Genomic DNA, 288,358 nt, shown 5'->3' with positions numbered 1-288,358 from the left:
GGAGAAGTGGCTAGAGCCACACTGGGGAAGGAAGGGGGGTCACTAGAGAGTGCCGTCTTTGTGGGGTGCTGCGAGTCAGGAGTCCGTAACTCAATGGTCACCGGAGGGCGGAGTTTAAAGAACAAATCACAAACTCTCCCCATTAGTCCCCATCTGTGTTGTAAACCCCTGCGGTTCTCTGGTTCCTGGGGTGATGATGGGTCGCGGCTGGGTCAAGAACAGCCTGCCACAGCCAGGTCCTTGGGGTGAGGGCGGTGGGCGCGGGACACTGCTCTTTTCGGGCCCAAGCGGAGCGGTGCCAGCGGGTGCACCGAGCAGCAAGTGCAGTTGGGCCGGGAGGGCGTGCCCGGCGCTGCGAGGGCGGCCCCCCTCCCTGCGGACCCCGGCCGGTCCCGCGCCGCGGCCCGGAGGCGGGGCTTCGTTGCAGCTGCGCGCCCCCGCGCCCCCCCGCGCCCCCGCGCCCGCCGCGCCCGCCTCCGCTCTGCGAAAAGCAAACGCGGCTCTTCCTCCGGCTGGGCTTTCTTCGCAGAAAGTGATTACCACGTGTCAGAAATAAACCGCTGCTTTCTGAATAATCACAGACCACTCCGGAGAGCGGGGACTCTGGATCGAAAAGGAAAACTATTTCAAAACAAAATGCTACATGCTAGTTTTCTCTCTCGGTCTCTCTCTCTCAATTCGGGGGTGGTTTTAAAAAACAAACACCAAAAGTAAGTCGGTATCTTCTCACAACTGCAGCTGATTTCCTGTGTAAACGAAAACCATGTGATATTCCATAAATGCTTCCAGCTCTAAATGACAGGAAATGAAAACCATCATGGAAAAGGAACGCTTCAGAATGAATTCCCAGCGCAGATATCATTAGGGCGACATTGCAGGGGGACGCTGGCGGGGCGGCCCGCACAGACCTGCAGGTCATTAGAGTGACTGCTAATGGGGGCCGGGCGCCGGGGAGAGCGGCCCCGCCAAGTGTTTCTTCTGCGGGAGAAGCGGGGCGGCGGCGATCACACCCACGGCGCAGCGCCTGACAACTCGGCTTTCAATTAGGGACCGAGCCGAGAAAAGTAGTCTTTTCTTTATGCACGCCTCGCCGGGGTCAGGTTATGACCTCTCAACCGTATTCAATCGGCGGTGGCATCCATATTCATGAAGGCTAATTAACTCTGAAAGGCCCGGCTGGCTGGGCCCTCCCCGCAGCGCGGGGGTGAGGCGGGGTGGGGTGGGGGGCGCAGAGCCCCCCCCCCCCCCCCCCGCCACCTTCCCCGGCGGCCCGGCCTCTGCAGCTGCTCCCGCGCCTGCCCGAGTGCGCTCCTGTGCGCCGGGAGCGCGGCGTCACCGCGGCGCGGGGACCAGCGGGGCGAGGGGAATTAGACGCGTCATTTGTCGCCAGCCTAGCAACACGTGCTTACTTACCGGGCTAGCTCCCGCCCGGGGACGCATGTGGGAAAGGGCTGCTCTTTCTAAAGGGGGTTTCAGGTTTGGGGTTTCACTTGACCTCACAGCTTGGAGGCCCTGGGCCAAGATTCTAGTCCCAACTCCAGCTGCTTGTGGGTGAGTCACCCCACTTCTCTGGGCTCTCTGCATTTGCTCTGCTCTGATGTGAGGCTGCCGAACTGGAGAAACAGTCACATCCTTTTCACTTCGGAATAAACCCCAAGGGACCTATCTGGCCACATTTTTCCTAGCTCTGAGTATTTTTAGGTTTCCCAGTTCATGACAAGCCAGGAGGTGCCTTGGTTTCCCCGAGGTGCAATCTGTGGGGTGACATTTTCTACTTCTTCCTGTAACAACTGAGACCTCTGATTCTAGAATTTACAAAGTAACTGGACCTAGCTTAAGCCAACTGGAGAAATTTTATTTTGTGGGTAGACGATTTGCTCATGGACCCACAACACGGAATGCAGCCAGCTTCAGAAAGTTCCTACTTTCTCCTTCACTCACTTTTTCTTCTCTATTTCTGCTCTTTTGGTTTTGTTGGCCGATTGGCTTCCCCTAGGCCTGTTTCTCAGTCCACAGACATAGAAGACGGTCCCACCAGAGTGCCTTTCCAGATTTCAGGGACACAGCCTCTGATTGGTCCAGCTTGGATCACATGCCGAACCTTAGTCCAATCAAATGTGAGCGGCAACTCAGTCACATGCTAGTAACATGGCTGCCATAGGATTCCACCTGGCGAAGGAAGGGGGGTTAGGGGTTAAGCAGGCCTGACATGCCAAAGGCAATCTACTGCACTAACTCAAAGCCTGCTTTCTACTAGGCACAAGTTAATTTCTTTAGTGATGGCTCTTTGGGCTCCTGACCCAGAGCTGGCTTCACGTTATAACAGAGAGGAAGGATAGGATTCCATAAACTGAGTTCAGGGGCACCAGGAAGAACACGCCTGACTTCTCCCAGCATCTAGTAGGGTAGGAGGAGTGAAGACACAGCCCTGCCATGACCAGATAAGAGGAGAAGCCTACTCTCCGTGAGAAACTTCTGTGGCCTGGGCCTGAGGAAGCATGGGATTTCTGGGCTGGGGCACTGGCTGGTGCCCTCCATCCCACTTGAGGGGGAGACGTCTAAGTGGAGCCCAATGCCTCCAGCTCTGAGGGAACAGAGCCTACTGTAGATATGACTATCATATCAACCTTGGCTAGTTCAGGGGAAAAAAATGAATTTATTAAATGTATTAGGAAGGGCTAACCCTATAACAACCCCTGAATCAAAGTGGCTTAAACAATAAGAGGCTTATTTTTCATTCACATCACAGTCTAGTTGGGGAATTCAAGGGCCCAGACTCCTCTCTTCCAGTGGCTCCACCGTCTTTCTAGGGATCTTGTCATCCATTCGATCCTCTGCACGGTGCTGGGAGGTAAGAGATGGAAGATTGTGCCATAGGTTTTAGGGACCAGGCACTGAAGTCTATCACTTCTGCCCACTTTCCATTACTCAGAATTCAGCCGTGTGGCCACATGCAAGAGCAAAGCAGAGTGGGAAAGGGGGTCCAACTCTGGGTGCGCCCAAGGACAAAGAAAACAGCGGGTATCTAGCCATTCTCTTAGGTGACGTTAGGAAGCATGGAGAGTCGTGGGCAGGTGGGAGTCGGAGGTGAGGCTGACCTTGCAGGAGCGCTCCTGAAACCCAGCCAGACTCAGTAGGTGGAACTTCCTTCCCATTTTTCCCTTCAGGTTATTGACTTCCAAATTCGAGTCTTGAATGGGAGCTTTTGAAGGGCCAAGACTTCATCCTTCCTTCAAGCGATGCTGGGAATTTGAGTTCTGGCTCTTTTTCGGAAGGCTGGACTCATTGTGAGCTTTTCCAGTAACAAGGAGATAGCCATGACGGACACAGATTTCCACCACCGGAGGAGTGCGGGGAGGGAGGCCTCCTAGGGATTGCAGCTCTGGCTGGACCTCGATAAAATAGTGTTCAGAATGAATTGTAAATTATTTTCAAATAGTTCCAAAAGCAAAAAGGCCAAGTGGCAGAAACATAGGTTCTTGGAGTTGGGAGCGATGCAAGAGCTTATCCGTCTAGTCTTCGACTTCACTCAAAAATCCCCTCTATCCAAACTGCCCCACGATCACTCAGCCCCACTGAAATAGTCACAGTGACGGGTGACTCACTACTGCCTTACAAGGCAGGGTTTGGGGTCACCTTTTATTCTTAGAAGCTTCTTTTTTAAAGTGAAGCAGAAATCTGGCTTTCTAGACCTTTTGCTGCTGCTCCCGTTCTACCCTGGGAAGCCGCGTGGAACAGTTCTGTCCTTCACGCGTGCGACAATTTTTATGTCCCACCATTCTGTAACTTTCCTACTCTTCAGGCTGCATATCCCTATGTCTTTCCGCTCCGTTCTTCATGCGGTGATTCGCTTAACAGAGACCTGTGGGCAGAAGCTCAGGAGGACACATCCCCAGTGGCAGTGCTGTAAATGTCACTGCTCCTTCACACTGTCCCAGAGCGGTGCATCCACATTCCAGTTTAACCTGTGGGAAAACTAAGGTCCTGAGAAATCAGGCAATAGAAGAAATCCAGGGTCCAGAGCAGCACTTGAAACCACTGCCCTGAGTTCCACAGGCACAGTTGCCGCTAGGTCACAACCTCCCTGGGTCCATCCAAGGGCTACTTAGCTGTGCGCTCGCTTGTATTCCCAGGCCGGAGGAGGTCTAGCCTAGCGGCCCTCTGATGTCCCCATGTGGTGACTGTCACATTGGTACCGTTCGGCAGTTCCTACGATCAGTAAAAGACACAGCCGTGGGGACATAGAAACAAGTTCTCTATGAGAGCCTCTACGAGGTTACTGTGAATGTGTGAGTATGGTGACTCAGAAAAAAAGACTTTCTGTTAGGAAGAAGAAAGAAATTTATGTCATCTTACTGAAACCACTACCTGTCATCTCTGCTGGACGTGGCCTAATGTGTCTCCACGAAAAAGGAAGGAGCCCGTTATTAGAGGAATCACTGGTGACCGGGCAGAGCTGCTCTGGAGATGACAGCTGCAATAGACATTTGTTGTGGGCAAGTTCCAATGTGGGTATCTCCCAGGATGCCTCAACCACTCAGATCCTGCCCATATATAATGGTTCATTCCAAAAGTTCCGAATCCTTTGCGGTATCCATCTTATCCGTTGTTTTCACAACTGTAAAGGAAATGGATGTTTATTGTAAAATATCTGGAAAATACATGCAACTATAAAGAAAACATTAAAATGACTAAGAATAACCACAGCTAACAATTTAGTGCCTGGGTTTCTACACAGATATTTATGTATAATAACGTTAAGGTCATGTGATATATACAGTTTTGTAGACTTTTTTCTCACTGAATATTGTGTCATATGGATACATACCATTGTCATATGGATCCGTTGAGAATATGGCTTTAAGACTGAATTACATTCTTGGGTGGTTCAGTTGGTTAATTGTCTGACTCTTGATTTCTGCTCAGGTCATGATCTCAGGGTCGTGCGATTGAGCCCCACGTCGGGCTCCACACTGGGTGTGGAGCCTGCTTAAGATTCTCTTTTCTCTTTCTCCTTCTCCCTGTGCCCCTTGTGCGCGCTCTCTCTCTCTCTAAAAAAAAAAAGAAGAAGAAGAAGACTGAATCACATTTCACATTCCTTCTTCACTTGCTTATTCCTTGGTCAGAAAGCATCCTGTGTACCAGGCACTGTTGTAGGCTTTGGGGATACAGTAGGAAGCAAGACAGCCACATGGGGCCCTCAAGAGACTCATCTCTGTCAGGAGAGGCGGGAGTGGGGAGCTGGTCATTACAGAGGTGAGGAGTGCCCTGGAAAAGGACAGAGCATCAGGTCTGTGTGTGAGACAGGGACCCGAGGGGGTGTGGGGGCGGTCCGTGGTGGGCAGGGCAGTGGCGGGGCTTCTCTGAGGGGTGTAACCTTGAAGTGGACAGATGCCTAAGGGAGGAGGTGGCGACAACCCTGGATGGGAGGGAGGAACAAAGGATGGCTTCAAGGCTTCTTGCTTGAGTGGCCAGGCAGATGGCCCCATGACCAACCTCCTGGTGCAGGAACTTCAAGTTGTCTCCATTTTCCCCTTTTTGGCTACGAATAATGCTGCAACGAACACCCTTCCCCATAAGACTGTGCGAGCCTCTCTGTTTATGTCTTCAGCGTAAAGGAAGTACTGGAACAGTTTGTAAGGATTTTGGCCAAACCAGCTTCCAGAGAGGCGCTCCCGCCAGGAGCAGCGACGGGGCTCCTTCTGTAGTGCCCTCGGCCGGGGCAGCGGCGGTGGTGACGACAACAGTAACAGTGGAACGTGCGTGGTTCTCCTGGTGGGGCAGGCGCTGTTCTAAGCACTTCCCATATTTGTACTTCTTAAATTCTCACACCACCACTCTGAAGCAGGTGTTGTTATCCCCAGAGCACAGCGGAGCTGGAGGAGACATAGAGGGTAAGTCACTCGCCCGCTGTCGCCTAGCCAGTGAGCAGCACAGGGGACACTGCCACGCAGGCGGGCTGTGCTCTCAGCACATGGAGCGGTGTTTGGTCTCGCGTGGCCGAGTTCAGATTATTCTAAAATCCGTATTTCTTTGAATACTCGTAAGTCTGAATATTTTAATCTTCTTTTCTTTCTTTTCTGTCGCTTTTTTGGATCTGCCTATCTGTGTGTGTGGAGGAGTGCGTGGAGCGTGTGGTGTGCGGTGTCACGTGGGTTGGGTATGGGTGTGTGTGCGTGTAAGTGTGTAAGAGTCGTGTGTGTGTGTGTATGTGTGCGCCTGTAGGGAGTATATGTGTGGGGGGGAGTGTGGAGCGAAGTGTGTGTATAGTTTGGGGTGTGTAGGTAAGTGGGGAGGTGTGATTGTGTATCTGTGTCCATTGCCCATTCACACCCACAAAATCATAGGGGTCTGGAGTCATGAGGATCTTTGGAAACTTGAGCAAATGATGTTTCTGAGCTGGTTTCTCCCTCCATAAACTGGGGCTAATGGAATCTACCTTTCTCATGTTGGCGGGGGACGAGGGCAGACGAGAAAGCCCATGCCCAGAGCATTGCTCACCGTGACGCTTGCTGCGCGCAGGGTGAATATTGGTCACGGGGTTGTGCTCCATCGTGGTGTCCCCAAGAATCTTCTCGGGCACATGTCTGGTGTCCATTGGCTCTGAGATCTCCTGTTGCATGGTGAGATTCGAGGGACAGCCTGAGGTCTGGCTGGAGGAGGGCTTGGCTTTGTCCCGCCTTCCTCAGGGTCAAGAGGAGAAGGTGTGCTCCCTCGCAGTTAGAGGGACTGATTTTAAGCCCCTCATTAGATGACAAGGACCTGTGTTCTACTTCTCTCTTCCTTCCCCTGCCTCACTGAGCAGCTTTCACGGCGGGCCACGAAGTGGCCCCCTGTTCTGTCACCTGTCTTCCTCCTTCTCTGCACACAGGCTTTGTGGACCGCGTGCAGGCACGAGGCTACCCGCATCCTGATGAGTTTGCATCTTGCTCGAGCACAAGCCAACACAGCTGAGGATAGAAAATAGTAAGGAAAACCCACCCAGGACCAAGGACCCACGTTCTTAGGAGGTACGGTTGTCCTGTGGACCACCTCTCAGGACTGAGTGCCATCTGGGGGCTGGTAAAGCTGGGGAGTGCCTCAGGGTGGCCTCCTGGAGGGTCCCTTCCCAGACGGTGACTCCCTGAGGGCGCTCTGCCCGGCCCGGGGAAGGGCTGCCTCCAATAGCCCTGGGGACATCGGTGGCACTGTCCGGCCCAGAGGAGGTTCCCTGCAGGAGGAGCACCCCTACTGCCGCCTTGGCTGGGGAGGGGGTGGGGAGGGAAACCCAGGCCTGAACAGGAAGTCTAGCTGTACACAGAGTGGATCTTTTTATTTTACCAGAACCAGATGTATCAAAGTACCAGGAAAAAGGGAAGCCAAAGGTTAAAAAAATAGACTACCGCCATCAGGAACAATGAAATTGTATTGCCATGCTTGTCCGTGGCGCAGTTTACGAGGGGACGCTCTGTACTAGACCCACCGTACGAGACAGTGGAAGACGGAGGCGCCTCCTGCCCGGGAGGACAGGTCCCCGTGCGCCAGTCCCACGCCGAGTGCTGCCAGGGCTCCCCTCCCCTCAGCCTGGACCATCTCTACACTTTGGAAGTTGATCTCTGCCATCAGCCCCGTCTCATCAGTGACCAAAGTCCCGCCATCGTCTAAGCGCCCAGGTAGTGATCTTCAGTATTGCGTTCTCTGCAGCTCTGGTTAGCGGCCGCATCGGCTGGATGGCATTCCTGAGAGTATCAGACTGAACCGTGTTGAGGCCTGGGTGTGTTCACATCGATGTGTGAGTTTGTACACAATTCCGATATCATCAGGGCATCACTTCCCCCTCTGCTCAAAACCCTGCAATGACTTCCCTCCTTCCTCTCTCCAAGCAAAAGCAGGAGGCAGCCCGCCAGCCCTCTGGCTCACTCCCCCACTCCACGCCAGCCCACAGGCCACCCTGGCCCCTCTCCAGCGGGCAGACACGCTCCCACCGTGCCTCTGCGTTTGCTACCCCTCCTCCCTGGAATGCTGTGTCTGCATCGCTGGTCTAGTGCCTAGAACAGTGCCCCACCCCCTTTTTTAGAACAAATGAGTTACATGTGGATTTTCTGTGCAGGGCATTTCAAATAACAGGTTGGGTTTCCCTCCCCGCTCCCATCCCTGGCTATCTAGGTGTGCTTAGGGAATGCAATGTCAACATTAACCTGAGCTAAACAGAATTTAAAAGGTAGACAACATAGAATTACTGAAGATATTCTCAGATCACATTATGTTGTCTGTGATGATCTGTTCCTCCAGCAGCACAGGCAGCTGTGTGGGACACCTGCAAGCATCACTTCAGGCCCTCTCGGCCCCCACCTCGTGAACCAACTGCTGCAGACACCAGTTCCTTGGAGACTGACTGACTGTGACAGGTGCAACCTGACCATCCCTAGCCTCAGGCCTCTAGCCTCCCCGCCTCTCCATTCCTAATCCTGGGTCTCTCCTCTGCCTGCAGGAAAGGGCTTGGCTCTTACAAGCTTAATGCCCACGGGTCCTTCCTCGACCAGTGGGGGACAGGAATTGATGGGTAAAGCCCTCTGCCCTTTGTCTCCCCAGCAGGTAGTTCTGAGACACCACTCATAAATGCCTCAGTCTCCCAGGAAGGGAGTGGCGTTCACATCTGATACGCGATCCCAGCTTACTCAGATCGTTACCTGTGACTGGATGAAGTGCGTAGAGGGGAGGTACTGGGATACGAGCAGCTGTGGCATCTGATCAGTGTGGAGACAGCTGTAATTTTAAGGACCACAGATCTGGCCAGATGTTACCTGATCGGCTCGGGACAGCCAGTTAGCAACTCAAGGCACACGGGGAAGGGCAAAGCGGCCTCCACGGCAGCATTTAAGAAGAGGGTTCTCACCTGGAGTGGGTGGACTAAGTAGCTTGTAAAGGAGAGGATTTATTGATGTGGGGGTATCACTCATGACTGGGGATTCAGTGCCTGGCAGGACACTCGGAACCCGTCCTCACAGTGCCAAGTAGGCTTCTTGAAGTTTTTATGTAAATGGTAGACTTCCGTAAATGAGGTGAAGATTCTGGATTATGCCCTTGCATATTACTGATGAAGCGATCGGAAGGCTCCGGGGTGTTGAGCCAGTAGCTGTGATAATGGAGGACATAGTGCAAGGGGAGGAGGGTGCACCACACCCAAAGACACTAAAATACCCTTGCTTATAGGGAGCTCTCGTGTTCTTAGATCCTGAGGACAGGAACACAGTAAAACCCACATGGGCCCTGGGGGTACAAGGTGAGCTCCCTGCATCCCTTATAAATGGGGTACCTCAAACCTGGGCCCTTCCAGTGAGAGCTGGTGCTTCCAGCAGGATGCACCACGCTCTGTACGTACTGTCACATCGTTTCAGCAAAAGCAAAGGAAAGCACGTGACTGGCCGGGGAAACCACAAATTCACTGCAGCACACAGTAATGCTAGAAGGTGGAAAGAGCTACGTGAATCAACGCCGTGCGATCAGAGCTCCAACTCAGGCCACTCAGAGAGGCAGAAGATGTGGAGCCAGGTGGGTAATCAACCCAGAGAGAGGCACCCATGTCCTCACCGCCCCAGCCCTCTGTTCAGCAGGTGGGCTCTGTATATCTTACAGATCCCATAATTAGCTACAGAGGGACTGACGTCAGACTTAAGCAGAACGATTATACCAGGTTTTCTTGTTTAAGCATTTGCAAACTGTATTCGACTCCTTGCCCACCTCGTTCCTCCCCCACCACGTTAGATGCCCAGCCCGACTCTAGTGTGTGGACGTCTCTCGAAGCCGGGCCAGGTCCTGTAAGAGTTCTCCCTCGGGCAGACCTGCTGGACAGAGGGGACTGGACAGTCGCATCTACTGTGTGCAATGCACTGTAGGGGCCCCGTGGGGCCTTGTGCGAGCAGCACCCTGGGGAGATGCAGGCTGGAGGGAGGCAGAGCGGCCCCTGGATGCCCCTGGCACTGGCTCCCGGAGCTCCTGGCGACAATGTCCTGAAGAGAGCAGTAAGCCAGGGAGCAACTCCGTGAGCACCCACGTGCAGAGCCTGCTGTCCACGTCCCTGCTTCCCCCAGCCCGACCCGCCGAGACAAACGCAAGGAGCCATCCGCAACCTGAGACGGGGGTGGAGGTGAATGCTGTTAATTTAATGTATTGCTGGAGACGGAGGCCGAATGTGCTGACTGGACATATTCTAATAACTCGGAGGGAAAAATCCATATTGCAAATCACCTTACTTAGTTTGGCTTTACAAGAACTGTTTATTCCAAAGGAACCGCAGTGCGTTTATCAATTTCATTCTCCTCAAAGCGGCATGAAACGGTGCACAGACGAATTAGGAGGGAATTTTCCCTCTCCTAGCTTTAAAAGGAGGGTAGGAAAGAAGGTGTATACACTAGATTCTATCCAAATAATTGATTCAGGCTGGTGGCTTTGGTCGTTACGCACCGATACTCTTCATGTTTGGTAACATTCAGCAGTGGTCCGCCTCCCTGGGACAGAGGAAGAGCGAGTCATCTGTCATCCAGTCCGCACGAGGGCCCTGTATATCCTCGGGGTGCTCAGGCCTCCGCCGGGAGCTGGGGCAGGTGGGTAGTCAGGACAGGAGGGGTTTCTGCCCGCGGGGACAATCGTCAGTAATGCAAGGGGGTATAAACTAAATGGCCCCTAGAAACTCAGATGACAGGGTAATTACCCGTCTCGGAGAAATACAGGGAAGATGGGACACCCAGCGAGCGGACCTATTTTGTGCCTGGCCCTGCACCCACTGTCAGGTGTAACCACGATCTAATCAGGCCCCTTGTTATCCCGGTTTGCTGCGGAAGGTGCCAAAGCCCAGAGGTTCTGTTGGCTCAGGAGCTCGTGGCTGGAAAATGGCAGATCCAAATCCAAGCCCCCTGACCTCAGATCTACCTCCCTGTCCCCGTCCGCTACACTCTGGGTGGGGAGGGGGCAGAAGAAAAGTAGGATGAAGACACGACCTAAAGGAAGGAGGGGGAGACGATGGCCCCTGGCAGAGAAAGGACGGTTGAGAAGGGCGGGAGGGGAGGGGTGACGGTGGGGGGCGGGGGGCTTCCTGGTGACAAGGGATCCCAACCCTGTAAAAAAGTCAGCTCCCTAGGGTGGCCTTGAGTGTCGGTCACATCTTACTGTGACCGTATTTCTCAGCCCCTTTGGGAGGGGGAGAGGGAGGCAGAGGCATGAAGAGCCACTTCGGGCAAGTGTCAATGATGTTGGGAGTAAGGGTAACTAAGGAAAACTCTGAAGTCCATAAAAGCACATTTTTCTGGATCTATGCATATTCTGGAGTGTTCATCAGAGGCCGGGACAGAAGTGCCCTTGTTTAAAATTCATAATTCACAACTTAGTCATTTCAATTACATCATATCCAGAAAAAAAGAAGATTTTCTTTAGAGCCTAAACATTGAAAGTCTTCATTAAAATTTTGATTAAGCCTAAAACCAGTATTCTCTGAGTATTATGGACTGTGTCATTAATAATAGAACAACTACTTTTAACTCCATGGTATTTTGACCCAATTCATCAGGGAGCCAGGGAAAACCGTTTTTGCCTATTCTTTTAATATTGATCTCTTACATCAGATGGCATTGATTTTAATTTGGATGATTCTCTTTTCCTTGAACGTGGAAAGAACTTGAAAAAATGAATAGGGTTACTTGCCACACAGCCCACTTTTGTTTTCCCCATATAGACATTTCAACTTGCCTCTTCAAAAGACAAAGGTAGAGAGACAACGCTGTCCTCCTAGAGCCCCTGAAAAAGGATCCTCCGTTACTCTCCAGCCACCAAGCTAAGTGGGCAAGAGGAGTAAGACACACTCTCTCATGGGACTGAGGCTTTAGCAGGGGCTTAGAAGGAGCCCACGAATAACTGTGGCGTAAGTTTGGAGGTGCTAAGCATCCTGGGAGAGGGACCGAGCCATGGGGACCACATAATGGAGAATCACGTTTGGCTTCATGAAGGGAAAAAAAAATACAACCTCAAAAGGAGATGGTGTTTTGAATGTTTACAGCAGCATTATTCATACTAGCCCCAAGGTGCGAACAGCCCACACGTCCGTCAACTGATGAATGGGGAAACAAAATGCGGCATAGCCACACAGCAGAATATCACTCAGCCATAAAGAGGAACGAAGTATTGGCACTTGCTACAATAGGGATGAGCCTTGAAGACAGTATGCTAAGTGCATGAACCCAGTCACAAAAGACCACATGTTGTGTGATCCGTTTATACAAAAAGTCTACAATTGGCAAATCCTTTGAGACAGAAACGAGAATGGTGGTTGCCTGGGACCAGGAGAGATGGGGAGACTGGAGAGGGCTGATGGCTAAGGGCTAAGGGCTAAGAACATGAAAGTGTTCTAAAATTGATTGTGGTGACAGTTGCACAACTCTGAATTGTGTGACTGAATTACATACTTGAGCCAGGAGAATTGTATGGTGATTTCAATCTCAATGAAACCACTAACATAATATAATAAAAAATATTATTATAATAAAAAAAAAAGAAAAGAAAGGAGACGATGTTTGAGATGAGCTTTGGAGATCGGACTGCAAATCCACCGAGGTCTTGTTAGCTCCTTGCACAGGGAATCCATCTTGGGGTTCGAGCTGAGGAGCCATAAGGCTAGACCCACCGCGTTCTCCCGTCCAGAAGCGCAGGGCTTGTGAAGTCGGTACTCACATAGGGAACTGGGGCAAGCTCTGCAAGTCACAAAGCTTCTTTAGGATTTTTCAGCTCTCTTGAGGTATAATTGACAGATAAAAATATAGTTTATCTAAGTACACAACGTGGTGATTTGATATACGTGTGTATACGTTATGAGAGGACTCCCCTACCCAGTTAATGAACACATCCACACCTCACGGATGTTTTGGTTTTGGTAGAAACACTTCCGTTCTACTTTCTTAGCAAATTTCAATTAGATCATACAGCATTATCAGCTGTCGTCACCATGTTACACATTAGAGCCTCAGACCGTACTGCTCTTGTAACTGAAAATTTATACCCTTTAAGCAACGTCTCCCTATTCCCCCTCCCTGGCAATCACCAGGCTATTCTCTGTTTCTATGAGTTTAATGGGTTTTTTTTAAGATTCCACATCTAGGTGATACCACATAGTATTTCTTTCTGTCTTTCTCTACCTGGCCTATTTCACTTAACACGATGCCCTCCAGGTTCTTCTGTGTTATCACAAATGGCAGGATTTCTTTCTTTCTCAAGGCACAATGACATTCTATTATATATATAATATTTTCTTTCTCTATTCATCCACCAACGAACACTTAGGTTGTTTCCATACACTGGCTATTGTGAATATAATACTTCAATGAACATGAAAGTGACGATAGCTCTTTAAGATGATTTCTTTCCTCTGGATATACATACCCAAAATGTAGATCGCTGAATCATATGGTAGTTCTATTTTTAATATCTTCAGGAACCTCCCTACTGTTTTCCGTAGAGGCTGTACCACCGAGAGTGTACCCGGCTCCCTTTGCTCCATATCCTTAGTAGCATTTGTCATCTTCTTTTTGATAACAGCCATCCTAGCAGCTGTGAGGTGATATCTCATTATAGTTTCAATTTGCATTTTCCTGATGATGAATGATGTTGAGCACCTTTTCATGCACCTGGTGGCCATTTGTATGTCTTCTCTGGAAAAATGTCTATTCAGCTCCTCTGCCTATTTTTACATTGGATTATTTTGGGGGGGTTGCTATTGAGCTGCATGAGTTCATTGTATATTTTGGATATTTAACCTTTATCAAATATATGGCTTTCAAATATTTCCCCCCATTCTGTAGGTCGCCTTTTCCTATTATTGATGATCTCCTTAGCTATGCAGAAGGATTTTAGTTTAATATAGTCACACTTGTTTATTTTTGCTCTTGTTACCTTTGCTTTTGGTGTCAAATTCAAAAAATCGTTGCCAAGACCAATGTTAAGGAACTTAAACCCTGTTTTCTTCTAGGAGTTTTATAGTTTCAAGTCTTACATTCAAATCATTGATCCATTTTGAGTTGATTTTTGTATATGGTTAAGATAGGTGTCCAGTTTCATGCTTATGCTTATGGATATCCAGTTTTCCTAACACCATTATGGAAGAGACACTCTTTTTCTCGTTGTATATTCTTGGCTCTGTTGTTGAAAATTAATTGATCATATATGCATGGGTGTATTTCTTTTTTTTTTTTTTAAAGATTTTATTTATTTATTCGACAGAGATAGAGACAGCCAGCGAGAGAGGGAACACAAGCAGGGGGAGTGGGAGAGGAAGAAGCTCCTAGCGGAGGAGCCTGATGTGGGGCTCGATCCCATAACGCCGGGATCACGCCCTGAGCCGAAGGCAGACGCTTAACCGCTGTGCCACCCAGGCGCCCCTGCATGGCTGTATTTCTGGGCTTTCTATTCTGTTCTACTGATGTATTGTCTATTTTTACGCTGATACCATACTGTTTTGATCACTGTAAATTTGTAATATAGTTTGAAATCAGGAAGCATGATGCCTCCCACATTGTTCTTCCTTTTCAAGATTTCTTTGGCTATTTGAGGTCTTTTGTAGTTTCACAGGAATTTTAGGATTGTTTCTCCTATTTCTATGAAAAATGCCACTGGAATTTTGATAGGGTAGTATAGAATTTGTAGATTATATTGTGTAGTGTGACTATTTTAACAATATTAATTCTTCCAATTAGTGAACACAGATTATCTTTTTATTTATTTGTGTCTTCTTCAATTTCTTTGATCAATGTTCTGTGATTTTCGTTGGACAGATATTTCACCTCTTTGGTTAAATTTATTCCTAAGGATTTTATTCTTTTGATGCAATTATAAATGGGATTGTTTTCTTAATTTCCATCTGATAGTATGTATCAGATAGATATAGAAATGCAACTGATTTTACTATATTGATTTTTTATTCTGTAACTTTACTGAATTTGTTTATTAGTTCTAATAGGGGTTTTTTTGGTGGAGTCTTTAGGGTTTTCTATATGTTATATCATGTCCTCTGCAAATGGAGACAATTTTATTTATTCTTTTATAATTTAGATGACTTTTATTTCTTTTTCTTGCCTTATTGCTCTGGCTAGGACTTTCATACTATGCTGAATAAAAGTGGCAAGAATTCAGCATCCTTGTCTTGTTCCTGACCTTAGAAGAAAAGCTTTCAGCTTTTCACCCATGAGTATGATGTTAGTGTGGGCTTGTAATGTTGAGGTATGTTGCTTCTATACTCAATTTACTGAGAGCTTTTATTATGAAAGGGTGTTGAGTTCTGTCCAAAGCTTTTTCTGCACCTATTGGTGTAATCATATGATTTTTATCCTTTTCTTTATTAATGTGGTGCATCAAATTCATGATCTGTGGATGCTGAATCATCCTTGCATCCCTAAAATAAATCCCACTTGATCATGATGTTTTATCCTTTTAATGTACTATTGAATTTGCTTTGCTAATATTTTTTTGAGGATTTTTACGTCTATGTTCATCAGAAGTATTGGCCTATAGTTTTCTTCTCTTGTATTGTCCTTGTTTGGTTTGGGCATCAGGGTAATGCTGGCCTCGTTAAATTTTAGTTTGGAAGTGTTTCCTCCTCTTCAATTTTTTGGAAGCATTTGAAAAGGATTGCTAATAATTCTTTTTTACAAGTTTGGTAGAATTCACTAGTGAAGTCATCTGGTCCTGGACATTGTCGGCAGGTTTTGATTACTTATTCAGTCTCCTCAGCAATTTGGTCTATTCAGATATTATATTCAGTCTTCATGATTCAGTCTTGGTAAGTTGTTTCTAAGAATTTATCTATTTCTTCTAAGTTATCTAATTTGTTGGCATGTGATTCCTTGTAATTTCTTTCGTACTTAGTATTTCTGTGTTATCATTTGTAATGTCTTCTCTTTCATTTCTGATTTGATTTGAGTCTTCTCTCTTTTTTTCTTAGTCTAGCTAAAGGCTTGTGAATGTTGTTTATCTTTTCAAAACATCAGCTCTTAGTTTCATTGATATCTTCTATTGTCTTTCTAATCTCTATTTCATTTATCTCCAATCTGATATTTGTTATTTCCTTCCTCCTACTAATTTGGTCTTAGTTTGTTCTTGTTTTTCTAGTCCTTTGTTATGTAAAGTTAGGTTGTTTATTTAAGATATCTCTTTTTTCTTAATATGTTTATTATTATAAACTTCCCTCTTAGGCTTGTTTTTGCTGCATACCTTAAGTTTTGATATCTTGTATTTCCATTTTTATTTGCCTCAAGATTTTTTTTAATTTTATTTTTGATTTCTTCTTTCCTACAGTGGTTATTTGGGAACATGTTGTTTAATCTCCACATTTTTGTGAATTTTCCAGTTTTCTCTTTTAATTGGTCTCTGGTATCATACCGTTGTGCTCAGAAAGGATATTGATGGGATTTCAATCTTCTTAAATTTAATAAGACTTGTTTTGTGGCCTAACATCTGATCTATCTTGGAGAATGTTCCATGTGCACTTGAAAAGAATGTGTATTGTGCTGCTGTTGGATGGAATGTCCGATAGGTCTGTTAGGTACTTCTGGCATAACATGTAGTTTAAGTCCGATGTTTCTTTATTGATTTTTTGTCTGGATCATCTATCCATTGTTGAAAGCAGGGTATTAGTCCTCTACTATTAGTGTATTGCTGTCTGTTTCTCCCTTCAGCTCTGTTAATATTTGCTTTCTATATGTGGGTGCTCTGATGTTGGGTGCGTAAATTGTGCAATTGCTATAACCACCAAATGAATTGACCCCTTTATCATTATTTAATGATTTTCTTTGCCTCTTTTTTAAAAAATTTTTAATTCATTTGAGAGAGAAAGAGAGAGCACAAGCAGGGGAGAGGCAGAGGGAGAGGGAGAAGCAGACTCCCCACCAAGCCAGGAGCCTGACATGGCGCTTGATCCCAGGACCTGGAGATCATGACCCAAGTCAAAGGCAGATACCCAACCATCTGAGCCACCCAGGCGCCCCTTCTTTGCCTCCTGTTACAGTTTTTAGTTTATGGTCTATTTTGTCTGATATAAATATATAGCTACCCCTGCTTTCTTTTGTTTCTTTTGCATGGAATATTTTTTTCCCATCTATTATTTTGAGCCTATATTTTCTTTAAAGCTGAAGTGAATCTCTTATAGGCAGCATATAATTGGGTCTTGTTTTTCTTTTATCTATTCAGATACTATATGTTTTTTGTTTGGAAAATTTAGTTCATTTACACTTAAAGTAATTATTGATAAGTATGGACTAGCAATTGCTATTGCTATTGGTTTTTGGCTGTTTTGTAATTCTCTTGTTCCTTTCTTCTCTTTCTCTCTTCCTTTGTAATTTGTTGATTTTCTCTAGTGTATGCTTTGATTCTCATCTCTTTATCTTTTCTATAGTTTTTTGCTTTGTTCTTACCATGAGACTTACAAGTAACATCTTATGTTTATAACAGTCTATTTTAAGTTGATAACAAGTTAACTTCAAATACATATAAAGCTCTACATTTTTACATACTTGCCACCCAAGTTTTGCATTTTTGGTGTCCCAATTTACATCTTTATATTGTATATTGTAGCTAGAGTTACTTTTAATTCTTTTGTCTTTTAACCTTTATACTAGAGTTATAAGTGATTTACCCATCTCCATTACAGTATTAGAGTATTCTGAATTTAACTATATATTTACCTTTACCAGTTTTATACTTTCATATATTTTTATGTTACCAATAAGTGTTTTTAATTCATACTGAAGAACTCCCTTTAGCATTCTTATTAGGCCAATCTAGTGGTGACGAACTCCTTCAGCTTTTGTTTGGGAAGTTCTTTATCTCTCCTTCAGCTCTCAAGAACAACTTTGCTAGGTAAAGGACTCTTGGCTGGCAGTTTTTGTTTTTTTTTTTTTTTAAACTTTGACTATATCATCCCACTCCCTCTGGCCTGAAGATTTCTGCTGAAAACTCCACTGATATTCTTTAGGGGGTTTCCCTTGTATGTAACAAATTGCTTTTCTTTTGCTGCTTTTAAGATTCTTTAACTTGTGACAATTTAATTATAATGTGTTTTGGTATGGCTGTCTTTGAATTCCTCTTATGTGGAACTCTCTAGGCTTCCTGGATTTGGATGTTTGTTTCTTCCCCCAAACTACGGAAGTTTTCAACCCTTCTTTCTTTTTTTTTTTTTTAAGATTTTATTTATTCATTTTGAGAGAGAGAGAGAGAGAAAGAGAGAGAGAGTAGGGGGAGGGGCAGAGAAAGAGGGAAATAGAGAATCTCAAGCAGACACTATGCCGAGCTTGGAGCCCAACACAGGGCTCCATCTCACAACCATGAGATCAGGACCAGAGCTGAAATCAAACAACTGAGCCGGCCAGGTGCCTCAGCCATTACTTCTTTAAATAAGCTGTCTGCTCCTTTCTATCTCTTTTTTCCTCCCTCTATAATGCATGTATTTGTCTGTTTCACAATGCTACATAAGTCCTTAAGGTATCTTTATTCTTTTCATTCTTGCTTCTTTTGCTCCTCTGATTGGATGAGTTCACTGCCTTATCTTTGAGGTTAATCATTTATCTTCATTTCATTAAGATCAGTTTCTGAACATTTATCATGTCATTTTTTTGAAACATATTCCCCCATTTCTTCTTTTCCCTTGACTCTCTGTGTTTGTTTCAGTGCAGTAGATAAAACAGTCATCTATCCCAGTCTTGACAGACGGGTCTCACATAGGAGAAGAATCTCATCAGTCCACTTGGCTTGAGCTCCTGATTGCCTATCAAATCTTTGTGATTGTTCAGGCTGCTTACTTTGTTCCTAGTTGCTTCTAGTAGTTGAGAGTGTACCAAGACTTGTCAGTGACCCCAAAGGGGAGGATCACAGTCATCCAACCTAGAGGGAAGATGATTAGAGACTGGACTCTCAGCTAATAGTTGAAAAAGTATGAATTCAAACCCATTTCAGGGAGAAACTGCAAGATGGACATTTTTTGCCTGCACCCTCTGTGCTGAGCCTGGGTGTATAGCCAGAGGAGGTATTCCTGTGTCCATTTAAAAACTGCTTCTTTGGGGATACCTCGGTGGCTCAGTCAGTTAAGCATCTGCCTTCAGCTCAGGTCATGATCCCAGCATGTTGGGATCAAGTCTCTCATCAGGCTCCTTGTTCAGCAGGGAGCCTGCTTCTCCCTCTGCCTGCTGGTCCCCCTGCTTGTGTTCTCTCTCCGACAAATAAATAAATAAAATCCTTTAAAAAAAACTGCTTCTTTGTTTTCTATAACCCTGTGGGACTCGTGAATGTAAGTCTCATTGACTACCAAACTGGGTGATTTGGAGACCCATCCTTTAGATAGTAGCCATAAAAGTTGGGGTGCTATATGTATGAACAAGATCTTTCCAGGGAGATACTGGTGACTTGGTTTTATTGTTGAAGTGTGGTAGAAAAATAAGGCCTGGGAAGTGCTTACTGGTCTATCAGGCTCCAGGGATGATCACAGTAATCACCCAGATGCAGGCTACTTGGGGCCCTCAGGCAGCAGCTTATAAAGTATGCAGTCAGACCCCATCCAAGGAAAACCTTGCTTTCTTCTCATTTTAATGTGGATATTTTCTCAATTTCCCAGTATGTAGGAGACACTCAACTAGTTTCTGGATCTCTCTCAGAGGGAATTGCTCTGTGTGTAGCTGTAAATTTGAGGCATCCATGGGAGGAGGGGAATTCAGGAGTCTACTATGTTACCATCTTGGCTAGAGTACCACAAAACTTCTTTTAAAACAAGTTAGCAGGGGCACCTGGGTGGTTCAGTGGGTTAAGCGTCTGTCTTCAGTTCAAGTCATGGTCTCAGGGTCCTGGGTTTGAGCCCCGTGTGGGGAGCCTGCTTCTCCCTCTCCCTCTGGCCCTTTCCCCTCTCATGCTCACTCTCTCTCAGATAAATAAGTAAAATCTTAAAAATAAATAAATAAAGGAAGTTAGCAGTCTCTCTCTTCTCCCATCTCTCACTCACACAGTTACTGGCACCATCTTCCCTAAAACACAAGTCAAAGTGACAAATTTTCCATTTGGCCCTATTGTCCATCCTATTTCCAATCCTGATAGCCTCCAGGGCCCTCTTAGCATTGGGCAGCAGTAAACGCCTCTCTTTCTCCAACATGCCAGCCATTTTGATGCCATGTACTGTATATATGCTGATCCTTCAGCCTAGAATGTCTTCTCTGGCTACGAAATCACACTCAAGATCTAAATAAAATTGGGCCTCCCAGTTCTCCTGATTGGAATCGATCACACGTTCCTCTTTGATCCCCCAGTAGTTATCTGGTACCTCCATTATAGCATTCACTTCATTTTGGGTTTTGTATTTGTTTATATTCCTTTGCCTATAATAGATGCTTCATAATGGCAGATATCATTCCTTTATGTCCTTTCAATATTGATCGGGTGATGCCGTGCACAAGTCACAGAACTCAATATTATGAGAGACTCACATTTAATAAGGCAGAGACCTTGACATTAAGAAGTTTCAAGTCCATACTCTCAATACGTGTGGTAGAAAGAGATCTAATATCTTAAGTATAACAAGAGCTCTTACAGATCAATAAGAAAAGAATGAGCATCCCTATAGAAAAGGAAGGTAATGTCAGATGCTGTTGCTGAGAGTATCCAGTCACCACTGTTCCGGAGGGCGGTTTAACAGAACACATTAAAATATGTATCATGGGGCGCCTGGGTGGCACAGCGGTTAAGCGTCTGCCTTCGGCTCAGGGCGTGATCCCAGCATTCTGGGATCGAGCCCCACATCAGGTTCTTCCGCTATGAGCCTGCTTCTTCCTCTCCCACTCCCCCTGCTTGTGTTCCCTCTCTTGCTGGCTGTCTCTACCTCTGTCGAATAAATAAATAAATAAATAAAATCTTTAAAAAAAATGTATCAGCTTTGGTTCAGTAATTCCACACTAAGGAATTCCACACTAGGGAGTTTCACCTAAGGAAGCAATTAGGACATGCACAAAGATTACATATTATTATAACTTACCATCATTATGTTAGAGACAGGGTGATTTATAACATTAAAAAATGGAAACAGCACATCCATAGAATGGAATATTTTGCAAAAATAAAAATCATGTTTTCAAAAAGTATTTAATGTACAGGATTTATCTAGGATAAAATAGGAAAAAAGGAGAATACACACAAAAAACTGCTTCAATACTAGAGCGTATCACTAAGAGTTACTTTAGACTTTAAAAATTTTATTCCTTAAGATTTTCAATAATGATTACAAGCTTATTTTAAATTCAGAAAAAATAATTGGAAGAAGAATATTTTTTTTAAAGATTTTATTTATTTATTTGACAGAGAGAGAGAGACAGCCAGCAAGACAGGGAACACAAGCAGGGGGAGTGGGAGAGGAAGAAGCAGGCTCCCAGCGGAGGAGCCTGATATGGGGCTCGATCCCATAACACCGGGATCACGCCCTGAGACGAAGGCAGACGCTTAACCACTGTGCCACCCAGGCGCCCCTGGAAGAAGAATATTAAATCTAATAGGAAGCAAAGGCACTTACAGAAAGGCCCAGGGATAGGATTCAGCCAGTACCCACCAGTACCCACCAGTACACTCCAGTATGTGTAGATATTATGCCTTGTGGCCATTTGATTGGTTAGGACCCTGACATATGGATCATTAAAAATATTTAATATCATTTAAAATAAAATATTTAATATCATGCAGGTAACTATGGCCAAAGGCAGAAAGTAACACATTTCTTAAAGCCTACATAAAGTGCTTACAAAATGACATTCAATGAAAAGAATTACTTGAAAACTGTTAACAAAGGAAATGAAATAGGCCATCACACTTGATAGATGCTTAGAATCACTGAGCTTAAATCTGAAAAGAATCTTATAGATTAGTAATGTCACAGATGGAGAAAATAAGGTTCAGAAGTATTCACCCACTCACCTAAAGTCCAAAAGGTAGGGTGATGTCATGGTTGAATTGTGTCCCCTCAACCCCCCCAAATTCATATATTGAATTCCTAACCCTTGGTTCCACAGAACATGGCTTTATTTGAAAATGAGGTCATTGTAGATATAATTGGTTAAGTGAAGATGAGGTTTTTAAATTGGGCCCTAATTCAGTATGGCTGGTGTTCTTATTAAAAGGGGAAATGTGGGGGCACCTGGCTGGCTCAGTCAGTGGAGAGTGTGACTCTTGATCTCTGGGTTGTGAGTTTGAGCCCCACATTGGATATAGAGATTACTTAAAAATAAAATCTTAAAAGAAAGGGGAGGGGGATTTGAACACAGACACGCACACAGAGAGAACACCACGTAAGTGTGAAAGGCAGAGATTGGGATGATGCTTCCAGAAGCCGAGGATTCTAGCCGAGTATTGGCCCAAGATTGCCAGCAAACCACCCAAAGCTGGGGGAGAGGCCTGAGACAGACTCTGTCTCACAGCCCGTGGAAGGAACCAATCCTGCCCACACCGCCATATTGGACCATAGCATCCAGATCTGTGAGACAACCCATTGCTGTTACTTTAGCTGCTTGACTTGCTTAGAACAGCCCTAGCGAACAGGTGGGAGGCAGGCCTAGAACTCAGGTGTGCTGACTCCCAGCCCAGTGCTGAGCCTTTGAACATATTGCATTTTGTCTAGTAGAAGTTTCCCAACTCAGTGAACTCTTGGACTCTCTCTGCATGGAGGGTTTTCTGATCTTCCTGCTCAGGGCGGAAGTTGGTTTGAATTCCAAGCCAAGTGGAGGTTGGAAGTTGACCTGAACTTGAAGGGTCATGAGGACCTTATACCTCTGGGGTCCACATGTGGTTGGAAATGGGTGCTGAAGATCCCCTTACCCAAGTGTGAGGACTGGCAGATGACAGAACCTGGACCACATAATGTGGGCTTGAAAGGATTTGTGTTGCCCCTGAGAATACGATTTCCTAATTAAGACTAAAATGGCAAGTTTGTGACAAGCACCTTATTGAGGGCACTTGGCTGCTCTTCTTACATTCCTCCTCCAGGCAAAGATGTCTGAGGCCAGCACACTGAGTCCGGGACTTTTAATTCAATCCAGATTATGTACTGTTAGGGCCCACATAGCTCCACAAAGAGAGGAGCTCTACAGCATGGCATCTGGCTTCGTAGGGCTCACCCTCTGTGCATAGAGCACGCCGTACTCCCGGGAGGATGGCTAACAGTGGTCCCGCCACCCACACAACACAGAGAACGAGAAGTCGAGAAGCATGAGGTGTGGTCACCAACAACAGACGACGGAGACCTCCTGCCTTGTCTAGCCTCGCAGTACTCTGGTGAGCGCTCAGACCTCCTGGAGACGCAGAAGGGGCGGGTAGCTGATGAGGTTTGTGTCTGAAGGCCACAGTGAAATGCCAGCTCTTTGGGATGAAATAAGGTGCTTGATAGGCCCCTAGGACGCAGATTCTTTAACCGGAAGTTAGGGAGGCAGGTGAGGGATGAGTGGGGATCAGGGGTTCTATAGGTTTCCAGCCTCTGGGCTGACACTGACAGCCCTGTCCCCACCCAGGCCAGAGTCTGGCGTCCCCCAGTCCAGCCTCAGGCCCTGCCCGGATCACCCAGGGAACCAGCGGCCAGGGCCCAGGCAGGACCAACACTAATTGTTTTATGATCCACAGAACCTTGGAAAATGGAGTATTTCTACAAAGCAGCTTTAAACACAAACAAGAGACTCTTCTGGAAACCACTGCCTAAAGCTGTATGAAGCAGAAAAAGAAAAAAAGAAAAAGAACAACCCACAAATTAAAGTCCGTAATACATTTCGAACATAGTTTGTGGTTTTATAGTCACTTTAATCTTTTTTCCCTTAAACTCCTCCAAAGATTCGAGCATTAGCTGAGCCAACACACAGTTGCACTTCTGAGCACCGAACTAGTAAAACTAGACTCTGGAACCGGTCCACAGCAGCTTTGTACCATCTCCAAGAGCAGAGGTGACATGATAGATTGAAACAGGTCCAAGTAACCGTTACTGTGTTTTGTGTCAAAGGGCTGCTTCTTCCAAGTTCCACGGCGTGTTTTCCCTCCCTTCGTTGTGTGCCCGAGAGTCCCGGAGGCGGCGCTGGGTCCCCCCGGGGTCTCCCCAGGCTAATCCGAGGCCGCACTGGCAGAGGTGGAGGTGAGCGCAGGGAGGGGAAGGGTGGCCACAAAGGTCGGGCCTGCGGGGGCCCTGTAGGTTGCTGCTAGATTTCCCGACACTGGCATTCCCAGGAGCCATCTGACCCCCACACGGGCTCTGGGCGTGTGGTTAGCCCACGCTGACGGGACGAGGCATTGTTTTTTGTTTGTTTGTGTTTTTCCAAGTCTCGATTTCAAAGAGAAGAGTCATGTCTCCAGGCCTGGCCTTTGTTCTTCTCTTTTCCGAGGGAAGCCTGAGATCCACGGGCCAAGGAGAACCTCGCCAAAGAAACTGTTGGACAAGGAAAAATAGAGTTAAACTAATCCTTAGCATCGTAAGCTAATCTCAGAGTGCTGACATTTCGACAGGTGTGAAAACGGGAACTTTGTGTTGAGTTCATCTGCCCGCACCACCGGGAGAGAGCCAAGCCTTTGGAGTCACGTGGCCTGGGTCTGAGCCCTGAGCTGTGGCCCACTGTCATCCCACCAGGCAGGGTGAGGCTCCCTCGTGCGGCAGCTGCGAGGGCGGTCAGGGCACAGCGCTGTGGGACCGTTTGTCTGAGGTCTGACAACCACTCCAGTGTCCCTGCACAGGGGACCTTGGGGAGTTTTACTTCTGCGGATCTCCCACCCTGAAAGGCGCAAGATGTGGGTTCGGGCTTTCCTACTTGTGTGAGCAGAAGTGCCACCAACTCACACCAGGGAGCAGATCCCAACAAAGTGATACAACTTCTATTGTCTCTGATCCAGCCTGTCTACCTGGAGCACAGTCCTAGAGGCGACATCCGAGGACAGAGGTCAGGGAGTCTCTCGGTCCTTGCGACTAGGGGTGTCTAATTGGCTCTGAACCCTTTGCTGCACCAGCAAACAGACAAAGGGGAGAGGGAGGAATTCCAAGTGTGTGTGAATGGGAAGAACAGTCTGGAAGGCAGGCAAGCAATGCCAGAACCAAGAAAAGGGGCTTCTATGGGAAAGAGGGGTTGAATGCTGTGAGGAGATACAGCGTGATGAGGACCGTGATGAGGCCACAGAACTGGATGACAAGGAGGTCCTGATGGTGGGAAGGGACTGAGGCCACACTTTCGTGATCTGAGGAGGACAGGAAGGGCCAGGATAATGACCCACGGAGAGTGGCCCAGCACTAAGAGTCGAGAGAGACCAGCCGCCCGCCAGTAGCGCTGAGTGTCTGGTAAGAAAGAGTTCCTTTGTTCTTCCGTGCCCTTCCACTTGGTGATGTCAGGGAGCACCTCTGTCTCACACCCGTGGGTCCCCAGTGCCCCTCCATGCTGGCTGATCTTTCCGTTGAAATGGAGAGCAGGCCCCAGGTTTATAGACGTCCACAGACAACAGCTTACTTTGCATGATCCTGTTTTGTTTTCATTGCATTTAGTATGGCTTTCTTCTTCTTCCTCCTCTTCTTTTTTTTGAGAGAGAGAGGGAACTTGTGACTGGGGAGGGAGAGGGCCAGAGGGAGGGAGACTTTGAAGCAGGCGTCACGCCCAGCACGGGGCCCCACATGGGGTTCAATCTCACAGCCCCGAGATCATGACCTGAGCCCAAATCAAGAGTCGGACACTTAACCCGCAGAGCCACCCAGGCGCCCCTAGTACGGTATCTTCTGTGTCTCATGAATGGTACTATTTTTCCCATTCAGTATTATACTAAGAAATTTCCTTATAAACGAATTAACTGAAGTGAAACTGAGTCCATTTAAGGGAAACAAGACGGAGCAAATAGCAGACTACAGGTGGTTTGTGGATACGGCAAAAATTATTAAGATAGTACATCGTGGTGCAGGGACGTGGCACAAAGAATGACCCACGCAGGAGCAAAGTGGGCAAAGGCTCTGGTGGAGGGGGAGCCCTGGAGTCCGAGTCGAGGGGCTGGCATGGCTCCCTCCAGAGAGGCCAGGACAGAGGGCCCGATTGTCCGGCCTCTCAGCTTGCCGCGGGAGCCGAACAGGAGCACTGCCTTTGCCCAACCAGAACACACTATCAGTCCCTGTCATTTGGGATCTGAGCTTACATCACTTGGGGTTTTCAGTAGCTGCTCATTTCTAACCTGATGATACTGACAACCCGAGGCGAAGTAACACAAACACCAATATCGTGGCCGCTTGTCCTGGTCCCTGGGTCCCAGGGAGGCCGGACGGGACGGCATCGGCCCCTGAGCCTGTTCCTGGACATCCTGGGTTGGTGACCTGCCTTCCAGGCCTCAAGCTGCTAGGGGACGATCAACAGAAGAGAGCCACAGACAGTCACTGTGACGTCACACGGGCGAGCGTGAAGCACCAGGTACGTGCCCCTCGCTGGTGAGGAGCGAAGAGGGGAGATCGTGACTGAATCAAAGCACAACTCGGCAGTAACACTGTGCAGACACAAACAGAATGAGGGATAGGTCTGTCTTCCTTTTTCCTTCTTGACCCCATAAAGAAAATAAAACACACATGTGGGGAATGTAAACTAGCGTGTGCTGTTACCAAGTAGCCTGCGTTCAAATTAAGGATGAAAATCTAATGCTTTTTGGGACTGGTATTGAAAAATTTATGATGTTCTGAAGACAAGATGTTTATCATTTATTTTCTCCCTCATTTCCCCCAGGAGAATCCAATCACTGGCTATTACTCCACAGTCCCTCTGCAGGGTCCCCGTGTCTCCACCAGAGAAGAAAAACGGTTAAAACAACAGGCGGCCTGTGGGGTTTGCCTTTAATTAAATAGTCTAAGAGGCAGGAATTAACTTACAATTTGACCAAAACTAAAGCCTGAGTTTAATTGAATCCACATTATGTCCGCTTGCTTTCTTTCTTGTTGGCCTTCTCTTGGTTTCTGCTTTCTTCTCTTCTTGACCCCTGACTTTTGGCTTCCAGTTTGAGAGTGGTTTCTCTCAGAAACCTTAGAAAATGAGTATAGGGCAAATATATGGTTGCTTCTGGAGCATTCCCCAAGTCTGGTCCCAAAGAGTCGTGGCCAGGCCCTGGCCCTTCGTGATCCCCCCCCACCCCAGGACCTCAGGCCCCATGAGGGGCAGACTCCATGAGGACAGGCTCCATGAGGGGCAGACTCCATGAGGACAGGCTCCATGAGGGGTAGGCTCCATGAGGGACAGGCTCCATGAGGGGCAGACACCATGAGGAAAGACTCCATGAGGACAGGCTCCATGAGGGACAGGCTCCATGAGGACAGGCTCCATGAGGGGTAGGCTCCATGAGGAAAGGCTCCATGAGGGGCAGGCTCCATGAGGACAGGCTCCATGAGGACAGGCTCCATGAGGAAAGGCTCCATGAGGACAGGCTCCATGAGGGGTAGGCTCCATGAGGACAGGCTCCATGAGGGGCAGGCTCCATGAGGACAGGCTCCATGAGGACAGGCTCCATGAGGAAAGGCTCCATGAGGACAGGCTCCATGAGGGGTAGGCTCCATGAGGACAGGCTCCATGAGGGGCAGACTCCATGAGGACAGGCTCCATGAGGGGCAGACTCCATGAGGACAGGCTCCATGAGGGGTAGGCTCCATGAGGAAAGGCTCCATGAGGGACAGGCTCCATGAGAGGCAGACTCCATGAAGGACAGGCTCCATGAGGGGCAGACGCCATGAGGAAAGGCTCCATGAGGAAAGGCTCCATGAGAGGCAGACTCCATGAAGGACAGGCTCCATGAGGGGCAGACGCCATGAGGAAAGCCTCCATGAGGAAAGGTACCATGAGGGACAGACTCCATGAGGGACAGTCTCCATGGGGACAGGCTCCATGAGGGACAGACTCCATGAGGGGCAGACTCTATGAGGAAAGGCTCCATGAGGACAGGCTCCGTGAGGACAGGCGCCAGGCTGGCACCAAGCCCGCCACCTGGACAGGGCAAGAGAGGGGCCTTGGGTGCTATAAAGGTCAGGACTTACCAAACTGAACACTTTAAATGTGTGCAGTTTATCGTGTGTTAATTATATAATTGTACTTCCACAAAGTGGTGAAGAAGAAAGTGGGGGAGAGAAAGGGGAGGGGGCCAGAGGCCGATGAGGACAGGGAGAGAGAGGAGAAGGAAAAAGCCACTGCTCCACCGCAGCTCTGAGCAGCCTCCGGGCCATACCTGCCCACACCTCAGCCCTGAGCTGACGTGGACCTGAGACCACTCATTAGGCCGGCAGGCTGCACAGGCCAGAGGGGCGGGGAGGGGCTTGGGCTTTGGAGTCCCATTGGATTTGAGTCCCGCTCATTCACTTGTTTGTGGGTGAACCTTTCTGTCTGTCTGTCTCTCATTCTCTCTCTCTGTCCTCCTCCTGCCCAGCACCTTCCCCCTCCCATCAATCCGGCGTCACAGAGCCCACGCAGCCGTGAGCATGGGGACCAGCTGGCGGCTTTGTTCTTCCTTGCTCATTGGCTCTGGGAGAGGAATGGCTGATCCATTTCCAGTTCAGATTCTAGAATGTCCAGACTTTCCAGGAATTTGGGGTCTGTAAATGCGGATGAAGAATCAGCAATGGAAGGTGGACCATTACAGAAAAACGCGTCTTCATCACTGGTGACGTAATAATGAATACTCCGGTAATGAACCTGACGGTGACAGAATCTCCTGATTATTTAGCACGTAGAGCCAGGCTCTGTGGCGGGCACTTTGCCTACAGTCTCCCCGGTCCTCCCACCTGCCCACCGTATGTGACTATCCTCATTCTATAGATGAGGAGGTTGAGGCTTAGAGAAGTTGGTGATGTCGTTCAGGCAGGCAGGTGGTAAGGATGGAGAGTAGATTGGGGGCAGACAGGGCAGGGGGAGGGGCTCTACCTGCAGGAAACTTGAAAGTGGCCTTTGCGTTAATCACTAGTTCTGCTCTTTGAGAACTTGGCCCCATAAGCCCCACAGACAAGGGGACAGGGATGTTTCCCTGAGAGAAAAGGACGGAGGGAGCTTCCCAATGTCCTTGCACGGAAATGGGGATGAGAGTCTCTTCCTGCTAAGTCCCTTTGGAAGAAGTAGATTTCAGAGGGGACTTCAGGAATGGCTGAAGTCACTGGGACAAAGAGTTGTTCCAGGCCTGGAATAGAGAGGAGCTAGCTGGGTGCCAGGGACTGGATGAGACTTCCTGTCTGCTATCTGAGCTCTCGGGTCCCACCTGAAGCCTAACCAAGCTGGGAGCATGATTCTGGAAGGAAGAAGGACTTTTGCATATCAAGCTCAGAGCCGCCCTGGTTCAGGGCTGGACAAGGAAGGACCACAAGGGCTGGACAAGAGCCCCTTGCCATTGCCAGGTGGTGGGCACTGGAGGGAGGGAGGGGGCGGACACGGGGCGTGTAGCTCTTCAGAGGAGAGGGCTGCATCAAGGTCAAGGGTGTGGGCCACTCTTTCTACGGCGCGTGGGCATGTCCCATTATGCAGTCACTAAGAAAGCACAGAGACACAAACCCTTCCCCACGGGGAAGGACGCAGTCAGGCACCCCCGTGTTCAGAGCTCAGCACCATCACCTCACAGCCGGGCGACCCCAGGCGGGTTCACTAGCTTCTGCTTTCCTCCTCTGTAGCACGGGGCTAACGACCACTGCCTTGCTTTCGGGCTTGCTGTAAACGCGGACGGAGACGACGTCCCTGCCGTCACAGGCACGGTGCCCCACCCCGAGCCGGTGCCCCAGCAGCGGCAGCCTTTGCAGAATAAGATCGTGCGGCAGGGTCCTTTACGGATTCTGAAGCCTCCTCTTCTTTTGTCTTCATCACGACATTCAGAGACGGAGATCATGACAGCCGTTTTATACACGAGGTTACACAGAGGTTAAATAACTTGCTCCAAAGCCCATCTCAAGACCACTGCTCATTCCACTACACCAAGATGCTGTTTTCTTTTGTTCCCTTTTCGCTTAAACCCTATGAGCCCCCTTCCCTGGCAAGCCCCGGCGGCCAGACGACAGGCAGCTTGCTTCTCACTCCGGATCCATAGCAGCGTCCCGGGGCTTGCAGTCCCCCGCTCCCAGGAGACAGGCCGTCTGCTGCCCTCGGCTCGTCTCCCCACCGTTCGAGTCGCAGGCGTGGGCCTTGCGTCAGCCCTCCTGTCCAGCTCTCACTAACTCAGTTAAAATGGGTTCTGCTGCGCCAGCGTGAACGTGTGTCCCCGTGGTTGGTGATTGTCTACAGAGAGATGGGTTTAGAGTGAAAATTGTCTGCTAAGTGGCTTGTTGCAGAATGGAAGACCAGCTTTCATCGTTAGGGGTGTGTCTGCAGGTGGCACACAGCGCCTGCCCCACCGCCACTAAACACCACATCGCCATGGAAATCAAGGAAGGAGAAGGGTGACGATGAAGGTCATTCACAAAGAGGGGGGCGGGCAGCTCGAAGCTAAGTTGTAGGAAGAGTTCAGCCTGCGTTAGTTTCTATGTCAGGATCTCAAACCCCCAGATCGAAAGGAACGTCAAGTGCACTCACCGCTCCAGAAGGCCCCACAGCATGCCCCACACATCAGAAAAAGTGGTCAGCAGGTCTCCCGGAGCCAGGGGTCACCTTGACCTCCTTCCCGCCTGCCATTCCTTCTTGACTCTTTTTCTCTACCTACACATCCCAGACCTTGCTGCGGTCAGAGGTCACTGTATTAAAATTGTGCAAAACAAGAGCTTTGCTGATGTCTTAGAATTTCTAGTGTGACCTAATTCCCTGTGTCTGTTTTTCACGACTCTTCTATTTTTTCCCCCTCTCTTGTTTATAAGAGCAAATCGCTGGACTGAGATCAAGCGGTTCATGGTGCAAGAATACCAGAGAGGCTGCGGACGCTCCGAGGGCGATGCCGGAAGGCCTCCCGGCGCCAGCATCACCCCACTGATCGGCTGCCCTGCACCCAGCTCCACGGGACCCCTGGGGTGAGTCCCGCACCCGGGTTCAGCAGGGCTCACGGAGCAGGTGCACGACAACCATTACCCTGGGGCCTCAGCAAACTGCCCTCAGCTCTAGCGGGGGGCCTCGCTTTTATCTTCAGGTGAGGGGCCAGGGCCAGGGTGCAGGTGACTTGTGCTGGTGTTCTATAGAAGAAAGAGAAAGTGTTCGTGGGTGGGGCGCTAGCCAGAATAACACTTCCGCCCGTTCTTCCCTCTTTTGAATGCTTTCCTATTTTGCGCTCTGTTTCTTGCCCCAGTCCCACCCCGGAAGGGAAGAAGGCCCGCTGTGTGTTTTTATGTGGCAGTTAGTAGAGGCCAGGAATGGGGGCAGATGGCCCTTGCATTTGCCTCTGCTGGGAGCTCCCAAAACTTACAGCCTGGTGTGTCAGTTCTCACCCCCAGCCTCCAGGATTCCCATGAGCCTGATGGGGTGGGATTACTTCCCTCACCCAGGGTGCAGAAAATGAGAATAATGCTATGGGATCTTGCCCAAAATCACTGAGCTATAAATGGAGAGGCCCCGATAGAAACATAGATTTTCCTGAATCTACGTCTAAAAAGAAGTTACCCATATATCAAAAAGTTTAAATTGCGGTATTCGGTCTTTGAATAATACTTAAGTGGTGGAATTATTGGAAAGAACTTGATGGTGACTCTTGTGTGACCCATATTTAATCTGCTTGATCGACCCAGGTGCTCCTTTGTGCATTCCTTAACGTGAAGCCCCTTGCATGGGGCGAGCTGCTACGAACACAGGAATGAAAACCCCAACCAAGCACCTAGACATTCTAGGGGCTTCCAGCCCATCAGCTCATTTAATGGATACTTGCCCCTGTCTGACGCTGGGGACAAAGGGGCACAGAACCTTAATTCACCAGCCAGAGCCCCCCCCTGCCCACCCCCCCCCGCCGAGGCAAGGTAGTGTTGGTTCAAACCCAGGGACTCTGGTCCACAGTCTCTGCATTTCACTGCTTTGCTTTCTTCTCCTGTCTCTTTCTAAGCAGCCCTCACTTCTCTCGATGTTTCCATGGTGGGGAGGGGCACAGATTCAATTGTGCGGATGACCCAACGATGCTGGCTCACCCCGCTGGGAGCTGTAGCTGGCCTCAGCTCATTGCAGACTCATCGTCGAGAAGGCTCATCCGGGTATTTAGGCTGGCCAAGAGAGAAGCAATATTTGGGAGTAAATCCCTTTAGATCTGCCCCCCAGATTTCAACGTGCACACGAATCCCCTGGAGGTGGTGTGAAAATGGAGATTCGGAGTTGCAGGTCTGAAGGGGGCTGGATGCCGCACTTCTCACAAGTGGCCGGGTGATGCCGAAGTTTCTAGTCTGAACACCATGCTTTGAGCAGCGTGGCTCGAGACCACAGTTTTCCAGACTAGATTCCAGGGGTTTCCTAAAGATGCCTCAGGGGCTGGCCTGGGATTGTGTAAAGGGCTTTGAGTGAGATTTCCTTTGAAAAAGGGTTTTTCGTGCTTTGAAAAAAAAGTTTGAAAACCACAACCCTAAATTTAATATCCCATACATTTGGAGATACTTACTAGAATGTGTGGTAAGAAATTTCTGTCCCAAAGATCATTTTTTTATAGACTTTGCTGACTCAGGGGAATCAGCAGCCATATTTGGACAGCTGGCCTCGCAGTGACCTCCCTGCTACCTAATGGAAAATGTTGAAGGTACTCTACTTAGAAATAATTATATTTACATAGCCTCTGTGGTCTCTCTCTCTCTCTTTCTCTCTTTCATAGATGCTTGTAGGAGAAAAGAATATTCAATTCTGGAATTCATCAGCTCCAGCTCTTTATCCATTTGAGGCCAGAAACTTATTTTTTTCCCCTGTGGTTAAGTTTCTTACGGGAGAGGGGGGAAGGAAGGCCTCCAACATGCAATTATCAGAAATTGTTACCCTTCGCTGAAAAATCACTCAATCTGTCCCAAATTTTGACTGAGAGCTCACCACCGGAGGAGAAGAGATATGGGGGCTGTTGAGCTGGAAGGACCTTAATAGAACCCAGCGTCTTCTACCGTCTCCAGCTGCATTCTTCAAGGCAAGGATTCTGTGATCAGAGAAGTCGGGGAAATGCTGGGCTAAATGAATTTGTCTACTGCGGGATTTCTTAGAGCCTTATGTAGGCTAATAAGGCCGTAATGCTCCAAAAGGCAGAGACAGTCTGCAGCGTTGGGGCGCCCGGGTGGCTCAGTTGGTTAAGTGTCTGACTCTTGGTTTTGGCTCAGGTCATGATCTCATGGGTTGTGAGAACCAGGTCTGCTTCGGGCTCAGCGCTCAGCGCCAATCTGCTTGGATAGTCTCCCCCTCTGTCTGCCCCTATCCCCGCTTGTGCATGCGCTCACGCGATCTCTCTCTCTCTCTTTCTAAAATAGATAGACAGATAGATAGATGATAGATGATAGATAGATAGATAGATAGGTGGTAGATAAAATAGTCTGCAGTGTTGCTCAAATTTCCTTGAGCACGGACCTGCTTTTCATCAAACATCTCAAAGAACACTCAGAATTCCATGGATCCCAATTTCTGGTACCAGCTGACAGAGCCCCAGCTTTAGAGACTCTAATGAAATCCCTAAAGCTAGAGGACATCTGCCCTTGCAGTCTGGTTCTCAGCGTGAGCAGACACCAAGCCCTTTCGCATCCACAATTACAATTCTGGGAGTTCCTGCCTAAGACTCTGGGCCGGCCCTGGGAAGGTGACACCAGAGGGCCACCCCAGTGGCCGAGGACTGCTCTTGCAAGGATGGGGCTGGGTTGCATTGCCTTTTGCATCTCCAGGATGGCCCTCGGAGAGTCTTCTGTAAATGTGGGTGGGGCCGGATGTGAGGGGATCACAGGAAGATGGTATGGAGGCATGAAGGAGGAGATACCCAAGTCAGCAGATGGTGCACAGCTCCCAGGAGGCTTGGGGAGAGAGGGAGAGAGGCCTCTGGGATATGAGAGTTGGGATCCTGGAGAATGCATGGAAGGTTTCAGGTGGGCCAGGCCCGACGCAGTGGGAAATCAGCAGGTCGCTAAGATTCCACTCTGGCCAAGATTGGGCAGGGCCCTGTTTTGCATACAGTCCCGTTCCGCCGCCCTGGGCCTCAGCTTAGTCATTTCTCAAACAGGGGGGTTTGATGGTTCTAAACACCCTCCCGGTCTGGCACATCCCAAAATATGATGGTACGTTTGAAGCAAGCTGGGTGAGCCTAGGGGTACACACACAATTTTCCATTTTAATAGTTATGTTTTTGTTTTAACGTTTATTAGAAAAAAAATGTGAACTAGAACCTCAAGCCCGTGGTCTGCCCAGCGCTCCCGCATCTGTGGAGGCTGGAGCAGGGAGCCCCAGGGCCTCCTGCATTTTGCTCAGCCCCTGAATTTTATACATACGGGAACCGGCATGACAGAAACGAGAGCAAGCAATGGGAATTGTAGTTATGGCTGCCCAGAAGAGTTTCAAATTCCCTCCAGGGAAGAAGGCCTCCTGACTACGGGAGGAAGCTGGTCCCTGGGGCTGGGGAGGTGTGAGTGTGAGGTCGCAGGCTCAGCATGCACCCTGTCCCCCCAAACCCCCTCCAGCCAGCAATCAGGGGAGACCTGAGCAGTACCTACGCTCAGCTGCTTCTTAAAACAGCAGCAACTAACACGTGTTCCCTTAACAGAGGACTTCGCTCATCGGCTCTCCTGAGTCTTCGGAACCCAGATTCCAAGTCACAGACTGCGTGCGTCCCAGCTCTGCCAGACGTCCCCAGAAGTGACAGGTGCCTGAGGATGTCTAGCAAAGTCTGCAGATGAAAACCAAATGCCAGAACGTGTGCCGTTTCCTGTCCGTCCAGCTGCCTTAGAATCTTCAGATTCCAAGACCCGGATTCAACGCACAGGCTGGGATTATCTTCCTTCGCACTGCTCCCAAGTACCCCTCTGTGAAGCTGTATTTAAGCTACAGTGTAAGAGAATGCTCCTTCAGTTAGCTCAAAATAGGTCTCCAGTTGACCCCTACAGATTAAGGTGACACAGGGCTCTCTGCGAAGCAAATGGCCAGGCTTCAATAATGTACAACTTTCTATTTTCTGACTCTGGCTCCAACCTGGCTTCGGCAGGAGGGCTCTGCCCCTACGTCACTCTCCTGCAGGGGTAATAATAGCCTCTGGGATTTAGTGATGGCCTGTTAGGTGTGAGGCACTGTTCTAGAAACTCGACACTTATTAACTCATTGAACCCCGTGAGCCAAGGATGGTTATTATTCCCATTTTAAAGATGAGGAAAGTCAAACACAGTGAGGTTAGCGGGTGGGGCTGCAGGGCCAGTACATCACAGGGCTGGGTTTTCGAACCCTTAACAGGAACACTGCCTCCCCAGAGAAAAGCTTCGAGACCTACATCCTTTCCAGTCGCAGGCTCCGACAAAACAAAACTAAACAAAACAACAACCAAACACCAGATACGTGGAGTCCAGTCGGTAATTTTCACTATGGGTTGAGAAGACCGCAAGCTTCCACTAGAACAACGTGAGAACCTAAGAATCTAGAGGAGTCTCCAGGTAACTGGGTTTCAAAGTGCGACTGCAGGCTAGAAAAAGCCTGAGCCTGGTACGAGCTCTGCAGTCCAAGCTGCGCAGTGGGGAGGGGCCGGCAGAGAAGGAAGGGGGAGACAGGGAGTTGAGAACGCCTTCTGGACCCTCCGTCCCAGGGTTTGGTGCAGGGGAGAACGCCCTTTCTGTTCTTCCATGGGGCGCACCCTGGGAACCCCCTGAATGGGTACAAGGGGCTGGGTGGGAAGCTGATCCGACGCGCTGCTTATCAGGGGGGAACAGGGACCAATACAAGAATGGCAGATGCTGTACTGTTAGCCACCTGGCCTTGGACCTGGAATGCAGGTGCGCCCTGGGGGCCACACTGAGCATGCTGGTGTCTGCCGGGTCCCTGTGGGTGGATGTGCAGTTTCCTGCCCACCCTGGTCCCGAGTAGTACCTGGTTGCTAGGCCATCAGTGATAGTCCTGGCCAGGAAACAGGTCTACAGACAAGACAAAGTAGGCTGATCGCCTGTCCCCTCAGGCCGTGGGAGCTGGTAAAAGGCCAAGCGGACCAGCCAATGCAGCCAAGAGCAAGGGACGTCACCAGACCTTGAAGGGTAAAGTGGGGGTCTAAGCCCCTGGGTTCTAAGGGCTCAGCCTCAGGCCTCTTCTAGCCACGCCCCCTCATTCTAGCCACGCCCCCCTCATTCCAGCCACGCCCACCCACAGGCTCATTCTAGCTACGCCCACACCCCTGAGAGCAGGGTTCTACCAACTGCCTGTTGGTGACACCAGCCTTCCATCTCCAGCCAGCACCTCCCTTCTAAACTCGTGGTACATACGACTGCCCCCCTGACATCTTTACTTGGGTATTCAATGGGTATCCTAAATTTCACTGTCATCGCCTCTACACCAGACCTACTCTTCACCTCGGCTACTGCCAGCTCCATCCTCCCAGGTGCTCAGGCCAACGACGCGTGAAGTTATCCTTGATTTCTTTTTGTTTTTCACCCCTCACACCTGCATGTTCTGTAGGTTGTCCGCTCAAAACATACACTCCTCACTCCCGGCCTGTGTCTACATCAAGACCCCTGCTTCCCGCCTGGATTGCTGCCCTGCCCTCTGCACAGTAACCCCGCCTCTCCCCTTGCTTCCCACATCGCAGGGCGTCCCCGTGGCAGCCGAGCGAGCCCTCGCTATGTGAGTCGGGCCATGGCCCTCCTCTGCTCAGAGCCCTCCAAGGTCCCACCTTGCTCAGACCACAGGGACCCTGCCCTGGCCCTGCTGTTCCTCTGTCCTCCTGCGCTGTTGCCCCCCTCCCCCGCTCCAGCCACTCCTGGCCCCTTTCTCGTCCCAGGGGGCCCTTGTCCTTCCCCAAGCTTGCTTCCCAGATATCTGAATGGCTTGCTTCCTTGCCTCCAAATTCTTCTGATTGCCGCCCTCCCCATGAGGCTTTCTTGGGTCACTCTATTTATAACAACCGCCCCCTCCCAGCCCCATGACATTTCCTCCCTGGCTTTCCTGATTCCTTTCCTCCATAACAGTTCCCCCTTCTAATAAACCGCAGTCTGCTTATTTGCATTCGCTGTCTGCTCTCTTCCCTGGGAGAAGGGGCCGCGGGAGCAGGATTTTGCCCAGCTGGTTGCTGCTATATCCGGGCACCCAACGCCAGCCACCGAGTAGCTGCTGATGCGGTTCGTTACCCGCAAGCCCTGCCGATCCGCGGCATAAAGACGGAAAGCGCTCTTCAGACACAGGAGATGCTCACTGTTACGATTTACAGTCCTTAAACTGAAGACCTTCAGCTGTCTGTCGTCCCTGTCGCCCGCATCTCCGGGGAGCTCACTCAGTCACGGCTTTCTGGATCTCAAAAGTAATGGGGGGGGGGGGGGAAAGGAAGGCGGTCCCTGGGGACATCTGAGCTGCCATATAGAGGCTTTGTCCTCTTCTCTCTGGGACCCTAGGGAAGCCTGGAGACTAGGAGCTGCCCCAAGAGGCAGTCAGGTAACAGGTAACCACAGGCTGGCAGGTTACGGGCTGGGACACTAAGTTCAGGCAGGCAGACAAGAAGCTCGTGGCCTCACCTAGACACAGAGAAGGCGGGACCCTCTGGGGCTGTGTGTGTGTCTTCACCAAACTGCAAGCTTTTGGAAGGCAGGGCCTGGCCTCGGCCCATCTTCTCTGCCCAGTGGCTGTTTCAGAACTCGGTACGCAGTAGGTATTCATTAAATGCTTGTGAGGTGAGCTAAGCATTCACCAAATGACCTCTGGGTATATTGCCTCTGTTTGGTCATTCCTAGCATGGGCAGAACCTCTGTAGGGGGGCATGTGTGGAAGCTGCGGTCCCCCCAGTTTTGCCTCCTGGTTGGTTTCTTGGGATTGACCAGGTAAGGTGGCTGTGTCTGCTCCAGGACATTTCAGCGTGGCCTCACCTCTCCACCCACCCTGGGTTCCCCGCAGGGCACACCCTGAAAACCAGAAAAACACTGGAGCCCTGCCTAGCCCCAAGAGAAAGAATGAATTGCTACAAGCCATTTGGAAAAGAGAAAGGAGCTTGGAAGCTCAGACCACACAGAATCATCTCATACATTTCCCTCCTTCTGCTTATCTAAGAGGACACGAGGAAAAGGGCTAGATTCGCCAGATTTCCCTACGGCCATCCCCTGATGATGGGATCTTGGTTGCATCTTTTCTCCCTCCCATGGGGACACTGTCTCCTTTACAGCTCCCTTGCAGCTTTGAGGGGGGCAGGAATCAAATCTGAGGCTGGGAGCCTGGGAGATTTTCCACCAGCGTGCTCACGCCTTTGCAGGGGACCAAAACCGTGTCCTACCTGTTCCGTATAAACCAGGACAAGCCCCCGGTCCCTCCCAGCCTTTCACATCTCCTATCCTTGAGTTCTCCGGACAGCTGAGGGAGGCCAACACACTAAGAGACCTGTCCCCAGTTTGGAATCCCGGAAACCCCCAAAGCGGTGATGAACGGCTCCGTTCTGCGTGACAGCTAGTTCGCTTACGGATCAGTGGAAAACTCAGCGACATTGTGAGTAAGGAAGTTGGAAAGAATGTGGGTCTTCGCTGGGATTTAATATGACAGATTTCTGGGGGCGCCTGTGTGGCTCAGTCGTTAAGCGTCTGCCTTCGGCTCAGGGCGTGATCCCGGCATTATGGGATCGAGCCCCACATCAGGCTCCTCCGCTGGGAGCCTGCTTCTTCCTCTCCCACTCCCCCTGCTTGTGTTCCCTCTCTCGCTGGCTGTCTCTCTGCCAAATAAATAAATAAAATCTTAAAAAAAAATATGACAGATTTCTGGCTCTGAACTTGGACAAGATTAACTCTTTGTTCTGAAGGAAAGAGAGAAGAACACACAAAACCCCACCCCTCTGAAATCGTAGTTTAGTGGAACAATGTGAGGCTTTGAAAGTGTTACAGGCAGTCGGACTTGCACATTCCCTTTTTCCGGGGCTGCATATTTTCTGCGTCTGATAATACGTTTGTGACACCTCTGTGCCAGGGACACATACAGTAAATTGTCAGCTCGAACCATGTAATCTCTTAACCAGAAGGCTCCAACATCTGTGGGCCAGTTGTCCCATGGTTGGATCATCAACATGGCTTCTAATTTTACTCTTTGAATTTAACATAAAAAGTTTTAATGAGCGTATGTAATTCATACTTTCCAACTTCAGAGAGTCCTGAAAGAGAAACCTATGCTTTTATAATCCAAGTCTCTGACGTCGACGGTTTTATTTTTAAATCCCATTCCCCCCACCCTCCACCCCCGTACACAAATGCTTTATAAAAGAGACCACTTGGACATTATCTCCCTTTCCAAGGCAGGCATTCAAATATTTGTCTAGGTTTTGGTGAAGAGCCCCTTTCAAGTTTGGGCTCAGATGATATGACAGATGTGCTCATCTTGCATTTCAGCCCGAGACTTGTGTTGTGAGCCCCCATTCATCCATCTATAAAAACAAATTGAAAATTGGCATGAGAAAGACGACCCCTGAGTCATGTTGAGAGAATCCAGTTTTAAAACTTGCCCTCACTCTCATGCCTGCTTTTACTGAGCTGAAATGAGCTGGGGTTCGTAATGGTTTGTTCCTGCCAGCTTAGTTCATTTTTCCCATTTCCCCCTCTCTGGGTATGCCCTCAGTCTCCAGCCTAGAAAGTGACTGCATTGGATTAAATGCAATTTGGATTGACCTTTTTATTCAGAGACTTGCCTCCATTAATATATTTTGGGCTATTTTTTAGGAACAGACTCCAAGAGGCGAGAGCAGAAATGTTCAACGCGATAGCAAACGCCACTGTGTCATTAACCAGTTCCTGGTCAGTTTCAAAGGGAATCCCTGTATGCGTATTTGCCTCCTGCTTGGGGTCTTCTGTACTGAAAGCTTAATGAAGCCTTAAAGCAAAAGTCCCAGAACTAAGTTTGCTAGTGTGGCTTATGAACTCCTGCTGGAAGTTCTGCAGATGTTCTGCAGACGCATATCCTTTTCTGCCAAGTGCATGTTATCGGCCCCCACCCGGGAGAATGGGACAGCAATGCCAACGATGGATGGTCAGAGTTAACAAAGCCAAGTCCCCTTGTTTGTGACAGGCGATTCAAGGGATAGCTTCCCTTTAATTCTCTCGAGTTTATGCAAGTTCAGAAATAGGATCACAACACGGCATTTGGTACAGAGAACCACATCTTAAATATGCAACATCATCTCAAATGCGTGAGGCTGATGAACTTGACCCAAGTCAAGACACGGTTCTTACCACTCCTCAGTAGATAAGTGTTAAGCTCTGTTTTATTCTGGGCACTTTCTAGGCCCCAGGGACATAGTCGTGAAGCAGAACAAAAGTGCTTACTTTCTAGCACGGGGAGAAAAAAGATCAGTCCATGAACGATTTGCATATGGCAGTGAAATTTTTCTATTGAAGAGCTGAAGAAAAATTCCTAGATTCCTTGGGGATTAGGGACTTCCTATTTTTCTAGAATTCTTGGGAAATTTTGCCTGTAAAACATATTTCTACAGCTAGCGGCCAGCGCTGGGGCTGGTAAAGGGGTGGTGGCACCAGCAGGGGGGCTGGAAGGCAGTGGGGAGCAATCTAGAGAGAATCTAGTCCAAGGACTCCATTGTGAAGGGACAGAGGCTTGCGGTGACGGTGTGCCTGGGACGTGCCACCACCAACCTGCGTCGTCTCACATTCTCTAAATAAGACAGAGGAAGGAAGATGGGGACAGTGACATGGTAAAAGAAGAATGGGAATTGGAGGAAAGGGGAAGGAGTAGGGTGGGGAGCAGCTTGAGCAGGACCTCGGGCATGGAACCAGATCCTACCGGTTAACTGGAAAGGACAGAGCTGGCTTCCACCCTCTTCAATCAGTGGGACAGGCCTGGCTTCTTTGTGGTGAGTTTCAAGGTTGACGTGGGTTATTTCAGTACTTTCTCTTCCTAAGCTCTTCCCTTTGTCCCTGCCCTGTTATGGCACGGGCTTTGGCAGGGAGAGTCCTGTGTCTGAAGCATAAATAACGCAGGGGTTGGGGGTACTGGGTGGTTCCTTCGGTTAAGCATCTGCCTTCCACCAAAGTCATGATCTCAGGGTCCTGGGATCGAGCACTGCATCAGGCTCCCTGCTCAGTGGGGAGTCTCCCTCTCCCCCTGCCCCCACCCCCTGCTTGTGCTTGCTCGCTCTCTCAAATTAATGAATTAATTAATCTTTAAAAAAAATAACACAGCAATTGTCATGGTGTGTGTTTCAGAGGAATACTAAAGTAAATATGCAGCCATGCAAACCTCAGCTGCACAGCAGTGACCCCAGTGACCTACCTGCTGAAACGTAGTAAGCTGCGTCCTTGGGACGTTTTACATTTGTAGTCCAGCACGTATCTGATGTGCTGACTTAACCCCCTGCTGCCCAGCATGGCTTCCCAGGAGCAGAGATGGGCAGGCCGTGGGGAGAAGACAGTGGGCACACAGTAGGAACGTACTGGGACTCCGCCAAGCCAGAGAGAGGGGTCCTCCTGGCTCTGAACACCCACCACACTTTCTGAATTCCTCCAGGAAGGCATCGACTGCGGTGCGAGGGATGGGCATGGGCAGGCAAGAGAAAGCCAAGGGAAAGGATGCCCTTGCCACATGGGTGACCCACAGTCCCCTCCCTCCGCCTCACCCTGTCAGCTCCTCCTCAGCCCTCAGCCTCTAGGACGGCTTAGCTTTGTTCATGGTGTCACCATCCACCCGGCTCCCCCAGGGCAGTCTGTCACCCAGCCCTACCAGATCCACCATCACCTCCCAGCCTGTGCTCTCCAATATGGTGGCCACAGGTCACGTGTGGCTATTTCAATTACTAAAAGTGTGATAAAATAGAAGACTCAGTTCCTCAGTCACGTTCACATCCTCTCAAGTGCTCAAGAGCCACATGAGGCCGGTGGTACCACGTGGGGCGGTGCAGACGGAGCGCCCTCTCCCTTGCAGCGAGCTCTACTGGACAGGAATGTCCCAGGTCGAAGCCCGACTGTCTCGTCCGTGGCTCTCCCCCTGAACCCAGGCGTCGCTGCTGGAGGAAGTGACTGCCTCCCTCAGCCCAGGCCTGGACCAACGTCACAGCCTCCCAGACACTGCGTCTTGAACCCCGGCTTGGCCTGCTCCCCAGCACGAGTGTCTCCGCAGCACGCTCCGGGGGCTCCAGGTTCTGAGCATCCTGACTTTCAGCCGCTCTATTCCCTCCAAGCTCTGTCCTCCGGGCCCCACTCAGCGTCACCCCCTCCGGCCAGGCTGCACAGTCTCCTGGGCGGTCCCCCGCCTTTCCTCTGCTCTCCCACAGCCTTGCTACTCGGTGCCCCAGGAGCCACATTCGGGGCCTCCCTCCCTTCCGGCTGTGAGCCCTGCCCGACGCGTGTGGAACGGTTCAGGGGCTGTGGGTGGAGGGCTGACCACAAGGGACGGACAGGATGCAGGGACAGATGGGGAACACCTAGTCCCCCTTGGCTGGGGCTCTCAGCTTGCTAGGCCAGTCAGCGGCGCCTGAGGCCGTGGTCGTCAGCCTGGCTGCTCTTCCAGGTCACCTGCAGGCCAGGTGAATGTGAGTCTCCGGGTGGGACCGGCCTGGGTCATTTGAAAGTTCCCTCCGAGATTTCGGGCGCCACCAGAGCTAGGAGCCTCCCGCTCAGGCAGGAAGCAAGGCCTGCTTGCTTTCCACGCCCCCGACTTTCTGTTGAATTCGGGGGATGCCGCAGCTGCCTTGTGACCAGAGATCTATGAGGAATACACACGGTGACTTTAGGTCCTTGTGCATGAGAGGGTGTGGGACAGAGGGAGGGAGTGCCACAAAAGGAACCTGAGACTACCCCGGGCCGTGTAACTGAGGACAAATCACGTCCCCAAGCTGTGCACGTTACCCCTACGTCCCCTTCTCGCTCTAAAGAAACAAAAGCTTGGAGCATCACTGTACCGCTGGACCTCGTTACAGAGTGGGGGACGCTGATGGGACATGGGGGGCACTGGGGCCATGCAGACTTGGATGACCCTGGTGACTCCCAGTGTGACACAGGAAAGGCACGTGTGTACATGCATATGTGAGTGTATGTTGTGTGTACGCACGTGTGAACGTGTGGGTGAATGTGCACACGTATGAGTGTGTACAGGTTTGTGTGTGAGTGCACGTGTGGTTGTGTGTGTGCACATGCACACGTGAGTGCAAATGTGTGTACTGTGGGAGTATATATACAAACACGTGCATGTGTGAGTGTGCATTTGCAGGTGTGCACTTTGCAAACACGTCTGTGTGTGTGTGCATGGATGTGCACGTGTGTGAGTGCAGACACACATATGAGTGTATATGCCCGTGCGTGCATGTGAGTGTGCGTACACGTGTGCCAAGAACTAGAGAGAAGGGTGGTTGAGTGTGGCAGCAGACACTCACCCACGGACACTGGGATCCTGCCCCATCTTCCTCTTCCTCTGCGGCTGGAGGGTCATGACCCCACACCAACGTGAGGTCCAACCTTAAGACCTAGCTAGGATTCCAGGGGGAGGCCGGGGCCGTGGGGACTTTCCCGAACCGAATGAGTGAATTCAGAGAACCGTGTGATTGCAGCGGGCAGCTCGAGAAGTGTAGTGAGAAGGAAGCAAGCAGGAAGCCCTGGGGCTGCCTCTCCCCCTACCAACTGCATGGTTTTAGGTAAGGTCCTTGACTTCCGTGAGCCCCTCGAGCGTGGGCAGGGTGACCATGGCACGTGTCTCTGCAGGCGGTGTGGGGTTCAGGCGAGGGGACGTGTGCGAGGTCTGGGCTGGTTCAGGGCCTGGCACATGGTGCACGCTGGCCCGCTGGGCTTTCTATGCCTCTGCTTGCTCGGGGAGGAGGGCATCTCCAGGCCGGATGAGCGTGCTGGTGGAAGCCCCACAGCAGCCCCGCCCCAAGCAGGGCTCCACGAGTGAGGTTTCAGCTCAGAAGGTGCTGGGCACGACTTCCCAAGTCTGAGCGGCCTTTGACAAAGCCTGATAAACACTTCAGAGAGGAGTCGGATCTTGCTCATACACTTCGGCCAGCCGGGAGCTGGGCCTTTAGAGTGGAGCCACCTCAGTCCCGTCCCCTGCTGCCAGATTCCCCCAAGTCCAGCCTTTTCTCTCCATGGAGCCTGTCATTCCAGCCACCTGTCACGGGGAGCATCAGAGTCACCAGAGCGGGGCCACTCATACGGGAAGATTCCTGTACTCAGCGCCTCCTCTCACTGCCCACTAGGCGCATGGGGAGACCCCAGGCAGGGCCTTCCAATGGGAGTCTCTGGATTCCCTCGGGTTGGGCATTATGAAATCTTGTAGAACATTGTTCGAGATGGAAGCTTAGGGGACTGTATTATTGGAATGGACATCCGATTTTGTCCGTCCAGCACGGCCACCTTGACAGAGCCGTCTCTCCAGAGCGCATGCACTCGTGTTTGCTTTGGAGGAGATCTTTCTTTCTTCCCCCTTTTTTTTTTTTTAAAGATTTAATTACCTACTCTAGAGAGAAAGAGAGAGAGAGCATGACTGGGGAGAGGGGCAGAGGGAAAAGGAGAGGGAGAGAATCCTCAAGCCAACTCCCCACTGAGCGTGGAGCCCGATGTGGGACTTGATCTCACAACCCGGAGATCATGACCCAAGCGGAAACCAAGAGTTGGACGCCCAACCGACTGAGTGGGTGGGGCTCTCTCTAGGCATACCCCCCCACCCAGGCCCACAGTGGGCACGTGACCCAAACCCATGACCAGGGTTCCCCAAGACTTCTGCTGGCAGACCGGGGAAAGCTGTTTCCCCCCTTGTAGTTGGAAGATATAAGACTTGGTAGGTTTGGGGCTGCCAGTGTCCATCTTATCTCCGCATACAGGGTTTGTTTGGCGAACAGACTCAACAAAACCAAGAATAGACCAAACCATCGAGCCTTGATAACATCCTCTGGGCATCTGGAGATAGTTGTCTAAACTTTCCAGCACCTGGCCAACCCCACCTTGTTTTTGGTTCAAGGCAGATTGAGCTGAGTTTCTGTCCCTGGCGACCTATGCTGACTAATACGCGGGTCACTAGGAAGCGCACTGCAGAGACTTTATTCCTAGCCCTTGGCAAATAATGCCACACCCTTAAAAGAGGAAAATGGATAACTGGGAAGGGCTGAGATAAATGAGTGTACAGAACGTTGGCCAGTGCCGTCTTCTAGGGTAGGGTCAGTGCCCGGATGGCAAAGCTGGAAGGGAGGAATGGTGTGGCATTGAAGTGGGAATGAAGGTGGGGGCAAGAAAAGGGGGGCCCTGAAAGAGCGGGGGTAGAGAGATACCAGCTCTGCTGGACTTTTCAATTTGTCCCTCACCAGAAGTTCTGGGGTTGCCGGCTTCGGGCCGGGATGATTATAGGGGAGAACGTGCCTCTTCAAAATGGCTGCCGGTGATCCCTGCTCTCCCCTCTCCCACGCTGCCCCTTCAATCTGAGACCTCCCATAAATCCAATCACCTGGCCAGTGGACACTTTTGGGGCACCTGCCATGTGCTAAGTTCATTACTGGGCCCCAGAGATGTAAAAGATACATCCACAAGGGGCTACGGCCTTGTAGCAAGAGGCAGACTTACAATTAGCAACTACAACAAATATAATAGCAGACGTGACCAATGACCCTGGCGAACACAGTTTAATGTTTAAGTAAATACACAAAAAACACAGAACATTTACTTCAAAGTGCCATCACCATAAATGCAAATATAGAATATTACTCAGAAAAGCCCAGGGAGTTTATTTTCCAGAACAAGCAGGAAAAGAACGTGACAAAGCTCCATGATACACATGAGAAACCGTTCCTATCGTCCCTATCCTCTCAAGATTGGAAGAGAAATCCCGTAGGCTGGTCTGCAAACCACCTCTTTTCCCTTCCCTCTTTCCCTCCTGGCAGGGTGCACGGCCCTGAACGGGGGTGTTCCTCAGGCCGGTGGGATCACAGATGCCCAACTCCCAAGGGCCGAGGTGAAGGCCAGTCTAGAACCCCGTGTCTGCCATGTAAGCTTACGTCAGGTCAGATGACAGTGCTTGAGGGCACAGAGTGACAGAAGCCTCTCAGATCCCTCCCCCCGATCCCCTCTCTGTCTGCTCAGACACCAAGACTCTAAAAACACCTGCAGACCAGTGGCACGTGTGACTTTGGGAGAAAGGGTGTTCCTGAGGACGCTGGAGTATAAGGGGCATGTTTGTACACTAGGCTCTTGGGTTCGAATCCAGTAACAACTACTCGACAGCAAATTACTTAAGCCTCAGTGACTCTGTCCCCTCATCTGTAAAATGGGCATAATATAAATACCTACCTCAGAGGGACATAGTGAGGTTTAAAGGAGCTAACGTGTGTAAAGAGCTCAGCCCAGCGCTCGGCACGTGTTAGCTGCTATACTTACCCCCAAGGCTCCAGCAGACCCAGCAGACCCAGTTAAGACCATCCTCTAACCTGAAGGGTACGATGCAGCCGTCCCTCACAAGCAAGAGGGACTCTGCACCCGGGTGTGACGGCCACGACGGCCACTGCCAAAGTGAGCGATCCCCTCAGTGTTTATAAAAAAGCCCTGAAATGCCAGGACCGAATGGCTAAACAAACCCAGATTGTTGCTGGGGATTTTGATGGGGAAAGGATTAACTCACTTTCAAGTGCCCTGGCTCCATCCCAACATTATTTACTTAGCTGAGAATTGCCTTTCAACACCAGCCTGGTGAGAATGACCAGGAAGTCTGAGCCCTGGGGGAGGTGTGACGGGCGGAGAGGGGATGACGTGGACACGTTACAAAGACGTTGGCACCATTCTCTGCTGGGTTTCTTACTCGGCCAGACATCTAATTGCGGCACAGAGACACTGGAGGGTTTTACTTTTTGTGTCTCAGAAAAGACTGCATAATCAGGCTCCTAATCAGCGACCAAAGTCTCGTGTGGGGAGGGGCAGCTTTCACCTGCTTACTTTTTCCAAGTCATTAATAGTGATGACGGTGGTCCGCCTGCTTTGTACGTGGGGGATACGTTCCAAGACCTCAGTGGATGCCTGAAACCACGGAGAGTATGGAACCCTACATATCCGATATTTTCTCTTACACATACACACCTCTGATAGTTTGATTTATAAATTAAGCACAGTGAGAGTAACAACAACAAAATAGAACAATTATAAACAGATACCGTAATAAAAGTGACGTGAACGTGGTCTCTCTTCCAACATATGATCGGACTGTAGTCACCCTTTCCATGATGATGTGAGATAATAGAATGCCTGAGTGATGAGACGAAGACGTCAATGACGTAAGCATCTTGACATTGGCGTCAGGCTACTATTGACCTTCGGACAATAAGCCAGAAAGAGGATCACCTGCTCCCGGACCCCTATTGCCCGGGGGTCACTGAGGCCCTGGGAAGTGGAACTGCGCACAGGGGCACCGCTGTATTGTGATTTAAGTCCCTCTCCTCCAGCATGGCCAAAAATTCAGGTGCAAGGTGTTAAGAGATGTCCTCATGCCACGTCCCTGGGGTTCTGCTTAACGTGCCTCTTTGCATGTGAAGCCCGAACCTCTGGCCCTGGACGGTTCTAACCAAGCTTTCGATGATCCGCCTGCTCTGGGCGGCCTTGCTTATGGTGTGCGTCTGCGGCGAGCCGGGCCCAGGGTCTTTGGGGGGCGGGGGGCGCTGCTTTCACAGGGACGTGTCCGCCCCGCCGGTGTCTGTTGTGTGCCCGCAGGGAGCGTGGAGAGCACATTGTCGATGTTGCCACAGCGAGAGGGGCGCAGCCCCCTCGTGCATTCCGTTTATTCGCCGAACGGTTAGGGGCAGGAGTTTATGCCAGGTGTTTTCGTATTTTCTCTCAGCATTGAAGAAGAGACGGTAAAATGTGAGGCCTGGATTTTTCGGGACGATACAGGAGGCACATGAGAAGCTAGGGCGCTGAGAATCATGACGAGCGCCGAACTGTGGGCTCGAAAGGTACAAAGAGCTGAAGACCCAAGACGAACTAGGCCCAGTCCCTTGCTTTTAAGGAACTCGTAGTCTGTGGGACCAATAAATAACCCGGCCAGAACGAGGGGATGAAAACCAACGTCTCCCAAGGGGCTGGGCTCCTGTCATGAAGCAGGATCACCCACGTCCTACGGCTGAGGACACAGAGGCGCAGAAAGTGCGTCGATCCCTGTGTCCCACTGAGGGTAAGTGGTAGAGTCAGAATTCAAACCCAGGTCCATCTGGGCTCTGGGGCGTGTCATTTTCCCATGGCCCATTCAGCCTCGCCAAGGCTACTGGGGGTCCAGAGCAAGGGGAGGTGGGCTCTATCTAGAGAAGCTCTATAGAGAGAGGGTGACGTTGGAACGGCAGAATGAGCCGAGACTCCTTTCCCTTCACCACCCACCTCGGAGAGCCGTGATGGTCGTCCTCCGAGAAGGCCGGGGTGCAGGGAGGGCTCTGCTCCCCACCGACGCTGGAGCATAGGCTAGTAGGCCAGGTGCAAAGGGGCTTCTCAAGGAGTCCTTCTCTTCAGCCCAGAAAGACAGGAAGGCCCTGAAGGCCCGGGGGGCCCATGCCCGGGAGACGGGGGATGGAGGCTGGGCTGCCAGACAGGGCTCATAATGTGCCTGGGTCACTGGCCAGAGGCGAGCACAGGGGATTCTTAAAATGACCCACAAAGGGGCGAGGGCTTCTTTGCAGTGTTGACAAAGGACCCTTGAGGGATGAGGGTCTTACCATAATAAATCCCGCGCACCCCGCTGAGACTCAAGTCTTGGAACTGCCATCATCCTGGTCGATAACAGCTTTAGTGTGGGTGCTAACCTGTGCCCGGCACTTTCGATGGGCTCCTGACTATTTTTCAGACGTCGGCCGGGGAAGAACGCTCAGCTACGTGCTTGCCTGGGCCCCTCATTTCCGCCGAGGAGCTGTGAGCCCCTGGGAGCAAGCGGGACACCCTGTTAGACCGCACACTGGTTGTGAGTGGCACCCTCTCGCCGGCACACCGGGGCTGCTCCCTTGGTAGAGAGGTGCCCTCCAGGGTGGGGAGTGGGAAGAGGATGTAGGAATGGCCCCGAGAGGGTTCTCTGTCCTGGGTTTGGGCTCAGTCTCTCCCCCATGTCGACCAGAAATAAGAAACAAACAAGGGAAGTCCGCTGGCATGTACAGCGCTACCCACGCCTCACCTTCTGGTGCAATTAAGAAAACTCGCTTCTGCCCAGGGGCCCGTTTAAATACTCCAGTGACGTCTGTGACATCAACAGAACGTCTGGCCCGATGGTCCATATTGACAGCCCCAAAGGAAGAGCGAAAGTTCATGTTAGAAAAAGCGTTTGGGATCTGGGCTTACAATCTCACAAGGGAGACCCCCCCATGCCCCCCGAATGGTCTTCTTTGGTAAATATTTCTGAAACGACCCACTGGTGTCTTTCCAGCCGCGCTCACCTTCAGTATCGATACCAGTACCATTCCTACCTGAACTGTCTTTTATAATTGTGTAATTACACACCTCATTTATCCAATTGTTAAGCCAAGAGACTGATTAAATATTAACAACTGCTTGGTTCTCGCGGTGTCATTACTTGGAACACAACCCTGTAATCTCAGGTAACACCCGATGGTAATTATCCTGCACATTCACACTTAGCTGAAAACCAGAGCAGTCAATCCAGATAAGGTTGCCAGGTAGAAAATGCATTGCCTTTAAATCCTGTTTTATCTCCCCTGTCTGGAGCGAGGCGCATTTCAGGGGGCTCGGGGTTTTTGAGCATAAACTGGCCCCTTGCTGGGTAATGGCTGAGGGGGAGGAGGGCGGGGCAGGCATAACAAACAGCTCCATTCCCACAGAGCCAGGCCTCTCCAGCCATAAATCCGACTGGGCTTCAGAAGTTATAATGGGATTTTTACCCGAAGCACCGAGATGGAGAACCTGGTTTAGTGTAAGCATCCCTCATTTTAGGAAACAGTGCTGAGTCCAGCAGAGTTGGCTTTTGCTGCTCCCCGCGGGCCAAGGAGCGGCGGGAGGCCGTGTTCCAGGCCCAGTGGCTCTCGCTGTCTCTGGTGCTGGGCCCTGTCTGGCCCGGTCCCCTGGGCTGAGCCCGCAGCGGGGCTTGGGAAGGGCCCTGCCCTGGGCCAGCTTCCTTCCAAACTGGCCTTTTCCACCAGGCCATCCCGACCCTTCCAGAGACCCACAGCTTGTCCACCCGCCCTTCCTTCTCTTCCACATTCTCTGGCCCCTTCCATTTCGCCCCCACAGGGCTCTGCACACTTTAATTCCTGCCAGGGGGCCCCCAAGCCCCAGAGCCTTGGCCCGCTGCTACCTGCGGGGGGCCAGTTTGGAGCTGACTTAAGGAGAGCCTCGGGTCTTGGGTTGGTCTGGCTCTCCAGGCTGGGGGACACCTGGGGTGCCTCCCTGTCGGCAGATGTGGCAGCCTGGGGACACATTCAGCAAGACCAAGCGCTCTCTGCATGCCTGGGGCAGCCTGGCCAGTACTGGGGGTCTCCCCTGCCTTCCCTTCCAGGATCCCCCACACGTGTGTGCCTGGTGGATGGGTCCTGGTCTGCCTTCCTCCGGCCCCAGGCTATTAGGTGGTATTGCAGGCTTTGCTCAGACTCCAGGAGCACAAGGGGACCGCATTGCTGGCACTGCCACTCTGGAACGTTCCTTCACCACAGCTCAGATATTGGGGTGGATGGCACGGCCTGCCCAGCCCCTCGGGCTGGCCAGGGTAGGCTGTCTCCACTTAGCACTGGAGGCCATCCACGACCTCCCTTCTGCCCCTGGGGTGGTGCGGGGACACATCTGGAAGGCGGCAGCCTTGAGAAAAATCATGAAATCACACGTCACATCTCTTTTAAATACAAAGGATGCGCTGGTGTGTTCTGCGAGGCTACAAACGAGTCGGCATTCGTGAGAAAGCATGAGCTCATTATGGCTCACGTCTACATTTTTAAAGAACCGCCACTTTCTGCTGAACTTTGGGGAAACGTCTAGAATTTGGGTTCGTGTTCAAGACTGATTAATGCATGGAGATACACTGACGTGAGCAGCCGAAGGAGGAAGGAGAAGGAGCAGGCTGAGCGGAGTTGATCCTGGGCAGGAAGCCTCGAGCCGGGCGAGGAGTCCAGGATGTCGGGAGCCCAGGGAGGGGCCGGGCTTCATGACAACAGCGTCGCCCTCTGTGGTGTCTCCACGCCGAAACTGATGTCTGCTCGCTTTGTAAATTAATTGTGATAAAAGATGTTGGCCTCTACATGACACGTCAAAGACCCATTTTAGGCCAGGGAGGAACAGGCCCAAAACAATCTCTTCTGCAAAGCAAACATTCTGGGTCGCAAAGGTGGGGTCTGCCTCTCTTGCTCGGCAGGGCAGAGCTGTTTAAATGCTCTGAAGCAAACAGGCTGGCAACGATCCCCGGAGAAGAGGAGGCCGTTCTCCTTTGACAACTCATTTGCTCCATCTTAATTATACCGGAGGTTTCGGTTGTGTTGTTTGTTTGTTTAATACCAAAGTCAAGGGGAGAGTCAGATGGAGCAAAATTACACAACGTTCAACTCTCTAGAGGAGAGACTCAGGACATTAAAGTTGTTTCTATAAACCGCCCGGGGAATCATTAGAACTAACTTTAAAAATAAGGAGACTTGATCAGTGACCCGTTTGCTAATTTCTTATTTGACAGCTTATCTGAGGATTTGCTCGCGCGTTCAATTCTGTTGGAAGCCTTTCTCCCCTTCCGACGTTTAATACGGAGGTTTCATTTTCCGCTCCCCCACTTAACCATCCTGCCCTTTGTAAACATCAAAGCCTCAAACTCTCATGCCAGGCGGCAGGCAGACAGGGCGCCCTTAGCAGGTCCGGGCTGCCCCGATGCTAGGTAAACATGCAGATGGGCCCGCTGTGGCCCCTGCCTCCATGGGTTTCTCATTTCTCTTCCCTATTTTGCAACTGTTCCTAGGGAATGCTTTCTCATAGCTGGCAGTAGGCACACAGCGCCCAGAGGCACTGAGCCCCCGAGACCTGAGCAGCCTGCTTGAGCCGTGCCTGAAAAATGCGGCTCATCTTACGGCTGTAGTGGGAAAAATGCAAGACTTTAATTGGTTCTGACTTCAGAATTCAGATCATGGTTTTCTCTGGAGGTGTGCATTGCAGGAAACAATATTACCACAGCCAGGTTCTTTCTACACGGCTGAAGGTAATCAAGTTCCATGATCATTTGTAATGGGAAAACGAAATAGAGCATTTGAACATTTAATTACAATATTTTGTGATTGTTGAGTGACCGGTGACATTACGAAATGCTCTTGGTGACCAGCTGCGTGATGTATCTATCTCTGTGTGAGAGAGCAGAAATGCTCAGCAAAAATGAAGTAATTGTAGGCACCTTTTCTCCTCTTTAATCTTTCCCAAAAGGGACCAATTCAAATAGATAATTTGACTTGATTGTTTTTAATTACATTGTAAACATCTCAAAAAAAAAATCTAGGATAAAGGTGAACACAAGTCAGTTGGTAATAAAATTCAGGCTCCGATTCTTCTTGGATGACAGATGAAATGAGTTTAATATATTCTTGCTCTGTGGAAAACACGGAGCATTTAAAACTGCAAACAACTGAATTCAATTAGCAGACCTTGTTCAAAATGGCCTGGAGAACTGGAGGGCCAGGAACTCAAATTATCCACCCATTGTAGAACGGGGAAAGCATCCGTTCACGGCTGATATGAATTGGTGAAGAAACAATGTAAAATTGGTCCCTGTGTTTTTCCATCCAGCCATATCTGGCAAGCGGAGCCACTAAGAGATTCAGCTGTTAATGCTTTCAAGCCCTCACCTTACATAAGCCCTTAATTCATCAGAAAGATATAAAAGCAGAGAAAATACATTCAGTGTTGAAAGATGAACTACTAACTGTATTGCTTTCAAATGCAAGTGAATCCCAGCGGTAAAGTTCAATTCCAAATCTCCCTCCACTAATAAATCACAGTCAGCAGGTGTTGGGGGGCCCGTGCCCTGCTCCCCACCTTGGGGCTCGTTCGTCGCTGGGAGAACCCTGGCCTGGGCCAACCTGGTGAGTTGGTGACGTTTCCGCGCCTCTGGAGAAGGGAACATCCGTTTGTTTTGCAGAAGAGTAAGCCTCCGCCTCGGTGTTCGGGGGAGGTGTTTTCAGTAGCTTGGGAGGGCCGTGACTGTTGCAGCCCTGGACATGCAGACAGGTCGCTGCTTTCACTGGTTGGTCACCAGTGCGGCCGATCGGCCCGGTCCCTCCCTTGTTTAACTAGTCGTGGATCAAGCTCAGGGGAAGCAACAGCACAAGGCCCTCGAGGTTGAGGAGCACGCTTACTTAGGAAACCAAGCTCCTTAGCGGGTTTCCTCAATGTCCACAGCGGGATGATTGGGACAAGGCGCCCAGAGGAGTGGCATCGCACCTGCATCGAAATTCCGAGAGCCCGACGTACTCCAAGAGGGAGGGGCTGGTCTGCCCAGGGAGCGACGTCCCAGTGTACCCACTCCATCCTGTTCCCGGAGGCCCCCACTTTCCCCCCAGGACGGTGCAGGTTGAGCATCGCCTTTTAAGTTTCCTGCCTCAGCCCGTCTTAGTGCCAAGTGCAGCCGGCTTGCCTTTGGGCAGGTGCTGCGAGCCAGAGGCCCTGCCCTGTATTCGCGGAGCCCCGGGCCATGCGCTTCGGGGGGCCAGAGGGAGGTTGGACGGATTGTGACTTTTGCCTTCCTTGGGGGGTTAGAACTCAACCCCTTGGACGATGGGCCTCCGCTGGGTGCTCATTTGTGTGAATCCCGAGGCGAGAATCAGAGCAGTGCTTCCAGGGGGAAGGGAGCGGCTCCTATCTGGCGTGGGGGGGCAGGTGTTGGTGGAGGGGGCGTGTGTGTGTGTGTGTGTGTGTGTGTGTGAGTTGAGCGGAGGCAGTGCAGGAGGCACTCCGGAGAGCGAGGGCCTGCCCTGGGGGGACCCGCCACCCGCTGGGGTGCCAACCCCCGCACGTGGCTCGATGCAGGGAGCTCGCTCGCAGGCCACACGAGGGGAGGAAGGAGTTGGGCACGGCACCCGACGGCTCAGGTGCGTCCCCGCTGACCTCCCGCAGGCCTGCTCAAGTGTGGGCAGAAAGAGAGGGTAAACACGGGAGCAAAGGTCACTGTGAGAACTTGGGGCCCAATAAAACACGGTGTGGCTGTGTGGGGTGGAGGGCACGGCCTCGTGCGGGCGGTGTGGACGCGCAGCTGGGGCTCCCTCGTTCGTGACCACGGGCCAGGGGTCAAGTGAGGCAGGGGGCCGACCCGGGGCGAGGCCAGCCCCCGCGGCCAGAGCAGAATGCAGGGAGGGCTGGCTGGAGTGGGGACGCGGGTCAGCTCCAAGGCAGGGTTGGCCGAGCGGGGGATGAGTCGGTTGTGTCCATACTCCCTGGATGGTAGGTGCGGGTCCAGGCCTGTAAAACCACGGTGACAGCGTTCGTCGTGGCTTGAAAGGGGAGAAAAAAGGCAGTCCACGGAGGCCGGGAGGGGCGACGACCCTGCGTGCTGCCGTCAAGACTTCTTAGGGGTCGTTGATCTTTTCCGTGTCTTACTTTAATGGTCTCCTGAAAGAATTGCCCACCGAGGAGGTTTTCGCAGAGATGTTGATGATGACCCTGACAGAAAGCACTGGGATGACTTCAGGGCTTGCTGCTGGCCGTGCTGGCACCAGGTTGGTGGCAGGACTCAGCGGGAAATTGGCAGGTACTGGCTAACAATTGGATGCCGTCCGGTCAGTGTGAAGGGTTCAATTCAAACCTCACAGTCTGTTCACGTTACCTGAGACTCCTGTGGTCCCTGCGAACAGCACCTCCCAGCCACAACGCGTCAAAAGAGAGCAGTTAGCTTCTTTTCCTGAAATATGGTCAAACGCTCTTACTTCAGGAGAATAAGCTCTTTCTTCTGCCCCCTCCAACGTCTCCGCCACCAACTGAAATTCAGTGGCTTCTTCCCTAAGTTAAAAGACTGTTAATGCCAGGGTGTGCTGAGGTCTTACTGAACCTATTTCAAGTTCCCTGCTGTACTGGAAGGTCTTTGCTATCTCTGAATGGCTCGCCTGCGACCTTGCCCTCCCTTATCCCTGGAAGAGAGCAAACCTTGGGTCAAAACAGCATGATTTCCTTCCTACCTCCTATCTCAACTTTTTAGCACATTACTCAGTATTGGGGCCCAACTCTTTCTTTTCGGGGACTGTCAACAATGAGGCCAATTAGTGTCCATTATAGCAATGGATTTTGTGATGTGGAAATTTTCCCGATTGTAAATGGACTGAAATCCCCAATTAATCCCACAGGACCCAGAGGAGTAGGAGTGCTTTGTGAAACTGGTGTAAGCTTCCCCTCTTCAACAATAAAGGCCCTTACGGTTACACCAATTATTGCTCTAATTCTTATTTTCCATGTAAGATGGCGGACATGTTTGAAGTAGTATTTCAGTGCACCGAGGAAAACCAAAGCAAAGCGAAAACATCTAATCACTGGCTAATCCCTGCCAATTTTCTTCTCTCCTCATGCCTCGGATTATCAATGAGAGGGCCAGATTCTCTTCTCCCATCTTCTTGTGACAAGTGGAAAAATGCAGCCCAGGAGCGGCACCTTGTAGGTAAACCCATCTGGCCGGAAGTCCAGAAGCCAGGGGTGCCCCGTGCCAGGCCGGCTCTGCAGGCCAGTGACCCCCGGGGCGGCCATGCTGGGGGTGTGTCCCTGCACTCGAGCACGGGCACTCAGGAGCTGTGTGCTGATTTGGAATATCCCTGGAGGACCTGTGAGTAGTTCCATAAACACTTTTCTGGCAACTCGGGGACAGATTTAAGCTGCTATAAAAAGGGGAACCAGACCTGTTTTCTCCAAGCCAACACACTGAAACTGAAAAAGAGGGACCCCTGAGGAATACAGGAGAATGAATTAACTAGGTGTTACCTCTGAATGGTCTGGACCAAGGGACAGCTAAGAGAAAGTGCTGGGTCTCTGCCATGGGGTGGGGGAGGGTGGTAGCGTTCATTTGCCTCAGTGAGAGATTTGGCCTGATTTCAGAATCTCTCCTTGGGAGGATGGGAGGATGAAGATCACTTTGAAGCCCCAGAGGCCCTTCCTTTGACCGCGTTCTACCCTCGTGACCCAGTGGTACTGCAAATGCCTGGCTAATGGCACAAGGTTCTCCAGGAAGTGAGGCCGGGAGGAGGAGAGGGAGGGGGCCTCTCCCTATATCCAGAAGACTGGCCGGTGTGGGCTTCTACGCACAGCACAGGAGCAGGGGAGCAGCGGGAGGGTCGAAGGTGGTTGTTGGTTCAAATGCTATCAGACCTTGCCTCTTGTTCAGTCCATGAGATTTCTGCCCCACCGTTTTATGAGACTTTGCGTGAGAAATCAGACAATTGCAAAATCAACCCAAGCCCAAAGAGTCAGCAACTCTAGTCAAGTGAAACTTTGAGAAAGGGTTTCAAACCCCAGTGGCTTACTGGGGTGAGCCCCAGCGAGGCAGCAACGTTTCTCCTTGCCCATTTCTGAAGGGGCACTCGAGATCCACGAGGGCATTGCTGGAGAGGCACCAAAGGCCTTCCTAGCGGCCACAGGGTGTCTGAAACCCCCAGCTGTAGTCATCCATTTGGCCTGAGAGAGAGGCCAAATCTCTGCGCAGAGAGAGGAGAGTCCCTCATCAAGCCTCTGGCAGCAGGGACCTGAGGAACTGGGGAACAGTCCAGAAAGGCCATGATGGGATAGGGAGGGGGTCACAAAGTCTGAAGTCTACAGCGGTGTATTTCAGATGGCATTTTCTTCTTAGGGGATCGTGAAGTCAATTTAGTGTGAAGTAGCCAGCCTTTAAAAAATAAGTTCGAAGAGAACATATCAAAATTCAACGTGCATTATTACGTACGCTCTGTTTTACCTTCACGAGTCAGACTTCCTTCTGGATTGTTGGTATCTGTGTCTGTGTGTGTATCCATGTGCGTACCGGGTTGAAAAGCTGTCTCCGTCACTGTGGACCGTTGTGTGTGTGCGGTACTGTGAGGGAGCCGGGGCACAGCTGGGGAAATGTGCGTGGGCCCCAAAGCTGAGAGGTAACACGAATTTTCCTTCCTTCATGATTTGGCTGAGGCCTTTCCAAAAGAGAACACGAAAGCTACTGCTTAATCTGGTAAAGCCATTTTTGTTTCCAACTGAAAAAAAAAATAAATAAAATGCAGCAAAACATTTCAACAAGGCAGAAGCGTGTCCCTCCTTCCCATCTCCCAGTACTCCTTTCCTGAAAGGACCTTCCAGAAGTGTTCTCTGCGTACACAGGCATCTGTCATACACCTATCCCTTCCCCTTCTCCCTTTCTTCGTCCGTTTAAAAAGCAAACGAGAGCACACCATGCGGTGTTCTGTACCTTGCTGCCTTCACACATGACCTAGTCCCGCTCGCAAAGACCTACTTCAGTCTTCTACACTCCAGCGTGGTGTTCCGTTATACGGGGTGCTGTGATGTTTTCTAACCAGATGGGATGGACACGTAAGTTGCGTGAGTTTTCCACAGATTATCAACAATGCCGCCGTGAACACCCTCACACACCCATCTGTGCACTTGCGCGTTGATAGCTGGAGGACACAGTCCCAGAAGTGCAGTTCCTGGATCAAGAAGTCTGTGCATTTTAGATTCTGCTGTGTGTCCAATTTCATTCGCTCCCCTGTGATTAACCAAACTATTACTGGCACTTTGCTGTGTGGACACTGGGTCCAGGAGCCCCAGGACCGGCAGTGCGAAGAAGCACTGAATCATCAAACCTGGGCGCGTTCCATTACCTTCTCTGGCTCCACAGTCCCGCCTCCCAGCTTTTCATCATCAAAAAGCTCCTTGCGCTGCAGGCGGACACAGGACTGCTGCCCTCTTGCTCCCCCCGCCCCACCCTTTAGCCCAAGAAAGAATAAACACCATTCAAAAGACTTCGTCTTCTTGGATATTTTAACTTTCTTGGGTGTAACCATTGTTCAAAGGCTTGGCTCCACGAATGTCTTATGAAAAACTGAGCTGCGCTTTAATTTGGATTACACTAGGAAAAGGCAGTGTTTCAGTGTCCTAAGAACATATTCTTAAGTATGACTTCCAGATATAGCCGGAGCTTTGGGATGGTTACACGGCTCCTATGTTTGAGCCACCTGGATCTCGTCCATGGCCAGGTTGTTGTACTCGGATCTGTGTTGCAACTCAGGCAGCAGTCAGATCAAGTGCGTTGCTCTTTCTGTAAAAGCCTCTGGAAGATCTGGTGGTCTCTTTACAAGTCCGAGTTGGAGAGTAAATTCATACGTAATGATAGGAGGTGAAACCTTTTTTTTTTTTTCTTTTTGAGTAGTGCTGAGTGGCTGTTTGACTTATCAGAAATGATCCATCATGTTAATTGCTTGCGATTTTCTTTTTGGAACCTCCCGAAAGGGGCGGTATAGCCGTCCTGTTAGAGGCAAAGTCATTCTGCTGCTATGCTAACCAAAGGGTGGGGAGCAGTTTTGAAGATGGGAGCAAGTTTCATGCAAACAAAATCCTGATTAGCTCCACATCAAAATTAGAAAAGATCATCTTTACTTCTCTTTAGTTGACCCACTTGGTTTCCTTCCATAGATAGCGATTTTTTTCTAGGCTTAAGGCAACACGTTGAGACATTTTCGCACTTCGGAGCATGGAAAATGTGATGTACCACTAAGCTAACGTCTGCATCCTGCACCCAACTTTAAAACACGCTCGCAAAACTGTGGCTGTAGTTTGATGATGGGGATAACCATGACCATGACAAACTAGGAGACACAATAAACATCTCACCTCAAGAGGCGCATTCCCGAAGCGGTGGATACAGTTAAAATATATACTGGATTGCACCACAAGCCTAGACAAGCTGCCGATTGTCTGATGTCAGGCAAGTCAGGATACACGTGAAGCTAAAAGCCTGTTCCGTTAAAGCCCGGTTCATCTTTACCAGGCACTGTTTCTCAGGAGCGCCGTGAAAGGAGGAGACTCCATAAAATATGTACTTGACAAAGCATGTCAGCAGCTTGAATGGAGCAAACCAGTCCAGATCTGAGAATTCTAATAAATAAATGGGTGGAGCATTTATTGCCAACAATCACGTCACTGGGGCCACAGAAAGCTGCAGCCGTGCAGCTGGGAGGCGGGAGTAGGTAATGGAACGCGCCCAGGTTGATTATTTATGGCGTGCTGATGAAGAGACAACTTTCCATATGAGGAACAGCTTAATGGAGGAACCGTCAAGCTACACCAGGAAGAGGTCCAGAGAAGGAGAGCGAAACAAAAGAGGACATGAATAAAAATGACAGCTAATAAAACAATACAAATCTAAAATGCTGTAACTTTCAGAAATAATTTAGGGCCAAAAGAAAAGAAAAAAGTCTCGTTTTGCTGGCTCTGGGACAATTTTCCAAGAAGCGAAAGACATTAAGGAAAAATGAGTGTGCTGAATTTCAGACCAAATTTACCTCGATGCCCCCCTAGCTCTAAGTTTGGTTGCTCTTAAAGCTGGCTTTATTCGTGAAAAGGCAAGTGGCAGTTCCATTTGTATTTAGCTAACGTATCCATTTTTTTCCAACAAATATTGATTGTACATTATTCCAGGGTCAGGTGCTGGACCCTTTGGGGCTACGTGCTGAACAGACACGATCCCTGCCTTCAAGAGGCTTATGGTCTGGCGCGGGAAGTGGACAAGTCCACTGTCCAGTTCAAGACACTGGCGGTGCCAGCTAGATCAGGGCCAGGGAGGGCAGCCGGGGAGAGACACACGAGGCCCAAAGCGGAGCCTGGAATGAAAATAATTTCGTGACTTCTGCTTTCTGTATCGATTAAGTAAACCCTCGGCGAGCCTCCATGCAATCCAGATCCTGATTTGATTACTGCAAAATTAAAATACACATTTTATGCAAAGAGGCACATGTCTGTGGTTCTATGTTTTCATTTTTGAATTCTGGACCTGAGGCCTACCTGAGCTGTTTGAAATGGTCTTTCCATGGTGCAACGCACCTCTTCTCCAGGGCTGGCCAGAAGCATAATGAGTATTAGCCCCTACGAGTATCAGTTCCTACGAGGCCCAAGTGTGCCAGACATTTCCCTGGTGTCTCCTCGGCCCTTCACCACGCTGTCTTGAGGCAGGAGCGTTCCATTCTACAGGTGAGGGAATGGAGCCTTGCACAGGTCACCCTCTCATGGTCACATGCAGGGAGCAGCACATTTCTACACCTCCCTGCCTTTGGGTCAAGGATGTAGGTTGGGACTGTGCCAATAACACGTCTGTGGCCAAGGAAGGCTTCTCAATGAGGCCCCACTGGCTCATCAATCTGAGCTGTTCCCAGAGTCACTTTGGCTGGAGGACTCGCTTTTCTTCCTGCCGCCCCCCCGCCCCCTTGCCGGCACAGGAGTCCCTCTCTGTGCCATTCTTGAAGAAGGGCTACTCTTAAGGGCCAGAAACCCCTTATCTTAGGCGGCATTGGGGCCATTCCCACAGTAATGCAGGGGAGTGTTTCTAGAAGCTGAGAACTAGAACATTCTATTCCAAATGAACCCACACACATAGGCATCCAGTGAGGCCCCTCTGCACTGCACATCTCCTCTCCTAACAAGAGTTTTCTTAAAGATGAGGGCTGACGCCCCTAAACCTAGGGTTCAGGGCCCTGATGAGATGGGCATCTAGCTAGGCACTTCAGCGTGAGCTGGTCACGCCTTCCTACCTGGGCTGGTGCCCCATTTCTAAGTCTCTCCTTCTTTTTAGAGGCCATCTATACCCTCAGCGTTATGCCCTGGCTGTGAGGATCTGTGGTTAAACACTGGCCTTAGGCGGGGATTTACTTTCCTTTCTGTGCTGGGCGGGTGCCTCCTGCCCCCACACCCCTGCCTCCCCCCCACCCCAGACCCGCTCCTCTGCCTTAGCCAACTGGCCCGTATTTCAGAAATGCTCCTTAGTACGTGAGGACTGAGGAGTCTTTGAATTATTGTTGGAATCCGAGTCTCATGGATTCTTGGTTGATCTCCTTTTTTAGGCGTCTTCATCAGACCAGTCTTCCCCAAACAAACTGGGTGCTGTGCTGAATAGTAGAACGGTTTCATTACTAGCCCAGTTCCACAAATACCTAACAATGAAGGTCTGATAGAATCCCTTTCAAACTGGGTAGAGCACGATCGGTCGGTAAACCACGGCAAAATCTTTCAGAGATTGCCATCCTTACCCTCCTATTCCCAAATTTATAAAATGATTTGCCAAAAGGCAAATTGAGTTTGCTTTTTCTGGACGATTCGAGCCAAATCATGCTTTTGAACACATTAAAACGAGATGTTAAAAATAGATGAGTTAAGACCCACAAGCTTATCAATCCCAATTCAGATCCTTCTGCACAGGCAACTTCCTGCAGCACGGGAAAATGGGCCGCGCTCTGGGCAAACGGGGCCGGCCCCACGCACAGCCCCTTCGCGCAAAGGCTGAAATTTCAGTTGGATGGCCGCACACACTCCCCCGTTCTAAGAAAATGATTTTACAGCCAGGATGGCCCGGAGCTCCAAATGGCAACTTTTCTGATTCGAGGTCACTTCCCAGGAATTTAAGAGGCAATCATTTACTCTCGACTTTCAAGGCGAACCCTGGGCTTGAAAGGCACAGTGGCGTCCAAGGCGCTCAGCTAGCAACAAGGCTGTGAAGTTCCTCGGGAGGGAGGGCGAGCGGTTCAGACACCTCGCCATCTGGACTGCGCTATCTCACGCACTTTCCAGGTTGTAAATTTCCTGGCCCGAAAGACTATTTGAAAAGAACTTTTAACCAAAAAAGTGGTTTTTTATTAGCTGAAGTACTAAAAAAGCTTTGATTACTTTGATATGGAACACTACAGCTGTAAGGCTTCACCAACATCTGATCTTCGAGGTAATGTACATTTAAGAAAACAGCAAAATTAAAAAAAAAAATCTAAGGTCTGGAAACATGGATTTTCAATTACGGTAGACGCGAACCTTATTAAATGTACTGCCCGATAGCCTGTCCTACTACACCAGCAAATCTGATAAATATCAACACTACACTAGGCTTGAGACTGAACTGGGTTTGCCACCTGGAAACCTATCACATGTGTCAGTCTGCTTAAACAGAAACCAGCTGAACAAAATGATACACACACACTCAGACACGCCGAAAACTGGATGTGAAGAACAGCCTCTCTCGTCTTTTACATTTCAATCTCCAAATTTTGATCTTTTTATTTATTCTCAAATAAAGTCTAGGACATTAACAGTTAGTACACAGGATTTTGAAATAAAACTTCACATGGCTAGAAAAATATACATCGAGGGCATATATATATATATATATATATATATATTTCATAAGAAAATAAAACTATGTACAAAATCACTTGTGCTCATTAATGCTGATCTTGTTTGACTTTTGCAATTAAGCACCACCCTAGGAACACAGAACTTTGAAAGAGAAAGCAAGCAAGCAACACTGTCTCTAACCCCCTCCCACCCCAGTATTTCATTGCTCAGTTTTGCCAGCCAGTCCGACCACTCCCTGGTGGGAGAGCGCGTTGAAAATCGTCCACAGCCTGGGAGGGTCCTCACAGTTGTGCTGCTGCTCCCAGTGCGGGAGGAGCTCTTCCTTCCTTGGCAGCGTCTGTGAGCACAGCACGCAGTTAAAGCCTGAATGGGACCCAAGGAGGGGGGCGTGGGGCCTGGGACCTGCAGGGCCCCAGGGGGCCGCTCCTGCCTCACTGGGGCCTGCCTGGGCTCCTTCAGCCTTCCGGAGGATTTCCACATCCTTCTGGGGAGGAAGGCAGAGCTGCCGTTTCAGTTTGGGGACCTCCTCATCAGGGGGACCCTGCTTGTTCAGCAGCTTTCTTCTCTCAGGATGCTGCTTCCAGAAAGGAGCAATGTGTTTCACCAGGTCCTCCTGAGTGCCTCTGCTTGCTGGGAGGCTCTCCTCTTGCAGCCGGCCCTGAATTTCCTCTCCGTGGACGTAAAGTAAATGAAACTTGATTTCAGCGAAAGACTGGGCAGTAATCTGACAGCGGCCACATTTGATTTGTAACTTGACTTCATCTGCCTGGGTGAGGAGGAGGTCTTCTTCCAGGCTTGACTTGTTTTCCCTGAAAAGGGGGAAAAGAGCCAATAGAAGATTTCACAAAAACCACAACTGGAGCTTTTCCTCTCAGATGCTCATCTTCAGGGATCCCAAACACCCCTGCGGAGGAGAAATTCAGGGAATGGGGAAACAGCACCCGGGGAAGCAGAGGCCATGGGGAACACCAGCCGTCACTCCTGCTCGGGGCCACCAGGGTCTCGAGCTCCCAGCGTCCACTGAGGGAAGGAGTGTTTCCTGTCCTGTCTCTCCCCCAGGGCGGCTAACTACTCTTTAGTGACCAACTAGCTGTCATCAACTCGAGAGCCAGGTAGCAGCAAGGGAAGCCTGGCAGGGACCCACGCTGGTTCGGCCCCACTGTTGCCCTTCCTCTCTAAGCTTGAGCACTCAAAGCAGTTTGGCCATTTTACCTAAAAATCAAGACGTACCACAGAAGACAATGAAGAAGGGGGGTTTCTTGGGGGAGGACGCTATATGTATTAATGAAAGGCACAGATGTCTGCAGTGGACAGAAATGCCCGAATAAAAGCAGACAAACTATAGAAAAGCCGGGAAGAAACAGGACAGGCGGCCCTGACTTTAACAAATGTGACGGAGGAAGACCAACTGGATAGGAAGTATGTGGAACAATTAGGACAATGACGAATGATGAGGGTCAGAGCATCTCAAGTTAGAAAATGTTTAATTTTCCTGGTGTGGGTGAGGATGGATTTCAGTGAGACTCCCCGACATGGGGTGGAAAGCGGGCAGACTGAGCGGGCCTCCCCGGCGTACCCGCTGCTCGCAGTCCTGTCTGCCAGGCTGTGGCACCACATAGCCTGCTGGTCCCTAACGCCCGAAGCCAGGACCCACACAGGGGACCAGTGACATGGGAAACGTTAATCTGGCAAAAACTGGGCAAATGTAAGCATTGGGTCTGGACACCTCAGGGTGTGGTCAATGTGGGGCACACGGGTCAGACTGTATGCCGGGGCAAAGGATGATGTTTAGATATAAATTCTGTGGCCACCCGTTTGGGGAAAATTGCTTCGTAGAGAGCACCAGGAACTACATGCAGCACTTTCCTGGTTTGCACTTCGGGTGCCCAAACCCTCCGTCCCTCTCTTGTCCCCGCACACCTGGGCCTGGCATTCGCGCCCGGCCTTACCGGGGTCAGAGCAAGGAAACACCGCCACTGCTCGGAAACCCAAGAGACATGAGATCGCTCCGTGCAGCACGAGGAGGAAGAGGTAGCTACCTTCCGACACCCTCATCGGCGAGAGGTTTTCACAAAGTCACCCTTCCGAACGCGAAATCTCGCCCTGTTCTCCAGATCCAAACCCACCCTCCTGCCAGGCCTGCGGCCCGGGCGCACTGACCTCTCCGCGGATCCGTCGGGCCTTCGCCCACTCAGGCCTCTGCTCTTGGGCGCGTCCCCCGGCTGCCTGTCTCCGGGGCAGGGCTCGGTGCTGATGACGACCCGGTGCACCTCTTTTAGGTGGCCGACGTAGACCCTGACGTGGCCGAACACCTTGGCGCAGAACTCGCAGCACACGAGCTTCCTGGGCCGGCTCTCGCCGTGCTGCAGGTTCATGTGCGCGCTCAGGCTGCCCGACCGCACGTACGCCTTGCGGCAGATCCGACAACTGTACGGCCGCCGGTCCGTGTGCGTGTTCATGTGGTCGCGAAGGTGCTGCTTGAACTGGAAGTGGTGGTTGCACACGTGACACCTGTACCACGGCTTCCTGAGGCCGGCCCTCGGGGACGCGGCGCCCTCCTGCTTCCAGCCCGCGCACTTCGGAGGCAGCGAACTGCCGAACAGAAGGTCGTGCGCCAGGCCGCCGGGGGCGGGGGACGGCAGCGCCCCTGCCGGAGCCGCGGCGGGCACCACGATCACGGGCTTCGGCATAATGCTGCGGTATTTCTTCAGAGCCCCGGGGTTTTGCTCTCTGGATTCCTGGGGCTCGGTTTTCACTCTTTCTTTGCTGTCTTTACACTTACTAATGATACATTTCCTCCTTTTCCCCTGAAATGCCAACATGTCCTCTGGGCCCTTTCGTTTCCGGACTCTTCTCTTTGCGGCCCCGCTGCTCAGCTTTGCTTTGTGGCTGAGATCCAGTCTGGCGGCGGGACGAAAAGCACCCTCGCAGGGGCCCTGCTTGGACGACGGCGGAGCAGGTGTCTTGCCAACCGTTTTGGTGGCTGCATGACAGCCTTCTGTGATGGAGGCTGCCTGGTCACAGACGGCCCTGAGCCCAGGCAGAGAACCATCGGCGATGTTCCCATCCGACGGACCCCTGCACACCTCGGCTGTTTTCATCCTGGCGTAGGGGAGGATGGGCAGTTTACCTCTGGGGACTGGAGAGATCAGCTGAACTGTGTTGCCAAAAAGAGCCGGAGATAAAATGGTCATGGCTTTTGCAAGATCGACTTGTTCTTTAAGTTTTCCACCGGCAACGGAGGAAGGTTTACTGCAGGTTTTCTTGCTCGCCAAGTTTGCTTTCCCTGGAGTCTTGGCGAGGTCCTGCTTGGCAGAGGGCTCCTCTGGCGTGGACAGTGTCAGGGCCGCAGGAGGGCTCGGATCTCCACGGTCACTGGTCACCGGAGGTGGAGATTCTCCGGGGCCACCTTGGCTAGTTGGTGCCGCCTTGCCGACGCCAGCTGGGGCTTGGACCAGGGAAGGCGCTTGCTCTGAGGGACCGGCATTGCGAGGGGGTTCAGGATGGTCAGGTGGGGAGGGGGACGTTTGGGTTTGGGCAGGAGGTATGCCACTGCCACTCTCCGAGGAGCTCCGAACGGGTTTCTTTCTTGATCCTTTGTTATTTCTCGGGGGTTGGTATCGAGGAATAGGCAGTTTAAGGTTTTCAGGCAGCGGTAGTCTGGGCTTCTGGACTGGCTGAGCTGAGGCAACGTGTGGCAGAGCGACGAGTGAAAACGTCCCCTCCTGTCCAGCAACCTGCATCAGAGCATAATTCTGGGTGGGCACCCCCAGTGGCTTAGCATTGATGGAGGGTCCCGGGTTCACCTGATCCGAGAGCGACGGAGAACGGCACGATAACACTCTGGATGTTAGGACTTTGGGCACGATTTTTGGTGCAATGGTCCTAAACTGACTCTTATTCTGCAAACCTTTCCCACTCTGAATTGTTCCAGAAGAGATGTGTGATTCGCCTGCAAAGACAATACAATATAAAAAGTCACTGTAGTGTAGCTGTCCTACTGTGGAGAGTTCACTAACCTGCAGTGCACTCCCAGACCCACCCCGGCCCTCCTGGGCAGACTCCTGTGTTCCTAAAGACCCAGCCTTAAAGTCAACTCCTGCCCACCTGCCCAGAGACTGATTGTTCTCCGCTATGGTTCCAATGCCTCCAGGATAACACTGACTGCTTTCCACAATAATTTGTCTGTGTGTCCCTACTACTCAACACAGAGCTTCTCGAGAGCTGGCCTCTGTCTTTCCCAATCTGTATTCCACAAGTTCACCTTCTCCAAGTACCTAATTCCGGTTCCTGATCTCCCTTTCCGACCCCCCGAGCTGCAAAGACTCTCCTCTGGTACGTTCTGCTGTGTATCTCCTTTATTTTAGGGACACGTCTTGTTTTCCCGATTAAGCTGTGAGAGGGGAAAGGCTGTATTTAATTCATATCCATATTTCCCACTGTATCTTCAGTGTGAAACAAACGTTTCTTGTATCAAGCTCATTTTTCTCTCACTTTCCGGACACACCATTTGACCCGCTGGCTGTTTTGCGCAGCAGAGGAATTCCAGACTGAATGCTAGCTTTGTTGCTGTTCCCCATGTGACTTGTGAATTTCTTCTCACACCTTTCAAACTGTTTATGTGTGCTTTTGCAATTAAATCACCAGCATTAAAAAGGCTGATGTGACACCTTAAAAAATGTTGAAGAAAAACAAAATGATACAAAATGATAAGATACGGAAACAGCATAAAAAATACATGAATCACATAAAAAGCACCTGCTGGGACACTAATAGGAATAATTTTAACTGATAACAATAACACTTCCTACTACTGGGACTTATTAGATTAACAGAAGACCAATTACAAGTACCTAAGAGAATAACTAAGACAGCATTTCGATGCACCGCTTCGAAGAACTGAATCATCTTTTTTATTCCCCCCGGAGACCTCAAGGTCATCAGGCCTGGCTGCGGAAAAGCTCCCCTTTTCTAAGTCCTCATTTTAGCCGAACGTCACTCCCACTCACGCTCACAAGGTACCCACACCACTCTAGGGATTGGCTACGACAGGCCCACATCCCCTTTCTAAAACGTTCTGGGCTGGATGTATTTTGTGATTTACACTTTAAATTTTAGAAAAGTAATAAGACACATAAACCAAATGTTATGGAAACACCCAGAGGGGTCTGCAGGGCACCCAAATTAAACCTCTTACCACTTCCGTAGTAAAATAGATGAGTATTTGCAAAACAGTGGGACAAATGAACATTTTTAAAATAGTCTCACTCGGTTCACGTTTTGTTTCTGAATGAGTTTTGGTACCCAACTTTTTCTGTTTTCTGAGCTTTTGAGATTTCGGAGTTGTGGATGAAGGACCGAGGGCTGTTTGGGGGGTACCAAGGACACAAAGATGAACGACACAATTTCTGCCTTGTGGAGCCGGTGATCTGTTTCAGTCTACCGAAACAGACCATTAAAACATTTTTAAAATCAGCCTAGATTTTAACGTCTACAGTTACCAAAACTAACAATTTTAGCAGAAAGCTGTTTCTTTTGGCAGAAATGACATTCCTCACGTACGTAAGTAGCACACACAGGCATAAGGGTGAAATGTATACTGACCAGCTTGTTTTAGAAAGTAATCACTCTTCGGTGATGAAGAAGTATGTTAAAAACACATTCCACGTGGCAGCTTGCACTAGAGTAAGAAGCGAAAAGATGAGCACGATGGTCTAGGCAACTCAGGTCGGGAGAATTGTGTGATCTGTTGGGATCTTTTTTAGCTGTTTCCACAAACTTTATGGGTAAATAAACAGGCCAGTCACCACACAACAGTCTCCCAAATGGGTCTGCCACATGGGCTTCTTCTTCTTACATACTTTCATTTCTTTTCTGGTTCTGTATTTACAGCTTTTAAATTTAAATGTCTTTCATTTTAAGCCTTATCTTCTCATCTTTGTAGAAGAAAGTTGTAAAGAAATATGTTACATCAGGATTGAGTTTACCAAAAGCTTAACATTATTGAGAGCTCTTGGTTGCTGAAAGACAAGGCTCATTAAATAATCACGTTAGTGATAATGGCCTTGGCATCTACACAGCAAACCAATGAGGGAGGAAGAGGAGAGAAAACATGGCATCCTTCAGCTCTACTTCATACTCCTAACTGACTAAGCACAGCCGAACTGGAAGAAAGGCTCTTGAAAAACATGTGACAATACTACATCACACAAGACACATTACCTCACTCGTTTGCTCAAAACTGTCCAATGGCTCTTCATCTCAGAGCCGGAGCCAAAGTCCTTGCCATGGCGTGAAGGGCCTCATGCTATGGGCTCCTGGGAACCTCTCTGACCGACTTCCTCTGTTCGCTACCCTTCAGCCACAGTGGCCTCTTTGGTCTTCCTTCCAGGTGCCACATACCTGCTTCCTTAGCCTTCACGCTTGCTGTGCTCACTGCCAGGACGCACCTCCTCCCTCCAGATAAATCCCCGGTATTTGCTGCAGCGTTTCTTTCAAGTCTGGTCAAGTGGCTTCTTCCCGGGGAGCTCTTCTCTGACCACCTTCATTGAAACTACCCCCTTCCTGAACTCCCCACCCCATTTCCTGCTGTAATTTTCTCTAGCACGTCGGCTCCATCTCCCGGATTACATTATGGGCCACTGCTTTCCCTCACTGCAGTGGAGCTCTTGCGGGCAGAGTCTGTCTACGTCTCCAGGGTCTAGAACAGTGTTGGGCGTGTGGCAGAAATGTCAGGATTATAATTACTTGTTGAAGTTGTAAGTGGCAATGAAGTGATTCATGGCTGAAACAAAGAATTTACACATTGAGCTTGGAAAATCATCTAAAAAAAAATAAGAAAGGGGGCCACCGTTTAAAAGCAAACTTTCACTTTTCCAGATTTTCAAAATTAAAAAAGGAGAGGATCTATGTCCAGAAAATTTTTTTTCAATTTAATTTCACTGCCAGAATAAGAAACTGGGTTAGCATCATGATAAAACCCTTTAATATAAAGGGGATCGGTGAGGCCCACTGACTAACCATCTGAGGGAGGAAGAGAAAACAGAAATTGTGCTGCTTGGGTACAAGATAACAGACAGCAACAAGCAAGCTCTGAGAAGGAACCGCTTTAAAAAAAAAAAAAAAAGACATCCACAGAGGGAAAAAGTGGGGATTAAAGAGAGAAGAAACTGGAAATGGAAAAACTGAACCTCAGAGGCAGAGAATGGTGATGTCAACATGAAGAAGAGCAGAAATAACAAAGACCAGAAGGTGCAGCTGAAGCAACAACCCGTGGTCAAGGTCACTTTAAAGTCTCTAAAGATTTAAGTTGGGAAGGGGCTTCCTATTTTTTATGACCAAGTGTAAGAAAGCAACCTTCTGACAGTGAAGGTTTCCAGAAATGAAACTAGATATACTTTAGAGAGCCATCCAAAAGGGAGCAAGCTAATTATGATGCATTTAAAGTTAATGTGCTTTGATTGATCTTCAAAAGTTTCTACGTTACAGAGGAAATAAAATCACACAGGAAGAACACCACCACTCAAAGGAAAAGGAGGCTGGCTGTGACCCGGGAGCAGAGAGAAGCCTTCAGGGTACGTGGCTGCCTCGGCGTGGAGAACGCTGAGCAGTGAGCAGCCCGGGCAGCCTGCAATGACAGTCCGAGGTTCCACGGATGATGCCTGTTGGACGGAGTCAACTCTCAAGTGTGCTGCCATTCGAAGAAGTGGATCCGGGGGTAGAACCGTTGATCAGTTGTCTTCATGATCAACAATTACAAAGTAATCACAAGAAATCGTGGGGTGAAAGATAGGGCCTTACTGGATAAATGTAACCTAGTCATGCTGGCCTGGATCTATCAGGAGGTACATACAGGGGTGAGGGTGTCCATGAAGGTGGTGTTGCGTCCCTGTGCCCAGAATCATTAATGATGCAGTGACGCGGAATGCGGTGATGCATGAAAAGAAATGTAAGGCAGGAGAAAGAGGACAAGGTCCCCAAATAGAAGAAAAAGAACCCCTAGGAATTACTTAAATATGTCCAGCAACAGGGACATCATAAAATAACCATCCAACCGTCCAATGTAATGCTATGCAACAGTAAGAAAGAAGGATGAGCTAGACCGATCTGGAATATTCTCCAAGATGTGAGCGGTATAGTGTGCTATCACTTGGATTAAAGCAAATAGTGAGATAGACACAAAAATGTATTCCTACTATGCACAGAATATCTCTGAAGGGAAGCAAAAGAAACCGGCATCGATGGTGGCTTTTGGGTTGGGGGGCACGGGAAATGAAGTGGTCAGGACAGGACACGTGCTTCTTTTCCACTGAACACTCCCTGTGCCTGGCACACAGGAGGTGCCCGCAAATATCTGCTGAATGAATGCAAGGAAAATGAAGTTTCCCTTTTGAATCTGTTTTTAAAACGGGTACCTTTTGGGGACAGTCACGGTGGATAAGTGTGTGTCTGCATAAATGAGTGTGTCTAGATTACACACGGAGTGTCTTCTGTTTTGTTTTCCTTGCCTGTTTAAGGACAAGAACTGCTAACGATGAGGGAAGTAATCTAATAATCTGACAGGCCGGGCATAACTACCACCCAAAGTTGAACACTGAGAAGTACTAGAGCTCATTACTTCCCAAGGACAATGGGAGTCCTGAGAATTGTTCTGGCAAACACTGGGCTCTTTAGGATAAAATGAAGCAATTTGCAATAAAGGTCAGTTATGCTAGAATAACTACAGGTTTTTCTTTTCTTTTCTTTTTAAAGTAGTTTGAACAATAGGAGTCCTTAGAGAAGCTGAAAATGCTGTTAACTTTTTAAAACTCTAAAACACGAGGACGGCGTGACTGTAGGAAGTCTTTCTTGGCAATGCAGCTATAACAGTGGTTTGCTCCACATGCATTTACAAGGCCTCCCCAGAAAGTGTGATCTAAAAACCCTCCCCTGTCACCTCCTGAATTATAGATCTCAAAGAACTGTGCACTAAATAATGAGAAGTAGAAATTTCCAGTGACATTCATAATTTCTGGAAATCCTGCAAAATTTCCCATAACACAGTTAAAGAGACTCACAGGACTCTCAGGCACTAAACATGGACTTTTATTAACTGAAAACATAAAAGGCTCACTCAGTAAAATTAATTTTGTACAATTATACAACGTGAAACTTAATATTAGGATTTTAAATATGGGCTGTTTTTACTACGTTAAGTGTATTAAAAATAACTATTTTGCAAAGTGACATTTACAGTTGGTGAAAAATTGATGGAACTATGGATTAAAGGAAAACACGGAGGTATGGAGTCCTTATTATGGGCTGGGATCTGTGCTAGGCCTTTTCACTGAACCCTCACACAAACGTTCCAAGTAATTATTATTGTCCCCTTTTCACAGATTAAGAAAAAATGAGACTTGAGGAAGCTAAGTAATTGCCAAAGTCCACACCATCCAGATCTGTCCCATTCTGACTTGAAGCAATGACCCTCCCCTCCTTCATCCTCCCCTCAAAGGGGCTACATAATAAACAAAGTTGTCCTAATTAACTACAAGATATAATGTTATCTCTGAATTTTAAGGAGAGGGGAAAAAAGGAAACTTGGAATAGAAATGGCTTGTCGTATCCCAAAACTTCAGTTACCATAACATGAGGACTTTCTGAAAGCCCACTCATTAGAGAGACTTCATGAAAAATTAATAGTCATTTGAAGGTTAAAGTAGATTCTTTAAAGTTGAATTTGCCCTTACTATTTACAGGACTCTCACAAGTCCAATAAGGTTGCCAGATCCTACTTGTTTGGAGAAGGTATAATGTGTGTCCTCCTCCTCCTCCAGTACCACCAAAGGACCGGTGTGTAGGCAGAGACAGCAGAGGGAAGAATGAGGGCTTGATGGTACTAAGAGACAGCATGGAAGCCAGCTTGATCACAGGCTCACAGCAAGTCCTAGACAATACTAAGTAAGACACAAGCACAAGGGCGGGTGATTCTGTAAGACAACTGCAATCATCAACTCCCTCATTTCCACTGGCAGAACCAAGGCCTGTTCTCTGGCTTCTGAGTGAAGTTCGTCCCGCTCGTCCCTTCGTTCGTTTGGGCACAGTTCCATTACCCCATGTGTTTGGGACCCCCCAGGCCTTCTGCTGAGCATGGAGTAGCAAGCGGGCAAAGAGATGAGAGTCCCTGCTCTTGAAACAGGCTCCCTGGACCTCAGCTCGGAACACAAGTGCTGTCGAAGTCTAAGCCACAAAAGAGCCAAACTTTCAGATGTTGTTTAGGTTTTAATTGTATTAAACTGAAAAACCCTATCTTTAGCTTTATTTGCTGTCATCCCTATTCTCCCCCTCACTTGGCTTTCAAATGATAAATTCCAGTTGGGGTTCAAATTGTTTCCCAAGATGGTCTCTGGTTAAAACAAATAAGGTAAAACCCTGGAGAAGTATGAGATAAAAGAAACAGCTCAGAACACAAGGGAGCTCAACTTAATTTTGTTGAAAAACCTATAAACACGTTGAGCCACTGCCTACCCTCTCCCCAAGGCACCGCCCGGCCTCTGGGGCAACACAGTCGACAGGAGTTTCTTTAGCACTGACTACAGGGCACACTGTAAAACGCGCTGGCAATAGGCACAGAGTGGTTTTGTGTCTAAGGACTTAGGATGCCAAATACCATTTCTAGTCCACTTATCTGGAGCACTATGACCTCCTAGAGTCAGTATGGCTAGGACCCAGATTTCAGGCAATCTGATACGATACAAAGGAAACAGGCACTTCCCCAATCGGGTATCTCGTGTTCGGAGTCCAGTGTTGTCTGCTCTGCTTGCACACTTCCCCGCTCTGCAAACCAAGCTCTCAGCTAACGCCTCTGCTTCCCTCCTGTAACACCCCCCGTGACAGCCAGACCCCCTCCTTGCAGCACAGGCCAGTGAGAGCTGTCCTGCCAGACAGTGAATTCACTGCCTCACTTAGGAAGAAAGGGAATGCTTGCTTTCTGAGCACCGGAGTTTCCTTACTTCCTAGCACTTATCAAATACTTCACATGCACTAGGTCATTTCATCACCACAAAAACCCGAGTTAGAAATTTCTGTTAAGGGGCGCAGTCGGTTAAGTGTCCGACTCTTGATTTCAGCTCAGGTCCTGATCTCCTGGGTCAAGAGATGGAGCTCCACATCGGGCTCTGTGCTCAGCAGGAGTCTGCTTGGATATTCTCTCCCTCTGCCCTTTCCCCGCTTGTTTGCCTGTGCGCATGCTCACTATCTCTTTCTCTTACATAAATAAAAAAATCTTTAAAAAAATTACTGCTAAGTACTTTTTCTAGATCAAGATTTCGAAGCTGGTTCAGTAATGGTGCTGGAACTCACACCTTGGCCCGGCTGACATGCTGACTGAGCTATTATGCAGGGTGATGGCCTCTATCGTGGGCGCCAGTGAAAACACGGGGTTTGGGGTTCAGACAGATGTGGTTTCAGCTCCTGGCTCTGTCTCGGGAAAGTCACTCTCTGAGCCTAACTGTCCTCATTTGAAATGGGCATAAGAACATCTTGCTGCAAAGATCACGGTCAGGATTAAATGAAAAAAGTGCCCACGAAGGTGCCAAGGTCGTGTCTACCACAGTTAGATGCTCAGCAGACATCCGGTTTTCACTTTCTCTTGACAAGAAGTATGAGGTCCTTGACAGTTATTTTTGGTGGGAAGAAAAAAATGCACAAATCTTGAATGCTAATCATATGGAAATGGTACTGAATCCTAAAACTGAGGTTTCTTTCTTGAGAGGTAAAGAAAGGAAAGGGGAAGAAATGGCTATTACTTGTGAATAATGGTCCCAATAAAACTGTAAAGCATTTTTTCTTTCACGCCACTCTCCAACCACCTCTTATGGCAGCTTGACCTTCCCCACATCTCATCTATCCTACCACCCCCTCTTCCTCCTGGCCCCCAAGTTTTCCATCCCAGTTGACAAAGTGCTAATCAGATGAACAATTACAGTGAATAGGAGTTAACATATGTGCATTTTAAAGAGCTGTTTTATGGGGACACTCTTCCCTGCTTTTGTTTATATTGAGTATAGATGCTAATTGGTGTTCTCAACCCTGGCCAGGAAGAAAGCCACTCCCCTAGTAGACTCTTCAGGGGCAGGGGTGAGCCCAGGTCTCGGTGGCCCTGGGAGGGAAGGGGCCTAGAGCAGAACTGGGGATGCTGGTCACAGCTCTGCAGGACCCTGAGAGCAACAGCCATGTGATTTTGCTATTCAGGAGGGAAAATATGTGAACTCTCAAAGAGGATAGGGACAGGTCAACCGCAATTCTGAAAGCACTTTCTTGTAGATTTCAGTGTTTTGGTGAGTAAATCATTAAGAAAAAAGTTTAAAATACCTTAAGAAAAGACAGAAAGAAAAGGTGAGCACCAAAAGAGGAGCCCATAAAATTGAATAAATTAGACATGTAAATATATCAGGAAGCAAGAGGAAACAAGCATTCTTTGTGGAAGAATTTAAAAGCCAATTACCTAAAATGTTAATGGCAATAAAAGGAAAACTAATACAATGGGGTTTGTTAAGTTCAAGTAACTAATTATTCTTTTTGGACCACATAATTCATGTCCCAAATGAAAAGAAAATGTGAAAAGCTTTATCATTTAAAATACATTTTAATAATCCTCCATTTCAATGAATTTCTCCTTCATTTTAATTATCAGTCCTTTTATCAGTCCTTATTTCTGGGAGGAATTTTTTATTTCAAGCGCTCTGGATGAAAAGTAGTTGAGAACTATATGAAATCTTTTAATTTTTAATACATTTAGAAAGATAAAGTTATTAATCTTTTTGGCCAAAAAAATTATAACATGCACAAGATTTTATTCATTATTACAAAACAGTCTCTTTTGTGTCTTAACCCAAATCTAAGAATGACTGAGCAGCATGAAAATGTAACTAAAAGTTTATGATCTATGGGGGACACAAAGCAAGACAAATAGAAACTTTCGAAATGCTTTCTTAATCCCATTCTCCCATTTTTTTCTTATTGTTAATATTAACTAGAATTCTTAAGATTCAGTGGGCTCACATAGTTGAAATTCAGAAGACCTTCATAACTGAACTCCATCCAGGTAAAGACAGCACATCGCTTCATTTGATGTCCTACCCCTCCTAGCAAACACCCGTGCACACCGTCTTTCCAAGGAGATTCCAACATTTTCTGAGTCAGTGGTTTTTCAACACAATGGGTGGGCAAGGAAACATCTCCCACAAAAGAGCTTTTATAAGCTGCATGGATGTCTCATGGCGAGAACTCTTCCACCAACAAATTAAAAACGGGCCCCTTCTTTTTAATCTTATATTTTAATATCAGTTGGAACGGCTAAGTATCTGGAATGACTAACAAGATGACAGTTGGTGAAGAAAACCTTTTCCTTAGTGGGATAAACAGAAAGATAAGGTTTCAACATGAGAATGTGCAGTCAGTTGGAACAATTAAACCCGGACACATGCAGACGGCTCTTGCCTATGGTCAAAATACCATGATTATGAAACCAAAGTGGCAAAGATCACAGTATGGTTAAAAGCAAGGGACTGGAATCACAAAGATATTTTGATACTGTGATTTCAAGAGTAGATTTACTTTATAGAATGGGCATTTTTTAAGGACCATGCAAACTGCATTTTAAAAAATGAAGTAATTGTTCCACTGCTTTCTGGTACAGTTTTACGGATGTTTTGTTTTCACTTCTGATTTATCTTCAACTCACAGTGATTTATAACCCTTTTTGCTGCAAGTTTTTCTCTACCTCAGCTTTTATGTCAAATAGTTCATGATTTGTAAGTGCAAATGCATAGGACTGTGTAATCCTTTGTCATGTGGATTATTATTCTCTAAAACTCCTGTTTGGTAAGTCCTGACTGTTAATTAATTCTTAGTCAAGACACACCCTGATTAATATAGAGAAACCACCTAGACTACTGACACACTGAAAAAAATAAATAAAGACAATGAAGCAGCAGGCACCCACTGGTACTGAGGTAACTGCATGGGCGGTGGCTACCTTTGGGAAACTGACCAGACTGCTTGTGTAGGAGTTAACCGGCAAATACAGATTCTGAGACGCAGCTGACATAATCAGATGCCGACCTGAGCTACTAGAGAGAGGAAAGCATCAGAGCCGGAAAACTGTGGGACCACTTTGGAATCCTTTCTTTGTGAATTCTGCTCGGCTTCTCCTCCATCAACACCTTTACTGTTATTTGGATGGCAATGACAAAGTCTGGTTGAAGGAACATGTACTCTCATCTACATGTTAGAAACATGTCAGAGTTAACTCTCCATCTTCACTGAAGAGATGCAGTGATTATGCAGTCCACCTGTGTTCCCTTTTTCTTAAGGCTCTGCACGTTTGCATGTGTGTGCACGTAGGTAGATGACCCCTGGTTCTGGAACTGGCCTACTGGTTGACCATCCATGGACACTGCCAGCATATGCTAGGTTCACCCCACTGCTATCTTTGTACAGTACCTATCCCATCTGGTCCCACACTGTGCTCTCCACTCCCACTGCTTGCTGCCTAGTGTTGAGAAATCCAACCACTGTGAGCACTAGACAACATTACGAATTTAAAGTTCCCAGAGTCGAAATGCAGACCTATTCCACAATCTGTCTTTTATCCCTAAGAGACTCCCTTCTGTTCCTCACTGAGACTAGCTCAGGTTTCTGAACTTTCTGAGGCACTCTCCCTCTCCCCCAACCCTACCTTATCCCTGTGTCTCTCTTTCTCTCTTGCCAATGATTTTTGGCATTGACCTTGCAATGGACGTAATGTTTGTATTCCCCCCAAATTCGTATGTTGAAATCCTAATGCCCCAGCATAATGGTATTAAAAGGTGGGGCCACTGGGAAATAATTAGGTCATGAGGGTGGAGCCCTTAAGAATAGCATTAATGTCTTCATAAAAGGGACCCCACAGAACTCTTTGCCTTCTTTCTGCCACATAAGAATACAATAAAAAGATAGCAGGTTGTAACCCAGAAGAGGGCTCTGAAGGGGAGCAGAATACATGACACCAAATATGTTACTTTGACATGTGGATTATTTTGAGCTGAAGGCAATCCAGACCCAGAAGACTCAAGATAAACTTTTACCTCTTCCTAACTACCTAAAAGAATTTTGCTAGGGAGCCTGGCTCGGAGAGAGGGCTATTACCAGAGATAACTTTTAACCGAATGCCCTATCTGTATGACAGGGCAAACATCTAATTACTAAACATCTGTTCTTCTTATCATCCTATGAATTACCCTCCTCCTCTTTGGAGCCCCAGGCCCCTATCTCATTCCTTAGCTCAGGATGGCCTATAAACCTCAATTGCCCAACTTGTCTTTGGGTCACACTGTCTTTGTGGGGCCTCCATTTAGACATAATTAAATTTGTTTTTCTCCTGTCCTATGTTAATTTTATTATTAGGTCAGCCAAAGAACCAAAAAGGGTAGAGGGAAAATTTTTCCTCCCCAACAGCTGTCACCAGAATCTGACCATGTTGGCACCCCGACCTTATACTTTCAGTCTCCTGAATTGTGAGAAATAAATTTCTGTTGTTTTTAGCCACTTATTCTATGGTACTTTGTTACAGTGGCCTGGAGTGACTAAGACCTTGTGGACAAAAGAGAAGTTATTAAGTAGAAAATCATTTACTATTCCTTCTTTCTATTCCTAAAATCTAGTATGTAATTAAATTACATAAATAAATTTACCTATTCTGGGGTGACGGGAAAGGAGGGAGAAGCACTGTTACTCTAAATATACAATTCATCTACCTCAAGTCCTGAGACACTAAAATGTGAAAAAATGTGCATTTTAGAGTAAGGAAATGGGAGTATTTCCAACCCTGTTCTGCACCCCATGTTTCTCTCCAGGCTCCTCATGCTGCCTCAGAGATCCTCTACTACCAGTGAGCTCCCAGCCTTCCCTGACCATCCTATCTAAAAGTACCTGTTCAGCCCCATGCGATCACCTGCTGTTTCTTTCTCTGCTTTAACTGTCCTTCATTATAATATTATATTAGCTGTCTCCTCCTGCTAGAATATAAGCTCCAAGCAAGAGAAGCTTATTTTGTTCGCTGCCAAGACCTCAGTACCCAGATCAGTATTTGATACACAGCCATCGCACAGTATGTTATTCACTAAATGAGTGAACTATTGATGTTCAACTATATTGTCTTGCTTTCTCCTTTGCTTTTGCTGAACACAAAAATATAAAATCCAAAACACCAGTAAAGAGTATTTGGGCTCTATCTCCTCTTCAAGCTACTGCCCTATCTCTTTTCTTCATGAGAAAATTTAATAGTAGTTAGTGTATACGGTCTCTGTCTACTCATCAACTTGTATTCATCCCTCAATCCCTTATACCCTTAAAATCCATTGTGCAGTACTAAAATGTCCTCCTGTCGGAGTCAGATTGGGCGCTTAAACTATATCTCACTTAATCCTCCACCAACTCTCAATATTAACATCTTCAGTCTACAGACACGGAAACTGAGTATTTCTTGTAAGGGCACAAGGCTGGTGAGAGTTAGATAGGAACCCAGGTCTGTCTGGCACCAAAGCTGTTCCCCTTACATTCCAACACACTGAACTTATTACTAAATGTTTTGCAATTTATCTGTTCAGATGTCAGTCTCCTCCAGTGGCTGGTGAGTGCCACATAATAGGAATCCATAGTATCATTGCTGGAGAGGCAGTTAATACACAGAGTGATTCCCTTCAGTGTCCTGGCCACTCTTGCCTGGGTGGCCTTCTTTTACAGAGCTTCTGGTGAGCAAATCAGGCTCACACCAAAATGTGACTTCTTTAAAGCAACAATTACACAATTAATTTAATGACACATCCAAGTACTGATTTAAAGTAGTTTTTTATCATGAGCAAAAATGAAGAAAAAAGGTCATTACCAAGGTCTTTTATAATTTTAGAAATAACATAGATTTTCTAAACCTATACCACTTGCTTTTGAACCTGAAGTCATTGAAGAACACTGGAACTGAATGAAAAAGTCCAAAAATGTTGAAAGAATTTCTGAATTCCTCATGTGGCAAGTCCTGCCCCTTTAATAAACTTGATCAAACATCAGTGCTGTGGCCTAGGGTTTGGATCTGGGGGATTTTCGTTTTTTGGTTGGGGGCGGGGAGAGGGAGTTTCTCAGGGAAAAGCAAACAAATTACATCACATATAAGAAGGAGGGCAGAGGTCTGGCTTTGGTTCTTCCTTTTGCTACGGGAATGGGTCTGAGCAAGATAATAATCCTTATTGGCCTTCAGTTGCTTCCTTTAACAAGAAAGGATTACAGTGGATCATCACTTCTCAAAGTGTGGTCTGCCAACCCTGGGAAGGGTCCCAACACTGTCTTCTCATACTAATAACAAGATGCCATTAGCCTTTTCCAATGTGTTGGCCTTTGCGTCTGTTGCACTGATGGGACAAAAGGGAGAACTGGTAAAACTGCTCCTTAGCACCTTAGACTGAATTCAGGCAATGACCGCAAACTGTCCACACAGCCATATTCTTTACCAACACATCCTCTCAGTACAACAACACAGAAGCAGTACGAAATTTTAGTTTTATAAAAACCATGATCCTTACATGCCTTTTTAAAATTCTGTGTGATGAGATGGTTCATACTCATAGAACCTCTGCTGCATACCGAAGGACGACTTGAGGAAAAGCACTTGTGCCACGGAGTTGCGATGGTAAACTAGCAGCTTTTGTCCTGGAACACCACTTCTACTTGAAACTACATCTGACAGACACATGTTGAAAGAGCATGGTCAAACTTAGGTATTTGGCAGACATTTCCTCAAAAGTGAACGAACAGAGCTTGTCACTACAAGAAAAAACATCTGATGGTAACTGTTGCCAGTGATAAAAATCATTCTTAAAAGCAGCAGAAGTTTGGAAAACATGAATTCATCACTGGGAGCTTGAAGCTTCCCAATACTCGATGATTTTTGAGATGAGACTAGTGGTTACATTAACAAAGAGGATCTTTCAAATACTGAATAAAATGATGTATAGAAGATCTGCAAACTCAATGAGTTACCAATACCTGAGGCTATACGGATGGGTAAAAGACTCACTCAAGTGTAAGACAAACCAAAAAGTAGCAGAATACAAGAAGCACCTTGACATGGTTTCAAATTTCTCATCACAACTGAACTTTAAGAAGTGACCTGACTCATTTTAAAGTCAGTTACAGTTTTCAGACACATTTTGGTGTTATATTGAAAAAAAAAATAGACACAATTATCTGAAAAGGCTACTATACTCCCTCTGTTTCCAGTTACTGTAAAGCTGGATTTTGTACAAACACCCCAACATAAATGACATATCTCAACATACTGAATGTAAGGCCAGATATGAGACTCCGACATTTTTCATGAACCCAGACTTTTAACATATTTGCAAAAAACAAAAGTCAATGCCAGTCTTCTCACTAATTGTTTCTAATTACACAAATAGGTTATTTATATTAAGCTGTAATGAGCTTGTTATTTTAAAATGAATTCACAAATATATGTATATTTTCAGTTTATAATCTCAAATATGATAAATACCAATGCATATAACAGACATAAACAAATGTTCTTAGAGTCCTCAGATTTTTAGGCGTATAAAGGGGTCCTCAAACTAAAAAGTTCGAGAACTGCTGAACTAGATAAAATCTAATGTCCCAGCTCTTTTGAGATTCTATGATCTTTTTTTGTTGAGTATGTGAATGAGAACAGAAGATAAAATCTAGAAATGTCTTGCTATTGGTTGATAAGTTTTTGTTTCCTTCACTGTTGTTTCCTGTAAGAATATAATATGGCAGATCCATAGGACAGAGTTTTGAAAATAAAGCCTTTAAAGGTAATTTATCCTAATAAAAATATCAATTAAATGTCAGTAGTTGGAAATGTTAGAATGAAGATTCAATAGTAAAATGCTTGATAAAAATATAAAGGTGTAATGCTTCAGAAATTTATTTTACTTAGTTTGAATTTATATTCATGGTATATCTCATAAATTATATTTAAACTAATGTATTTTCCCCCAGTTTTAAGAAATGTCATCACAAGATTCTCTTGGTAGTATATAATCTTTTAAAACACCGTTTTTAAAGAACTTGTAACAAAACCACTCAAAATCTTTTAAAATTTTATCAAAACCAAACTAACACATTTTTGTTTCTAGTATAAGTTAGATGTTGGAATTTCTGTAAATATCTTTACAATTTTGGTGCCAATTAATTTACAGATGGACAGTATGTTTACTCCATTAAAGCATTACAAGACTTATGCATTTCTGTTATTAGTATTAGACTTTTACAAACATGAAATGCCTAGCCTACATTTCTGGCTTGCATAGCATCCTAAATACCTCTGTCAAACTTCTTTGCTTTTATCCCAGCTCAACTCATCATACCAACCATCTGCATAAATAAAGATGTAAGCATCTGTTATATGGCAAATGGTCTCAGGGGCAGATGTTTCCATCCTTGTGTTCATGTCACTGGGGCTGGATACATTATTTGAACAGATGTACACAATCTGAAAGTGTTGTGTCCCTCAGTGAAATGTCTCCAACTGCTTTCTATCAAAGAACATAAATGCTATTTGCACCTGCATTTATGTTAATAATATAAAGGCAGCGGGGGTTCTGACAAAGTGGAATGTGATGCTATGAAATATATTTGCATGGTTAATTGGAGCTTCTGAGAGACTCTGCTGCCAAATGGCCACACTGACATTGATACATGCCCAAGCGGACTCTCTGATTAGTGGCCTGCTTTTTAAGCAGTGGAAATATGGCTATTTCAAACAACAAAGATACTCATAATCTAAATTTACTAATAAGAATATTCTAAACCCTAGCACTTTATCTCAAAAATAGGAAAAATAACTTCCAGTATAAGGTCGACCTGATAAGCCTGAGGCCACCCAGGTCATTTCCATTTTGTTCTACGAGGAAATTTCTAGAGGTATGTGTGTTTTCCATTTGTACTTCTGTCAACAGCATAACATGCTAATAATCCATAGTAGTATTCTGCAGAGGTTATTACACTGGAAAGTTCCAATTTCCAACATTAAGTAAGTTAACCAAAACCAGCTTGAAAATGTCAATTTGTACTTGGTCTACAACATAAAATGGTACCAAAAGTCCAAGAACAGCATTTACACCACTAGTTAAGATCAAAATGTTTCCATACGAATGCCACATATTTGGAAACATAATATTTTGGTAATACTTAGGGAATGCCTCCCCCCCCACGCCCGCCAATAATGAGGTCACAAAGTCATGTTAACCACTAAACGCAAAGCATCAGATTATAGTGGTTCTCCTTGCTACTGTGCATTAAATGTGAGGGCTGAAGAGCTAAGAATTAGCATTAGTAGTTGTACTCACAGCTTTACGGAGCTAAGAACTTGTGGTCTCTTTCAAATAATATATTTATTACTTTATTTTTCTTTTTTTAAGATTTTATTTATTTGAGAGAGAGAGAGCACGAGTGTAGGGAAGGGACAGAGGGAGAGGGAGAAGCAGACTCTCCACTGAACAGGGAGCCAGATGCAAGGCTCCATTCCCAGGACCCTGAGATCATGACCTGAGCTGAACGCAGACACTTAACCGACTGAGTCATCCAGGCGCCCTACATTTATTACTTTATTAACTTGACACCGATAATATCAACTTTGCACAAAATTATTATACCTGAGTTAAATGTTACCCAAAGTAACTTATTCTGTAAATTATTCTGAGATTTACATTGTGCTTTAAAAGAATTTACAAGGTACATTTGTATACAGTTGATCCTCATTGTTTCCAGATTCCCTAGGTACAAATTCGCCTGCTTGCTAAAATTTCTTTGCAGTCCCCAAATCCATACCGGTGACACTTGCATGGTCCTCTGTGGACACGCACAAACGAAACACGTGAGTCACTCCATGTGCACACCCTCAGCAGTGGCTGATGTTCTGCCTTCCTTCAGCTCTTCTATTACAAACAAGTGTCATTTTCGTGCTCTATTTAGTGTCACATTTGTCTTCTTTTTTTCCTTTTTGGTTGGTGATCTCACTGTTTAAAATAGCCCTCAAGCACAGGGCTGCTATGCTGTCCAGTGTTCCTAAGTGTGAGAAGACACTGATGTGCCTTGTAGAAAAAATACATGTGTTAGATCAGCTTTGTTTAGGCATGAGTGATCATGTTTTGTCTGTGGGTTCAGGGTTAAGGACTCCTCACAAAACTAGGTTCTGTACTGATAGCTGATGAAAATGTTGTGTTGTGACCAGAGGCTCACAGGAACCTATATATGAGAAGTCACTACATGCCAAAGTGCTTGAAAGCCGGCCAGAGACAAAAAAAAAAAAAAAAAAAAAAAAAAAAAAAAAAAAAATTCAAGAAGTTTATAAAGAACCTGAAATAAGAATATTTTGGTAAACTTAGAAAAAAAAAAAAAGAATATTCACTACTTTCCCCAAGTGTTCCGTGAGTTCTAACATGCTATACTCACGAATACTAAAATGTTTATGTCTGGATGTATACTATGTAAAAAATATATACTATATTTTTAAGTCTTAATATTTTTAGGCTGTACCATAATTATTGTAAAAGCATTTTATTAAATCAGCAAATCCAGGTGTGTTTTTTTTCCCCCAGATCCAAATCTGAATTCACATGATACGCAGTAACGGCCACGACTGCACAGTTAACCACTGTACAGGTTTTGGAAATGAGTCGGGGTTGACAGCGCATATTTAGCTAACTGCAGTGGTTCCAAAGGGGGTCATTAAGACCCTCTTGCCTCAAAGCATCTGCTGTGTTCTCACCCCCATTTATTACTACTCTCATTGACTAAAAATAGCCCTTACAATTTGAAAACTATCTTTGAGCAATACAAATGTTATGACAGAGCTGAGAAGAACATTAGAAGACCCGGGTAAGGAGACCTTTCTACTTGCGGCACCCTTGCCTCGTCAATGGCAAAACTGAATTGTGAAGCCAGCAGAGGACAAAGAATTTGGAAAGACTCCAGTGAAACAGACTCTCCCTGGGCTTAAATGAAAACTCTTTCCTGTCCAATGAACAGCAGGATTTGTTTTAACCAACTACGTGGAGACTGACAATTCATCCTGCCTTCTCCAGGGTACAAACGTTGATCCTTCATCGGCATCACCACAGTGAACTTTCTAGCACACGGAAAACATAAGCTGTCCCCGTCAGAGAACCATGTGGCAGAGCTGCTCATTTGTATGTTTCCTTATCTGGCAAGTAAGTAAATTCATGTGCATTTTCAATCACTGTGGTGATTTTGTCTGTCCTTCAACAAATTTAAAGTAGAAGTTACAACAGCTGTAGTTGGCCTAATCCTGTTGTTGTCATGCTTTTTTTTTTTTTTTCCCAAAAGCGTGGTTTATTACTTGCTACGATTTGCTATTTTCCAACACAAAATGCCTACCCGTTATATTTCTATTATCTTGTCATTTGAAAATATCAAACAAAAAACCAGAAAGTTATGGGAAAACCATAAATCCTATCCCCAAATCCTAAATGCATGAGAAGGCAGAAAATTGTAATGAAGTAAGTCTAATGAACTTCTGGGGATTCGATAAGTAATTCTTTCACACAGAGAGGAATAATGATGACACTAAATTATAATGGAAAGCTTTTAATATACTACAAATTACCATTAGAGTGATACTATGATATTAAATCTCTTTATCCAAAATTAGAAAACATTTATATAGAAGGCACCAGAATTTCTAATTAGCTTCCTCCAGTTCTTTCCCAGCGTTAAATCCATATCCCTTGACCCCTAAATTCCACTTGGCTGTCTTCTATACATGTGTTAATGTCCTGAACAAATATCATCTCCTCTGGTGTGTTTCCCCCCCAAAACATCAGCCTGTGGCCTAACCAACTGTCCCTTCATCAGGTTCGCAAAGGACGTCATACTCACTTCTAATACAGCATTTGTCATGCGTTCTTCTAGTTAATTCATACATGTCTGCTCTTCTAATAGGATTTTATGTTTTGTAAAAGCACAGGCTGTGTCTGATTTATCTTTGGATCCCTCAGATCTTTAGATCTGACTGGTTAACTATTATATTGGTGATCATTAAATCTGCTCCCACCATGGAAATTTTGTTAGGAGATACTATGTGATACACTGGATTTTCTTAAGCCCCACAACTCTGTTGGTAATATCCTACCTGGATTTCATACATTAATATCTAGAATATATGTGCATGTGTGTTTACAAGTCTGAAATTTTTAAGTGTCATAATTTATAGATAGCCAGCAATGATGTGGTAAATAAATTACTCAGCATTTAATTAACAAATGACATGTGCCCAGCACACTTCTCATGTCATATAACTGATTACATTTAATGACAGAAATATAAATTAGTATGTTTGCTCAGAGAAAAACAGGGGAATGATCTAAAAATAGAACTAGAAATATTCTTTATAGATTTACAGTGTGACACGGGGGACAAATAGTGAGTTTTGGATTTTGATAGATCTGGGTTCATATCTTGGCTCAGTCACTTCCCTGACTGGTGATCTTGGTAAAAGTAACCAATCTCCCTGGACCTTTCAAATAAAGACTGTATCTCACTTATGGTGAGGACTAAAGAAAACAAAGACTGTAAAGTTGTGGGCAGAGTGACTACCACAGTGGAGGCACCTGATTAATTGAGTTCTTTTACTTATTGTATCTTTTCTCTGTTAAACTGTGGGCTTGGGGCTCAAGAATTCCTGGTCCCAAAAAGGCAGACAAAGTTTTTCCTAGAGCTACTGAACTCCTACCTAGGCTTGCAGGCGTTATTTTCTGGCCAAGCCCAGGGGGGTAACTAAGCTTATGCAACAGCGCCAGAGGTAGACATGAAAACGAAACAGAGTAAGCTTTCATGAGAAACAAAGGAGGCAGGAGGTGTGAGAGGTGACAGGAATGACTCCCCATATCAGCCGGAAACCAACCAGCTCAGTGCTTCGTTACACAAAGATGTATAACCTTTTAGAGATGGAGAAGAATATCTAGTAATCCGGGCTTTACTAATGGGGAAACCGAGGCTTACGAGCAAAATAAACAGCCGGCTGGCAGTAGATGTGGGGAAGGAGGCCAGCTTTCCTGACATTCAGTCCCGTGCTCTTCCTTCTAAGCAGTCACACGTCTAGCTCAGATGAACAAGGTGATACCAGCTAGGACACTAAGTTTCCAAACTCTTGATCAGCTACCTACTACGGCAAAAATCTGCCAAAGGATACACACCAGAAAACACTGAGAGAAAACGCACACTTTTTACTTCTAGTTAGGGTTGCTCTCGTCCTTTCTTGCCCTTGTGCTCAGCGCTGGATCTTGTGTGAATCTCAAGGACTCTTACTCTCTCTTGGCCAAATGTGTGGACCAGAAGTAAGCCAGAGGTCCTCTCTGTGTTTACTTCCCTTGCAATCCCATGGATCATGTTTGGTCTTTTAAGGCCAGTAGGCACCTGAAGCAGGAGGCAGCCACACTCATCTCATTATATCAGCCTCCTCAGATGTTGGGAGCCCAGATATTAATAACAACCATTAAGAGTATAGCCACTATCATCTTATAGTACCTAGTATACAAGTAGGAATATGCTGGGTGATTTCACGTGTATTATCTCCTTTCATCCCCACATGACGGTAGTACTTACTATGTTCATTTTATAGATTTATAGATGAGAAAGCTGAGTCAAGTGATGTGCCTAAGATATGCACTTCAGTGGTAGAACTGAGTGTAAGACCTAGACTCCATGCTCTTAACAGTTATGACGCTGCCTTTCCTTTTGGTAGAGAGATCAAAGAGTGTTTGCTTTGGTTAGGGTTCTTTGTGGCAAATTCCTTCCATTCACTAAAAGTTATGTCTTCCATGAAGGAAGCCCAATTTTGCATCATTAAAGATGTTATTTTTTTCACATACGTATCAAAACTTCTTTTGTGTAGAAGAGAATATGTAGGGGCAGGTGAAAGACTTGAATTCTTCCTAAAGGTCAGAGTTTGCTTTTGACAGTGAAGGAAATTTACTTACTCTTTATTCAGAAAAGACTCTATCTCCACCTATAAACTGCTTTTCTGAAACCTCTAGGAGTTCCTGTTAAAAAACCTTGACTTTCTTTATAAATCATGTGGAGTTGGGGAATGGTTTTTCCTGTTTCTTTTTAAATGACTGTGGGAAGAAACAAGTCAAAGAAATGTATTACTGAATATCCCCTCTCTCTACATGTGTATTGTGTGTGTGCGTGTGTATAAGAATATGTATATGTATATATATATAATTACATATTATGTATATTACATATATATGTATATAGTCTGCTCACGTAAACCGTCATCCTGCTTCACCAAAACCAATATATATATATATATAAAATATATATACATATATATAAAATATATATACATATATATAAAATATATATATACATATATATAAAAAATATATATACATATACATATTACATATATATGTATATAATCTGCTCACTTAAACACGTCATCCAGCTTCACCAAAACCAATACTCGATAATTGCATCTGACATCTATTGGTGCCAACTAACTGCCAGCTAATGGGCTGGGTTCCATGAGCTTTGTGTGGGATGAGATGGCCCTGCTCTCGTGGAGTTCTCAGTCATGGATACATGTCCTTCCATACACTTCAGTAATTTACCAAAGGAAATCAACTTTCCGATATAATTAGCATTTTGTTCTTAGTTCCAGGAAATAAATTACCTCTGGTCAGGGGATAGTGGGCTGACTGTGTCAATTTCCACTATTTATAACAAACGCGTTACCATTTTCCTCAGCACAGTTTATCTTACCTTGATCTTTTGGTGGTACTGATAAAGAATTCTGCATTATGATGTATTGGACTTGAATAGCAACTTCCCTAAAAATAACCAAGCACAAATAATAATTAGAAAAGAATTCAGATGCCTTGTTAATACATATGAAAAATGTACATTATAAGCTCTTTAAAAATTCTTCCTGTTTATAATGATCTGAGTAATAAGAAATGGATACTGCACTATTAAGAAACTAATGTTTTTATTTCCTCCTCATTTGTATACAGACTGGGTTGTACGGAGTGTACTGGTATGGGCTTGGAGGCGGAAGCAATGACACAGTGAGAGAGGAACTGTATCTGCATCTCTGCCCACGGTGGCAAAAAAAAAGAAAAGGTTGGCAAAATTAAGATTCCCTAAAAATGCCCTGCCAGATAATTATGTTTCATAAACTCTATTTAAGAAGAAATAACTCAAATGTTTAGCAATATGGATAAAGGTAGCATAATTGCAGTGTACTCATTTGATGAAATATAATTCAGTCATTAAGGTACAATTATGAAGATTATGTAGCAAGATGGAAAATGCACTGAATGAACATGGTAAATGTCATACACCCTAGGATACAACTATATAAAAAACAAAGGTATAGTAGAATGCATGACAGGAAATACGTTAAGATGTGTACTGGCAATGTGTTTGTTGAGGCACTTCAAGTGTTTTCGCCTCCAATTTAGCTATTTTCCAAATTGTCTATAATACAATGTATATTCAAAACATTTGAATATAAAAATAAGGCAGTGAAAGACCTTGAAAAAAATATAGGTAAATGTTTTATAAGCCCTCAAACACAGAAGTGTTTCAAACATGACGCCGAAGACAGAAGCCATTAAGGTAAAGATGGATGAATTTTTCTATTTAAAATTTTAAATGTTTTTAAATAGAAAATTAGCCAAAATTAAAAGGTATGATTTCTGCTACAGCCAAGACTGAGTAACAGAGACCAGATTTGTCCTCCTGCCTGAAACAAACCAAAATATAGACAAAATATGTGATATGATACTTCAAAACACTGGACAACAGATTACAAAAGGCTGTTCCCTCGGGAGACAGGAAATAAATGAGAAGAGCTGTATGACAATGTTGTAGGGAGGGAGAACCCTGGTGGAGATTCCCAGAGTAATGGAGAAAAGAGAGCTGCTTAGAAAGAGAAAGAAAGAGCAAAGAAGAGGGTCTGCATCAGGTACTGATCAGCACATGCAAGTAAAGAAACTACCTGAGGTCAGGGGAAGAGCCAAGGGGCTCAACACTCACAGAAGGGCAGGGATATCACCTCGTCCTACCAGCCAGACTGAAGAAACTCCTAATTCACAGGACATCAAATAGAGGACAAAGAAGGGTCTTGCCTTAGTCGGGGAAATAATCAAGCCCTACACCAAACATTTTTCTGGTTTCATATAATAAATTGTAAAGCAAGATTGAAAAGGAAAAAACCATTTCCAAGTGTCTTAACTGTACATTTAGAACAGACCTATAAAAATATCCATCACCCAACAAAGTCTAAAATTCATAATATCTGACATGTAATTAAAAATTATCAAGCATACAAAGAAACAGGAAAACATGAGCCATAATGCAGACAATGATCAAAACTGACCCTGATCTGACACACATGTTAGAATTAGCAGTCAAGAACATTAAGTTCTAACTGTAATTAAGGACTGCATTTCATATGTTCAAAAAGTTAAAAATAGACAGGAAGACAGGAAAGATATAAAAAAGACCCACATAAAATTTCCAGAGATGAAAACTATAATATATAAATGAAAATACACTGGATGGGATTAACAGCATATTACCTATGTCAAAAGAAAATGTTAGCAAACTTGAAGACATAGTAATTAGAGATTTTCCAAAATGAAACTCGGGAAGAAGGGAGTAAAAAAAAAAAAAAAAGTAAAGAAAAAGAAAAGAAAGGAATAAATGATTAGTGAGCTATAGGACAACTTCAAGCAGCCTAATATATCAGTAATTGGAGAGGAGAAAAATGGAAAGACAAAAAAAAATCATTTTAGAAATAACGGCAGAAATTTTTCCAAATTTGAGTAAAGCCATAAACACACAGACCCAAAAAGCTCAAAATTACCTGAAGCATAAAAAACAGTGAAAACTACACCAAAGCATATCATGACCAAATTGCTCAAAACTAGTGAAAAATATTTTTAAAGGCATTCCAAAGATTCATTACATATAGAGGATTTCTTGTTGGAAACAATGCAAGTGAGAAAACAGTGGAGCAACATCTTTAAAGTACTGAAAGAAAAAAACCTGTAACCTAGAATTCTATGTTCAGAGACAGTATGTTTAAAAAATAAAGGAGAAATGAAGGTATTTTATAAATACAAAAGCTGAAAAAATACAAGTTCACTTACACGATAAAAATGCTGAATGATGTTTTTTAGGCAGAAGGAATGCTAGATTAGAATATGATCTATACATAGGAAGCAAAAATAATAGAAATGGGAACTGTATGGTACAAGCCTTTTTTTCTTAATATTTAAATCTCCTAAAAATATAACTATTTGAATAAAAATAATTAAGAATGCAATGTGGGGTTTATAACATATGCAAGATGATATAACAATAGGACAAAAGTTGAGGGGGACTAATATAAGTATACAAATGTAAAGTTCTTTTATTATCAGTGAAGTGGTACAATATGACTGCAAGGTAGATTATGATAAGTTAAACATGTATATTATACATCTCAAAGGAACAATGAAAATCACAAAACAAAGAATTTTAGCTTTTACTAACAATTAAAAAATGGAATCATAAAAATACTCAGTTTTTCAAGGGAAAACAGAAGAAGAGAATAAAACAGATGGGACAAATAGAAATAACACAGCAAGATGATAGATCAAAACCTAATCATATCAATAATCATATTAAATATAAATGATCTAAATATCCCAATAAAAGATAAAGTTTGGCTAAAAAAGCAAGACCCAACTATATGCTGCCTATAAGAAAGGCAATTTAAATATGGAGATACAAATTTATTGCCAACATTTTGGCAATAAATTTGATAATTATAAGTAAAAGAATGGAAAAAGATATATCATGTTTGTACCAGATAAAAGAAAAGTAGAGTGGCTATATTAGTATCAGAAAAAGTAGATTATAAAGCAATGAATATTACCAGGCAAAAAGAAGGTCATTTCATAATTATAAAAGGTCAACTCATCAAAAAGATATAATAATCCCAAATGTTTATGGTCCAAATAATTGAGCTTCATAATACATAAAACAAGAACTAATAGAACTGCAAGGAAAAACAGACAATAATTCATAATCAATACTCAATAAGAGACAGAAAATCACTAAAGATATTAGAGGTCAACTTGACCTAATTGATATTTATAAAACATTCCACCCAATACCACAAAATATACATTGTTTTCAAGTGCACATGAAATATTTATCAAGACAGACTATATTCTGGGCCATAAAAGAAGTCTCAATACACTTAAGAGGATTCAAGTCATATAATGCATGTTCTCTGACCACAGTGAAATTAAAGTAGAAAACAAAAAACACAAATATTACCTGGAAAATCTTCAAATATTTGTTAATTAAGTTACACACTTATAAATAACCTATGGATTCAAAGAAGAAATCAAAATGAAAATTATAACATTTTTTGAACTGAATGAAAAGCAAATACAACATACCAAAAAGCAGTTCACAGAGAGAAATTTAGAATACTAAGCATCTCTTTTAGTAAAGAAAGTAGGCCTCAAGTCAACAACCTCAGTTTCTACCTTAAAAACCAGAAAAAGCAAATTTAACCCAAAGTAAGTGGAAGAAAAGAATAAGAGATTGGACAGTAAATAAGTGAAATGAACAACAGAAAAACAGATAAAAATAAATCAAAGGCAGACTCTTTAAGAATATCAATAACTTTGATAAACCTTTAGCTTAATTAATCAGAAGAAAGAAGACACAAATGACCAGTTATCAGGAATAAGAGAGGTAACCTCACTATAGATATATTAAAAAGATAATAGGGATAATTACAAACAACATTTTGGCAATAAATTTGATAATTTAAACTAAATGAACAATTTTCCTGAAAAACACAAATTACCAAAGCTCACTCAAGAAGTGACATTACATTTTCAAAGAAATTGAATTTCTGGTTAAAAATCCTTCCTTGAGGAAAACTCCAGTCCGCAACGGTTGGTTTGTGGAAATCTAATGAATATTTAAAGAAGAAACAATACCAATTATGCACAAATTCTTCTAGAAAACTGAAAAGGAGGGGGAATTATAACAATCTAATTCTATGAGGCCAATATTATACAGATATTATACAATATTAAAACCAGACAACTAGAAGGAAAGAAACCTCCAGACCAACATTCCTCTTAACACGAATGCAACAATTACAAACTAAATTTTAGACCAGACAAAGACAATACAAAAAGAGAAAACTACAAGCCAATATCCCTGATGAACACAGATGCAATAATCCTCAACAAAACACTAGCAAACTGAATTCAACAATACATTAAAAAAATTATTCACCATGATCATGTAAGATGTATTCCAGAGATGCAAGGGTGGTTCAATATTTGAAAATCAATCAATATGATACCTCGCATTAACAAGAGAAAGGACAAAAACACATTATCATCTCAATAGATGTAGAAAAAGCATTTGACAAAATACCACATTCATTCCTGATTAAAAACCCCTCAACAAAGTGGATTAGAGGGAACATACCTCAACATAATAAAGGCCATATTTGAAAAACCCACAGCTAATATCATACTCAATGTGGAAAAACTAGGAGCTTTTCCCCCAAGATCAGAAACAAAACAAGGATGTCCACTCTCACCACTTTTATTCAACAAAGTATTGGAAGTCCTAACTACAGCTATTAGATAAGAAAAAGAAATAGCAGGCATCCAAATTGGTAAGGAAGAAGTAAAACTTTCACTATTTGCACGTGACATGATACTATATATAGAAAACCCTACAGAGACACCCCCCCCCAAAAAAAAGACTCCACTATTAGAACTTATAAATGGATTCAGTAAAGTCACAGGATACAAAATTAATATACAGAAATCTGTTGCATTTCTGTACACTAACAAAGAAGCAGCAGAAAAACAAATTAAGAAAACAATCCATTTACAATTGCACCAAAAAGAAGAAGAAAACCTAGGAATAAATTTAACCAAGGAGTTGAAAGACCTATCCTCTGAAAACTATAAAACACTGTTGAAAGATATTAGAGACAACACAAACAAATGAGATGATATTCCATGCTCAGGAACTAGAAGAATATTACTAACATGTCCATAGTACCCAAAGCAATCACAGATTCAATGCAATCCATATCAAAATATCAACAGCAGTTTTTCACAGAATTAGAAAAAGTAATACTAAAATTTGTATGGAACGACAAAAGACCCCAAATAGCCAAAGCAATCTTGAGAAAGAAGCACAAAGCTGAAGGCATCACAATTCCAGATTTCAAACTATACTACAAAGCTACAGTAATCAAAACAGTATGGCAGCAGCACAAAAACAGACACACAGATCAACAGAACAGAAAACAGAGCCCAGAAATAAACCCATGATTACAGGGTCAGTTAATCTATGCAAGAGGAGGCAAGAATATACAATGGGGAAAAGACTGTTTTTTCAATAAATAATGTCGGGAAAACTGGACCACTACATATAACTGGGTCACTTTTTTACACCATACAAAAAAATAAACTCAAAATGGATTAAAGAACTAAATATGAAATCATAAAACTCCTAGAAGAAAACACAGGTAGTAATTTCTTTGACATCAGCCTTAGCAACATTTCTTCCCTCAGGCAAGGGAAACAAAAAGCAAAAATAAACAATTGGGACTACATCAAAATTTTGCTTTCAGCACATCAAAAGAAACCAACAGAACAAGGCAACGCACTTAATGGGAGATATTTGCATGGAGACTCTGGGGGATATTTTTGCAATATGCATCCTGAGCCTTAAAGTTCTGCATTCCTCTTGATTCATACCTTCCTTCCACTGCAGAAAGTCATCATGATAATGAGCAAAACTATACTGCCATCCATCTTCATTATCATCATCTTTATTACCTTTTTAAAATTCTTCAGGGTGCCATTTAAAATACACACAAAAAGTAAAGCCCCTAGGTAAATTAGGATATTTTTACAATAAAGCTATTACAAACAATGTTTCTTAAAATATTTAAAATATGAAAAATGCTTATCATACATTTTTGTATTAAGGGGCTGGTTACAGAGAGGTATGGTTCAATACTTTCCCCCATATATGTATGAGGAAAACTACCAAATATTAAAAGGGGATATTTCTTAGCTGAGCACGGAGCCCAACGCAGGGCTCAATCCCAGGACCCCGAGACCATGACCTGAGCTGAAATCAAGAGTCAGATATTCAACCAACTGAGCCACCCAGGCACCTCTAAAAGGGGCTATTTCTGAGTGGGGGATTAAATTACTGCGTACTTTCCTTTTCACCTTATGGATATATGACTAAGTTTCCTTAATGAATAAATACTATCTTTGCCATCAGAAAAGAAAACAAAAGACAAGTCTTTATATTATTGCTCTGGAATGCTACATGAGATAAGGAGTGCCATTAAAATAATTTTACCTGTACCCCCAATAGTTTGGTATTTAAAGTAGAAAATTTGCTCAAATGGAGTCTAATGTCATCCTCTGCCACATAAAGCACTGCTGTATTTAACTCTACTATAATTATGAAAAATGAATAAATTAGGTAATAAATGCACCTAATGCTTATTAAAGAAAACTTATGAATAATCATAATCTTGCATCTTCTGATTGGGCTGAAAATAAAAGTGCCTTATATACATGTGCTAGAGGAAAAGTGGCATAAAAAGTCACATAAGATCTAACAGTATTTTTCAAATATCACACGAGCAAAGTCAATATGCATCTTTTCTCAAGGCACCATGATACAGGACTAGCAGTCAGTGCGTCCTTCACGGTATATACAATTTCTGATAACTATAACCTGACTTTTCTCACTAGAATGCTGAAAGGTATATTAAGTAGAAAAATCTACCTGAAAGGAAAAAAATGTTAATGCGTGCAAACAGTGAATGCCATCAATTATAGCAAGACTTAAGACAATATGCTTTATAAATCACTCATATGAGTACTTTTAATTTCAGTTAATGTGGCATTTTTTAAGAGTTGGTTGAAAATGAAAATCAGTTGAATTGGTTACTTGAGAAGTGACAGCTTGATGGTACCGGAAACGGAAATCTCCCATTTATTCCTAGTTGAGGAAAGCTAAGGCAGACATTGCCTTGTCTTTGTTATGCTACCTTGCCCTAAAAATAAATTTAGATAAAGAACCTTACAGAATATATAAAAATCACCGACTCCGTGCTCAATGAGCTTACTAACATTAACCACAGTGTGATTATGTGTTTAAGGGCATGCTCTGTAGTGTGCATATGGGCACCAACCAGAGCTGCAACATGGCTGTTCATCTAGGTTATTATTTCTAGGGAACCATTTCCTAGAGAAGAAACATGTCATACATCACCTGCCTGATACACTGTCATTCAGATAAATGCCATAATATAATAAAAGTGGCCAGGAGAACCTGAAATATGAAAATATTTAAAAAGGTAATAAAGTTTTGGGTCCCTTACCATTGGTCATTTGTAACAGGCTCTTCTTTATATGTTAAGATAATGTGATTGGGTAGGAGCTCGTCCCACAGGCCTTCCCTAGTTTTGATTCTACTGTGACTTTCGATTTTAAAGTACTGTGCAGTGACTCTTGCACCGGTTCCAGGTTAGAGGCTAGCACTGGAATGGGTAAATCCACACGTGAGAGCTTCACTGACACCAACTCTTCCGCACTGAGTGCTTCCTATGCGTGGGACCTACCAGGTAACGCACACATACCTCTTAGCTTCACGTGAGGATCAGCAGTTGTCACCTTTCAAGTCAAGAAGCTGAGGTTCAAAGAAATGAAGCAACATGTGCAAGTTCACCAGGATGAGCCAGAATTAATGTCCTCAGGTATGTGTCTGATTCCTAAATTCACATACGTGCTCTCCCACGTGCAGATTCTCCTTCCCTCTCCATACGGCCTCCCTTTTTTTTCTCTGATGCACACATGAACACACACACAAGTGTGCACCACGTCAATGGAAATACGCACAGAACGTTTTTGGGCTGGATACTAGAATCAAAGGAAAATCAGCGACACAATGAATGGGAACAAGGTAATGGGGAAAAGTGATTTAGTGAAGCTGGGAGATGACGAACCTGGACAATAAAAGAATTCAGGGAGCAATGACAGTCATCTTCCATATGTGCAGAGAAGCTATTTGGAAGGAGGATTGGAGGCACCCTCTGTAGCTCCAGCAGGCAGCACTAAGACCAGTGAGGGAGACAAGCGATAAGGGGGCAAATTTCACCCAGATACAAGGAAGAACTTCCTCATGACTACTGATACTCAACTATGCAACCGAGTCCACAGCGAGCTATGGGACACATTAAATTCTGCTACTGAAAAAGTTGAGGGAGAAGCTGACTGAAGCTTTGGTTTTCTGCCATAATACATCCAGTACACCTTAGGAACATGGGAGTAAAGGACTGAGAAAGGTTGTATGACCCCAGACAACATATAACTGAAAAAGCCACCTTCTTTTATGTATTAAGGAAATGAAACCGATCATGACACAAAGGAGGAAAAAAAGAAACTGCTTGAATGAACTCATACTTGTCAAGTATTCAACATTGCCCCTGTCCTTTATATACTCAGGTATTGTTTGAAAAAATGTAATGCACTTGAGGATAAATTTTTCTAGCTTGTTTTAAGTAATTTCATACAACAAACACATATACAAACGTATACTCCAATGTAGTAATCACATTCTTTTTTCATATTAGGGGCCTGGCTGGCAGGACAGAGTGCTCCTTCCAGGGCTAACTAATCCTGGAGACAGCAAACAACTCCCCTGTGAACACTCGTTTCATATGCAAACAAACCAATCCAGGGTCCACACCCCCAACCACCTCCATTATCTTACTGTCACACAACTTGCCAATATTTTCCCAGGCCTAAATCACGCCAGGTCAGGAACAGGCCAAAGAGGACCACCCTACGGCCTGGAGCTGCTAAAATCATCCCAACTAGCCAATCCTACACTGCTTATCTTGCCCTGCCTGGCCTCTCCCAGGAAGACCACAATAAAGGCCCTAGGCCATACTTTCCCATAGCTCCTTCTGCCTCCTGACCAACCCTGGAACTTTCCAACATGGCCCTGGATGCATGGCACGCCCTCTCAGGATCTGTAAGAGACAAACTCCTTTTTCAAAGGTAGTCTTCCCTGTGTCTTTCACCTTACCACACCTGAAACAAATCCCAGATATACTTTAAGAAAAACTAAAATGTGAATATCACTTCAAAAGGTTCCCTCATTAACTGAAAAATTTCCCTTGTGCTCCTTATAGTTAATCCCCACCCCTCATGACTGGACCCAGGCAGTCACTGATGCCGTCACTATAAATTAGCTTTGCTTGTTCTAGGATTTCATATCACTTCGTATCAATAAAACAGTATGAATTCTCTTATTGTACACATCTATCATTCCTTTCTCTTGTTAAATGGTATTCGATCCTAAGACTATAACACAATTTGTTTACCCATGCACCCACTGATAGGCGTTTTCCTTGTTGCCAGTTTTGGGATATCATGAAAAACACTGCTACAAATATTTGTGTCCAAGTCTTTGTGTAGATAAACGTGTTCACACCTCTTGGGTGAAAGCCTGGAGTGGAATTTAGCCGAGGGTGGTATATTAATTGTATGTTTAACTTTATAAGTAATTAATCACTTGTTTTCCAAAGTGGTTGTACTATATTCCATTGATTTAAAAAACTACCTCTGCTAGGCAAAGATTGAATTCATGTTTTTTAAGATTGTTACATAAATAAGAGGACCTGAATCCCTTAAGGTTCAATTTTGTTAAAATAATAGAAGTACATAAATTCTGACTAAGAGTAGTATTCATCATTCACTCAATTGTAATAAATGCTTATTCCTATCTCTGTCTTATTTAAGAAACAAATAATAAAATTCTCAAATTGGTACTAAAGGATTAGAAAAGCTGAAAGAAAATCTATAAATTTTGATCCACTTAGAAAATTCTTAGTGCTTCATTAATATAATGTATTAATATTTGACAATCTCCTTCCTTCCCTAAATGACTGCATGCTGCTAATGAGTTCAGTAAGAAAGCCCCTCTTTGAATTCAGATATTTCTGAATGTCAGCCACTGACAGAGTAAAGTGCTTTACAGAATCATCCCAGGGGACTAATTTGTTTAAGACCCTTCAAGGTAACTTTTCTACTTGGAGTTGGGGAAACTTTGCAAGTACATAGTCCTATTTCCCCTAATTTTTTAGATGGGTCGTTAAGGTGGTCTCACCAGATACTCACTACTGTTCTCCAAACCAAAAAACCCTAAAAGACTAGACTGACCCTTAATTTTCAGGACCATGTTCCAGCCCAATCTCAATGAGTTAAATGCAATGTAGTGAGTTAAAAGCTGTAAAAGGATCAGCGAACTAAGTAAGAAGATATACATTTTTTACTAAAACTTCTTACTTTGTGGCCTTGGAGATGTCATTTTATCTTTTTTTTCTGTTTCATGAAGTCCCCCCAAATTAGGAAGGGAGAGATAATAACACGTAACCGGTTTGACCGATTAGAAAGCGTTAAACTAAATCTTATGTGTTGAAAATACACTGTAAAAAAAAACAACAAAAAACAAACTATTCAAAAAACAGTATGTTTTATGTTAACAAAGTTTTCCAGGATTCTTCCAAAAGCAAAGAAATGGTTATTACTATCTTTGGCATTTCCAAGGGAAAGAAGGTAATATAGTAGAACAGACTTAGAAATACAACAACGTTACTTCCAACCTTACGTAAGATCTAATCATTTGCCCTCATAAAGCGCACGTACATATGGATACTCGGGTTTCTTACCATGTGCTGTACGTACGACTGAACAAGGCAGGATGTTTCAGAGGGCATTTTTCTGTCTCAATCAAAATCTATTTAGGAAAATATGTTCTAGCCTGAGACCTTCATGTCTTTTCCCTTCACAGGATTTCTATATAATTTCTTTCAACTCCCGTGGCTCTAAGTACAATTCCACATTTGTATTTCTAGTTCCCAGGTTCCAGGGCGAAATGTTCTCTACTTACTACATATCTCCACTTGGCTACCTGCAGACTAAATGTAGCTCCTGCTTCCTCTGAAAGTGTTTTTCGAAATTATCGTCTCTGCTCCAAAGCCATTACTGCCTTAGGTGAGGTCTTGCTGCTATGACAACAGCCCCCTCAATTGTCCCCCCGCCTCCCAGCTTTCATCCTTCCAACTATGCTTTGCGGTACAGCTAGAACTCTCTTTCCATTTTTCCTTTTTAACGAAAACATTTTGTATTTTATTTAGATTTGTTGAGGTATAACTGACAGATAAAACTGTACATAGAGTGTACAATATGATGATTCAATGTATGCATACTTTGTGAAATGGTTACCACAACCAGGGTAATTAAGATAGCCCATCATCTCGGGGCGCCTGGGTGGCACAGCGGTTAAGCGGCTGCCTTCGGCTCAGGGCGTGATCCCGGCGTTATGGGATCGAGCCCCACATCAGGCTCCTCCGCTATGAGCCTGCTTCTTCCTCTCCCACTCCCCCTGCTTGTGCTCCCTCTCTCGCTGGCTGTCTCTATCTCTGTCAAATAAATAAATAAAATCTTCAAAAAAAAAAAAAGATATCCCATCATCTCACATAGTTACATGTGTGTGTTCGTGCACACATGTGCACATGCATCGAGAACACTTAACGTCTCCCTTTCAGCAAATTTCAAGGAAACAACACAGTATTACTAACTATAGTTGCCATGTTGTACGGTAGATCCCCAGAGACAAGCACTTTCAACTCTCAGAGCTGATCCTTCTGGCATTTGTATCTCCATATCTGTGGATAACATGCTTACGACCCTACTCTCGATTGGTCAGTTTTAGGCATAAAACTGTTTTATCTACTGTTGTTTCACTGTGGAGTATGAAGAGCTGTCTGTATCTTTCTCTCCCCATCAATAAAAATCCTGCTTAATCACTTTTCTGAGTCTAGAATTCCAGGTTGAAATTTAAAGGCGTTGTTCCACCGTCTTTTGGTTTCCAATGCTGGTGTTAACAAATCCAAAGTTATTTGTGGTCCTTCGTATGCAGTCCGTTTTTATTTTTTCTCTATGGAAACAATGTTTAGAAATTTCACAATTTCGTATCTCAGCATACTTTCATCCATTTGCCAAGTGTCTGGTGGGCCTTTTCACCCTGGAAACTCTTACATTCAGACCCTGGGTTATCCAATTTTCTTCTTCAGATTTCCTAATTTACTTTTCTCTGCTTTTTCCCCTTGAACTCTTATTATTCAGATGTCCATCCTCCCTGGACAATTACACTCCCCCCCCCCCTTCCTGTGTTTTCTCTCTTTTATTTTTTCTTCTTTCTGGAAAAAAGTATCTTCCGGTGTTTGAGTTCCAACTGTCATCTTTACCCAGTGGTCCATGAGTGGTCTTTTTTTGTTGTTTTTGTTTATTTTTTCTTTAACGTAATCTCTACACCTATGTGGAGCTCAAACTTACTACCCTGAGATCAAGGGTCCCATGCTCCATGGACTGAGTCAGCCAGGCACCCCCATGAATGGTCTTTTTAATGCAAATGTAATCCTGCTTTTCCTAGGCCTCAAGTGGCTCCCTGGTGTCCACAAGATAAAGTCTGACCTCTTTCTCATAGCACATGAGGCCTTCCATAAACTGGCCTGTGGGGTCATCGACGCTCCACTATTAAGAGCTGCATCTCCAAGGCAACCAAACAGGTCCACTCCTATGCCTCCACAGTTCTTCATGGAAAGGCCTTCCCTACCCTGTCTTGCTACATAATTCCTACCTACCTTCCTCTGCAATGTCCACTTGGCCAATTCAAGGCATTTTTACTGATCTGTCCATTATCTTCTAACACACTTTGGCTCTCTCTTAGCATGTAGCACCTGTTTAATCTGTCTGGTTCCCCCTTAATTTTGTGAGTTTCTTGATGGCAGGGACAATGTTATATTTATCTCTGTATTTCCAGAACCTAGAGGTGACTCATCTACAATAAGGTTTAGTAAATGTTTATTGAATGAATAAAAGTCACTAGTCCTATAAAAACAGTAGTGCTAGAAATTATTTAACAATACATGCATAGTTCCACCTAGTGCTTTTTATACCATTTAAATATTTTAGTTTGCAATAGTAAGTTCCTAAAATTCTGAGTAATTTTTTCATGAATAGTGATTTTTAAAATCTGAAGCAATGTCTTTTTAATTTTGCCATTATGACACTTTTCCATAACCTAAAGTGACAGATAACTGACTAAGTTAATTTTTTCAGTAGTAAATTTCCTTTGATTATGAGAGATTGCCTGGTTGTATTTTAGAAGGACTGAAACACTCCTAAAATGACTTAAAAAATACCTTATGTAACTGTAAAAAAAAATGTCCTACTTTCAATTTCTCTAGTACCAGGCTTGGGGCTTTTCAGACAGATCAACACTGTTTTAAGTGTCATCGCCTACCGATAGAAAGTCCTAGGAAACAATGATTCCCAGCATTATCTATAAGTGCAATACGCTGGTGCTGCAGCTTTTCTGTTAAAAGGTCTTCGTGCTTTTTTTAGTCCCATGTAAAAACACTCAAGTTTTGGCAAGTTTTAACAAACAGGCATCCTCCCATTTCTTATTTCTTCAAATGTAAAAGATACAGATGTAAGAAAAATATTTGGGTGTTTCTACATCAACCAGAGCATCCTTGGAATTTCCCGCCTGGATTCTCAAGGCTCAAAGAATGAAGCTGCTCAGACCAGTGAGGTTACCATTATGACGAAGATGAAAGCAATGCGAAAAAGAACTGCACCACTTGGTAATAAATGACACTCATCAGGAAAAGAAATGCTTAAAATAAAGATACTGTCATTTACACATTCATGATATAGACACATATTGTGAAACTGTTCATTATTTCACTCCCTTGGATCATTCTGGCTGGTGGTGTTTTTCAATCAGTTTAGATTTAATTCCTTACTCTGAAATAATCACGTCTCCGCCATTCTTGCTCTTCTCCTGTCTACATTCAGGGATGCAATCATCTTTAAACGAAGTAGGTTTACGGCAAATTGGTATAATTTCAAGATCATGTTGGATTCCTCACATTCTTTTTCTCTCCTAAATCTTACTTGCTGCCAAGCACCATGGAGTTTGGGTTTCATCACCATAGACCAATTGGTGCACTTTCAACAGACTCTGTTCTACCTGCTGCGTCTTTTCCCTTCTCACCTCCTCGCAGCACTGACAGGAAGGGCCATTTCTCTCTCAGCCCTCCTCCCATCTTTAGCTTTTTCTTCCTCCTCTATAGTGTCTGCATTAAATTAAAATCCCATCAATTAGCTTTACAATGACTGTTCCAATTAAAGGAAAAAAACCCACATCACTGCTCTATTTCCTGCTAACTTCATCCATATTTTTTTATGTTCCTGTGGGTGTGTGAGTGGTTGCTTAACAAATGATTCTGTGACTTTTCTTCCTCTTTTCCAATAATTCAAACTTTCGTTTTTTCCCTGGAGCACTCTAGACACAGATTCACCTTTTCAGCATCAGCTAAATTTTTGTTATTCTATGCCCCTAATGGCATTTGTCTAATACTTAGGTTATCATCAAATGGTTATCGCCAACACGGAAAAAGCTAAGCAAAAATGAACAAGCCTCACTCTCATTCTATACCCTCCTCAGAGGCAATAACTCTCAGCACCTATGTGGGTCTCCTTTCAGAAACAGCCCGTACGTATATAAGACTTTCTCCTCTCCCCAAATCAGGGCAGATTTACGTGCTACTCTTTTTCATTTAATATATTTAATATATTTTCAAGAGCTCTCTGTATCAGCACTTATGGATTCTCTTCATTCCTTTTATTTTTTTTTAAAGATTCAGTTTTCTAAAGATTTTATTTATTCATTTATTTGACGGGGGGAGGGGAGGAGCAGAGGGAGAGGGCCAAGCAGACTCCATGCTGAGCATGGATCCTGATGCAGGGCTTGATCCCATGACCTTGAGATCATGACCTGAGCTGAAATCAAGAGTCAGACGCTCAGCTGACTGAGCCACCCAGGTGCGCCCTCTTCATTCTTTTTAAAGGCTACATAGCATTTCATTGCATAGATCCACAACTTCTTAACCATCCACCCGCTGACTGACAATGAGATTGTTCTCAGTCTTTTGTTCTCACAAACAAAGCTGCAGTGTGCATTCTTATATCTGTATCTTTGCAAGTCCATCTATGGGATGAAAGCACAGTAAGGAGTGTCTTAGGTTAATTTAAAATTTCTATGGATATTACCAAATTGTCACTCAAAGAAGTTATACTGACTTACCCAACAACATACGAAAATGCCTCTAAAGCGCTCTTTGCAAAAATTGCCACAGGAATTTTTCAGTCAACTATCCAAGAGCTTCAAAGATTCTAGCATGCCTAGATATTTTTCTCAACTCCAGTTGAATATAAAAATACCGCTCTTTGCTGAAATATACCAACACTGACAATAAAATGAAAACCAAGTTTCACATCTCAAGGATTTAGAAAGGTGATTGTTTATGGAAAATCCCTGACAGACTAGAAAAGGAAAAAAGAGTCAGTTGTAAGAGAAAGTGCTGCTGCCCAGAATCACCCAAAGGAAGTGGGTATTAATGTCACGGACCGTCGCCCATTAGCTGGTGTCAGTACATTCTTGCTATGAAATGAAAAGACACAGTGATTTCCTAATTGAAAAAGACAAACCAGATAAAATAAAAGGAGGAAAAAATCCTACATATTTGGAAAACTAGCCTTTTAAAAATGTTTCTCTTTGCAAGACACCACAGAATGTACAGGTGTAGTTTAAAGGATAATTTTATAGTGTAAAAATGGCGCTCCTTTGTCTAATATGAAATGATGTCTTGACTGAGGTGCTACCAGCTGAGGATCAGGTGAACCCAATTAACCCAATTTTTACTTGTCCGTACTAAGTGGTTTATTTTAGATGTATACTACTCCCTAAATCCTTTAGGGTACAACACAGAAAACCATAAACAGGCTATAAAGGTCATGACATTAATTTTCCTGTCATTCTCATGCTTTAAATAGGCATCAGAAAACTAAAAAAAAAAACCTCTTGTCCTCTGGGAAGGAAGGCAAATCTGAAACTAATTATGGTAGTTATTATTGTAATACTATTAAATTAAACACTGTGACCCAAGCTAAATTTATCGTGGTACCTTTTGTTAATGAATAAAACTTCCCAAATAAGATTACTGCATCCTCTCATATAGCAATCTGATTCACCACAGGACTAGTAGAACAAAGTAACCACTGAAAAACCTGAATTTTCACCCACTTCAAGTTAACTAAAAAGTTTAAAAAGCATACACGGAATCTTTTTGCATAAAATGCTCTCTTACAAAGCTTTATTTAAAAAGTAAAAACTCTACATGGGCAGAATATGGAGCCCATAGTCTATCTGTCACGGACAGTTTATCTCCACTTGTTTTCTGTGGTCTACTACTTCTCCTATTTTGTGAACTAGGGATTTGCTCCTATTACTAGTCATTTAAACCTAAAAGAAAATAAAGCGTGGGGGGGGATAGCTCAGTAGCTCCTTTTCCTGCTTAAATTTCCGAAACTCGAACTGCTTTGGGTGTTTGGAGGACAACATGGTCCAGAGGCAACATCTAAGCTTAAGAGTTTCCTGGGAGTTCAGGTTCCCACCTCAATACCCACAGCTGGCCTGGGCTCCAGGTGGGAGAGGAAGCCGCTTGACCTGGCAAGTGGGAAGTGTTTGCCGTGTGTGTCCTCGAGCGCCCTGAAACCGGAATGATTACCCACGCAGACTCCGTTAGGCCCTTTTTAAACCGCACAAATGCTGGAGGACAGATGACGGCTGAGGATAGTGAATGATGAGTTTGGGTGGGTGGGAAGAAAAGTGAGGCAAGAAGGACTATCAACATCTGTGTGAGACTAAAGGGCAGGGGAAAGATGAATTAAGCAGCAATCACAAAAGAAAGAGAAAGGAAGTGGGAGGGAAAAGGAACAATGGCAACATTGTTTTAAAAGGAGAAATGGCATGCGAAGGGAAAAGAAAAATCACTTAAATTCCGGTTTCTTTATCTCAGAAGATAGAGAAAACCATTTACGAACTAGTTCTTCGCACACTGTCTTGCAGTTAGTAAAGACACTTACAGGAGACCTCAACAGTCTCAGCGACTACCGACTCACTGTTAAATGATTTTACTGATCAACTGCAATAGTTGACTAAAACTTAAGGTGACTAAAATTAAAGACTTTACTCATTTATTTTTTTTAAAGATTTATTTGAGAGAGAGAGAGAGAGACAGAGAACGTGAGCAGAGGGAGAGGGAGACAAGCAGGCTCCCCTACTCAGCGGGGAGCTGGACATGGGGCTGGATTCCAGAACCCTGAGATCATGATCTGAGACAAAATCAAGAGTCAGAAGCTTAACTGCCTGCGCCACCCAGGCGCCCCTAAAATTAAATACTTTAATAGGATCTTTTATTTCTTTAAATTTAAAAGTTAGTTTTCAAGTAAGATTTTCTAATTGTCTTTCTTTAGAAGTGTTAAGGGACTATGAGGAAGTACCACACTAGAAAGATTTGAGAAAAATCAGAATGCAGAAGGCCAACAGAGAACCGTTTTCTTTTGCAAGGGTTTCTACAATGGCTTACTGTGGACATGTAGGGATTCCAATTCAAAGGATATGATTAGGAGTGCTTCCCTGATCTTTTGTATCTGACCATGTTCCCACAACCTACTGCTCTGTAGTTCAGACATCCACATCCCAAACTGCCCCCTGTACTCAAAACGCGTATTTTCACAGGAACTGATGAAACAATTTTTCCAGCTAGTGCATGATGGCATTGCCTGGCAGCTAACACGGAGGCAGCCATCCCTGTTTTATAATCATTTCAACATTTTATTACATTTTATTACATTTTGCAGTTATTAGTTTAGAAAAATTAGTGGAGCTCAAAAGATGAAAAGTAAATGTGATTAGTACGACACCAAAAGCACAGGCAATAAAAGTAAAAATAGACAATTTGTCCTGCATCAAAATTAAGAACTTCTGTGCATCAAAGTAAATAATCAAGAGAATGAAAAGGCAGCCTACAACGCAGTAGAAAATATTCGTAAATCACATATCTGATAAGGGAGTAATTTCTAAATATACAAAGAATTCCTACAACTCAACAAATAACCAGTTGAAAAACCGGGCAAAGGACTTGAAGCGACACTTCTCCAAAGAGGATATATAAATGGTCAACGAGTATATGAAAAGGTGCCTAATATCACTTATTGTTAGAGAAATGCAAATAAAACCCAACAAGATGTCACTTCGTACCCATCTGGATGGTTATTATCAAAAAAAGAAAAAAAAGAAAAAAAGAAGTGTTGGTGAGGATGTGGAGAAATTAGAGCCTTTGCACACTGTTGGTGGGAATGAAAAATGGTGCCACTGCTTTAGAAAACAGTATGATGGTTTCTCAAAAAATTAAAAACAGAAGGATCATATGATCCAACAATTTCATTTCTGGATATATATCCAAAAGACATGACAGCAAGATCTTGAAAAAATACACACACACCCATGTGCATTAGCAGCACGATTCACAATAACCAGGAAGCAACATGAGTATTCACTGATGGATGAACAGATAAATAAAACATAGTGTACATATACAATGGAATATTATTCAGCCTTAAAAAGGAAGGAAGTTTTGACACTTGCTACAACATGATGCACCTGGAGGACACTATGCTAAGTGAAATAAGTCAGGCTCAAAAAGACAAATACTGTATGATTCTATTTAAATGATATATCTAGAGTGATGAAAGTCATATGAACAGAAAGTAGAATGCTGGTTGCCAACCGTTGGAGGGATGTGGGGAGAGAGGGATTTGTTGTCTAATGGGAATAGAGTTTCAGTTTTGCAAGATGACTAAAGTTATAGAGATTGCACAACAATGTGAATATATACTTAACACTACTGAACTGTACAAAGTGGTTAAGTTGATGAATCTTATGTTTTTTACCACAGTTTTTAAAAAAGTAAATGTAATTATACTAGTATTAAGAAGAATAAGTTTTGGGGCACCTGGGTGGCTCAGTTGGTTAAGCTTCCCACTCTTGATTTCAGCTCAGGTCATGATCTCAGGGTCCTGAGATCAAGCCCTGCGTCGGGCTCTACACTGAGTGTGGAGCCTGCTTAAGATTCTTTCTCCCTCTGCCCTTTATCATGCCCCACCCACTTGTGCTCTCTCTCTCTCCCTCTAAACAACAACAACAAAAGAATAAATCTTATAAGCAACATAAATTTAGGCAAAAGTGGCAATCATTCAAAGTGTTTTATGTGGGCAAATCTTTAACCTTTATTGGAAGCATGCTGGATTTTAGCCAGGCATATATGTGTTCAGCTGTGAGAAAAAAAAAAACAAATTAAAGAATATTTACGGGGATGCCTGGGTGGCTCCGTTGGTTAAGTGTCTGTCTTCAGCTCAGGTCATGATCCCAGGGTCCTGGGATCGAGTCCCACATCAGGCTCCCTGCTCAGCAGGGAGCCTGCTTCTCCCTCTGCCTGCCGCTTCCCCTGCTTGTACTCTCTCTGTTCCTCTCCTTCTCTCTCTCAGAAAAATAAAATCTTAAAAACAAATAAAGAATATTTACAGAATACACATTATTTATACTAGACATATATCTGTGTCAAAAGAAACGATGTATTAAGGAATTATATAATGCTTTAGTAGTTTGCTGGTGATAGAATATCATCTTACACAGCATTACAAACTATGATGTATTTTTGGGGGAACATAATTTGTACAAAATTAAATACTGCCTATAAACAGGAAGTACTAATCTAGGGCTCCTCCGTCCATAGGCTATGAACATAGCTACCCTGAAGACTGGATCTAGTTCATTTCTAAAAATTTTATTTTATTTTTTATTTTTATTTGAGAGAGAGAGAGAGCATGAGCAGGGAGAGGGGAGGGGCAGAGGGAGAGGGAGAAGCTGACTCCCCACGGAGCAGGGAGCCTGATGTGGGGCTTGATACTAGGATCCCGGGGTCACAACCTGAGCTGAAGGCAGATGCTTAATTGACTGAGCCACCTAGGCACCCATGATCTGGTTCATTTCTATTTCCCCACACACATATCACCCCATGTTCTCTGGTGAGTGTGTCAGAGAGGCAGGGGGTTTCTAGGTAACATTTGTTCATGAGGCTACCTTAATATTAGCAGCTGACAAAAGACATAGTGTTACAGGGAAAGTGCCACAATAAATAACATCTTCTCAGCTCCAGGTTGGCTCTGGCAGGGGTGAGTCTGTCCCTCCGTCAACCAAGTGCCACCTCCTCCCCACTCCCCAGGCTCTGGCACTACCAAAGTTGAGTTGAGAGAATCAAGTTAACCCGAGTGGTTCTAGATTAAAATAGCCATAGGTATCTCACAGTTCAGCTGTGAACTCCTCAATGAGCTTTGAGGTTAAAGCAGCAAGGCCATTTATTCTCGGGCTCCCAGGACTTGGGTCTGTATTCACAACACGAGGCAGTACTCTCCCACCCACATGCAGGACCTTCTCCTGGGGATATGCAGTTACAGTTGAAGGATCTGAAATGCTGGCAACGATTGTATACCTATAGATTATATCCTCTAACAACCACACTACATGAGATCCAAAAATGAAACACCGCTAATGAGAAACCTTTTCTTATTTTGGTATACAATCTCCAACACTGATATTACAAAGTCAGTTGGTCGCTGCTGTAAATTCACTGAGCATTCAGTTTCCCTATAAGTGACTGGACAGGGAGTTAATTTTAGTCTAAGTAAAGGCATATAAAAATAAAAGGACGATTTCAAAGGAGAAGGAACTGCTCAGGGCAGCTACCTCTGGAAAGAAGAGTACTGGGAGAGTACAAGGCACACTTGGGAGGAAGAAGGACTTCCCATCGTGGGCTCTTTGTAAATCTTGTGACTATTTGACCTTGTGAATATACTACTTAAGACAACATTATCAACAGTAAGAACAACGAGAAGGATGAGTAGATCTAGAGAGACAGCTAGTTCTCAATAAACACTCGCAGGGAAAACTATCCATGAAATAATCTTACGTGAAGCAAACTGTCAAACAGTGGGTATGCTATGATCCCACTTGTCTTAAAAAGAAAAGGTATGTTCCCACAGAAACAACAAATTATCAACAGTCGTTGCCTTTGGGACTTTAGGTTAGTAGAACTTCCCTTTTATCTTTGTATGTTGTGTGTGTGTGTGTGTGTGTGTGTGCATATGTGTTTGCACGCAGATATACAGTGCATATATAACCACGTTACCATCTTTTTTAATAATAAAAACAATAAATAACTGTCCTAAAAGAGAGGAAAAAACCCTAGATTCCACTTTAAAAACAAGTATCTGTTTAAGAAAGACAAATGGAGGGGCGCCTGGGTGGCACAGCAGTTGGGCGTCTGCCTTCGGCTCAGGGCGTGATCCCAGCGTTCTGGGTTCAAGCCCCACATCAGGCTCCTCTGCTATGAGCCTGCTTCTTCCTCTCCCACTCCCCTGCTTGTGTTCCCTCTCTCGCTGGCTGTCTCTCTCTCTGTTAAATAAATAAATAAAATCTTTAAAAAAAAAAAAAGAAAGAAAAATGGATATTTTGATTTTTTTTTAAGATTTATTTGTTTATTTTTTGAGAGAGAATGCATGTGCACAGGGTGGGGGGTGGCAGAGGGAGAAGGAGACAGAGCATCTCAAGTAGATTCCTCACTGAGCATAGAGTGTGACATGGGGCTCAATCCCAGGACCCCGAGATCATGACCTGAGGGATCTGACACCTAACCGACTGAGCCACCCAGGTGCCCTGATATTTTGATTTTCAAGTAGTAAATTAACAAATGAAATGATAGTCTTTTTTCACTTTCTGTATTTTCCTCATTCCAAATTCACAGTGACCATTACTATCAATAAATTAGTTGTCAAGATCAAATGCACAAGATTCACCAATCAACCATCTAATTAATTTCTACAACAAATAGCAATTAGTAGATTGTGCCTACATCAATAAGAGGGACATTAGATGTAATTTCTTAAAATTCTTGTTTTGATACTTTTGGCTCAACTTAACATGATTTCAGCTTAGTAACAGACATGTAGTTAAGGATGGATTTTCAAAATCAGCACAAAACTCAAAAAAATTTTCTATAAAGAAGCAATATTCTCTGACTTCTTCCACAGTTTAGGTTCAATTAGCCTAGCTCCCAATGTACAATTTAATTCTCCAACACTGATCATACTCATTCTGATTTAATGTCTCTTTACGGACAGACTCAAAACTTTTCAAGGGCAGGGTCCAGGTTTGTCTTGTTCCCATTGGCCCCAGGGCCTTGGAGGGGGAGAAGTCTTCCAGAAGTATTTGATGAACAGACTTTGAAAGATATAAACCTAAATAAAAGGAGTTGTGAGATTTATAGGTATTCAAGGGCAACACAGATCCTAAATAAAGATTATGGAACCAACCAACCAAAAAAGATCCACATCACAGTTAAAAATAGTGTGAGGATAGAAGAAAAAGTTATTTGCCTAAACCATCGGTCTGACAAAATCAAAGCATATGTTCTCTAAGCAAATTGTCAAAAGCCTCCAGAGTTTGGCTGTCTTATAAATATTAGGCTCTGAGTCACAAAGCCGAAGCCCGGAAAAAATAATCACAAGTAACTTCTGAAATGGGATTACAATATTATATAGTCTTAAGGTATGTTATCACAGAAAACTCGACCTTATTAGCAGATTCTCTCAGAATTCATTTTATTTCAAGAATCTTTTAGAAAGAATTATGAGATAGCGAATATCCTTACACACACACACACACACACACACACACACACACACACAGAGCCGACTTCCATTTTGACAACTCTTGAGAGAAATCCAAATCTTAATACACTTTACTGAGTATGTATGGTTTTTGGCATGTCTACACTCACATAATCTACTACAGTTAAGTCTACTCACGAACTATCCACTTTCAGCAGAATTTTAACCAAAGTGGAAGGTTATACTTTCTCTAAATCAAATCAAAACAAAACAAAACTTCACTAGTCACAACGATAACTGATTAAAGTCATATGCTTTCTTATGCAAGCTTACATCTTTTGTCAAAGCAGGACGGTGTACAAGGCAGGAGTTCATTCATCAAATCAATATAACTAACAATCCCACAAGCCAGCCATTAGAAATTTTTTTCTGTAAAAGGCCATATAGGTAATATTTTCAGTTTCGTGGGCCTTACAGCCTCTGTCACAACTATTCCTTCCTGCTGTTGCAGCATGAAAGCTGCCACAGACAATGTAAATGGATAAATGTGGCTATGTACCAATAAAACTTTATTTACAGATACTGGAACTTAATACAATTTTCATATGTCACAAGCATTATCTTCTTTTGATTTTTTTCAATAATTTAGAAATGTAAAAACTATCCTCAGTTTGCAAGCCATACAAAAACAAGCCCAAACTGGCCTGTAAACCACAGTCTAACTCCTAACCTAAACCAACTCCAATAAGCCTGGTTTATACCACTTCCTAGCTATGTAACCCTGTACTCACTCCACCAGAAAAAAGCCCAAACAACAAACAAAATCAACAAAAACAACCACCATAACTGAATTATAACATCTTACTTTGCAGGTGGGAGTTACAGAGCTATTTTATTGGTGTAACAACAGCGGTGACAGCTAACATTTATTTTGAGCTTACTATGTTCCAAATAGTGTTCTAAACATTTTTTTAGAGATTTATTTGAGACAGAGAGAGTGGAAGACAGTGCACAAACAGGGAAGGGGCAGAAGGAGAGGGAGAGAGAGAATCCAAGCAGACTCCCCACCTTAGCATGGAACCCAGCTGGGGGCTCGATCCCAGGATCCCGAGATCACGATCTGAGCCAAAATCAAGAGTCGATGCTTAACCAACTGAGCCACCTAGGTGCCCCTAAATAGTGTTCTAAGCATTTTAAATGGGTGCTAATTCATTTAATTCTCACCATAGTCCTGGGATAGGTATTTTATGATCACCATTTTACAAATGAGGAACTAGGCACAGAGAGGTTAAGTATTTTATCTAAGCTCACACAGCTAGTATATGGTGAAGCTGACGTTTAAGACAGGCATTGGGTTCTGCTCTCAACCACAAATGTCCTAACTTCAGAAATTTCCCCATTCTTTTCTTAAAGGTCACATTTTAAATGACAACTTTCAGAAATTAAAATGCACAGTGGAAGAAGCACAAATGAAAAACAAACGGCAATTTTCAGAAATTAAAACGTACAATGAAATAGGCATGTATGGAAAACAATGTAATATAGCGATAAATAAAGAGCTAAGCCTAAGCTTCAGCCTACATTGACAGCAAGAAAAATGGAAACTTGACTCAAGTGGATTCAAGCTTCAGTCTTCTCCCGTAAAAATGAGCAGCAATGACCCCTGACTCCCTCCTGTGTGTATGCTGGCTGATAAGAACAGACATTGGTGAGAATGCCCGAGAAGACGTTTGCAAAAAAGCAGGTCGTTATGATTTTCTCTAAATGACCCTTGATTCTCCTAATTTCAGTTTGCCTCAAGATTTGCTGTGAACAATGGCCTTTATAGATTTACAACGTTTCTCTTATTACTTGTACATTAGCAGTAAAATACTAATAAAAAGGGAGATGCCTTTCTCGTAACAGAGTATAACGTAACTGAAATCACAAGTCATGTGTATGATCTCTTTTCTTTGCCAGGCCTTGACTTGTCAGTTGGGTCTGTGTGTTGACATTCCAAATCTGAGTGGATGCCCAATAACTAACTCTTCAAGGGTCATTTGAAAAACAATTTTAGGGTACAGACTAAAATTTATTTCACTGTAGTCTTAAATTGCCAAAGTGGCTTTTAGAAATTATAATAAAACACTACCACTCTACATAACTGCAGAATAAAAACATCTTTGAAGAACTTGACATTTTAAGACTTTGGCTGGCCAAGGAAATAAGAATTGCTAAAACTGAATTCATTCCAATTATTCCTCACTGGAAGGTAGTTACTTGCCAAAAAATTATTTCAGAGTCTATTTCCATTACTTACATCAAATTGAAGGAACCTAAATGACAGATGATCTCTACAGCACTGGGGATCATCAGCAAGGCCAAGTACATTAAAATAAGACACTGAGGATGTAGACTAGGACAAAAGAGACTCCCAGAGAAAAACTCATCTGGCAAATATATAAAAATTATTTGTCTAATTTTCTCAAACATTTTTTTAAACTTTCCCAAAATATTTGCTATCAGTCAGTGGCATAGTTCTATACGATGCGACTGCCTTGGTAAGAAAGAGCTATTTCTTTCTCTTTTTTTTTTATTTATAATTTTTATTTTGTTATATTAGTCACCATACAGTACATCCCCAGTTTTTGATGCAACGTTCCATGATTCATTATTTGCGTATAACACCCAGTGCACCATGCAATATGTGCCCTCCTTAATACCCATCACCGGTCTATCATTTATGGAACATAAGAAATAGGATGAAAGAGCTACTTCTTGACAGAAAAAAAAAATCTCTTTATAGTACTTGAAGTTGTTCATTAACAAAGTATGTACTGAAGGAATCTCTCTGGCTTAGCAATGGCCCTCCAACCCATTCATGGGGAAAAGTCCAACACCTTCCTCACTTCCTAGATCTAGGTTTTCACCAAATCGTGTCAATTTTATCTCCTAAAAAGCCCTTCGATACGTCCGTACCTTCTCATCTCCACTGCCAACCACATGCTGCCAGGTGCTACGTCATTCTCTGCAGAGACCACTGAATACTCTATTAACTGCTTCCTCTCCAGCTCCTTCTCTAACCAACATGGCCACAGTCATGTTTTCAAAACATCAATTAGAATGTGCCATTCCAGAATGAAAACCAATGGACGCCACGGCACAACCGTGAGGTTTTGCACGGTCTAGCCTCAGCCTGCTCCTCAGTTTCATCCTGCACTCTTCACCCTCACCTTCTGTGTCACAGCCACACGAGCCTTCCTTCAGTTTCCTGAATACCACGTGGCTCAGTTGGCAGGGTCTTCAGGCATGCTGGTTCCCTTTCCCTGTAATGCTGCTTTTCTTCTGGATAACTTGGATTCAAGGCAGGACCGACTCCTTAGGAGAACTGTCCGACCTAGTCTGGCTCAGCTGCTCCTATTAATAACCTCAGTGAACCCTGGACCTTTTTCCTTAGAGCGCTTACCACCAATGTAATTTTACTTAGAGAATGCCTGGTATCCTCAATACACAAGAAGTTCCAAAAGGCAGCAGTCGTATCCCTTTGTGTTCACCTGGTACCCTAAACATCCGGCACAATAACAGAATACCTAGGAGGAGTTCAATTAATATTTATTTACTTATATTTGTGATAAAATTCACATACCACAAAATTCACCCTTTTAAAGTGTACAATTCGGTGTTTTATAGTATATTCACAAAGTTCTACAACAACCACACCATCTAATTCTATACCATCACCCTAAAGAGAAACCTCATACCCATTAGCAGTCATCCCAATCGACTTTGTCTCTATAGATTCAACTATTCTGAAAAGTTCGTGCAAGTGGAATCGTACACTATATGGCCTTTTTGTGTCTGATTTTCTTCACTTGGCATAATGTTTTCAAGGTTCATCAATGTTACAGAATGTACCAGTACTTTCATTCCTTTTTGTTGCCAAATAATAAGCCATTGTATGGATATACCACTTGCGTTTAGTCATCGACTGACTGATACGCATTTGGGTTGTTTCCACTTTTTGGCCACTATGAATAATGGTGCTATGAACATTTGTGCACAAGTTTTTGTGTGGACATATTCATTTCTCCTGGGTATATACTTAGGAATGGAACAGGTATGTTCTATATAGATATAGGCTGGGTCACAGGATAACTCTATGCTTAATCTTTTGAGGAATAGCCAGACTTTGGCAAAGCGGCTGTCGGTTTACATTCCCATCAGTAATAGATGACGTTTCCGATTTCCACATATACTTACTGAATCTTTTTTTGTCCATTTTTTTAAATTACGGCCATGCTGATGGGCATGAAGCAGTATATCACCATGGCTCTAATAACTATGATGTCGAACACCTTATCAGGTGCTCACTGGCAATTCGTTTATCTTCTTTGGAGAAATATCTATTTAAATCCTTTTCTCACTTGAAAATTGGGGTTTCTTTTTGTTACGGAGTTGTAAGAGTACTTTATATATTCTCAGTACAAGTCCCTTAGCAGATATATGATGCTGTCCCATTCTGTGAGATGCCTTTCCACTTGAACATCCTCGAAAGCACAAAAGTTTTCATTTTGAACTTATTCTCCTTTTATTGCACATGCTTTTCATGTCAAACTAAGAAATGATCGCCTAATCCAAGGTCATAAAGATTTCAAACTACGTTTTCCTTTCAGAGTTTTATATAGTTTCAGTTTTAGCTCTTACATTTAGACCTTTGATCCATTTTTGAGTATCTAGTGTGAGGTACAGGTCCCCTTTCATTCGCTTTCATGTGGATTCCCAGGTGTTCCAAGACCACTGGTTGATAAGACTATTCTTTTCCCCACAAAAATGTCTTCACACTCTTGTTGAGAATCAATTTACCATAGACGTAAGGGTTTATTTTGTACTCAATCCTATTCCATTGACCTGTATGTCTATCCTTCTGTCAGTACCACCCTGTCTTGTTTATTATATCTTTATAGTAAGTTTTGGAATTGAGAAGTGTGAGTCTTCCTTTGTTTTCTTTTTTAAGATTGGTTTAGCTATTTTTTTTTTTAAAGATTTTATTTATTTATTCGACAGAGATAGAGACAGCCAGCGAGAGAGGGAACACAAGTAGGGGGAGTGGGAGAGGAAGAAGCAGGCTCCTAGCGGAGGAGCCCGATGTGGGGCTCGATCCCACAACGCCGGGATCACGCCCTGAGCCGAAGGCAGACACTCAACCGCTGTGCCACCCAGGCGCCCCGGTTTAGCTATTTTGGGTCCCCTGCATTTCCATATGAATTTTAGGATCAGCATGTCAACTTGTACAAAAAATGGCAACTGGGATTTTCATAGAGATTTCTTTGACTCTGTTGATCACTTCAGGTCTATTGCCATCTTAACAATGTTAAGTCTCCCAATTTGAGGGGATTAGGAGGTACAAACTTCCAATCGTAAAATAAATCACAGGGATGAAAAGTACAGCATAGGGAATATGGTCAATAACTATAAGAACTTTTATGGTGAGAGATGGTAACTACACTTATTGTGGTGAGTATTTCATAATATATATAATTGTGGAATCACTATGTTGTACAACTGAATCCATATAATATTGTACATCAACTATACTTCAATTAAAAAACCATAAGATGCCTTTCAATTTATTTGTCTTTATTTTCTAATAATGTTTATAAGCTGTACTATATAGGTCTTGTATTTCTTTTGTTAAACTTATTGCTAAGTATTTATTCTTTTTGATGCTATTATAAATGCAACTGTTTTGGAGTGTTCACTGCTAGTGTACATAAATAAAATTGATTTTTATAGTGATTGTGTATCTTCTACCCTTGCTAAAACTTGTTTATTAATTCTAAGTTTTTTCAGTTGGTTCCTTAAGGTTTTCCATATTCAAGATCATGCCATCTGCAAATACAGAAAGTTTTGCTTCTCCGATTTGGAGCTTTTTTACCCCTTTTCCTTGCCTAAATGCCCTTAATAGAAGTGCCAAGAGAACACATCCTTATGTTCGCCTGATCTTAGGAGGAGAGCTTTCAATCTGTCACTGGTAAGTATGATGTGAGCTGTGGAATTTTTGTAGTTCCTGCCTATTTCTACATTGTTGAATGTTTTCATCATAAAAGGAACATGGATTTTTCCAATGCTTTTTCTGTGTCTATTAAATGACGATCACGTGGCTTTTATTTTATTAATGTATTACATTGATTTTCCTATGTTAAGCCAATCTTGCATTTCTGATAAAATCATCCCACGTGGCCTTTTTTATAATCCTCTTTATATATAGTTCCTAGATTTGGTTTGCTAGTATTTTGTTGGCAATCTTTGCATCTGTATTCATAAGGAATATTGGTCTGTAGTTTTCTTGTGTTGTCTTTGTCTGGCTTCAGCATCAGGATACACTGGCCTAATCAAATGAATTGGAAAGTATTTTCTCCTCTTCTAATTTTTAGAAGACTTTGTAAAGCATTGGTATTAGTTTTTCTTTATAGCTTTGACAGAATTCACAGGTGAAGCCATCTGGGCTTGGGCTTTTTTAAACTCTGTGAGAACTTTATTATAATTCAATCACTTGTCAGTTTAGGTGTTCTATTTCTTGAGTTAGTTTTGGTAGTTTTTGTCTGTTAAGAATTTGCCCACTTCATCTAAGTCACCTGATAATATTTTGGCATATGATTATTTCTAGTGTTCCTTTATAATCCTTTTTTATTTCTGTAAGATTGGTAGTAATGTACCTTCTTTCATTGGTGATCTCACTAACTTGAATGTTCTCTTTTTTCTTGGTCAGTCTAAAGGTTTGTCAGTTTTATTGATCTTTTAAAGAACCAACCTTTGCTTTCAATGATTTTCTCTATTTTTTATTCTCTAGTTCTTAAATTTATGCTTTAACCTTTATTTTTTTTCTTTCTGTCTGCTTTGGTTGGCTCTTTTCTAGGTTCTTAAAGGGGAAGGTTCAGTTATTGATTCGAGATCTTTTTTAAAAACACAGACATTTATAGCTACACATTTCCCTCTAAACACTGCTTTCTCGAGCTATATCCTATAAATTTTGATAGGTTGTATTTTAGGTTAATTTATATCTAAGTATTTTCTAATTTCCCTTGTGATTTCTTCTTGTACCCACTGGCTATTTAAGAATGTATTGTCTAATTTCTACATATTTGTGTGTTTCCCAAATAGCCTTCTGTTACCTATTTCTAAATGTATTCTATTGTGGTCAGAGAACATACTTTGTATGATTTCCATCCTTTTCACATTCACCGAGGCTTGTTTTATAGCCTAACAGACAGTCAGTCTATCCTCGAGAATGATCCATATACATTGAAAAGAATGTGTCGTCTGCTCTTGTTGAGTGAAGTGTTCTATACATGTCTCCTAGGTCTAGTTAATTTACAGTGTTGGAATGGAACCCAAGCTGTTCTGATGTGTTTAAGAGGGTGCTCATCTTTTTAAGTGTACATCATTCCATTCCATATTACCCTAATGGTAAAAAGTATGCACAATAAAGTTCTCAGTTTGAAACTGCTCTTAAACACATCTGTTCTAAAAAAACTCTAAGGACAGCAAAGTAGGAAAAAAATGTAGCTGTTCTAGGTTTCCTAATTAGTTTCATATCTATCTTATTGGTGCAAATAAAGGATTGCAAAACACCCTGCAAATAAAAAAATTAATAAGGAGTACACAGTGAAATGTGAAAATGTTACTTCAAACAATCAGTACTAAAATTTAGTTTGCCCAAGCACTTTCTAAAAGAAAAATCCTATCATTTGATATAACCAAAATAAATTTTATGATTAAGAAACTTCATTTATGAAATTGATACTCTGGGAAGTCGTAAGCATTAAAGATTATTTTAAAGTAGGCCATATGAGGCAAGTCTGAAAACTGTGACAACTACATCAACACACACAAATTATATAATGTTTTCATTATGTGATGTCTCAAGATGTCCAGAAAATAAAACATGACTTTCTTCAAATTCTTAGAAAAGATAACTGAACTCAGGAGAAAAACTTAGGAGAAAAATTCAAACTTAGGAGAAAAACACATAGCAATATTTGTATATCATGAAGGCCACATCCACATTTCTTGAACAAAACACACAGTATTGGGATCTTAAGCAAAATCACAAAGATTTGCCTTATTCTACTGTACAATACAAAAGTTTATTATACTTCAGTAAGTACTAAGATTTCTCAAAGTAAATGTACATGGATATAACTTAATGACTACTGAATAACATAAAGTTACAAATCCAAAGATATGCTCAACTTTTGATTCTGATTATTATGTAATGAACACTCGGCACATCACACTTACTATCCATGAGCTGCTAGTAAATCATTGCCATCTGTACCTTTACTTGGTAACAGAAAAATCAGACTCCAAAAATACATCAAAAATCTCTAACTGAATAAAATGCTCAAGGTTCTGGGCTGACATTTTATATTTCCAAAGAATAGAACCCAAAGTCCAAACCTAGTACCTGAAATGATAAATGTCAGGAAATAACTTTTCCTTTAGTTTTCTTTTCCTAGTCCTTACTTCTATTCACTCTTCTTCACTTTCACCTTGCATCTAGCTTTACATCACAGATCCTCTTATTGAATAAAAACACTTTTCTTCCTTTTTTTTAAAAAAAGATTTTATTTATTTATTTTTTTAGAGAGAGAGCAAACACAGTGGGAGGGGCAAAGGGGGAAGGAGAAGGAGAGAGAGAATCTCAAGCAAACTCCACACTGAGCATGGAGCCTAACACAGGCTCCATCCCATGACCCTGAGATCATGACCTCAGCTGAGACCAAGAGTCAGATGCTTAACCAACTGAGCCACCCAGGAGTGCACAGTGAAACCCTTTTCTTCTTAATACTGCACGTTGAATCATTTTCAAACTTGTAAGAGGTAGTGTTAATGATATGAGGGTGCTTTCCATCCCAAATTAATGACACTGACTGTATGACCTAAGGAAGCAAAAAAAAAAAAAAGTACGGCAAAGGTATTATAGAAGGAGCTGTGGCTTATGCAGTCATAGAAACCATCACAAACCACAGGCCTGAATCTATTATATATTGGCCATGCTGTTACATCATGCCTTCTTCCAATTTTGATAGCCACAGCACAATATATCCACACGACTACGGCATATATAAAAGGCAGTGATAACCACAGGGATGCAAAGAGATTTTTGAAACTCTCTTCATGACCAAAATAAAGGTAATGGCAGGCACATTTATTCTTATTCATAGTGTGCCTGGCTGGATCTTCTTTCACATTAGTTCTTGAGGCTCCCTAGGTGCAACTAAGCACTTCTGGAGAAGCAAGGTCCTGGAACGCTCTGTATTCTACCCATGCCTCAGACACACTGGATGCAGAAAGACTTAAGGCCTTCCTATAACACACTTACCATGAGCAAGAGTGGGAAAGGAGATTCAGCTGAGGCTACAGGCACAAGAAAGAGGAAAGGTCATATTTAAAGTGGTTACAGATAGCAGGCAGCATGAATCTCTAGAGAGAAAGATGAAGAACATTAGAGTTAATGAAGGCAAGAGCTGATGGGTGCTTAGGAAGAGACAAGAGGACTGTGCTTCAGCAAATGCCCAGATTCCTCTAGTTCTCCAGTATGCATCTAGAAGAATCTGGTATGTCAAAACATCCTTCTCTCCCTGTTCAGGACAAAGCCTCCTACAAACACAGGCAGAAAAAGAGGCAAAAATACAGTAGAAGACAGCAGCAGGCACTTTCAAATCTGATCAGACTGAAAACAAAAAAAAAAAAATCTATTCAGTATGAAAGACTTTCAGCAGAGGTTTGGTAGCATGTTGGATGGAGAATCATATTTTATAAAGGGAGCAGAGAGGAACTTTATCTTTAATAACTAATACAGCATTCCTCTTTGAAAAACATTGATTTAAATAAAGTCTTTAGTTGTGCTTTTGTAAAATATACTTAGATCTACAGAAACACATTATCCTTTCACCCAGAGTATTCTTGATAAAAATGATTTTATATATATATATATAATTTTAGGGGTGCCTGGGTGGCTCAGTCAGTTAGGTGGCCAACTCTTGGTTTCAGCTCAGGTCATAATCTCAGGGTCATGAGATGTAGCCCCGCATCGGGCTCCACACTCAGCACAGAGTCTGCTTGAGATTCTCTCTCTCCCTCTCCCTCTGCACCTCCCCACACTAGGCACATGTGCTCTCTCTCTCAAATAAATCTTAAAAAAAAAAAAAAATATATATATATATATAAAATTTTAAAGTATCTTTTAAAGAAGTTTTGTGTAAACATTGTTTTTGTTAAGCCAATTCTAAATTAATAGAGTTAAAACTGAAGCTATTGTATTCAACGTATCTTTTGTATCAAAAATCAAGATTAAAATTTCGTATATTCTAGAACTGAAAATATCCAAGGGAATCACTAAAAAAAGTATCAAAATCTTAGAGTAATATGGCTCCAGTAAATAGAAATTTTCATAATTTAAAAAATTTGAACTAAGGAATAAATATAATACATCAATTATGATTCATACTTCTCAGCTACATTAAATAAATATAAAGTGTAATTGGACAAGAGAAAGTTATTATCTTGGTGGGTCAAAAAGGTGGGAGTCACTATTACTTCAAATAAGAACACTTATCTATTTAGTAAATGTTTGCAAAAAAGTATAAAATTTTATTAAAAATCCCTGATCAAATAAAATGTGTCCCACAGTATCATTAGAGCAGCAATGTCCAGCACTTTTTCACTATTTATTTAGTGACTACTTCTGGGGTATACACAGTGAACAGCTTGCTTAGATACATAAAGGTTCTGTCCTTAAAAAGCTAGTTAAAGTCTTGCTTGTGGAAAAAAGGTCTTGTAGGATAAATAAGATGTATGATAACACGTGAGTTACCAGAAGATTCTTTCAATGAAAGAATTTAAATCATCACAATTTTTTTTCCAGTTCTGAAGTATAGTTGACAAAACTGCAAGATATTTAAAGTATACAAAGTAGTGATTGATACATGTATACATTGTGAAAGTATCCCCCCATCGAGTCAATTAACACATCATCATCTCACACATGTAATCCCTCTCTTTTTTGGCGAGAACATTTAAGTTCTATTAGCTCAGCAAATTTCAGAATGATACACCATAGTCACCAGGGCATATATTAGATCCTCAGACCTTACCCATTTTACAACTGACAGTTTGTACCCTTTTACCAACCTCTCCCTATTTTCCAGACACCCCAGCCCTTGTCAGCCACATTTCTACTTTCAACTTTGTGTATCAGTTCAACTTTTTCTTCCTTAGATTCCACACTTGTCTTTCTCTCTCTGGCTTATTTCACTTAGCATAACGCCCTCCAGATCTATCCATCTGTTTGTTGCCACAAAGGACAGGATTTCCTATATGTGTATATGTATACATGTATTTTCTCCAATCTTGCCAGTTTTTATTAAAATGACTTATTTGTAGGACACAGAATTATCTTTTATTTTCCTACTGGAAGTATATCTTCAGTATATTCAGTATACAGGTAGCAATTCATCTGGTCTTGGTATGACAAGACAGAGATGAATCCAATCTAAATGACTAAAAGGACACTAAAAACTTACCTATAACTTTAAATAATAGGTTAATTGTAACATTTTTAAAAACTGGTCAACTGATATTTTAATTACCTATCATTTTACATGTGTGTATTTGAAAACTAAAAATCAAAGTAGATTTTGATGAAATACCACTCAACAATAAAAAACAAAAACTACTGATGCATGCAATTACTTGGATGAATATTAAGGGAATTATGCTAAATAAAAAAGTCAATCCCAAACGATTAATACTCTAAGTTTCCATTTATATAACATTATTGAAATGAAAAAATTATAGAAATAGAGTAGTTGCCAGGGGTTAGGGATGGGAGGATGGGGTAGGTGAGCATGGTTATAAAGGGGTAACATGAAGAATCCTTGTGATGGAACTGTTCTCTTCTTGACTGTGATAGATAAAGGAAGCTACTCATGTGATAACAAGTTCATAGAAACTAAATGTATACATATGCAAATGAGTTCAAGTAAAACTAGGGAAATCTGAATAAGACCTGAATTGTATCAAAGTATCATCTGGATGGTATTCTAGATGTTACCATTTTGGGGAAAATGCATAAAGATTACATTGGGTGCCTATTACTTCTTATAACTACATGGGAATTTACAATTACCCCAAACTTAAAAGTTTAATTTAAAAAATAGCTTCAAGGGGCTCAGAGCACATTCTCAAAGACAGTTATTAAATTGCCTATCCATTACAGAATTCCAATTTCTTAAAGTAATCTTCCTCCAGTTTATCTACATTCCACTTTAGTTGGTGTCAGCCCATGAAGGAAGGCAGATTTCAGCAGACAAAGGGAGACATGTCTTGAGGTTGTAAAGAATGCAATAAAAACATATTAATATTTTAAAAAGTAGATCTTGAAATGTACTTGAAAGTTTGAGATCATAATGACATAAACAAGTATTTATGACCTAAGAAGAACTGCCTTCTTTGGTACTTTGAAGTATTAAAAAAAAAATCACATAGAATTAAATTACAAAGCTAACACACTTGTTTATGCAGCTGGTCTTTTTTAAAATTGAGCAACTTTAAACCTACAATTCTAATAGGCTTACTGGTGACACCCCAATCCTTTGAAAAATAAATGAAATATCATAAATCATCTGACAGGTCTTAAGCTTAGATTTTTATCATCACTCAGATGCTTGAAAAATAAAAAGCAATATGAAAGGATAGGATCTGTTTTGTGCCTTATAAAGTTTAAGATAGAAAATAAATCATACTATTAAACATCATTTAGAACCCTAACTTCAATACTTAGGATTGAACTGGCATAATAGTCTTGGTCATTCCTATGAGAATTTATGCAAGTAGAGTAGCTTTTCTTACAAAATATTTCAGAACTCTGGCACTTCCTGTGATAAATGAAGCAATAAGGCTTTGGAATTGCAATTGGGTATATTTAAATACTTCATATAGGCAACCAGACTGTCATCCTGCTGGATATGTAGCACTATGAATTTATTATTTGGCATCCAAAGGAATGTTTGAATACTTATAAAGAGTAAAGGGTTGGGGTAAGCCCTTTTAATTTTAAGCTACAAATTCAGGACCACATTAGAGCTACAGAGTTCAACCTTTATTTTCTGCCAAGTTGATGTAATGAAAAATATTCACAGATTTTGCAGGAAATGTTGAAATGAAAAATCTATAAATACCTCAAAAATGTTTAAGATTCAACAAAAGAACAGTAAGATCTACGTGTTAGCCACAGCATCCTGAGAATTTTTATCATAGTCAAGTTTCAAGAAAATAAATTATGGGACACATTCTCCATGACCTGATTATAAGGTACCTTTATGATTAGTCAATGAACAATTCAACTGACATTCCAATTCATAAAAGTATGCCTTCAGAGGTCCCCTGGAGTAGCACTAGGGGAGTGAGGGCAAAGCTGTACCTATATAAGATTGTCATCATTTTAGATCTCAGTGGTTTTTAAATTCATTTTTAAGATACAGCTACCAAAGTGGTAGCCTCCCAGTAAGGGCTTAACTAATGTCACATCCCTATCAGGCTGTGTACAGGCATTTGATAAACATTTGAAAAAATGGCTAACTTCTTAAATTTTGCATATTATTGCTAATGAAAAATTCTTAGATTTAATTTTAAAATGTACATTTTGTTCCTCATGAAATTATCAAATATTCAATATATATCAAAGAATATTTTGCCATGTGTAAGTTATAAAGAAAAATAATAAACACTCTTCCCACTAGCCACTTTAGGGAATAAAACCCTACTAGTAATTTTGAAGTTGCCTTTATGGGCTTTTTCATTCCAATTCCAATCCTCCTTGCCATGCCTTCTTCCCATACACTGAATTTGGTTTCTTTGCTTTCCTTTATAAGAAAACTATCCCTAGTCAACAGTATGTAATTTTTCAAGATTTTGGATGAAATTATACTGGTTGGAATCATATTGGGAGTATTCTTGTATGTTCGTGACATTCACCCGTGACAGTATGTTTGAATATAGCACAATGTATGCCTTCTCCTATTGATGGATATCTCAGTTCTTTTCAGTTTTCTGGAATATTGTCATATATGTTTCTCTGTGCACATTTACAAGAGTTTCTATGCCTCAATATGGAATTGTTTAGTTGGTATACACACAAGTTATTAGATAATGACAAACTGCTTTATATGGTTGATCCAATTTATACTACTACTAGCGAGGGTGAGAGAGGTGAGGCTACTCCCTTGCCAACACTTCTGCCTATCTGGTGAATATAAAATAGTATCTCCTCGTGATGTTTTTAAAGTTCTTTTTTCTCTCTTTTGAAGTAAAATTTACATAAAATAAAATGCACCAATCTTAAGTGTACCATTCCATGAATTTTTTACAAATGCATATACCTTGTAACCCAAACCATTACCTCAAAGAAAGTTCCTTCATAATCCTTCCCAGTCAATTCCTGCCCATTCCCTAGACAAAACCACTCTATTCTTTTCCCTCCTAAAAGTTGCTCATACTAGAACTTCATAAAAATGTAATATTGTACTGTATGTATTCTTTTGTATAAGACTTCTTTCAGTTAGTATGAGATTCATCCATGTTGTTGTAGGTATCCGTACTCTGTTTCATTTTATTGCTGAGTAGTATTACCTGACCCCCAAAGTAACGAAGTTCATGACGCCCAACCGATTGAGCCACCCAGGTGCCCTATTTAATGTATTCTTAAATATTGTGTAATTTTATTAAAAATGGGAAATAGGTTATTATTGATAATCTCAATTCAAAAATACTCATTACGTATTAGGACTGCTCCATCATATACTCTCTCTTTGGAAATATTAAATACATCATATTGCAAGCAATTTGTCTAATAGAACACAGGACATTCTGTATAGTAAGACAAGAATTTCTAAAAATGGGACAAGAACTCCACAACCTGGCAGTAAAATAAAGAAGTGGATATAGTCCAAGAGCATACACGCTGGAAATAGGATCAGGAAATTTCTTTAATCCACTCTCACTTAAAGTATATTTTATGATGGGTCAAGAAGGGGGTTAAATATATCATGACCTCTGTGTAGAGTTATCTAGAATCCTGATCCTTGAAGCATGGACTCTTTGTTAACTATTCCAAAGCCAACTGTTTTTTTGACTTCTGGCCCATAAAATCATGACAAAGCATCTTTGGTCTCTGCTAAAGACAGGCCCGTATCCAAAAGCTCTTAGGTTTCCCACTTGGCCTTGTTTCTATTGCACCTTGTTTGTTTCACTTCTTCCACTTCACTATTACCCCTTTTCCCCATTCTCTGCTTCTTCCTGGCATCACTAATTTCATTCTCTATATCTTCACTACCTGATTCTTCAGACATCTGTATTTATCAGGATCTAAGAATGAACAGATCAAATCACCACACCAACCCTAAAAGGTATCCCTCTCGGCTTTCCTTTTTTTAATTTTGAATCCAGCTAAGTTAATATAGTGTTACATTAGTTTCAGGTGTACAACACAGTGATTCAACAATTCCATACATCATCTAGTCATCATCATGACAAGTGCCCTCCTTAATCCTCATCACCTACTTAACCCATCCTCCCTTCTCCTCCCCATCAGTAACCATCCGTTTGTTCTCTATAATTAAGAGTCTGTTTCTTAGTTTCTCTCTCTCTTTTTAAGATTTATTTATTTATTTATTTGGGAGAGAAAGAGAGAGCATGAGCAGGAAGGGCAGATGGAGAGGGAGAATCTCAAGCAGACTCCACATTGAGCATGGAGTCTGATGCGGGGCTCAATCTCATGACCCTGAGATCTTGATCTGAGCCAAACTGACAGTCAGAAGCTTAACCAGCTGGGCCACCCAGGCACCCCCCTTCCTCTTTTCCCCATTGTTCATTTGTTTTGTTTCTTAAATTCCACATGAGTAAAATCATATGGTATTTATCTTTCCCTGACTGACTTATTTTGCTTAGCATTATACTCTCTAGCTCCACCCATGCTGTTGCAAAGGCAAGATTTCATTCCCTTTGATGGCTGAATAATACTCCACGTCTTCTTTATCCATTCATCTACCAGCAGGCACTTAGGTTGCTTCTGTAATTTGGCTCTTGTAACCAATGATGCTATAAATATACGGGTACATGTACACCTTAGAACTAGTGTTTTGTATTCTTTGGGTAAATACCTACTAGTGTGATTACTGGATTGTAGGGTAGTTCTATTTTTCACTTTCTGACAAACCTCCATACTGTTTTCCAAGGTGGTTGCACCAGTTTGCATTCCCACCAACAGTGCACAAGGGTTCCTTTTTCTTCACATCCTTGCCAACACCTGTTGTTTTTTGTGTTGTTGATTTTAGCCACTCTGACAGGTGTGAGGTGATATCTCATTGTAGTTTTGATTTGCATTTCTCTGATGGTAAGTGATGATGAACATCTTTTCATGTGTCTGTCTGCTCATGCCTTCTGCCCATTTTTTAATTGGATTATTTGGTTTTTGGATGTTGAGCTGTATCAGTTCTTTATTGTATTTTAGGCACTAACCCTTTATTGAATATGTCATTTGCAAATATCTTCTCCCATTCTGTAGGTTGCCTTTTACTTTTGGTGATTCACTTCAACGTACAGAAGCTTTTTATTTTGATGTAGTCCCAACAGTTTATTTTTACTTTTTGTTTCCCTTGCCTCAGGAGACATATCTAGAAAAAAACTGCTATGGCCAATGTCAAAGAAGTTACTATCTGTGTTCTCTTCTAGGATTTTTATGGCTTCAGATCTCACATCTACACCTTCAATCCATTTTGAATTTATTTTTGTGTATGATATAAGAAGTCATCTTTTTTTTTTTTCTCTTCAGTTTTCCCAACACCATTTATTAAAGAGACTATCCTTTTCCCACTGGATATTCTTTCCTGCTTTGTTGAAGATTAATTGATCATATAGTTGTGGGTTTATGCGTGGGTTTTCTATTCTGTTCTATTGATCTAGGTATCTATTTTTGGCTAGTATCATACTGTTTTGATTATTACAGCTTGGTAATATAACAATGTCTGGAATTATGATGCCTTCAGCTTTGCTTTTGTTTTTCAAGACTGCTTTGGCTATTTGGGGTCTTTTGTGGTTCTATACAAATTTTAGAATTGTTTGTTCTAGTTCTGTGACAAATGTTGTTGGTATTTTAACAGGAATTGCATTAAATGTGTAGACTGCTTTGAGTAGTACAGACATTTTAACAATATTTGTTCTTTCACTCCATGAGCATGGAATGCCTTTCCATTTCTTTGTGTCACATTCAATTTCTTTCATCAGTGTTTTATAGTTTTCAGAGTACAGTTCTTTCACCTCTTTGGTTAGTTTTATTACTAGCTATCTTATTTTTTTGGATGAAACTGAAAATGTGATTGTTTTAATTTCTCTTTCTGCTGCTTCATTATTGGTGTATAGAATTTCTGTACATTGATTTTGCATCCGCAGTTTTACTGAACTTGTGTATCAGTTCTAGAATTTTTTTGTGAAGTCTTTTGGGTTTTCTATATATACTATTACATCATATGCAAATTGTGAAAGTTTTACTCATTCCTTACCAATTGGATGCTTTTTATTTTTTTCTGCTGTCTGATTCCTGTGGCTAGGACTTCTACTATGTTGAATAAAAGTGATGTGAGTACCCATCCTTGTCTTATTCCTGATCTTAGAGGAAAAGCTCTTAGTTTTTCCCCATTGAGGATGATGTTAACTATGGGTTTTTCATATATAACCTTTATTATGTTGAAATATGTTCCCTCTAAACCTATTTTCTTGAGGGTTTTTACCACGAATGGAAGTTGTACTTTGTAAAATGCTTTTTCTGTCTCTGTTGAAATGATCATATATGGTTTTTATCCTTTCTCTTATTGATGTGGTGTATCACATCAATTTGTAAAAACTGAACCACCCTTACAACCCAAGAATAAATCCCATTTGATCATGGTGATTTTTTTAATGTATTGTTGGATTCAGTTTGCTAGTATCTTATTGAGGATTTTTGCATCTATGTTCATCAGGGATATTGGTCCATAATTTTCTTTTTTAGTGTTGTCTTTGTCCAGTTTTGGTATTAGGATAATGCTGGCCAATGGAATGAATTTGGAAGTTTTCCTTCCTTTTCTATTTTTTGGAATAGTTTTAGAAGAAAAGGTAATTAGCTCTTCTTTAAATATTTAATAGAATTCACCTGTGAAGCTATCTGGTCCTGGACTTTAGTTTGTTGGGAGTTTTTTGATTACTGATTCAATTCCTTTGGTGGTTATCAGTCTGTTCAAATTTTCTATTTCTTCCTGGTTCAGTTTTCGTAGTTTACATGTTTCTAGGAATTTATCCATTTCTTCTAGGTTGTCCAATTTGTTGGCATAGAGTTTATAATTATTCTCTTATAACTGTCTATATTTCTGTTGTACTGGTTGTTATTTCTCCTTTCTCATTTTTATTTCAGTCCTTTCTCTTTTGTTCTTGGTAAGACTGGCTAGAAGTTTATAAATTTTATTGATTTTTTTTCAAAGAAACAGCTCCTGGTTTCATCGATCCATTCTATTGTATTTTTTTAGTTTCTGTATCATTTATTTCTGCTCTAATCTTTATTATTTTCTTTCTTCTGTTGGTTTTAGGTTTTGTTTGTCATTCTGTTTCTAGCTCCTATATGTCCAAAGTCAGGTTATTTGAGATTTTTCTTGCTTCTTGAAGTAGGACTACATTGGTATAAACTTCCCTCTTAGAACTGCTTTTGCTGCATCCCAAAGGTTTTAGACCATTAGACAATGTGGGGTCTGTGCACCAGGGTAGCTGGGGGCACAAGGCTGGACATGGTGCAGCAGTTGGGTACAGTGTGGACCAGCAGCTGTGCACTCAGCAGCTGCAAGGGTTGTGTGAAGGGCTTTAACAAAATTTGCCCTGAGCTCAGGGCCAAGGCTAGCAGGCTTAGAGTGGGTGAGTACTCGGCAGAACTCATGGGCATGGCCCACTGCTGGCAGGTTAGGTAGCTGGTGTCTGTGCAGTGCTGCCTCCTTCAGGTGCCTCTGTTTATGCTGGGGGGATGGGGGAGAAAATGGCACCTGCCAGCTCCCTTGTTTTCAGAGAAGTCCCCCAACATGCTCTGAAATCAGTATAAACATATCTGTCTCCTGTTTGCCCCTGACTTTGTGTAAACTGCTGTTTTTATGTTGCCTCTCCATGCAGGCTGCTGTCTCTTTAAGGGCAGAAACCCAGCTATCACTCACCCTCTTGGCTCACGCACTAAGTCCACTGACTAAATTTAAAGCTCCAGGCTCCAAGTCCCACTGGTTTTACAAACTCCAATTCAGTCTCTCTGGTTTTTAAAGCCAAATGCTGTGGGGATTAGGCTTCCCTGTGTGAGCTCCCTGTTGCAAGAGCCCATTTCTCTGCCATATCCATGCACGCAGCTCTCTCCGTCTTGCAGGCAGCCTCCCTCCATCTTTCCAACCTTCCTTTCAGATGCATTTAGTTGTGGAGTTTGTTCCTCCAGTCTTCAGATTACTCTCTGGTTTATTGCCTTGGATGATATCTAGTTGTAAATGTGGAACAGGGTAATAAGCTCAGGGTCCTTCCACTCTGCTATCTTCTTGGCTTCTCTTTTTAAGTCTTTTCTCCATATGCTTTTCCTTAACTTTCTTCATATACTCTTCTTAGTCAAATTTGTCCTCTTTCTAAAGCCTTTCTTTTGCTTTATTAAGGTTGCTACTGGTATAATCCTCTTCCTTAGTCTCATTCACAATACATTTCTACATTGGTGGTCACTGGTGAGCCAACCTCCCTTCATTAGTAAACATAATTTTCTTATTCACTTCAAGTGTTTTCATTACTCTGTTTCTGTGATTTCTTTGATTTTTCTGTGCCTCATCAGTATTAGAAGCAGACTGTGTCTCATCAGTATTAGGAGACCTTTTTGTTTTTACCACTTTTTCTTCCAGTTTCCCCCTCATCTGCCTCTCTTCCTCCTCCTCTTCCCTTTACTATTAATATCACTGGCCAGCCTGTACTCTTCTTCTGCTTCTGGTATCTTTCTACCTGCCTGAAGGACGGACATTTTCTCACTGAAATAAGCTCTAAATTTTACTTAGTCATTGGTAAGAGACAGAGCCCTAGGCCATTAATAATTCTTTAGCCAGTTCTTTCTACATTCTGAAGAAATCGTACCCATGGTGTCACAGCAAGAACAAGAGATGTCACACAGCTGTGTAAAGATAACTTTTACTCAAATCAAATGCTTCTTCATCACTCATCATATATACTAACACATGTAGAAAACAAAACACCTGTGAGCTCTTTCTTCTAATTGTTGATCTTGGGCTAAAAATGACTCCATTTTGGGTTTTTTTTTCCTTCTAGATATCCGTATGTTTTTCTGGATTTTTATTTCCTTCATAGGCACCTTCTTCTCAATAAGCTGCTATACCATCCTTTTTTTTTTTTAATTTTCTGGGAGAAGCAAAATTAATAAAGCTTCATCATCTATTTGGCAGGTCTATCTCCTCTGTAAATATGAACTGGCAGCCTCCAGACAATCAAACCGAAGAACCCAATTCATGGCCTGGATATCCAACACTCTGGCTGAAGTACAAGAAGCAAAGAGCACTCTTGCAGATAAACTTATTGCAGTCTTCTATTTTCCTTATCTGTTGCTATCAACCATAGAAGTCAAGAATAGAAATACCAGAGTATATAGGCAGGAGAAAACTCGGTTTAGACACCGAATCTTTTTACAACTGAAAAAATATATACAATATACTTCTTCAGATGGCTTTTCAAAAAGCAATGTAGGATACTTATTTTTTTTTACCACAGCTCACAAACTATGTTGTTTTGTTCCCAATTGACAGGGGTGGTGGTATGTTTTTTATTTTCTTACCAACCCAAACATACTCAGACTTTTTCTAACTTAAACATAACAAGGTCTTTCACAGATTTGATTTGTTTTACCTAGAAAAAAGTAAAGTAAATGTTTCTGGGGAAGATTTTTGATAACTGCACTCACAGCACAGTTATCAGCAAAGTCGATGCCCAAGATTCTACTTCATCATGAACTAATCTTTGGAGATTGGTAACATATAAACTTATTGGTTCATCCTTATGTTTAAGAAGTCAAACTGGTAGCAAAACAAGTATACTCATGTGTTGATTTTCTCAAACATTTTGTCTTAGATCCCTCCTATCGATGAGACTGCTGAAAAGTTGTGATTCTTTCCTAGTTCTTGGAAAACCCAAAGGCTTGAGAAATTGATCAGTTCTTTCTTACCTATTCTTTTCTCAAAAATCTTTTAAGTATACTCTATTGTATGAAATCTTACACTGAATGAAATCTGAAGCCAACATAATTTTTCTATAAATGACTCAACCTATTTGCCAGGCTCCACCCACCCACCCCAAAAATCTTACTTGACCTCTGAAGTCCAGCAACTTTACTATAAAAACCCAGTAACACAGTATGCCCTTTCAATCTTCAGATTCTAGTTGTCTTTTATTTTAGAAAAGTTTAATCTCTAAGCATTAATTTTACTGCATTAGCTTGGTTATTGTGTCTGCAATTATACATATGATGGATCTGCTCTGCCTGTCTTCTATACCAGTCTATAAGTTCAGGTAATGGGGCTACGTGAAGACTTTCCAAGAGATATGTTGGCACAGACAGTTTTAAGGCAATCAAATTCCAGATCATCAACTTCCATCTTTTCTACTACTGATCTTTCGGCAAATATACCTGTAGCTGAGATATCAAGCCAGCTTCTTTCTCATTTCTTCCTCGCCTCCTTCACAATCACTTTTCCCACTTTACAAAAGAAATGCATACCACTCATTAATCCCAACTAGTGCATTTCCACAGAATATAAAAACTCTCCAGAATGTCAAACCTGTAAATCCTCCCTTTAATCAAATCAGTACAATAAGGATTTGTTTATCCCCCATCATGTATACATACAAATAACATATGTATTTTATTAAGAAATGGACTATATGGGCCTACATTAGTATAAGTTCAGATATATAGTAAAATGAAGCAGTAATGAGGGCATTTTTACTTGACCTTACATCTTCCATACCATTATTATTATTATAAAAGAATTACCTCAACTTTGGAAGACTTTAGTGAACACAAAGCAAAGAAATATTGATGGCAGCAGTATCTTACTGTATCTAGGCAACGCATAGTAAGGCTCTGTGCCTTATCTATTTATCTATATTAGAATTAGAATTCAGCTGTGTGATGGTTGTCATGGAGACATATATTACCATATTTATTTGAGCTGAAAAATCAAGTTGGACTTTCACCCACAGAGGAAGTCTGATTTGAAAGATAAACTTGAAACTGAAGACTAGCTTTGTCGATTAGATTAAATGACAACCATTTTCCTTAAAGTGAATGATCTACATTTATAGCTGCAAGGTTTTGATAAAAAATACATTTCAGACTTAACGTTAAGACAAAAATTACTCTAAAAAACTGTAAATTGGAAAATATGTATGAAAATTAATAATGTTTCTAAACAGCTCTAAGTATTTTGGGTTAAACAAGGTACCTGTAAGCAAAGAATAATAAGTTTTAATAGTCTTTTGATAAATCTTAATTAACCCTTTTTGATAAACTTCCCCAAAGTGATAATAAATCCCTCTGCAAGTCAGGTGGTTTCCAATTCTTTGCTTTCTACAAGTGATTGAGAAATTGAGTTGTCAGTAGATAATTATAATAATTTATAGGTCACTTTATGATTTCTGGCACCTAACTCAGCAGGATGAGAGAAGTTAATGAATGATGTAGTTCTGGCATATTGTAAACACTAATATTTTAAAATTAAAGGGGTTATATCACTCTTTTAAATGTGTATTTGACTTGGCTCACTTCTCTCATTTCTGCTTTTTTTTTTTTTTTTTAAGTAGGCTCCACACCCAGTGTCCACACTGGGTCTTGAACTCACGACCCTGAGATCAAGACCTGAACTGAGATCAAGAGTTGGACACTTAACCAACTGAACCACTCAGGTACCCCTCACTTCTCTCACTTCTAATCTCCATGACCTCACTATTTTTCTATAGTGTCTCTTTTTTCTTACGCTCCTTCTAATTATGTTTTCATTTCTTTAGTAGTTTTGTTTTCCCTTCAACTTCTTTCCTGAGTTCTGTTTCTAATTTTACAATTAAGTTTACTTATAATTAATTTATAAGTTATAGTTTAACCATTTCCCATTTTGTGTATGATGTGAGATAGGAATCCAGTATTATTCTCTTTCATCTGAGCAATCAATCTCTTGCCTTAGCACCATACACTGAAAAATCTGTCCATCTCTCTCCCTAATGATCTACAATACAAGTTTTGTCATAAATCTAAGTTCCATAAATAAATGGATCTGTTTCTGAATTCTCTTTTCTTTCCACTGACCAACATGTATATCCTTACGCTGGTTTAATAATAGGTTTTATATTAAATCATTACATAAGGCAAGAAAAACACTGTTCTTCAGAAGTGTCTCTGTAATTTTTAGACCATTGTGTAAAAATAATTTATACCCATGTTTTATTGACTGACTTTTTAAAATATAATTTTCTACAGATTTCTTCTAATGTCTTTTTTCACATCTGTGAACATAATCACATGATATTTTTTCTTTTTCATTTCTTTTTTATTAAGTTTTTATTTTAATTCCAGTATAGTTAGCATAGCATTACTTTAATTTCAGTTGTACAATACAGTGATTCAACAATTCCATTTATCAGCCAGTGCTCATCACAACAAGTGGTCTCCTTAATCCCCATCACCTATCACCTATCATCACCCATCACCCCTCTGGTAATCATCAATTTGTTCTCTATAGCTAAGAGTCTGTTTCTTCCTTTGTCTCTCTTTTTTTTCCCTTTGTTCATTTGTTTTTTTCCTTAAATTCTATATACGAGTGAAATTACATGGTATTTCTCTTTCTCTTATTTCACTTAGCATTATACTCTCTAGCTCCAAACATGTTGCAAATGGCAATATTTCATACTTTTTATGGATATAGTGGAATATTTTATATATGCGTGTATATATATAATATATACAATGGAATATTGTAATATATATAATATATAATAATGGAATATTATATATATAATGTATTTATATATACATATATAGTGGATTATTCCACTATTTATATATAAAACACATCTTCTTTATTCATTTATCTATTGATGGATGCTTCCATAATCTGGCTATCATAAATAATGCTGCAATGAACATATGGATGCATATATCTTTTTGAATTAGTATTTTTGTATTTTTGCAGTAAATACCCAGTAGTGCAATTACTGGATTGTAGGGTAGTTCTATTTTTAACTTTTTGATCAACCTCCATACTGTTTTCCACAGTAGCTGCACCAGTTTCTATTCCCACCAACAGTGCACAAGGTTTCCTTTTTCTTCACATCCTTGCCAACACCTGTTGTTTTTTGTGTTGTTGATTTTAGACATTCTGACAGGTTTGAGGTGATATCTTATTGTAGTTTTGATTTGAATTTCCCTGATAATGAGTGATGTTGAGCATCTTTTCATATGTGTGTTGGACCACTCCTCTTCCACATATATCCAGAATTATAATGTTAGGCATCGCCAAAATAACAACAACAATAATCAATAGCAGTAGTAGTAGTAGTAGTAATATTACCCCCCCCCCAATTCTGTTAGGAATTTGATTATAAGTGCATTAGGAAAATTAACATCTTTGCAACATTTAGTCTCCCAATATATTAATACAGCATTTCTCTCCATTCAATTGGATCATAGTTAACGTCCAACAGAAGTTTATAACTTTCTCAATAAAGGTCATAGACATTATTTGTTAGATTTATCAAAACGTGATTTATATTGTGTTCTATATTTCATTCTATATTGTAAATTGTGTAATTTTAAAATTAAATTTACTATAGTAACTTCACTACGGAGAAGCCTGACATATTACCTTAAGCAAGTGGTCAAGGTTAACATTACCAATAATGTTACGTTGTATGGTATCATAAAATCATGAGGTCCATTCTACCAAAGACCTCACCACTATGCTTCAAAAGTGTCAGGGCTCTGAAAAGAAAAAAGCAAGGAATAGCTGCAAATTGGGGTAGACTAAAATGATATAGCTACCCAGATTTGGTCCTGAAACAGAAAAAGGGTATCAGTAGAAAAACTGGGAAAATCTGAATAAAGGCATAGTTTAGTAACATTATTGTACCAATGTCAATTTTTTAGTTTTGAAAAAATACAGCATATAGCATGGCCACATGGGATGTTAATTATTTCAGAATAAAATGTTCTTAAAATTATATTCTGTTTTTTTTTGTTGCCATTGCTGGTCTATAGAAATGTCATTGGCTTACTTACGCTGCTTTTGTATCCAAAAACCTTGTTAAACCCTCCAGTTAATTCTAGGAATTCAGCTGTAGAGTCCTGGAAATTTTCTACATGGACCATTACACCAATTTGCCAATAATGACAGTGTTTTTTTCTTCCTTTCCATTCCTACACCTTTTCTTTTATGATCCTCTCCCTCCTCCCCCCACCGCCCATCTTATTCTGCTGGCTAGGATCTCTGGTAAAATCTCTTTTCTATTCTATTTTGAATACAAATGGTGATATCAGGGATCCTTATCTTTTAAGGCTTAAATTGTCTCCTCTGACATCACTGTAGCAACATTTTTTCTAAATATGTCTCCTGTGGCAAGGGAGATAAAAGCAAAAATGAACTATTGAGACTATATCAGAATCAAAAGTTTCTGCACAGTGAAGGAAACAATCAACAAAAGTAAAAGACAATCTACTAAACGGGAGATGATATTTGCAAATGACATATCCAATAATAGGTTAGTATCCAAAATACATAAAGAACTTACACAACTCAACACCCAAAACCCAAATAGCCCAATTAAAAAATGCGCAGAAGACATGAACGGACATTTCTTCAAAGAAGATATCCAGATGTGGCTAGGAGACACATGAAAAGATGCTCAACATCATTACCGGGGAAATGCAAATCAGAACCACAATGAGATATCGCTTTACACCTACCAAAACCGCTAAAATCAAAAACACAAGAAGTAACACGTGTTGGCGAGGATGTGGAGAAAAAGGAACCCTTGTGCACTGCTGGTGGGAATAGAAACTGGTGCAGCCACTGTGGAAAACAGAATGGAGGTTCCTAAAAAAACTAAATATAGAACTACCTTATAATCCAGTGATTGCACTACTGGGTATTTACCCCAAAAATACAAAAACACTAATTTGAAAGTCATATGTACCCCTATGTTTATTGCAGCATTATCTATAAGAGCCAAGTTATGGAAGCAACCTAGTTATCCATCGATAGATGAGTAGATAAAGAAGTGATATATCTCACACATACACACACACATGCACACGCACGCATACACACATCTACACACAAAATGGAATATTATTCAGCCATCAAAGGGAATGAAATCTTGCCATTTGCAACAACATGGATGGAGCTAGAGAGTATAATGCTAAGCAAAGTAAGTCAGAGAAACAAATACCATGTGATTTCACTCATATGTGGAATTTAAGAAACAAAACAAACGAATAAAAAGACAAACCAAGAAACAGACTTTTAGCTATAGAGAACTGATGGTTTCTGGAGGACAGATGAATGGGGGGATGGATAAAATAGGTGATGGGGATTAAAGGGTACACTTATCTTCAGGAGCACTAATGTATATAGAATTGCTGAATCACTGTATTGTATACCTGAAACATATTAATATAACACTGTATGTTAACCATACTGGAATTACAATTAAAAACTTCAAAAAAAGACTTAATTATCTCTGTTCATGGCCAGAGGTAATCTTAATTTCACCAGACTCTAAAAAGCAGTTAGTGGCTTTTATTTTGAACATCCCCACAGAGAGAGCAATATTATTGTGGGGTTTTTTTAGTTTTAAATACTGAAATGTTTGTGCAAAAGGCATAAAAGAGTATAACACAAAGAAAAGGAAGTAACATGAGGACAAAAAAGAAAAGCAATATGGTATTGGTATTAGAACAAAATAAAAGCTGTGCCATTAACCATGTTAACCTGCAGACAATTAACACTGTCCAAACTTTACCTTCCCCCTGTGTCACAGGGTGGAGCTGTCACTGAGAAGTGGCTGCCTAGCCAGAGTCTACATTTCCAAACCTTCCTCCCCCACCCATTACACCAGGTGTGGCCTTGTGAACAGTTTTCCCCAGATGGATGTCAGTGCAAGTGGCAGACTGTCAGTTCTCAGGTTCAATCTGAACTTTTCAGAAGCATGTGAGGTGTGTTCCTCCTCTTTCCCCAGGTGCCGGAGAACTCAAAGGCCCACGTTACAGAAAGTCACCTATCAATCAGGAATGCCTTCAATACCCTGGTTATTAGCAATAAATACACTTTACTTAGGTTTAATCTACCATATGTTTCGGAGTCCATTTATTACAGCAGGTAGTTTTCACTAATATGGTGAAAAATGGTATCTTTAAGTGGGGTACAGACCAAACAGAAAATCTGAAATATATGGCAACTGCTTAGCAGCCAGGCAGCAGGAAATAAAGAAACTGAGTAAAGGATGGGAAGATAGTTATGTCATGTAGTCACAAAAACGTAATAAAAATATTGTTTGCCAAAAAGAAACTGTGATAGAAGTAAAAAAGTGGTTGCCTCCAGGGGAGCAAAGCAGGGAATTAACTGGAAAGGAGCAAACATCTGGGGTAATGGAAGTGTTCTATAGCTTATTTGGGGCAGTGGTTTTTACAGGTGTATATAATTGTCAAAACTCACTGAACTGAATGCGTAAGAGCTGTGTGCTTACTGTATATAAATTATACGTCAATTTTTTTTTTTTTAATGCCTGAGACAGCTTCAAAGGCACACCAAGTGTATAGCTGTAGGGTAAAGGAGATGGAAAACAGAATACTAGAATAACAATATTACTGGCTGCTTTTCTTGAGAATTTACAAGCAAGGAATGTACAAAGGCAAGAACCAACAGATTGGACAGAAAAAAATGAGAGAGAACAGAGAATCCAGAAATTTGGGGGCCCCAAGGGTTAGAAACACTGACTGCTTCTGGATTTCACACAGTAAGAGAGAGAAGGCCAAAAAGTTGGGACTAAAAATGGCCGTTAGCTTTTCTCAGGTAAACAGAGGGAGTCAGCCTTGCTGCAGACAGGTTAAGTATGTTACTTCCCATGAAGCCTATTATAGATGGCCATATGACAGCACCCAGAAAGATGAGAGAGGGAAGACTAGGAGAAAGAAAGCAAAGGAATAAAACAGGCTGGGATTTTTTTGGTGTGCTTTTTGGTTAGAGAGACCATATAATTTATTGTCCAAACTGGGATAGTTTTGACAGTGAAAGAGGGAATTATCACTTACTAAGCACAAGAGATATCTATAAACTAAGACTCCCTCTGCCAGACTGGGACATGTAGTCACTCTATTACTAGCACATGGAATTAACTACAAAAAGACAGATGAGGGCTAATTAAGTTTCTGAGGGAATAACATTGACCAAAAACCCCATAGGTCTTGCCTATAAGCCTTTCACCCTTCAAACAAAGCTCATGCAGCCAAAATCACAGGGGAAGAGAAGGAGAGGAGAGAAGAGGGGAGGGGAGGGGAAGGGAGGGGAGGGGAGGGGAGGGGAGGGAAGGGAAGAGAAGAGAAGAGGAGAAAGAAAGGGAGGGAGGGAGGAAGGGAGGAAGGAGGATTTACATAACCTCCAAGGAGGACATATTCCCCAATGTCCACATAAATTGACCTTGGAGGAAAATAAACAAGGAAGAACCTTCTGAAGCCAGAATTATGTCCTACAGAATAATGAACAATGGAATTCCTTCTAGAGAAGAGGAGGACCATAGTCTAATCAAGGGGTATCTTCTATCCTAGGCAAAAATCCTTGCCATCTCCTGTTTTTGTCACTGTCAATATTCCTAATTCTAAATGTTCCCTCAGCTTTAGGAAATTAATCATAAACTTGTAATTTGCTAACTGGGCCCAGTGCAATAAATTATGGGCATTGCACATAACGTGATGGTTGTGAGAATAAATCCAAAAAGTCTTTTACAAAGATCACTGAACTGACCGCCAGGAGGCCATGATTCTCTTCCAACCTTCACTATTAGCTTTGTGACGCTGGATAAATCATGTTTCTCAGGACTTCAGTTCCCTCACTTAGAATGTGAATAAAAGGATGCCTTCCAGTTCTAATAATTCTAATTTAAAGTTCCTGACCTCACTGAACCAAAAGAACTACAAAAATCCTCTATAAAATGTCACTACCTAGAGAATACATAATAAGCTAGTTGGTCTGGTTTTATAGCAAAAGCAACTCAGCACAATTTTAAAAAGTTATATTGGCAAGAAAAATCCTGGCACTCTTTCATTTCTTGATTTTTCTATATTATTTTGGTTTCATTAAAGTACATTAAGGAATAAAATAGAACTTTTTTTTTAAACTGGAAAAGACAATTACCTTCCATTTCATTAGGCTTTAGAAACTAATTCAAAAAGAAAGGGAAAACGGCACTGCACCTAAAAATTTCAATTATTTTATTGTCTGTACAGACTAAAAGTAAAAATATTTTAAAAACAAAAATGCAATTTGGAGTAACTTTTTTTTTTAAAGATTTTATTTATTTATTTGACAGAGAGACAGCCAGAGAGAAAGGGAACACAAGCAGGGGGAGTGGGAGAGGAAGAAGCAGGCTCATAGCGGAGGAGCCTGATGTGGGGCTCAATCCCATAACGCCGGGATCACGCCCTGTGCCGAAGGCAGAGGCTTAATGACTGAGCCACCCAGGCGCCCCTGGAGTAACTTTTAATCTAAAGATACCATAATAAAATATTTTATTAGCTATACAGTCAACAATATTCGCTGTATCCTAAAAACATTATTTTTTCAAATAATTAAAATTTGAAAAATACATCTGCTGAATTTCAACTTTTGATGCCCCTTCCAACTTTCAGAAGAAAATCCCATTCAGGACCTTGTCTTCCTCATTGAGAGAAGATAAAAACTAATATTCTACATAATACTTTATTAGTCATAATTATTCAGCTTTAAACATGTATAAAAATAAGAATCAAACACCTTAAGAGAGTAAGGACCAAACACTGTCTCTTGAAATCACTAGATTCTGGCATGAAGAAAAAATGGCAAATATTTTGCAAGTCCTGCTGTCACAAACCCTAGTATTACCAGTGAGTTTCTAACTCAATCACAGTTATCGATTGTCACTGATTATAAAACTACGGATAGATGTTGGACTACTATATAAAACAAGAAATATCAACACCACTGTATCTTGAGAAAAGTTCACACTAATACTCCTGGGTGAATTAATGAATCAAAAAAAAAAGAAAAACAAGAACAAGTACCATGAACATACCACAAATCTCTGAAAGAAAAAATGATAGGTATACCTCAGATTATACAAAAATTTCAGTAAGTCTAAACGATGGAAAGTTGTAAATAAAATTTTTTTTTAAACCATTTAAGGAAACTACTTAGAGATGTTTGACAACAACTCTCAGGTAAAGGAAGAGATTTTTTTTTGTTATGATGAAATTTTTTGTTATGATAAAAATTACCTCTTAAAAATACACTTCACAGGATGCCTGGGTGGCTCAGTCAGTAGAGCAAAAGGACTCATGATTTCAGCTCAGGTCATTGATCTCAGGGGGGAGTCTGCTTGAGATTCTCTCTCTCCCTCTCCCAGCTGTTCTCTCTCAAATAAATAAATAAATCTTTAAAAAAAAGAAAAAAGGAAATACTTCACAAATTTAGATGTTTCCATACCAGCACTTACGTTGAAAAGTCTCTTGCTTGCTTTTATTCAAAACACTTTGCATATGACAATTTTTGTCCTTCTCTGGAAACTTTAAGGCTTATCTTTCTTTCTGTTCTAGAAAATGGTCTTCTATTATTTCTTGGATTATTCTCTCCCGTTTTCTCTTGCATCAGTGAGCTGCTATTGGACCCACTGGGTTGCGTCGCTAATGATTTCTCCCTCAAATTTATCTTTCAACATCAGCTCAATGAGTTTCTTTCGGCCTTCAGATCTCTAATTTTTGAGAGTTGTTTCCTGTTTTTTAATTTTTCCTTTCCTTTAATTCTCCTTTTTAGAAAAGACTATTTTCTATGCAAAATCTTCTCACATTTTCAAAGACAATGCTTACAGTTTCTTTCTTTGGTTTTCTATTGCACTCTTTCTAGTTTTTGTCTCATGAGAGCTCTTTGTTTATGCTAACTTTATCTCTGCTTTCATATTGGAGGCATTCCCGAATATCTGGTGATCCTTGTCTGTCTGTTCCTATTTAAGTGTAAATTACTAGTAAAGCAAGCTGGTAGCTCTGTCCAAGGGGGTGAGCTTGCTGAAGGTGAACTTCACTGAAGAGCGAACCAGGGCAGCAGGCTGGCTTTCTCTGTGGGGGAACCACTACGAGATCCTTCCTCTGGGATCATTCTGTTTCGCTGGAGAATCCGCCAATGCTGTGTTTGGAACTTCGATGTGTGGCTCTTGGTACTCACTGTTCCTGTGGCCCTGGGCCTACATTCTCGGCAGTTTCACCTTCTGCAGAGAATAAACCTCCCATCTCTGGCGGTGGGGAGGGAAGGTGCTCATCTGGCTGGGCTGAGACAAGGACCTGACTGTGCAGCTGGTCATGTGTCTAGCTCCATGCCTTACCTCTTCCTTCAGCCAAACCTGATACCTCTAATTGCAGAAACTGCTATGGCTCTGTGAGGCAAAACTGCTTCCTGACATTGTTATCCTCCACTGTAGGTGCTTAGTTTCGCCTTCTCTACTCTATGGGGTCACAGTATCATACTTTTTCTGTGTTCGTATTTATGTGAATTACTGATGTCACCCACTTTTATCAAAGAAAGAGTTGGAATTTTTGTTTCTTATTTCCTTTGTTTTGGATGGATACCGTAGAAGACAGAAAGTTCTTTATATGCCACCTGAAGATCAGAAGTGATAGTTTCTAAGTACACATCCCATTTGTAATCGTTGAATTTACCTCCATTTTCATCTGCTCTGCACACATTCCCATATCCCTTCTTCTCCTTCCTTTGGAGAAAGTGTCCCTCACTCCCTGAGATCCCAGGGGGGCTTTCCGTCACTGGACGAGGCACCTCTGTTGCAGCACTGGTAAACACACCCTAGGATGGCCCACCAGAATACTCCATTCCCTGGGCCACAGTGATTATTCATCACACATGGGGGGCCAAACTGAGTTGATCCATATCTTCTCTGAGGCTGATAGCTGGATGGGTGGCCCGACAAGTTCTCTTCCTGTTGGGACGGCTAAACCAGGAAGATGACAGTCTCAGGTTGTTGGTGGTATGGTCATATGATCACTGATCATATGCCTGTCTGCATAATGATGAATAAAGAAGCCAGCAGAGCAGAAAAAGGGTCCAGATGAGATCATCTGAGTTCCTGGCTGCAACCATGCCTGAAGCCAGATGCACCTCTGGAAACCATAGTTATATAAACAACGAAGTTCCTTTTATTTTCATAAGCTGGCTTGAGCTGGCTTTCTTTCACTTGCAACCGAAGGAGTCCTGATGAATTCATCGTAATATCAAAATGTTCCAAATTACTAACACTTGAACTATAAAACACTACTTCTTTGCCAAAAATTAAATAGCCAAAGTTCTTTTGTTAAAATAAAATCACAACCATAAATAACATACACATATGTTCCTTTTATTTGAGTATTCTCATGTTTTCAGGGTAACAGTATCTTTGAGAATGAGGCATATATACTCTGTAGTATTACAAACCTTACAGCCACTAACCTACAGAATAATTTTCTTCCAGGTACTTCAAAAAGTCTTGTCGTTTCTTAAAACCTTCTCTATCAGAGCTCTCCATTTAAAAAAAAACTTAAGTTGCATGGTTATCTTACATAAAGGCTATGTGGAAAAAGAAAATAATAGATCTCAAAATATTTGTTCCATTAGTTTGGTTTACATTCAAAAAATTATTCAGCCTCAATCTCTGACCCAGAGACTGGAAACAATGATATTTTCAACCCAAGTATTTGTGGGAAGGAGGTAGATGGTAATAACATGCTTCCAAGGAGATAGGTAGGAATGCTCAGAAGTCATGTGTTCCTTGGACGCTCTCCCTAGAGTAACTTTCCTATTATTATCTCCAGGCCATGTATTCACCAATCCAATGGTCAATGTCTAAGCTTCTGGGTTTGAAGCTCTTGCCTGGGTCTTTATTGGTTTCAAGCACGTTTAGAGGCCAGGCAGGTAATCTCAAAGAATGAAGAAGCTAAACATTTTTAATGTATTGGATTCCTTTATCTGCATTAAAAAGTAAATCTTGAAAATTGGACAGCTACATGCAAAAGAATGAAACTTGACCACTCTCTCACACCAAACACAAAGATAAACTCCAAATGGACGAAAGACCTTGATGTGAGACAGGAATCCATCAAAATCCTAGAGGAGAACATAGGCAACAACCTCTACTACATCAGCCAAAGCAACCTTTTTCATGACACATCTCCAAAGGCAAGAGAAACAAAAGATAAAATGAACTTGTGGGACTTCATCAAGATAAAAAGCTTCTGCACAGCCAAGGAAACAGTCAAAAAAACTAAGAGGCAGCCCACGGAATGGGAGAATATATTTGCAAATGATGCTACAGATAAAAGACTGGTATCCAAGATCTACAAAGAACTTCTCAAACTCAATACACAAGAAATAAACAAATCATAAAATGGGCAGAAGATATGAACAGACACTTTTCCAATGAGCACATACAAATGGCTAACAGACACATGAAAAAATGTTCAAAATCATTAGCCATCAGGGAAATTCAAATCAAAACCACACTAAGATACCACCTTACGCCAGTTAGAATGGCAAAAACTGACAAGGCAAGAAACAACAATTGCTGGAGAGGATGTGGAGAAAGGGGATTCCTCCTACATTGTTGGTGGGAATTCAAGTTGGTACAGCCACTCTGGAAAAGTGTGGAAGTCCCTTAAAAAGTTAAAAATTGAGCTACCCTATGATCCAGCCATTGCACTACTGGGTATTTACCCCAAAGATACAGATGTAGTGAAGAGAAGGGCCATATGCACCCCAATGTTCATAGCAGCAATGTCCACAATAGCTAAATCGTGGAAGGAGCCGAGATGCCCTTCAACAGATGACTGGATTAAGAAGTTGTGGTCCATATATACAATGGAATATTACTCAGCTATCAGAAAGAACGAGTTCTCAACATTTGCTGCAACATGGACGGCACTGGAGGAGATAATGCTAAGTGAAATAAGTCAAGCAGAGAAAGACAATTATCATATGATTTCTCTCATGTATGGAACATAAGAACTAGGAAGATCGGTAGGGGAAGAAAGGGATAAAGAAAGGGGGGGTAATCAGAAGGGGGAATGAAGCATGAGAGACTATGGGCTCTGAGAAACAAACTGAGGGCTTCAGAGGGGAGGGGGGTGGGGGAATGGGATAGACTGGTGATGGGTAGTGAGGAGGGCACGTGTTGCATGGTGCACTGGGTGTTATACGCAACTAATGAAGCATTGAGCTTTACATCGGAAACCAGGGATGTACCGTATGGTGACTAACATAATATAATAAAAAAACATTAAAATAAAAATAAAAAATATAAAAAGTAAATCTTATTAAAATTCTAGTGTCTCTTGCTTCTCTTTTTTGATTGGTTTAAGTTTCTTTTTTCATGCATCATTTCTGTCTACTGTTCCTCGTTCACCCATGGTTTGTTACATAGTGCTATCATAAATAAAAGATTTTTGGCACGGATACTCTTTGTATGTGAAGAAATTGTGTATGAATAAGAGCTAATAATAATTAATGATAGTAATAGTTCAGTTTATTGAGCACTTTAGTGTGTGCTATGCACAGCTCTATTTCCAAATACTAAGTTATTTTGTCCTCATTTCAACTCTAGGAGGTAGGTACCATTATCCCCACTTTATAGATGGGAGCATGGAGATACTGAGAAAGGTTAAGCAGCCCATTCAAGAGCACACAGAAAATAAGCTGTAAATAGGAATACGGGCACTCCATCTCAAGGATCTCTGTTCTTAAACTATTACTCTGTACCGTCCAATGAAATATGCCATCCTATGTTATGTTGAAGTCTTAACGCCTTGTACCTGTGAATGTAACCTTATTTGGAAATAGCATCTTTGTAGATATTAATTAGGTTAATATGACGTTATACTGGCTTAGGGTGGGCCCCAATGCAATATGACTGCTGTCCTTATAAGAAAAGGAAAACTTGGACACAAAGGAAAGACATCCATGAGACGACGGGGTGGAGATTGGGGTTATGCTGCCATGAGCTAAGGAACACATGAGGCTACCAGAAGCTAGAATGGGCAGGAGTGTCCCCTAGAGGTCTCTGAGGGAGCATGGCCCTGCCAACACCTTGACTGCAGATTTCTGGCCTCTGGGGCAGTGAGAGAATAAATTTCTGTTGATTACAGCTACCCAATTTATGGTACTTTGTCATGAGAGCCCTAGGAAACTAACACACTGTCTTTCACTTATACTGAAATATATCATCCTATCAACCTGTTATTTCCAATTTTCACACAGATGTCAGTGTAAGAACCATTTAACTTTCCTCTTAATTCTATGTAAAGAAAATCAACAGCCAGGAGTGGGGCCATGAGAATGGAAAAGCACCTCCTCCCAGCTAGTAGAAGCAGCTGCTTTTCAGCTCCAGCTGATTACTGTCCCACGGAAAGGTAGGACTAAAGTTACCAGGTCTTCAGTTTGCACGGGCACCCAGAAATGCGGATTCGTACATTAAATTAGTTAACAAGTTAAATCGGTAACTAGTTAAAATAACACTAGTTAATAACTAATTCATGTTTAAAACAAACACTGTGCACACGTGACACATCCATGGACCAAATCTGACCACAATCTCTGCTTTGTATGTCTGCTTGACTTTCTATGTCCACTTTCCCTTTCACTCCACTTGACAAGGCCCTCACTGCAGTCATCCAGCCACCAGATCTAGGACGCAGGCACAGTGTGGGTGCATGAGAAGCCATCTGGAAGTCAGCACCCCAGGACTAGGGCTCTCTTTGAGATATAGAGTGTGGCAGGTGCAGGAGAGTCCTAAACACTTCTGAATCCAAGACAGAATGGGTGCACTTCTCTGGATCCGGAGTCTAACACTATTCCTCTATTTTGTCAGCTTGTCTTCCTAAGGCTTTCTTTTCTCTCTCTCTCTCTCTCTCTCCTTTTCTTTTTTTTTTCTTTTTCTTTTTTGGTCTTTGTTAGTCTGATTTATAAGAGACTTAGAGCTTTACTGGGTACAGATTTTGAGTAAATCTAGGACATGACCTTGGTACTTCTCAGGCTTACAGCCATTTCATTCATAGCACTGTACTTATACCTTAATAAGTTCCCTAAATTTCTTATCTCTTATATGTATACTTGAAAGAAGCATTAAGTGGACTGTAGTAGCTCATAGCCGCCCTTCAGTATTCACCATCCTATAACCTATGAAAGTCGTCCAGAAATCTGGAAACATTTCTGAAAAGAAATTCTGTGAAATCAGTTTTATAAAATGTGACTTTATTGCTCAGGCTTGCTTAAGGAAAAAAAAAATCTAAAATATAAAGAATCGTTCTGCTAATGTGAACATCCACTCTAGTCCAGTAAGTCTGTTACTATGTGGTAGCCTTAGAATCTTGATTCCTCATTGGCTACGAACATGTCTTCATATCTACCGGAGCTCAGACCTATTTGATGTGGTATAGAAACTACTGAGTGCTGCTGGTAAGAGAAAGGAAGTACTTGACAGGATGCCAGGACTCTCTCTGCTACATTGAGATATTAAATTCAGTGATGCACTTTGGCACACTGTGGTGTTTGGGACCTGCAAAATCGACAAGCATTATTTTGGAAAGTCTGTACAGCGTGTCAAGAAGTGAAATACCACAAAATCCATCCAAGTTCATCTCATTTAATGGTTTGGGTTTTTTAAGTTTACTTTTTGCTTGAATTAAAAATATCTCAATCTTCCCTTCCAAACCTGTAAAGTCATACTGAAATTCACTGACTTACGTTTCTCACAAAACCTCAAGTGGTCAGTAAAGCCGGTTTTATCCTCCGGTGGCAGATGAAGAAACGGAAGCTGCAAGCCTTAAGTAACTTGTTCAGCGTTGTTAGTGAAGGAGGTAGAAGCTTGCACACAATCCCCTGACTCTGAGTTCAGTGACCTTTCCCACAAATAAGTTAGGCAGACTTGGAGGCCAGACTGCCGGGCCATTAGGCTAGCCAGACCTGAGATCAAAACTGCCCTTAACTTCTGATGTTAGATAAACCGTTCGAACCTCTCTAAATCTGAAGCTTCTCATTTGTAAAGGGGACTTAAAATACCATGGCACAGACTGGGCACTCACCCAGTCCGTTCCCTTCCCTCGCTCTCTCCTACAACATCCCTTAGATCTAAGCAGACCACCCATTCTCTGGTTAAACATTTGGATGATTAGTGAAAACCTAAGTAGCCAGAGAAAAGTAGCTTAAGACATGGATGACACAATAAATTCATTGTCACAGGCAAAGAAGACCACAGGAGAGGTTGTTGTCACGTACATGCTATTACAGAACAGCCAAGAGAGTGGTTTAAAAAAAAAAAAAATCCACGCTGTTGAGTCTTTTCTTACAGGGGACAGGTCACATCAAAACATCACGCCTTGGAGGCCCCTGGGTAGCGCAGTCATTAAGCGTCTGCCTTCGGCTCAGGGAGTGATCCTGGCGTTTCAGGATCGAGTCCCACATCGGGCTCCTCTGCTGGGAGCCTGCTTCTTCCTTTCCCACTCCCCTGCTGTGTTCCCTCTCTCACTGGCTGTCTCTCGGTCACATAAATAATAAATAAAATCTTAAAAAAAAAAAAAATCACGCCTTGAACTTATTCTCTGTCATATAATAAATATGGCTCATTGTTTCCAAACAGAAAATATTCAAAACATATCAGAGGTATGAAATGCCTCCAACTCATGGCATTGTTTGAGACTCCGAATGTAGGTTATCCTAACAGCTGTCGTGTCCTACAGCAGCCAGGAGTGAGAGTCCCCAGGATCATGTGGCTTGTCGGTGCCACGAAGAACTTAAATGCCAACTCCTTTATACCTCCAGTCCGCTGGCTCACTTGGGTGAGGATGAGGTAGGGGCACGCATGACCAACACGAGCAGGGGATGGGCCTGAGTAAGAGGAAAGGGGCTACACTAATTATAGATGTGGACAGGCGAGAGGCATAAGCTCAGAGCTGCTAATGTCCGGAGGTATTCATAGGCCTACTACCACAAAATCTAAGCAATTAGCAAATCTGATGCTAAAAATATTAAAATGCATAACGTGATTTAGAATATTTCTTCCAATTTCAACTTAATGCTAGGGAATTATGTGCCAATAGCTGTCTTATATTTGTGACTCCAGCTCTTGGCACAATCCTGCAGAACTGGGGCTGTGTTATTGCATATGTGGGAGGTTATTAAATGTTTTACAATGATTATGTTAAAGGTCATAGTCCTCATACACATAACTTCACTTACTATTACGAGTTAGATGTGTACATGAGTAGACAATGGTCTCCTTCCATTAAATGCAAACTGGATGAAATTACCGTTTAAGTTGCCAGGTTGTAAGAGAGAAGAGATCAAATTAATGAGGGTGAAGTTGTATAATCAGTTTATAAAACAAATCATGCTGAGGTCAAGGCTGACATCGTCAACTCCCACTCATCTAAGTACCCTTAAAAATGTGACCTTCTCTGTTTTTCTGCCACCACCGCTCTAATTCAAGCTGTTTCTTATTTCTCTTCCATTCACATGCAGTTGGTGAATCATTTATCTTGGCAAACATGAATTCCATCATGTCACCTGGCTCAGAAACCTCTGAGGGCTTCCCACTGCTTGAGACACAAAGGCCCAACTCCTCAGCAAGGCATTCGTGGCTCTCCTAAATTTGGCCCATCCTTGTGATTCAGTGGTTCTGAACCACTAGGGGAGCTTTAAAAGATAAACAGGTTTACACCTTCTGCCCCAGAAATTCTATTTATTAATTCTGGGGTAAGATCCAGGGACGTGTATTTTTAAAAATATCTCTAGATGACTTTATTCACTGCCAGCATTGAACCACTGGTGTAATTTTCCCACCTATTATTTCACCAACATGAACTAAACCTCCTGCTCCAGCCAGTAATGCTGATTTGTTTGTTTGTATCTCTAGTTCTCCGTTCATGCTGTTAATCCAACCTGGGATGTCATGTCCTCTCCTAGCTCTTTATTTACATTTAAATCTTTACCATTCTTCTAAGGCGAACTGAAATCCTACTGCCATCTTTACAACCACTGTGAATCATAATAACATTGCCATTCTGATAACCCCAAGAGCATTTGTTACCTTCATGAAGTACTTCATGGCAATTAATAACATACTGCTTGCACTATGAGCATTTTTTTCACACTTCATTCCCTGTATTCCTGGCTCCTGGAGGGAAAGGAAACTTTTCATAATATCTTTGGTCCCCATTCCCTAGCCCCTTAAACCTATGAAAGCATTAAACATAAAGCAGACATTCACTCATGTGCTCAAAGCTTATGATGACTAAACAAATTAAAATCTCTAAAATTGGGGCGCCTGGGTGGCTCAGTCCATTAAGCGTCTGCCTTCAGCTCAGGTCATGATCCCAGGGTCCTGGGATTGAGCCCCGCGTCGGGCTTCCTGTTCGGCCCCTGTTGGGCTTCCGGTTCAGCCAGGAGCCTGCTTTTCCCTCTGCCTCTCCCTCTCCTCCTCCTCCCCGCTCGTGCTCGCTCTCTCTCTCTCACCTCTCAAAAATAAATAAATAAAACATTTTTAAAAATTAAGTCTCTAAAATTTAGGAAGTATATTCTTATAGCCTGCCATCATAAGTTATCAACCTTCAAGGTTATTTATGCACACACTGATGAGTTTTTCATGGGAAGCATCACTATGCCCATGCAGAAATGATAATCACTTGTCCACAAAATCTGATGTGATGTCAAACATATTGTTGGTTGATGCCTAATAAACGTGTTTTTCCTACAGACAGAAGTATTTTCCATATTTACATATTCAATTCCTGTAAGTTCACAGAACAGAAAGGAAGAAGTAGTAAAACGGTTCTAATCTGTTAATACCTGATTTAAAATGACCCACCCATGTGTAAAACAGCTGAAGAATCAGGACAGAATCAGGACAGCTGATTACTATCCTCATCCACTGCAAGGAGAACCAGAAGAGCAAGTGTTCCCTTGCCCTCAATTTAGAAGACATAAGAGTATCAGTAACCTACAGATAATGCCTCTTATGCAAATATGGAAAACCAAAAACTACTGGCGGGAGAGCATCCAATATGCTGAGCCACTGCCAGAGCTCCAGCTCAGGCTTTCCTATTGCTCAAGCTGCCCAGAAAGGTGCTATTCTGCTTCTCGGGCACAGAAGATGTGATTCCAATCTCAGACCTAGAATTCCTCTACAGAACAGTGTCATGCATGATGACTTCCTGTAGTTCAAGTAGCACTGGTACTTATGAGTTAAATAGTCTTGGGAGGACTGGCTGAGAACCCAACCCTATTTATAACATTGTTTTTGTAGGAAAATGTTTTCTGCATTCCAAACAACAGAATTAGATATGAACTTCTGGAATGCAGTTTCTTTCGTAGATTGAGAACTGACTGTATCTTGTTAATTACACTACGGTTCGTATTTGCCTAGGATAAGATGGGAGTGTGGAGGCTTGCCAGGAGTGCAAAACAGGAATGAAGAGTTGCCATGAATATGGACCATATGTGACTATAAGGATGAAAGACAGAGAGGATTAACTTATTAAGCAAGTATTTACTGAGCACTAGTAAGGCTATGCTGAATGCTGAGACAAAAATTACTCAGACAAGAAGTTTGATTCTATAGTCCTTACAACCTAAGATGGGAGATAAGACAGACATAAACACAAATAATAAAGCTGCCTGGTAAAATGTGCTATGATGGTGATAAAAACAAAATATTGGATGAAGTCAGCAGACAGAGCTAGTGGTTCAGCTGGAGCAATCAGGGAAAGTTCCATGGATGAGCTTGCACCTGGGCTGAGCCTTCAGGGTTTGCACAAGATTTCAAAAAGCAGAGGACACAGTGAGGACGAAGGAGAGAACATCACAGAAAAAACATCAAGAAATACAGTACACGTCAAGCCATGGAGGCATGAAAAATGATGAGAATTCAGAAAAGAGGAAAGAGTCCAGTTGGCTAAGGTGAGGGATATTTTTAGGAGCTGGGTAAAGGGCTTTGAGTACCAGGCAATGGAACATGGATTCTATCCAATGGCGAATGGAGAGCCACTAAAGTGTTTTAAAAGTATTGGAGTTCTCTATGCCGATCTCTCTAGCAGTGGAATACAGGATGGATGAAGAGTGAATGCACAGAGGACCACTAGGAGATAATTATATTAACTGAAGTTGGTTAAGATGACCTTTCAAAGCTAAGTTTTTGAATAAACAAACATTTAAGGTTCAAATACTAGTTCATTACTAAATATCTCCCCCCAATAATCACAAACATACAGCTCATTTAGAAAAGCCATACAAAGCCTTAAAAAACTGAAAAACATAGTATTAGCTATAATGGAAAAACCACCTTTAAAAATATTAAGTTTGGCATATAGTTAGGACTGATGACTAGACTTAATGAAAAATAAAGGAGGATTTTGAGGTGTTAATCTCATTTTAAAAATATTACCAAGAGTTTAAACATTACATTTTTAATAAGCATATGAAATTTACTAAGAAATCATCTTTCTATTATTTTCCAAGACCATTAATGCAATATATAAGGTGATTCTAAGATATTCTGAGAAATTTGAGAGTTGAAAGAGTGTCAAAGGTACTGGACTTAATTCTTTACATGTTAAATCAATCTTCAGCTGGCATTAAAATGGATACGAGCAGACTTACTTGAAGCGATTTGACTTAGCAAATGTCTTCTAAACTTCAAATTTTCAGTATCGGATGAAACACGGCATTCATCTTTATCTGAAAAAAAATGTAATGGAAGTAATGAAATTGAAAGAATTGATAGGTAGCTTATAGAAGCCAATTGTATGATTACACCTTAAAGACCATAAGAGAGTTATATGAAGTCCTATAAAACTGACATTACTTATACTATGTATAATTTAAGAACGTAAGATAAAAATCTCAAGCTATGCCCAAAGACTTCTAAAATAGGAGATATAATACATTCCCTTCATACATTTTTATGTCAATCTCCTCAAAATTCTGAAAAATATATTATTAGATATTCAAGCCTGATTCACACTGAATTCTTTAATTTAGCCAATAATCAAGCCCTCTTCGGTTCTAATATCATGGAGAGCAGGGAAAGATGAAGTTGCATGAGAGATAGTTTCTGTCCTCAAGAAACCCACACACCACAGAAGGAGACAAACATGAACAATTCCATATCAAGGCAGATAATAATAAGCATACAAGTGGTACTAGGTCTATGGGATTGTGAAGAGGGTTAATTACTACAGAAAAATTTGGGAAGGTTGTGTTATGGACTGAACTGTAGCCCCCCGAAGTTCATGTAGTAATGCCCTAATCTCCAATACCTCAGAATGTGACTGTATTTGAAGATAAGGCCCTCAGAAAGGTAATGAAGTTAAAATCAGGCTGTTAAGGTGGACCCTAATACAACCTGACTGGTGTCGTACAAGAAGAGATTAGGACACACAGAGAGGCACCGGGGATGTGCACACACAGTAGAAAGACCATGTGAGGACACAGCAAGAAGATGCTAATCTGCAAGCCAAGAGATAAGCCTCAGAAGAAATCAAACCTATGAACACCTTGATCTTGGATGTCTAGCTTCTAAAACAGCAAATAATTTCTGTTAAGTCACCCAGTCTGTAGTATTTCGTTTTGCAGTCCTAGCAAACTAACATACTCTGTAAAGTTAATAATCGGATTGAACGTTGGAAACAACATTCTAAGAAGAAACAAAAATTATTTTAGACATATGGGCCAAAATGTACAGTGTGAAATAAGTCACTATACTTCCATAATAAGAGTATAGCTTGGGGGGAAGGAAGAAAAGAGAGAAGTGAGAATAGGCATGGAGGGAGGGAAGGAGAGAAGGAGGAAAAGAAGGGGACTGAAAGGCCAACAGATAGATTAGGACTAGAATTTGGGGTTCAGGTCATATTGTAAAAGGGGCTGAATACTACATTCAGTATATGGGGTTTTATTTTATACACAAAAGGAGCCATCAATGGTTTTCAGTAGAAAACATGTTTGAATTTTTATTTTGGAATGATGGCTCTGGTTTTGGAATATGAGTTACTATGAAAAGATCCCCAAGGCAGTGAGACCTGTTTTGCTACTGCCATAGTCAAAATAAGAAGAAACCAGGGCAATTGCAATGGAAGTAGAAAGTTAAAAATTCACTGAAGATGTGCTTGAAAATAAGAGCCAGAATAAGCACTCCACCACTTTTGCACGACTGAGAATTGGAACAACTACCACCACTCAGTTATACAGTTACAAATGCGAGTATCTTGGCTTCAACAGGCCTTTCTTTTCTATCACAATCATCCATTGTGTGTATCAACTACTACCTTAAACAATCAACCAATCCAAAGACTTGCCTCACTTCTAATACCTGCCCCAGAACTTCAGAGCTCAACCTGTAATCAGTAAAAACCCTCAACTCATTTCCTCAAAGGAGGTGCCACTTTAGAATCATCTGTGTAGTCTCTCTTGCTACAGCAAGTCAATAAAACAGTTTGCTTATCTCCTAAAAGGTGTCTTTATTTGAGAAGGGGGTTTCCACAAAAGATGGATGTCCGTCAGTGAAGTCAAGGAAGGAGAGAAAAAGGAGGGAGAGCCCTATCCCACCTTTTCAGGGAAGAAGGAAAATTAAGAATTTAACAGTTACTGATGACCTTAGAAAAAAATTTCAGGAAGGCAATAAAAGAAAACAAAAACTTCCAGTAAGGGCTGAAGAGAAAGGAGAAGTGAAATTAACTAGTAAATTTAACTCTTCTAGGAAGGCTGGCATAGTCTGAAAGTGAACGTGAATCTTTAACACGGATTTTGTTGTTGTTACTTTTTTTTTTTTTCATTTTTAATGCTAGTAGAAGAAAGACATGGAGAGGGAGAGTGGTAAAATAATGGAGCAAATACAAGAGAAAAAGGAAACAAGAACTCTGGTCGAGTTAGCCATGTTAAAGAGGGGAAACAGTTTCTTCTCTACGATTAGAAATGAAGGAAAGAATGGTGATAAATATAAAGAAAAATTATTGTGTGTAAGGGGGTAAAGTTGAGGGAGTTAAGATCCAATGGCAAGACCATCTATTGACATAGAGAGGCTGAAAGAGGGAGAGAAAGAAGGAGAGAAAAAGAGATGAGTGAAAGAATATATAAATTTAAGAACTTAAGAGAGAAAAAAAAATTGCCCGAGGAGAAAAGAAAAGAGAGGGGACTTTCGGTATTTGAGATCTAGGAATGCTTCTGGTTGACTGAACTGAGCAAGTTCTGAGTATCAGGAACTCAAAAACATGAATTAAGAGCAGATTATAAATCACATACTGTGGGGTGGAGAAGATGGTTCCAGGTCTGATGCTGACATAATTGAGGAAGTTGGACCAATGTCCTGTAAATCAACCAATACCAAGACTAGGAAAGGGGATGTGGCAGTGTAAGAGAGGAGAAGGAACTGATGCACAAAGGTGGCATACTCATCACTGAATTGACAGTAGACAGCAAAGGAACACATCCACTGTCCTTTTTTTTTATTATTTTTTTTTATTTTTTTAAGATTTTATTTATTTATGTGACAGAGAGACAGCCAGCAAGAGAGGGAACACAGCAGGGGAGTGGGAGAGGAAGAAGCAGGCTCCCAGCGGAGGAGCCCGATGTGGGACTCGATCCCGGAATGCCAGGATCACACCCTGAGCCTAAGGCAGACGCTTAACGACTGCGCTACCCAGGCGCCCCTCCTTTGAACGTTTCTTTTTTTTTTTCTTTGAATATTTCTATAATATGAGCATTCATCACTAACAAATCTTTTTTTTTAAAGATTTTATTTATTTATTCGATAGAGATAGAGACAGCCAGTGAGAGAGGGAACACAAGCAGGGGGAGTGGGAGAGGAAGAAGCAGGCTCATAGCGGAAGAGCCTGATGTGGGGCTCGATCCCATGACACCGGGATCATGCCCTGAGCCAAAGGCAGACGCTTAACCGCTGTGCCACCCAGGTGCCCCCACATCAACTGTCCTTTAAATCTAAAACTTGATCCATCTAGGGGCTTAGTCAGTTAAGTGTCTGGGTGGCTTAGTCAGTTAAGTGTCTGCCACTGGCTCAGGTCATGATCCCAGGGTCCTGAGATCGAGCCCTGCATCAGGCTCCCTGCTCAGCAGAGAATCTGCTTCTCCCTCTTCCTCTGCCTTTCCTTCACTCATGCCTGCTCTCTTGCTTTCTCTTTCATAAATAAATAAAATCTTATAAAAATAAAAAAATAAATTTAGATCTATCGCCAGATGAATGCATAAAGATGATGTACTATACTATATATATGATGGAATATTACTCAGGTGTAAAAAATGAAATGTTGCCATTTGCAACAAACAAATGGATCTAGAGGTTATTGCTAAGTGAAATAAGTCAGTGAGAAAAAGATAATTACCACATGATTTCACTCATATGTGGAAATTAAGAAACAAAACAAATAAAGAAAGAAAGAGACAAGCTGGGGTGCCTGGGTGGCTCAGTCATTTAAGTGTCATAAGTTCAAGCCTTGCGTTGAGCTCCATGCTTGTTGTGAAGCCTTAAAAAAAAAAGAAAAAAAAAAGGGACAAGCAAACAAAACAAAACAAAACAACAGACTAAAATATAGAGAACAGGTGGTTACCAGAGGGGAGGTGGGTTACCAGAGGGGTGGGAGGGATGAGTGGTGAAATAGATAAAGGGGATTAAGAACAGACTTATCTTGATGAGCACCGAATAATGTATCGAAGTATTGAATCGTTATATTGTACACCTGAAACTAATGTAACACTGTCTATTAAATATCTAGGATTAGAAAAATTCAATACTTTTTCTTGAGATGGCCATGCAAAAAAAAAAAAAAAAAAAAAAGGGACTGTCCACAAAAGCCAGGTTTAAATTTCAGGGAAGAAGAGTTCTATGGGAAGATCAAAGTTATAAAAACTTGTTCAAAATATAGCACAGAGTCCAGATGACATGAGGACTTGGAAGTAGGCCAGTAGTAGAACTGTGGGTTCCATGAGAACAAGGTAGGACTGACTCCTTGGAAAAAAGAACACGATAAGAGTAGGGCTTCACCCAGGATGATAGCACTCTTGTTCTCTTTCTGCTTTATCTCTTTGGTGTAATAGGGCAAAAATGGGCCACATATGTCACCAGTCTCTCACTCTCTTAGAGCTTGCAGGCCCAAGCTCATATACATTCTCCTCTCATTCATACAGTAAACTCAATAGGGCAAGTTAAGTCAATCCAATTTGAATACATAAGAAGACTCCATGGAGATCTAAGCACACTCTTTTACCCAATTTCTCCACAAAGTTGACATTTTTATTCTAAATGATGTCTACTTCTCAAAGGGTTCAGAAGTTGGAAGAAGGAATAGATGGTGTAATTAATTGGCCTCCTCAAACTCCAACAAAAGGTATGTAAACAAAATAAATGGAAATCTTTCTGAAGGAAATTATATGGAAAGTGAGTTTAGTGTAGAAATTGCCGGCTACCGTGAAGTTTTAATTCTAAAGATATAGCACTATATAGAATTTTTACCTTTTTGCGTCATTTTGGTGAGTTGTATTTTTCAAGGAATTTGTACATTTCATATAAGTTGTCACATGTATTGACATAATGTTGTTTATAGTATTTTTTAACCCTTAGATATTTCTTGGATCTCTAGTAATGTTTCCTTTTTATATCTATATTGATAATTTGAGCATTCGTTTTTTCCAGTAGGGGTTTATTTATTAATCTTTCCAAAGAAACAACTTTGACCTTATTTATTTTTGTTAGTCTCATAGAATGCCTTCTTTCTTTGTTATTTCCTTCCTTCCAGTTTATAGACTATAGTTGCATTTTTTTCTAGGTTTTTGAAATGAAAAATTAGATCACAGGCTTTCAACCTTTTAAATATACGCATTTAAAGCTACAGAATTCAAAGCACCATTTTAATTATGTCTCACTGTGCACTATCTAAACTGTGGTTGTATTTCTTTGACCAGTGGATTATTTAAATGTGTGCTGCTTATTTTCCAAACAAATTGAGGATTTTTAAAAAAAATCTTTATTTCTAGTTTAATTCCACTATGGAACATATATGATTTTAATCCTTTTAAATTTGTTGACACGTGCTTTTTTGGCTCAGCATATGCTCTATTTTGGTAAAAGTTCCTTGTACACTTGAACAGGATGTGTATTCTTTGGTGGTTGATGTGTATTCTTTGGTGGTTGTTCTATAAACAGTAATTGGTCAAGTTGGTTAATAGTATTATTAAATATTCTAGAGCCTGAGTTTTAAAAATCTGCTTATTATATCAGTGGTTCAAAGAAGGTTGTTAAATTCTCCAAATATGATGGTGAAATCACTATTTCTCCTCTTTGTCCTGTCAATTTTAGCTTTACGTATTTTGGAGTTATATTGTTAGGAACATATAAATTTAGAAGTGTTCTGTTTTCCTATTGAATTGACCCTTTTATCATCATAAAATTCTTCCTTTGCCTTTCATAATACTTCTTGCCTTAAGGTCTACTTTGTCTGATATTATTACCACATTAGATTTCTTTTATTATTTGTGCAAGGTACCTTTTCTTCCCATATTCTTTCACGCAAAAATATCTTGTACAAGCTAAACACAGTTAATATAGTAGTCTTTTTAAATGTAGTTCAAAACTTTTTGGCTTTTGGTTGGAGGACTATACCTATTTACGTGTAATCAGCTACTGATACTTAAAACACCTTCTTATTATTAGTTTTCTATCCATTCCATCCAATCTTTTCTTTTAATTAATAAATTTTTATTATTGCATTTTATCTCCTGTTAGCTTTTTTAAAATTCCAATATAGTTAACATACAGTGTTATATTAGATTCAGGTATACAATACAGTTTTCTGCAGTGGCTGCACCAGTTTGCATTCTCACCAACAGTGCACAAGGGTTCCTTTTTCTACACATCCTTGCCAACATGTGTTATATCTTGTGTTTTTTCTTTCAGTCATTATGGCAGGTGTGAACTGATATTTCATGGTAGTTCTGATGTGCATTTGATAATGAGTTATGCTGAACATCCTTTCATGTGTCTCTTGGCCATCTCGATGTCCTCTTCGTAGAAATTTCTGTTCATGTCTTATTCCTATTTTTTAACTGGATTATTTGTTTTTTGGGTGTTGAGTTGTATAAGTCCTTTATATGTTTTGGATACTTACTCTTTATCAGTTATGTCATTTGTGAATATCTTTTCCCATTCAGTGGGGTGCCTTTTAGTTTTATTGATTGTTTCCCTCACTGTGCAGAAGCCTTTTATTTTGACATAGTCCCAATAGTTAATTTTTGTTTTTATTTCCCTTGCTTTAGAAGACATATCTGAAAAATGTCCCATGGACAATGGAGACATTACTGCCTGTGTTTTCTTCTAGGATTTTATGGTTTCATGCCTCACTTTTGGGTCTTTAATCTATTTTGAATTTATTTTTGTTTATGGTGTAAGAAAATGGTCTAGTTTCATTCTTTTGCATGTAGCTGACCAGTTTTCTGAACACTTATTTGTGAAGAAATTATCTTTTTTCCATTGGATATTCTTTGTTGCTTTGTCAAAGACTGACCATATAGCTATGGGTTTATTTCTGGGTTTTCTATTCTGTTTCATTTATCTATGTGTTTATTTTTGTGCCAGTACCACACTGTTTTGATAACACCACCTTTGCAATTTAACTTGAAGTCTGGAATTGTGATACCTTCAGCTTTGCTTTTCTTTTTCAAGATTGCTTTCACTCTTCTGGGCCTTTGTGGTTCTATATACATTTTAGGATTGTTTCTGTTAGCTTTTTGTTTAAACACTTTTGTACTTTTTTAAATTATCCTAGACATAATAAATACTTCCTTGAATTACTACCTCTTTTACCACTTCCTATACAAGACAAAAATATTGGTTTTACTCCATTTAAACCTATCTGCCCTTTGTTTTATTGTTTTATTTTATTTCTACATATGTTTTAAGCCTGAAAGACAGTGTTATTATTGCTTTAAATAGGCAAAATATTTTATATTTACTCACATATTTATGCTTTTCATTTTTTTTCCTACAGTTCTATGGTCCCAACTGAGATCATTTTTCTTCAGACTGAATACCTTCCTTTAGCATTACTGTACTATGGTGCTACCAGTGATAAAGTCTCCTACCTTTTGTCTAAAAACATCTTTATTTTGCCTTCATTTAAAAAATATTTTTATTGGGCATCAAGTTTTAGGCTGGCAATATTTTTTCCTTTCTGCACTTAAACTTTAAAGATGCCATTCCATTGTGATCTAATTTTAAAAATTTCTTTAGAACAGTCTGCCAAAAATCTTATCGTTGCTCCTTTGAAGTTACTGTGGTTTCTTTCCTTGGGTTATTTTAAGATTTTCAATCTGGTTTCTGCAAGTTTCATTATGTTGTACCTACATGTGTTTTTTTAATATTAATTTTGTTTGGGGTTCACTAAGTTTCTGTTTTCCTTGACTCTGTGGATTGCTATCTTTCATCAGCTTGGAAAACCTTTGGTCATCTTTTCAAATATTGTTTTTGCTTCTTCTCTCCTCCTGGGACTTCAATTATATGTATATTAGATGAAATGATTCAGTCCATATATCTCTTATCCTATATTGTTCTTTCCATTCTTTTTTTCCCCTGTGCTTTAGCTTGTATATTTTTCCACTGAACTGTCCTTGAGTTTACTAATTCCAGTTGTTTACTTTTTGCTGTGCCTACTTTACTATTAAACTCAAATCTTAACTTCAGATATTGTATTTTTCAGCTCTGAAATATTTATTTTTTTACAGATCTCACTTTGTTGCTATTGTTTATTTTTTCCTCCATTTATAAGCACTTCCTTTATTTCCTCTAACATATTTATAACTGATAAAATCCTTGTTTGATAACTCTTATTTTTAGTGCCATTGATGGATCTACATCTATTTTTTCTTTTTCCTTGGATTGATTTTTACTTTTCACATCTCATGTAACTTTTTAGTGTATTCTTAATACTGTGAATGTGACAAACATAAAACTGTAGTGGACATTATTTTTTCCCAGTGAGGACCCATCTTTTCCTCTATTGGACAGGTAGAGTGAGGAGAAGATCTCTTCAATCTAATCAGTTTACCTCTGGTATAAATGTCTCCAATGTTAGAAGTCTGACTACTTAAGACTACCATGCTTTTAGAAAGGTCATGTGAAGCCAGAATTCCACCTCTGCCCAGCCACCATATATATGTGTAAAGATATCTTGGAGCCTCTAAAGCAATTCACCCACCAGCTAAATATTATCTAGTAATCTCATTCAATGCAATATGGAACAGAAAAATCATCCAACTGAGATCTGCCTTAATTGCCAATCCACAGAATCATAAGCTATAAAAAACAATTATTTTAAATCACTAAGTGTTGGGACAATTTATTATGTAATAACAAATCATTGCAACAATGATTTTTTGTAATTGATGTAAGTTGTTACAAGGGCCACAATGTCCTGCCACCACCTTCTACACCCCAACTGGAAGCAAACGCAAAAACCTAGATATTATTCAGAAGTAAAGCACAAGTTAATTACAAGTTAAGATTATTCCTTAAAGATAAAAAAGACAACATTCTCAGGGATATTATAAAACAAGCAATTTTCTAAATATAAACTTCAACTAAGTTATTGCAATTAACATTTTCTTCTTACTAAACTATCATACATATATAATCCAGCCAAGAGATTCATGCTCAGGTTGTCCTTTAGCTAATTTAACAAATGGTTATGTAGATACTTTCTCATGATTAGAGAAAGGCCAGAATTACAAATATAAAATCGAACATTGGTAGTAGTCTAAAGCATTTTAAAATATAAAATAAAGAAATACTGGTGTATTAAAATAAATTATGAAGTACAGAACAAGTAACAGCTGTTACTAAAGTGATAATATATACATACATATATACACACACACACATACATACGTAATTGTGTAAGTATGTGTGCGTGCACTCAAATTTTTATTTAAATGGAGGAGTGCCCTGTGCCAGTACGTTTACCACAGCATTGTAAGCTAAAAACTGGAAATAATTTAAATATACGTTAACAGGAAAATAAGAAGGGGATAAAGAAAAGACAGGACACTTTACTTTTTTATTCTATGTAGTCTATACTTCATATATGAATTGAACTGTTAGAAATGCTTTACAACACACATATATCACTTTTGAAAATTTATAATGAAAACCATACTACTCCAAGTTTAGTATCTATGGCCACGTTATACTGTCTTCAGAGCCTGAATGATCCCTTGGTTTAAGCACTGGAGAACAGCCAAAATGATTTCTCAGGGAGAATCATAACCCATCAGCACATATTTTTTCAGACTACCCCTATTCATAGACGGTAGACAGTCTATTCTGATACTTTTCCTCCTCAGGCTCCCCAACGTTCCTAAGAGGATGCCAACCATACTCCCAATCTAGCTATTAAAGCAAATGGCTCCATATCTAACCTGTAACTGAGAATAACTACACTCCAGGTACTCGTCAGGGAGTAAAATGCTAAACTTAACCATTACTCAGTTTTTACAAAAAAGCTTCTGCAGGACTGCTGCATATCTATCTGGTACATCTCTTCATTAGTCTAAAACTGCATGTCTGGACTAAGACATACCACCAAAGAGCAGCATTGTCGGCTTTGTCCTTTTACCACTCTCCTTCCTATTCACCCAGCATTGTTGTACTTAGTGAAGTACCTTTGATGTTAAGCCACTGGACTGTATAGAAGGAAGGTTTAAGAAACAGTTCTAGAGAAGAGAGTCTTCAGTTATTTACTACAAGGATGCTGTTGAGGGCAGAGCTGAATATGTTGCACTATGAATAAAAGGATACATTTTTCTTTGAATTATAATTATCAGGTTTCTCCTAAAATGCTAATAAATTTTGATCTTGTGAACATAGTAAAAAATATCTCATCTTAGAATGGTCTCTTTAGAAAATTTAGAGCAAAATTTGTGACCTCCTCAAGGAAATATGGGGACTTTATGAGATGCATTGTGTGTCCTGCCCTTGGTCCATTTGTCCCATTTTTATCAACTATTATTTTAACAATGCTGAGGTACCATTTATATACATCAAATTCACCTGTTGTAAGTGTACAGTTCAATGTTTTAGTCAGTTTACAGAGGTGTGTAATCATCACCACAATCCAATTTCAAAACATTTCCTTCACTCCTCAATATCCCCTTAAGTCCATATGCAGTAATACCTGCTGCCACCCCCAAAACTCCTCGGATTGGCTCTACCTCGATATTTCACACAAGTGGAATCATACAATTTTTAGTCTTTCGAATTTGGCATCTTTCACTTAGCATAATAGTTTTGAGGTTCATCCATGTTATAGCAGTGTATCAATATTTTCATTTTTTCAATTGCTTAAGAGTATTCTCATGTATGGACATACCATATATTGTTTATCCATTTACTAGTTGATGGACATTTGAATTGTTTCTTATTTTTGTCTATTATGAATACAGGTACTATGAACAATTGCAAATAAGTCTTTGTGTGGGTATATGTTTTCATTTCTCTTGGGTCAATTCTGAGAAGTGGAATTGCTGGGTTTTATGGTGTGATGGCTAATTTTATGCATCAACTTGATTGGGCACAATGCCCAGATATTTGGTCAAACATTATTCTGGAAGAGGGTTTTTGCATGAAATTTACATTTAAATTGGTGGACTCTGAGTAAAGCAGATTGGCCTCCATTTTGTGGGTGGGTCTCATCCAATTAGTGGAAGGCCTGAATAGAACAAAAGGCCAACCTCTCCGAGCAAGAGGCAAATCCCCAGAAGACTGCCTTCAGACTTCATCTGCAACATCGGTTCTTCCTAGTTTTCCAGCAGAGTAGCTTTGGACTCAAACTGCAACTACTTCCTGAGTCCACAGTCTGTCAACCTCTCCTATCACATTTTGGGCCCACCAAACTTCTACAATTACATGAGCTAATTCCTTAAAATAAATCTCTCCCTATACATAGACACATCCTATTGACTGTTTCTCTGGAAACCTGACTAATGCATATGTTAAGTTGGTTTAATTTTTAAAGAAATGGTCAAACTGTCTTCCAAGGTGGGTATACCATTCTATATTCCCACCAACAATGTATGGGAGTTCCTGTTTCCCCATATCCTAGGCAGGAAATATTATGTCTTTTTAACAACAGGCCTCACAGTGGATATGGAGTAGTATTTCACTGTTTTTAGTGTGCGTTTTCCTAATAACTAATGATGATCACGTTTCCAGGTGCTTATTATTCATTTATGTCTTTTTTGAAGAAATGCTTTTTCAATTCTTTTGCTTATTTTTTAATTGGGTTGTTTGTTTTCTCATCATTCATCTGTTGGAGTTCTTTATATATTCTGGATACCATTCTTGATCAGACATGATTTGTAAATATCTGTGGCTTGTCTTCTCAGTTTAACAGTGTCTTTTGAGGCACAAAAGTTCTTAATTTTAATGAAGTCAAATTTATCCTTTTTTTTTTCCTCTATGTCTCATGCTTTTAGTGTTATATCCAACAATTCTTTGCCCAATCCAAGGTCAGGAAGTTTCTTCTATGCTTCCTTTCAGATGTTTCATAGTTTTAGCTCTTACATTTAGTCCATAATTAATTTTGAGCTAATTTTTGTGTATGGTTGATTTTTGTGAGGAAGTACATTTTTTTGCATATGGATATCCAGTTTTTCCAGAACCATGTGTTTAAAAGATGACCGTTTGTTTATTGAATAGTCTTTAGCAGCTTTGTAAAAAAAAAAAAAAAAAGAAAGAAAAAAATCAATGGGCCAAAAGTATAAGGGTTTATTCTTGGGACTCTCAATTCCACTCTACTGATCTGCAAGCTTATCATTATGCCAATGATATACTGTCTTGGTTATTGTTACTTGATATTGAATTTCGAATTGGGGAAGTAACAAAGTCCTCCAACTTTGTTATTTTACTCATTTAATTAAAAGTTTATTTTATATTATGTGTACTAATGAATACCATTTTAAATTCTGAAAGAAGACACATATAATACAAAAACAAAATAGAGTATATCTTAAAGATGTTTTCAAAAGAATATATTCCTCTTAAGATTTCAAAGTGACAATCACTAATGCATTCTCCTAGGAATAATTATGAAATTAAGTCTCCCCCAACACACACCCACATTCACACTTAACAAATCTTACTAAGTATTAGGCATGGTGAACAGTTAGGCACTAAAGATACAGGGACAAATAAGACACTGTCCCTCACTTAGCACAAAAATAGAAAATGATGGCACAGTGAATTATAGCAACAACTGAAATATGTACAAGAAACAGGGGTAGCAAGGACAAGGTATATTAACTTTATCTATCAGATTTACCTTACTTCATATAATCTTGTTTCTAAAAAAAAAAATGGCTTACAATTTTTTGTTTTCTTTTTTTAAACAAAGTGAGTTTGAAAACACCAAAGAGTTTACTATTTACAAAAGCTTAGAGTAAGCAATTCTTCTATAGAATTTCTCTCAACTAGTAAGGTCTTTTACTTCATTCTTTATTTTTAAGGAGCTTAAAATTTTTACAAAAGAAATTTACACTAATGAAAAAACTCAAACAAAAACAGAAATATGTCTAGTAAAAAGTGTAAGCCCCATTTTATCTCCAGTCCACTCTACTCCTCTCCCCAGAGGTAACTGCTGCTATGCTTGGTCAACTGTTTGTTCGGAGCTTTATAAAATACAGAGAGTAAGAACTCTTGAAATCCTCACACCGATCTTAAATCTTGTTTTTATAAAGGAGCCTCTTTCCCACTACACATGATATCAAAATAGCTAGCAAGACTTAAACATTATTCTTTTTCCTTCTATAACCCATTCTACACCCTAGAAAAGGTAGAGATTAAGAGCAAAATGGACATAAGCAACAGACCTAAATAGTGTGTGTGTGTGTGTGTGTGTGTGTGTGTGTATAAACTTTATAGTAATGATTCCTGAAACTTGTTCTACAGGAGATTTTAATAAGTATTCTTAAAAAAGAAAAGAAGGACGCTAAAAGGAAGTAAGGAGGGAAGGGTGGAGGGCAAGCAGGCAGGCAGGCAAGCCGTGGGCATTTCCAAAGTCAAATACATTTGGGAAGTACTGGCTTAAATAAAATATCAATCTTCACTGAGATGCTCCCACCTTTCATAAAATTAGCTGACTACCAAACTCTTTAATCATGGATCACCTAGCGATATCTTTGAAAGACTGAGGCAAAAATACAGTGCGGGAAACAAGCACTGATTATAGTCTCCCTTCATCATCACACTGACAGCAACAGTTGAATAAATGAGGATATGCAGAAATATGCATACGGTCACATAAATATGCTACAGGCCAAAAGACTAAACAGTAAAGTCAGCAGACTGTCTTAAGATTCTATCTTTACTCTGTTAGAGAAACTGGTTTCATTTCTTTGTTGTATTGTTCTTCCTTTGACTGTTTATGCAATAAAAGAATACACTAGAGATAAAAGTTTGGCTTTAAAATTAAATGCACTAAAGTGTTTGCTCCTAACAGTGAGTAATAGCAAGTAAATACAAAGGGTCTCAATGTAAATTCTAGCCATATTTTAATTTGCTTCACAAAACCAAGAAACTGGATTTGATTGGGGTATTATTACAGTAATTGCTTTACTGTAGAAGAATCTTTAAGAGGTTAATAAAAAATTTCTGTGAGTTTATATTTTTATATAGTTACTACAGTTACCTATACCTGTGCAACAAAAAACAATGAATTTGGATTTATCTCCTTGTATGTTAGACTTCAAATCAAGGTATAAGTCAGCAGTGAAGTCTGTTAAACTTGCCACTGAGATTGGATGGAGCCTTTATTACCGAAGTATAATCGTGAATGATAACTTTTCAATATATATCCTGTCTTCCCACTGAAATTTTCATTTGGGAGGACTTTTTACTGAAGTGAATCCTTATGGTAACTAACAGAGTTGTATGGACTCAGTGGAAGGTATTCTGAAATTGCACTTCACTAAAAAATAAGGAGTAAATAAATCACCAATGGAGAAAAGGCTCCATCATATACTTAAGTTTGTTGTTGTTGTTTCTTCATTGCTGTTGGGAATAGGAAGTGTGATAACTATGACTGGTATTTATAAATGTAAGATAGCCTTATTCCTTTATATCTAAAACTCAACTATTGGTCTCATACCCAACTCACGCTTCCTCTATGAAATCTCTCACCATCTCCAGTTCAAGTCAAAATGATTTTTCCTTCCACTAATTTATATGATTCTTGTTCAGGCCACTCGCTTAGCACGTACGCACATTTAATGTACTGTAAGTTGCTGTTTAACTTGACTAGTGTATGAATCCTATTCATTGAAAAGTCTGAAAGCCATCCTGTGGCACATCTTATTTAGTATTTGTTGATGACTGACATTACTATTCAGAGCTTTATGATGGTCTTAGGAATAGATATTCCTTGGGAGAAAATGTAAGTGTTTTTCCATTATGACAATAGTGAATGGGCTTATCAGTTTCAGGAAATGTTAACAGACTATCTATAATTTAAGTAACTTATGACTAAATCTCATTGTTTTCTATAACACAGCAGTGACATGGTTAGACCAGCCAGGTATACAACACTATTATGGACTTGGGCACAGAATGCTTTGAGAGAATTAACTGTCTAATAACAAAGGACTTCGAACAAGATCTATCATTAGAGACTAATAGAAAGGGCGAGTGAAACATTATATGACATGTACATAATAATACACAAACAGAACAATTAAGAATCTACAGAAGTAATCTGGCAGTCTGATTCACTCATTCAACAAACCACTGAAAGCTTACTACATGGCAGGCTCTGTTTAAGGCTTAGGGGGACTAAAGGTGAATGAGAAATATCAACCATTCGTGTTGGCTCTCTAAGGCAGATCCACACAGAATCAATCTAAAAATTCATCTACCCACCTCCATGTAAAACTGTATTACACATGGTTAAGGTGCATAAAGAGTATTTTATCTCACTGTTTTAAGCAATGCAAATAGCTGACTTTGGCTTAAATACCAGCAAGCTTAAATTATCCTCAAAACTCCTTCAAAGAGACATTGTTTCATTTCTGTCTGTCCCCAAGCCCTAAGGTTCCCAAATTGTTGAATGAAGACACAGAGATGTGCCATAAGCAACACAAGCAAACTGACGCAGAGCCGTGTCTAAAGAAACACTCCTTCCCTAACAATGAGGGCAGTGCTGGCCCAGGGACCCCCTGCCCTTATCAATTCACCAGCAGCTGCTGACATATTCTTAGGCATCACGGGAGCATAGCATTTTCTTCTAAAACGTAAGGGGAAAGGCAAAAATAGAAACCCTTTTGCCAACCACAAAAATGTATATTTAAAATATTGTGGAATAAAAATGAGCTGCTATATACTTTTAAAACCAGAGAAAAAGGAGAAAATTACCAGTACCAGTAGCCTCCCTATGCTCAACTACAACCTTGTGAACTGAACTGAAGCAGAAATGTGGCAGTTTCAGTTAAGCAGCTTTGCCTCTGAGGCAACTTAAAATGGTCTAGCAACTAAGCAAGCTGAAAGTAACATGGAGAGTCAAATTTTACTCTTTTAGAATCAGAACCCATTTTTCAAGTGTGTTGTTAGAAGGAAGAATGAGATCTTTTAACAGATGAATGGGCTTTCATTTAACTAGAAACTCACTAAACCAGGAATCAGGAGATTTTAAAATCTACACAGTTAACTGGACAACAAACCTGGCTGCTAAATTTGATTTTAGAAACTAGTAGGTTATGCTCTGTTCTGGTGTTATATCGCAGGGATTTCTTCTGGGATTGCAAAGGAATGAGCATGTAGCCTATCTCACGAAGGAAGGAGAGATTTCTAGTCTTTAAAAACAGGAGGTCCGCCTACATGATCACCTGGGACAAACTTGGCCAGAGCAAGCAGGCTAGAAGGTTATAGGAGCCTGGGAATGTTTAACATCAAGAAAGAAATTACAGCTCAGTAAGATCAGAGGGAATTACACAGGAAATGTGAACAGTAACCCTTTCATATCTCCACTCCCCCTCCTACTGCCTGTGATAAATGGAGTCCTGCAGCCATCCAGCTATGTGAATACACAGACCAACAGCAGAGGGGGACTGGGAAAAAGGAAAGAAGCCATTTTATATAAACACACACACACACACACACACACACACACACACACGCTCACAGCCCAGCAAAAACGCACGACATGATAAAATCATGTTGCTCCAGAAAACCGCCTTTAGCCTTTCTAATTGCCACGTATGCACTCTATCACTGCCTTATCCAACAGAGCCTTAAGTAAAAATTCCAAAGAAACTTGAAGAATCAGGCGGGGGTGGGGGGACAGAATACTTGGCAGAGGCATCACAAGCAGGGAAACGTGGCTTCTCTGAAGCTGACCAAACAAACAGGTCTCCACCCTGGCTTATGTTTAAACATCTTGTTCCTAGTCAGTCTGTAGGGAAAACATTCTTTCCACAATAAATAATACGCAATTGAATCAGAAATTCTTACTCCATCCTTTATCTACTCTATGTAGAAGTTCTTCAGCATTATAAGCCAGAAGCTCAGAGAAGTCAACTGATTTTGAACTCTGTTAAAAAACAGTTTAGTTGGGAGTCAAGGCAAATTAAAATATTTCTTGCTTCTAATTTGAAAAAGCAAGTATGACTGTGCAGATCCTAGACTCCTCTAGAGACCCTGGCTTGAGAGCTCAAGAAGACAAGCTACTCTTACCACAACTGCCTTTCAGAAAAGGGGAAATGCTCGGTTTCTATACACAGGTGAGTTTAAAAGAGATTAATTAAAAACAAAAACCAACCAACCAAACAAAAAACTCTATCCATGGTCCTCAGGCAGTGAGGGCATGGGTGGGGCAGCAAAATAATGAAAAAAGTGATATTTCCAATGGTTAAGCTTAAAATGTGGAATGGAATTTCACAGATCACTCTGAAATAAGATTTAACTTTTTTCATTGGTATAACTTCAGGATAGAGGTGGCTTGCCACAAAGAGTAGGTTAAGAACTGAAAGAAAGTAAACAGAGATGACAAAGCAAACCACCAGTGAGAGTCAAAAGGGTTATCTTTTTAGAACTATCCAGAAGAGGAACAATAAAACCGAAGGATTTTTTTTTTTTTTTCCAGCACAGTGCCTCCTCCAGGGTACATGTATTTTCTTCAAGAAATAGCCTATACCAGTAAGTGTTTTTGTATAATAAATGGCACATCAGTCAAATGGCCAATGAGATTTAAATTGCAGACTTCCCAGTTGCCTTAAACGACTGGTGTCTCATTCTTGCTCCCAAAGAGGCAGTCTGATGACTGTTCAATAAGCTAACGGTGCTTGTTCTTCCATGCACTGGGAGTTGCTACAACCTTTATGTTAGGAGAAGAATTAAGGGAATGACAGGGAGCAAAATAATAAACAAATTCTGAATGAGAAACCCGACGTCTGAGTGGGCTTTCACACAAAGATCAGTTCCCCATTAAATGAGGACCCCGAAGGGCACCAAATGGAAACTCAGGGCAGCTTCCTCCTCATCTGGAAACGAGAGCTTACTTTCAGCACTTCTTTTTTTTTTTTTTTTTTAATGAATAATGATCTTTTATTTTTTTTTTAAGATTTTATTTATTCATTCGACAGAGATAGAGACAGCCAGCAAGAGAGGGAACACAAGCAGGGGGAGTGGGAGAGGAAGAAGCAGGCTCATAGCGGAAGAGCGTGATGTGGGGCTCGATCCCACAACGCCGGGATCACGCCCTGAGCCGAAGGCAGACGCTTAACCGCTGTGCCACCCAGGCGCCCCAATTACTTTCAGCACTTCTTAACCATCATTCACCCATGTCCTGTTCTGATAAACAAACACCTCATATCCCCACTGAACGTTATTTGCGATCTCAAAATAATTTAAGTATTATAACCAAAAAGAAACCACAGCAAGATAATTTGATTGTTTTTTCAAACAATGTCACAGTACAACAGAATTTATTACAAACACTTTTCTAAGGACACAGATGTTAATCTATATTTGTTTACTTTTACCTTGAAGACAAAAGATCAAAAATGTCTACGAACACGAATGTATAATGACAATGAAATGATGATTATTGGGACCTTCAGCATATCTCCCCTCCTTGAGAATTGCTGTCAATGACATTTTGAGTTCTTAAACTGGGCCTAAAGAAATGCTGACTGATACATATTAGGCCTTCGATATTTGTTAAATGATTCAGCAATAAGGCCTCTTCTATTTGGAAAATAAGACAGCCCTAATATAGAACTCTCTTGCAAATAATAAAGGATAGAAGCAACAAAGAGGTTAAATCTTCAGTACAGAGGCAATAGTTAAAACAGGCAAACTGTAGACAACAGACTCAACAAGAGTTATGATAATAAAAATAGTAAGAATATCACCTAATATTTGCACATTTGTACAATACTTCCCAATGTATAAAATATTTTATATAATTTCAACCCTACAATGTTATAAAGTGGATGTTATTATCATTTGATTGAAACAGCATAAAGTGGCTTTTTCGAGATCACCCAGCTAGTTAAGCAGCAGAGCTGAGATTTAAAGCTTTCTAAAGAGCTATCTCATTCATTAAAAGTGCTTTATTTTGTCATGAAATTTTGAAAATATCTTCCTCCAAACTCCAAAATCAGGGAATACATAATAAACACCACCTTTTTTTCCTCCCAATCCACTCACTATCACTCCCTTTCTACCAATTCCCATAAAAAGAAAATCCTCCTGGCTCCCACTGCAGCAGCCTCTCTCTGCTTCCTCGTCCATTGCACAGGGAGAAGCATCTTGCAAAAACAAATCTCCTTCCACCTAGGTCTTGTAACCTCTAACTGTTCCCCAAAATAAGGACATCATCACAGGCAAGGACTTTTAAAACCATTAACTAGTAAGGAATGTCTGGGGTTGTCTGTTCTTCATTTAGAATGAGTCAGATACGACACAAATTACCTCTTCATTCCTAAAAGGTGAGCTGGAGTCCCCCTCACATCCCGGCCTTGTGGCTTAGCAAAGACACCGCTCCGGGGACTTGGTAGTGAAAGGCTGACTGAGCAAGAGTAACAAAACTAACAGAGCTAAATATTATATTCTTACCAACTTTTACAAATCATTCCACATGTTTATTTTTGAAGTCTTATTAAAGAATGATAAACTACTGGAATTAGTAATTTAATGTAAATGGGAGGTATAATAAAGGTGAAAATGTATTCGTATAAAACCAACTATTTTTACTTACCTCTGAAGCTTATTATGAAGATTATTAAGCTAAATTACATGAAAATGCTAAATATCTTGTCTAGCACATAATAACTACTCAATAAACGTTAGCTGTGATTAATAACATTATTGCAGAATTAAAAACAAAACATGGGGGCGCCTGGGTGGCACAGCGGTTAAGCGTCTGCCTTCGGCTCAGGGCGTGATCCCGGCGTTATGGGATCGAGCCCCGCATCAGGCTCCTCCGCTATGAGCCTGCTTCTTCCTCTCCCATTCCCTCTCCTTGTGTTCCCTCTCTCGCTGGCTGTCTCTATCTCTGTCGAATAAATAAAATCTTAAAAAAAAAAAAAAAAAACAAAAACATGACAGAAGGCTGTATTTAAAATTAACAAGCAAACAATACATTCCCGTGGGTTGTTTTTTTAACATTTATGCAAAACATAAATATCCATTCTGTGCATACAAACATATACATATAAATGTTCCAAAAAACTTTTGGACGAATAAATGACAAAATGATGACCTCTGGGAGGATGGGAAGGTGGTGGTCAAAGGGAACTGTGATGTGTAATGCTTTTTTTTTTTTTAAACAAAGTATATATGTATTCCTTCTGTAAATAAAATTCATTTTTTAAAAAGCAAAATAGAAAATATCTTTACACGAAATCTTAGTAAGTTTCTTCATTCCTATAGTTGATTTCAGCAGTACATGTAAAGTGTACTTCTATTTTTAGTTAATGTAGCCAATGTCTGAAACCTCATTATCTTTAGTAATACCATTCAAGTTTTATGTTACATACTGCTCTCAATAATCTTCCTAATGATATTCCTAATTGCTGTATTAAAAATACTTGCTGGTGCACAAAAAATATATTTATTAAGTTTTAGAACAACTCAATGTATTTAATCAAAGGGCAAGGAGTCTTTCAAAGTCCAGGAAGCCATAAATCAAAACAGTTTTACAGAAAAAGATTACCTTTTCCCTTTAAATTTTCTATGTGTTTACCTTTAATAAACCACAGACAGAAAGTCAAGTCCTTGATTATTTTTAAAGCCAAAAGGCTGCCTATTTAAAATCATCGTGACAATCTCAAAAGTCTTGAGTGCTGCTCTAATTAAAAATCTTTCCTCCTAGACTCTTCCTAACTTCTAATTCTTGTCTGTGCTATATTGATGCTGGTTTTAAAATTCTAACTTTCCTTCTAGTTTACAACCATAACTTTGACTTTTTCATCCCATTCTTTCTTCCTTCAGACCATCTAGATTTGAGCCCCTAAACTCTGGGCAAACCAGGTCACAAAAGCTCTTAGTAACTCCCTCAGTGCAGCAAATAGCGGGCCTCCCGTGGTTCAGGCACGGAGGTGAGCCACATGCACCACAGACCCAACCAGCCTGGGCCCCTTCAATTTACAAATCCAGCTTATAAATTAAAGGTCTCCACTGTTGTAAAAAAGAGACAGACATTTCAACAGATGACCGATAGAGAAAGTAGCCTCTTCCTTATCCAGGAGACACTGGAATTAATAGGAAATCCCCACCTCAAAGAGCTGTGGGATTCAGTGATTGTGGAAGGCTGTGCAATCTCTTTAGATACATTCAAAATTCAAGAAAGCCCCTTTTGGTCAATTAATGGGGAACAGTATCTGATCAAAAGGTATCTTCCTATAATTTCAAATAAAATATTCTAGTTATAATTTGTAGCTGCTACACGGCAATTCCAATAATAATTATAATAATATACAGCTTTGTTTCTAGAAAATAAGAAGCACATGTATTGACATTTTTTTTCCTCCTAGATGCTCAGGGGCAGACTCATTAATATTAAGCCGCTGGACCTACAAAAATGTACAATGGTTCTTCTAGTAGTCAACTCTCTTGATTTTAGACAGCTTAACTTCACACAGTAGTTAAGAACATCAACTGTGGAAACAAGGCCCAGATCTACTACATGCTACCTGTCATCGGTCAGGTTAAATTACTCAACTGCCCTGTGGCTCAGTTTCTAGGTTAATACTAATACCTACCTTATAGGACGACTGTAAGGATAACTTAACTGGTTATACGTAAACACTAGAACTGTGCCTGACACAGAGTAAAACATTGTCAAATTCTTGGCTGTTATTATCCTTAACGTCAGAAATGTACAGCTCTTGGAAAAAAACAGAACTTTAAGCACAGCTCACTACAACCACTGAAGAAACAGGTTCTTTGACACTGTTTAGTTCTATTAGAACACATGCAAAGTTGGGGCGCCTGGGTGGCACAGCGGTTAAGCGCCTGCCTTCGGCTCAGGGCGTGATCCCGGCGTTGTGGGATCGAGCCCCACATCAGGCTCCTCCGCTATGAGCCTGCTTCTTCCTCTCCCACTCCCCTTGCTTGTGTTCCCTCTCTCGCTGGCTGTCTCTGTCCTGTCAAATAAATAAAATCTTTAAAAAAAAAAAAAAAAAAAAACACATGCAAAGTTCCCTGCCTCATTCTCTCCTGTGCATTCTAATGATTGAGTCCCTCCCGTATGTCTCCATGTATCCTGGGCTCTATTTATCCAATTACTCATCTCCTTCTGGACTCTAAATGTCTTGAGAACCGGGATTCTATCTTACCTTGTAGTCTCAACATCTAGCACAGAGCCTTGCTTAGAGTAGATGATCTGTAAAAACTTAACGAAACATAGTATTAGCAATTTAACGTTGCAAGCCCATGGCCATGACAACTCCTTTGCACAGAGCTGTGCTTTCCAACTCTTCACCCGAGTAGTCCAGCAGAATGTGAATAACCTTCTGCATAATAATGACATACAGTACCCCTCTATGTACAGGCTGAAGAAAAGAGGAATCCAGTGTCCCACAGAAGAGTCTAGAATTCAGGTTGTTACTATCAGTAACGAAGGTCTTCCTCCACCAAGAAAAAAAAGTATTAGCCATTTATCTGCCCACCTAACTTCAGTTCTTGAGGACAGAGGCCACTGAATGTTGATCTCCGCATCCCTAGGTGGGTCTACCATACAACAGCACTTCATAAAAGCCTATCCCCTGCATTTTTTATCCAAGCTTCTAACTTAGTTTGAATTTTACTTGGATTTATTCATGATATGTCTTTATTTACTAGAACAAAATGCATTTCTGAAATGAAACAATTCTGTTTCCCCTAGAAGCTCTTGGTAGAGAGGGAAATAAAACTCCTCAAAGTGCTGACTACAGAGGAGAAAAGCAACCAACGTCTGCCGCATGATCTTTTCCACGCTGCCCTGGAGGAAGCCTTTGTCGGTGGCTCATCCTCCAGAATCGAGCCAGAACAAAGCCTGTCTTCAAAGAGTCACCCTTTGACTGCTGTATAGATTTTATTCAGTCAGCACTGGTTCCTCGCTCTCTCACAATTGTGACATGTTCATTATTTCAGAATTCTATCTGCCCACCCTGCTTGTGACCATGTCCAGCTCAGCTTATGACAAAAAGCCAGCTCGGGCAGCATCCTCTTGCTGATCTTGTGAAACAAGAATTCAGTGCTAGCAGCCTTTTGACCACTCAGGAACTCATCAATGAAAGACCTTCAGTGTGACCTTTAGTCTGCTGTCTATTATCACACAGTGGGCCTACCTCCCAGCATCCTCAATCTCGAGACAATCACACATCCTAGAAACACCTTCTGGGAGTCTAGATAAATATCTCTCTCCGCTTTCTCAGGGAAAAGTAGTGACTTCACATTCCTCTGAGTCATTCTATGACCAGACTCCTTCCAGGCGTTATAATTGGGATCTCCAGCACAGCATGTGTCACTTACCTAATATTAGGTCAGAGCATAAACACACAAGTCATATATGATCCCTTCTTCTTACTCTCCTCACTCAGAGTAGTAAGACAAGTGATTTATTCCTCTTGACTCTGCGAGGTGAACTTAAGCTGACTTCTTTGCTTAATGAAATTAAAAATAAAAATGTTGTCAAGTGGAAACCTCTTTGCTATCCTTGGTGCCGGGGTCAGTCATGGAGTTTTAAAGTTAGAAAGGATCTCAGAGTCATCTTCCTCATTTCACAGATCTAGCCTGAGGCCCAGAAAAGTTGAGTGTTTTGCCATGGTCACAAAGAAAAACAGAGAACCAAAGCTGGAAAAAAGGCTTTCCTGCCTCCTCAGCCCTTGTGCCTTCCACATACCACACCAAGATGAGTCTCTTGGCAAGAACTTCACCATAACCCGCAATATCGGAGAGGCTGTTCTCAGCTTCACCTCACTCCCTACATCTTGGTAGTCCAGCCACATAATTATCTGCTAAAAAAAAAAAAAATGAGAAAGAAAAGACTTCCATTTCTACAAATAACTTCGCAACATCACTGTTTTCTTAAAGATATTACCCCTAGCAACCACTACAGGCTTCTTCCTTCCACACTGTTTCCAAGACAAGACCGAGTGCTGTCTAAGACCCTTTTTCCCTAAACAGTCTTTAAATACAATGTCAAAAAAATGGGAAAGCCCCCTATACAAGCTCCATTATTATAGAAAGGGAATGGAGCTGGTACCCACTTGAGGTCATCACATGACAAGGAGTGTTCAAGATAGGCTAACAGCCTATCAGAGACTCAGAGCAGTGAGAGGACAGCTTTTGTCACTAAGCAAACATTAATGAGAATGTAAGTGCCATGCCCTGTGTTACTTGATACAGTAATGACAGGGACATCTTAAAAAACAAGCTGACTAGTAAATAACTGGGAATGTTCCCACAAATTCCGAAAATCAAAACCAAATTAAACAAAGATAAACTTTAAATCAAATAGCGAAAAGTCCAAAACACAATGGAAACAAAAAAGAATTTAAAACAGAAAGCTTCAAACAAGATAAATGAAGTAAAACCAATTAGATCAATTTGACAATACATATAAGTGAATTAAAATACCCTCAAAAGGTAAAGGTTCTCAGTAGAATAAAAAATGAAATCTAGCTATAATCTACTTTTAGGAAATATCTAAAAGACACGACAAAGAAAGAACAAATATAATAAATATAAAGACAGGGAAATATAAACTAAGGTAGCAATATTCATGTCAGCTAAAACACAAAGCACAGAGCAAAACTTAGGAAGTCATCTTATTCTGACAAAAGGTATAATTATCAATTGAGATGTTGACAGCAAATAATACATTAACACACATTTCAAAACAAAACCTGATATAAATATAAGGAAAAACTAATAAAATAAATTAGTGATTTATATCTTTAAGTCCTTGGCAGACTAGACAAAAAAATTATAGAAAAGTTGACAACATAACAGATAAATAATTCTAGTTGAAACTTTACTTCAAATTTTGAATTTTGACTTTTCCCAGGTTAACAATATAACACGGAGAAACTGGTAACAATAACACTGAACTCTCACGAGGCCAAGCAGGGGCAGCATCGGCCACCCAATCACAAGAGTAAACAACGAATGGGCTTAAAAACATGCTGTACACATACAACCGTTCTGTTATTCACTTTGAATAGAGCATTCAATGTATTACATGAGATAGTCAACACCTTATTATAACACAGTCTTTGTGTTAGAGGATTTTGCCCAGCAGGCTAATACAAGTGTTCTGTGCGTGCTTAAGGTAGGCTGGGCTAGCTATGAAGTTTGGTAGGTGAGATATATTAAATGCATAGTCGACTTAAGATATTTTCAACTTACAATGGGCTTATCAGGACATAACCCCATTGTAAGTTGAAGAAAACCTGTATATCGTTTATTAATAATTAGTACCTAAAGTTTTATAAGTAACTCGAACTTTGAGAAACACTCTCCTAAATAATTTTAATTGAGACTGCACACTAATATATATTGGCCCAAAAGTACAAAGAGAAAGAATTCTTAAATGCTTTCCTTTGGATTAGCGTATAAACTTTCCTCCATAACAAAGAGATTCAGGGGCGCCTGGGTGGCACAGTCAGTTAAGTGTCCAACTCTTGGTTTTGGCTCAGATTGTGATCCCAGGGTCACATGAAATCAAGCCCTGTGAGGGGCTCTGCACTCAGTGTGGAGTCTGCTTGAGAATCCCTCTCCCTCTCCCACTGCCCCTCTTGCTCGTACTCTCTCTCTAAAATAAATAAATAAATCTTTGAAAAAAATAAGATTAAAAAAATACAGTAGCTCAAGTTGGAAATTTTTCTTTTTCATGTTACAATACAGGGTAGCAGGGAAAGGTATGCTTTATAAGATCACCAAGGACCTAAGCTGGCTCTATTATCCTTCACATGACTTCCAGCTCTGGACCTAAGATGGCTCCTATACCTGGTGAAACATCCCAGCCAAACAGAAAGGGAAAAGAGAAAGTCTAGGGCACGTGGCTTGTTTTGAAGGAGGTAACCTTATACAATCACATTTCAACTACTATTAGTCACAAAGCCACACCCTGCTGCAAGAGAAGCAAAGCAATGTAGTTTCTAGGTGAAATCTAAAGGTTCTGCTTCCAAAAGGAAGAATAGATTCTAGAGACATTAGAGTACTATGCACATATTCTAATGAGAAAAATGCAAAAGAATAATAAACCAAACCCAGAATGAATTATATGTAATCGCTTCATTTTAGCTGGATTCATCTTAGTGCCAAGGACATTACCCAGTATCAATTTAAGAAGTCAGAAAAGTAACATCAATGAATTATAAGAATGCTAGGGTCCTACTCCAATACAAATCATAGGCTAGAAAGTATACTGAGAATTCATTTATTCTCTTTCCTTGTTTAAGGATATTTAATTTATGTATTATTGGGTTTTTTTAAAAAGATTTTATTTATTTATTTTGACAGAGACAGCCAGCGAGAGAGGGAACACAAGCAGGGAGAGTGAGAGAGGAAGAAGCAGGCTCCCAGCAGAGGAGCCTGATGTGGGGCTCGATCCCAGACTGCCAGGATCACGCCCTGAGCCGAAGGCAGACGCTTTAACGACTGCGACACCCAGGCGCTCCTCCTGTATTATTGTTTTTATTGTGTATACTGATCGATCTAAATGGATTTTTCAGGTTGACTCAGTTTCAGTCCTACACAGAGGTCTTCTACTATTAGACAGAGTTAATCTTTTGCTAGTTAAATTACTTTCAAATTTGTGGAATGTTTTTTAAAACAGTATTACTAGGGGTGCCTGGGTGGCTCAGTCAGTTAAGCATCCGACTCTTGGTTTCAGCTCAGGTCATGATCTCAGGGTCATGAGATTAAGCCCAGCAAAGGACTCCCCACTCAGCACAGAGTCTGCTTGGGATTCTTTCCCTCCTCCTTTCTCTCCCCTATTGCCCCTCCCCCTGCTCACACACCCTCTCTCTCATATAATCTTAAAAATATAAAAAATATTACTGAAGTATAGTTTATATACAGTAAAATATGTGCATTTTCATGCATATTTCAATGCACTTTACAAACATATATATCCGTATGCCCATATAATCACCACCAGAACACACTCATCATGCCAAAAGTTTTCTCATACCTAATCCAGGTCAACTACACTGAACTCTCAACTACACTGAAGCAGCAGGTAACAATTTGTATGCTTATTATCACCACAGATTAAATTTGCCTTTCCTAACATTTCTGATATAGTAATCCAAGGCAGTAAATGGAATCACAGAATTTGTATTGTGTCTGGCTTATTTTACTCAGCATAATGTTTCTGAGAGTCATTCATGCTGTGTGTATCAGCACTTTAGCCCCTTTTATTGCCAAGTAGCATTCCACTGCATGGATATACCACAATGTGTTTATCTAGTCACTAGTTGATGGTCCTAGCTTGCGGCTATTATGAATAAAGGTGCTATGAACATTCATGTACAGTGTATGTGTAAACTGATTTCTATTTCTTTTGGGTAAATATTGAGTAAGATTGTTGCATCTTACGGCAATAATGTTTACCTTTATAATACTACCAAACTGTTTTCTAAAATAGTTTTATCATTTAACTTTCCCCATGGCAAAATATATGAAAGTCCAATTGGTCTCTATCTCAGCTAACACTTGCTCTTTTTTAATTTTTAATTTTAGCTATTCTGATGAATATATAGTGGTATCTCATTGTATTGATTTGCTTTTTTTCTGAGGTCTAATGATTTTGAATCTCTTTTCCTGTGCTGCACTGGCCATTCATTATTTTCTTGTGCATTTTTCTTTTAACTGAGTTGTCTTATTATTAATGAGTTGTAAAAGTTCTTTATATATTCTGGTCACAAGTCATTTGTCAGGTATATATATTTTGCATATGTTCTGTTTTAAAGACTACCTTTTTCATTTTCTTAATGATGTCTTTCAAAGAATAGAAGTTTTAAATTTTGATAGAGTCCCATTTGTCAATTTTTCTTTTATGGTTCATGCTTTCTGTGTCCTAAGATATCTTTGCCTATCCTAAGTTCACGAATATTTTGTGATTTTTTTTCTTAAAGTATTATAGTTTTAGTCTTTTGTATTTAGATCCATGATTCTTTTCAAGATATTTTTGTACATGAAGAAGTAAGGGTTGAGGTTAATTTTTTAAAAAAACATTTGGATATCCAGGTGTTCTACTACTATCCTTTCTCCATTTAATTATCTTGGCATAATTATCAAAAATCAATTGACCATATATATGTGGGTCTGTTTCTGGATTCTCTATTCTATTCCATTGATAAATATCTACTTTAGGCCAAGACTGCTTTGATCACTGTCGTTTTAAAGAGGAAGCTTTAAAATGTAGAGGAAGTCTTGGGGCACCTGGGTGGCTAGGTTGGTTGAGCATCCAACTCTTGATTTTGGCCAAGGTCATAATCTCAGGGTCATGGGATCAAGCCCTGTGTCTGGGCTCTGCACTCAGTTAAGTGTTTGAGATTCTCTCCCTCCCAGTTAAGTGCTTAACATTCTCTCCCTCTCTCTTTGTCCCTCCCCCTGCTCACGAGCACACACTCTCTCTCAAATAAATAAATTTTTTAAAAAGTAGAGGAAGTCTTGAAACTTCCAGTACTGCTCTTCTTTGTCAATTCTTTTGTTTTGTTTTGTTTTGTTTTTACTTTTCTAGGTCCTTTGTATTTCCATATATATTTAAATTTTCAATTTCCAATTTTTCATTGCTCGTATATACACATAATAACTGACTTTGTATATCTACCTTGTGTCCTACAATGTTGCTAGATTCAATCACAAATTCTGGTGGCTTTTGAGAGATTTCTCAGCATTTTCTCTATACATCATCATGTTATGTGCAAATAGAGATGTTTTATTTCTACTTTGCCAATCTGTATGCCATTTCTTTCTTTTTATTGCCTATTACACTGGCTGTGATCACAGTGTTAGACAGACATAAGGAGGGGAGTGGGCATCCCTGCTTTGTTTCTTATCTTGGGGGGAAAGCATTCTAACTTGTGACATTAATGAGACTTTAGTTAGAGGTTATATGTAGATGTCTTTTCTCAAGGTGAGAAAGTTCCCTTCTGTTTTTAGCTTCCTAAGAATTTTTTATGAATGGCTCTTGAATTTAGTCCATTGCTTTCTCTGCAACTATTCACAGGATCATATAGCTTTTTTCCCATTTTTCCTGTTAAAGTGATGACTTATACTAGGGGATTTTCCAATGTTAAACCAAGTGTGCACACCCAGGATAAACCATTTTTTATATATTGCTGGATTCAAATGATTTGCTAATTGTTCAAAATTTTTCATCTATGTTCATGAAGCATATTTGCTCATAATTTTCTTGGAATGTATCTTGATTGGTATCAACATAATACCTAATATTAGCTGGGAAGTGTTCCTCCTTTCTCTATTTTCGGAATTATTTCTCCTTTAAATGTTTGATGGAATTCATCAGTTAAAACATGTATGGAACTGGAATTCTTTTGGTTTTGGTTTCTGGTTTGCTTTGTTAGTATGGAAAGGTTTTAAACTAAGAATATAACTTCTTTAAGATATGGTACTACTCTAATTTTATTTCTTCTGGAGTCAATTTCAGTAATGTATCTTCCAAGGAATTTATCTGTTTCATCAAAGTTGTCAAACTTATTTCTAGATGTTCATAATATTCCTTCTATATGCTTTTAACTTCTGTAGAATATGTAATGATGTCCCTTCTTTCAATCCTGATATTATACTTATTAACATGTGTTTTCCTTCTTTATTTTTCTTGATTAGACTAGCTAGAGGTTTATTCATCTTTTCAAAAAGCCTGCTTTTGGTTTCCTTGATTATCTCTTCGATTTCTGATCTTGTTGATTATTTCCTTCCTTCTACTTACTTTGGTTTTAAGTTGCTCTTCTTTTTCTAGCTTAAGGTGGATATTTAGATCACTTATTTTATCCCTTTCTTCTTTTCTAATACATGTATTTAAAGTCAAATATTTGTCTGGTCACTGCTTCAGCTAAACCCCGAAGATTTTTATGTATTTTCATTCTGATTCACTTCAAGACAACTTTTAATTTCCCTGTTTTATTTATTTATTTTTTTTTACAAATGAGTTAGAAGCATTTGGCGTAATTACAAATACTGAGGATTTTTCAGATATCTTTCTGATATTCACTTCTAACTTAATTGGTGGGGTCAGAGGACATACTATACCTAACTTCCATTATTTTAAAGTTAATGAGACTTGTTTTATATATTAGCATATGGTGGTCTATTGTTGATGAATGTTCCACGTGCATTTGAAAAGAACATATACTCTGCTATTCTTGAGTGGAATGTTTTATAAATACCAATGGAATTCCATTAGTTTACAGTGTTATACATACATCTATATCCTTCCTGATATTCTTTGTACTTGTCCCATCAATTACTTTTATGAATGTTGAAATGTCCAATTATAATAGATTTCTCAATGTATTCTTTCAGCTCTATCAGTTCCTGTTTCATGTATTTTGACAATGTAGCATATTGGTTGTATTTAAATTTAAAGTCATTTCTTCTGGAAGAAGTGATCCATTTATCATTATGAAGCGTCCCTTTTTAACCTTATTAACATCACCTGTTCTGAAGCCCACTTTGATATTAATATAGCCACTACAGTTTTCTTATACATAGTACTTACATTGTATATATTTTCCCACCCTTTTTCTAACCTATTTCAGGAGTTTATTGAGAACAACACTGAGTTTACTCTTACTTTTTTATTCAACCTGACAATCTTTCCTTCTAATTAGAGTACATCATTTACATTCAGTGTGATTACTGATATGGTTGTATGTAGTTCTACCATCTTGTTGCAGGTTTTCTATGTGTCCTTTCTGTTCTTTTTCCCTTTTTCCCCTTTTTTCCTATTTTCTTTTGGATTATTTTTTTAGGCGTTCATTTCATATCCACCAATGGTTTCTTATTAGTTAAAACTCTTTTTCCAACCTTTTTTAGTGGATGTTATCTAACTTATTATAACCTACCTTCAAAACACATTACACATTTGTGGTTAAGATTCTTACAACAAGGGGCGCCTGGGTGGCACAGCGGTTAAGCGTCTGCCTTCGGCTCAGGGCGTGATCCCGGCGTTATGGGATCGAGCCCCACATCAGGCTCCTCTGCTATGAGCCTGCTTCTTCCTCTCCCACTCCCCCTGCTGTGTTCCCTCTCTCGCTGGCTGTCTCTATCTCTGTTGAATAAATAAATTAAAAAATCTTAAAAAAAAAAAAAAGATTCTTATAACAATATGCTTCCTTTCCCCTATCCAATTCTTTGAGCTATTGTTGTCAGACATTTTATTTTTACATGTTGTAACTCCACTAGACAGACACTGTTACTATTTTTTGCTTCAGTTACCTTTAAAAAAAATCTAAAATACAAAGAAAAAAATTCTTACGTTTAAGGGATTCTTCATTCCTTTGTATAGTCCAAATTTTCATCTGCTACCACTTCCTGTTTGCTTAAAGAAATCCCTTTAATATTTCTTATAAGGTAAGTCTGCTGGTCTTACGTTGTCTCAATTTTTGTCTAAAAAAGCTCTTTCTCCCTTATGTTTTTTCCTCCTTAACTTCCTAAAATATTTTTGTTACTACGGAGTACTAGGTTGACAATTTTTTAGCACTTAAAAAATGCTATTAAATTGCATTCTGGTTTGAACAGTTTCTGGTAAGTCTGCTGTCTAAATTCTTAACTTTATTCCTTTGAACACAATGTTTTTTTTTTTCCCTCTGACAGCTTTTAAAATTTTTTCTTTATCACTGATTTTCAGCAATTTTCTTACATTGTGCCTTGGGGTGTACGTATCTTGCCTGGGGTCTGTTTAATTTTTGGGATCTGTGGGTTTAGATTTTACTTCAAATTGGGGGAAATTTCAGCCATTATTTATTTAATTTTTTTTTCTCTCTTGCCCTCCCCCCCAAAATTCTGAGACTCCACTTACACTTATGTTAGACTCATGGCATTTTTCCTATAGGGCACCAAGTTGCCTTCATCCTTTTCAATCTTTTTTCTCTCTATCCTTTTGGTTGAATTCTCACTGACCTCTTTGACCTCTTCTCCCGAAAGATCTAATCTGCATTTAATCCCACCTAGTTACTGCATTTTTAAATCTCTGGATGTTCCACTTTTTTTTTTTATATATATTTTGTATTTCACCGCTCGTTATGTTTTATTTATATGGACCATATTTACAATAGCTGCTTTAATGTACTTGTCTGCTAACTGTCATCTCTGTCATTTTAGGGTCTATTTTTATTGTCTCCTCATTATGAGATTTTTCTCTTGTTTCTTTGTTTATCAAGTAATGCTTAACTGGATGTAATTTACTGTGAATTTTATGTTGCTGAGTGCTAAATGTTTTTGTATTACTTTATAGAGTGTTAAACTTCTGTCAGACAGTTAAGTTACTTGTGGATTAACGTGATTCTTTTGAGGCTTGGTTTTAAGCTCTTTTAGGACTTGTGTAGAGAAACCTTTATTCTAGGACTCATTCTTATGAAGAACTGGTAAGTTTTCATTCCTTACAAGTTGTCCTTGCCAGTTTCTAGGGGTTTCAAATTGAATGCACAGTGTGGTGTTCAGCCAGATCCTCAAGAACACCCCTATGCAGACTTTAGAAATTCTTTCTGTGCCCAACACCCTCCTCTCCAGGAGAATGAGATTTTAAATATATCACACTTTCCTATCTTGCCTCCTTTTTACTTCCTTCCCTGCTCCATACTGAAAGATATTTCACTTCTAGATTCAGGTTACTGAACTTTAAAGGTTGAAAAGAAAACTGATCTCCCTTTAAAAACCTGCTTGGCATACCTTACTAAAAAAGGAGGCATCAATGTAAAGGGTGTTTATTTTATTTATACACACACACACACACACACACACACACACACACACTAGGAATTTAATACAGAAAAGGCACAGATTTTGCTTCTCAGTAAACTTATGCTTAAAAGGTGGTAAATCAATAAATATTAAAAAGTAGGATTCTCTACTCCAAACCATAATTATGCATAAAAAAGTATTTATTTCACTACTCTTTTCTTAAAAATATTTGCCCTTTACTATTTGTGTTGGTAGATGCCCTGACTGAAGCCCTCACTAAACTATTAAATAGTTTATATATTTATTGAGAAAAAAAAAAAAAAGAGCAGATGTTTTTGGGGAGGTTGAAGACAGACATGTGGGTGGCAGGAAGCAAATGTTTCCTCCAAGGCTAGGCTGTCATAAACCCAGTTTATATCTTTTTTTAAGTCAAATTGAGTAATAGCACAAATTTCGTTTTTGAATTTTCTTCTAATTACATTATAGCAAATTTCTAGCAAACCCTGATCAAAAGGCTATTTTCACAACAACAACAACAACAACAACAACAACAACAACAACAAAAAGGCTGTTACCACATATTATTCTCTTACTTCTGCAACTCAGTGAATTTTTTGTTTAATAACTAAAACCTATCAGGGAATTTGTGTGTATATGTATTATTTAATTTAGACCAAAAATTAATCAAAATAAATTCTAAATAAAAAATGAAAGAAAGAAAAATGTCTTAAAGTCATTTCCTTTGGATGGGATCTGACCAGTCTGACTGGAATCAACCCTGAAACAGGTAGCTCTTCTTTCTCTTCAAATATTGGAAACCTCCCCTAGAGGTGCTTGGCCTTTTTTGGTGAAAGCTTCCAATACAAATACAGGAGCATAAATCTGAGAAAGACTCTGAGAAAGAGTGCTCTGGAGGAAAAAAAAAAAAAAAAAAGATTCTAAAAGATTCTAAAAACTTACATAATCTGAGTTAGGAAGCTCTCAAACTCAATTCTCCCATCCTCCACTCAGCACATTTCCCTCCACTATTTGTGGAGCCTCAACCCGATCAGCCTCAATTATTCATACTGCCAATGCGGGAGGACTCACTGTCCAACGAAGGAGCCCCGTTTATTTGCACGTAGATGTAATTGTTGCCAATTTATTCATTATGGCATTCATTATACTAAGCAGAAATTCTCTCTGCAACTTCTCCCATTGATTCTAGCTATGTCTTTCTGTAGCTCTAAATCTCCAGTTCCTCTTCCACTTGAAAGCAACGCAAATTACAGAAACTTGGAATAAGGCTGCAAAATGTCTAGTGTAACCTCACTTACTACATACGCTAGAGAGCCTTGGATATGTACTTTTGTTCTCTCTAAATTTACCTCCACTGGTATCAGGCGGGAGGCTGAGCTGGTTGGAATGAGGATGTAGGGTAGGGAGTAAGAGGGATTGAGCTGATTCCAATGGACTTGGAGAATTTAAGGAATTGCAAAAAGGCAACTGTGGCTAGAGCACAGTGAGCAAGACAGACAATGGTAGGAGATAAAGTCAGCAGGCAGAACATGGAGGGCCTGGCAGAACATGGTGAGACCTGGGGTTTTATCCTGAGTGTGATGGGTAGTCACTCAAGGGTTCTGAACAGGAAAAAGGACAGGAACCATTTAACATTAAAACAAAACAAAACAAAACAAAACAAAACAAAACAAAAAAAACACTTTTGCCCCTGTATGGAGAACTGACTGCAGAGGTGCAAGGAGGAGATAAGGAAGGCCAGTTACAAGACTGTTGCTATTATCCAGGCAACTTATGACGACGACAGGTTGTATTATATTAGGGAAGTAGTGGGTGGAGGCAATACAGGGGTATTTGGGATATATATCAAAAGGAGGATATGTAGGTCTTACTGATGGGCTGGATATGGGTTAAGAAGGAAAGAGAAAACTCAAGATGGCCTCTAGTTTTTGGCCTGAGCAAAACTGTGTGGATCATTTACTGAGACGAAGAAGGAGGGCAGGAACACATTTGGGGAGGAGAGTCCAAGAGTTCTATTTCTGACATGTTAAGTTTGAAATGTTTCAAATTAGACTTTCAAATAGATGTTGAATAGGCAGCCACAGATATGAGCCTGGAGCTCACAGGAGAGATCAAGGTAAGGAATAAATCTGGGAGAACAGAAAGCATTTAAAGCAAGGGGTCACATGAGACCACATAGGGAATAAATATAGAAGGTGGCCAAGGACTAAGCCCTGAAGAATGCCAACTTTTAAAGACCATGAAGAAGACAAGATAGCAAAGGAGACTTTGTATTTTTATGTGTATTTTATGCTTTCAAGTGTAAGAGAGACTGGAGATTTAGAGCTACAGAAAGACATAGCGAGAACTGATGGGGAGAAGTTACAGAGATTTCTGCATGGTGTAATGAGGACTTTGATGAATAAGCTGGTAAGTAACTCATATTCTTCTTCAAAAAAACAGAATTACAGTTAACCCTTGAAAAACACGGATTTGAACTGCATGGATTTGGGGACGCCTAGGTGGCTCAGTCAGTTAAGTATCTGCCTTCGGCTCAGGTCATGATCCCAGGGTCCTGGGATGGAGTCCCACATCAGGCTCCTTGCTCTGAGGCGAGCCTGCTTCTCCTTCTGCCTGCCACTCCCCCTGCTTGTGCTCTCTCTCTCTCTCTCTGTCAAATAAATAAATAAAATCTTAAAAAAAAAAAAACACTGCATGGATTTTTGTTTTGATACAGTACTGTACTCTAATGTATTTTCCTTACAATTTTCTTAATAACGTTTTCTTTTCTCCAACTTATTTTATTGTAAGACAGCAGTATATAATACATATAATGTACAAAATATGTGTTAATCAACTGTTTACATTATTAGCAAGTCCTCCTGTCAACAATAGGCCATTTGTAGTTAAGTTTTAGGGGAGTCAAAAGTTATATGTGATTTGACTATGGGGGTGGGGCAGGACCCCTAAAGTCCACATTGTTCAAATGTTAACTGTATTTTATATGTACGAAGTTCATAGCCACCCATCATAAACTTCAAAAACCACCTTTCAAAGTCACGTGCCTACTCTATTTCTGACTCCTGCCCTATTGACTGAGTCTGGATAGCTGCATTTCACGTGTCAGCTGCTCAATTACCACATCTCTGGCCTCTGGCATGTGTCCTGGCTTCTGGATCCAATTCTTCACCCCAACTAACAACTTCTAGTTGCCCAACACTGACCAGGAGGCACGCTGAGATCATGTTCCCCAGAGCTGCCAAAAGTTCTTGGCTTATGATCAATGAAGCACACAATGAGTGAGTGTTCAGCAGTTAATCAGGTGACAGAGAACAACTGACATGTTAGGGAACCATAGAATGAGCCAGATCTAGGCTGAAACAGGGAACAAGAGATTGTACTCCAGGCTAGTCACCCCAGGCCAATCTGCTCTAGGTCACCCAGTGTGATCAGACACCCCTTTCCCCAGAAGAATTAAAGTACTCTGCAGTTTACCATGTATCCATGGATTAAGGATTTCCTGGAATCTGGTAACATTATGAACCAAACAGTAGGTACTGCACACCATGGGTACCTGTTCTTTCTGCACCAAAGCCTCAGGGCTAGCCTGAAGACATCTGTTCCTTTCCCCCCCCCCCGCCACATCTACAAAGGGAATTCCTAACTATTTTTGTATTTGTGAAGATTAAATCAGATCACTGTAAGTGCCTGGTACATAGAAAGTGCTCAATACATATTAGCTATTCTCATTTATATTTTAGATGACCACAAAAGGACAGTCAGCTGAATGATAAAGGAAGTCTCTAAAAACAACACTTTCAGGGCTCTTCTAGCACAAAAGATTAATAAAAGAGGTTTTTTGTTTGTTTTTTATGTATGAACTATTACATGATCAAAGGAATTTAAACTTGTCCTGAAAAAGCTGTCTTCCATTTTTCTGAACTTCTTTACCGAGATTTCGCAAAATTATGTTACACAACTAAGAAGTAAAGATATCAATTCTATTAACATGAGATTGATAATACCAATTCTGAATAAATACCATCAAGCAAAACAGAAATCTCTTAGCCTAATAATTATTCTGCAATAGTCACTCAGGCCTGTTGTTGTTTTAAATGTCTATATCCTTTAAGTATAATATAGTTCTATTTCCTTTTATGAAATTTAAGTTTAACTAAAATCATTAAAGTTGGCAACAGAAGCAGGAAACCATTTATAAGACCAGCATGGCTATTTTACTTTTATTAATGAAAAGTTATGTAATAGTTTCAGCAAACTACAGAGTTCCATTCTTGTAGCCTTTTAATATTTATAGAAATTTAAAAGAGTTATACTGCTAAGAGTTCATTTTTGAAACTGAGAATTTCTATTATCTGACAGCAATCAATTATTTTAGCTCAATTACAGAAATGGCTATTTAAGAGTCATGTTCATCTTTATTCATACTCCTTAACAAAAGGTCAACTATGTCTCGTACTTGACCTAGAAGCTCACATAGGTGGAACTGAACAAGACGACACTGAGAGGGTCTCAACTCCAAACTGGAGGCCCATTACTGGCCTTTTGGCCTCCGACAATATATTAAAGTAAAGAGAAGAAAAAGAAAAAGGCATGGCACGGGGAAACTGCTTTCATTAATACAAAGTGCTGTACAAAACTACCAAAGAGCACAGAAGCACCTTAAAAGAATCAAAGGGCAAGTCTGTGATCAGGTGTACGGAGATGGTCACAAACACCATGCCAATATCCAAAATCTGAAATCCCACACCCTCCTCTGAACTGAAAAATGAAACCTACAGTCACATATTCCCTTGCATCCCTATTCACGGAATCTGGATTTTTTAAAAGGTAACAATTCTGATTTTTCAAACTATTACAGAGAAAAGCTACTTCAAAAGTATAATTTTCAAATAAATCAACCTTGATTTTCTTCTGTGTTAAGTGAATTTTTACTTGGGAATAATTTTAGATTTACAGAAAAGTTGCAAGGATACTATGGAGTTCCTGTATACCCCTCACTCAATTTTAACACCTTACATAATCATGGCTTTGGCAAAACTAAGGAATTAATGTTGATATACTGCTATTAATTAAGCCTCACACTTTGTTTGGATTTCTCCTGCTTTTCCACTAATGCCTTTTTTCAGTCACAAGATCTAATCCAGGTACCACATTGCATTTACTGATTTTTTTTTATTTTTTATTTTTTATTTTATTTTATTTTTTTAGTGCTTTAAGTTCTGGTACGTGCCAAACTTATGCGTCTTATTAAATGTCTTCATTATAAATATGACAGAAAATAACCCTCGGCTCCCTGGAAAATATGACCTGTTGGATCCTAGAGAAATGTTACATTAAGATGCATGTAAATATGATATTTCTACTAGTGTTTTAAGAGAAAAAGAGGTAAGTCACTTTGTCAGGAACTTTGTCAGGAACCTATGAGATCAAATTATTTAATGTTTCAGAAATATCTCTGCAAAGAATGCTTGTCACTTACCTGTCTCCCAAGGTTCCGGTAAACACTCATAAGACATACAGTGAATCCTTTTAATTAATTCTGTAATAGAATGTAAAGTATTATTATAATCATATTCAAATAATCCATTTTTGTCCAACATGTAGAAACTGCCTTCCTTTCATTCCCAAATTTCATTTTTAATTACTGTATATTTTTATTAAGATAACAAAGGAACTAATTTAAGGGAGCATAATGTGGGAAATTTATTACATGTCTTTACTTTAAAACTGAAGGCATGCAAAATTTAATGAAAGTTTTAAGATGAACAGAAAATGTTCTAGAAAAAAAGAAATGCCGAATGAATGAAACTGACTAGGAGGAATGCTTCACGTTCTTTTCCACGAACATAATGTAGAAATTACTAAATCGTCACAAACAAGTGACTCATACTGAGGGCATAGCTTTGATGGGACAATAGTAATCCAGAGTATGGAGGTAGGAGGTTTTTGAGAAAATATACATCTGGTAAAGTGTCCATGTGTGTCAGTTTGCTTGAGACAGTCCCAGCTTATGCCTGTTGTCGCAGTGTCCCACTAAATTTATTATTTCTCTTTGATTTTTCTTACTCTAGTGCTTTTTGTTGTTGATAATGGTAGCAGTATAATAAGCCTGGATTTTTACTTTCAGGTTCTGCCATTATCTTGTTGAGCTGTATGAGATTCATGTGCACTCACAGTTGCCAATTTAACATGTGGTTAAATCTGAAAGACCTTGAGCAGTGACCCATCTCTGGATGGGGCTGTAACTGATACCTCATTCTCAAAGACAATACCCAAGCCACTCGCAGAAAAAAAAGCACACTCAGACAGGAATAGCTAGAGACAGCTAACTCCTTCAGTCTTGGGTGGATGTGGAAGAAATATTTAATGCTGCTGCCCCTGCTTCTGACTAGCTCAAAGACCAATTTAAGAAAAGCAGATGGAGAGATTTTACATATTACTCTATAAAGCATGACTTTTCATTTAGATCAAATGACTGTTCTTTAAATTTCTCTTTCTCAATTCTAATTACAATTTATCTTGTTTACACAGTCAAAGCTCATGGACAGCTGTTACTCTGTTGGTTCTGTTAACAGAAGAAATTCACACTTAAATGATGCCAGCTTTCTATTGGTGTAAGGTGATACATCAAATAGAAAACTCAGTTAATTCCCCCTTTCTTTTCTTAACTGATTTAGAGAGTAATTCAATAAAACAATATGCATACAAATATACTGCTGGGCTAATAACATACACAAATTTTCTATATTTGCAATAACAAAACAGATGAAGCAGGTGAGAGGAAAGCTGTATTAGAGTAAGGAAATAACACCAAATGGAAACTCAAAGCCACACAAATATAAGAAGAGAATTAAAAATAGAAAGGCTAATACAATTAACTCTATAAATACATATTTACCCTCCTTTCTTCTCTTAGCTTCTTTAAAAGACATAAGATTAGGGGGCACTGGGATGGCTCAGTCAGTTAAGTGTCTGACTTTGGCTCAGGTCATGATCTCAGGATCCTGGGACTGAGCCCAGCGGGGCAGGCTCCATTCTCAGCAGGGAGTCTGCTTGTCCCCTTCCCCCTCCCTCTGCCCCTCCCCTCACTTGTGTGTGCTCTCTCTCTCTCGCTCTCAAATGAATAGATAGATAAAAAATAAAAGACATGAAAATATATAAAGTAAAAATTATAACAATATATTGTTGGGTTTCTACAACATATAGACATAATACATATAATAATGGCAGCAAAAAGTGGGGAGAGAGAAAATGGGGCCATACAGGAGGAAAGTTTATTCTGCTGAATATAAGTAAAAATGAGAAATAGAGTCCTCTAAGTTAAAATGTATATTGTAAAACCTAGAGCAAACACTAAGAAAATAACTCAAGATACATAACTTCAAAATGATTAAGGCACAAAAAATACCACACTGGAAGATATTCACTTAATTCAAAAGAATTCACTTAAGTTTAAAAGAATTCAAAAGAACAAAAAAAGGCATGAGACCTACAGAAAACAAAAAGCAAAAGAGCAGATGCAAAACCATCCATATCAATAATATTAAATGTGAACACATTAAACAACCCAATCAAAAAGCAGATGATATCAGATATTTTTAGAAGTCCAATGATAGCTGACCCTCGAAAAACATGGTTTGAGCTGTACAAGTCCATTTAATGTGGATTTTTTTCAATAAATACAGTACAGTACTGTAAATGTATTTTTCTCTTCCTATTAATTTTTTTAAAAGATTTTATTTATTTACTTATTTATTTATTTGAGAGAGAGAGAGAGAGCATGAGCAGGGGGGAGAGGTAGAGGGAGAGGAAGAAGCAGACTCCTCACTGGGTAGAGAGCATGACACAGGGCTTGATCCCAGGACTGCGAGATCATGACCTGGGCAGAAGACAGATGCTTAATCAACTGAGCCACCCAGGCACCCCCCCTTATGATTTTCCTAATCATATTTTTCTTTTCTCTAGCTTACTTTATTGGAACATATAACATATCCACATAAAATATGTAACATACAAAATATCTGTCAATTGACTATTATGTTATTAGTAACGCTTCTGGTCAACAGTACATTACTGGTAGTTGAGTTCTGGGGGAATCAAAAGTTATATGTGGATCTCAACTGCGCTGGGGGTCAGCACCACAACCCCTGTGTTGTTAAAGGGCAAGAGTGTCCCTACAGGAGACACATTTTAGGTTCAACGATACAAATAGGTTGAAAGTAAAAGTTAGGAAAAAGACACACTATGCAAAGAGGGACCATAAGAGAAAGAGAAAAAAAACAAACTTTAAGACAACAGTAACAGAATCAAAAGAATAAACAATTCAAAAACAATAATGGAAGACATCGTATCCTCTTTGAATAATAGATGGAACAACCAAGAAGAAAATCCAAAACGAAATAGAGGATTTGAACAAAACTTAGGCCAATGAGACCTAATAGGCATCTATAGAACATTTCACCCAACAACAACACAATACACATTCTTCTCAAGTGCACATGAAACATTCTCTAAGGTAGACCAAATTCAAGGCCATGGACAAGCCTCAATAATTTAAAGTGATTAAAATCATGCAAGGAATGTTCTGTGACCATGATAGAATGCAATTAAAGAAGGAAATTTTGGAAGTTTGCAAATATGTGGAAATAAAACATTATACTGCTAAATAACCAATAAGTCAAAGAAGAACTCATAAAGGGTATAAGAAAATTCCCTGACATGAATGAAAATCAAAACAACATACCAAAACTTATGGGGTACAGCTAAAGAAAGCAGTGCTTACAGTAAAATTTATAGCTGTAAATGCCTATACTAAAAAAGAAGAAAGATCTCAAATGAAAAACTTAAAGTTCCATCTTAAGAACTGAGAAAAAGAAGAGCAAACAGAAAAGCAAACAGAAAGAAGGGAATAATAAAGATTAAAGTGCAAACAAATGAAATACAGAAGAGAAAAATGAGAAAGAAAATCAATGAAAACAGAAGCTGGTTCTTTGAAAAGAGCAACAAAATTGAAAGATCTTTAGCTGGAGTAACCCAGAAAAAAAAAAAAAAAAAATGAAGGAACACACAAATTACCAGAATCAGGAATGAACAAATGAACACTACTACTGACCTTCTAGAAACAAAAGTTATTATAAACAAATACTATGAACAACTGTACATCAGCCAATTGAGTACATGGATGAAAACAAATTCTTACTACAATTGACTGAAGAAAAAATATAAACTCTGAATAGGCCTATAACAAGTAAAGAGATTGAGTTAGTAATTAAAACACTTCCAACAAATATAGGTGCAGACCCAGAGGGCTTCATTGGTTATATAATACATACACATATATACACATATATGATACATATGCATACACACACACACATATATATGTATATAAATGGAGAGAACACTTCTACAGGTCAGTATTACTCTGATACCAAAACTAGACGAAGACATAAGAAAACTACAGACCAATATTCTTTATGTATATAGATGCAAAAATCCTCAAGAAAATACTAGAAAAGCAAATCCAGCAATATGTAAAAAGTACTAAAACCATGACCAAGTGAGTTTTACACTAGGAATGATAGGTTGGTTCAATACACAAACAAACAAAAAACCCCAATAAATATTATATTAACTAAATTAACTAATACTACATTAACAAATTTTTTTAAAACTACATGATCATATCAATAAACACAGAAAAAGCATTTGCCAAACACACCCTCTTATAAAAAGCATTCAACAAACCAAGAATTTCCTCAACCAGACAAAAGACATCTACAAAAAACTCACAGCTAACATCATACTCAATAATGAAAGACTGAATGTGTCCCTCCTAAAACTAGAAACAAGAGAACTGCATCCTATTTCTTACACTTCTACCTAACATTTCACTGCAAGTTCAGCCAATGCAATTAGGCAAGAAAAAACAAAAACAAAAACAAAAAAAGCATCCAGATTGGAAAGGAGTAAGTATAACCATCTCTCTTCATAGATGACATAATTTTGTATACAGAAAATCCTAAGGAATCTACTAAAAAAAAAAAAAAAAAAAAAAAAACTTTTAAAATAACCAACCATGTTCAGCAAGGTTGCAGAATACAAGAATATATAAAATTCTTTTTTTTTCTATACAACAGCAATGACTAACCCAAAAATGAAATAATGAAATTAAGAAAACAATTCCATTTACAATCACATCAAGAAGATCAAAATACTTGGAATGTATTTAACAAAAATAGTATAAAACTTGCACCCTAGAAACTACAAAATACTATTAGAAGAAATTAAAGACAAATAAATGAAAAAACATTCCATGTCCATGGACTGTTAAGACTTGATACTGATAGGATGTTAATACTTCCCATATTATTCTACATATTCAGCACAATTCTTATTATAATCCAAGCTACCTTTTCTGCAAAAACTGAAAAACTTATCCTAAAATTCACATGGATATGCAAAAGACCCAAAATAGCCAAACAATCTCAAAAAATGGAAAAGATAGTTGGAAGACTCACATATCCCAATTTCAAAACTTACTATATAGTTACAGTAATTGATATAGTATGGTACTGGCATTCAGATAAACATGTAAAACAATGGAAAGAAATTGAGAGTCCAGAAATAAATTATTACATTTATGGTCAATTTTGATAGGGCATTATCCAAAACAATTTAATGGGAAAAATATAATCTTTTTTAACAAATGGTGCAGGGACAACTGGATATCCACAATCAAAAATACCAAGCTGGACTTCTTCCTTACACCATATGCAAAAATTAACTAAAAATGGATCACACTGGGCGCCTGGGTGGCTCAGTCGGTTATGTGTCTGCCTTCAGCTCAGGTTATGATTCCAGGGTCCTGGGATAGAGACCCATGTTGGGGCCCCAGCTCAGCAGGGAGCCTGCTTCTCCCTCCCCCTCTGCCCCTGCTCATATACTCTTTCTCTCTTGCTCAGTCTCTCGAATAAATAATCTTTAAAAAAATAAAATAAAATATAAAATAAATGGATCATAGAAATCAATGTAAATGTTAAAACTGCAAAACTCTTAGAAGAAGAGCAGAAAATTTGTGACCTTGGATTAGACAATCATTTGTTAAATATCATACCAGAAGTACAAGTGACAAAAAGAAAAAACAGATAAACTGGGATATCTCTAAATTAAAATCTTTTGTGCTGTAAATGATATACTATCAAGAAAATGGGGGAAAACCAGAATGGAAGTAAATAACTGTAAATCATATATCTAAAAAGAAACTGCTATCAGTAATAATGAACCTTTCTAACTCATTAATAAAAAATAAAGTTATTTAATTAAAAATTAAATAATAAGCAAAAGGCTTGAATAGACATTTCTCCACAGAAGATTTACAAATGTCTAATAAATACATGAGAAGATGCTCAACATCATTAACCACTGGAGAAATGCAAGTGAAAAACACAATACATTTTTAATCAATTTAATATTCAGTGAGACAACACTCCATAGCCAGTAAGATGGCTATAATCAGAAAGAGAAAGAGCAAGTACTGATGAAGATGTGGAGAAATTAGAATCCTCTTCATTGTTGGTGGGAATGAAAAATGGTGCAGCCAATTACAAAAACATTTTGGCAGTTCCTCAAAAAGGTTAAAACATAAGGTACCATTTGACCCAGCAATTCCCACTACTAAGTAACTACTCAAAGGAAGAGAAACATATATCCACACAAAAACTTGAACATAAATGTCACAGCAGCATTAATCGTAATAGCCAATAAGTGGAAACAACCCGAATGTCCATCATCTGATGAATGGATAAACAAAATGTGCCATATCCATATAATGGAATAGTATTCAGCAACACAAAGGATTAAAATATTAATATATGCTACATCATCAATGAATCTCAAAGGCACTATACTAAATGAAAGAAGTCAGACACAAAAGACCACATACTATATGCTTCAATTTACATGGAAAGCCAGAATAAGCAAATATATAGACAGAAAGTAGATTAATGGTTGTCAAGGCTGGGGTGATTGGAAAAACAGGGATGGGGAGTGACTGCTAACAGGTACAGATTTCTTTTTGGGATGATGAAAATGTTCTAAACCTAGATTGTAGTGATGGTTGTATAATTCTGTTGACTATACTAAAACTACCAAACTATATGTTAAATAGGTTAATTTAATGGCATGGAAATTGTATTGCAATAAAAATGTTTTTATTTTGGTTAAAACCAAAGTGTCAAAGGAAGCTAATTAACTCCATAAATATTAAAAAGAAAAATGTAAGTAATTACTATGAAAATTGGGATAATGATCATTTAAGAGAGAAAAGAGGGTTGTGACTGACACAGTACACATGGAAGAGTTTCAAGGATGATTGACAAAGTTCTATTTCCTGACCTGGGCATTATCAGCATTGCAATAATTCAGTAAACCATGTATTTGATTTAAGTGGTCTTCTGTATCTATGTTTTATTTTATATTAAAAACACATGTTTAAGGGACAAGTCTGGATTTTTAAAAAAAGTAATTTGAGATTATATCCTAATCATCTGACTAAATTATTGTTAAGACAATGATGAAAATATCCTATATCGGTATACAATTATTGAGCATTTGGAACATGGCTAGCATGATTGAGGAACTGAATTAAATTTTTTTTTAATTACTGAAGTACAGTTGACCTATATGTTAAGTTTCAGGAATACAACAGTATTTGACAATTCTATACATTATACAATGTTCCCCCCCATGATTAAGCGTAATTACCATCTGTCACCATACGTTATTATATTATTGACTATATTCCCTATGCTGTACTTTTCATCTTCATGACCTATTTATTTTATAACTGGAATTTTGTACCTCTTAATCCCTTTAACCTATTTACTCTTCTCCTTAACCCCCCCTCCCCCAGCAACCACCAGTTCTGTTCTCTGTATTTATGATTCTGTTTCTGGGGTTTTTGTTTGTCTGTTTTGTTATTTGGATCGCACATGTAAGTAAAATGATATGGCATTTATCTTTGTCTGACTCACTTCACTTAGCAGAATAACCTCTAGCTGCATCCATATTGTTGTGGGTGGCAAGACCTCATTCTTTTTTATGATGAGCAATATTCCATCATATATACACTACCTCTTCATTCATATACTGATAGACACTTAGGTTTTCCATATCTTGGCTATTATAAATAATGCTGCAATAAACATAGGGTGCATATATCTTTTCAAATTAGTGTTTTTGTTTTCTTTGGGTAAATGACTAGGAGTGGAATTACTGGATAGATGGTGTTTCTACTTTTAATTTTTTGAGGAACCTCCATAATGTTTCCACAGTGGTGGTACCAATCTACATTTCCATCAATAGTGCATAAGAGTTCCCTTTTCTCCACACCCTTACCAATATTTGTTATTTCTTGTCTTTTTGATACTAACCATTCCGACAGGTGTAAGGCAATACTTCATTGTGGTTTGATTTGCATTTTGCTAATGATTACTGATGCTGAGCATCTTTTCATGTGTCTGCCGGCCAGCTGTAGGTCTTCTTTGGAAAAATGTCTATTCAGGTTCTATGCCTATTTTTAATCAGATTATTTGGGGGATTTTTGTGTTGAGTTGTGTAAGTTCTTTGCATATTTTGGATATTAACCTGTTACCAGAAATATCATTTGCAAATATCTTCTCCCATCCAGTAGGTTGCCCTTTTCATTTTCTTGATGGTTTCCTTTGCTGTGCAAAAGCTTTTTTGGTTTAGTCCCAATTCATTTATTTTTGCTTTTCTTTCCCTTGCCTAAGGCAATACATCTATAAATATGTTAAGGCCAAAAAATCCAAGAGATTATTGCCCATACTTTCTTTTAGGACTTTCATGGTTTCAGGTCTCACATTTAGGTCTTTAATCCATTTTGAATTTATCTTTGTGTATGGCGTAAGAGGGGTCCAGTTTCATTCTTTTGCATGTAGCTATCCAGTTTTCCCAATACCATTTACTGAAGAGATTGGTTTTCTCCCGCATTGTCTATTCTTGCCTCCTTCATCATAGATTGACCATATAAGCTTGGGTTTCTTTCTATCCTATTCCATTATCTATGTGTCTTGTGTGTGTGTGCGCGCGCGCACATGCGCGCACACGTGCCCGGGTACCAATACCATATTGTTTTGATTACTATAGCTTTGTAGTGTATCTTGATATCTGGGATTTTGATATTTCTATCTTTGTTCTTCTTTCTCAAGATTTTTTTTGGCTATTTGAGGTCTTTAGTAGTTCTATACAAATTCTAGGATTTTTTTTTTGTAATTACATAGTTTATTGATGTGTTCACTGTCTGTCTTGCCTCATCCATTACACTGTAATTTCCCTGAGGACAGGGAGTAAGTCTGTTTTAACCACCATTATATACCTCCCTATTAGTGTATTACTTAGTACTCAAGAATCTCAAAAAAATCACTAAAAAATCAGCAGTACACAACGAAGAAAAAAAATTGTAATTATATGAGGTGGAAATTTTACAATTATTTGTTCTAGTTCTGTGAAAAATATTGTTGGTATTTTGATAGGAACTCTGTTGAATCTGTAGATTGTTTTGGGTACTATGGACATTTTAACAATATTAATTCTTCCAATCCAAGAGTATGGTATACCCTTGCATTTGTTTGAGTCATCTTTTAATTTCTTTTACCAGTGTCTTCAGTTTTCAGAATATAGGTCTTTAGCCTCTTTGGTTAAATTTATTCCTAGGTATCTCATTATTTTTGCTGCAATTTTAAATGGGATTGTTTTCTTAATATCTTTTTGTGCTTGTTTGTTATTAGTATATAGAAATGCAACAGATTTCTGTATATTAATTTGTATTGTCCAACTTTACTGAATTATTTTATCAGTTCTAATAGTTTTTTGGGGTTTTCTATATATAGTATCATGTCATCTGCAACTGATGAGTTTTACTTCTTCCTTACCAATTTGGATGCCCTTTATTTCTTTTTCTTGTCTGATTGCTGCAGCTAGGACTTCCAGTATATGTTGAATGAAAGTGGTGAACGCAGACATCCTTGTCTTATTCCTGATCTTACAGGAAAAGCTCAGTTTTTGCAAAAGAGATAATGTTAGCTGTGGGTTTGTCATATATAATCTTCATTATGTTGAGGTATGTTCCCTCTAAACTTCTCTTTGTGGAGAGTTTTTATCATGAACAGATGTTAAATGTTGTCAAATGCTCTACTGAGATGATCATGTGGTTTTACCCTTCCTCTTGTTAATGTGATGAATCATGTTGAATGATTTGCAGACACTGAACCCTCTCTGCACCCCTGGAATAAATCCCACTTCATTGTCGTGAATGATCCTTTTACTATATTACTAAACTTGGTTTGCTAATATTTGTTGAGAATTTTTGCATCTATGGTCATCAGGGATTACTAGCCTGTAGTTTTCTTTTTTTGTAGTGTCTTGGTCTGGTTTTGGTATTATGGTAATGCTGGCCTCATTAAATTAATTTGGAAGTTTTCCTTCTTCTATTTCTTGAAATAGTTGAAGAACAATCAGTATTAACTTTTCTTTAAATGTTTGGTAGAACTCATCCGTGAATCCACCTGGTCCTGAACTTTTGTTTATTGGTAGATTTTTGATTACCAATTCATTACTAGTAATCAATCTGTTCAAATTTTCTATTTCTTTCTGATTCAGTTTTAGAAGATTATATTTCTAGGAATTCACCCATTTCTTCTATGTTATCCAACTTGTTAGCATATAATTTTTCATAGTAGTCTCTTATGATCCTTTCTATTGCATGATGTCATGACTTTTATATGGTGCCAATTATTTCTCCTCTTTCCTTTCTAATTTTATTTGAGTCCTCTTTTTTTTCTTGACGAGTCTGGCTAAAGGTTTATCAATTCTATTTATCTTTTTAAAGAACCAGCTCTTGGTTTCATGGGTCTTTCTTTCTTTCTTTTTAGCCTCTATTTCATTTATTTCTGTTCTAATCTTTATTATTTCCTTCCTTCTACAAATTTTGGGCTTTGGCTTTTTTCAGGCCTCTTAAGTGTAAGGTTAGATTACTTATTTGAGATTTTCCTTGTTTCTTGATCTAGGACAGCTTTTAGTGGGTCCCAAAGGTTTTATACTGTTTTGTTTCCATTTTTACTTGTCTACATGTATTTTTTTAATTCGTCTTTGATTTCTTCATTGACCCACTAATTGTTTAGTAACATGCTGTTTAGCATCCATGTGTTTGTGTTTTTTTTTCCAGTTTCTTCTTGTAATTGATTTCGAGTATTATACTTCTGTGGTTGGGGGGAAAAATGCTTGATGTGATTCCAATCTTCTTAAATTTGAGACTTATTTTGTGGCCTAACACGTGCTCTATCCTGGAGAATGTTCCATGTGCACTTGAATATGTATCCTGGTGTTTGGGGATGGAATGTTCTGTGTGTGTGTGTGTGTGTGTGTGTGTGTGTGTGTGTATCTGTTAAGTTCATCTGATCTAATAGGTCATTCAAAGCCACTGTTTCCATCCTGTATCTGTACTGTCCAATACAATTATTGAGCACCTGAAATGTGGCTAGCATGATATGGGAACTGAATTAGTAACAGACAATGCAGGCCTAGAGCATACAACCACTATGAAATTTTTGGCAGACATGTATTTTCAGAAACAGTGAATAAATAAATTAACCTTTAAAATATTAAAAATAAAATTTATATATCACAGAGATGGCAGTTTTATAATAATACAAATAAATAAATACAACTTTTTTAAGTTTGCATAAATTTCTCAAAAAGCAATGAAATAAATAGGGAGTATATATATACACACACACATATATATAATATATATAATATATATACATGTATATGTATATAATATGTGTGTGTGTATATATGTAAATATATATATATATTTATATATATATATCAGAAAATTTTGGAATCAGTTTTGCTTATCTTACTGGACAGAGTTTTTAATGGGCCGAAGAACTCTTATAACGGTCCTATTTCCAGATTTCATCCAAACTCTGAAGGAAATGAAAAAGGCAACCTAATGTAAACATCACTCAAGTGTTTTCTATAATCTATCAGCAATCCCTATCCCTGCTCAGTCACAAACTGTAAGAACCATGAATTCTACCAGAATCTTGAACAAATCCAAATAAAGTCTAAGGTGTTTCTGTCACTTCACTTGTTCCCCAGTCTTAAGTTCTTCAGATTTGATTTTTATGACCAGTTTTTATCATTAAAAATGGTCCTTAACTTTCAGTCACTTGACAAACATTTCTTATTATGTTAGGTGCTATATTTGGAAACAGATAAAAAGTATAATCTTTGTCCTTAAAGAAATTATAGTCTAGAGGGAGCAAACACCCAATAAACCTGCAGAACTGAACAGTGATTAAGTGCTAAATGAGTACCATTTATATACCTATATGGTTGCACAGAAAAGGAATACCTAATTCCCAGGAACAGAAAGGGAATTCCCAAGGGAATTCCCTAATTCCCAGGGAAGCGAGGCACTAGCAGAGGCATCCCTAAGCTAAGTCTTGGAAGTAAGCAGGACCTATTGAAGCAGTCAAGGGGGAAACAGAACTGTTTCAGGCAAGGAGAAAACAAGCAAAGGTTCAAAAACCCAAAAGAACTCAGAATTGAGGCAAGTTCAGTATTGAAATACAGTAAAGGAGAAGAGGGGAAAAAAGAACGCTAGACAGGTGGGTAGAGACTCAATCATGAAGCCCTTTGTTTGCATGGGACAGAGACTGGATTTTATTTGGAAGGTGCAGGAGCCCAAAGAATTCTGAGCGTAGGAATAATGTGATTAGATTTTCATTAAAAAAAAAAATCACTCTGCAACAGTATGAAGTATAAATAAGAGAAAATCTGAGATAGAATATAGGATGAGCATGTTAGAGATCATTCTAGTAGCATAAGTGAAAAGAAATAAGTGCTCAAACTGAAGCAGAGACAGTAGAGATGGTAACAAAATGATGCATGTGAGGGGTATTTAGAGCCTGAAACATGAATTGACTGTATACGGGGATAAGGAAGAATAAAAAACCAGGGTGAGTTCCAGTTTCTTACTTGAGAAAAAGGACACTAGTATTCATCAATAAAACAGAATACAGGAAGAACAAGAAGTGCAGGTTTGAGAGGTAATTTTGAGTTTTGAAATTCAGGAAGAAGGTAGTAATTAGTAAAATCAATAATACCAAAAAAATAAGCTCCAATCTACAAGCCCCAGCTCAGACTTACTGAATCAGAAACTCTAGGGATGGAGCCCAGCAATCTGTATTTTTAATCATCGTCCAGATGATTCTGGTGTATGCTAAGCCTGCAGAACCACTGGTCTTGCCAAACATTACTGGTAATAGTGGCTAAGAACCAGGCAATCAGGTGGACACTGATGATGACAGAAGGGAAAGGTTATTAGTAGGAGGAGCAGAATCCAGATTACAGAAGATTTAAGGAATACACTAGAAGAAGAGAGAGCACATGTAGACTCTTCTTTCAATATAGCCTGAAGAGAACAAGAAGAGGTGATTTAAAAAAAATTAACAGAAAAAAGTCTCCCAAAAGTAAGAAAATGATTCAGAGGAACTGGCCTTGGGAGGTATGGCAGACACCAGTGGTTGCCTTCCCAGTCCACTGTCTTCCTGGAAAACAGAATCCTAATTTAGTTCTTCTCTGGGAGGACTGGAGGGCCATCACAGGACTTCCATATTCCTTGCCATGGACTGGTTTAGAAATGGGTTATATGATGTACATTCAGGTAGTGAAGTCTGCTAAGAGGCTTTGGGGAAAGCTTTTTTCACTCTACAAAAAGACATCAAAGAAATGCTATGGCCTGAATTTTTGTGCTCCCCACCCCACAAAACACAGGTTGAAGCCCTAATCCCCAATGGGATGGTATTTGGAGGTGGGGCCTTTGGGAGGTAATTAAGGTTACATTAGGTCATGAGGGTGGAGCCCCCAACATGGTATTAGTGTTCTTACAAAATGAGATAGAGACTAGAAAGCTCTCTGCCATGTGAGGAAACAACAAAAAGGTGGTTGTCCTCAAGCCAGAAAGAGGCCCTCACCAAGAATCTTCAGGCAACTTAATCTTGGACTTCCCAGACTCCGGAACTGTGCAAAATAAAGGTTTGTTGTTTAAGCCACTCAGTCTATAGTATTTTATTATAGCAGCTGAACCGCTGCTATACCAGAAACACCTTCCTTTCTTACAGTCTTGGGTGCCTGGATATGAGGGTATAAATCTTAGAGCTAAAGCTGCCTGCCATCTTCAGACCAAGAGGGGACAAGCCCGAGGACAAAAGCTAACTCATCCAGGATGTTAGAATGGAAAGATAGATCCTAAGAGCCTAATGACAGCAGTTAGCTGCTACATGAACCAACTATAAAACCATCTTTCTTCCAAATTTCTAGTTTTAGGAGATCATAAAATTTACCTATTATTTTCAGTTTCAGTTGGGTCTTCCATTACTTGCCACCTCAAAACATTCTGATACAGAAAGACATTTTTGCTGAGATGGGTGCAAGTGAAATTAACTTTGCCTATTCGAGACATGGGAATTTGAGGGAGTTTCAGACTAAAGTTTCATTTATTAAACAAAATGAAGCTCACATAGATCTATTTTATAAAGGGACTGCCTTAACAGCTCTTTCCTACTTTAAAATATCTAGTATTTCTACTGATAACAATAGTCATGAAGAAGATGATGGTGATAAGCTCAAGATTATTAAAGTATTTTTAAAAGTTAGGCCTTTTATCCTTGTATTGTTTACCTTCTGCATTCCATTTGAATTCAACAGTGAAATCATACCAATATCTTCTACTTTCTGTTTGTAACAATTTTCATGTCAATTTCATTTTTCAAACTTTCTTGGTATATAACACTATACCACAATATAGTTTACAGAGGGAACCCTTAACTTGAAAGAACAAACACTCTGAAAATCAAACAATGTATAAAAAGATTTCTATTTTTATTTCCATACATTTTCTGAATCTGTTCAAGAAAAGAAGACATTTCAACTACATCTGTGGAATACCTTTGATTCATATCAAGGAGTGGAAAATCAACACCGTAGCCACGTCGATAAACAGTACAGAAAGTACAATTTGAGCACAAATAACAAAAAGCACTAGAATTGTATGCCTATCCAAGCAGTCCCCAAATGGTGAAAAACAAAATTGGAAGTTAAATTTTAAGACAGTTTTTGAAGCCCAAAACATTCTTCCTATAGAAACAATATTACATGGGTCATTCCCTTACTGGGCCAGCCCATAAAACTCTAATAAAATCAAACACACAAGACTATTGTTTGAACTACACCCAGACATAATAATACTTTTTCCTTTGGAAAATACATCACTTTCTCCCTTCACCCTCTACCAAGTCCCAGGAGAGGGGGCCTAGCCATGGACTCTGTTCACCTCTCCAACCTCATTGTTACTCTCCACACTGCACACTCTCTGGGTTGGCCACACTGCCCTCTTTCAGCCTGCAGGGTCTTTTTCCCTTGTAGTCCCTGCTGTCATGCTCTCTCTGACCTCTTCTAGGTCACCTCCCTCAGCCTTTTGTCTCAGCTTAAATGATACTTCCTCAAGAAGACAGTTCCTCCTCCCCACACTGAGTCACAGGCCCCTGCTTCTCACCAGCATTTCTCCCACTGTACTGTAATCACTTAGCCTCTGTTGCAATCGCCGTATTTGGGGGATACATCTTATGTGCTACTATTTTAAACCTAGAGCATAGATGAGTAGCTGGCATTTTGAACATGTTTAATACATATTTGTTTGTATGAATGAATTTACATAACAAGGTACTTCAATTTGTTTGTAACCTGACCCATGGAATATTTAACCTGATCTATGGTCACTACCAGGAGATAAAGCAGTTTTCCAAAGATTTCTCCACATCTGAATTTATACCTACACATTGCTCATAGAGAGGAGGCTACCTATCCAATTTCTTCCCCATCGCTGGTTTATAAAGTAACTTAAATTGAGCATTAAAATTCTAGCAAATGGAAGTATACATTCTAATGTTATCTGTAACTCTTTCTTGTACATAATGTCATCCATTCTATTTGTTTTGGTTTTTAAATTTTTTTTTATTTTATTCAATTTAATTATCATATACTGTATTATTAGTTTCAGAGGCAGAATTCAGTGATTCATCTGGTGCATACAACACCCAGTGCTCATTACTTCACGTGCTCTTCTTAATGTTCGTCACCCAGTTACCCCATCTCCCCACCCATCTCCCCTCCAGCAACCCTCAGTTTATTTCCTACAGTTAAGAGTCTCTTATGATTTGCCTCCCTCTCTGTTTTCAGCTTATTTTATTTTTCCTTCCCTTCCCCTATGGTCACCTGTTTTGTTTCTTAAATTCCACATACGAGTGAAATCATATGGTATCTGTCTTTTTCTGACTGACTTATTTATGTCCATCAACAGATGAATGAATAAAGAAGATGTGATACACACACACACACACACACACACACACACACACTGGAATATTACTCAGCCATCGAAAAGAATGAAATCTTGCCATTTGCAACAACATGGATGGAACTAGAGGGTACTATGCTAAGGTAATATCATTCATTCTTATGGCTTTTACTACAATTGATGAAATGCTAATTCCCAAATTTGTATCTCCAGGCCTGATTTGTCTCGTGTTAAAAATCCAAATTTCCAGGCATCTATAATTTTATACCTGAATGTCCCATAAGGACTTCACTCCAAAGTTTCTTTTCTCCTGTTTTCCCCATTTCAGATAATGACATTACCATCTGGATACTACAACCTGACGCTCAAGTTCTCTCACCCTTGTTACTTAAAAATTGGCCCATAGACCTTTGTTACTTAAAGATTGGTCCAGGGACCAACAGTGCTTGTTGTTCATCACCTGGAATCTTTTTAGAAACACAAGATTGTGCCCCACCCCAGACCTGCTGAATTAGAATTTATCTTTTAACAAAATCCCCAGGCAAGTCACACACATATTAAAATCTGAGAAACCCTAATCTTTAATTCCTTTTTCTCCCTACCCCCTCACATCAAGTCCGCTGAGTCTACACAGGAAAACGTCTCATATATATTCCTTCCCATCCGTTTCTGTTACTGCCCTGATTCAAGCTGTCACCTCTTGTCTGGAACATTGCAATGACCTCTTAGTTGATCTCTTTCCTCTAATCCACTGGTTCTCATCCAGAAGTTCATAAGAGACACTCTGTTGTACAGCTATGAATTTGAGAAAGGCCATATGGTTGGCTGACCAGCACTGTGCATAATATAAAACTTGTTTTACCTATGTTGCAATCAAAATCTAGGGATGCTTACATATGAGAAAGCATGCAAAAATAAAAATGAAAAGACAGAACCACTCCTCTTGTGTCTCCTCGTAACAATCATCCTCCATACTGACCTCAGTTTTCTTTCCAAAATACAAATATGATCATGTCATATCCCTCTCTCAAGTCTTTCAGGGGCTTCTGCACACACTGTGTACTTCTACACCTCCCCCTTTCTGTTCATGCTTTCCTTTTTTTCTCCTTTTGGCAAAAATCTTGCTCATCTTCTAAAGTCCTGCTCAAGAATCAACTCACTGGGAAAAAAAAAAAAAGTCATATTATCTTGCCAATTTTCTTGGTAAATAACTGCTTCCCCCTCCCCCTGCACCCCAGCCATATGTTCATCACGTGATCATGGCTGCCTATCTTCCCTGCCAGACAAGGACTTCCCTGAAGGCACTCTGTATCTCAGTCACTGACAGATGGTAGATACTCAAAAAATGTAAAAGAAGTCAATTACCATTTCTATCTGACATCATCAAAAGCTGTAGAACTTTTCACCGATAACATGAATGCCTTTATAAACTACAAAATACTAAGTACCATATTTTTATAAGATCGAATCATTAAGAAAATAAAATGAAAAAGGAAAATAGCTCCCAAGCTAGATACATCCAAGCATAGTAAAAATTTAAATATGCTTGGAGACTTAATTCACAGTCACATAAATGCAGCTACCCTTGTGAGCCCACAATCTGGGTAGGTCTACTCTTCTTCCTGATAGTTAAACCAGATAATTGGACAAGAAGAAGAGTTTAGCCTTTGATGAGGAGAGGGGGAGGTAAGTCTGTCAGTTGACTTTAAAAATTATATATTTTATCATAAAGATTAAAAAGTTATCTTTATGTAATAAAGAAAATTATTATCCATAATTTAAAATCATTAACATTTCATTTTTTGCATATTACTTTTCAAATGTGGTTAAATCACACTAAACATACCATTTTGTATTCAGTTATAAAATTCTGTCATAAATTACACTCATAATTACACCTTCAGGGACCACATTATTTTATCATCTTGACATACCTGTAGTTCATTAAAATATTCATCAAATTTCATTAATTTAGTTCAACATTTATTGAACAACTGCTGTGTGCCAGGCCCTGAGACATCTGACCTCCCCTAACCTCGAGAACCCCTACTCAAGGGGCAGGGGTTGACGCATATACCCAGCACCTCAGTCTAGGGCTGAATGCAAATCAAGGATGGCTCACCAGCAGGGTAAGTGGGGTGGGATGTCTCTCCCATCAGACTGCTGCTCTCAAAGGATGAGAAGTCAACAGGAGGTCAGGAGGAAGAGGAGGGGTAAATGCAATATGGACAAGGCAGAAGAACCTAAAATCACACACGTTCAGAGAAAGGCAGTGGCGGAGAGTATAGCACGAGAAACAACTAAACATGAACGGCACTCACTTCATTAAAACCTCACCAGAACTGGGAGTGAACTTAATTTCCAGTACTTTTAAGAGAATAGAAAGGGTGACTCAAGGTAGATTTAAAATGCATTTCTTTGATTACCTGTGATAATGAACGTATTCCTACATTTTTATTACCAATTGTATTACTCATCTGTTAAAATTCTCTGTCTGTTTATGTACTAAGTCTTGATATTTTTTTTCCTCATTAAGTTTAAGAGAACCCTTCAGGTATTAGATATTAACCCTTAGTCACACTTGATGCGAGCATTTCCCCCAGTCTCTTATATGATTTTTCCATTGTGAATAAGTTTAAATGTTATATATTCACATTGTTGACCGATTCTTTGGTGTTTTTCATTGTCCTAATACTGAGTTATCATATCGTACTGAGTTATCACAAATCTGATATATATTACATTCTATTTTCTTTTTTTAAGATTTATTTATTTGAGAGAGAGCGTGTGCGCACACACAAGCATGGGAGAGGCGGGACAGAGGAAGACAGGGAGAGAAAGAAGCAGACTTCCCACTGAGCGCAGAGCCTGACGTGGGGCTAGACCTCAGGACCCTGAGACCATGACCTGAGCCGAAATCAAGAGCCAGATGCTTAACCAACTGAGCCACCCGGGCGCCCCTACATTCTATTTTCTACTGAGTTTTCTAAAGTGTGATTTCAAAAATATTTAGCTCTTGATACCAGCTAGACCTGATAAAGACATGATGTACACAAACATTCACATATAGCCATTAATCTCCCTCTTTCTATCCTATTTCCATTTCCTTTGCCAAAATACAGCTAGGGAATTCCTTTGTATACAAACTCTTCATTCCTTTTAATTCAAATTCCCTTACCTAACAATGCTGGGAAGAGAACAGCTGGAGCAGGTGTCCTACACACTATGTTTAGAGAGGGCCCTGAAACATCCACACCCTCTATGAAAGAAATAAGAATTAATATTTTAAGGCACATATAAGGACACTTATACTTAAAACACTTAACGGATGCATCAGCAATAAACACCAGTGCTAAGTTTGAAGTACTGCTGGCAACATTTCACTCCTATACTTTCTAAGTCCCCAAAACTAGAAACAATTTGCATTTTCTTTGAGGGCTTGGCATGCCATAGCCTTCTGACTTGAGGTTATGGCAGGCAATTTTAAATTAGAAAGGGGGCTTGGTCAAGCGGTTTGCAGTTGAACACATCTGACTCCTATAGGAGTTTGGAAATTGGAGGGGGAAGGGCACATTCTAGATGTCACAATGAGGGAGCACACATTGCTATCAGTGAGGAACTAGAGATCCTAAGTGTTCCACTACATATAAGGCAATCTTGTACGACAAAAACGTACATCCCAAACGCCAATGGCCACCTCACTTTAGCTTATAGCCCAAGATGACTGCTTCCAATATCTAGTCAAAGCAAATCTTCTGACTTCCATTTGTTCTATCTACACTGCCACAGATACTTGTTTCACAGTGATAGGGTCTGCCCCAGGGAAGACTGTGAAGTGTACCCGGCTTTCCTGGATGTCCTCCTTACTCCTCCTGTGGGGACTCTCACCTTACTGCCCATTCTGGCCTGACGCCATTCAAGTAACATCCCCACAAGTTCTGGGCTTTGGCTACACTCTTCTCAACTCTGATCCACCAAAACCTGTTTCCTGCAAGTTTTCAGCAAATACCCGATAAACAAATCACACTAAGATACTAGTCTCATGATAATACAATGCACTCTTCCTCCCAGGGATATCTGTATTGAAGACTTAATCCAAAAATACCACTTCTTACCATCTCCTCTATTACCACGCTGGTCCAAGCTACTATACCGTCTTTCTACCTGGATCACCACAGCAGTTTCTTAGCAAATCTTCCTGCTTCAACCTTATAATTCATAGTCTCTTCTCAACAGTGATCTGACTATCATTTCCTAGCCCCAAGCCCTCTGATAGTTCCTTAATTCACTCAGAAAAAAAGCCAAGTATTTCCAATGGCCTGCAAGGCCATAAATGAAATAAGGAAAGCAGGAGGAAGAGTGTACCAGAAAGAAATAACCACTTTGGTCATGTTAAATATGAGATGCCTAGGAGACATTCCAGTGGAGCTGCCAGAAAGGTATTATGCTTAGATCCTCAGATGAGAGCTTCAGGTTAGATAAATGGTTCTCACCTGGGAGTGATTCTGTCCCCCAGGAGACACTCGGCAATGTGTGACACATTGTTGGTTACCACTTGTGGGACGGGGGGGGGTTCTACTGGCATCTAGTGGGTGGAGGCCAGAGATGTTGCTGCTATATAGCCTAAGGTGCACAAGACAGCCCCCCCCCCCGACAAAAATTTACCCCATCTAAAATGCCACTAGGTGGGGCGCCTGGGTAGCGCAGTCCTTAAGCATCTGCCTTAGGCTCAGGGCGTGGTCCCGGCGGTCCGGGATCGAGTCCCACATCGGGCTCCTCCGCTGGTAGCCTGCTTCTTCCTCTCCCCGTCCCCTGCTTCTGTTCCCTCTCTCGCTGGCTGTCTCTCTGTCACATAAATAAATAAAATCTTTAAAAATAAATAAATAAAATGCCACTACGTGCTCAGGCTGAGAAAAACCTATGCTAGAGAAATAGATATGGGAGATCATATTTAAAATGCAAAGTACAGATAAAAGACTAGTATCCAAGATCTACAAAGAAGTTCTCAAACTCAATACACGAGAAACAAATAAACAAATCATAAAATGGGCAGAAGATATGAACAGACACTTTTCCAATGAAGACATACAAATGGCTAACAGACACATGAAAAAATGTTCAAAATCATTAGCCATCAGGGAAATTCAAATCAAAACCACACTAAGATACCACCTTACGCCAGTTAGAATGGCAAAAATTGACAAGGTAAGAAACAATTGTTGGAGAGGATGTGGAGAAAGGGGATCCCTCCTACATTGTTGGTGGGAATGCAAGTTAGTACAGCCACTCTGGAAAACAGGGTGGCGGTCCCTTAAAAAGTTAAAAATTGAGCTACCCTATGATCCAGCCATTGCACTACTGGGTATTTACCCCAAAGATACAGACGTAGTGAAGAGAAGGGCCATATGCACCCCAATGTTCATAGCAGCATTGTCCACAATAGCTAAATCATGGAAGGAGTCAAGATGCCCTTCAACAGATGACTGGATTAAGAAGATGTGGTCCATATATATAATGGAATATTACTCAGCTATCAAAAAGAACGATTTCTCAACATTTGCTGCAACATGGACGGCACTGGAGGAGATAATGCTAAGTGAAATAAGTCAAGCAGAGAAAGACAATTATCTCATCTATGGAACATAAGAACTAGGAAGATCGGTAGGAGAAGAAAGGGATAAAGAAAGGGGGGTAATCAGAAGGAGGAATGAAGCATGAGAGACTATGGACTCTGAGAAACAAACTGCGGGCTTCAGAGGGGAGGGGGTTGGGGGAATGGGATAGGCTGGTGATGGGTAGTAAGCAGGGCACGTATTGCATGGTGCACTGGGTGTTATACGCAACTAATGAATCATCGAACTTTACATCAAAAACCAGGGATGTAATGTATGGTGACTAACATAATATAATAAAAAATATTATTATAAAAAATAAATAAATAAAATAAATAAATAAAATGCAAAGTACAAGGTGAGAAAAAGAAGAAACCTTGAGGAGCTCCTCTTCCCACAGTCATGTCAAAATGGAAGAACCAACACAGAAGACTGAAAGGGGTCAGCCAGAATGGGAAAAGGCAGGGCAGGAAACAGTGGTGGATCAAAGGCCAAGAAAAGAGTGTTCCTGAAAGGAAGCAACACTCAACAGTGGTCCACTCCATGGAAAACCGCTAAGATGGCAAGTGACACCAGTCGGGGTAAGGTTAGAAAGAATGGAGGAGGTGTGCTGTGGGTGTAAGAGAACAGAGATACATGGGAAGGCTGCCAGCAAATGAGGCTGCTGCATACATCACTCAAGTGAAACCAACAGGCAGGTAGTTGGGCTCCTCCAGTCCCCTGGCTTTGCCAGATGGGAGAGATCAAAAAGGTGCAAAGAATAAGGGAATCTGCAGGAGAGCAATTTGAATTAGGGCAGCTAGGTCTGGGTCAGGAAGAACTGATGACAGAAGGGAACTAATGAATAGAGAAGAGTGGGGGGAGGGGGTTAATGAACTGAAACTCTTGATGAGTCATAAACATGTTTCCATATCAGTAAATATATTCCTCTACCATGCTTTTAATTGTTCCATATTAATATAATCTATTTCTTAATATTATTAAAGTAAATGTGATTTTACTTTAGTAAGAAAGAGCTATTTACTATCTGAACATGGTTCGGGGTCCTATTTACTTTGCCAGACCAGGAGGAAACAGCATTTAGGAAAAGACCATGTTATGGTGAAAGATATGCTAAATAATAGTCACGGGTTAAAATACTGGCTTTTTCATTTGCTAATGTGGCAACTTTGAATGACTTACTTAACCTCTCTGATCCTAAATCTCTTTACTTAACAGACTGTGGTAAGCACAGCAGGTACATAAATCCCCTTGAAGAATACCCACATCCTAATCCCAGGAATCTGTGAATATGTTATGTTACATGGCAACCAGGAATTAAGGTTGCTAATCAACTGACCTTAAAATAAGGAGACTATTCTGGAATACCCAGGTGGACCCACAGGAACCACAAGGGTCTTAAAGGGAAAAGAGAGACGCATAAGAGCCAGAACCAGAAAGACTGCTTCTGAGACCTGACCCACCACCGCTGGCTCTGTAGATAGAAGGAGGGCCACAAGCCACAGAATGTGGGCAGCCTCTAGAAGCTGGAAAAGACAAGAAAACTGATCTCCCCTAAAACCCCCAGAAAGGAATGCAGTCCTGCCAACACTCAGTAACACTCATTTTGGGCTTCTGACCTCCAGAACTGTAGGAAAATAAATGTGTCGTTTTAAAGCCATGAAGTTTCTCTTAATTTGTTACAGAACAATGGGAAACTAACACCAGGTTATATGAATCAACTTCGGAATCTGTGTAACCAAGAAAATATAAATAAAGTACAGGAAACATTTAAATAGCTGCTATTAGTATTATTAGTGCTAATACCATCACAGCACCAAAACCAATGGTAGTCAAGAGAAAGAACACCCACTCGGTTCTAGAATTTACACTACGCCGTGACCTAAGACATCTTAGTTAACCTTAGTTACCCTATGGGACTCATTTCTCTCACTTATAAAACAAAATGGGGGGGCCTAGAATACATGACTTCTAAAGTTTCTTCCAGTTCTAAAATTTTATGATTCAAAAATCTAATTCCTTAATGACATTCTACTTATTGCTAATTAACAGATTCCGAAAATCCTATTAACTAAAAACAGTAAGCCAAGCGGTTTTCATGTAATGTTTCAACGTTTTCAATATTTTATATTGCTGAGTTATAGCCTTATAAAGTTGAGTCACGGCATAAAAATCACAGACCTGCAAGCAAGGGAAAATATCTAAGTCATCCTGCTACTATTTAAAGGCCTCACAGTCAAACTACAATAATATCTTCTCAAGTAGCTCGAAGTATATTCCCGCACATTACCTCATTTATTCTTTTTTTAATAGCTTTGAGATATAGCTCACATGCTACGCTATTAACCCTTTCATAGCAGATGACTCACTGGTTTTGGTATGTTCACAGAGCTATAAATCCATCACCGCAAAGAATTTTTTAGACCATTTTCATCATCCTAAAAATGATGATTAGCAGTCATTCCCCACCTCCCTTCTCCAGCCCTTCCTGGCCACTAATCTACTTTCTGTCCCAACAGACTGGCCTATTCTAGACATTTCCTATAAATGGAATCATACCACATAGGGCAATTTGTGTGTCTGACTTCTTAGCGTGTTTTGAGGTTCGTCCATGTTGTCGCATGTGTCAGTACTTCATTCCTTTTTCATGCTAAATAATATTCCACTGGATCGTGTGAATGATATGCCACATTCTGCTTACCCTCAACAGCTGATAGACGTTTGGGTTGTTTCTATGTGTTAACTATCTGGACTAATGCTGCTATGAACATTGTATGTTTAATGTGGATGTGTGTTTTGAGTTCTCTTGGGTATGGACCTAGGAGTGGAATTGCTGGGTAACACATGGTAACTCTACGTTTTAACCTTTAAAGAACTGCTAGGCTGTTTTCCAAAGTGGCTGCCTCCTTTTCTCACACCAGCAATGTATGAATGTTCGTTCCAATTGCACCACATTCTTACCAACACTTGCTATTATCTATCTTTGATTATAACCAAATAGTTAGTATGAAGTGTTATCTTTTGTGATTTTTGACTTGCATACCCCATGACTAATGATGTCGAGCATCTTTTCATGAGCTGATTTACAACTTATAAGTCTTCTTTGGAGAAATGTCTATTCAGGTCCTCTGCCATTTTTTAATTGTGTTGTTCTGGATAAAAGTCCATTGTCAGATAACTGATTTGCATGTATGTATTTTCTCCCACTCTATATACCTCATCTAAACTTAGGGCAACTACTTACACTCAATAAACAAAGTCTGTGTCGCTATCCCCACTTTGCTGGTAGAATCGGCATTTTATATGATTAAACTGGACAACTGGCAGACTCAAAAAAAAAAAAAAAAACCTTACAGCTCTGCCCCTATTTTTATTAATTTAAAGGGGCCATATATTCATGGCAACACTGGTGACAGCACACCCAGGAAGGCACCCTCATTCAACCCTGATGCTGCTTGTATTGATAACCAGACGGTATTATTTCCACAGTATATCAAAGATGATTCATTCATTCACTCAAAAAATAGTTATTAAGTGTTATGTGGCAGGTGCTGTGCTCAGGATGCATCAGTGAACTTGACCAAGTCCTTCATTAACCTTATAATTTGGCAGTGTTATACAAAATCCCTAGTGCTAAATCAATTTCCTAAAGGCAAACCGTCCAAACAAAGAAATTTATCTTAGTGCTTAAAAATTCACCATCAACTCTCAAGAAGAAACATTATAGATTTTAATGCAAGGGATATCCTATTTAAAAAAAAAAAATCTAAAGTGTCAAACTTATTTTGTGGCCCAGGATGACCTTGTTTTAAGTATTGACCTTACTAGGCCATCACTTGGCTCTTATAAATCCTTTTTATAATGCAGCCATGTTTAATGACATCTGTCAAAATGAAACCTGAGTAAAGGAGGAAAATACTCATACTTCTCTACCTTTAACCAGAAAAGCCTGAAGGCTCAAGTCTATATCATAGCCAGTTCCTAACCCATGTGAATAAAAATGTTATGATAGCTCCATTAAACATAAAAACAAAAATACAGAATTACAAATCCAACCACCTAAAAAGGCAGTTCTAACCCGGTCTATCAAACTACCCTTAATGAAAAGCAGAGGGACTAAATATCCCCAGGAGACCGAAGGCACGGCACTAACTGGCCCACACAAACTTTACATTTCTTGGTCTATTCTAAACTATAATATACCTATTTTCTTACTTTAAAAAAAAAGTTAGCATTTGTAATTAGAGTCAATAAAAGAATTTGTTGAGAAAGATCTCACGGTTTATAATTAGAACTACATTCACTTTTGCTGGGCAAATTCGGTAAATTAAGTAACAGCTAGTAAAACGAACGCTGGGGAAGATGTACCATGCCTACCTCATAGTTCTGAGTGTCCTCAACACACCACTTTGTAAACGCAGGCTGTGCCTACTGCCGCCTGGCCGGCGAGGTGCCTGCAAATTACGGCGGCACAGGCTGAGCCTGGAGGGGGTGACCCGAGGTGATCCCGAGGATGGCGTGCTACAAGAGAGTAGGAGCTACAGATCAGTGCGGGGCTCTTCCACACCGTGAACCGGGAGGCTTGGGCTTTGCTTCAGGGACTCAGAGAACAGTGCTAAGTGGGCAGAACATGGTAGTGCCGGCTTCCATTTCCCCTACTTTCACCTGTCTTACATCGTGGGCTTGCAGGGAGGTTTTCCGAAGACTAAAATCAGAGTGATGAAAAGGTCTGTAAACCTAAACCTAGAGGAAGTCTTGACTCGGCAGACAACAGCGCGCATCACATCTGAAAGACCGGCGAGGACAAAATGGGAGAATGAATAATGAAGCTGGTGAGGGGCAGAGTCAAAAACAGGAAAGGGTGCGGCAGAAGCCAAGGGTTGGGGTCAGACCTTTACCCACTGAAAATAATGCCTATTGTGGAGTGGGTGTGTCTGCTTTAAAGAGCAGCAATGGGATCCTTCACCCAGAAGCATTCAACTGCTGAAATCTGAAACTCCAATATGCTACTTATGGGCTACAATCTCACCCTTCCAGCTCTCTCAACTCCTTACCTGCCTTTGCCAATCAAGGCTCCACAGAACAGCCAACCTGAGCCTTCAGAAAAGTAAAACAGATCACGTCACTTCTCTGATTCAAACCTTCCAATGGCTTTCCCAGGACACTTGAATAAAATCCCAGATCCTCCTGCAGCCCTGAAGTATCACAGCCTTTTTTTTTTTTTTTACCACTCTCCTCCTCACTATCACTCCCCAGTTACCAGGCCACTCCTCACACGAGCTCCGGGCCAGGGCTCCGCCATGCTGTCTGCATACCCTGGGATGCTGTTCCCATTGGTGTGTCCTAACTACATTCCAGTCTCTGCTCAGAGGTCATCTCTTCCAAGAGTCTCTTCTTGTTCACATTATCTAAAATAGCATCTGCATCACTCTCTATCCCCTTACCCTTCATTGTTCTTTTTAACATTTTCATACATATGTTTACTACCTGCCGTCTAGAAATAAGCTCTAGCAGGGCAGGGACTTTGCTTTGATCTAAGTAGCCACACCACAGAGAGCAGTGTTTGGACGATATGCTCAATATTTATTGAATGAATAAACGAACGAATAAATCATACTTGATCTTAATATGTTTCAGATTCCAGTTTTTCCCCATGCCCTCTCTATTCTTTTCCTGATCTATGAGCCACGCTCCAAGCTCCACTTCATCTCCACTATAAGCCTAGGATCTGATCATCCAGCTTTGGCCACTCCCTTGCCAAAACGTAGCTTTCTTGCTGGCTTGTCCTTCCCCTATACCAATCTTCCCCACTCCCACACCCAGACTTAGAGATTGCTCCTATAAAAGCCCCAAGTCCACCAAGTGGACCAGAGACTCTGCAAATGCATGGTCTCCCATCTCAACAGGGCCCTTGCTTGCTGCTGCCCATCATTCTCTTTGTGGGCTCCCAATCAACTCCCTGTCTCACATTTCACAGAATCAATTCCAAACTTCGATCACTTTCTTCAAGCTTCCTATTCTTCCCTCTACTCAGCAAGTGACATTACCTCCACAGAACCAAGAGAGAGGTTATTAGGTCAGACTCCCTCAGTTTCCTGCACCCCTCCTGCCTGACAACCACACTCTTACCTCCTTCCTGAGACAGTGGAAGAAGGATGTCCCTCAGCCCTCCCAAAGATAACCTTCAACCAGGGCTCCACAACTCAAGCCACCCCACCTCCTAAGGGATCTGATGCCATCATTTATCTGCCTTCCTCTTCCAAATCTTCCACTTCTTTCTGACCTTCCCCCCACTGTACATAAATGCTTAAAGCTCCCCCATTATAAAACAAATGAACAAAAGAACCTGATATACTCACTCCCCCAGATGTGATTCTCTCTTGCCACTGTCCTAGTTGCGCCTTCCCATTCACAACCAAGTGTCTTGAAAAAGAGTTTAAACTCATTATTTCCACCACTGCCACCAGCACCCCCAATTCACTACTCAACCTCCGCAATCTGGATTTTGTACAAACACAAAACTCTCTCCAAAATACAAACAACTTCTTAACTGAAAATTCATTCAGAATTTATTAGACCTGTCAATTTAATACTGACATTCTCAATTTTAAAAAAAGCTTGCCTCTTGGCTTCAGTAACATTACTCTTTCTTGATGTTCTCCTCTTTCGGACTCTTCTTTGCAGTTTCCTTTGCTATGGACCTTGATCTGAGAAAAGCCCCTTGCATGTGGTGTAGCAGTTAAAAATCTGGGCTGTCTTAGCTTGGGCTTCCATAATAAAATACCATGAGTGGGTGGCTTAAAGAACAAAATTCATTTTTCTCACAGTCTGGAGGCTGGAAGTCCGAGATCAAGGTGCCTGTGTCATCTGGTTCTGGTGAAAACCCTCCTCGTGAGTGGCAGACAGCTGCTTTCTCAGTGTATCCTCACATGGCCGAAAGCTCTGCTGTCTCTTCCTCTTCTTGTAAGGACACCGGTTCTACTGGCTCTACTGGATCACCCTTAAGCTTTATCTCCAAATATAGTCACACGGGGGATTAAGGCTTCAACACATGAATTGGGGGGACACAACTCAGTCCGTAGCAGCCAACAGCAATACAAGAATGGGAAAAACCAAATGTTATATAATAACAATAACCGTACAAGCGTAAGAACTCTACAGCAAGAAAGAAAAAGGACAGCACATGAAAATATCAGGACACAAAATTTTTACAAGAATATGTTACGCATATGAAATAAAAAGGAAATCAAAACAGGAATGATGTTCAAAAAAAGGAGTTTATTTCTAAACTCTTTGTTAGACAATTTGAAAGATAAACTTTCACAGAATGAATATATAAACGAAAAACTTCAAGTGAAAAAAAATCACTAAGAATACTTCCAAGATCTCTGGGTGATACACAACCTCTTCAACAGATACGAATGTGTCTCTGTCCCCCGTCCAGTGACCTACAAACGAACAGACAAGTAACTTTGCTCTCTACCACTACCCTTACACCCAATATACAACGGAATACAAATAAGATGAATGCGATTAAGTCTTCCATTCTGAGAAGAATGGCAAATACTATTCTCACCAATGATGAAATACTGCTGGACAGGAATGGCAAAGAGTCTCCACTCTACCCGGGAAGCAAGTTCCTTGGTTAAACTTAGGTTCTGTGCTGGGCCAGCTGTGGGAGGCAGGGGGGCGTGTAAGGAGGGGACAGACTCGCTTGTCCATTTGTCTGCTACAGCCTGGCTTTGTCTCTGGAAGATACTTTCTTCTGTTATCCTTGCTGGAAATATAGGAAGTGAACATAGGAGAGTATGTGCTCCAAAGAGGCAGGAAAGAGCTAATAGCCTATTTCCTGGGGGTACATGTTTGGGGGTCAAAGATTGCTTTAGTTGTCAAACAACGTCAAATCATCACAGGCTTTGCCAAGCGAAACTTGTGGTATCTTTGGCAACACAATCCTCTCAAAACCTCCATAGGTCTCTTTGTCTTCAGCCAGTGCCACATGAAAGTAGCCACAACTCAAAATTTAGTCTGATGGTAGATGCTAAGCTTGTCAATTCTGTCCTCCTATTATTAGCTGACCTCCGAGGCAGATGCATCCCTCTCTCTCAATTTAAGGCTAGCTAACTTGAGAGCATCTGATTCACGCGGCAGGATGATTATACCATCACCACACCCCATTCACATCGGGGCAACCCATGTGACTTAAAATGTTCTTTCTGCCTGAATGATTTCAGGCTCAGCCACTCCATTAGGTCTGGCCAATAAAATATGAACAAAAGTAACACATGCCGCTTCCAAGCAGCTGGGTCTGCCATGTCTCTCTTCCTCTGAAACAGAACAGCAATGTCCCCAGAAAGCCTATTCCTTTGGCTTGGAGTGGTAGAAGATGGTGGAACGGAGCCACAGACATGTCAGAAGTAAGAAATAAACCTTTGTTGTCCTAGGGAACTGAGACTGGATTTGTAACTGGAGCTTTACCTAGCTTAAGTGACTGGTTCAGGTGGGAAGATAAATCCTTACTATGATCCTTGCCTAGCCTGGCTTCCACTTTTCTCTGGCCAAGAAAATCTGACGAAGGTTCCTAAAAATGAATCTAACCTCTTGTTGTTTGGGAAAAAGAAACTATTTTTTCCAACCCTGCAATACCCCGTATTACTGTCCTTTCCATCAATGTGAAGCATAGGCCAGGGGTGTACAGAACTTCATTAGCAAATTTATACCCCCTCCCAACTCGAAGTGCAAACTAGCTAATTGTTCTCTTACTTGACACCCTCTTGGAGTTCCTTGCTAAAGCAACTAGTCAACTAGTGTGAGACGTCTCACAGTAGCAGTCTTTCTAACCACTGCCCTGGAGGTACAAACTGGGCAGACACATCCATGCCCTTCCAAGTTATCAGAGGTGACAGCTTCCCCAAGTGTTCTGCCATAGCATAACAAGCGTCACCCGTTTTCCAGCCTATAACACGGTGCCTACTGTCCGCTGGCCAACCACTCAGCCAGGGCCATGCATTTTAGCTACTTATCATGGCAACATCCCACTTCAGGTACCAATTTTGGCATTAAACTGGGTATGGGGAAAGCTGCTGTGATAAAATGATAACAAATACAGTGGCTCAAACAAGAAAGTTTCTTCTCTTCCTAGAAACAGTACAGAGATAGGCTGGTGCTTAGGGGAGGACGGTGAGTAGTAGTTGGTTCTGTTCCACAAGGTCATCTGGGGACCTAGGCTGATGGGGATGGCTCTGCCATTCTCACCACAGGATGTCTACCTCTGGATTCAAGGCCCCTGTTGCCATTCCAGCTGTTGCTGCTTTCTAGTCAGTTGGCGGGGGCGGGGGGGGGGGCATGGCATAGGGAGAAGAACAAGACTAGCTCCTCATCATTAGGAAGATAACCCAGAAATTGCACATACCACTTTTGCTCACATTTAACTGGCCCCAACCTAATCAGGTAGACATCTCCTATAGTCAGGGGAAACTGGAAAGTACAGTCCCTAAGACAGATTCAGAAACGAACAGAGAAAAGGATATCCTAGATACTGGAGAAGAATTAACAACAGTCTCTGTCATACCTCACACAACCTATTCCCAAGAGTCATCAGAAAAATTTTTTAAAAGTGTACTTCAGATTTCAGACCATGGCGGCCGCTGTTCAAAACCTCCACTGGCTTTCTCTTTCACTGAGCATAAAAACTAAAGTCCCCACAACGGCCTACAATCTCCACGCAACCTGCTCCCTCCAGTACCTCTCTAACTTCATTTCCTAATACTCTTCCCTTAAAACAAACACCAAATGTATTAAAGATCTGAATGTGAAAGGTAAAACTATGAAGCTAATGAAATAGAAAGTAAGATGATATATTTGTGACCTTGACTGATAAAAAGATTTCTTCAGATCTCAAAAGTACAAACAATATGGGAAAATTCTGATGGAACTGAAAGAACTGACTCCACCAAAATTAAGGACTTGTTATTCAACAAAAAACATTATAAAGTTAACAGACAGGCAGAAGACTGGAAAAATATGTTTGCAACTTCAAAAAAAAAAAAAAGCATTTAATACCCAGTGTATGCCAAGAACTCTTTAAGATAACAAAAAGAAGACAGGAAATGCAATTTAAAATTTGGTAAGAGACAGCAGCAGACAGTTTACAGAAGGTAAAGACAAAATACAGAATGTCTCATTAAATTTGAATTAAAGATAAGCAATAAGAAAATTTAGTATAAGTATGTCCCAACTAATGCAAGGGTATATACTTATACTCAAAATTTATTTGCTGTTAATCTCATATTCAAATTTAACAGGTTGTCCTGTATTTTTATTTGCTAAATCTGACAACTAAAGGTGAAATCTATATGGCTAACAAGTGAATGAAGAGAAACTTAGCCTCACTGGTAATCAAAGAAATGCAAAATAAAACTATGAGATACCATTTTATAGCCATTGTATTAGCAGATAACCCTTGCCTTTTCCATTTTACTACAGAAGATCATTTAACTTAGGACTCTTTTTTTGATCATATCACTAGGCAACAAAAGTCCAACTATTTACTGCATATGCAAAGAGAAAAACCACATTTCAAATCCATCATTTCATACACATAAATAATATCACATAAATAATCCCAGTAACCATATTCAGGCATCGAAGACATCTTTTTCCTAGAAAATTTAAGTACCTATTTAGTATAAATTTGTAAAATTTAAATGTTGAGGATAAGAATGTTTGAGTATCATTTAGTAATTAAACAACAGCAGTTCATAAACAATATATTAATTTTAGTACTGGGTTGTGATTAAGCTCTTGAGGTTAACTATCATAGCAGGTCAGAAATTTGGACTATAAATAAATACAAGAATTAGGCTTCACATTTTCAAAGAGCTTTCACATAAAAATGCTTTACCCAAATCATAAATGTCGCTTTATCACTGGACAATATTCGTCTGGAAGGCAGAGAGGTATGGCACGAGCTGTAGGTAAAGGAAGGAAACGGGCTGCACGTAAACATGACAATACCCATTACCCATTCTTTTTTTAAATATTATGAGCTTATTTCATATGTAAATACAGTACAGGGTATTTTTAATAAAACTTCAATACAACAAAGAAAGTACATCGAAAACTCATTTTGCCTTCTCTAACTTCTAATATAAAGAATACCCTCTGAATTTATTTTAGCATCTCAAAGGAAAACATTTTAAAAACTAAAATGTTACTGTGTGAGATCAATTTAGAAAAATATCTACTTTTTGTCAGAGTTCCAGTAAACAGTCATAAATAGCTCTTTATTTCATTCTGAATAAAAATATTACAAAATAAAAATTAAACCAAAATACTTTATAAAAATGGTACTATGATATGTGTGGTAAAATGATTGACAGATACTAAAATAACTCAGCCTACCTTATATAAAAGACATACACTATAATCATTAACCTTCTAAAATATTGGTAAGAATAACTGTTAATTAACTTTCAAAAAGTCATCACTTCCAGATGTATCTCTAACAACAGCAAAAACAACAAACTTTTAGATCTATAATTCAGCATCCATCAAGACTACTTTTGGCAGGCATATGATACGACACACTCCCACAAGAGAGAAAAATAGACATAAAAGTAACAGCTTTCACCATAGTGTTTAAAACATTAAAGTATTTCCATAAGTAACATATTACCTTTTTTAAAAAAAAAGATTTTATTTATTTATTTGACAGAGATAGAGAAAGCCAGCGAGAGAGGGAACACAAGCAGGGGGAGTGGGAGAGGAAGAAGCAGGCTCATGGCGGAGGAGCCTGATGTGGGGCTCGATCCCACAACGCCAGGATCACGCCCTGAGCCGAAGGCAGACGCTTAACCGCTGTGTTACCCAGGCGCCCCAACATATTACCTTTTTAACTATATATAACTATAATCCTTGAAGCAGCCTGGGTCCCAAATAACATATAATCTTGTGACTGGCAGATAGAAAACAAATGATATTCACTGCACTCATTTCTTTTCTTACAAGTTTCAGAAGAAAAGCAAAATCAAAAGTGTATATTAGCGCAACTGCTAATATACATGTTTGACATAAATGTCAATGGAAAATAATTCCCCAGCTTCAAGAAAGGAAAAGATTATTCTTTGGCTCTATTCCAAGCTGGGAACAAGTAACCACAGAACCGGTTTTAAATATGCCCCAATCTATCAATCCTTAAACTCTAGCCAACATTTCCACTTAAGCACTCAGCTGAGTAAGTCAGGCGATCGGCAACTGCCTTGCTCCTCAACGCCAGCCAGTCCCTAAACTCCAAGTTTAAAGTTGGCCAATCCCTAAATTGTCTCACTGAAAGTAAGCCAATCCTAAAACTCCATGCTTCTTCAAAACCCTATCTAAGTACATCTCTGCCTGTTTCAAGGATTATATTCTGCAAGATTGCTCTTCCTTGTTTAGCAAGTATGAAATCCAGCTGTTTCAGTTACACTTAATGGTGGTCTCTCCCCTCAATAATACTATAAATATTATGGTAATTTGGATATCGCATTTTTCTTCATGGAGGTAAGAAAAATAGTTTGTTATGCTAATTCAGTTGTATGAAAAGTTGAAAATCTTCACCTTTTAAATATAATTCTAATCCTTCATGCCCAATATACAAATGTACTAAGAAAGGTCTTTTTCCTTCCCTTCTCAATTCCAGACCCACAATTTCATACTATCAATTGTCCACAGCCAGCCAGTGGATGTATTATAGGAAACATTAAAATTTCCAATTACAGACCTAAAAATACGGAACTGGCGTTTGCCACAGGGGCAGGAGGTGGGGGGGATAGGTAAAATGGGTGAAGGGGAATGGAAGGTACAGGCTTCCAGTTATGAGATGAGGAAGTCCCAGGAATGAAAGGGACAGCATGAGGAATATATATAGTCAAGATACTGCAATAGCTTTGTATGGTGACACTTTCTGTGAGCACAGCACAATGTATAGAGTTGAGGAATCACTATGTTTGTACACCTGAAACGAATTCAACATTGTGTGTCAACTACACTTCATTAAAACGAACAACCTGATTTTTAAAATAGCAGAGGAACGGAATAAGCATTTTTCCGAAGAAGCCGTACAGATGTCCAACAGAAACATGAAAAGGTGCTCGATATCACTCATCATTAGAGAAATGCAAAGCAAAACCACAATGAGATACCACCTCACACCTGTTAGGATGGCTATCATCAAAAAGACAAGAGGTAACAAATGTTGGTAAGGCTGTGGAGAAAAGGAAAGGGAACCCTTGTGCACTATTGCTGGGAATGTAAACTGATGCAGCCACTGTGGAAAACAGTGTGGAGATCCCGCAAAAAAAAAAAAAAAAAAAAAAAAAAAAATTAAAACTGCCATATGCCCCAGCAATCTCACTTCTGGGTATTAAAATTCTCCTTCCAATTACTGAAACTCACATCAAGAATTGAATATCATCAAATAATCTTCAAACAAAATGATAACTCATCAAATATTTGAGTAGATATTCTTTTTGAAAGTAAGAGAAACAGCCTCAAATGTGACATAAAAAATGGCAATGGCTAAAGAGAATAATATGGTTTCTAATTTAAAAATCAGAATGAATGGAAATCCTAGTCCAAATCTAAATCCCTCTATCAGAATGGCAAAGTGAATCATGCCAAGTGGGTTGCCTCACCAAAGTATACTTAAATACAGCTGAGAGCCATCTCCTCACACTGCTTTTGGACTTAATGTGCTCAAAAAATGGATTCTACAGAGCAAGTAGCACTACCTCACACTTTATCAAAACTCAGTGAAGATTCCACTCAAGTCCAATCACAGTAGGATGACAAGCACTGAATCACCAACTGCTTCAAGTGACAACATGAACGTCTAACTACATGTTGTAGGAAACCAGAATGTCACCCCCAAATATGCCATTTTGACATTTTGATTATTTTGAGTCAAAGATACTTAAGAAAAAGCAGGTGCAAGGACGCTCTGACTCTCCTTTTTTTGTCCTGAAAGTAAAAGATAAAACTCCCATGTGAAAGGTATCCTCCCTGCACCAGGAGGAAGGAAGATATTCTTATCACCAGAGATGGGGAACTTGGAGCTGAGAAACCTGTACAAAGAAATTTTACTAAACTAATCCTTATCTTCCTCGTTACTTCTTCACCATTTACTACCCCTAGCCCAGACTCCTCTGGGTCTTGTCAATTCTTCACAAATTTATTGTTTTGTTATCTAAAATGTATAAAAGCTTCCTGTTCTGTGAAGATCTTTGGATCTTCATTGAAGGCTCCCCTGTACAAGTTTAATAAAGTTTGTATGTTTTTCTACTGCTAATCTGTCTTATGTCAATTTAATCCTTAGGCCCAGACTGAGACCCAAAGACGATGGAGACTTTTTCCTCTCTTACAGTGTCAGGAGACCTACTTAGCTAGGTTAAGCATGGATCTGGTGAATTTATCCAGAAACTGTCAAATTTATTTATTAGAGAATATCTGGAGAGGCAGCATAGGTCAGTGAAAATAGTCAAAACTACATTATGAGTTGGGTGACCTTAAGTAAGTTCCCAGTTTTCACAGGACAGTCAGGAAGACCAAATGAGATAACTAGTAACCTTAAAAATGTCCTAAGCATCAAAATCTCTCAAAGTCCTAGATTTGCTTTTGTCCCTAACTTGCTGTAAAAATACAGCAAATCATTTGATCTAAGTCTGTTTCCTCATCTGGCAAATAGTGATGGTAATGCATGCCCTACACATTTCAGGGGTGTTCATGAAAATCACATATAAAAATTAATGTAAAGGATTTCTGAAATACATAAATAACCACGTAACTGTGAGATAGTTAATTCAATATATGAAAGAGATTCATACTAGCAAACCTGTTACAACCCAGGATTATATAATTTCCAAATTTAATTAATTTACTAAGAAAAAAATGTTCATATGGGGCGCCTGGGTGGCACAGCGGCTAAGCATCTGCCTTCGGCTCAGGGCGTGATCCCGGCGTTATGGGATCGAGCCCCACATCAGGCTCCTCCGCTAGGAGCCTGCTTCTTCCTCTCCCACTCCCCCTGCTTGTGTTCCCTCTCTCGCTGGCTGTCTCTATCTCTGTCAAATAAATAAATAAAATCTTAAAAAAAAAAAAAAGAAAAAAATATTCATAGCTAAATACAAACCAAAAACACTACACATATTGGCAACAACAACAAAAAAAAAATCAAGGCTATTAGCTACAAAAACTATTTTCCTTGCAATAAATGAACCAAATTGGCTCAGCTCTCCAAAAGCAGTTCAACACAATCTTTTGTTCAAGTCATGTGTTTGCCACTTACAACTACTGCCTCAACCTCTAAAGCATAAAAAACAAAAACAAAAAAAACCCATCCACAAAAAATAGTAAGGAAGAAAGAAAAAAAGTTACTTATTGCAGGGTTTCTCAATATCAGAAGTACTGGTATTTTGAACTGGATACTTTTTTACTGTTGGGGTCGTCCTATGCCTTATAGGATATTTAAGAACACCCCTGGCCTCCACCAACTACATGACAGGCACAATGCCCTCACACATAGTTGTGATAACCAAAAATGTGTCTAGACATTTGCCAAATGTCTCCAGAGTGACTTGGGGTAAGGAATAAAATCATCCCTAGTGGAGATCTACTGAGCTAAATGCACAGTTCCATACTCCATATATTTCAGTATTTATATCACATTTATCTAGAATGCAGCTTTAAGCTAGCACTTTTGCAGTATAAGGACCAAAGAAAAGAATGCTGTCTATAGGATAGTAATATCGTAAGAATTATAGCTATGGTAGGGAGTTATGGTCAAATTATTCCTTCCATCAACAGGTTGTTTCTGCTTAAACCTAAGAATTTTCTTCTTGTATGTTCTTTTGGGATAAAAATTTGGTTAATCTGTCACTAAAGCTTAGTCTCCACCCAGCCTTACTAATTAACAGTCATTATTATTTATGTGGGGGAAAAAAAAAATCAAGCCTCAAGATCTTAATTTCTAAGTAACCATGTACCAAATGAATCAAATTTAAGTGACACTTAACTGTTTACATTAAACATATTCAAACATTTACAATGCTAAGCAAAAGTACACAAACTAGTATTCAGCTATTACTGCAAATATACAAAGTGTGTGTGTGTGTATATGCATATATATATGCACCACACATATATATACATACACACACATGTAAGAGTTCAAGGTAATATGCAAGATTAACAGAAACTATAAGTTTAAATATTAAAAAAATATTTAGTGCCCACTATATGTTATCAGTGAGCTAGACACATAATTTTCTACAAGAAACAATTTCCATATACTTACATTTGTATTCTTAACTAGTAGTCTCTAAATTTGCTCATGTAAACATAGATTTTTAAAAGAATTTGGATTTTAGAAGTTATCTAGGATAGTCAGTGCTACAAAGAGGGGCTCCTGTCTTCAAACAGAAAGACTTACCATTATGTCTGCCATGCTGGGAGCTTTCTAGCACAATTAAACAATCATCAACCTGCCCTCGCTAAGCCTGAACTTAAAAAACGACAAAGCCTGAGCAATCAGCAGCCCCTTCAAGATCCTTTATACCATACATGCATATCTGATATTCCAGAGAAAGCTAGCTGCAATTGTGGGATAAAGAAATACTAATCATTTCAACCCCATTAAATTTGGGGAAGGCCAGGTAGCAGATTTAAGGTTTTGTGAACTGCAAAATGAGATGGCACATTTCTACATTTATATTTGTGGAGAGTTCCATTTAGAGTGATGGTGGACTTGGTTGTTCACAGCAACTCTCCCAATGAAAACTGAAAAAGCTAAACGAGATATAACTTTATATATTGTTAAGAAGAAACTCTGAAATTAGGGGCGCCTGGGTGGCACAGCGGTTAAGCGTCTGCCTTCGGCTCAGGGCGTGATCCCGGCGTTATGGGATCGAGCCCCACGTCAGGCTCCTCTGCTATGAGCCTGCTTCTTCCTCTCCCACTCCCCCTGCTTGTGTTCCCTCTCTCGCTGGCTGTCTCTATCTCTGTCAAATAAATAAATAAAATCTTTAAAAAAAAAAAAAAAGAAGAAACTCTGAAATTAATCACAAAATCTACAATGCTGTAATTTTATAAAATCTTTTAATGGTTCAAATTCAAAATACTCACGTTAGGAAGTAATAAAATTGTGACAAATGTACTGACGTTAGAGTATACCCTTAAAAAGATCTACAGAAATAAGACACACATTTCTGTGCATATTGTTCTAGTTTCTACATTCTACAACGTTCCAAATATGAGGTGTAATCTGTAATTCCAACTATGACATATACTACCAGATCCCCTTTCTGTGACAAAAAAATATATATCTCAATGTTAAAGAGATGATCAGCAGAGAAACTGAAACTTACTCCAATATGTGGAACTTTGGCGTGATACACTTAAACCGGTGGAAACCTGCCTGAATACCTCACACAGCCCCTCCATCACCCTGTATTATGCGAGCAGCAACATTTCAAGCCAACTCCCTTATTTCACTAGTAAATCCTGTCAACACTGAGGTAATAGAACTGGAAAAACTCATCACTCCACAATGATACTAAAATATCAGAATTTATTTCATTTGGTGAAAATTATATCATTGCCAAATAAAGCTAATGCAAATATAGTAAAATATGCAAGATTATGAGTAATTCTTTTGTTGAAGAGCACTCTTGGGGAGCCTCAAATTCACTGTGCAATTGCCTAGGCATTCTTTTGCTCCTTTGACCCCTTCATGCCCCATCCCTCAAGTATATGGGGTGGAGGGCGGTGCAGAAGGCCAGAATGAAATGATCAGCATGTATTTATGCATTTGGTCTACTCTGGTTTTATTCCCACAGGTTCTTCCTCAAACTCTGCTCCCAAGGAGAGTGGTATGTTTTATTCATTTCTGAACTCACAAAACTTAATCAAATGCCCTGTATATAAAGTCATCCCTAACAGCTACTACATGGCAGGCACTGGATTAGGAACTAGAGACAGAGAAGTAAAAAAGATACACACCTCACCCTCACAGAACTTCATGGAAGGGGGATACCGGATATTGGCTGTGTGAACTGAATCAAAGTAATTAAAGTCCAGTCAGCACAGCGCAATTGCCTGTGTTCTTTTTCCTCCACTGCCAACCAACGCTTAGATGAGGAACAAAAGCAGGCTTTCTCTTCAGAAATATAAATGTTGAGTCTCCAGCTCTGACTATTCCCCTGAGTTCCAAATTCATATATCCAACTGTCTGCTCAACAAGTTGACTTACAGGTAGTTTACAGACATTGATTGTGTGGACTCCGAAGCCAGACTGCTGGGTTTTGAACCCTGGCTCCGTCACTCCCAAGCTGGGTGATTTTAGGCAAGTCACTTTTAACCTCTCCGTGCCTCTGTGTTCTCATTTGCAAAATGGGGACTATAATGTTCCCTAGCACATACAATTGTTGTAAGGATTAAATTAATTAATACATGTAAAAGTGCTTAAAACCCTGCCCCCACAGTTTATGCCTACAAAGTGCTTCCTAGTACTACTAGCTCTAGTATTACCGTTACTATGCCTACAAGGCATCTAAAACTAGTCCAAAACAGAATTCAGGATTTTCTCACCAAACCCCTTTCAACCTGTTCAGTCAATAGCACTACTGGTTCTCCCAGTTGTTCTAGCCTAAAACCTCAGAAGTCATGACTTTTCCTCTTCCTTTTCCTCACACTCCGGGTTAGTAAATCCAAACCAGTAGCTCTACCCTCAAAAGTGTATCATGAATTCGACTACTTACTATCATCTCTACGACCACTTCCCCAAGGCCAAGACACGAGCATCTCTCCTTCAGGGTAGAGACAAAGCCTCCTACCTCCCCATTTGTGATCCCCACCCCCCACTCCATGACCTTACAGTTAATTCTCCAGCCAATAAAAGTAAAATCAAATGCTATTTCCCTGCTCTAAACATTTCAGTGGTTTTCTATCACACCTAAAATAACATCTCTACTTCACCATAGCCTGCAAGGGCCCCCAAAATCCGGCCTGGTCCTCCAACATCATCTGCCACCACTTTCCCCTTCCCTTGCTATGCCTTGGCCCCCTCAGGCTAGCTTCCCCATCAGACCATTGCTCCTTTGTTGCTCCTACCATCCAGGACTCATCTGGAGCATGAACTCTGAAGCAGGGTAGCCCAAATTCACATGCTGTCTCTATCACATTTTAGCTGTACAACCTTGAGCAAAGCCTCCTGTGTGTCGGTTTCTTCTCCCATAAAAATGGAGATAGGAGTACTTACCGCATAAGGCTGGTGTAAAAATTTAGTGTTTAGAAGACTGCCTCACATACAGTAAGCTCCATGTAAGTGCTTATGCTCTTATGAGCCTTGCCTGCAATGTTCTTACCTCAGGCTCTTCCTCTCACTCAATAGACTCAGCTGTCACCTTTTTTGGAAGGCCTTCCCTCACAGACCGTATCTAAAACAAGCTGCCCTGTTCCCCCACTGTCATTCCCCTATCCTCCTCTACCTCACTGTACTTAATCACTATCCAAAATAATATTAAGTACTTATTCTTCGTAGCCTATTCACTGGAAAATGTAGCCTATTCGCTGGAAAGTGAGCTCCACCAGGTTGGGAACTATCTTGTTTGCTGCTCTATTTCTAGTTCTGACTCAGAACCTGACTTCTGAATAAACATACCTCTTATCCAGGCTAGGGGACCTATGGGAATTTCTTAATAACAAGACCATACTTGGCCTTTCATTCTTACACTTGTGATCTCATTTGATCCTTGAAAAAGCAACAGCAAATACACAATCATCTCCCATTTTAGACAGAAAAAGAAAATCCCAAATTTGGGTCACTTGTCTTTGAACACAAAGCTATTAACTGGTAAAACCAAAATTAGCACCCCTGCTTTCTAATTCTAAGGCTTCTCAAAGGAGGATAAACTGAATTAACAGAAATGTGATCTCTCAATCTGGAATAAATACACCCTGAGATGTGTACAATGGTCTTCCCTTCAAAGTTCCTAACAAATATTTATCTCTAAATTTGAGAATTATTATAGTACTAACTCCTCAATAATGTAACCCTTGGCAAGCCAAAACTTTCAAAGTCAGATGTGATGATCAGATATTTCAAGTTCACACAGCAACAATCCCTAAAACTCAGTGTATCCGCGTTGAGTATAATGTACTAGTTCCAACGTGACAAAAACTATCTATGAAAAAATCAGCCACGAGGACCTCATAATTGTCAAGAACATTGTGATCGGGGCACCAGTCATTTCTCGATCCCTGTTCCACTAAGTTCAGTGACAACAGTTCAGATCCCTATCAGACTCAAGTGTTGTCCATGATCAGATCTGGGGTGGCTGCGAGGGGGCTGAGGAGGCAAGACTGTGAAAAAGATCCCTACTTACAAGACCTTGGTTAAATGGCCATTGGCCACCACCTTCTCATTATAACGATTGTCTTTCTAAGCTTTCACCTAACAAGTTTACATGCTTGTGTTACCTCATAGGCTCTCACAATGTTCCCGGTTCTGTGCGAATGACAATTAGCCCAGAGGCTACTTCACCTCCATTTTACACAAAAAGGAAACTGAGGCAGCAGATGGTTATCTTTACAGCTTGTCCTCAGCGATCTGGTCACTTGCAGGATCCCAAAGGAAGCCTAGATGTGGAGTCTCTGAAGAAACCCTCCATTCCAGACTTCCCATGTCAAACTCCAGGGCTAAGGGGGAATCTAAGCCCCCCAATCAAGGAAGGGGAAAAATGGGGGTCGCTCCCATTTGGACCTTCCCCGTTCCTTCCTTGTCCTCGCTCGCCGTCCCCTAGAGCCCTCTCTGCCCCAGGGAAGAAGTGCCGGCCTGTCCCGCGGGGCGCGGCCTCGCCTCCTCGCACTCCCGGTCCCGCCAGCCCCAGAGGGCGCGCTCCCGCTCTGGGCAGGCACCTGTCCCTTCACCACGTTCGGCGGCTCCCTGATCGCCCAAGGATCAAACGCCCGCAGCCACCACCGACACCGGGAATGCGAGCAACAGGGCGAGCCCCGCAGGCCCAGGGAGCTGCAGGAATCCTCAGAAACTTACAGTTTTCCTACAGCGTGCGCGTCACGGCGAGGTGACGTCACGGGACCCGGCGTTCGGGGAGGTCAGGCCGCTGGGCGCCGGGCCGCACCGCCCCCACGGCTCCGCCCCGTGCGCGACGGCGGGAGAGCCGCCCCTTTCCTCGGCGACCCCGCCCCCCGCCGTGGGGCGCTAGGCGCAGGCGCACACGGCCTGCGTGGCCACCTCCTAGGGCGGGGACTGTTTGAGAGCGCTTCGCTGAAAGCCTGTGGCCGAGAGAGGGGGCACCAATGAAAGGGGCCTAGACACACACCCCCTTCCCTCCACCCCCCTCCCGGGGAGCACAGCAAACGAGCTGTCGTGCAGCGGGCTGGAGTCGGACGCCAGGGTTGTGAGGTAGATTTTCCGCAGACATTGCCTCCCTTCCCTCACGTGTTCATTAAAAGTTCTCCACGTGTGGAAACAACCATTTGCTCCCTATCAGGTGCCTGCGAGCCCTCGGGCGCGAGGATACAGCTCTCCCACGGGTCCTCCCTCCCACCCGGCCCCGCCCCCGGCTCCTCCCTCCCACCCGGCCCCGCCCCCGGCTCCTCCCTCCCACCCGGCCCCGCCCCCGGCTCCTCCCTCCCACCCGGCTCCGCCCCAACCGGACCTGCCTTGGCTCGGCCCCGCCCAGGGCGGCTAGACCCGTCCCCTCGAGTCCGCCCTTCCGGCTCCCGCTCCCGGCTCCGGCGGGTGCCCGCCTGCCCCGCCCTGTCCCGGCACCGCCTAGGAGATGTTAGTGTCTCCTTACTGTATTTCCCGTTTGGGCTCAGCGAAGCTACTTACAGGCTACCGTTCACCACTATTAAATTTAACAAACGGTGGTCCGTAAACAAATATGTACACTTCTTGGCCGGTGTGAACTTTCCACCACCTTCCACTCACGTGACGATACCTTCCTGTGCCCCGGGTCTCTGCTCTTTATGCTCATAGCCAACGACTTTTAAAAAATGGCTCAGTAGAAGAGAAAAGAACTAACACCAGTACGTTAACAGATTATTTCTGGCTTATAGGATTCCTACATTACTCTCAGAAGGAGGAAAAAAAAAATAAACGTTTTGGTTAAAAGTGGCTCACACAAATCAGTCTTGGGGGAAAAAATAATAGGAAAAACAGGCCTTGGAAATAGACCCTAAGGAGGAAATATTGAAGATAACAAGGATCTCTTTTAAAAATGTATTTGGAATCACGACAAATGGCTGGATCAGGCATGGGGTTTTGCCAGGCAGCTCCGGTATAAATAAAACCTGAAACAATGGTTTGTTTACACTCTCATTAAAAATCCTGTAGTATTTTCATAGGAAAGAGTGATTACAGGAGAATATTAGTCTTTAGCTCTTGACGTCTAAGCTAGTTAAAAATAAATATGTGTATTATTCAGGAAAAATCTAAAGTTTTGAAAAGTTTCTGATTTGGGTAATATTTGTACATTTATGTAATATAATTTTATACAAGATCTTAATTATTTTCAAATGATGTAAGAAATGTGTACAAAATTTTAACAGTAAAGTATTTTTCTGTGGAGAACAGTTACAGAAAAAATAGCACTTTTTTAAAGTGCTACATATTTTAAAAATAATGATATTGATATTTTTCTTTGCAAAACAACAATTTTAAGAAAAGTTTAAATTGTATATTTCATCGTTAAAATACTTATAAAATGTTTTATGTCTATCATGCCAAAAGTTGGAATTCTCTTTTGAGATTCTAGATATACCTATGGGAGTGTTTCACAAGTAAATGTCAACTCATTTTTTGGAGTGGAAATAAGAAGTATACATCAAATTCATTAAATGTTTTTGACATAGACTATGTTTGCTTTTATAAGATGTTTTGACAAGATGCCTTCCTTTTTTTTCTCCCATCATCTTATTCAGTATTTTTTTCTCTTTCTACCCCAAGATTTAAAACAAAAACCAACACTTCATATATTGCTACATGCGGGAAAGAAGTTATGTGGCCAAGAAAAGATTGACAAGCAGAAAGGGTACCCAAACAAAGAGGAACTTCAGGGAATGTCAAGTAAAAATTTGTGGGGATATACACATTCAGGCTCAGTCAAGTTTCTGTGACAAACTGGAATTCGATCTAAACAAGTAGCCAGGAGCTAGGGTCAAAAGTGCGTTGATACTAGACAGAGGAACTCTAAGAAGAACTTCTTAATTTAAGAAAATAACACCCTGGACACTCAATGATTATCACCAGAGGGACTCAGTGGCCTCCACTCTGGCCCTTGGGGTTTCAGTTTCCGCTGGTGGTTCTTTCACTTTGATATCTGCTGCCCCTAAGCAAGCTAACCCCCAGAGCCCTCTACTTCAGAACTCTTCCCTTGGTCCTACACTGCAAACTGAGAAAAATTTAACTCTACTACTAGGGATAAATAAAAGGTGGAAATACAAGAGCTACTATTTACTGAGTGTTTATATGTACCCAACCCTGCATTATCTCCTTAATCCTTGCAACTGGATGAGATGAATGCTGCCATTATCTCCATTTGACACGCAAGGCAAGCAGGGTGTCCGATGCTAAGTATCTCACATCATGCAGCCTCTAAGTAGCAAAGCCGAGATTTGAATCCATACTCCAGAATCCACAGCCATCACCACTGATCTGTGTGAAGTTTCATATAACAATGTAAGAAACAGAGACTCAGGAAGTCCAAGATGCATAAATTCTAGCTCCAAAAGACTGACACCATGGGTATCTTCTTCACTGTTCCACAGCCTGTCTTTGCATGGATACTCCTCTGTTTCATTGTTTAAAGTGCTCATCACAAACCACTGAGCTGATTTTGTAACCATTAATAGATTGCCACTCTGAGAAACACTAATCAGAGCCCAAAATATAAAATACACAAATTGGGTATTCTGAGTTGCTATGCTATGTAGTTCTTACTATGGGTCTCAATTAAAAAAGTGTGAAAAACGCTATTATAACCACCCCTTGCCTGACTTCTACGCATGTTTCTTCCTTCGGAATCAAGACCAAGAGAAACCAAATTCCACTCTGTTAGCCCCTTGCATCTGTCTCAGCTCCAGGATCTGGTCTGAGAGGTCTCTTTCCAGGCAATCAAGACAAATAATCAGATCATTCTTGCACCCAGAAAGGGTCCTGTCTCCAGGAGCTCAAGCACAAAAGTGTACTAATACCTTAACAGTATAATAAGCATCCGTAAGCCAAGAGTTACACAGAATTAAAGAGAGGTTGCTCTGAGAAGGGAGCAGAGATAAGGAGCTTGGTGGAAGGAAGACCTGAGACAAAGATTGGAGAGTTAGAGAGGGATGTGTGATCGATAACCTCACAATCTTTCGTAGGTCTGCTGGCGCAGGGTTTGCAAAGTATTTCATAAGTCATTTTATCGGCTCTCTCCCCCCATCCCTTTATCGAGCTAATTCTCCCCAACCTTTTGGTCTCTTTCTTAAGCAGGAACTCCCTCTGAGAAGCTTTCCCTAAGCTACCTTTGCTCTTGGCCTTGAGAATTGTTTTAATTTCCTTCTCTGCTAGACTGTAAGCTCTGTGAGAGTAGGGACAATGTTGGTCTTGTTCAAGCTCAAATCCTCTACTTGTAGCTGAATACCCTAAGCTGGTACTCAGGAACTATGTGTGGAGGGAGGAAGGAATGGACAGATGGGCCCAAATTTAAAGACTGGCTAGGTTTCTTACTCAAAATGCTAGTTGTTTTCTAAAAAGGGGGCAGTGTGTTAATAAGAACAATACTGAGAAGAAAAATCCTTATGGAAAAAAACCATTTTGAATGGCGATGCAGCATATCATAGCAAAACACTGAACGGGTCAGCTCTGTTATTAACTGGGTAGTTTTGTGCAAGTCCAGTAACTTCTCTGAGCCTTTAGTAGGCTCAATAAATGTTATTTGTAGCGAATGTCCTAATAGAGTGTTACCCTGGGGGAACTCTGGGAAATCAGGGCAGGCCACCTGGAGCCTTATTTGCATGAAGTTCCCTGAAAGAAACTGACAGGCACTGGGAGCTGGCAATTAATCCTCTTAAACAAAAGATGTTGGACAAAGGCTTCGCCCAAGAAGAGGGTGGAATGGGGGAGTGAGGAGTGAAATAGAAGACAAGTAACTAGTGTCATTGCTCTCAGGAACCAAGTTCATGACTGAGTACAGGGCCAGGTGCACGCTTTTGAGTATTAAGTTGAAAGAATCAAGCTGCCTTTGTGTGTGTGTGTGTGTGTGTGTGTGTGTGTGTGTGTGTGTGTGTGTGTTGGGATTGGAGGGCCGGAAAGGAAGATGCAGGAGAAGGAGGAGGGTGTCAAAAAGATTGACAATTCCTCAAGGGAAAAACCTCACTTACTACAGCACAACCAGCAGGCAGAATGTTCCAGTAAAAGGCCTCTGGGTCTCTGTGTATTCTGTTCTTCCTCCCTGGAATCTATTTACTCCCTTATTTCTTGGAAAAGACCTACTCTTTCTTCAAGTTCAAGTTCTATCATTAATTACCTCTGCTAGTAATTGCGAACATTAACTGAGCACTTGCTTAGATCTAAAGCTGAGTACTCTCCGTGAAACCTTTAATCTTGACAATGATTACTTTTTCTTAGAGGTACAAAAATTAATGGTGCATCTCGTAGTTCATGGCATCTTCGGTTTAATAACAAATAATGCGTTGTATTACATTTGTTTGTGCTTCTTTCTCCCCCACTAAGCTGTGAATTCTTTGAAGACAGAGAGGGATTTACTCAACTTTGTGTCTTTAGCACCTAATGTAGCTCCCAGCACGTAAAAAACATTCGACAGACTTCTCGAAATCCCTCGAAGAAGGAATGTCATCTCCCTGACAGAGTGACTGGTAGGTGCGATCTAGGAGACAAAAGTCATAGACCGTTGGCACCAAAATTTGTGGTTATCCCCAAGTCCTCATTGGCCTGGGAAAACGAAGTCACAAATTCCTCAGAAGTTTTGTCCTAGTTAAGTTCTATCTGGCGTTAAAGGTATGTAACAGTCAGTCCATCTGCGCAATTAATTCAGCGTGTCTCTTCTCCACTTGACAAATTGTCATTTGTTATTTACCCTTTATGTTGGGTTCACACAATTTTTTTTAAAGATTTTTTTTTTATTTATTTATTCGACAGAGATAGAGACAGCCAGCGAGAGAGGGAACACAAGCAGGGGGAGTGGGAGAGGAAGAAGCAGGCTCATAGCGGAGGAGCCTGATGTGGGGCTCAATCCCAGAACGCTGGGATCACGCCCTGAGCCAAAGGCAGACGCTTAACCGCTGTGCCACCCAGGCGCCCCAGGGTTCACACAATTTTTAACCAATTAAAGCAGTTATACTAAGACCAAATCAAAGTAATATTTTAAAATCTGATTTTGTGAACTCAGATCCAATTGCCTTTAGACTTTAAACTGGAGATGGTCCTCTGCTCACAGAGTTGTTTGATTTGTGTTTTTATATTTTTGAATTGACTATCAGGAGGTAACACATTTTAAAAGCAAGCATTTGACTGCTTCCAAAAAGTCAGAAGCTCCAATGATATTGGCGACCCACTCACCCAGGGCGTTCATCATTGGAACTAAGCTGCCTGGTTCAGAGGCGCAGATGTTCCCCATTTTCCCATAACCCCACCTGGGGACTGTTTAACTTACCCACTTGGCCCCTGAAGGCACTTGAGGGATCTTGAAAGTGTAGGGCTTGATCATTTAAGTCTCTAGCTTAAGAAGGATCATAAAACCTACAAAATGAACAGCTTTGCCCAGAAATTCAGTAATGCTGTTAAGTGAATTGATGATAGTCAATAGTCACATTTTCCTTTATAAATAGAGTTTTCACAATTTTTATATCTTTTTTTCTAGAGGAAAAATATTTTTGTGCATTAGGTATTTTTCAATACTATATTGCTTTTTGGTGTGTAAACAAAAGAGAAAAATATTTAAGAGAAATTGAAGCTCAAAATAGACAGTTGAGTTCACAGTATGGCCTGGCGCATGTGACTGTTGTATTGATTGATTCACAGAATACACACTTAACCAGCATGCAACTTTCTTTCCCTGGCCTCGCAGTTCTCTTGTGACACATGGGAGACGGAAGTATTTGTTAATTATCAGGTTTGTGTTTTGTTCTATACCACAAAGGGTAGTCACAGTCACTTTTACATTACACTTTAAACTCTAAGGCTATATAAAATACGAGTAATTCATCAATCTGTTGTTTTGGTGAGATTCTCTTGTTCACACATGTAGTAGGTACAGCTATTGACCTTGGTTACAAATGACAGGAAAACCCCAAGATAAGTGGCTTAAACAAGATTGGTTTATTTCTTTCATGTATAAAAATGTCTGGATATAGGGGATCCGGGGTCAGTTTGCTCATGTCAAGTATCAAGGACTCAGGCTCTTTCTATCTTATTGCTCAGTCATGTGTGATCTACATTCCCAGTCACCTCACAGTCCAAGATGACAGCCTAGCTCTGGAAATCCCCCAACATGCAAGAAGGAGAAGGTCCAGAATATTCCGCAGCTTGTACTCCTCAAAGCCCACTTTTTCAAGAAGGTTTTCTCAGCTAATGAAGAGACTGATCTACTGATTTCTCTTCTAAATTCCCTAAAAACCTACTTGTACTGGTCTTTATTCATTTAAATACTTTAAAATGTATTTTATTCTGAATATTCTCAATATCTCTGTCATCATAATCATTCTTAAATCTAGAACAATGATTCTCAACCCTGGTTACACATTAGAGTTGCCTGACAAACTCTAAAATGAAAAGCAGTCCTCAGGTGCCACTGGTGGTCCAGGATCTATACTTGGAGAAAAACTGCAAAGGTGAAAGAAGACGGACAGTTGGGGGCCAGGGATGGGGTTGTTGAGAGGGGATTCACACCAGTCGTAGGTTCTGTTAGGGGCTCACTTAGACACAGGGCCCTAAGGAGCATGTGTGCCAGGAAAGCTAGACATCAGCCTAGGATTCTATATAGATGGTCCTGAGGCCAAATGTGATCCAGAGGCATGAGGTTTCATATCTGCGAATGGATGACAGAAACCCTTGGGCCAGGATGACCAGAAGTGGTGGCCACCAGGCACTGAAGATCTGAGGCTCTTCCCCATTGTTTTTGGGTTTGTGTACCTAAGAGAAGGAATAGGAGCCAGGAAGACAGATAGATAAGATAGATAGGTAGGTAGATAGATAGATAGATAGATAGATAGCATTTTCAACCTCTCTAGTGAGGAAGCTAAGTCAGATTGGATTTAATTTAGAAAAATTAAAGACATCATGGTTCTTGTGACTCAAATCTCATGGAACAAAATTGTGGATGTGACAAAAGCTGATACATGTGCAGGAAAACACCTTATATTTTAACAATACTTTATTGTCGTATATAAGTTCTCATGCTCTAATTACTATCTGATTATAACTACAAAGCCGCCCTTTAGAGTGAATGCAAAGCAAAGAGGTGATGTCAGTAGAAATTCAGGATGATACCTGAAGAACCTCAGAGAGATGTTTGTGTTTTCTGACTCTTAACAGTTGAGAAAAATGTCAAATATTTTCCTGGCTGGAGATTTTCCTTGCTATCACTATCTTCTTATTTATAGAAGCAAAACTAATTTTTTTCACTTTAAAACTTTCATTCCTACCATATCTATCAAATTAGATGGGCACTTACTGCATTTTTACTTATATACACACCAAAAAAATGCAAGAAAAGAGGCATCCATTTTATACTAAGTTGGTTTGAATTTTCCTTTCATGTATTACTTCTAAAGCCTCTTTTTAAATTTGAAATATTATATTACTCTTGTCATGTAAAGTATACCACTTTCTTTTTTACTATTATTTAAATTTTAGTTAACATTCAGAGCAATATTGGTTTCTGGAGTAGAATTCAGTGATTCATCACTCACATACAACATCCAGTGCTCATCACAACAAGTGCCCTTCTTAATGCCCATTGCCCATCTAGCCCATTCCCCACCCACATCCCTCCATCAACCCTTAGTTTGTTCTTTATAGGTCTCTTATGGTTTGTTTCCCTCTCTCCTTTTTTCTTTTCCCCCTTCCCATATGTTCATCTGTTTTGTTTCTTAAATTCCTCATATGAGTGAGATCATATGGTATTTGTCTTTCTCTGACTGACTTATTTCGCTTAGCATAATACCCTCTAGTTCCATCCATGTCATTGGAAATGGCAAGATTTCTTTTTTTTGATGGCTGAGTAATATTCCATTCTATATATACAACACATCTTCTTTATCCATTCATCTGTTGATGGACATTTGGGCTCTCTCCATAGTTTGGCTATTGTAGATAATGTTGCTATAAACATTGGGGTGCATGTACCCCTTTGAATCACTATGTTTGTATCGTTTGGGTAAATACCTAGTACTGCATTGCTGAATCATAGGGTAGTTGTATTTTTAACTTTTTGAGGAAGCTCTATACTGTTCTCCAGAGTAGCTGCACCAGTTTGCATTCCCAACAACAGAGCCAGAGGGTTTCCCTTTCTCCACATCCTCGCCAACACCTGTTGTTTCTTGTGTTGTTAATTTTAGCCATTCTAACAGGTGTGAGGTAGCATCTCATCATGGTTTTGATTTGTATTTCCCTGAAGGTGAGTGATGTTGAGCATCTTTTCATATGTCTGTTAGCCATCTGGGTGTCTTCTTTGGAAAAGCGTCTATCGATGGCTTTGGCCCATTTCTTAACTAGATTGCTTGTTTTTTGGTTGGTGAGTTCAATAAGTTCTTTATATAGATTTTGTATACTAACCCTTTATCAGATATGTCGTTTGCATATATCTTCTCCCATTCCATAGGCTGCCTTTTAGTTCTGTTGATGTTTCTTTTGCTCTGCAGAAGCTTTTTATCTTAATGAAGTCCCAATAGTTCATTTTTGCTTTTGTTTCCCTTGCCTCCAGCAATGTTAGACCAGTTTCTTAATATGGGCTTGGTGATCTATTTACTAAAAGCAAAAGCATTAAAACTACAGTTATCTGATTCCTAGATTTCCCTCCCTTTAAATAAAATAGTGCCATTTATAAAAAGCATGGAGCCTGGTACACCATCAGTCCTCATTCGATGAATGAAGGCAGGTTATACAAAAGAACTTTGTCTGAGAAACAAGAACTAAATATGCCCTAGTAGCCATATAAGAGCTACTCATTTATTTTTATGTTTCACTTTTTTTTTGGGGGGGGGGTAACACACATAGAATAAAATTCACAAATAATAAATGTACAATTCAATGAGTTTTAACCAATAAATATAGCCATATCCCCACCACACAATTATGATATACATATACTATGGAATAATCCCATCACCCAGAAACTTCCTTTTACTACTTTGTGGGCAATCCCCTCCCCTCCCCTGACCCCTGGTACCAGTGATTCTTTTGTATGTATATAAATAGTTTCATATAAGTAGAATAAAATAGTGCTTTGTGCCTGGAAACTTCTACCTAGCAAAAATGTCTGTGAGATTTACCCATGTTGTTGTATCAGCAGTTCAAACCCTTGTTTATAACTGAGTAGTATACAATATTATGGATATATTACAGTCTATCCATTCGCCCATTGACATGCATCTGAGTTGTTTCCAGTTTTTGTCCATTATAGGTTAAACACATATAAACTTCGGGATACAACTCTTATGTTTTCTTTTGTCTTGGATAAATAGTAATGGAGCTGGATTTCATGGTTAGTATATCCTTAACTTTATAAGAAACTTTTAAATGACTTTAAAAGAAAGCTTGGCCTAATCTGAGGTCACAAGGATTTTTTCTTTTGATTTCCTCTAGAAGTTTTATAGTTTTAACTTTTATATTTAGGAATATGATTCATTTAGAGTAAAATTGTTGTGTAGTGTGAGGTAAGAGTTGAGTTTCTTTTTTTCCCATACACATAACCAGTTGTTCCAGCCCCATTTATGTGACAACTATCTTTCCCCAGCTGAATTACCATAGCACCTTTGGCATCATCTCTGACATTACCTCCCCCCCCCAACAAAATCCCATCTGAATTCTTTCTAACTAACTCAAGACCATCCCTCTTACTATGGTCAGGTTTAGGCTAAAAAAATTCACCACCACCACCACCACCAACAACAACAACAACAAAACATAAAGCCTCTCTAGTGGATTCTGTGACACATTGCTCAGATCCCACCTCTGGATGGAGATGTTTGTTCCAGCTTCTGGACATGTTGGTTGGTGATGACTCCCAGCTGTGTCCGTCTCCAGGAGCTGCTCTCATGTGCAGGAATCAGCCTTGCCCAAGGCTATCCCTCATCCCTGGGGGCAGCTTCCATTCAGGGATTCTCAGTGGAGGCCTGGCAGCCTGGCTTCAAGGTAGGACAGCTCTGAATAGCCACTGTGGCTCCATGGGCTCCGCTGTGGCCTCTGATCCATCTGCATTGAGGCCCAACTTGCCCTCTTCCCAACCCTCTTTCCCTTTACTCTCTTACAGGTACTATTCCCAAAATTATTCCCTATATAAATGGCTGTATGCAAATCTCAGGGCTTCTGTGACTATTTCTCAGGGAGTCCGACGTCTGAGCATCTTAAACGCTGATTGTGTCATTTCTCTGCTTAACGTCCTTAGTCTACAGGACATACGAAGGTTTTCATAGGTTGGCTCCAATTCATCTCTCTGTCCTCAACTTCCTCTGTCACCATTGACTCTGTCCTTCAGACAACTGTATATATTTATATTTCTCAATTCCCCAGTACTCACTTCGTTGCATATGGACTTCTCTCTGCCAAGGATAAATTTCCCACCTTCTGCTTATCCTTCTGTTCTGCCTTGGGTCAGATGTCACCTCCTCTGGGAAGCCTTCGTATTTTTCCTCACAACACCACGTAACTCCTTATATAAGAATTTGCCATGTAATGTTGAAACTTATCTGTTTACCTATCTGACTCTCATACTAAATTGTGAACTTCTCTAGGCAGGGACTGAATCTTGGGCCCCATGCCGTCGTGGATTATAGATTTTCAATACTTTTTTTGGTGAATAAATGAATAATATATACTAAGATAAGTTGGGCACTGTAAAAAAGTATTAAACATTTGGAAATTTTTGCCGTATTTGGTTCATGGTATCTTATATCTAGAACGTCATGTATCTTCTTTAACAGAGGCTGTATATTATTTCAATCGTTTTAAAATTCTGGACTACCATGCTGACTGGAAACAACTCCAGGCAAACACCTCAAGACGAAATGAAATCCAAACCTCAGATCTTTAGTTTTGTTTTTAAAAAAATGAAAAAGGGACTGGGAAAGAGTTGGGGTGGAAACCCCAATGATTTCGGGGGGGTGGTGGAGAGAGAGAAAGAGAGAAGTGGAGAGAGAGCTGATTAAACTGGATTGGCTGGTTAGAGACTGGAAATTTTCCTCCCTTTCCCAAGAGGCTTATTTTTTATCTTTCTTTTTCACACTGTGAAGTGTCAAATTAAATTGCAAAGTTAATTCTTGTCACTGAGGAAGGGATTCTAAATGTATTAATTAAGGATTACTGGCATTTTAATTTTATTCATGAGAATGAAAACTTTTTAATAATTAAACAACTATTTGTTCTCTTTTACGTATTTATATTATTATAACATATTACAATTTAACATCATTACTTTAGACTCTAGTTTCCAGAGACTAGGATGGCTATTTTAAAATAAGAGCTGTGCTTATTGATATATTTGATTTTATGAATTATGATACTAGAATTCCCTTGAGAAATTATGTTCTCTTTTCTTCAGAGGTGAAGTCTTTAACAGGATGAGATCTTATCTTGCAGGAAACCGTGAATCCACTGTGGAGAAGAATGATTTGGATTTCACTCTGGTCGAACATGAAGTACCTTTGAATTCTTCACTGTCTCCTTTAGTGATTTATCTTATGCATGAAAATAAGCTTTAGCGTTTTTCGAAACAGACGAACCTATCTTTATAGAAATTGAACAGTTCGGCAGGAAAAATCTAGGAGAAAAAAACAAAATTATTTCTTTTTGGTAAGGTAACAATGTAAAAACAGTTAAAAAATGGGGGGGGAGGCAGTATATCTTCGAAAATCCAGATATTTAATGATTATGTCAAAATTCATATTTTAAACAGTGAAGCATTCCCTGAAAAAGTTGGAGCTGTCTTCTTTACAAATAAATGTTGAAAGGATTACAAATTCTAACTTATGAAACGTATTCTAAAAATAAAATTATAAGTTTATAATTTAAAAATGTTTCTTTTTCTAAATTCGCTTTGCCTTTTAACATTTAGCTTGGACCCCTCTATTTTCTCTCAGTAAATAAACTACTCTAGTCCAGAGATAATATTAAAAAATAATAACCGCAGAGAAAGGAAACAACATTGAAAGATATGGTGCTTCAAGCAAAACTAAATTATAGGACTTCAAATGGCAGCAACAATCGGAGGTTTCTTTTTTAATTAAATCATGAGTTTTTATTAACAGAATAAAAGCCTTAGCTTTTTATATACGTACAGAGAAATTATGTGCATAGACGTACATTGTGCCCTTGTCACCTTGACGGACAGAGATTATTATTAACAATAGTGTAATACAGGCGTACAGAGAATCTGGAATTCTGTCTCTGTTAAGATTTAGATCCTGCCAGTGGGTAGCAGCTGTTTTAAATTTAAGAGGACAGGAGTGGGTTAGCGACATTTTGTAAGAAATAAATGAGCCCTCAGCACACACCAATGGCTGGTAAATTCAGAAAATGATAAACATTCTTCCTTGAGCAAGAAAGCAAGATAGGAAACGCACCTGCAAAGACTTATTTTCAAAACAGAAAAGATGTTGCTATGGAACAAAGACATTTGCTGAAATTTCTCCATTCTTCTCTTTTCACCCTTTTCCCCATATTTTGTCTTTACACGTTCAAGATCATCTCCTGACTTCAATTGTTTTCCTGAAATCTCAGAGATTTCAACTTAAATAACACAAAACAGAAAACAAAACAAAACCAAAACCAAACCAAACCAAAACAAAACTTTAAGACTCAAAGATGTCAACTTCCATTTTTAAAACCAAGAAAATGTCCTAAGTAATTTTCCATTAACATTTGCTCAACATCCTTTTCTCCCTTTGGTCTATTTTTTTTTTCTTCTGTGAAAATAGCATCAACATTTTTTAAAGGACCAAACAACAAAAAATCAACCAATCAAACAAAAAATATCAAAGATTTTTTAAAAAATGCCTAGTAAGCAATAGAAAAGGGGCTGCTAACATTATTTTAAAAATAGATACTATGTTTTATACTTTATCTTCTGGTTGGCATTCCAGATGGTGAAAAACTTTAAACAAACCTTTTCTATAAGTCAATTTTAAACTACAAACTTTCTAATATTTTTAAATATCACATAATTGCTGTGAAGGACACAATTTATATTTCTTAATAAGCCTAATTTAAAAGAAACACTAATTCCCCCAACTTGCCATTTTAATTTCCTGGAGTAGATTCCTATGTCTGTCACTTAACACTCTACAAACTATATGTGTTTCTTATTTCTTTGTCTTTAAATCATAATTCCAGAAAACCTTTGAAAAGAAGGATCTCATATTTAGAAGGAAAGTAAAAACTGAGATAAAAATATAGGATAGTAATGTAGACTGTATTTAATACAATCAAACTGTAATTCTCTGACATAATTTACTTTTAAGATTAAATGAATATCATCAATATAGCTCCATGTGTTTGTGGTTTTCAAAAGTTTGTGTAGGTTTTTGCCATCATCAGGGGTATGATACACACACACACACACACACACACACACACACAGCCCCCATAGAAGCTGATGTATACAAACTGAATTAAACTGGTAAGAGGTATTCGAGGTCATTTTCAGGCTACATAATTAATTAAAATACAGTCTTTTCTTAAATAAATGCAGCCCAAACTTTATAAAACTGTATTTTAGTAAAAAGATACATACTAATGATTCTTTACAATGAAAATTAGAGTTACAAACTTTAGAAAAGTAGGGAAGGTAAAAACAAAGATAATGGTTAAAAAAATTCTGATTATGATCTTTTACATTACTACACCCAAACATGACATGACAACGTGAGAAAAAGATCCTTCAGGATTATGATTGTAAATGCTCAATCAGTATCTCCCAAACCACATAAAATTAGAACCTAGAATTAAAACAACAACAAAAACAAATATGGGAAAAAAAAAAACCTTCAGACTGCCACTTTAGCTTTGTGCTCCTTTAATTTTGATAGATTTTTCTTCCTATTGCTATTGGGATTGAAAAAAAGTTTGTCCTACACTATTTGTATGTAAAATTTGAGTCTGTATATGATTTCTCCCTTATATTTCAAGATCCTTGGTGGTAGAGGATACGTTTTTACTTATCTGTCTGCCAGTATTTTGCTGTGCGCACAGAAGATCCTTTAAATGCAATTTAAAAAAGACATAAATAAATAATAACATGTTTTGTCCTTAAACTTAATCACAAAACAAATGCTTTGATGGGAAAAAATCCAAGCAAAGCTAAGTCACAGTTGCCAAATCCCTTAGCTAGTACCTTACGGGGCAACATGATAGCTTTTGATGTCTAGTTCAAGTTTTGAATCTGTAGGAGCAAAGCAGGAGAAGCCCTGAAGCCCCAAACCGTGGAAATCCAATTTTGACCTTAACAAAAAAGCATTTTGTTTAAAATGGTTTCATACATTAAGAATCCTCGATGCATCTCTTTTACTAATTTGTCTTTAATCTTCTGGAAAGAGAAATAATGTTGATATAATCTATATTAACGTAACACAGTAACTCAAAAGTATGCAAAAGTAATTATTGCTATTAATTAAGTATTGGAAACTTTAAAAACTCTATGAAAACATATTTAAGGAGAGAGCATCAGCAACAATTTACAAAATTCCAGGGTTCTAAAACGAACACATATGCCCCAAAAGATCTAGATGAATTAATATTAAATGTATCTATTGTTGTATATTTTAATTTTGTGTACTTTAAAATAAGTGAGATTAAAGTTTATTACAGAATAAATGCTGATTTTCCAAAGTGTAGACTTACTTTAAGATCTATTAAATGTGTTCATTCATTCAGTACTTATCAATCATATGGTCTTGTAAGACACTGTGATATTGACTGAATAGGAGATAAATATCAGTAAGGCATTGATTTTCAAGGATCGTTCAGTTTAATAGAGACAATAAGGCAGTAGGAAACAAGTAATAATAATACATGATGTACAATTCTAAGTTTTGTTCAAGTTCGGCTATGAACATAACTTCTAAATAAACATTTGGCAATTCATATTTGGCAATGTAACTATAAGCCATGATCAAGTAGGTTTGTTAAGTGAATCAATATATATGAAGTTCTTAGAGCATATGTAGGAAGTGCTACAGAAGTGTTAACTATTAGCTATTCATTCCAGAAATATAAAGATGATTCAATATTATGAATAATACCTAGTTTATTGCATTAACAATTAAAGAAAAATGTACTTGTCAATATATAATAAACACGTTTGATAAACTTCAGCAGCAATTAAACAAAACGCAGCAACCACATGCTAAAAGGTGAGTAGTTACAGTTATCACCATTAAAATCAGAAAATAGGGGCACCTGGGTGGCTCAGTCATTAAGCCTTTGGCTCAGGGCATGATCCCCGCATTCTGGGATCGAGCCCCACATCAGGCTCCTCCGCTGGGAGCCTGCTTCTTCCTCTCCCACTCCCCCTGCTTGTGTTCCCTCTCTCACTGGCTGTCTCTCTCTCTGTCAAGTAAATAAAATCTTTAAAAAATAAAATAAAATCAGAAAATAAATAGGAATACCTGCCAACTTTATCAATCAGGGGTCAGCCAGGAGGCAGAAATCACATCAGTTATTTTAGCAGAGAGAACTTAATGTAAGGAATTATTAACAAGGTGTCAAATTATTTACAAAGTAGATTTAAAAAGAGAGAGAGCTTGGAATCAGAGGTAGCAATTGCAGAAAGCACCTACTATCGTATGATTGGGTGGGATCAAGAAGAGAGGTTGGATTTATGAAAACTTAGAAGCTTGGAGAAGGGCTATTGTAGAAACGAAACTCAGACCTCTAGTACCTCTGAGTGAGGGCAGGGAAGTGCAATGAGGTGGCTTCTGCACATATTGGAAAACCATTTATGGGATTATCCTGCTGTTATTGGAAGGAAGCTGCTGCCAAGGTGAAGAGGCATTGGTGAGATGACACTCATAAGAACGGGGAGCAAATAAGAAGCTCTCAGAAAACAAATAAGAAGGAACAAGTCTTTCTTCTCCAGCCTGAGATCTCCCAGCAGTACGTATATCAGCAGAGATTAACAGGCAACCACCTTGCAAAACAAAAACATGGTTTGCAGAGTTCCAGTTCTGGCATCAGAAGTGAAGCATCAAAAGGTAGGTCTGAAACTAAGAGATAATAGCTTAATAAGTGACATATTTACCATCATCATTATAATTTGAAACTAGTATTGGAGATTTAGGCTAATACCGAAGGTAAGAAAACAAAATAATAATAATCAATATAAATACTGGGTGAAAAAAGGGGGGAGATCACTTTATATGCAGAAGATGTTATACCTAGAAAACCTAAGAAACTATAGTAAATTATTTTTCTAAGTGAGAGAATTAGATAAGGTGGCAGGATGTAAGATAAATATACAAACATCAATGGATTTTTCTCTGTACTTGTTGCTTTGGTTAACTTTGCTGTGTAACAAAACAAACCTAATATTGCAGTGTCATACAATAGCAAACATTTATTTCTCACTGACACTACCTGGGGGCTGTGGGTTGGTGTTGAGAGACACTGCTCCATAAGTCTCATGGTCCTACATGTCCTTTTGGGTCTGCTAAGCCTGGAAGAGCCTGATCATTTTTTTACCCAGCCATTTCTTAGAGGTGTTTGCAGTGGGTAGCCTTGAGGGAAGAGAGAATTTCTACCTCTGGGACAAAGAGCAAGCTTGCTCACTGTCTGCTAGGAAACGATGGGCTTTCAAGTTCAGTGTTCCTCTCCTGTAATGCAATTTACTATGTGTTCAGGCATCCATCTGAGCCCCTTCACATCACCAATGTGGGAATGGAGACTCAGGGAGGCCACAAAATCATGCTGACTTTCCAGATACTGCTTTTGTTGTAATAGTTTTTGTCTCTGACCCAGGAATTAGGTGTCTTCTGTCAGTATCCATGAAACTGGCAAGGTAACATATTAGCCTCAAAGTAGTAAAATATGAGACTTTCACAGTTCTTGACAGTTAGCTGCTGCTCTATTCTGAACTATGGGCTGGCGGCAGGTCTGCTTCACAACCACTCTCATTTCAGGATCCAGGCTGAAGGAGCAGCGCCTACCTGGTCATTTTTATGCCAGAAAGCAGAAGCTCAAAAAGCGAAGGGAAATCACACAACTGAATTTAGAGCTTCTGTTTGGTTGTGTTTATTTCATGTTCACTCACAGTCCGTGGCCAAAGGAAGTCATATGGCCAGCCCAATTGAGGAAAGGAAGTATGCTTCATCTCTAAGAAGGTATTGCAAATTATATCCAACAAGCATGGAGGTATAATCTTCTTACCATAGAGGGAATAGATAATGACCATCAATACAATTCACCATACTAGTGATAACAGTTAACCATAGATGGAAAATAAAATGCACCTTTTCAATATAGCAAAAACAAACAAACAGATAACAAAACTAAACTTAACAAAAAATTGTAATATCTGTATGAAGAACGGTTTCTCTTGAAAGACAAAAAATAAAATCTCAATAAATGAAAACTTTTGCCATGTTACTAGATGGAAATATAGCATGATTAAAAATTCTTTCTCCATTTTAATACATTTTAATGCAAATTGAATCAGAATCTCAGCTTAAACTGAATTATATGTCTGTGGCAGGACCAGCGGGATCATCCATGAGAAACCCTTAAGTGAGAAAGCAAGTTGCAAGAAAATGGGCAAATAGTATATTATCACATAAAGACACCAGTGAGGTGTTTTAACGCACCATTGTGCGTTAACGTAATATGAACATAATATGAATATATATGTTTGTAGGAGTATGAAGAATAGGGTGGGTAGATAGCTTGATTTGGGGAAGAGTTTGTAAGGAGACTAGGGAATGACTTTTCTCTTTACGTATCTCTGTATTGTTTGACAATGGAGTTTTTTCCAACAGCAAATCAGGAAAATAAGAGAATCGTGAAAATATTTTAAGTCTTGTCTAAGTCTCCGTTAAAAGTTGGCATGTTTTAGGTTGTTGACTTAAGTTTGTGTATAGAATGAGCAAATACTTTGCTTATTGGGTTCAGAGAGACTGGGCAGCCATCTTCTGCTATCAGTCTCACTTTCGTCTCCCAAATTAGCTTGGCAGTCTTGAAAATATGCCTTGTTAAAAAAAAAAAAATGTTTTTTCTATAAGGCAGCTGAAGATGGCAGCCAAAACACAGATCTAATGAGGCTCACTTATAGATCAAGTCTAGACCTAGGTTTTTTGTAAACGAAGTATAATTTCCTCAGTGTATTTTATACCTAGAAACATGAATCAAAGGAACCATACTGCATCTTTCTCGGCTTTAATGACATTTACATCAAATTCACACAAATCTTATTTTTACGTGGGTAGCCTTTATTATTAGAGGGCCATTCTCTGCAGCATATAATATTAAATAATATCAGAAAAACATTTAAAGAAAAACTGTAATAACCATGAAAACTTTGTATAAAGTAGCCTTTTTAATCACTGGAGGACCAAACTACTCAATGCTGGAGAAATTTTCAGGGAATTATGGTTTCTGAATGCTGGAGAGGATATTTTGGAGAGGAGATATATATATATAGGAGAGGATATTTTGAAGCTTTTCCAGAATTTTCCTTTCTATAGTCAAGCTTGAGAATGTCTAGCCTGATGATATCACGCATTGAATTTTGCAGAAGATCCAATCACTGCTTTTTCTTACTATTCATTTCATGTATCTTATTACTGCCCCCCAAAACTTTGGGGTGTGCCATGTGTTGATGCATGACTTGTGGTTAAAGATGGCACAGAAGAAAAGAAGCTGTTTCTCAAACGTTTTGGGCTACAACTCAACCTAATAATATCTTTGAAGCCCTGTCAAAATTCTTCCTAACAAATGAGTTTAAAAACAAAAAATATAGGAATGTGCATTGATGTTGCTCCAGCAACACAGGAGTCATAGTGAGGAATTCCACAGGGGAAAAAAAATCAGAATTATTCACTGCTAAGCACCTAAAACCCCGCCCGGCAACCTGTGAGAATTATTCATATCATTATTAAGGCAGTTGACTCCATGGAAAGTACTAGAGTGTATATCGTACTTTGTGATTATTTGGGTGTTCATGACAAAGTTCTTACATTCTATCCTGGAGTTTATTAGTTATCAAAAGGAAAGATATGTGGCTGAAGAATGTAGAGGCCTTATTTTTAGAACATCAAGGAAACTACCAATTACTTAAAACTTCCAAAAGTAATAATTTTCATTGGTAACTTGGCATATTTGGCAGATACATTTGGAATTTTGTATATAGAACCTGACTTTTTAAGGGGTAAGCACTAATATTAATGTGCGTTAAGTATACTTTAAGCAGTTATAACCAAAATTAAGCTAGAAGGAGAGCAAATCATTAAAAAACAAAGGTCTCTTCTTTTCTGACTTAATTCTTGAAAGTGATTTCAAGGAAAAAATGTAAAATGTCATTTAGTCTGCCTGCAAGATAAATTCAGGTAATATTTTCCTGATATTGTGGCAGAAAATTCCATTTGGACGTTTAGAAGGAAATTTCTACTCACTAACATACTGTATTTGCCAAACGATCCCCAAGAGGAGATTTGGGTAATCAAATCTGATCTAGCTGTAACTTCCAGAAAATAATCTGGAAAATTTTTGGATAAAATCCATTCTTATTTTACTCAAAATAAGTAAGCAGGCCTTGCATGCCCTGATCCAATTTTCACTCACCCTATTTGTGAGACATTTTTGTTTAATTTCTGTATTTCCGGCCATGAAAACAAAGTAGCATGAGAGTTCTGATGTTAAAAATGGCCTGTGTTGTGTTCTTGCTTCCAAACTCTTGTTTCCAAAGAAAGCTCAATGGCAGGCTTGAGATGCACGTAAAATCACACAACTAAGAATAAAAATATAGACCTCAAGCTACAGATTAAATTTTTCCTCTAAAATACAATTGCTTTTATTTATTTTAGTTGTGATGTTTAATTAATTCTACCATTTAAAATGGAATCAAAGGAAACCATGGTTTCAAACAAAGGAAGTAGGTTAAAGTGATTCTTTCTCATTTTTTGCTACGTCAGGGGATGTTTTTACACCAATGGCAATATAGAGCTGATTGCAATTCCCTGTCTACACTGTGTGTTTTATGCTTATGTGTCTTCTCAGATTATGCTTTCCTGCCCTGAAATTGACTTTTCCTCAAGTTGTTAGCTAAGCTAATTCCTGCTTGTCCTTCAAATGTCAGATTAAGTAACTCGCTTGCCCTAGAAAGCTTGTTTCCAATGGAGAAGGCTTTCCTGTATTCTCCACAACACTGTGCTCAACCTTTTATCCTACCTAGCAGTTCCGCAAACTGTGCCCTCCATGCTTCCCAGGGCCACATGTTATTTGATTTTATACATGCAGCCCCTCGCAGAGGGTCTGTTGCGTGCTAGTTTCTCAATTATACATTGGTTGCCCAGCATTTATAGATAAATACACCTGGGTATACCTGTCACAGAGCGTAAGGAGAGAGGAGCTAATGGTTGACTAGGTAGTGGTGCTAGCGGGCAGTCAAGAAAAGCCATGTAGAAGGCGTGACACCAAATAGGGCTCTAAGACTGAGTAGGGTGTGCTGCACAGCGGGGTAAGTTGATAAGAGCATGCAGGGAGAGAATCTCAGGCAGGGGAAAAGCATGTATAGAAAGGGAGGGGGGAGTGCCTGGGTGGCTCAGTTAGTTAAGGGTCCAACTTGACTCGTGATTTCAGCTCGGGTCATGTTCTCAGGTCATGATCTCAGGGTCTTGAGATCAAGCCCCGCATCGGGCTCTGTGCTTAGTGGGGAGTCTGCTTCTCTCTCTCTCCCCCTCTCCCTTTCCCCTCCCCCTGCTCTCTCTCTCAAATAAATAAATAAATAAATCTTAAAAAAAAAAAAAGAAAGAAAGGGAGGGAGGGAGAGAAGGGTATCAAGAAAAGAGGCAAAAAAGTATGAGGTTTAAGGCAATAGGGAGCCGTGGGGACTGTGGTAAACTAGAGATACGCACCTCATTTAAAGGGGGAGCAATTACCAGGCTTTTATAGAGCCAATATTATCATCTTTTTTTTTTAAGAGAAGCTAGAAGTTGGATATGAAATCTCCCAGTTTTTAGATATTGGTAAGTAGTAATTTAAAGTCTTAACATAGGCTAGAAACATAGTCTCAGGGTTGAATTTTTGTCCAACAACTTCCATTTTATGTCCATAACGAGAAGCGTGGAACCTGTGGAGAACAAGCTGTCTTGACAAACCAGGTCAGTGCCCAGGTGGCGATGTGGGAATTGTGTAGAAACATCCATTTGATATCTGTGGCATTTGCTCGTGAGCAGCACTTTCTGAGGAGACTGTGTCCTCATTGTGAAGTTCTCCATCAGTGTGAGAGTACTGCTGAATTTGTGGAGAACCTCAAGGCATTTCACACTCACGAGTGGAGTGGAAATATCTGGGAAAAATCACCGCAGATAGCTTAGTTACACACTGTAAATAAATCTTCAAGGAAAAATGGAACGGGGGAACAATAAAAGGCGAGAAATTTGGGGGAACATCCACAGTCAGGGCCCTTGAAGAGAAGAAAAGGAATGACCTAGAACAAGGAAAACAAGGACGTTTGCCATGGAAGCTGAGAGAGGAAGGCCAACGAGGTCATTTATCACAATTATGCTTACAATGCTTAGTATGTTTGTTTTTATTTTTAAGAATGACATGAAAAGTAATTTTAATGACTCTTACATTATTTCTTCCGTATTCATTTGTGTGTAGGTTTAAGAGTTAACATCCCTGACAAATAATACCGTATGAGAAAAAGGATCAGAGGCTAGTTTCACATCTGCTTTCCTTTAACCTTTCTACACAGGAAAAACAGTCCTGATGATTTTGCCCAGTTTCTAAACTTGGAATTGTCTTACACGAAACTGAAAAGCCCTCACACACAATGACATGAATCTCGCGGTGTCAAAACTCTTGGAAACCTGGCACGGAATTTTCTTCTTAGATTTGAAATTTACCTAAGAAAGATCTGCCACAAGTAAATAAATACGGGGAAACGGTCAACCTCATTAGCAATCCAAGATACAGAAATAACAGCCGCAGGAAGATAACCTTAATAGTTCGGAATACCGCTGGTTGCTAGTGGCGGCTGCCTTGTTACTACTTCTACTCTGAAACATTGCTGCAGGGAGGACAATTGGGACAAACCTTATAAAAAAAATAATTTGGCAATGCATTTCAAGAGCCACGAAATATACTGGCTCTGTATTTTTTGGAAATGAATTTGAAATCTATAAAACAAGAAAAAACCTACCCCTGTAAGGGTTTTTGTATCACCTTTATTTACAAGATACTCAGTGTACCTAGAGCTGCTATTAATTCGTTTAGGAGATTGTCTGAGGCTTTGTGTCCCTAGAAGCGGAGCCCGCGATGGGGATTGCCGTGCTGTGATTTAGTGCGCGCCCCCGCAGGACACACCTGCAAGGAGGGGAGGGAGCCACACTGGGGCTGAGGAAGAAGCAAGGTGAATCCATGCTTTCAGCTGAGGTCTAGTCTCAACGAGAACCCACTGGTAGCTATGGAGTATGAACAGCGCACAGCACTGGCCCACCTTGAACAAGGCTCTGGTCCTTTGCACACTGCCAGTCACTGGCTGAACATCGTCTCTGGGGAAAGGGCTTTATCTTCCCTGCACTTCCACATGAGGCAGGTCCTGTCAACTCTGGAGAAGGGTTCAGCTCACAGAGCCTGAGGAAGGATGCATTGGCCAGATAACAGGGGTCTGGACACTGGCAAACACCCCTCTCCTACCCAGGTTGGAGAACATAATTAATGTGGGGAACCCAGCTCAATTTATAAAGTCTAGCATTCATCAAGGGCAGATCTCCCAGACTCCAGTCAGGTTTCCTCAGCCTCACCCTATCCCTTTTTCTTCTCAGAAACTCATGCCCCTTCCAGTGGATACTGCTAAATTGTTTCTCCCGTGGGTCCCATCCTTGGTCTCCACCCCACCTTCTGCCACCACTCTGGTCATAGACGAATGGCTAAAGAACTTGATGAAGATAAAAAGGAGACATTGGTAGGCGGAAGGCAGAAGTGTGGTTTTTCCTGGTTCAAAGTCGGAGAGTGTGCCTGTTTTACTTGTGAGTGCCAGGCTGGTGTATCACAACAACAGAAGGGTGAGTCAGAAGCTCGTCCAGTCTCCTTGGGGAGCATCGGTCCTATTCTGGTTTTGGCTGTGGAGTGAGTTTCAATCCAAAAAAGGTGCTTCTCGACACAACCCTTGGACTGATGCGGGTAGTGGAGAATCAGGCTAGCCTTTCGCATATGGTCTTCTCAGCTTTCGTTTCTACTCCGAATCTTGTTGTTTGTCTCCGAGGGAATTTTAAAGAGAAATTGGAAGGAACCTCAAAGCTATCAGGTCTGGCCAATCTTCCTCCAAGTTCATTCAGAAGCCTTTTTAAATGGAGGGAAAAAAAAGTATTTGCACATTTGAGAACTTTTTTGAGAGTTCTTTTAAATTGATGTCTTTTTACTAAGGATTTCCTGTTTAAACCAGATACTCTTATTTCTACACACACTTTAGAAATAAAAGATAAATATGCAAATTTGAAAGTAATAAATGAAAAGCACTGAGGCCTTTCCACCTGAAGTCTCAAAAATATCCAAGAGACAAAGGGATCTAATTTAGTTATAGGAGTCTGAGATAACAGAGATGTGTAGAAATGCAGGAAAGACCAAAATGGTCAAGTACTTATGTATTTAGTTCAAATCTCTATTCTCCCACCAAACATCTGTGACTTTGGACAAGGTACTTTATCTTCCCAAGCCTCAGTTTCTTTAACTCTGTAATGGGGATGATCGTTCTTTCCTTGCTGTGTCAGGATGGTGGTGGTGAGGTCGGGGATGTCTATCCTATGGGCTCTTGAGTCCAGTTGCCCAGCTTTCAATGTTGGCTTTACCACATACCACTTCTCTATGACCTTAGGCACATTAGCTTTTCTGTGCCTCAGTTTCCTTTCCTGAAAAATAAGCACAGTAAGGGTCTTTATCTTCAAGAGGGCGATTTGAGGATTAAACGAGTTAATATCACTGAAATAAAAATAAATTAATATCACTGAAATATAAATATAATATAAATATAGTTATTTATGTTTTAATATATATTATACATATTTATGTATAACATGACAAAATATTTTATACATATAAAATAATATATAAATATACACTTATATTTATGTATGAAAATAAATATAATATAAATATAAAATATAAATATAAAAATAAAAATAAGTTAATATCACTGAAAGAATACTTGGCACATAGCATTAAAATAGCATTGGCGACTCTTTCGTTAGATATTATCATGATTTTTAAATTAAATAATGTATGTAAAGAAAACAAATGTTCCATAAACGTGATAGCAAGGATTTCATCTGAATATATTTTGCAGCAAGAGATATAGTCTACATGAGCACCACCTAAATTTTTCTGATTTGTCATCATGGGCAAATGACTGACATCACATGACAAGGTAACAGAGGCCTGATGTGTGAATATTGACAGATCTCTCCAAGTTCTTATCATCAATATGGCATATTTTTCTTCATTTCTTTTTCAAAGAATATAAAATATTCTCTTAGCCTGATGGATCATACTGGCAACACTGAAAACAAAATAGTCACTAAGAAACAGGCTTTAACAAAGTCAGCCCTCCTCCCCGAGAACAGCAAGGGAAGAAAGAAGGAAGGAGAGAGGGAGAGAGAGAAACTATGACAGTGAGCAAAGAGGACATAAAAGTAAAATAAAAACAGTGTCATAGACATATGATCACCAGGCAGCTCAGAAACTGAAGTCTAGACGGTATTCCAACTGATCTCAGAAACTCGTCAACATGGAATCCGCGCTGCCCAGGGTGAAAGGTATTAGAACATCATCTCATTTCCAGGCAAATGACCATCTAAGTTTTCCTTTTGGTAATTTCAAGACATAAAGTAAGGACTTGAAATCCATTTACAAAGATAATGTAGACGCATTGAAATTAAGTGTTGAAATGTGTCTTCAAGGTAATGATAACAATACAGTTGTTTCTGCTCTAATGTGTCATGTGTTTCCTTACAAAACTATGCTGTGCCAAATGGTGTGCATTCTGAAGAAACACGGTTGGAGCAGACCACTTCAAACTAGGCGGCTTTGTAGCCCGAGCAGTACAAAAACAAAAATTGGTTCTTGGAACAATAACCACAAGAGCCTAGTTAGGCAGCTCCCAGGGAGTCTAGAAAATGCTACAGCAAACAAACTGGTGGCAGTGCTGGGAACATTCGCATTAGAACAGAGCTGGCTGGGCAGCCACAGAGCAGGTGGGGGAGGCTGTGGGCCGCTCACAGGGGCTCCCAAGGGTCTGCTACCTTCCCCAAGGGGATAGCCACTCAGGCGGGTCTTCATTTCTCCGGGGAGGGTGCCCTGGAGACCAGCGATGTTTATTTTCCTGAAAATCCCATTTATAGGTTCCTAGTGCTGATTACCTAGTGGTAATCAAGCTGTTTTCTTTGTCCTTTTCTGCTGGAGGTGATGATTCTGCTGCTGCTGTAATAGTGGCGTTTGCCCAGAAAAAGATCATGGACCCATGCAGTTTCCTGGTCCTGTGAACCTCGTTTCCTATTGATCAATTGCATGCGCGTCAATTTGCATTGTAGCTCCTCTAACGTGGCCAAAATGGTTTGAAGAAATTTCACACACGTTTGGAAAAATTGCAAAGCCATTTACAAAGAAACATGTTGCTTTTGACGATCTGAAAGAGAGCCTCGGGATAATTTGAATTCAAGTGCTGGGCATCTGTCAGGGAACTGAGAAAGGAGCACAGAAGATAGGCTGATGGGGGCAAGCTCACCATAGCAGTCCTTACTACTTCGACAACGTCTCTTACGTTCCAGCAAATTCTAAATGCCTTTTGTGGATGAACCCCCTTCATCCTCACAGTAATATAAGTTTTTACGACCTCACTTTTACAGAGGAGGAAACCGAGGCACGGAAAGGTTAAATGACTTGCGGGGGGTCATGTAAGTGCTAAATTTGAAATGTGAGCCCAGGCCTTCTCCCCCCCTGGAGGCTGCATAGCCTTTCCAAAGGCTGCCTTTGCCGCTGCTTGGCTACGTTCGGAGCTGGGGCTTCGGCGTGCGGGCTTGCACGGAGCCCTGGATTAGGCAGGCCAGGCTCCCCCAGACACTGGCAGAGACATGAATGAGGAGGGAGGAGCTGTGAGGAAGGTTCTCGTTACCTGAAGCAGGAGGGAAAGGAGAGCTCGCTGGACTAACACAGCGAGCGGATCTCGCGCACTTAGTGCTGTCACCTGCCACTTCTCGTTCCTTACTGAAGCCAGCCCCGAAAGTCCTGTGCTTTTCCGGCTTCCATACCAGCCCTGGCTCCTGAAAGGAAAAGAGTGCAGCCTTATTTTTTGTTTTTTTTTTTTAAAAAAAAAAGATCCCGGAAGAACAATTAGAAGGTTTCTCTAGAACATAAAGGGATTTTTCTGGAGTCCTTTGGGAATCCTGAAATCTATCATTTGCATTGTCCCGACGTCCTTCTCTCCCGGGGAGGTGGCGCAGGGGAGCATGCAATGAAGAAATGAACTGGAATAGAAGAAGGACTGTGGAACAGGGAGGCCAGCAGTGCTGAGGGCGATCAGCCCTGGGACTGGAGTTGCAGGGCTTTGGGAGACCCTGGAAGAACAAGGAGTTTGCAGGTTAGTATCCGGGCCTCTCAGCTCCCCGGACATGGCGAGGAGCCTGAAGGAGCAAAGTGCCCTGGGACGCTTTGGACTTAATATCCGTGGGTCTCCGCTTGCCCTTTTTACCCCCAGCCTGTTTCCAGCTGTTTCCAACTTCAAAAGGATTAAAGGATTGTGGCTTGCTTCAGGAGTTGAAGAGTAGGAGGGTATTTATGGTTGATCCCAAGGCTTAGGAGCCAGAGGAGGAAGGAAACCTTGATCCCAAGAAACAGGTGGGTACAGTGGAAATCAAAGCAGTGGGACAAGCCCAGGAATTCTTGGGGAAAAAAGAATTAATTGACCCAAGGCAAAGAAACAGCCTAGGGAACAGCCATCTGGAAGCTAAGCCCCCACAGCGACCCCATTCCCATCCCATCCTGGGGAGCCCCTTCTCCAGGAACCGCTCTGTAGGTACTGGGAGTGAGAGGTCCCTATTTCCATCATCTAGGAAGTGGGGGAAGACTGACGAGTCCCTAGAGCCTTCGCTCAGGGAAAAGAGACTGGAATCCCACCTTAGAACTGGAGGGCATTTTCCAAAAGAAATATTGAGGTATATAAATATAAATAATGTAACAAAGTAAAAACATGCAGGTTACCAATTTTAGCTCAATATTGCTAAAGGATGAGGCGAAAGACAAAGGGACGTAACAGCAAAGACTGGAACTCAGCTATATTGGGGGTGATTCTTGAGTCACCAGGGATGATACTTGGCTGTGACGCAGGAGTCATGCCCAGAAAGTCTGAGCTTCTGGTGATGAGACCCAGGAATCTGCATTTTATCAAATACTACAAAACGTTAACATTCTTCTATTGATTAATATCAGAGAACTACTGGTTTAGGTTTATTACTTAGAAATTTGGGTGCCTGGGTGATAAGTGAGAGCAAGGATCCAATTATTTTCCAGAACTATGAAGACTGAGCATCCACAAACATAGTATTATAACTAAACAAAACAAAACAAAACAAAAAAAACCTCCTTACAATTGCAACGTCCCTAACACACACAATCATTACTTTACTGTGTGATAATTAGGCATATGTCAATCTGTGGACCATGTTACTTTAAAACATTTCAACCTAGCATTTCTGCAATCAGTGGGAGAAAGGCCTGAGCTCCACAGCTGAAGAACACCAGCTCTCACTAGCATAGGCTCTGGGTGGTTAGGTGGGCTGTTTCCTATAGTTGAGATACCAGAGAAATGAGAAGTCATCACTCATCTCTTCCTTTCCTGGATAGAAGGTGGAGTCAGCCGCCATCTTGGCTTTCCTGTCCCGTGTGAGTGTCCTCTTACAGTCCTAGCTCCCTGATTCCTTCCCAGAGGCTCAGCACACTCATCATTGGACTTCCCAAGGCCCTGGTTCTCCCTCCCCGTGGCTTATCTGGAGTGGGAAGGGTGGTGGGACGCCATCATGGGCAGAACAGGAGTGAAGATACGTTCAGGACTAGCCAATGTTCTGATGCACCGTGGCCAAGGGGACCAAAATGAAATTCCAGCATTGCTTGTGGTAACTCTGAAAGGCTGAGGTAATGTAGCTTGGAAAGGAAGCAAGGTTCTGGGGACAGACATGACTACACTCAATCCAGCCTGGTTCAGTTTCTTTGTGCTGAGGTAATTGGCAAGGCCTGGGAACTTCCTGGGACAACAGACATAGGGACGGTGTTTCCAGAAAGGTTTGTAGGCTGTCCTCAAGTCTATCAGAATCTTTGCGCTTAAGAATAGCCATGCCCCACAAGAGCCTGATGGCAAAGTTTGAAGAAAAAAATAATCAGAGCTCTTGTTTCTTCTCCAGCCAATTGTCAAGTAGCATATGAAACAATGAGGGCATATGTTTAAAAAAAGGCACATCTGTTTCTCCATAGGTGACCTTTGTCTTAGAGTGACTAAGTGGACGTGAAAATGTCATTTGAAACAGGTCCTTGCAGGAGTTTATCCTCAGCCTGAAAAGCTCGCAGACACAGCACATGAGCATGCTTAGCTCCTGTCAAGTGATACTCTATGGCTCTACAGGGGAAAGAAAGGCCTTCAAGCACCCGTGGTTTCTAGCCAAGTACGAGCAATTTGGCAAGTTTACCGGGGCAGACTGCTAGATCATTCTTCTGAAAGTCGTCCTGGAACGGTGAAAGCTTTGACTCCAAAAGCCTTATCCAAGAAATCCCCCGAAGTCCCACACCATGGTGAACTCTGCATTTGTCTTTTTGGAGCAGATAAATGATCCTGTCAAGAAGGGACCCCATGGTTGCAAGGAGAAGAGAACAACGTTTTTAGTAGAAATTCAGTCATCACTTCACTCCTCTGCAAGAATGAAGGGGGAAAAAGGTGTTAGTGGCAAAGAACCAAATATAATAGCTTCAGCTATGTGAAACTCTTTATACATCTTGGACTTTCTGAAGCTGAGCCGTCTATGCCAAGATACACTTGGGCAATACAACCTGAGAAAACAAAGTTTTAAATAAAGCGTTCTGACATCTTTTTCTAATGACACATGCAATTTTGTAATATACCAAGCTTACGTCTTTCCTTCCAGCTTGGGAGAGTGCAACACCATATGTGTCTGGCCCCAAACCAGGAAGAAAGTTGGCCTTGGCCTCACCCCTAGATTCTCTGCGGCAGCTGATCCAAGAGGCCTAGATGCAGAGAATTAATACATCACCCTTTTAAGCTGAGAGGTTTGGGGGACCAGTTGCCATTCTCTTGGTTTCTAAATTAGATATGACTTAGGCTAAAAATGGGCAATGCTGTTGCAAAGTCATTCTGGACCCAAATGAAGGTGGGCCGCGTGGTCCTTCGTGCTTCCGAAGTGACTCAAGAAACCCAAGGTCACCTTTGTGCCGGGTGATCACAGGGAAGATTCCCATTTTAGTGACGAGAGCCAAACTCAAAGTTAATATGATTTTCTACGGTTTAAACATTCTAATTAAATACCTGAATTTCTTTTTTTGGCAAAAAGAAAGCAGAACATTTATTTCAGTTGTAGAAATAACCATATCTTTGGCTTGTATTAAAGACCGTTGGTCTCCCAAGCTCTGTTTGAAATTCACAAGATGGGAATTTACAGAATTTTCATAAAAGCAATCGAAATTACAGCGTCTCCATGAACTCCCAGGGTGTCCTTCTATTAACAAAAGATGTTTTGCTTTACTCACACCTGCTCGGTTCTCCGTGGGGGCTCAAGCGATACACATTCCAATGGAGCAGCGTCAATAAAATCAAATAAAAATTAAGTTCCAAGGAATGGAATGGAGATAGGCAATATTACCACACAAAGTGCATTTGAAAAGGAGCTGAGCTATTGGAACTGGCTTTTTAAGTAGAAAATCGTTACAGAAAAATAGATTTTTCAGCCATAAATCCTACGACTTTGACTGCGTTAAATTCTCTGACAACTGTTACACACCTTCCCCTGTTTCTGTGTGTGCATATATATATCTATGTGTATATATATCTATGTATATATGTATATATATCTATGTGTATATATATATGTATATATCTATGTGTATATATATATGTATATATATCTATGTGTATATATATATGTATATATATATATACACACATATATATAGATATATGGGGGGAAGGACTCAAGGGTGGGGAAGGCTTGGAAGAGGTCGGAGAAAAGAATAAAAGAACTAACAAAATGGGAATTTTGTATTCGTCTCTGCATGTGACTGGACAGAATTGGGGAGCTTGAAAGCTCGTGAACAACGTCTGCCTAAATTAGCGTGTTTATGCTGATTAGATTAAGGTCTTAAGAAAGGCAGACTCATATTTTCTTTACTCTAAGTCCATAAGATCCCACTTCTTTGAAGAGACCTTCTGTCTCCTGGGAAATAAGATTAGAACTTAATTCCCTCTAATTGCCAACACACTCGTATTTATACACAGTATCAATATTTCTAAGGTGGTGGCGTAGTGGTGTTCTGAGAGTCACAAAGCATCAAAAGAGCCCTCCCTGTGCAGAGTATGACAGTAATAGTCACCCTCCCCCAACACACAGACCCCCAGGGACCACTTGAATTATAAGTAAAGGGCACGGTCCTTTGCCTTTAAAGAGATTACTCCTTTTGGGGAGAAGGAAAATGATGACTACACGAGTGACAGGAAAATTTTATTTGAGGGAGGGAAGTTCTTTGGTATTTACAAATTTTTGGCTGCTTTTGAAGGAAGGAGGATCCTTAAAGGGGACCCTTTGCAGAGTGTAGTGGTGGGTGTGGGGACGGCAGGGCGGGACAGGGCCTGCAGCTTGCCGGGGAAAGGATATGTTGGATGGTGGGGAGAGGGGGAAGGTTCTGGAAGCGGGAAAGGCTGGCTCTGGTCTGTGAAGGGGAAGGAAGGAGAGCAAGCTGATACCACCTGTGGCTGAAGAGAAGCTCTGGGAGGGGAACAAAGATGTGTAATGGGAGCTTCACTGATTTCTCATTCATCAAGTAGTTCACTTGTTCAAACATCTTTCCTGAGCACCTGCTGTGTGCCAGGCTCTGTGCTAGATACTGGACATAGGCAGACACCAACCCCCAAGAAACTTCCGTGAAGCGTCTCACTTTTCACTGAGGCCTCGTGGAATGAATTTTCTCCTGGAGAGGGTAGGGAAGTGCTTTGAGACATCGCCAAGACTGGCACAGGGTAAGAACGTGGGAAGCTGCCAGGGAGGACGGCCACACCTGCCTTACTCATACTTGTAGTGGGGGATGGGGGTGGCGAAGGGTGTCTATAAATGAAAAAGCCAATGTGTTGGCTCTTACTTGTCATAACTGACTTGGTAACCGAGAACTGTAAGTATCTAAGTGTAGGAAGAACATACACAGCTGCTTAGGAACGTGGAGGGAAGGGAATAGTTTGCTTTGGATTGGGTAAGTCACTTCTCAATGTGTTAAGGTGGTTTTATTTAGTTAGCTCATTCTTTCACCTTGGCCTGGAACAGTCTTTGGAGGTTAAGTCTCCAGAGCAGCTGTTCCCAAAAACCTGGTGTGTTGGGATGAGTTGTGAGGTCTGCAATGATTTCCTACTAACAATGAAGTATACGGATGAAGCCACGACAATTTTTTAAGTGAATATTATGAAAAGTTGGATCCTTGAAAACAGCCCCACCCCATCAAAATTCTCAGTCTTCTCCATCGCGGTGACACATGTGACAGTTCGTTTGTGTTTGCGTGCATGGCCCGATGGGTATTCCCAGCTTGGTAGCTGTGACTCCACTCCTTTCTGTCCCATTCAAGAAGGAAATGCAAGGGAAGGAGAGAGGGATTGTTACAGGCATTATTATTTCTTAAGGCTAATTCTGGGCTCAACGGAAAGAGTACTGTGGTTGATCGCTATTGTTCACCTTGAGCCCGGGCAAAGGGTATGGTAGGGCATTGCCAGCGATCTACCACTTCTAGTGAAAACATTTCTATGAATCCCATGGTGGTGTAGCTCTTTCGTTTGCTTTATGTTGTGGTCACCTACGCTGTCAGGTTGTATCTTACATAGCCTTTTTTTTTTTTTAAGATTTTATGTATTTATTTGAGAGAGAGAGAGCACATGAGCAGGGGGGAGGGGAAGTGGGAGAGGAGAAGTAGACTCCCCACTGAGCAGGGAGCCAATCCCAGGACCCTGAGATCACGACCCTGAGCCAAAGACGGACGCTTAACTGACTGAGCCACCCAGGTGCCCCTCATCTTACATAGTTTTGATTCCCTCACATCACCCAGCTCAGTCAGTTCTTACACTAAAGGAAGGGCTCAGTCGGCGGTGTTAGAATTCAGTTGACCTTACGCACCATTTAGCCGAGTGCCCCTAATCTGTGTGGGCTCTCCACAGTTACGAAACAATTTTACAAAGCTGACACCCACGGCAACCTGCGCCCATATAACCCTCAGCAAGCACACCAAAGATCTTCACATCAATTATACGGATAAAATGAAATAAATTTTGATCAAGAGTAAAGAAGTATTCAACCAGAAACTTCAGGGAACATAATATTATCGACCCTTTCTCAGAGCCAATGCTTTTGGGAACCCATCGAGCCTTCATGTCTGCTTTCCTCGCTTGGTAAACATGGTCCAAAGGACAAAGAGAGGACGAAATAGTCCTCATGCTGAAGAACATTCGGATGGGGGAGCTGGGCCAAATTATACGAACTCAAGGCAGCCACTAGAAGTTGCCCTAAAAATAAAGAAGTAAACTAACAAACAAACAGCCTGGGTCTCAGAGTATTTTGTTGATAGTGAGCTCTTTGTGAAAAGACCAGGTAAAGAAAAAAAAATTCCAGTAATTGAAGGTTCTGGTAAACCAGGGACAGATAATTCTAGGTTTTTCTATGTCCAGCTGCCCAAACATGGATACGAGGTTAGGACCCTGAACTATCAAAGATTTGACATAATGTCCACTCTTTCTTGGCTTGCAGGTACCCAGCCCGGTTAATCGATTTAAAAAGCTCGCCTCCTTATATTTCTGGTTCCTTAATGCTTCATCCGTTCAGCGTTTGAAAACAGTCAGTAACCACCCTGAGCGAGGCAGCCCCACCTGTCCAATAAACTCACACCCACCTTATAGAGTCGCATAAAGCAAGCAAATCAATACAAAATACCTCTTGCAAGACGTTTGAATGAAATGGTTCTTTTGAGACGTAACATAATGTAAGAGTCAAGAACATGAAATTCGGAGCTAGATGACCTAGGTTCAAATTCCAACTCCAACATTTACAAGCCGCGACCTTGGGCAAGCACTTAATCTCCCAGTTTTGCTTTTCTCATCTGTAAAAGCAGACATGTTCAGAAAATACTGCAAATGCTGGAATGTGGACAAGGTGCCTGGAAAGCCATTGTACAAGGCCTGGCTGGGACACCGCATCACCTGATATAAAGTCATTAAAATCATCTTTATGTGGCCCTTTCCTAATCGATCAATTATAATTATTTTTCTGAGTATTGGGTTGACGACGGTACATGCAAAGCTCTACGACATATCGCTGTTCTCTAATTATTATATGAGGGAGGTCTGGTTCGCACCATGTGCACACCTGGAGAAAATCAATTCTCATGCACACATGGCCTTTCTAGCTACGTGATCCATATTTTGGTTCTCAGTGATGGTCAAATTCTAAAGTCTTTGTGTCAGCCAGTTCTTTAAACTGGCTCAACACTCATTTCAGACAGGATGAGAGGAGATGTGGGTCTGGGGTCTGTAGGAACAGAGTGCCCGTGGAAGGCAGGGCGCTCCGGCATGGGAGCCGGTACCAGGGGCGGAGTGGAGCCTGGCTCAGAGCAGCCGTGAAGCCGTGTGAGAGAGGGACAAGCGAAAAATGGAGTGAAGGAAGGAAGCCAGAGGTCAGCCTGATGGAAACCGTATCGGACCACAGGTCAAAGGAGCAGGAAACAGGTCTCGGGCCACGACCTGGGACAATAAGGACCAGCTGCGGAAGGGAAGTGGCCAGCAAGACGGACCGAGGCGAGCATTTCAGGATGTAGCCCAGGAGCCCACGCACAGAGGATGCTGGGTGCCTTTGGGGTGGGTGCCAGCCGTGGGGTGCGGGAATGGGTCTTCTCGCTTAGAGGTTTGCACGCGACTTGAAGGTGATCTGAGGTGCCGTAGTTACGCCCTTGAATCATCTGAATACGTAGTTTCTTCAGAAACGTCACACAGACCTTTCGAAGGTTGACCGTGAAGTGAGCAGGCCTAGGGGTGAAACTCCGACACCCTCCCTTAGCCAGGCCTCCACACCTCAACCGATGACGCTTCTGGGGACAAAAGTCCTTTAAAAGGAAATTGTGCTCTGGGGCGCCTGGGTGGCTTAGTTAAGCCTCTGACTCTTGGTTTCGGCTCAGGTTGTGATCTCAGGGTCATGAGATCGAGCCCCTAGTTGGGCTCTGCCTGCTCAGCGTGGAGTCTGCTTAGAGTTTCTCTCTCCTTCTCCCTCTGCCCCTCCCTCTCTTCTCTCTCTCTAAAATAAATAAATAACTATTCAAAAACAAATAGAATGATATTTTGCTCGTCAGATTTGTGAGCAACCCTGGGGGGCACCGCAGAGCTGAACGACCGAAGTTTCTTTCCCATCCCAGGATGCAGTCGTACAAAGCTGTGCAGGCCAACTTTGTGCCGAGCCAGGGTCTTTATCCCTGTCCTTACCCCTGTCCCCTCCTTGTGGTCAGCACCATCCTGCCTTCCAAACCACTCACCTTAGGAGCGGTAGCAGCAACGGCTGTGCCCCCGTGTGGGGCTGCAGCACGTGTGAACGCCGTCACATGTAATCGATGGCCTAAACCTGGCAACCATCCCAAAGGGTATTATTATTATTATCATCCCCATTTTATGGATGAGGAAACTGAGACGCATAAAGATCAAGCAACTTGCACAAGGTCACGTAACAGGCAACTGGCAGACCTGGGAATTATATCCACGTCTGGCAGACACCAAAGCCCAGGCTTTTTACCACTCCGTGAGGTTCCAGTAAGAATGGGTTACAGCTACCGATAGATTAATTACACCCAGCGAACCTAAGTTTCAGGCAAGATGCTACTATGAGGATTAATATTTTAAGATGTTTTATATCCATTGTGGAACAAAACCTTGGGTCCCAAACTAGGAGGATAGGGGGCAGCAGGAAGGAGGGGCTGGCCGATGGAATGGCTGAGGCCCTAGAAGGCCCGTGGATTGATTATCTTTCGAGCATGACTGGAGTAGGTGATCTGCAAAGGTCGGTAGGCTCTGACCCACTTCTTCCAGAGATCCGGGAGGGGGACGCGCTCAGGGCTGCCCGGGCCCCCTGCCAAACCTATTTTCAGAACTTGCACATACTTGGCCCGCTTTCTTATCAACTTACCCTGTGGCCTGGAACCCCATGAGACCTAAGACAGATGCATGCTTGGATGCCTTTCCTCGCGCTGTCCATCCTCTGTCCTCCCTCTGAACCTTTCCCCTTCCTCCGGCCTCTTCCTCATCTGGCCCATGTGACCCTGCTGCTAACAATAACAGCCGGCGCTCCCATTACATTTACTGTCCAAACACTCAGCACATCTCAACTCATTCAATTCTATTTTCCTAAGCATTGTAGCATTTTTTCCTTAATAACCCTCTCTGTGCTGTCATCCCAAAGTGATTCTTAGGTTCCTTACGTCATTTCTTACTTCTGATAACAGTGTTTTTGACAACAAAGCATGTCACTAGAATGAGTCCTGTGTCAACAGAGGAGCAGCGTGGCCCTGTCTCCGAAATTCTTCTGTCACCCCTGTTTTGCCCCTCCACTCACCTCCCAAGCACCCATGTTTTTGCATCGGCCACATTTTCCAGGCCTTTCCAGATGCTTGCCTGTGAATTAATTTCTGTTTTCTTCCACTACCTGTTTTTCCTCTCAGCCACATATTTACAGAATTGTGACTCTCCCTCAAAATTGGCTCCAAATGTTGCTGCTTCTATTTATTTATCTTTAAGGGGTAAGGTCACCAGCCCTGAAACCTGATGCTGGCCACAAACATGGTCTCCTCTCAGAAACATGGGCTCCTCTCAGAAACATGGGCTCCTCTCAGAAACATGGGCTCCTCTCACAAACATGGGCTCCTCTCACAAACATGGGCTCCTCTCACAAACGTGGTCTCCTCTCACAAACATGGGCTCCTCTCACAAACGTGGTCTCCTCTCCCTGCTCTCTGGCTCTGCTGTTGACTAACATGTAAATTGAGAACGACCACACCCTGTCACACGTCTCACACTGAGGAGTCTAGGGGCCACATTGAGGCTGCTCCCCATCTTCTCCACTTCCCTTCCACACCTTCGAGAGAAAAGCAAAGCACCTGACAGACTTCCATGGGTCTTGCAGGGCCAAGGGATGGAACAAAGAAAATATCTTGACAGCACACCCTAAGTCACCGTGAAACATGTGCCATCATTTTCCTGGTTTTGATGAGTAGGAGGTGTGCTGAAATGAGGGGTCATAAATTTGGAAGCTGAGAGGAGATGACTTAGATTTAATAGAACAAACTGCTACATGAAATCTGTCTTATTAAAGTTAATTCAAGGAAGTGGAAACGGTCATCTATTATCAGAATCTCGCTCTCCAAGGAAGAGCTTGTGAATACGAATTTACGAATGTGTGTACGAATTTGTGTGTAGATACACGGCAATGTGTGTAGATCTGTAGCGTATGTCTGTATTTATATAGAACATCTTCTGATTCAAAATGATGAGCCCCAAAAGGATTTTTTTGGCTTGTAAATTTATTCATACAAAGAACATTATAAATATAGGGAATCGAGTGATTCATCATCGTGTGGTTAATGTATACTATTGTTGTAAAGACTCGTGATGCTTTGGAAACGGTAAGGTAGCTTTTGCGTATAGTCTGTCAAGAGTTTTGTATTTACCTCAAACTTTTTATATTTTATTTTTGGGCTCACCAATTGAATGGGTCCCAGCTTACACTGCTTACTCCCATGGCTGTGGGAAAGCTGGGGTCGAGACTCGGGTAGGACTCCTCCGAATAGTTTCTGCTCTCATGGAGGGCTGAGCTCCTGGGCTGTAGGAGCTCAAAGAACAATAAAGGTGAAGAGAGAAGAATAAAAGAAGCTTCTTCAACTGAGTTGTCTAAACCAGAATGATGGCTTTACCAAAAAGTTTGCAGATCGAATCACGATATACTAGCCTAGAATGTTAGTAAGAGCATTAAGGTGGATCATAATTGCTATAAGTTACATAGAGAAAGTGTCTGTTTATTGGTTTAGACAATCAGGATGTGATGCTGGAGGAGCGAAGGCGACGTCTTGAGCGGCACGGGTGGGGGGGACCGCACTGTCCGTGGTTGTGGTCGGTTTAGCCACAGAACTGCGAGCTGTATTAGGCATCGCGGAGGTGGCAGCACGTGCTGAAACAGCTGGTTTGAAAACCATTTTGTCATTGTGTTCTAAGCATCGTGCCACTTTCATCTGTCCTGGGACACAATGAGTATTCGTTTTTTGAGAGTTTGTCCTAAGAGAATGGAAAACCAAATGCACACTTCGCATTGCATCTTGACTTTCCAAAGCAAAATCTTGGCCATAAACTGGAATGTTTAACAATAAGAAAACGGTTAAGTAAATGAAGCACAACCGCTCTGTGACATACGGTACGGCCATTTACAACGTAGGCTGTGTAGTGACCCCCAAAACAAAGCTTAAAAGGTACGGGTTGGTTACTAAGCTATTGTCCGCCATCTTGGAACCCACCTTGCTCTGTGGTGCTGGAGCTAGATGGAAGTTTGCAAACTACGTTTCTGCTTTGCCTGCTGGCTCCCTATTAGATCCCACCAACAGGGGGCACTGGAGGGGACTTGAAGGTGGGAGTGGGGAGAAAGGAAGGAGGAAAACAGAAAAACTCTTCCCTAATGCCTCCTGTCTGTCTCCTCAGTTATCCTGCCATGGTCGGTGGAGGTTCATTTCACCAGTTCCAACTGTTTACCCCGCTCCATCACCCCTCTTCTCAGAACTATCAGCCTAGCCCTGGTGGGGTCCCCTCCGAGATGTCTGGGTCCCAGGTCTGCAGCCCCTCCCCCAAGCTTCTAGGTTCTGATTACCCTGACCCCTTCCCTTTGTTCCTCCAGCCTTAGGGGTAGTAGCTGCTTCCTGCACTTTCCGGGTCTGTTTTATTTCAGAGTCTCCTTTCTGAGTCTTCAGTGCTCCACTCCGATACCTGTTGAACTAATTTCTTATGTTAAATTCTCTCTGTTAAATCATCAGTGTTGTTTCTACTTTCCTAACTGGCTAGAAAAAATCAGGGAATATAACTGTATGTATACTGAATGCAACCATATGAAATTATGTAAAAACAAACGTATAGGGAAAAGTATTGGAAGGAAATTTACCTAAATCCTCATAGTGGTTGTGTTAGAGAGTTAGTCTTAGGAGTGATTTTTTTTCTCCCTTCATCCCTATTTTCTAGATTTCTTGGTAATGTGGTTACACTACTTTCATGGTAAAAACATACATTTATATATAAAAAAGAGAGAATTTGATTCTCAGGAAAAGAGTATGTAGCCTGGAGAGAACTTGGTCTATAGAACCAGGTGAATTAAAATCTGAGTAATGAAAAGTGATTAAAAATGTGACCCCAATTCCACTGGGGGGGTCTGTTTTTAAAAAGAGAAGCAGTGCAGGAAGACTGGAGTGAAGCCAGTGATGTCACAGCTCTCTCAGACGGGAAAATGGTGTGTGTAATTTCTAAACAATAAAATGAGAAGGTTAATGTGACTCTCCCGCAAATTCTATCGCAGTTTAATACACAGATGACTCAAGACTACGGGGAAGAAGCCTGGATTTACAGAGCCCAGATTATGCCAGATTCACTTCATTTACTTTTTTGTTGCTCTTACATTCATTTATTTATTTATTCATTCATTCATACAGCGAACATTTATTACATACTTATTACGTTCTAGGAACTGTCTTGGCAATGAAGATAGAAAGATGAGCTTCTTTTTTTTTTTTTTTAAGATTTTATTTATTTATTCGACAGAGATAGAGACAGCCAGCGAGAGAGGGAACACAAGCAGGGGGAGTGGGAGAGGAAGAAGCAGGCTCATAGTGGAGGAGCCTGATGTGGGGCTCGATCCCATAATGCCAGGATCACGCCCTGAGCCGAAGGCAGATGCTTAACCGCTGTGCCACCCAGGCGCCCCAGAAAGATGAGCTTCTAATAAGAGAGACAGGTATGTGACATTTAGATGCTGTCAACATATATCCTAGGAAACAAATCAGCCTAATTTAAGCTTTTAATTTTGCCCAGTAATATGCAAAACAGACACCTGTACTTCATTCCTGAGCCTCACACAGCACTGTCCCCATCCCCAAATTGTGTGGGGGGAGTTCGAGTACGGGGACCAAGGATGACTAAGGCGAGGGTTTGGGATACGGCAGGGATTGGCACGGGTGGGATGAGGGAAGGTTCAGGGGTGGGGCGGGGTTAGGCGCCATCTGGCAGCCAAAACACAGAAATCCAGGCGCCATATGTTTTTCACACTTGCTCATCACAGCAGGGGCCATCAATCATTCTAAATAAGATGTCTGCTCGTTCTCTTGATTTCACATGAATCTTGAATGGTCCACATATCAGATTCTTTTAATTCTCCCTTAAAATTGAAGTAGTCGAATGCATTTACTCTGGTAATAAACAGAGTTAGCTGTTTAGTAACGGGACTCATTCTATTTTCAGTAGGGACATTCTTGCTTTTTTGGTTTTCTTTCTGATTTGGTTGTCCTTAGTGATTTAGTGTGCATAGGACATCAGAGTGGGGGGATATTTTGTCCATAATGTGATCCTCTATTCTCAGCTCTAGACTAAAAAAATTGCCAACTTTTTTTTTTTTTTTTTGGTACTCTGTTGTATATACGCATCTTAGGTAATATTCTAAAATTCCATTATAGGGGCACCTGAGTGGCTCAGGCAGTTAAGCGTCAGACACTTAATTTCAGCTCAGGTCATGATCTCAGAGTCGTGAGATCTAGCCCCATGTCAGGCTCTGCACTGAGCATGGAACCTACTTAAGATTCTCTCTCCCTCTTTCCCCTCCCCTTACCCCTAAAAAAAAAAATTCTAAAACTCCATTATGATGATGGTTGAGAGGACAAGACTAAAGACTTTTAGAGCCTAATCCACCTGTAGACTTGCACCTATCTTTATCATTTTTCTCCTCCAATGACGAAGAGCTCATTCCTATAAAAATTATAAGCTATTTGGAAATGAACGAAGTGGGTGGTGAAAGAGTCCCACAATTAGCAGTGGAGGGTGTAGGAGAGGGAGTAAGGGAGACGGTTTGGTTGAGCATGACACTTGATAATAAACAGTGATTTCCCTTTTTTGAAATGGCTAAATTAATAGGCTACATCAAAATACTCTTCTCCAAGGCAGGCAAGATTCGCAAGTGAATCTTGGTAATAAAAGGTGGTAAAGACTCTAGGGGAAGATGAAGAAGAAGATGGCGAGGGGGCGCCTGGGTGGCACAGCGGTTAAGCGTCTGCCTTCGGCTCAGGGCGTGATCCCGGCGTTGTGGGATCGAGCCCCACATCAGGCTCCTCCGCTATGAGCCTGCTTCTTCCTCTCCCACTCCCCCTGCTTGTGTTCCCTCTCTCGCTGGCTGTCTCTATCTCTGTCAAATAAATAAATAAAGTCTTTAAAAAAAAAAAAGAAGATGGCGAGCATTGAGGCAGAATGGGAGAGGAGTGTGGAGTGGATGGAAGGCTGAAGATCGGAGCTAAATCGTGCCTCTGCGTTGTCATGCTTGGCATTAAAGAACAAAACGACAAGCTATTTATTTATGCCCCCCCACACTCCAAAATACATAAGGTACCCAATTAAAATGTATGCAATACAAGAAGCGAAAGTAAAAATGAGTAAGTGGTGAACATGGGGCAAGAGATTTAGGGTAGGAAAAATAAGATTAACCCATGAGTAAGGTGGATCCAAAATCAATATTTGTTAAAATAACATCATAAATATTTATAGGAGTTCCTATGCAATTGCTGAAAATGGGCTACAAGTTCAGTCCCAAGTTCCAGATACACATTCGAAAAAAGAGAACTCTGATCACATTGTCAATTACTTAATCACTTAATTAATTTGCTTAATTAGTTAAATATACAAACCAATTGCCCAAGTAAAGCACAACTCTTCCTGGTATTGATACTAGGGGGAATTTTTTTCCCCCGTGGGTCTTCATAAAGAAGGCACTGAGTAATACAGCGATAACTCCCCCAACTGCCTTTGAAAGTAAAATAGGCAATGAGTTTTGTGAAGATGTTTCTTGTAGCAGCCGTCAAGAGGACTGAAGACAAAATACCATCACCCAATTCAGTACAAGAAAGTCTATGGGAATAAAAATTATGAGGTATGAGTGTATAAGTTATTCTGAGGAAAATTTTTGAGCAGTATTCTAATTTCTTTTGAGTTGTGGACGACTTGTGAAAACTTTCCATTCATTCATTTTTTAAAACACATCTATGCAAAGACTGTGCATTGTTCCAGGCTACGCCAGCCCTGGGAATTAGCTGCTTGGATCTTCCGCTGTGAGGGGGCCTCCTTCTGGATCCACCGCCATGTTCACACCCAGGCCATCATCCCTGGAGCTGCACCCATCCTGGTCAGTGAGAGAGCAGAGCAGAGAAGCGGGTGCCAACCCATTCCTGCAAGAGGCAAGAGTCCTTGAATGGACTTCCGTGGACCTGGCCAAAACTTTCTCAGAGCTGTACCGTGGCCTGAGAGTCTTCTAGCCTGACTTTCCTTCCTTTCCTCTCTCCTTTTTAGGCATCAGACCCGCACTGGGGTCTAAAGATTCTCCCTGCCTCCTCCCTCCCCTCTCTGCTCCAAAAAATCTCAGTACCTGCTTTCCAAAGCAGCTAACCCACAAGCACTGACCATTCAAGGTCCTGTGGCAGCCAGGGATCCTGCTTGCGTGGAGCTTATTTTCTAGTGGTAAAAGGCAGACTATAAACAAGATGACCAACCCGTGACTGAGATGGTTCTCAGACAGCAATTAGTGCTCCGACCAAAACAAAACAGAGCGAGGTGTTGAAGAATGAGGGGCAGTCCGTTGTAGAGCCAGTAGTGGGCACGCCCTCATTCGTTACGCATGTAGCTACATGTCAGGGGCCCATGCGAGGGAGCCACGGGGGCCCAGGGGTCTGGGTGTTCAAGGACTGGGGGGGTGTGGTTCGTGGAGAGAGGGAGCAGAGCAGTGGGAAGGGGTCACATCAGCGCTGTAGGCAGGGGCGAGGTGTGGGGTCCTGGGGAGGAGTTCAGATTTTGTGCTAAGTGTGGTAGAGCAATCAAAGGAATGGCTCTGATATGAGGGGCCTTACAGACCTCCTGAAACTTCTCCATAAGATACAGAACTAAATTTCAAGTAGAAATGCATACATGGTAGGCAATTCTCCATAAATATGATCTTTCCTTTTAACAGATAAGTTATTTTTGAAAACATGCCATATACTGTCAATAAAGGTGCTAAGTATACAGAAAAACACAAAGAAGAAAGTAAAACCATCTTCAATGGCACTACTTCGAGGAGACTATTGATAATATTTGGATAAGCATCCCCCGTGTTTATATAACGTCCCTTATGTTAATTTCATGTTCACACAAATAGATACACATACAGACTCGTAGACATACTACATACATTTATTCACTATGCATTTTGTCACTCCTCATACGTATTTTGGACATATAAAATATTTCGTTGCTTCTAAAATGCCTTTTTTAAAAAGATTTGATTGATTGGTTGGTTGATTGATTTAGAGAGAGCGTGTGCACACCCTGGGGGAGGGGCAGAGAGAGAGGAGGAAAGAGAGCCTCCAGCATTCTCCGAGCTGAGCACTGAGCCTGATGCGGGGCTTGATCCCGGGCTTGATCCCATGACCCTGAGATCATGACCTGAGTTGAAATCAAGAGTCAGATGCTTCATTAACCGACTGAACCACCCAGGCATCCCTAAAACGCCTTTTTAAAAAGACATTTTGCACTCCTGGAATGAGGCTGTGACCGAACACACTGGGTGCCTGGTCACGCAGCAGCCTTGCAGGCACATTCACAAAAACATCAAAACATACAGAATGGGTGCTCATGGCTTAGGAGAAAATCCTTGAGCAAGAGGTGGGTGTCCTTTTATCCCTCAGGAGCAACATTATTGAAGGAGGAGCGTGGGAGGTTTGTTGGAAGTAAATCTGAAGTGGTTTATCGATATTCCCGAAACAGGAGTCCAAAATTGGTCAATACTACATAACTGAAAAGCCAGCTGAGGAGCCCACGGCTTTCCCTCTTTCAGGCATTCTTAAGAAAGTCATAATCCAGATACTCTTAACGGCATCGAGAAATACATGGACATTGACAACTCTGAGTTAAGAAGCATTCAGAAGAGCTGGACACTAAATATGAAGAAGTTACAGAAACATATTAATGTTTTTAAGATTTTATTTATTTATTTGAGAGAGAGAGAGTGCATGGGCAGGGGGGTTGCAAAGGCAGAGGGAGAAGCAGACTCCCCACTGAGCATGGAGCCCAATGTGGGGCTTGATTCCAGAATTCTGGGATCATGACCTGAGCCAAAGGCAGAAGCTTAACCGACTGAGCCACCCAGGGGCCCCCAGACACATATTAATTTATTATGCTTATATTTTTCTTTCACGCATGCATAAGAGTAATATATAAAAATATGCCTGTGTCAAAAAGAGCTAATAAGTATAAAATAAAAATTCTAGGTAACAAGAAAGCACTGTGTCTTTTAATTGACAGCATTAATTTTTTTCTTAGTATCATAAAATAACGATGCATCTGAAAACTGATGGTATCTCAGATTTGATGAAATACAATAGACTCTCCTTCTTCCATTGTAAGGTTGCTTTCCTATTCCGCTGTGTGTTATATTCCCTAATTTATGGGACCAGCCCTCTATTAATGGACATTTGGGTCACTCCAATTTTTCACTATGATAAACATTGCTGCAGCAAATATTCTTGTGCATACATCTTTCACACTTGTGTGATTTTCTCTTTAGGGCAATAAACCAAAATTTCGAGAAGTGTCAAGTTGCAGGGAAATTAAAATGATGCCCCTTGACTGGTTGTTTCTAGAGAGCCAGCGCGCCAGGAGGCCACGGCAGGGCCGACCGGAAACGTGAACAGTGAGCGTGGTCAGCGAGCTGTGGAAACGTGGTCAGCGAGCTGTGGCTGAGGGAGGTTCTCTCTTGCGAAAACTGAGGCACTCGCTTGATGAGGGCTTGCCCTGCCTGGAAGCCAGTCCACTTCTCTTTGGAGTAGACTAAAGGGGGACATTGTGGGCTGGGCAAGGTTGCCTGACCATTCATTCACTCGTTCGTCTATTCCACATGCTACTCCGTGCCCGCTATTGTGCCAGATGTTAAATGACAAGATAGCAATGGTCTTGCCCTGTGGGAGATGACTGTACCTTGTAAGCCATGCTAAGAACTTTGAACTTGAACCCCCCCATGTCTTTTGTTCTCTCTTTTAATCCCCAAAGCCTTAAAAGACTTGAAGCAGAGAAATGTCACAATTGGATTGATTTAGTTTCTCTGAATCAAAATGCTTGACATTTGATAACGTTGAACAGGTGGCAGGAACGGGAGCCCACCATTGGGGCCCATCTGTCTGGAGGCAGGGAATCTTCCTGGAGCGTTTGAGCCAACTGTACTATATGGGGAAATGTTGCTGAGACCTTTAGAAAACAGAGGTGGGAGGTGAGGAGTTCCTTCTTTTTCACAATCCATCAAGTTTGAGAGCAGCTGATCTGGATTTGTGAAGCGAGAAAGAGAAGCCTTCCAGATGGCCAGAAGGACTACCCCTTCTATTTATTCCTTAGTTAACTTGGCCCTACCACCTCTTGCCCCGGCCTTTGTATACGCTGTTCTTTCCTGGACAACTCTTCTTCCACTTGGTGTGGCTAGCTCCGGCGGATCTTGAAGTCGCAGGTGTAATGCCATTTAATGCAAGAAACCCCCCGTAGGCTAGGCCAGGTGCTGGTGCTATGTCCTCCCACGGCACAGTATGTCTTCTATCACTGTTTACTTAGCACACTTTAGAAAACTCACCTTGAGGGCTGCCACCGCTATGGCTGGACGGGTCATGCCTAGCAGTGGGGCACCATTTATATTGTGTTCTAGGTGAAAAATGTCCCCTGAAGTTGGCCAGTGCCTACCCTGCGTGGCTGTCACCTCCACCCTGACTGCTTATTTTTACTGTATGTCTTCCCCATTAGATGTCAACTCCAGAAGGTCTTAGACCACATCTTCTTGCTCATGATTTTATTCTTGACACCTGACACTATCGCTGGTGACTATTAGTATTTAACATTTTTTCTTTTTCTTTTTTTTTAGATTTATTTATTTGAGAATAGACAGAGAGCACAGGGGGAGGGGCAGAGGGAGAGAGAGTCTCAAGCAGACTCTGTGCTGAGCGCGGAGACCGATGCGGGACTCGATCTCACGACCCGGAGATCACGACCTGAGCCGAAACGTGAGTCAGTCGCTTAACTGACTGTGCCACTCAGGCACCCCAGTACTCAACATTTTCTCATTAAAATAACAAATCTATCCTTGTTAATGCAGGTAACCTTCCCACTTGGATTTATCAAACCTAAATTTTTCCAAGGCAATGCATTTGGAATTAGTTTTAAATTGGTAAGATCCTCACCGGTATCTTTCCATTTTTGTTTTAGATGCTGCTGCATTATCATGACCAGAGTGTGTCCTTCTCCATTTCCTAATGACCTTTATCAAACTGCTTACTGGAAGGGCGAGCCTCACAATCCCAAGAACGTGAGCTAAGACCCGTGTTAAGGACTCGGCAATCCGCTGACAGGGGATGAAAGGAGAAACTTCTCCCTGGAGGTAGCCAACGGCCAGTCCAATAGAGAAAGTTCCACCCAGCAACATAGGTTTCCGTCTCAGCGGCCCCCTGGCCTCCCCACCTACAAGGGAGTCTAGCAAATGAAACCTTTTCACCAGGTGCATGGCTGGTAATAAGGTAATAAGAATGGATAGGAAACAGGCAAGCAGCAGTCGAGACACAAACTCTAAAAGAAGTTTCTGTCAAATGCTGAAATTTAGGCAAATGAGCACTTTGTGTTCACCCAGCTCAAAATACCTACATAGGAAACGAAGGCTGTTTTGGGGGGGGGGGGGGCGTCTATTGTGCTAGCCGCTAGGGTTGAATAAAAGCAAATCATGTCCTACATCTCTTTTCCTAGAGGCTTTGTATATACATAATTTCGGAGAAAATTTCCATTTTGGTGAACACAACTATCTCAGACACAGTGACCCCAAGGGAGGAACACCTTGCTTCCCTCACATCTTCAGGAAGGACCCAGTGTCGGCTTCAGCATTCAGTCCCCAGAGGTCCCCAAAGACGAATGATATACGGAAACAGAAAAAATAATGTGCCCCATTAAAAGGACAATGTAGGGGAGCCTGGGTGGCGCAGTCCTTAAGCATCTGCCTTCAGCTCAGGGCGTGATCCCGGCGTTATGGGATCGAGCCCCACATCAGGCTCCTCCGCTAGGAGCCTGCTTCTTCCTCTCCCACTCCCCCTGCTTGTGTTCTCTCTCTCGCTGGCTGTCACTATCTCTGTCAAATAAATAAATAAATAAAATCTTTAAAATAAAATAAAAGGACAAGGTAAGAATTCAGAAAAATCGTGTCCTGCTTCCTCCTTTCATAATTAAAGCAAACTCCACTTTCGCCCCCACACCCTAAAAAAAGTCCTGTGTCTAGAACACCCATGAGGAAAAGGAGAAGAGCATGAGTTAAAAGAAACTTCTGGCTGGGCTCACATTGGTTTGGAGAAAGCAGCAAGGTGCTCTCTAGGTTCGCTGGCAGCTGGAAATCTGGGGCTATGATGTGCTGACCGAGGTCCCAGAAAATAGATTTGTTAGCCAACAGAGAGAGGAGGGGTAGGGGAACGAATAACAAGTTCTTGGAGGGTTCCTTCATGACTAGTCACCTGCCCGGCAATCAAACCGTTTGCAGTCAACCTATGTCTTCAAGGACCCAATCAATGGATAATGAAAAGTGTCCATACATTTGAAAAGTAAGAGGAATAATCTGCAACAAAAAACGCATAATGAAAATGATCTGAAATGATGAATCTTTGGTAGAAAACATGCTAGAGGTGTGTATAAATATGTCATTATTTGCAATAGAATTGAGGAATGTTTTCTTCCATCTGAAATTAAATTTTGCAATTTAAAACAATCTGATGAAAAGGCCATTTATTCAATAAGAAAGCTATTTCTTTGCAACATGAATCATCTTAAACTCGTGGTCTCTCCAGAGGGATAACCCCACTTTGCTTTTCTGTCGATATTATCTTTAGCAGGAAAGAAATGACTTTGCTAGAGTCCCATCCTCACTGATCCTGTAGGGTCAACTTAGAAACAGGACGGACTTTACGACTTCCCCGCGGGCGCCATAATCACCAAACGACGGCATTTGCTTTGAGTGCAGTGAAGACTGAATTAATGAAAATAACCAGGCTGCCGTGCACCTGAGTGCTGAGGGAATTCAGGGAAAAAGACTTATTTGTGAGCCACTCACATACTTGGAAGATTCTGACTGACATTCACCACCATGATGACGACAGACTGAATTCCAGAATTTCACATAACAGTGTAACATGTTGAGAAAAGGAATAATCCTTACTCTCTTAGACACCCAGATATGCATTAAATAGTTTAATAATGCTCTCAAATCTAGAACTATTTGAAATTATGAACTGAGTCTTGGCTCTGGCAAAAACCGTGCCATCAGACGAATTCTCTATGCATCTGCACAGTCTTGGTGGGGAGTGAAATACGCATTGGCTACCTATTTCAGAATTTCCCCTTTCTTCCCACGGCAGAGACGGCAAACAAGTGGCGCCAGGACCTTGTCCCTCTTCCACAGCAGACATCCCTCATCGATCTGCCATACTTGTTTGCTGTGCCCAGACCAGCTTTCTCTGAGATACCATTTCAGCGAGCTGCCCATCAGTGTTCAGGTGAAACCCATTTGTCATTCTTGTCCCAAAAAGTGGCTCTACGTACTTGGTTTAAATGGTTAGCTAAGGGGCGCCTGGGTGGCTCAGTTGGTTAAGGGTTTAGCTTCTGCCTTTAGCTCAGGTCATGATCCCAGGGTGAGCCCTACATCTGGCTCCCCGCTCAGCAGGGAGTCTGCTTCTCCCTCTCCCTCTGCACCTCCCTCCTCTTGTGTGCTCTCTCTCTCTCTCATACTCTCTCTCTCAAATAAATAAAATCTTTTTTTTTAAAAAAAGGTTAGCTAAGTTCCATATCTTCAATTGTATATGAAATTCCTTTTTGTTACTATCAAAAATCGGTTTCTCCATAGACGATCGTGAAATCAGATGTCATTTCAACGTAACTAAAACACCACCAACCTTCTACATTCAGACACGTAGAACATATGGTCGAATGACCGGTCAGCCTGCTAATTTATAAGATCCTGAGTGATGCTTTTTATGAATATATTTTCATACGATGGGGTGAACCCGTAAGTGCACTAAGTCACTGCTACGTAGAGTGTTATCTAGGGCAGGGAGTCGGCACCCTTGAACACCGTTGGCCCCAGCGGCAGCCACCAAAGCATCACACGCCTTCAAACAACGATCTCATCTAGACAGTTTCATTATGCTAATGTAAAATGAGAAGGAGTTTTGTTCATTAGGTAAATCGGATCAGCAAACGCAGAGCTTCCAGCGTCACGCTTTGTCATGTCTCTCTCCCCAAGTCCATTCCCAAACAGTCTTCCCCAGAACGGGTAACCTCCGGCTCTGAACACCCACCAGATGCTGGGATCATGCTTTCCTCCCATCAGCATAACTCAGTCCAAAGACCAAGGTTGCTGAAAGCTAACTCGGGCGGCAGGAAAATAAGCCCAAAGATGACGGGAGGATTTCTCAGCGTCTTCCTCCATCCTTCACCCGGGGAGCGTGTGCTTCTCGTGATGTGAAGAAGTTGGCAGCCAGGAGCCCAGCCCGGCTGCTCACTCCGCGGGGCCTGCCGGGGACAACCTGCGGCTCACTGTCCCCCGGGTCGTCCTCTCTCCACTGTCTCTTCTCTCTTGAATTCTGGGAAGCAACAACGCAGCCACGAGAGACTGAATGTGTTAACTTAAGAAAAGGACTTGTGCACCACGGAAAGCCAAAAATCTATTCTGCGTGCTGGATGACAGCCAACTCTTTATGATGAAAACAAAACCCAAAGCTTCTTGATCCAAATTGCCATGGACTCGGGAGCTAAGGGTGTGACTGCTGAATTCTCCCTTCTCTGCTACAGGACCATAAACTCTTCTGAGAGCTGAGGACGCTGCCTCCTGCCCCAGAACAGCTGTCAGGCCAGGCTGAGGGGGTTGCGACAGGGGAAGGAGCACTAAATGGGGGTCAGCCCACCCACCTGCCTGGGGGTGGGGGTATGGGGGGGGGCGGATTCAGCTGGGCGTGGCTTGTTTCCTTACCTGTAGGGTGGGGTGAAGATGCCGCTGGCCTCAAGGCACTAAGGGAGGGATAGAGGGAAAAGAAATGGCTTAATGGATGTGTAAGTGCTGTGTCATTCTGGAGATGAGTCCCCAAGGAGCTCCAGGAGTGTTCGGTAATTTTTATTATTGTCATCCTCATCATCTAACATTGGTCCCCTATACATCAAGACACATAGCTCTTTCTTCCGATTCAAACAATATGACGGAGACTTAGATAAAGTGCAGTATTGTCAAACTCACCTTTCGGGGTACTTCCAATTCTCACTGCCCCCTGGTTTTCAACCCTGGCTCAGCATCCAGAATCAACTGTAGGTTTGGGTTTTTTAAAAACATACTTATTTATTATTTTTTTTAACATACCAATGTCACGCACAAGCTTTATCCCAGGACTGGATAGGACCCAGTTGTTCCTATTTTTGAAAGTTCTCCCAGTCATTCTGACGGCTAGCCAGATTTGAGAACCACACGCACATGGGATCGGGGGTGACTGGAGCCCCCTCACATTCTCCGGAGGCCCCGCGTTTCTTTTCTTCCAACTTATGTCTGGGTGCAATGGGCAGTGATGCTTTAAGATTTCCACCAGTAGAGACTTTCCTTCTGCCTTGGCCTCTCTCTCCTTGCACTCCTCACCTCCCTGGAGAAGCCTGCGACCTGACTCATCCAACCATCTCTTCGGCTCCCATCCCCCCTCCTCTGTCTGTAATTATCGCGATGATGAGTTGGAATGGGAGCTGCCTGAAGTGAAACGTTGGCTCCATCTCTCAGCATCTAATATCTGATATAATCACAAGGTATAGTGCAATGGCTAATGAAACCCGGAACAAAATTTATCATCCTAAAAGATATAAGCACGCATTTAAAATAAGTGCCCAAGATTACATTTTGCTGAATTCCAATTTTAAGCTCAGCATTGAATTTATGTGTTTTTTTTTTTCTTGTTCCAGGTAATGACTGCATTAGCAAGACATGGATACTTTGATTCCTACTAATCCGTTTCTCTTGGGTGAAAATACTTTCTTATTTTAAATTGTTTCTCTCAAACATACCCAGTCATTGGCATGCATAATTATGGCAGGGTTCTAATCAGCTCAATTCTAGAGCAAGATTTTTGTGACTTTGTAAATCCTTCCACCTCTTCTTCTTTTCTCCTTCCTCCTCTCCTTCTTCTTCTCCTTTCTCTCCTTTTTCTTTTTTTCTTCTTCCTCCTCTTCTTCTTCTTCTTCTTCTTCTTCTTCTTCTTCTTCTTCTTCTTCTTCTTCTCCTCCTCCTCCTCCTCCCTCTTCCTCCTCCCCCTTCCTCCTCCCCTCCTTCCCCTTCTTCTTCTTTTCCCCTCCTCCTCCTCCTTCTCCTCCTCCTTCTCCTCCTTCTCCTCCTCCTCCTCCTTCTTCTTTCCTAATTTAATTTAAATTAAGTTAATCTTTGCAAACCTTTGCTATTGAAATCCTCTCAGGTTGGTACAGGTAAGACCATCAAACAGATTGCTGACATCTAGAATGTTGTTGTTCTTTTCATTTCCCTTCAGTTTTTCAGCACATTCACACGGTAATATTTCCCAGCTGGTAAGGGACCCAGCTTCTGGAAGAGGAAGAAGCAAGAAACCCAGCCTAGCTCCCCAGCTGCATGTTATTACGTTATTCCCAATTCACAGGAAATGAACAATCATTTAGTCTTGACAGGTACATCCAGAAACTCACTGTCTTCCTTTTCAACCTGAAAAAAATCAGGGTCTGCAGAAGTTAAGCATTAGCCTTTAAAGTATGCTTCATATTTTTTTGCCAGTGCTATGAGGATATCTTGTGAAAGCTTTTGAAAACACTCAGGGAAAATGCTGCCAACAGGCTTAGAAAGCTGCGAGGAAAAAAATCATCATCCAAAATACTTTCTGTTCATGAAGATATGTAACTTAGTGGTCCCTTGTGAGCCGGTGAACTTTAGACATATGTGATGGTAATTGGGGTGTGACCCAAATGGCCTTTTTAGTAGACGATTAGGTTTAACACAAAAGCAAAGATGTCAGCGGTAAATGGCCCTCCAAACCAGTTCTCGGATAAACTAAAAGCAATTACAAATATGTTAGGAAGGGTTTTTTTTTTTCCACCTTTATCCTGATGGATTTGTCCCTCGATTCAAAATATTTCCATTTTCGGGACACAGTTTTCCAAAGTAGAAATGCAATCCACGTGACATAATACTCCCATTCATCTTGCAGTTTAACATTCACAAAGCACTTCCAGGCACATGACTTCCTCGTCACCACCGTTGCGTAATGGAGGCTGGCCTCCATTTTACAGATGACAAAGCAGAGACACCAGGGAGGCTTCGCAGGCTGCCCGGAGTCGCGTTTCCCCGGTGGGAGCGCCGGGACGGACAGCTGGGTCTTTCGGCTCCTGGGCCAATACTGTTTAGTCTACCTAGCTGAGGATTTTCAAACATTTACTTCAGCTTAACTCGCTTTGCCCCCTATTATGGTCCATTTGTGTATGTCAGTCTTTATCTCTGGACCTGAGTCAAACTTCACCCCTTCTCCCATCTCCTCCTGTTTCAGAGGGAAAAAAAAATCCGAGCCTAAATATGGAACACATGTGCTTCTCATCTGGGCTGTTGAGAGGGCTCGGGGAAATCAGAACTGTCGTTGGCTCTTTGTCCTGATGTTACGGCATGCCCTCACACCTGGGTCCCCCTGGCACGGCTACTGGCCCCGGTCTGAGCCCCCCGAGTTCAAAATCAACGTCCACGGTGCGTCTTGGCTCAACTTTTCGCACTCTGGCCTCTCTCTGTTTTAGGGGCTTGCTCTCCTGGTCTGTGAAAGACCTACTTTTGTCTCTATTGATGGTAGACGGGAAGGTGTGCAGTGCAACGGTAGTCGATGCCTTTTGCGTAAAGACCTGGAAGTTTCCACCACCTCTCCGGCTGGACTGCAGTGGGCAGCCATGACTCATGGTGAGGTCATGCATTCCCAGGCAAAGTTTATAGTAACCAGGAGGCTGAGCTATTTGCAGGTGCCGTGCATACTGAGCGTACTAATTCTAACTCACCTCCACGTGGCACGGGTATCTTTTGAAGTAGAACTTCATGGGGTGAACAGGAAGACTACAACATTTTTATTATAGTTGGCTTCCTTTGCTGAATTAGCGTTTATATTTTCCCAGTAGAAATCCCCAAATTGAAAATATAGAGGTGTCAGCTAGCACCACTTTAGTTAAGGTTGTGTCAACATTTCCTATAAACCTTGTTTTTCTAGGGTTTATAACTAGACCATAAAAATTTGCTCAGCTCTGAAACTTGGCATGGAGAGTAAACCTGGGAGTGAATTTTGCAGAATTCGAAGAGGGAAAAATAAGTTCAGCTGTTTTTAACATGTGCCTGTTCTAAAATGGAAATGATTTTTAGATGCATTTTTCTTTTTGTGTGACTCAAATGGAGCTTCAGTTTAAAAAAAAAAAAAAAGACCTCGAGATTATTTCATTAACATGGGCTAATTGCGCTTGTTAATTTTTTGAGAAAACGTTAATGATTGAGGTATTTAACTCAAACCCACTGACTGCGCATCGGCGGGTACCAGTTTTTGCAAAGCAGTTAGCCGTGCATCGTAACGTGATTTGGCAAACCGTCTGCGCACCTTTTAGGGCAGGAAACCACCAACACGCTTCGGAGGAAGGCATCTTTCTGCTAAGAGGTTAATGGGCCATTTCAAAATGCATCCTCACTCAGGATAGCATCCCTGTATTCGTCTTTACTTAATCTGTAGTTCACACTCATCGGATGACCCCAAAAAGCAGTTCATGTAATGTTTGCATGAGGGAGACCTCAATCCCTCTGAAAATCTACATTTTCCAGAGACGGGCGCTAACCCTCTGCGTCCCTAGCAGCTCACTATGGCTTTTGCTGGGCCGGCAGGATATTCGTATGTCAGAGGCAATTAGTCAGCGTGTTGCCATATGCTTGTGATGCCCTGGGTGGCATTTGTCCGTCTGTCTCAGGCCATGAGCTCTGGAAAGATGGCGGCCACCACCAGTGGCTTCCCAGAAGCATAAGGGAGGGAAGGGACGAAAGTGTTAGACTCAAAGGCAACAGAGCTGAGTTCTCGTGCCCTCTGTGGCCCTTACTGACTCTGTGGACCTGGATTAGTCAGTCCGCCCGTCTGGGGATAACAATAATCTGCTATCTTAGTAGGCTTATTGAGAGTGTCCACTGAAACCGTTAC

General features: G+C 41.4%; 1 protein-coding gene and 1 long non-coding RNA gene across 6 annotated transcripts; both read right to left on the bottom strand.

Moving 5' to 3' along the window:
* Window positions 1–62,176: 62,176 nt before the first annotated feature.
* ZNF438 (zinc finger protein 438) lies at window positions 62,177–234,283 on the bottom strand. 5 transcript variants are annotated; one of them, XM_057304627.1, is made up of 8 exons: window positions 234,176–234,271; window positions 223,994–224,060; window positions 191,510–191,569; window positions 153,207–153,284; window positions 141,800–141,955; window positions 88,124–88,191; window positions 64,448–66,239; window positions 62,177–63,096 (listed from the first exon to the last, which is right to left on the bottom strand). In XM_057304627.1, the coding sequence occupies exons 5-8, from the start codon at window positions 141,859–141,861 to the stop codon at window positions 62,487–62,489; spliced, it is 2,532 nt and encodes an 843-aa protein (XP_057160610.1). In that variant the 5' UTR covers window positions 141,862–141,955; window positions 153,207–153,284; window positions 191,510–191,569; window positions 223,994–224,060; window positions 234,176–234,271; the 3' UTR covers window positions 62,177–62,486. The 5 variants fall into 5 exon arrangements, with proteins under 5 accessions (XP_057160610.1, XP_057160611.1, XP_057160609.1 ...); XM_057304628.1 differs by lacking the exon at window positions 223,994–224,060 and having other exon boundaries at window positions 234,176–234,283; XM_057304626.1 differs by lacking the exon at window positions 234,176–234,271 and having other exon boundaries at window positions 223,994–224,313.
* On the bottom strand, window positions 103,197–121,300 carry LOC130542150 (uncharacterized). Its single transcript, XR_008956502.1, has 2 exons — window positions 120,509–121,300; window positions 103,197–120,065 (listed from the first exon to the last, which is right to left on the bottom strand). It is a non-coding gene; the product is annotated as an uncharacterized LOC130542150 (long non-coding RNA).
* Window positions 234,284–288,358: the final 54,075 nt, after the last annotated feature.

This window comes from Ursus arctos, unplaced genomic scaffold, assembly GCF_023065955.2.
Source record: "Ursus arctos isolate Adak ecotype North America unplaced genomic scaffold, UrsArc2.0 scaffold_30, whole genome shotgun sequence".
Lineage (NCBI taxonomy): Eukaryota > Metazoa > Chordata > Mammalia > Carnivora > Ursidae > Ursus > Ursus arctos.
The sequence above is the reverse complement of the archived record's forward strand: the minus strand, read 5'-3'. Positions and strand labels throughout refer to the sequence as shown.

Excerpts from the sequence above, each read along its gene's own strand:
- ZNF438 (XM_057304628.1), bottom strand. The coding sequence starts at position 141,861 with ATGAGTCCTTTTGCTCTACTGACTGAGCCACCCAGGCATCCTGTGAAG. Across the intron at positions 88,192-141,799 it reads GTGAAGTGTATTTTTAAGAG|GGAAGTTGCTATTCAAGTCC; the intron begins GTAATTTTTATC and ends GGTTATTTTTAG. Across the intron at positions 66,240-88,123 it reads AGTACCACCAAAAGATCAAG|GCGAATCACACATCTCTTCT; the intron begins GTAAGATAAACT and ends TTGTCTTTGCAG.